We start from the raw sequence: 288,358 nt of genomic DNA, 5'->3' as shown, positions 1-288,358 counted from the left end.
TGGTAGGTGGAGTGCAGTTTTTAGATGGAAAAATAACTGTGAATGCTTCCCTTTCACGCTGGAAAAAGACAGCAACAGATGGCAGTGCGAGGAGGGCAATAACAAATCAGTCCTTTGGCCTTGCTGCAGTTCCTTCCTCCTTGGAGACAGTCTCAGGAGAGCACAGAATGAATGAATAGCAGGGTGCTATCAGCATCCTTCTGTTCCCCCTTTTTTCCCAGCTTTTTGTTAGACAGCAAAGAGCTCCTGCATCTGGAACCACACGAATCCCAGCATCTTTTCTTCCCCAACAGATCCTGGAGCATTGATGCTGCACTGTGACTTTTGAGAAATGCATTTCCCTCACAAAAGGAGAGCTGCAAACCAAAATGCTTAGGTAAGTGCTTCATTAGCTCAAAAACTCCTCAGAATACAGAACCTTCTCTACCCCACTGAGAGCAGAGAAGCTGCATTTGGGTCAGGCACCCTGGTTTGGATGCTGTGACTGGCAGGTTCAATTACCCAGCACACAAGTCAGGGGCTTGCCTCCAGCCAGATCACAATAAAGATCCTCAGAGCTATATCCTATTTCCACTAAAGTAGAGCAAGACATCTGTACTGAGGGGCTCGACTTCTAGATATTCTTGAGGTTTTAAATTGCTCCTCATAAGAGCATTAGTTCCCCATCGGGATATCTCATCAAAAAACATGAATACTCAAAGGCAAATGCTGTGAATAAACAACATCACCCTTTTCTTAGGCTCCAAAATGACCATACTAACGTGGAAAGCTGTAAACAGCTACCAATTTTGTTCATTTCAGTCTGTTCTTCTTAGAAATAATCTCAAAAAAAGGCACTTTGAACACTCTCTGTTCAGCCTAACTCCAATAACAACAAAAATATGCAGAGTCCTTTTCTCCCACTGCCATTCCATACTCCAGCAAGCAAAATAATATCAAAGGTGTTGCGTGAGAAATCGATGCCAACATTTTAGCCTTGGACTTTTAACTTATCTGATTCAAACTTTGAAAAACCTGGCTCAGATCCCAAGAATCTGCTGAGCCACTCCAAGTCACACAGAAAACAACACATGCAGGCCGGGTACCACCTCGAGAGCAGATGCTCCCAGCAAAAGGAAATGACATAATGTTGGCTGGTGTCCCCAAACAGTTGTGTCCTCCCAGTGACGTCCTGCCAAGAGGCACAACGTCCCCCCCCCCCGCCTCCTTTTGTCTCTGTGACACAGCAGCTGCACGTTCAGGCGGGGTGGGCGTTTGGTTTATGTTCATTTTTCTGATGGCTGATGAAGTTCCATCAGGAGGGGAAGCACTCACAGCCCTTTGCAATGGGTCTCTGAGCAGCTGCGCCGCTGACAAAACATTTGGACATTCAATTACTGCTGATGTAGGAGGGAGAACACGATCCCAAGTTAAGGGAGTTTGCTCTGGGCAAGGTGGGGAACACCACTATTGGCACAAATCACTGCCTTGATGTGATTACAGCCGGGGCTGGCGTTCACTGCAGTCAAAGCTTTTGCTTTTTCATTTCTGCTATTGGTGCCTAAGTGGATTGATTATGTATGAGATAACAGAGCGTGGAGGAGTATGCTAATGCTGCTGTTAAAGAAGACTTTCATCTTGCAGCGTTAAGTGAATGGAGGACAGAATGACAGAATTGACTGCTGTGAGTTTAAAGATTTTTTTTTTTCTTCTGATCAGAGTCATGAAAGTTTGTAACTCACCACAAACATTCCCACCAGCCAACTCAAGCTCAGGGTGCAGGGGACAGCACCGGGGAAATCACAGCGGCTGTACCAGAGACAGGCAAAGGCTCCCTCCCTGTCTTTGCCTTCTCTTTACAGATGGGACAGTATGAATGAGGCACAGTAAAACTGAAAGTCAAGTCCCATGGCTGAGACTATGAACACTCATAAACTCATTTGATTCCAGCTGAGACACCAATTCTCCATAGGCTTTCCCACTTACCTCACCAGAGCTAATGGGAGTAATCCTAATACAAATAAACACAGGGGGCATTGATGTGTTTTATGTGCATTGACCTTTCCACAAGACCTGGGCAATATATTCTCAATGAGTTCTTGAATATTTTTTTGCAAATCGTTATCCAATCCCTTCAATTAAAAGGAGGTCTTGGCTTCATGAAAAAAAACCAAAACAAACACTTCCCACATTCTGAAATAATAGCAGCCCTTCCACTCATAATTTTTAATTAGGAGGGGCAGTTCCCACCCACTGCAAATAGCTCAATAGCACAGGAAAACTGAAGGGCAGTCGTTTGGACAAGGTCTGCTGGGAATCCTCCCACCACTTTGTTCTCCTCCAGTAATTCAGCCATCATAAAACCAGGCACGGGGCCGTTTGTCACCGGGATGTGCTGGCTTACATCTTTTTTTAAAGTTCAAAGCAGTACGAACTAACGGAGAGCTTTGTTTTTTCAGTGAGGTGTTAGAAGGGTTCTGTGAGCTCTGGCGATTTGTTTCTGATGGCAGGGGGAGGAGGGCTTCACCTGGATCACGGCAAACTCTTGGAGTTTCTCCCAGGGCTGTGCAAGCAGGGAGCTGAGGCTGCTGCAGGGCTGAGCCTCCCCCACCTCTGGGTCACACTCCAGCAGCAGGTTTGGGCTGTCACCCCAGGATAAATATCACAACAACAGGACTTTGCTGATATTTAGAACCGTGCACAGCATTTGTAACCACGTAAAATAGAGATTTGATAGAGCATAATGCAATAGAAACACTCCCTCTCTAGACTAGAGAAATTTTAAGTGGAGCCGTAAGAAAAGAGCTTTGCTTTCAAACTGATATGCCCAAAATTAATGATTTTTTTTTTTAATCTACCTCCTTTCCAAGGAAGGAGTCTGGTTTAAGTCGTAAAGAAACAAAAGCCACTCTCTAAGCACAATGTATCTGTGTCGATGCAAAGCTTTCATTAAAATACTTCACAGCTGTGAAGCTGCAGAGCTCATGCTGACTGGAATTACTTCACGGGACCTCTTGTGCACTGTAATCTGTACATTCTCCTGCCTTCTGATAAAAACTTAAACTTCCTGAAGCAAGAAGGTCTCTTTTGGCCTCTCTCTGAAGCGCCTCAGAACACAAGGTCTGTGACTGGAACTCCCACCACCACAGTGATACAAATAAAACCACAACCCTTCAAAGGAAACCTCTTGTCTTCCAGCATCTCCCAGATGCTGCAAATGAGCTGAATCAGCTGAATTTCAACGAGTTCAAGTTGTGCTGGGAGCGAGGTTTAACACAAAACCAGAAATATCCACTCTGCTTATATCTCAGTGCCACTTGAAACGCTCAAGTCTTGGCTTCCTGAGAGCATCCTCCAACAAATACAGCACATGGAATCCCATCCTTGGGTTTCAACCCACAGAGGAGCACAGGAAATGCAAAACACACTCACCCTGATGGAAATGCATGAGTGGTATCAGAGCCATGATGGTTATAAAGCTGTAAGAAAGCTGCCCAAAGCCATTTCATAAAGGATATAAACTAAGCAAACAATAGGAATATGAAATAGGAATTAAATTTTAGGAAGCAATGCAATTTGTTTGGAAAAGCATTCTCCAGTGATGAGATGAATCACTGGAGAATATTTTACCTACAAATAAATAGAGAGGCAATAAATTTGCAAATACCGGTCTCTGCAGAGTTTTCCCTGACAGTGGAGCTTACAGCAGGGAATGTAATCAGCTGGTGTAAACAGAGATACTGGAATTCATCCATTAAAATTCAGGAAGCTACTCTGCAGCATTAGGTATGGGGGGGAAAAAAAAAAAATTAAAAAACCCCCAAAACTTAGGGAATAATTTAATTGGCTTCATTTGGATCTGGAGTCATGAACATGCATATTCAACTGCAATAAGTACTTTACATCCTGTTATTTAGGTTGTATATCTTTCTAAAGCTTTTCTCAGCCATGACTAGAGGCTTTTTTCCTTTGAGTGCAGAATAAATCGAGTGCAGAATCCCTCACTGGGAGCCAAGCAAGTCCTACAAGATGCTGAGACAACCACAAGACCTGAAGGCTCTGTGACTTCTCTCTGACGCTTTTCCTGTTAAATTTCTCTGCCTTGTCCCACTTCCCCAGTCCAGACACCAATAAAGAAATTGTCCCCTCATGTTATTTCACATTCCTGCAGTGATGCTGATGCCTCCTGCACCAACAGTGCTCTGCCCAAGCCCAGCTCACCTGGCTGAGCTCTTGCTGCTGGGACCAGCACAGGATGATTGTGCATTGCACACCATGCTCCTGTTCAGGAGCCGAACCTTTAAAATCAATCAATCAATGTGTTAACTGATAGAACAGGCAGGGATTTGCACTGATGGCTTGCAGGAGGGGCAGGGAAATCAGCATCAGCTCCTGGTTCAGCCCTTCAGCACAGCATAGGCACAAGCTTTAAGCCTGTGGTTAATTCCTTGTCTTTCAGAAGGCTTTAGGCACGGGCAGGCTCCGTGTGTCCTTTTCCAAGAGGATCTTTCCCCTCAGTAAGCACCAGGTTTCATGCACAGTCACTCTCTGGGTGTCTGTTTCTGTCCAACACCTCTCAGCGAGGGCATCCCACCTCCTCCCCTCACTCCTGGGTCACCCACAGGAACAGCCAAGCTCAGACAAGTGCCAGAAAGACAAAAAAAAAAAAAAAAAAAAAAAAAAAAAAAAAAAAGCTAATGAGCATTTTAATGTCTCAGGAATGAACAAAGCCATGAAAAGGGCTGCAAGCTAAGTGAAGCTCTACGAAAAGAGATAGAGCAGGGCAAAATGGTCTGCTGTGCACAGGGGAAAATCCCATTAATCTCTCAGGTATGAGCCTCTCAGTCCTGGAAAGCAGAGCTGGCTGGGCTCAGGTCACGTCCCACCATCTCAAAGGGGCCCCACCAGCAGTGAGGGTTTATTTCTGCAGGGATGGGGCATTTTAAAGACAACTCCATCCCCTGCATTGCCCCAGAGAGAGAGAACAAATTCGGGCTTTGGTCAACTCAGCCTGCGCCAACAAGAAACCACCGCTGAAAAGGCTTTGATTTCTCACCCTGACTGATACAAGTCCCATCAGCTCCCCGGCTTGGCCTCAGTATCCCCCTGCGCAGGCAAAACAGGCTGAAATCTGCAGCAGATGTGATGTGGGGGCACATGTCAGACACCCCAGGGCTCTGTTTGCCAGCCTGCAGCACCCCAGAGGCTGCAGGGTCACAGCCCCATCCCCCGGCAAGGGTTTGCTCCCTCCGACCTCTGTTCCTTACTGCAGCTTGCTCTGCAAGAATACAAATGGTTTCATTAGCCAAAGCACCGCGGGTCCTGCTGCTCCTCCTCTGCATTCATTCCTCCCCCAGCAGGGGCTGCAGGGATGAGCTGGTTCTTGCAGAGGCTGCTCCAAACCAGCACCGAGGGCTTGTGAAAAACAACAACAACAACACAACTTTCAGAAATAAATCGCCAGGGCCAACAGTTCAGGGAGGTGTAAAACCGTCTGACCAGAAGGAACCCCCTGGATATCTCTAAGAAGGGAGATTAGGATGAGATTTAAGGAGGAAATTGCTCAGAATGAGAGTGGGGAGGCCCTGGCACAGGGTGCCCAGAGCAGCTCTGGCTGCCCCTGCACCACTGGCAGCGTCCCAGGCCAGGTCGGACACTGGGGCTTGGAGCAGCCTGGGACAGTGGGAGGTGTCCCTGCCATGGCAGGGGTGGCGCTGGATGAGCTTTAAGGTCTCTTCCAACCCTAACCAATCTGGGATCTGACCCAGCGCAATCCTTGTCCCTTCTGCCTGTTCACTCTCCTCCTGCTCAGGATCCCACCCCTCCATCTCCCCTGTGCTGACATCTCACCTGGCAACCACTCCTAATGCACAGATTTATGATTTTTAATTATAAGGTGATAGCATAATAGAAGCCATTCTTTGCTAGCCATTAACTTATTTCTCTTCTAGGGCTGCTCAGGGTTGTCCTGATTTATTTCAGAGAACGGTGCCCCATTGACTACCAGAGAAATGAACTTCCTCAGAGTTGAAGCGTGACAGTGCAAAAAAAAAAAAAAAAAAAAAAAACACAAAAAAAACCTCAGAGAAAACAACAAAAAGAAATGTTATTACATTTGTAAAAATGAATAAAATTAGATCATGAAAATGTGGAGCAGCAATACTGCATGGAGATCAAGAAAATATACAGAATAAATGAAAAAATAATTCTCTCCTATCTAAACACCGCTACAGCATCAAGGTTGTGTCTGTGGAGAATACAATCTAATTCACCTGCTTTCATTCTTGTGATCTTTCACATTTCAAAAGAAAACAACAGATGAAAAATTCAATACTGCATTTACTCCATAAAAGTGAAGAAAAGGTCATTTATTGGCCTTTTTCATTATTAATATCTGTCTAGGCTTCTATTTTAAATACAAAGAATCTTTGTAATAGCCATTTATGTTCAAGGCCTCCAAGTTGTTTTACAAGTGGTCTCAAATACGTCTGCTAAGTTGAAATAAATCTCATTCTCTCAAATTAATCATGCTTGTTTCAGCTTTTTGCAAGGAAAAAGAAATAGAAAAGACAAAAGAACACTATCATAACACAAGGCAGCTTTTCCAGAATTCAGGTTGAACTGAGGCAAATGAGATGGCAAATCAATACTGAATCCAACAGAAAGAGAAATTCGGGCACCGAGCTCCTGTTCTGGCGCTTTTGAAAAACTTTGTTATCAACTCTTTCAATTTGTATTTATTGAATTAAGGTTTTTAACGTGAATAAAATGTTACTGAATTTTAACAGAAATGGCCCTCACTACCCCAAAAGAGTTTGGATCCAATGATGGGTTAGAATTAAATATATATATATAAATAATAAGAATAAAAAAATTTTAAAAACCCAAACCACAAGGATTTTCAAGCCTAAAACTTGGCTCCCCCTTTTCCTGCAGCCCCAGCCACTGAGTTTAAACCTTCACCCCACCTCGGCAGCTCAGGGAGCACAATCCTGTTTTGATCCCTCCGTGTTTCCTCCCTGCTGGGAGGATTGAAGTCAACACCAGAGCTGAGGGAAAGCACTCACAACAGGGAGCTTCCCTGTGTGTCAGCACATTCTACAGCCTCAGCAGTCAGAGAAATCTCATAAAACTGCTCAGAAATCCCTGTGTGTGTGATGGGAAATCCCTCTGCCTCCAGGGGTGGATGCTCAGAACCATAAAATGTGTCACGCAGCTCGGCTGGGTGTGATAAACTCCAATTACAGAGGGAACGACCTGGTGTGGGAAATGGGGAGGAAATCGCCCTGCTTACAAATAGTCCGGTTATTTGGGTAAATTTAGGGAGAAAACCAAGGCAATGAAAGAGGGAGACCAAGATGGAGAGGTCAGCAGCAGTGGAAATGAAAGTCCCCTACCCTACATGAATAATTCAGAAGTAAGATTTCATTTCTAAAACCCCAATTTACACGGATGCATGGAAAGACATTCCTCCAGCCTCAGATCTGGCTTTTGTTTTGCAAAGACTCCCCAGAAGTTTGCAGGAATATGATTCATCCCAACACCTCCACTGCTGAAAGAGTTCCTTGTGTAATTCTGCCAAGCCCAACCACAAATCTACAAACCCCAGAGCTCATGGGTCCATATCCTCCAAAATAAAACAATGTAAAAAAAGAAACTGTGGACTTCCAGGAGCTGGTTCAATAAAATACTCCTTATTTTTGGATCAGAGAGCAGCCATGCAGCAACCAGTTGAATATTTGTAGGGGATTATATGGTTTTTTCCACATTTATTTCCAATTGAAATCTTTTTCTTCTGGATTCCTGAAGGCAAAACCGAGGCCCAGCCTTCCGTTAACATCCATTAAAGAGTGGGATCTGAAGGATGTGCCATTTTGCTCTATTTTGAGCTGAATGAAAATTTGTGGGTGTTTTCTTTTACTTTTACCAATCCCAAGCGCAGAGAGTAGTTAATTCTCACTCAGCTCTTTTTTACACTAATATTTTAGTAATTTTTTTGGGTAACAAAGGGGCCAACACAAAAGAAAAAAGTTGATAAACTTTGTCAAAGTCAATTTAAAGGAAAGAGTGCCTGTTTTTCTGTCTCTGGAATGAAGAGCAAAACCCACCAAAAAAACCCCAGGGAAATTTATGTTTACTCTGTTATGGAGTTGAAGAAAGGGAAAAGTGCTTAGTAACGACTCTGTGGTTCCACCAAAATAAATTTTTACATCCAAAATACCTGCATTATCATAATACTCAATTCATATCTTCATGGAAACCCTCCTGAGGTTGTAAACGAAGGCCCACACCATAAAGAATTACTATCAGTGAAATTTTTGACTTTCACAAGCATAAGATTGCATTCAAAAACCACTCAATAAAGCCACTCCAAGACCATTTCCAGACTTGTGGCTGCTGGGCCTGTCCCAGGGTGTAAGGAATCCCTTTAGCTGGGCACTGAAGGCAGCCAGACACTTCTGTGGAAACTGATACATATTTTCCCCTCCAAACAACTCATTCAGAGTAAGTGTAGTGATCCACAACACAGAACACAGAGTATTCTGGATAAGGAGTCAAAATTTTGCCCTTTCAGAAATTAAAAGTCTGGTTTGGGTCTTGGCAGGTAATTTGCTCAGCCAGATAAAATCTGCTGTAGATACAGTTTTTTTGCTCATTGCCTTTCTAGGAAATCAATCCTTGTAATAGTACATAAAACCTAATCATTACCCAGATGAGGCCCTACTTATCAGGTCATTTGATGACATGCTGCCTAAACGAATCTCATTTATAAAGTCTTGTCTTCTCCTCTCCAAGCCAAGATTCATGACTAACACGCCTCAGTGTGCAGCATCCATAATTAGCACGACTCCCTACACCAAAACAATTCCCACACAAACTAGGGAGCAGGGAAATGCACCTTGTGCAATTGGAGCACACATCGGGAATGAAATTGGTGTTGTTTTAGCTGCTGTTATCGACTCCATGGCAATAAACTCGGACATTTTTATGACACGAGGACGTTAATGGCAAGAAGTCATCACCTTCCATCATCGCCTTTTGAGGGCAGGACCTTCTTCAAGGACAATAATATCAAATACCAATCAGGGATGAGCTCACAACCAGCAATTTCCCCTTTCCTGTTCACAAATTGCCCACACTCAGGTTGCCACGGTCTCAGTGGGACTCATCACTCAAAATATTCCCTTATTTCAGCAACAGTGAGTTTTGATCCACTGATAATCTTTAAACTACAAATGCTCATAGCCAAGGTCTGGTTTGTGTTTGTAAGAGCTCGGAAACGATAACACACATGCAGATCTTTGAATACAGCGGGACAGGATCTTCCAGCCTTCCTACAACCTGCATTAGGTGGGCCATAATTCCTTACACAGAATTCCTTACACATCCCCACTTACACCAACCCTATTTGCACACAAATTCCTTTTTACCAAGGAAAAGGCACTCGCAGAATTTTAACCTCAAGGTGGTTTGTTTAGCAGATGGTGCCGCTCCTTTCCTTGTCCAGTTGTGCAGAACTAATCTACAACACATCCTTGCCTCTATAAAACCAGTTATTCTTTGTACTGGGGACAAAAATCTCGCTTTTAGAAAACCAAACCCGCTATTAACAAACTCTTCACATCAACAGATATTGCCATGCATGTCTTGTCTTAGATTTGTCATCAAGATGAAGCACCTCTGATAAATATTCCTGATGGGAGTCCTTCTATCCTTATTTTAATGCCTTTTTAGCATCGCCTTTAGAGATGCAGAGAAGATGATATTTACTCAGCCATTTCACCTTTCCCCTCCACTTCTGTGAGTGGCTCTGATAAATACTGGTAATTTCAAGATTTAATTTTGAGCCACTCCTTCCCTAACAAAAATGTTAATGTCATCATCTACCCCAGGGAGAACATTTTTTGCAACAATATTATCTCTTTCTGTTCCGAGACAGAAGGGCTCCTGGTGCATTGATAGCAAATTCTGTTTGGTGTTTTATTATGCACAATGGAAAAAATATTAAATAGATCAATAGGAAAATGAAGCCGTTGCAAGTTGATCTCCACAGAGTGAGGAGAAAAAATTGCTGGGGGAAGAAGAATTATGAGGAAAAAAGAAAATTAAATTTACACATTGGAGATAATAAGGCATGTCGCTTACCCTCAGTGCCTCCTCTAATCTGGCTTTACTTAATTGCATTCTCTGTAAAGACACATTGTTTCATTTCTTCCCCCAGATGGATCTTTTTTTGTTGGGGGTGGATGTAGTGTAATTATTAGCTCCCAGCATTATCTCCACTTTTTATTAAAAAAACGTCATGATTCTGAAAAGGAAAATTTCATGCACTATATAACGTCAATCATCTGTCTTTATGAGATGGAACAGCATTCACTTTGTTCAGGATGGGTTTGAAGCCTTTCATGTGTGGTCATTTTTTAAAAGCTATATTCCAATCTGCTCAGCAGAAGAGCACAGCCCCAGCGCTGATCACCCACTTGAAAGGAGATTTGTGTGTGTCAATAACAGCTTTTAAGTCTGGACGTCCAGACAAAGTCACGCTGCTGGAGAAACAGGAGAGCAAATTTTAACATTTCCCTGGAACTTCAAAGCTCTGTTTTCATTTGAGAATCTTTGTGATTCAAATCAAAGCCACTGTAGCCCTGCGGCGTCTGAATTTTACTTCTGAAAACGTGACACTTCCTTCCACAATTACTTTGCTTGCCAAAGGAATTCTAAATAGGAAGAGAGTGCCTGTTCACCTCTAAACCCCTAAAACAGCCTCAAAAAACTTAATACAAAAAGACTTAAAATTTTGGGAGTTGGGCTCTTCTCCCTGTGAAAAACTGACAGGACGAGAGACAGTGGCCTCAGGTTGTGCCAGGAAGGTTTAGTTTGGATATTGGGGAAAATTCCTTCACTGAAAGGGTGGTCAAGCATTGGAGCAGCTGCCCAGGGAAATGACATTCCTGGAAATGTCAAAAAAATGTGTGGATGTGGCACCTGGGGATGTGGTTTAGTGGTGAGCACAGTGGTGACGGGGTCCTGGTTGGACCCAGTGATATTTTGGAGATCTTTTCCAACCTTAACTGTGTGGGGTTCTATAATTCTCTATTTGTAGGGCATTTTCCATGCCATGACACCTCTATTTGGCCAAGGGGCAGTGCTGAAATCCCCAGCCTGCACCCCAGGAGTCTCCACGGTGCAGTAAATATTTCTGGGAATGCCGTTTGGCTTTAGATAGCCTGATCCTGTCATCGATACTCAGCACACTCCCACTGAACCTGTGGCATTTTGTGACAAAAAAGGCATCAGTCACTGGGAATTCCACGTTTTTGCATCAACTGAAACGGGCCCTGAAATGTCACCGAGAAATGTCCCAAGCCAAAACAGGAGAGCAAAAAGATCACGGATCTTAACAATTGATACCGCAGCGGAAATATTCCGGTCTCAGCTCTGCTGCCCTTTAAACTGGATAAAAACACCACAGTGTAATGAAGGGAAAGGAAGAGCCAAAACTTCATTAGAATTTCAGGGATTTTCTCAAATATTAAAACAAACAAACAAACAAACAAACAAAAAAACCCCAGAAATACGTATTCATAACTGCTTTAATTATTTATCTCATAAATCTGTGTTTGCCGCATACTTACAAATGCGTATTTTGCATAATTTATATTATTTCCTGTAAATTTATTATATTTGTTAGAATTCATTTACCTGTACTATTTAAATACATTTCTGAATGTATTTGCTGAGGATTGTCTGCAGAGCCCACAACACCCACTGCAAACTGAAGCCAACTGGTTTTGACTAAAATTCTGCTGCAATTAATTATTGTTACATTGCTGTAATAAAACTTTAATAATTTTTTTTTCTATGTACAAGTTCTTCCAGGCCTGCACTACCACAGAACCAGTGAATTTCAATTTTTAACCATTTTCTTATCAACAAAGCTGCATAAGGGTTATTAAATTATTCCTTGTAAACACACATTTTGTTTATCTAAATGTTTCTGCTGATTTACAGCAACGTTCAAAGAGTTTTAGAATAATCAGTATCATTTTATAGATGGATGTGCAAATGGAAGGGACAGGGAGTCACTCAGCCCTGTGAGAGCATCTGTTCAAGTACAAGAACTGAATTTTGTTTCAGTCAAGACAAACATTACTCTGCTGCCAGAGGTGAGGAGGAGGAAAAGGAGAACCCAAGCCAACTCCATGGGATGAGAGCAGTATTTTGGGGTTTTTTTGAGGAAACTCTCACTGCAGACACAAGACACAGACCATGCACCTCACCTCAGCAATAAATCAGTCCTAGACCAGTGCTAAAGGAGTCTCTGGCCCACTGCAGTAGAGTTTGGCAACTTGCAGTCATCAAATATCAGTTTATTCCCCTGAAAATCCTTCCCTCTGTCTGGGGAGGGACAAAGCATTTTGTTTGCCAGTGATAATTTAAGTGGTGCAGGGTTAATCCTCTGTTATCAGAGCCTCCTTCCAGGAGAGGAGGAAAAACACCTGAATTCCCTGTGCCAGGACAGGCCACAGCACACTGATATTTCCCTGAGTGTGCTGCACATGTCAGCAGAAGGCAACACAGCACACACAGGTATTTATGGCCAAAAAATCCTGGTTGGATTGGGTTGCACATCTACATCCAAGAAATCACAAACTGCTGCCTTGTCCAAAAGCATCAGCGCAAAGGGAATTCATTTGGTTTCCCCAAAACATCAGAGAAGTGACATCTGAGGTACACAAACCTGATTACATCTTTTCCTTTTTACTCTCTATGAATATTATCCACCGGGCTTTTGACCTCTGAATTTCTGTGCCATGCCTGCAGCTCTGTAAACACCACTGTGCAATTGTTTATACTGTTCTGTCACTGGTAAAATAACTTCAAACTAGGTTTTAATCACTTGTGGTTAGAACATGATTTTTTAACGAGATTTTTTTTATTACACAAAAAAAAAGGAGTTCTGGTACTTGAAGCACTCATTCTCTTGCAGATTTATGGCATATTTAATTAGTCATTTGGAGTGCAGATCACTGCATTCACTGAGGATCAATATATAGCAACTGACAGCAAGCTGGTAAGGAAATATGGTTGAGTTTATCAGGATAGACAAAGCCTAAATCTGAGCTGAGAGGGTGCAGATGGGAGACATGGGAACATGATCTGCCCCCAGGCATCTGCTGCTGGCTCGAGGTGAGGCACCATAGGAAAACAGATGAGAGACAGAACAGAAAGCACAGTGAAACCTATGGATACAGATACCCCAGCCCTGGTGGGATACAGGCAGGAGAAGAGCTGGGAAAGCACAGCATACGCAGATACCAAGGTCTTTGAAATGATGTAGGCTGCCAGATCATGCTAACAATAAATCTCTAGTTTGTGGGGAAATTCTTGCTTAAGGCTGGGGCCTATTTGAGCTGTAACAGGTACATAACACTGTACCATGAGAATATTGGACTTCAATGATTTCAACCCTGACTTCTACTCCTTTTTCTTCTGACTTCAGCTTAGACTTCGATAAACTTTACTTTCAGTTCAAACTCCGACCTATTTTTGCTCGAGCTTTGGCTTAAGGCTCCCTGCTTGGATTATTTTTGCAGCCCCTCATTTGAAGTCCCATCTCTCAGTGGCACAGCAGGGCACCCAGCCCAGCCCAGCTGCAGGAGGGTCAGACAGCCCAGACAGTCCCAAGGAGCATTTTGGCTCCGCTGTCCCTCTCTGTCTCCCCCAGAAATGGGGAGCAGCTCTTCCAAAATCCCACCTGCACCAAGAGCATCCCAAGCCTCCATTTCCCTTCCTCTACAGACACCTGCATGTTTGGATTTTGGATCCTGCTCTTCTGGGGACACCTGAGCTGAGACCACACAGAACTCGTGGCCACTGTCATCAACACAAAAAATCAAACCAGCTTCTCTATAAAACACCTCATATTTCTGAATATTAAACCGGGATTATCCAGATGTAAAATGTAACTGGGAAAAAACCTCCCAGCAGAATATTCTCCATCCAACTGCCTAAAATTCCTTATGCTGCAAAAGAAACAAAAGCTAAATTGAACACCAAATAAACTTCTGTTTATGAATGCATCTATGGGAAGGGTTTTATTAAGGGGCCAGAAGTTAAATTGCATTCTAATAGGTAATAATAAAGGCAATACACTGCAGTTTCTGGTAATACAGTCCCAGATTCAGCCACACAGCTAAGGTAACCTTCCAATTCTCTTCTTTCATTTGAGAGGCTACTGAGAACACTAGAGAATAAAAGATACTGTTGTTAGTTGTCATACTGTGTCTATAATTACTTACTTTGTTCCTGAAGCCATCACCATGATAAATTTGCAGTTTTCCCCCATCTGCCAGGAGTAGTAATGTGCAATACGTTTAACAACTGAATTTGCATATAGAAAGTATCATTGACCTTTGAATTTAAAAGGACAAAGATTTACAAGGACACCCCTCCGAAGCAAAGTGCTTAGTTTAGGAAAAACGAACCGAGAGGGATAAAACGCCCGATCTGCCGCACGGAGGAGAAGTTGCAGATTTTACAGGGAAGACATTTGAAACCCCTGTGAAACAGCTCCCTCGTGAGCAGCCACACAATAAAGGAAACAACTGTCGGGCAGAAGGAAAACACCGGGGCAGGATTTGGAGCGTGCTCAGCATCGGGGAAATCGGGCGCTGCAGCACAGGTGGCTTCGCTGGGAGCCACCCTGGGGAGCTGTGACAGGGAAATGTGGGGTGACAGCCCCTGCTCTGCCTCCCAGGGGTTATTTACCGGGCTGGCAGGAGCCTGGCTCTGCTCCCACGCAGGAAAACTGGGATTTCCAGCAGTGCTTCCTTCCTCTGCCCCTGCCCGTGCCTGGTCTGCAGCAGGTTTGCCAAAAATAATGTGAATTTGTGTTTAGGGTGAAAAGAGAGGAAATAGAGTAATTTTTCACCCAATCCTGAGTGGCACCAGGGCCTGGGAAAGCCCTCTCCCTATTCCTAGATCCAGGTCAGCCCAGGCACAGCCTGCACATCCCATTCCAATACTTCCAGAGAGTTTCCAGAAGGATTTCAAGTGCCTGTTCTCCTTATTGTCAATAGCTCTTCCAGATAACCCGTGCAAAGGAATTGCTACAGTTCAGTTTACCATATCATCAATGAATTATTCATAAATGCCACTTTGTGCCATAAAAATTTAAGGTATTAGTTCACAACATGATCATAAATATGATTAATACAGACCACACGTCCCTTGACTGCCACGCTACAATATTTTCACAATAAACTGTGATGATCCAAGATAAAATGATGGTAGCAAGTTAAAAGTCTGAGTTGAAGAACTGTTGAATTCTGAATTTCTCAGAGCATGTTATTTTGGTCATTCTTAAAAGAGTTTACCCAGACTTGTTACTGCATCCCCTCTCTGCTCTCCCTGGAGCACTGTGTGACTTCAAAGTACCCAGATTTATTTGTTCACCCTGTTTACACCAGCAAAGGAAAGAATCAAAGCACTATTTTCTGACAATACATTCCCTTGTGACTCAAACTGGCTGTGTGGGGTTTAGCATGTACCTTAATAGTGAGTCAGCAGCCTGGGGAGAGGCAGCAGCTGCATTCGAAATCAGTCAGGGATGGAAGATAACAAGAGAAGCAAGGAGTGACTCCCATCAACTCTGAAACTGCCTCTGTAACACTCCAGATAAAGGGTATTGCCATGGTTTCATTTCCAGTTGTGACAAACTGACCGAGAAAGAGCCTTTCCTTCTAAAGGGCAGAGAACTAAAATTTTAAAAGAAAGAAAAAAGAGGAGGGGGGAGGTTTTGTTTTTGGGGTTTTTTTGGCTTTTTGGTTTTTTGTTTTTTAATAAAAGATAACCTGAGAAGAGCAGAATGAGTAACAACTCCCTGTCTTCTCTCCAGCAATAAATAAGATGCTGTGATTTAAAAAAAAAAAAAAAAAAAAAAAAAAAAAAAAAAAAAAAAAAGTTCCTGTAAAGAGAACATGCAGTTCAGAATGATCTGGATAATGTTTGGAAAAACTCAGTGCCGCTGTATCACCTATGATTATTTTAACCAAGTCTGCCTGCAAGCATCCATAGGTATGGGATTGGATATTTTTCACTTGGTTTTCCCATTCTCTTCACAAACTGACCTCTAAAGGCACAAGAGTTTTCACCAATATCCCCCCTAAAGTCTCATGAATAGTTTCAGCAAAGATTTCTGAGTTCACGCATTCTTAATCCAGCGAAGCACCTACGTGTTTCCTCAGCTGTCCATCAGGACATGCCTTGCATTTCCTGTGTTAGGTTCGTGGGCAGACTGTGTTGATTCCCTCCTTTCCTTAGAGAAAATTCCCAGTTAATTTTAAGTAGACTTGAAGACTTTCCCAATTCTAGCAACTTCTTTACTTAATCCTCACACTGAATAACAGCACCTGGTGCACACGTATATTAAAAAAAAAAAAAAAAAAAAAAAAAAAAAAAAAAAACAACAAAACAAAACATTGAAATCTACTTTTCACAAGTATTTCTTCAACGCTTGCTGCATTAGCCAACATCTGCTGTGAAGAGTGTTTTCTGGATGGGATACAGGCAACAACAAAAGCCACAGGGGTGTGTGACAAGACAAACAATCAGGAGACTCGTCAGAGGCACTGGCACAAGTCAGCAAAGCCAACAGGACCCTGAAAGGGACGCAGGGCTGAGGAGCACGGGGAGGTGCAGCTCCATCCTTCCCTCTCGGCAGATGTGGGCTTGGTGAGCGACTGGAGGACGTGGCTTGGGCTCACAATGAACATATGGTGGAGCTGGATTCCAAGCAGGCAGAGAAACTGTCTCTCCACAGTAACTGTGGTCCATTTTCCCCGAATCTGCCTGCGACTGGCTCGTTAACAGAAGCAAAATCAAACACCTGTGCACCGGCTCTGGCAGGGTGTCAGTGCCAGCACGGAGCCATCTGCAGAGCACATCGTTAGCCAACTCCTTTTCTCTGGGTGAGACACAAGGCAGATTCATCAGAGCAAAGCCACAGCACCACTAAAGGAACATTTTGTGTCCCAGCCTACTGCTCCCCGCTTCTTTCTTTGCCTTTTCATGCTGCCATAATGGTGATGAATAGTGATAAAATATTCATTGCTCTCCCCATCAGGTAATTCTCCAGGCTCTGGACCAGCACTCTGACCTCATCCCCTCTTCTTTATTGCCCCACCTGCCACTTTATTGGCAGATCCTTCCAGCCTGCCATCCCCTCATCTGACTTCTCCTCCTGTACTACGGAACAGAGAGATTTTTCAGAACTATTTAAGTGCTGCTGGATTGGGTCTGGCTGGGTTGCAGGGATGGTTTCTGTGAGGAGATGCCAGAAGCTCCCTCTCCTTCCCATCCCTCCTCTGACTTTAGGAGCACAATGCCATCCAAGTCATCAAATCTTACAGCTCATGATGTGATCTTGTTAGGCTGGGATTCGTTCAGGATTTTTGACTGACTATTGGGAAGCTCTGGGACAGTGCAGGGGCACAGCCCAGCCTGGGCAAGGAGCAGCAGGAGTGGAGTGGCCCCGAGGGTTCCCTGCAGATGTGCACAGCACCATCAGCTGCCCTCCGAAATCGCTGCCCCTGGGCACCTTCCCAGTGCCACAGTGCGTGGACAGCACCCCGCCTCACTGAGGGTTTGGTCTGCCCCCAGACCCCACTAAAAACAAACCCTTCCAAGCCAGGGTCACCCACCTCTGCTCCAAACCCACCCTGAACCACCTGCACTGCCAGGGAGCTGCAGCACCCGCCCAACACCAGCAGCAGATTCTGGCACGAGGCACAGGAGCTCCAGATTATGGATCCCTGCTCCGCCGGAGCCCAAACACATCCTGGCCATGCCTTCCACATGACAAGGGCTTCCCATCCTATGGAAAGTGAGTGTGTTGGGAGATGAGGGTGCTCAGGCACCGTAATCCACAGTACTCCAGGGCAGAGCCAGACGTAAATTGGGGTTTATCACCTTCATTCCCAATGAACAGCCCCAAATTCAGCTGGGTTTATTTCACATTTGTCTTTCCCTTAAACCTGTTGTGATCTTGCAGCTGCTGGCTCTAGGGTTCCTTCATTGGTTTCGAATTTCTCTGCAGTGTCTTGCATTTGGTGAAAGTCCTCTCACCATCCCAGCCAAGACAGTGTAAAAAATGAAGACTCAGCAATTTCTCTTGCACTTTTCAAAGTTTTAAATGCTTGTTACCTCTCTGAATGCTAAATCAAACCAGGCAGCAGAGCTGAGTAAGTTTGCCGCGTGCTGGAGTTTGCCGGGAATTCACTCCACCTCCTAAAGAGAGTTCTGGAACATCCTCACACACCCCAACACGTACCACCTGCATCCCAAAAATACCATTCAAACTAAAGCAGACACATGGAGTTCATCCTGCGTGTATAAGAGAGAGACAAATACTAGTCCAGGTTTGCTAAAACAAAAAAATAAGTAAAGATTCTCCTGGGGGTGTTGTTTTGGGGTTGTTTTCATTTTGTTACATTTGACGATTACAGTTGAGTTTATCTTCTGTCCCTTGCTCCAGACCCTGGAACAGAAAGATCTGCAGTATCAGAGTTATCGGGCTGGGATTACTTTTGTAATTATCCTGGGATAAAATGCAGTTCCTTTGACCAGTGTCTGAATAAATGGCTGGCAGCTTCCTTATCTGCTCCCTCCTGTTTACAATAATTCAGTTGTTCCAGCAATTTAAAGTGTGAATACCAACAACTCCTACCTGGGGAAGGATGTTGTGGAGGTGGGACACTTTCATCCCTGTGAGTAGTGATGGATCCTGAGGCTGGAGAAGGTCACAGTTAAATGTGAAAGGCAGAATTAAAGTCCCCACAGTCTTACATTTGCTCAATGCACTGTGAAGCCAGCAGAACTTCTTCCCACCAGGGCAGGGACCAGGTCCAAACCCTGACCTAATCCCAGGGACCTGAGACACTTTCCGGCACAGAAAGACAAGGCAAGACTTGCAGATATGTCATGGAGCAGAGCCACTGATAAAAATGCAAATTCATCACACCAATTTTCTTGGGCTAAGCTAAATGAAGACGAGGTTACTGCTGGAAAGGGCAGTCCTGGAACTCCCCACTCCAGTAATCCCCATGCCCTTTCCTTTGCCAGAGCATACTTACCACAGAATTTCATATAAAAAGTACATTTTATTGGTGTTTTCTTACTGTATTCAAAACATTTTCCCCTTTCTGAACGGGAACACAGAAAGCAAACACCATTTTTTGTGCTGCCACAGTGGTGACGGCACCATGGTGACCCTGGGTCTGCTGCAGCTGACTATTAAATTTCCCCCTTATTTTCAGAAATCTTTCACTGCAGCATTCCAGACATGTGTGGCATGGAATGGCTCCTTGGAAAAGAGGCAGGAAGAATAAAAGAATCTACTGCCAGAACTCTCCATCCTCCCTGCTTCTCCCAAGCCCTGTGTACCACCTGCTCCAGCTCCAGAGCAGCCATGAGGATTTCCTTCTCCACAACCTCCTTGGATGAGGCTCTGAAAAAGCCTTTCATTGACTCACTCGACTTAATTGGGAGCACAGCAAACAGAGCAGAGCCTGGGGTTTGGAGATAGCAAAGCACATTTTGTTCAAAACTGGGATTACTCCATGATAAATCCATTTGCAAGCAGATAAATGCCAGAAGAGAGACTAGAAATGGGAAGTGTCTGTTAAATAAAGCAGGTTACTGAGGGGGAAAAAAACAGAAAAAGGGAGATTTGGGTTTATTTTGAACAAATAAGCCAGGGTTTAAAGGTTATTGCACTAAAGCAAAGGAAAAGACAAAGCAGACTGTAATCCAATTCAATGTAATAAGCAGTAAATTAAAGAGTTGGTATTCCTACAGCACATATTGATTATTGTGTTCTCGTGTACCATGTTTGGTGCTGGCAAATCTATACACATCTTATTACTCTTCACAGGATACAGAGCAGAGCACTCAGATTAATTTCAGGCCTCATATTTAAACTCTTCTGCCAGCCTGAGAGCTCTGGGTATAAAAGAGAAAACTCCCACTAAGCTGATTTACTCAGAGGAGCAGAGAAACCACACGAAAATCCAAACAAAGAACTTCACCAGTGCTCTGCCAGGTCACTCAAAGCAAACTGCAAGGAGCTCAAAAGAGAAGAGGCCCACAGACCAACCCCAGCATTCACAAAATGCAGGTGTTCTTTCCGCGTTAAGAGTTGGGAAATCAACATAAAAACACACCAAGAATCGTTGTCACTAAAAGAATCATGACTTTCTCCCGATGGTCACATCTGTCAGATGTTCAGCGTTGACTCTGGAGGTGATTTTCATTTCCACAGCCATTCCCACCACTTCTCCACCTCTTCCCTGAGCCACATCTCATCCAGAGAAGCAACCCAACACCTCTTCTTAAAAAAGAATACTCCTTTCCTGCAGACCTGACATTTATTACCTTTATTTTGCCCTGTAGAGATGGGAAGAAACACATAATCAAATATGTATGTGCATTTCTGCTGGGTATCTCCAGGCAACTCCTGCATTATCTTCCCCTCCAAAGGGATACGTATGATGAACAGGAAAGAAATAACAGAGGGAGAGATGGACAGAATCATTCAACTTCCATCCAAAATAAAAACAGGTAAGAAAAAGAAAGCTGTGCATGAACCAAAATCTTCAAAGAGCACAGGAAAAAAAATAAGCCATTTTTTAACCTTTCTATTCCTAAAAGCTTTTCAACGACGAGTATTAATTTCTTCTGAAATAGGGATGGGGTAATTGCATGCAGTCTTTAATATCAATTGCCACGTGAGCTGTTCTAAAAAGGTTTGTTATCCCCACTCCCACACAGGTAGGCCCAGTCAAAGCCACCTTGGTGGCCAAGGTAACACTCCCCAGTAAAAATGTGTGAAATCAGTGGGCCAGCAGCGAGCTCTCTAGTTAAAAAGCCTGGCTCATGGCATGGGGTGACAGCACAATGAGCTAACACTGCTACCTGCAATTGTGGGAGCTTTTAAAAACCCCGGGGTAGCACTCAAGTCAATGCATCAGCCACTTGAGTTTTCTTTAGCAACCCGATCTTGGATAATTCTTCCTAAATTTTAGAAGACAGAAAAATGTGCTAGAGAATAAACAAAACCCAACCAGTTTTCAAGTTCAATTTTATAACCAATAAGAGCTCAGAAGCTGCTGTTCTGAAACAACAGATTTGGGCAGATTAAGGCACATATTTCAAAAGATTACATTCCCTAAGATATTTGACCAGTCTAGAACACAAAGTAGTTCCTAGAATTTCACTTCCAGGAATCAGGAATAAGGACACGTATTTATATTTTGTCTTTGTTTGTTTCTTGGGGTTTTTTTATCTTAATTGGTGCTCACCACCACATTTTCTTGGTAATTCTCTCTCCTCAAAGCATTTCATTGGATGGCACAGCAGGAACAGGAGCCAGAATCCTGTGGATGGAAGGGACGACCTGCAGAGCCTTTGCACATGATTATAAAAGGTTGGCTGTCGCCCTAATTAAATGCAAGTCAAGTGATGTCCTGTTTAGCACCAGATACAGCCTCTGAGACAAGAACTACAGGACAAAAGCAGTGCAAAGATGCTTCACCCATCAGAGATTCAGAACTGACTCTACGGGTGGGAGCTGCAGGCACAGCACTGGAGACCAGGGGCGAAGGGGGACACAGGAGAAAATGTAAAGGGGAAGACTGAGAGAGATGTTGGCTGCAGAAATAGCTCCTGGTGTGGCTCAGTGATCACTCTGCAGTGCAGCCCTGCAGGATCCTGGGTTCCCAGCTCCAGGTGTTTTCTCCCCACGTGCCCTGCTCTGCCCCACGCCCTCTCTCTGTGCACACACTGCTCTTCTGGCTGTAATCCCACCACACAGACCCTCCTGCTGCAGCAAACCAATGATTGCTGCACTGCCTTCAGCAGGTGGGAAGATGCTGTAATTTGGAGTCATCCATCTGACCCTAATTTGCCATCGAGGGCCCTGTGGGTTTTTAATTGCAGACTGGCTGTGCTAAAGCTGTCAGATGGGTTACAAACCCACAGGACACGTCTCCAGGTGTCCAGGAGGTTTCAACACAGAGGATGGAAATAGAGGCTGCTCCAGAGTGCGGTGGGTTGCGCAGGATGTTCAGCGGGCGGGGGAAGACAACAACCAAAAATATAACAAGAAAAGAACAAAAACCAAACAGAAACTCCACCATTTCTTCCCATTCAAAAAAAAAAAAAAAATAAAACCCAAATGGCTGTGCAGCCAAGTGACAAAATGTTAAATATTTCCTGTGAAGTCACAGAATGGATAAACCTGATTCACATCAGACTGAAACACAGCAGAGAGCTCAACCTGGACAGCCAAGAAGGATCAGTCCTGATTCAGCAAGGACAGAAGAAGGGAGATGCAAGAACCTTTCCTCCTGTTCACCTCTGATCTCCTGCCCAGGCTCCACCTTTACACCCCAGGACTGCCACACCTGAGGCCATTTCTTGCTTATTTTGCCCAAAGTAACACTTGATGCCATATTTCAAATACTACCTGGATTTCCTGTATTAAATACAGAAAATTGGAAAGTCCAGAGATGTCATCTCTTTAACTACAGACCACCAGCTGTCAGTCATGGTGAACGACCTGTAAAAATTATCCTAAAAAGCCTCCGACCCATGGAAAATTCTTTCCTGGATTGTTTCTCTTGTCAGATTTACCTGGGTGTTTTCTATAAATCAATTGCTGTTAAAGAATTTTATCTATCAACAAAAAAGGACTACAAGAACCATTATGTTTCTATTGGTGCTACTTGAGAAATAAAGAATTTGGAGGGTTTTATCCTAAGACAAGCAGCACTGAAGGCTTATTTTTAAAACGAATTTTTGGAAAAAGTGTTAAAATCTTGGCAAAAAACAATCTTTGTTGAGAAAAAAAGGCTTTTAAAATGCATTTTAAACTGCATTTTAATAATATCCTGGTTAAAATTCTGAAACAGAACCACACAAAGGAGATCCACTATGGCTGAAAACTTCATTAAATTGTCACGTGAGGATATTACTCATGAGGATATTGGGGAGAGAAGTAACATTTTACAGTCCCTCTCAAACCAATTTCACAATGGAACATTAACCGTGATAGGACGAGTATCTCTGCAATAATTGAATAAAACAGTCATTAAGAAGCTAATTTCTTGTGTAGCCTGTAAGATTTTGAATTTTTAACTAAATGAGGAATCAATGTTGAGCTAAATTGTGAGAAAAATTATTTGATGTTGCCGCACTAAACTCATTAAAAGATAAACTCACAAATTAATTTCAGTTCCTACGCTAACAGGTTCAGAGATGCCTCCTCAACCACGAGGTGAGTAAAAATTTTAATTGAGTCAGTATTTGTGGAGCAAAGCAACTATTCAACACCTGAAATTTCTTCTTTTTTTTTGGTGCAGTCAGGGACCATCTCCAGCCCAGTGCAATCCAACAGTGCAGTAAATAGAATCCCAGAATGGCTTGGGTTGGAAAGGACCTTAAAGACCATCCCATTCCAACCCCCTGCCATGGGATGGGACAGAAAATTGGACAGAATTTGGGAGCCTGCAGCAAGATGTGCCGTGTTTTGGGGGAGCTGGAGAAGCTGCAGCAATTCTGGACAACACCCTGGGACTGGGGATCAGCAACAACTTCTAATAACCAGGAAAGGCTCCAGGTGAGACAGCAACAGCCTGGTTTTAGGTGGGAAAACGCTCATATTCCAGGACTGCAAAATCGAGTCACTGATGAATAATTCAGAGGCTCTTGCTGTGACAGACATTATGTGCAGGCACTGGCAGCGCCCTGAGAAAACGAGAAATTGTGGCGCTGATAAGCTGAGCACAACTTAATTCTCCAAAAACTCCTTTTGCTCAAACCCCTGGGCTCCTCAGTGGCTCAGCAGTCACCAGCTCTTCCCCCACCAAGACTGGATGTGGCTCTTTGAGGTCCCCTTGGCCTGAGTGACAATTTGGGGACCTTGTGGCCTCCCCCAGCCCTCTGCCCCCCGTGGCTGTAGCCTCGGGGTCATCAGAGCTGCCAAACCCAAGGCACACCGAATTCTGAATTCTGCTGCTTTTTCCAGTTGCTGCTCATTGATCTATTAATCCAGTTTGGGGTAGTGAGCAGCCAGGCAGCCAGCCTGCAACAGGGCAAAGCCAGCAGCTAAATAGTCAGTGACACCTCATCCCCTGTGCCCAGCTGTGAAATAGTTGCAGAACATTTCTGGTGCTGCTGGAGCCAAAAATGCTCAGCGCTGATTCCTTCTCTGCACTGCTGTCCGAACTGTGGAACACGACGCGATAAACACAGACTTGGAGGGGAGTTTATCCCTCTTGTGCAGCGCGATTTGTCCCTAAAGCTCTCCCTGAACTGTAGTAATGCACCCCACACACCCAGCAGGCGTTTCCAAATAGGGAAAGAGGTTCAGTTCACCTTGAGACAGGTTAGGAAGTTTACCTAGATTCTTCCATACCCTTCTGACAAGGATTTGCTCAGTGCCAGAGAGAAGCATCTATTGGATCTCGTCACCGTTCTTCAGACCCTGTATCCCTCTCTATTGGCTGTTAGTCAAGTTATCCCTCCTAAAACATTTAGTACTTAAGAAAGAACACGAAAGAACAGGCTTTTTGAGATGTCTTAGCGAGGCGTTTAAAGTTTCTCGGAGGCCTGTGCTCGGCTCATTATTTGTTTTCTGCAACGTTTTGTTACTATGTTATTTTTTTCATTATTAAAACTTTTGATTTACAAAACATCCTCGAGGAGGAGTCTCGCTAATTATCATAGCCATTTTTCTGCAAGGCTGGACCCTCAGAGTGTGGAGTTAAACCCACACTGAACCTCCTCTCCTGGCGCTAAACCCCACCTGAAAGCAGGGCAGGCTGGAAAACGCACACACCAGGTGCCTTCACAAACCAGCTCATGCACAGCCATGGAAAAAGGAGGTGGGAATTGTGCTCCTGGTCCATCATTTAATTCCAGAACTGCGCTTGCAGGGCAGGGACAGTGAGGTTTGACACCTTCCTTCCACCTCAGTCACATTCCTGGACTCATGTCCCAAATCACAGGTGCAGAGCCAGGCACAGAAATCATCTCCGTAACAAGTCACTCAAATACTTTTGATGTGTTCAGAGAGTTAATTGCATCCAAAATGATTTTATCAGCAAGAGACTGCCCCAGACGATGCAGGAAGCATCTGGTAGTGCAAGAAATACAGTTTGTGGTTTCCAAGGCCAGCAAGCAGCTTTTCATTTGTGCTTCCCCCGGCAGCACATGCGGCTGTGGCCACTCACAGCTAGAAGATGATGCAGATTATTACCCAAGGAGTTCTGGGGTACAAATGACTAATGGAGCTATTCCAATCTAAAGTCCCAGATGGAGAATTGCTTACAAGCATCTGAGAGTATAAAAGTTTTACTCTCCCATCATAGTCCCCAAGGGAAGCCCCATAAATGTTTCTAACTGGAGGTTCTGCTACCAACAGCTCGTTTTCCCTCCTGCCCCCAGAAAGGCCATGAATCACAGAGCTTTTAACCAGCAGTTTATATCACATCCTCCTCTAATGGTTCTGGGGGAAAACACCAAACTGCAACAGCAAAACATCGGCCGCTGCCAGTGATTAGAGCTACAATTAATTTGCTATATGGATTAAAAATCCTCATTGGGCCATGAACGGGGGCACTCCCAGGAGCAAGATGTGAAGAGCATTAGGGGCTCAGGAAGGAGATGGAAAGATAAAAGAGAGAAAGAAATGCCCTTTTTCTGAGTTTCTTGTAACTTTAGTGCTGAACAGGGTAAAAATATCAACCTGCTGCCATAAACTCACAAAAGGCTCCTCTCAGCAGAACTTAAAGCATTTCCCATGCACGGTCTGCAGCAGCAAGAAAAAAAAAAAGTGCTCGAGATTCTCCTCCCGATTCCGCCATGCACCAGTGACTCCTGAAACAGCAGGCAAAGCAGATGTTGTGCTGACTTCCATGCAATGGCATGTGACAGCCACCTTGATTGTCCTTTCCCAGCCATTTAATTCAGTTACTGGGGGAAACAGTGACACTGACACATCTGCAAATGCCATGTGTGCCCATAAATCAAGCATTTGTACTTTTTTTATTATTTTTTTTTATTTTTTTTTTTTTTGTAAATGGGAAAACCATAAACCCAATTTGGAAGGTACTTAATGGAACATCACAGTACCAGAAGCACCAGCAGATGTGATGCGGCTCCAACACCTCCAGAGGAAAAAAAAAAAAAAGCCCAAAAACACTGAGCATTTGAACATGACTGGATTTGCATTGCTGTAGGGGAAGTGGGAAATTTTTCCCCATCCACTTCTACCTTGGGAAGGCTCATGAGGGTCACCCAAGAGGAAATTTGTCAGCTGCAGTAAGCTGTCAGCAGATCTGTCCAGCTGCAAATCTCCTCAGAGAGCATCTTCCCTTCCTAAAGCCCAAAATCTGATGCCAGTAACAACAACAAAAAAATTAACTTTATTCAGCAACTGTTTTGTGTTGATACGGGATACCAGCAAGACAGGAGTTAATTACAACATGATTTGCTTTTAATCAGAGAAAATCTGCATGAATCAGAAGGTTGTACCAGTTCCAAGGACATGAAATAATCCAAGACAGACAAAGGCTTCAAGGTATTACCTTCACAAAAAGGCAATCACAGACCAAAACAAAACATTGTTAAGAACAAAAGAAAGAAGTCAACTTCACAAAGTCAACAGTCTGGCTTTCCAAGTGCCTGCAGAAAGCGCAAAATTTTCATTCCAAGACACTGCTGCTCTTCTCAAAAGCCCTTCAGTCTCCCCCTCTCTATAATTTCCTCAGGGTGAAAGATGCATAAGGAAAAAAAAACCCACCCAGTGCTTTTAAGCAGCGAGAAATAAATGCATTGTGCAATATTGCTGCTGAAGTTCAAGAGTAAGGGAACCCACTTTGTCACAGTCACTTTCAATGAACACTCCATTTTATGATAAGTTTCATAAAAACTGCTTAATTCAACATTTATGAAAGTACTGAAGATAGATGAAAGGTGTAGAAATAGGAATCTTGCCAATCAATCATCCTGTTGAGGACGAGCACCCAAATGATCAGGATGAAGATAGGCTTTTCATGTACATACGGTCTGCCAGGTAGGATGATTGAATATTCTTGCATTTTTAATCAAAATGTTCCTGCCATTGTACTGCCACACTCAAATATTTTCTTCCCCCCACTGAATATTAGCACTCTCTTCCCCTTGGGATTGAGTTGCTTGCAATGTTCCCAAAGAGAAAAGGAAACATCCTGGGTGAAAAGGTGCTCGGTGAAAGATTGAGTGAGGAAAAACTTTTAAAATTAAAGGGTTTTTTACCAAAAAGAACCTGATCAGAAGTGAACAGAGAGGCACAGCTTTAAATGATATTACAAAGGAGAATAAAATGGTTTCATCCCAGATAACACAATTTGCATCTCAAACTGCACATGCTAAAAATGTTTTGGGACGGAGAACACTTTTTAATAAGAAACTTTTATAGCTTTTTGTTCAAGGAATCTTTGCTGGAAATTATACTCCTGGGCATAATCATGTCACAAGACTATTGATGAAAACCTGAACATTTGGGTGAATCTGTTCTAAAAACACCCAGCCAGGGCAAACTGTACCTTCTTCCCTCTAACTGTGAGGTTTTCCAGGGAATAACAGCCCAACCTGGGAGGGAGCTGGAAACTAAATTTTACTGGCTCTCCTCTCAGGACTCCAGCCTATGAGCAATGGAGAGAAAAGCCTTATTTATTAGCTCCAAAATAAAAAAAAATAAAAAAAAAAATCACTTTTTCTGTCCTTTCTCTAAAAAAATACCCACGTGAGACCAGCTCAGCTTGGTGCAAAAAGCAGCTAATAGGATTTCTCCTAATCCTTTTACATTTTTGGAGCCTCCAAGAAACAGGCTCAGGATTGCAAAAGAAAAGAAAGGAACCCCAAGCTCTTCTGATTTCCATATTCACCTAGTTCCCCTTCAATGGAATTGTAAAAGTTACAGTTCAAGTCTTAAGTGATAACATATGGTGCAATAAACACTATTATCAGCTTGATGAGTTATTGTAAGTAACCACCCAAATTACCAAAGCTTTTCCTTGGGGTGGAACAAGCTGGAACTGAATACAGATTCCCTGTAATTTCACAAGTGGGAACATTTATCACAGCGAAGTTGCGAATTATTTTTGCCTGTTAATACCCTGTAAGTGCCAATGTTCTCTTTCAACGCTTGCAATATCTGGTGGAAAGATAATGATTCCTGTAAAATTGATTGTTCCCCTTTGACTAATAAGAGAAGTTTGTAGTTTGTAAATAGTATGAGACAAAGGCACGGGCACAGTGCTGCCACTTAAATCATCTGCGTCGGGTTCTTAAATACTTCTTCCCCCTCTGCTTCTTCAGTTCTGCACACAGAGCAGGACAATGAAAAGAGTAATGCCGAAATAATCAACCCAAAGATTTACTAGAGATATCCAAAGTCTGTTATAAGCAGCTCTACAGAAGGGCAACTGCATCTGTTCAAACAAACTCCCGTTGCCCGATTTCCTCATTTAGTGCGAGGGAACAGAGCAACACCATTCATTTCAAAACCTTCAAACCACTAACTGGCCCCTGCTCACAATGGAACACACTAAAAAAACACCTTTGAAAATAACTTTTTTTTTTTCATTTTCACCAACTCCAGCCTCAAGTTCCATTGCACAGAAGGAGAAGCTGGAAAGAAAGATGCACTTTCACGGGAATAAAAGAAGAAAATATTCTTTTCACTTTTGGCACTTGAAGAACTTTCCAAACCAACAGAGAACAGGCTGCCTATTCATGAAATCTGCAGGAGTTTTCCATGGATTTCGGAGAGGTCTTGCCAAGACAGATGAGGCAATCCATCACCTCAGAGGCAGTTGCTGCTCTCTGGAATTGATATCACAAAGCAGGGGGAGGAATCCCAGGAGCAGCAGTGGGTCTGTGACGTGGTGTTGGGTGCTCCAAGGCCTAACTGTGATCTGGGCTGGGTTCTCTTTAGGATTGCAGCTCCTGGGACATTTCCAGCATCACCCTCAGCTGTGGATTATCCGCTGTTTAATAGGCTGAGTCGGAATTCTGCCTGATTGGGATGGGGGAGAGCAGGGAAGCCTTAAACATTAACAACTTAAAATTCTAATTCGTTGGAACCCTGGACATTAAAATTTGGGGCTTTTTATCTTCTTTTCTGTTAGAACTGGGATTAAATGCTCAAGAGAAGGATATTCCTGTTCAAACTCAGATGTTTATTTATTCTTATCCATAGTACAGTCTCACAAGCTGTGAGTTCTAGCTAACAAAGTGAAAAATGGCTCTGTCTGTAACTCTTTCCAAGGCCTTTTAAGCACAAACTGTCCAATTATGAAATGACACCTAAATTATTTTTACTTCTAACCCAATAACCAACTACCCATGGCCTGCAATGCTGATTTTTCAATCCAATTACCAGATACCACCCAGACCCATGAAGAAGAAGGTGAAAAAGAAGGATGTAGCCTATGCCCTAAATCCTCCATCTTGCTTCATAGATATTACTATGTTCTAAAACCTTAAACTCTAATTTTCCTACCATGTGATATCACACACTCCTATTCAAACTCCACACCCATAATCCCAGCGCTGTCACTCAATTTTGGAAGCCTCTCCCACAGCCTCAGGTCAAATGCAGTGTTTGCTTGGGGGGGTCAGTGCCTGTCAGCACAGAAAGCCTGAAATTCTCAGCTTCCAGGGTTTCAATGTCTCCCCTCTTGTCTGAACCATGCAAACTGCTTTGACAGCTCTGTGAAACCTCTGTGGGATGCACTGAAGTCAAGGCACAAACACCGTGATAACTCTGATGACCATCAATACACGTGTGCCTGTTTTCAAACGTTCTCTCTTACACAATGGTGTAAGGCTCAACCAACCAAACAGATCATTTAACCATGTAGGAGCTTGTGTTGCCTGAGAGCTCCACGCCCTGCTCCTGCTGGCCAGAGCTGACCCATGGACTCAGAGCTGACCCATCCCACCCTTTGGTCACACATTGTCCATGTCCTGAGGAAACAGTGCTACGCCCCCAAAGAGCCAGCCTGGGCTGAATCCCTGAAAACAGGGACAGCAACAGAGCTGGGACACAGGGCAGAGGAACAGGGCCACCTCCACCCCTCCTGGGACACCCCAGGGTGTAACACAGCAGAGCTAAAATCACAAAGTCAGCAGCAAGGGCAACTTTGGGGTTCCTATTGCTTTAAGCAAAAGGCTCCCCCATCCTCCTCATCTCCAAAAATCCCACAAAAAGACAGACTGCTGCTGCAGCTCAGCACATCTGAAAATCATTTCTGTTTCATGGAGGGGGGGGAGAAATAACCAATAAAATAAATCCAGTCTGATTATTTTGAAAAGGACAAAGACGGCAGAGGGGACAGAGGTGTAATTGTTAGTCAACCTTACAGCACTTTCCAGTAGAGCTATTTAACATTTGATTCCACTGATAAGAAAAATAATAAACAAAGTTATTATGAAAGCTCTCTATCTGTCAGCCAAAAGTTCAGTGAATCATTTATGAATGTGTACCTAGAGCTTCTTTCCCTTCTATTCTCTTTTCCCATCAGAACCTGAAGCTAGTTACTTTTTTTAAAGTGTTGTTTTTATTTCTTAAATCAACCTGAAAGGAATAAAATATTGCAATGAGCAAAAATACAAAATAAATGTTTGCAGTTCTGTAATTCCTCGAAATGTCAAATAAAAACATAAAAACGTATGCTCTGTAAGTTTTCAGCTGAACTTGGCATGACAGTCCATCTATTATTTAAAAGATGTTGAAGCTCAATTCATGAATTATTAAATTCTTGTTACATTTAGTTTTCAAGGGAAAAAATTATTTCATTCAATAAAGGAAATTCAATTCGCTCTATAATACTTCCCTAAAAATCACGGAATTTCAAGTTACTCTGAAAAACAGAAGAAATAACTAGTCCGAGCTTCCTAACGCTCCTGCCTCATTAAAGGGATGTTCTGAATATTCAACACCTCTCAGCATCTCCACATCCACTGCACAAACATCCCACGTGTGGAACCGCCTGCAATGCAGGAGAGGGGCTGCAGGGAGCTCCTGAGCCTTGATTGATGTGGGCTGGGATCCTCCAGCCTGCTCCCTTCCCACACTTCTCACCGCTGACCTCAAACCGAGCTCACACCGTGGCAAAGCACAGGCAGGCCCAACAACCAGAGTTCTCTGCTGAGATGTCGAAAATTTGGATTCCAAGTCACATCCAGGAGTCCTCAGAAGGTGCCTCAGAGGTGAAGAGCCACCCACCAGAGAGACCCCAGGCTGCTCACCTGAGGAGAATTGAGTCTCTGGAGTTTAAAAGGCAAATATCCCTCTTCTGAAGGGCACTCCTGGTGATGGTTACCTGGATAATTCCAGAAACCTCCTGCTGGCCCCCTGAGCCCACCCCAACCTGTGCAGTCAGTGGTCACTGTGCCAGGAGAGTCAGGGCTGGAACAGGAATTCCCTGCGTCCCTCCAGGACAGCAAACCAGACCTCACCCAAAGGAACCTGCTCATCCCTCAGCTCAGCCAACAGACCTCTGCTCTGCACCTTTGGAACTTCATTTGTACAGTCCTGCTGATCCAGGATTGGTTCTGCTCTGGAGTGAGGACTTAATAGTTACAGGGAGTCTAAAGAAACAGCTAACTGAGCTGATTTAATAAGAGACACAAAACAAACTCAATGGCACTACTTAGGCTGCCTAATAAAGTTATTTCACGGTACTCTGGGGGTTGGCTATTCAATTGGCTTCTAAAAATCCATGCTGATATTCCTCAAAGGCTCTGAACAACAAACTGTCACAGGTGCAGCGGCTGCTCTGTGTGACAGGTATTTCAAAGACAGCTACTCAAGCATATAATTCCTCAGATAAAAAAAAAAAAAGGCAATAAAATTATATCATGATGAAGCTGCCATAATCATCAAGCAAATTTACAATGCCTAACTGATTAGCTTATACAGATAAATTTTCCAACACCCACTGGGGTATTTGTCCCAGTAAGAAGATAAACCCTGAGTTTGTTCGCTCCATTTTTCCAAGAAATGGTTTAAGCCACCAACATTTCAGGAACAAGCCAGAAGAAACATTGTTATTCAACAACAACAAACCCTCCTCTAAAAAACAAAAGTGTTAAATGCAAGCCTTGTAAAATATTCATTTGTTTAGCCGTGAGTTAATAAATTTTCAAAGTAGATTTTGACACGATGCCATCATAAATGCAAACTAGCACTGAACTGCTGGAATTATTTTCTTAAAGTGTTTTATCTGTGTTGGCCTCTTGACATTTCTTCAGTGCTCAAGTCCTAAACAAGACTCATTTCCAGAGGCAGGCATGAGGATGTCAGGTAAACACCCCTCCGTGTCTGGCTGCTCTGTCAGAACGGGTTCAGAGAGAAACTTCAAAGGGCTTTGCATTTTCCACCAATTTCTGCACCTCAAAAACACTAAACAACAACAACAACAAAAAATTCACTCAATGCCCCCAGTGCTGCATCCTGCCTGGGAGCAGGGAAGTCACTCTGCTCAGAGTTAACTGCTGGGTGAAAGAACCCGGATCATTCCTGAGGAGCCAAGGGTCCTTGAAATATGAGAAGAACAGAGGAGAATTGGCTGATTGTCTTCTCATTCAGCACAAGAGTTTGTGACCTGTGTCTGAATGCCTTGTTAACATCACCCAGCTCAATAACAGACCAGCTCCGGCAGGAAAAATCCAGCCTCTCTAGTGGAATCCAGGGATGGGCACGTCCAGTCTCCCAGAATACACCATTAACTGTCTAGAAAGGGACTTCTTGTTGGACTGTTATTCTTTTTATTATGATACATGATGCCACTCTCAAAGAACAGTGATTTAGCCTTCTTTGTAAATAGAGTTATTGATTGGAGCTCCTCTAACAGCACTTCTCCCGGCCCTGCTGCTCTCAGGCTCCATAAAACAAGGAGCCATCCCTGCCTTTAGGTCTTCCCCAAGGTTTTTGGTACAGCCCAGCCTTCCAGCTCAGAAACAAATTGAAAAAGAAATAAAACCACCTATTGAACACCAAGTAGAGGGTTTTTTTCTGTTTGGATATCTTGCATTCCAGGTCTGTGCCCATGACCACATCCAGGAGGTGCCTGGAGCAGGAGGGGTGACCTGTCCCTGTCCCATGGTGCGGACAGAGCAGTGTCCAAATGCCCCTTGTCCCCTCTGCTGTCACCACCAGAGTGGGCAAAGCCCATTTCCTTTGTGGGGACAGCGCAGGCTCTGAATCAATATCAGAACAATCTCAGTGGGCACAGTATCACCACTTAAATTGCTTGCAGAGCTCTCTGTGCTTTCCAGGGTAGCTTGGGAGGTATTTCTGCCCTTTAACTGAAGCATTTTGTCAGCTCCTGATTGAGAGTTACATAAATCAAGGTTCACTGCATCTTCAGTCTTCTCTGACTCAAACTACACAGAAGTATTTTTGGTAGCTGTGAAGAACACTGAAACACAAAAATAACTTCCAGGGAAGCAGTACTGGCACAAGAAGCATATTTTAAACAATTGAACCAAAGTAGCTGGTGCTGTTTTGAAAGGCAAGGTTTGTAAACTAACTGCATGTGTCGCACTGTGGGACAGTTCCAGCTGTCTGGAACTGAACTCCCAAAATAAACAGAAAATTCATCATTTTCAATGAATATTACATCGCAAAGTTACCACACAACTTCCCCGCAAAACACTTCCACCCCAGTGTGTATTAAAGAAATCCAACTTTTCCTCTGCCTGAGGTGAGGGGAGGGAGGAGCAGCAATCACATTCTCTGCCACTGCTGGAGATGCAAAGTCAACCACTTTCCAAGCTGGAAATGTCAGAATTGAGACTGGCTGTGCAACCTCAATCTGCCCCCTCGTGCCTGTGCATAATGATGTGGGCTTTAATTACCTGAAGATGATCTCCAGTTTTAAGATCCTGCCTCAATCAGCCCAGGGCTGGAGGAGTGAGGTCTGTAGGATTATATACCAGGCAACATTAAAGCAGGAAAATGGATTATCTGCTTGTATCAAAGAAGCTCCACAACCTGAGAAGAGAATTAAAGGAAGAATTCCAGCCTTTTTCACCTCCACTACTCCCTCCATAATCATGAGACTCACAGAACAGGCGTTTCTCTGGTACCCCTGACAAAAAAAAAGTGCATCTGCATTTCCCAGCCTCCCCACAGCAACGTTTTAATGCCAAGGTCAAGCTCTAACAAAGCCCCAAGTCTGATGTTTATCCAGCTCCACCATTTGGAAATTATCACAGTTTAAAATGGGTGACATTCTGGTTGACACTGTGCAAGATTTTACTCTCAGGCCAGTGTTATCTGAGACCAGAGGAATTTTTCCAATGATGCAAACTCTTTCCAAGATTTTTACTCCTCACTGTACCTTGGACAACTGTCTCCAAGCCCGGCCTAAAGTGCCCATGAAGCCCATGCCCCAGCCAGGAGGTCTGATTGGTGCGTAACCCATCCCAGCACTAACTGGCCTTTAAGCCCAGCTCTAATCCTTATCCACCTCTAGGACAAGCAAAACATTTTTGGTTGAGATCTGAAATAAATTGGAAAGTGATAAGTAAAATAGGTGATTTCATTTAAGACAAAACAGGCTGATTTTCCAGTTTAGGATTCCAGTTTTCAAGGACATCTCCGTGGCCCTTTCCTGTATCAGTTCTGGGCTCCTGCAATGCAGGTTATGCTCTGAAATTTGCTACAATTTAAAACCATTTAATATTTAAAACACCTTTTTTCCCCACCATTTATAAAAAAAAAAAAGAGGTGCTACTGTTCAGTTTTTAATTCAACCTCTAAAAGGAGCAGTGTGAGAAATGCTTTAAATTTTCGAGTTTTCGGCACCGCTGCAGTATTTATGAAAAAACAGAGAGACTCCCTTAGCAGGGCACAGCTGGCACACGAACCTCAGCGTGAAAAAGTTTCAGGAAATTCTTCTGATTAAGGGAGAATCAGCACTTCTCTACCCTCTCCTGGCCAGAGACCAAAGTCTCCCGTGCTGCTGCTTTCATCCCAGGCTTTGGAAGGCAGGCAGCTCTCAGCATCCCTCGAGCAGGGAGTTAAATCCATCCTGCTGCAAGCCTGGTGAAAACTGGGAGCTCTGCCCTCACCTTCCTTCAGCTCCAAAATGTGCTGCAGCTTCAGAGTCATTTTTTCTCCACCCCCCCACCCCCCCCCCACCCCGTAGATCTTTGTAAGAGCCACAAATCCCTGGTTACTTTTGATTTACAATAGAGGCAAGGTCATCCTTATAATGAAAAAAAAAACAAGGTCTATATTTTCAGACACCAAGATACAATTTATCATGGAGATCAATGACACTTTTATTCTCTATAGAGATGAAGTATCCATTTTGCAGTAAAATTATCAGAGGGGTTTTCTCCTTTTTCTCTCCTTTAAAAGCCTCTTGCAGGTGCTGCAGCAGTTGAAAACCAAATTGTAACAGAACATTTTAGCATCAGCATCCAGTTCTCCCGGCTGCTTTTCTAAAACAGATTTCACTTTCCTTATATTAGTGGCTGGAAGAAAAGGGAACGGTGAAATCTGTGAAACCAGACGTGTTTGGGTGGTGAAAGGTAATCCTAATGGTACCCCCTGAGTAAAGAGGTCTTTCTAAGCCCTTTCAATTAAAATAATTGCCTGGTCCCCAGCTCTCCCAATGTCCTCATGTCTGGCAGTCACACCAGCCCGTGCCAGGCTGAAGCAGCCACGGTGGACGATCCATGGGGTTACCCAGAATCACCTTTCTTTTCCTATTAGGACTTTTAGTTTTTGTTTAATTTGAAGTCCAATCCGTAAGATGTTTTTTTAGCTCATCTCCAGCAGCGCTTCTGAGCATCCAGGAACCTTTTGGGGCATTTTCACGTGCTAAGGCTGGGTAATTGTCACCAGCTTTTATTTAGGAACTGAAGACACAGAAACGTTCTGCAGGTAGGGGATGGAGAATTATCTGTCCCAGATGTGTTTATTGCACTGACCCATACGGGGATCACCGGGACTGAGCTCCCCAGGCTGCTGCTGGACAAAACCCAGACACCCCCTAAGCACCAGCTCATTGTCGCCACTCCAGGCACAGTCACAGCTGGGTGAAAACATCATTTCTTGGTTTCTTTGTCATTTTCAAGCAGCCTGGCCTGGGCTCTGGGAGCTGTGACAAACAGGTGGCTGTGGCAGCACCAGGGAGATGCAGCAGCAGAAACTCCCCAGCCTAAATCTCCTGCAAGGCAATAATGTGCATTCCCACCCTGCCAGAGGTACAGCCTTGGTCTCCTCTGCCCACTGCATCCCACGGCAAGATAAGCTTATTAAGAGGATTTCTTTTTTAAAGCCACTCCTTTAAAGCACATGAAATTCCTGATTTTATTGATGGCTGCCAAGGATTACGACTTCATTCAGATGAATTTCCCTTAAGCTCTATGCTTGCCCTCAGCTAATCACAATTTTCAGGAACGGAAGGCACTTTAGGGTTTTCCTGGTGTTCAGTTCCATTGGAAATTATTTGCCACACGTGCTCAATATTCTCACCTCACCCTGTAGTTCCCAAATTAACATTTTCTGTTCACTGATTTTAGAGCTGCTGAAGATAAAGGAATTTTCTGCACCCAGGGGTATCCAGTCCTGCACTGCTGCTGCATCCATCTCCAATAAAATGGTTATGGGCTGTAGCATGTCTGGAGATATTGGCATAGGCAGGACAACACTTGTTCATGGGAATTTCCTTCACTTGATGATTTCCAGTTAATAACAGCTGAAAGATTAAAGGGAACCTTTTTATTCTCTGCTTAGTCCTGTCAAATAACCATAATTACTTCCAAAACAGAACCAAACTAAGACCACTGGATGTTTCAGTAACTTTTAAGGCCTTACCCAACTACATTTTTCCAACCACCATCTCCAGGCAGCAACAGAAGAACTATGTGTTTGTGCTGATGAGCCATACTCATCCTCAAGGTCCTACTTCACCTCTTCCAGGAACATCAAGTGGAATATTTGAGAGAGAAATTTCTTTTCTCATGTTTTTTGTCACTATCTTTACATTTCATTCATTTTTGCCCTGACTTGTAGGTCGGTGCAAGCACAGGCCCTCTGGATGTATTTTTGTGGAGCATTTTGGGGAGCAATGATGCCACAGCACAATAACAGGGATGTTTTTCAAATATCTTGAACCTTCCTGAATAAGTCACTGAGCTGTTCCTTACAGGTATTTTCAGTGATACCATAATACAAAAATATCACTTTTCATCTGATGCACATTAAAAATAAACTCTTCAAATAAAACCTGTTTGGGGCCCTGATTCAGCTGTGCTTTGGGTTCATTTGCTGCTGCAAGAAGAGAGTGCAAAATGAGCTCCAAAACCACCTGCTTGTTCTTATTTTGCAATCACTTCACAATCAGCCTACAAGGTATTAAATGACTGCAAAAGTGCACGACAATGGAGCAACAAGGAAACAGAGGCACAGCAAAATCATCTCCTTGATCCAGCTGTGTCCTGAGCACCGTCATTTTCCACCCACCACCACTTGTGTAGGAATGAAAGGCTCAGCTTTCAGAAATGAAAAACATCACTGGGGATTTTTTTTCTGGCCTCGTAGATCATCAGAGACATTTCAGGACAGTTGCTGCTCTTGGCTGAAGCATTGCCCAGATTGGAAGCACCAATCTCCCCAGAACACTCCAATCTCAGTGAGAGAAACACCAGAGCAGCTCTCCTGCCACCAGCAAAACACTTCAGATTTTTTATTTTGTGACTTCAGACAATGTAGAAGTCACTTAATGATCCAAAGCCAGAATGAGATTGAACTTACAGAATCTAGAATAATTCCATATATGTGCAAGACAAAATGAAGGAGGCAGTGGGGTTTCCACAGATTGGGATTAGCTACGGGAATCAAATCTAACAACTTTAAGGAGAAGAATGAGAAAAACCAAAACAAAACCATTTTAAAGCTATATATTCAAAATAGCAACTGATTTTGGGGGGGGATTTTGATTATCATTTTACCTGTACTGGGAGACACTGGGTTCACCCTCCACCCCAGGGATTTGCCAGTTCATCCTTCCCTCCTCTCAGCCCAGCACCAGGAGCTGGACCAGACACCCAGAAAGGAGCAGAGAGCAGATTTTCCTCATCAGTTGGGTTTTGCACTTGTAGGTGGAGGCTCTGCAGTGATTTAAAGGCAAATGGAAAAGCCAGGTCTCTTCACTCGGTATAAACTTTATCATCTGCCTATGAGGCTGCTGAAAAATTGCTTTAAAACGAATTCCCACAGGAGAGGCACAGGCCAGAAGAAAAGGGTTGGGTTGTTTGTGTGGGCTTGATTTTTTTAAAATTATAAATAAACCATGATTCCTTTTTCTTGTTTAACTTCACCAAACTTCTTATTGTTTATATATTTCATCAGGAACCACCCACAAGAGGGGCAGCCTGGAGATTCAAGATCTCCTTGCCCAGCACGTGCCAGAACAAAGCATCTCTGTGTTTCAGTGTTCAAAAACAGCAATAAATTTATCAGAGGTAGCAGCAGATGGGAGATCATCACGGAAAGAATACTTTTTAATTACCAAAACATATGTGCTGATGCAGTGCAGCACAGTTGTGTGGTTTTTTGTGCAACTTAGAGAAAGTTGCTGTACAAAAGTGACTAATTTTTGGTCATGTTTCACAGCAAAACACTTGTTAACACTTTGCATTTAAAGCTAACCTCAGGCTGTGTACCCTGAAGAATACTGGGTGGATAGAAGGCTGTGTCTTGTCCATAAATGTTCAATGTTTTCCTTTAGATACAACCAAGAGCAAAGCTGGGAAATGGAGTTCAAAAAAACTTATTGGAAGAAAAAAGACCCCCCCCAAACAAGGAAATAAACCTGAGCAAAACTGAATTCTTTGCTGTTTCAGGGTGCACAGCACAAGCAGGCAGATGGCTTTTCACAACTCCTCTATCACAGTGCCCACAGATAAACCACTCACACTCCTAAACTTCATCCAAAGCTCTAGAAAAAGCTCATATTGCTTTGGAGTCGCACTTCTGGGTGCTGGATACCAACAGCAGCAAGCAGTTATTAAAGTTATGCTTTGTTATGCTGTGAACTCCACACTGAGGAAATTCCAACTCTCTGCTGGTCACACAGAGCTCCCGGCAGATAAAAACTCCCACCAGCCCAGAACAGGCTGTGTGCTCATCACTGCCTTCCCCACTCCCCATCTGCTGCGAGGAACAGAGGCATTAATTGGTGCAGAGTTACTCACACAGCCCCTGCCGTGCTCCTCAGCTCCAGGAGAGCTGGAGAAGGAACCAAAATCCACCTCAGCCTCCACTCTGCACCAGCCTCTACCTCGGATGGAGCTGCCAGCCCAGCCCGGTTTGTGTCTCAGGCAGCCAGAGAGGTCCTGGTGCCTTAAAAGCTCCTTAAAAACCCCTTAAAACCTTCAGCAGAAGTTTGGGGTTCCACTCTATTGATTCCACCAATGATTCACAGTCTGCAGATTAACAAAAGGCTTCTCCCATTGCCAGACTCCAACAGGAAAAGTAAAGCTCCACAGAGAAGGGAGGAGAGGGGGCAAAAAACAGGCAGTAAATGAATCAAATCTTGGTTTTCAAAGCTGCCCCAGAGAGGGGAAAATACCTGCTGAGACAACTGGAAAGTAACTCTATTTCTAAGGCAGCACATCATATGCGGTAGAAGATCACGATAGCACAGCTAAATGATCAGCAGGAGAAGGTAAGAGACATCCAGGAGAGCTGAAATTGTCTGTTGGGAATATCCTGAATTAATAAAAGCAAGTGGCACACCTCCTCTGTTTGATTTTTTGTTGTTGTTGTTTTTGACAGTCCTGCAGGAAGCAGGAAAACAAGGATAGATAACGCTGCCTAGAAACTTCCTAGCAGGGAATGCAGTACCATGGGAAGAGGGCAAGGCTGGCCTTGGGGCAGGACCAGGTGAGCCCAGCTCCTGGCAGCAGCCCCGGCCCAGCCCCACTCACTGGATTGTTCTAGAAACCAGGAGCAGGAGCTCCCCCTCTCCCACACACTGTCAGCAATCCTCTTCCCAGCAAACAGCCTGGTAACAGCCCAGCTGTGCCAGCAGATACCCCAAACTGGCCTCCCCTGGGAGATCTGCCCTCTAACAGAGGCCAACATCACCCTGTGCTTCATCTGGGAGTCACAGCTCTCTTTGGAACATCACATTTCCATTGGTTTCACTGGAGGCACATCACATTTCCATTGGTTTCACTGGAGGCACATCACATTTCCATTGGTTTCACTGGAGGCACATCACATTTCCATTGGTTTCACTGGAGGCACATCACATTTCCATTGGTTTCATCGGAGGCACATCACATTTCCATTGGTTTCACTGGAGGCACATCACATTTCCATTGGTTTCATTGGAGGCACATCACATTTCCATTGGTTTCATTGGAGGCACATCACATTTCCATTGGTTTCATTGGAGGCACATCACATTTCCATTGGTTTCACTGGAGGCACATCACATTTCCATTGGTTTCACTGGAGGCACATCACATTTCCATTGGTTTCACTGGAGGCACATCACATTTCCATTGGTTTCACTGGAGTCACAGCTCTCTACAGAACATCCCATTTCCATCGCCTCTTGGCTCCTTTTCCTGTTGGAACAGTTGCCACCATCTCCTCACTTGCTGTGATACACAGGCAGGAATTTTGTGCCTTTTTTCCTCTTTTACTTCTTTAAATCCTTGTGTTAAGCAAGTAGCTCAGAAAAAGGAATCAAAGCCGTCACTCTGCGCAGTGGAATTTTTCATTTGTCTTTCTGTTCCTCATTAGTCATTAGTGATGCACAAATTCTTTTCCCTTCTTTTGCTCCTCTCCATCCTTTATACTTTGCAATGTACATGGACTTTTGTGTTACAAATTCTTCAAAGACATCATTACTCTTTGCATTGATATGCACTGAAATAATCTTTGTAATCTATGATCAAAGACTTGCTCTATCTGGCTGCATTCATTTCCTTTCTTTCCCCTTCCTAGTCAGCCATTTTTATTTCTATTTAGTTTTGCTACCAAAAAAAAGCCATCAAATCAGAAAGCCAAGGCCACAGCGAGCCGTGCTGGTGATGTCCTTTACTTGGATTTCCTTCTGCCTTTAATGCTTGGGCAGAGCTTCCCACACGCAACCTCTGAACCCAAATCCCTCCTCAAAACTCTTCTGCCAGGGCAGGTGATGTTCAGATGCTGAAATTTCCTCAGCCCTGGTGTTTCTTCTCCAGATTTCTAATAATGGAATTTTTTTCCGTAAGTATTTTCCTTTTAGGGGTAATCTGAGGGAAGGCGGATCATAAATTAAGGCCTGGACTAAAATGGGGATGATCATTATTCCAGAGCTACACACGGACTATAGAAAATAATCTTCTGCTGGGTTTTTTAGCCAGTCAAATATTGAATTCTCTTTGCAGCACTTTAACCCATACACATTCTTTTTCAGTTCTTAATACTTATGTTCCTCTGTCATCCAATTCTCAGCAGTTCCTCTCTCCTCTTTATTTCCTGAGCCTTCTATTCCACAAAGCTGAAGCTTCCGCTTCCCCCACGATTGCCTCAACATTCATGAATTAAGTTTGGAGGCTGAACTTTGTCAAAGCTGCTTCCTGCACCCAAGTTTTCACTCAGGGATGTGCATCTGTGCTCAGAGCTATTTCTCAGCTCTTCCAGGTTATATTATCCAGCCATTTGATTTCAGGGAGAAGGTTCCTGTAGTACTTAGATGCCCTCTATATCAATATATCTGGTTTAAACAGGGGTTTTGGGGTTTGTTTTTTGTTGGTTCTAGAGACTTTTTGTTGGTAGGATGTTTGAATTGGGGACTGAAATACAGATCTACAGGTAAACAGCACCATGAGGAACGTACCAACAGAAATAATTTGTTCATAAATAAGGTGAAAGTACTAAATAAACAGTATTAACTTGCATTTTACAACTATTTTTTAAAGTCCATGTAAATGGGCACATATTTAATGAGTGTCAGGATGCATTATTAAATATCACAGGGACACTAGAACAAAAAAAAGCCTGAAGAACGAACAACATCAATGCAAACCCGTATCCACGCTCTTTCAGCCCAAAAACATGAACCACAGAACTTGCCAATCAGGTTCACAAAACAGGTCTTCTGAAGATTTTTCTATCAGTAACTGGCAGGTGGAAGAGCTGTTAATTTTACCAGCATTTATTCTACTTTGTTTACTGTTTTGTCGGGTTTAATGTGCTTTCACACATTCAGCAACAGAGCAGCAGTGAACAGTAGCTACACAAATCTATTTATCTATATACTATCCCAGTGTATCCATAGGATATTTGCTCTCAGGCACCTGAACCTGCCCTTGAACGCCAGTAAAATGCTATTTCATCCCCAAAAACAAGTGAAGAGCAGCCATAGCACTAATTTACGCTTCAATACAGCACTTATTTGCACATACATAGCATTATATACACTTACATAGCACTTTTTTACACACTGATGGTCCAAGCCACTGAATAGAAGAAGAGGTAAAATGCTTTGATAAATTTAAACTACTGCAGGTAGCAAGCGTGCAGATTTTATTGGTGTTCCCAGTTTTACACCTTGCAAATAGCAGGATTTTAGGTCTGACAGGATGACTTTGAAGTGCTGGCCCTGCTGCAGAGGGTCAGGAGTGTGCTGGAGACACCACAGAGATGCTTCACCCTGGACAGGAGGAAAACTCATCAATTTGGGGTTGCTGCTGTGAGTCAGCACCTTCTACCAAAATAAGCCCCAGGATCAATATCCCTGGGTATTACCCTCGTGCTCGTTCAGCTCTTTAAACACAGAAAGAATTACAAATTTATGGGGCAGACTCTTCTCTGCCTGATACAATACAATTGGATGGTCACAATTTAATCCGTCTGGGTGAGGCAAAACATAAACAGCCTCTGTAAAGTGCAATATAAGCTTTAAAATCCTAGCATAGCACAGAAGTCATTTTATATCCTCAAGTGCATTTAAAAAAAAAATGAAAAGGTAAATAACTCCTGCAGAGGGGTTAGAAACAGATACTGTAGGATTAGAGCACCGAAAGGACTGATTATCAAGTGGACTAATTACAAAGGGGAGAGCAGCAGAATTGAAATATCAGTCTTCAGAGCCAGCAGCCCACAAGCCACATCATGCCCTTGGCCAAGCAAGTTAACTGCAGTGAGAGCACTCCACAGGCTTTTAGGGCAAAATTAACTCCCCCCCAAAAAAAAAGAGAAACTCAAGTAGTTGTCACTGACGTTGAGCCAAAAAAGCTTTCTGGCTTTAGCACTCCTCTTTGTGAGGCCAGAGGTGGCCACAGGACCTTTATTATTGCTCAGAGTTCATTTGACTCGAATCATCCATGAATGCAATCCAACAAGGTAATTAAAGACATAAAGCTTCTCTTGGATTGGATTAAGGGTTGTCATTTTATTTTTTTTTTCCTTTTCCCGTAGGAGGATAATTTTTTACAGCCTGAAGCGAAGTTACATATTTTCACAAGACAATAGAGAATGAAAAAGGGAAACAAAGAAATACATGCTTTACCAAAAGCCAATAAAAAGGAGACAGATTAGCTTTCAATCACGCTGAAACAGGTCAGAGAAGTAAATCTAACTTTGCAGAGCTGTAAAGAAAAGATCCGTCTTTGTCTCTGCGGTTTAAATAAAAGTTTGACAAGAAAGTTAACAATATGAAAGAGAAGGGAGGATTTATAAAAATCTCTTTTGCAGAGGTAAATAATTGAAACAAGGCACAGAGCTCAGAAATTATTGTAGCTCCACTTCAGCAGGAAAAAAGCCCTTCTGAATTCAGCACAGTGTGCAGAACGTCAGGGGAAGCCAATGCTTCCCCAAAGCCAGCTCGCATAAGGATAAAGCAATTCTGCAAGTTTCACCGTTACAAAAATTAGCCAAAATTTTGCCAATTGCAGCACCTTCAAAAAGGGGAATAAACACCAGACCGAGCCCAAAGTCTCCCTATAAACTATCCCCTCCTTGGCTGCTCTGGAGCATCCAAACTGACCAACACTTTCATCACCACTTAAACCCCACTCCCCTCTCACAACAGGCTCAGGGCAGAAAGGCTTCAACAAGAGGGTCCAGGCAACGCTCAGAGCCAAAACCTCTCCTAGAAGCCCCTGGCACACATCCTGAAGAACAAAGTTTCTGAGGAAATCACCACGTCTTCAAAAATAAAGCAAATTTCCCTCAGCTGTAGCTCAGATGGTTCCTTTTCTCCTGCAATTCTGGCGCAGAAAGGTTTCTCCCTGACTCTGTTACAGAAGCAATTTCCATAAAAACCTTTCAAAAGAAGTGTTCTCTCACCTTAAGCTCAAACTGCTCAACACTTCTTTCCAAGACATAAAAAAAGGAAACCTCTATCAGGAGCTCACTTAGCTCATGCACTCAGGAGTTAAATGAACTGTTCATAGAAGGAATTATCCTCCCTGGACAGCCTGCTGGAGGCTTTGAAGTTGGGAAAGCAACTCGTTTCTCAACACCAGCTGGACTTTTTTTTAGCTAGCTAATTTGCTGCTAATTCAGTAGTTCAAGGCATCAGTGAGAGTTTCCTATTTCTTGATTTCCCCTTGGCACAGCACAATTTTTTCCACTTTTGTGCTGAGGGTCTGGAGTTCATTGCTGTGCCCACATGGGGATGTGATGACGCTCACTGGGGAGAGCCAGAGGTTCTGTGGAGACTTCTGGGCTGGTTTAAAGGGATCAAATTGACTCCTTTGATCCCAAATTTTTACCTGCATGTTACTCCTGCCATCTCTACCTCTGAACAGCCCTAACTTGAAGCAGAATGAGGAATATATGCACCCCTCAGCTGGGAGAGACTATTAAACCTCTCCAGCTTCTGCTCTTGCAGCTTTATTCCCCCACCTTGATCAACTGAATCTTATTTTCTCAAAGCTGCTTAGGGCACTATCCAACTCCCCAGAATCCTAAATTGCCGCTCAGAAATGGGTGCAGGTTATTTGGCCTGTCTCCTTCCCAGCTTTGGAATGCTAAACAAAGACATGAAGCACTCCTCGCCTTCATGTTGCCTCTTAGCCAAGATTGTAATTTCAAATATCTGATTATATTCCTCCCCTGAAGAGTTCAAAGGAAACAAAAGGCAGCAACTAAGATGCAGGATTTAATTGCAGGAGGAAAAAAGGCTCTGAAGAAGTTTCATGTGACAGAATCAGCAACAAGTGTCACCTGCTATTAAGCAAGTTGTCACATCATGGAACGTGTGCAAATGAGAAGGAATAACAACAAGAAAGATCTAGAACGTGATATAAGGAATAGAAACACATTAAAAAGCGAGTGAAACCCTGGGTATTTAGAGCTGAGCCAAAAGGTAGAGAGAGGAAAACATCAGTTTGGAAAGGTCAGGACAGAAGCTGTTTGGATCCAAATCACCAGGCAAAAATGCTGAGCTTTGCCATTGCTAAATCCTGCTTTAGAACTCCAATTTCACCTCAAAATGCACATTTCCTTCCAAACTAATATTTTGTATTAGGTTTCATTTCACCAGGCCTACTGTTACTATGGAAGACTGATCCAGTTGGAGGACATAATATTTAAATAATAGGACTTTAATGTTGATAGCAAACATATTCCAAATACTGCTACCGAATCAAAAGTGGGTGATGGAGGCTATTTCAGACACTTGAGAAAGATATTCTAGATCAGGAGAGAGACAGCCAGACTGCAGAGAGCACCAGGAGTGCAACAAGACTAATCAGAGATCTGCAAGTATGACACGATGGAAGATTAAAAACATTATGGTCTGTGTGCCTTGAAGAACAGACAGCTCACCGGGGACCTCAGAGTCTTCACGCACACAGAGCAGAATATCATCTTTTTCCATTCCTAGGACAGATAAGACAAGTCACTCCGTTTTCCTGACTAATTACAAGAAGAAACATCCAGGGTAAATGTCAAGAAAACCTTTCTAACAGCAGGGATGAGGAGACAGAATAGATTAGCTGAGCATCTCTCTACCATTGGAGATCTTTCAGAACACATTGAATAAATATCTGTCAGGATTAATATACAGCTGATCCTGCCTTGGGGCTGATGGATGAGTTACATGACCTCTCCAACATCCTCCCAGGTTATTCCACTGAGTTTCTCTTGTAGCAGTTGCTCACAAAATCAGGAGCTGGATTTGAGAACTGAAAGCAATTTCCAGGATTCCTCAGGAGCAGCACAAAATAAATCTCCTTTTCAGGGAGCACAGGGCTGTTTGTTTCCCTGCTGTTGCAATCACCATCTTTAAGCAGCTGGGAACACACACAGAAGTTGGGGTAATTTCCATTATCCAGTTCAGAAGTCAGTTCCGAAGGGTGGTAAATTAACAGCGCTGCAATTGTGCTAAGGAACATTTCAGCAAAGATACATCTGTTAAAAGCACCCTTGAAAGGCAGAGACCTTTAAATCTTTAAAGCTGTCCCTTGGAAAGCCCTCATTTTTGCAGAAGCGATAAAGGTTTAACTAACATAGCTTGATATCCAGCCTGGGAGATATTGGGGAAACAAATAAAGAGTTTAAACACCATTTTTGAGAATTAAAATGCAAGATCTCCTCCAAGTCATTCACTGGCAAGGCTCCCAAATCATTCTTGCTTAATATAGAATATCTCAAGTTGGAAGGGACCCATTAGGATCAATTAACTTACTAGCTAAGTAAGTTAATTCTCACCTTTAATGCAGCCAGATGGTTCCCAGGAACCAGATGACTGAAAAATGGAATCTTTGGCCTTTCTGAGATCAATTTCAGAGCTACAAGACAACATAATATCTTCTAAATAAAGATGATCTCCACTTGTAGGAGTCATTTGTCAAAGAAAAATATTTGACAAAATGCTGGTGATGACTTTAAAGAATCTGTTCTCTAATGATTCTTGTATAGAGCTGACCACCTGCGTCCTGAACATCTCCAACCTGAACTCCCTCAGTAAATCTTTCAGGCACTGGGAAGAAATGGGGTTTTAAGTTTCCAAAATCAGTGACCTCTGTGACTGTTAATACATTCCATTTTGTACACCACCGAGATGATTGAGTTTTGGTTGTTAATTGGGGCTAAAATTAACTTTCAGCACTGTAAAGGGAAGCAGTGCTCAGGTTCCAGAGGTACAACAGGAGACTCCTGCATCCTGCAAGACGAGGTTACCTCGGCACTGCCTGTGTCCTCAGGCAGCAATCTAACAGAGCGGAGCTGTCTGCAGGCACTCAGAGCTCCTGAGTGACGAAGAGGAGATGAGAAGCTGCCAGCAGCGTCACTCCCTGCTCAGGTCAGGGCGAGGTCCTGCCTCCCAGCCCACGGACCGAGCTCCTTCCCTCGGCAGCGCCCCGTCCCTCTCTGAACCTATTTACAGCACCATCCCTTTTGATCACACAGGCCATTCATCTGGAGCTCATGTGAATGAAATTACAGCCTCAGCTTGCATTGAAGCATCCTGGTTTGTGTTGCAGGATGTGCAGTTTGGTCCCGTGGTGGCTCCAGCCCTGAATCCCTAATGCCACTGCACCATGAGCAGTACCTGGTGCTGCTCACCCGTGGGCAGGCAGCTCCTAAAGCATCACAAAAGACAATTAATGCAGCTTTTTTGGCCTTGGTTGCTAGTCCTTGAATCATGTGAAAGACAGAGAGAGTGGGAGATGCCCTGTGCCCTGGGAATTTTGGAGTAAAGCTGTGGAACAGGAGGTTGGGGGATGCCCACAGAGAGGGGAGTGCATGAAGGCACAGCACAGATGGAGAGGTTCTGCTTGTTTGCCCATCACCTCTGCCAAAGACTCTTCTAGAAACCAAGGAAACCTCTGAACATGGAAACATACTTCCAGGGGAAAACAAACCTAAAGGTTTTTACACAAGCAAACTTGGTCTGTTGGGGAAATTCCCATGGGGGACTCCACACCCTCCTCACTTCCTCTCCCCATGTCAACAGTCTGTGTTGGTGAGGAGTAGCTGCCATTAAAGAACTTTTAAAAACCTCGTTTCTTCACAATTATTTGAAATCTTTGCAAAAACAACTTTTTCTTCACCCTCAGTACAGTTATTACAAAACCCAGTGTCAGCAGCCGTCACAAGAATCAGGAGAAGTGACAGTGGCAAATGTTCATGCAAAGAGCTCAGTTCCTACATTGTCATGAGAAACTGCACAGTGAGGAACGCTGGTCAGCCTTGTACAGGGACAGTGACAGCTGCAGGTAAAAATCCTCTCCCAAGCCCCAGTTTTACACCGTTTTTTACCCTGCATTCCTCACCAGAAGGGAACGGTCACTAAGCTGATCTCCAGACCTTGTTGACTAGCTTGGGGATAAGGTGATGCTGGGCAGCAGCTTTACAACTTCACCTTGGGCTGCAGATTTCATCTTAGCTACAAATCCCTTTTGGAAAAGTAACAATTTTGCCTCCACTACCTCACTTAGCTCACTAAACTGTATTTTCTATCCTTTCTCTCTAAGAGAGGAAAGAAAAAACTCATGAAAATCAACACATTAAACCATCCAAGTACTTTAGAGGCATAATGCAAACTCACACATCCCAAGTTTTGTTCTAGTCAGGGTTTTCAGAGTAGCACAGCACTGTTTAATGCAGCTCATGGCCCAAACCGGTGCTTTTGAAGTTACTCTAGCAGATCAGTTAAATATGCATTGATTTTTTATTATTATTATTTCTTCATTAAAAGGATGTATTATTAATTAGGCAACAGAACAGAGCAGCTTCCCTGGAATTATTCCAGTCTGTGACTGAAAAACATATGCAAGGTGCTATCTGGAATAAAAACCCCCCCGGTAGCTCAAGTGAGGATTTCACACAGCAAGCCCAACACCCAGCCTTTCAAAAATAACAGATTGGGGCATAACTTCTTCTCTTTCCTGTTTACGCTGGGCAATTCAGGGGAAAGATCATGGACAGGGGACTCTCTGTCTCTACAAGATAAAAATAGCACAGGGACTGCTTGTGGGAGTGCCCAAACGAACTCAATCCCCATCTTCTCATGTCCAAAACTCAGATCTCCCTTGATGCACTCGTGGCCTGCAGTGAAGATGCCAAGACATCACCACACAGCAGAGCAATGATGTTGTTGCAAATACCAAATCCCTGGTCCAAGCCCCTTCAAAGACCAAATGGGTCCACAAAGTCTCAGGATGAGACTGGTCAAATGATCCCTTGGGCCTCTCTTTAGAGAGCTGAGCTCTTAAAACCCATCTGTTGTTATTTCAAGGAATTAAGGATTTTTATCCCCCAATTTACCCCCCACATCAGACACCCGTGGTGTCAAAGCAGGGAGTGCCCCAGATAAAAACTTCCCTGCACAAACCTCAGACTTGTGTTTCCAGCTGACCGACCCCCAGATGTGCCCCACCAGCTCTCCTGGATGTCACATCTCTCTGACAGGTGCTGGAAGTAATTCAGCAAAGTTGCATTAAGGCAATTTTAAAACAGGAGGCCTCCGGGCTAAATTTAAAAAAAGAAAAAGTCCGTGGGGAATCCTAGAGAAGCTGACATGGCTCTTCTGTTGGGCTGGTCATTTCACCTTCCTTCCTCCCTCTTTACTTTTCCCTTCCAGAGGGACTCAGGCACGAGGCTGAGTGTTGAACTGTCAGTTCAGATTTTCAGCCTTGAGAGATGAATTCTCCTCCTGACTCGAGCCGTGCCCGCTCTCACCTCCTGCAATTGTGTGTGTGTAGTTAATCACATGCAGCTACACTGAACCTGATTGTTAAAAGGCTGAGTAAATATAACTACACCCTCGTTATCTTGTTTAAAGGTAGGAAGATTAATTTGAATTCTAACTGGAAATACTGACTCAATGAATAAGCCTGAAATGTAGCGGTTTTCAATTACACTCAGAAATTGGTCTTTTGAATTTTCAAATTATGCGAGGCAAAGCGAGCTCACTTTAATCTATACGTGGGGATATATTTGCTGTCTTCACGGCGCCGCATGTCAGCGGGTAAGAGCTAAAAGGGAGTGAAAAATCCTAACGTTGGCTGTTGGTGCCCTCCAGGGGCCTGGCCGGGTATAAATCTCGGCCAAAACATAAATTTTTGAGCATTCACATGTACAATAAATATTGCATATTATTACCCTGCTTTAAAAGGGGGTGAGGGCCATTTGTCATAGTGCCCTCAGCAGACAGTTGCTCTCCGCAGTCCCACGGACATCGATCAAACAGGAGCAGGAGAAGGATGCATTTGTATGTGACTACTTCCAGCTTCCCTGCCTGGATTCCTAAGAAAACAAGGCTTATATCCAGTAACAAACCCGAAGGACAAACAGAGGTGGGGAAAAGTCAATCTTGTAACTTCAAGCCACGATGTGAGCTCTACTTAAGCCCGTTGTTGTTGCAGGCTTACTACAGCTTCACAAAGAGCTGACATCCAGTGGTTTTCCACCCTCTGGAACAAGACAAAGCCTTCCTCAGCCTCACAGATTGCAGGTGAGCTCCTTAGAGCAGGGACTATTAATTCTCATTTTCCCTCGCCATCCCATAACAGCTGCCACAAGACCAGACAACAGAGAGGCAAAGAAAAACAAACAAACAAACAAACCCAAACTCCCAGTGTCCAAAAGCAGTCCAGACTAACCAAGAAGATCACCTGCGTCTAACACAGATTATCTCCAGCTCAGAGCTCGTTTGCAGGGTTTTTCTGGAATTAATGGAGCTCTCCTTGAGTGCGCAGGACTCAACAACTGCAGGGAGTGTGGCTGAGAGGGGGTGTCTTACCGGGCCACATCTGTGTTAGAATTTCTCCCCCTAAACATTCCCACGCCTAAGGAAAGGGCCAGATCAAAAGAAGGCTGGGATTATTGTCCAGTCTCACCTGCAAGAGTAGCTACAAATTTATACTTCTTTATACAACTTTATACTTCAGATCCTTCTGCAAATTAAAACTGAAAGTTCTTGGTGCACTAGAGGTGTCCTCTAAATCCACATCTCCCTTCTTCACCTCACAGCGTAAATTTCCAATAAAAATCATAGCTGGGGAAAGCTTCTCCTCCATTGAGGCAGGAATGGCACTACTTTGTTTCCGGGGCTGAATTTTCAGCACCTGCAAACAGTTTTCAGCCCACCATGCATCAACATTATTATAATGAATATTTAAATTCCAGAAGTCCAGAGCTGAAGCTGCTGAGGGATGTTCTACCATGCACAAGGTGCACAAGTCGGGCTCTGACAGAGCTGCTGAAGGAGTTACCATCTCCCTCCCCCTCTCCCTGCTCTCTGGTCACATCGAGAAAGGAGACTTTAAAGATGAGGAAAATCCAAAAGTACAGAAGTCCTTGACATCATTAATATCAGATAATTGTTCTGAGTCTTCTTCCATCTGCCAATTGTGGGTAGAAATTGAGTCTGGGGAGCTACTGCGGATCATCTTTATGCGATTATGATTTGTGATGAACTACCCAGCTCCAGCAGCTCTCCCCAAGCTCCAGCACCATCCTAAGTGGAAAACCAGGAGCAGCAGTGACACAACGTCAATCCCAGTGTTTCACCTGCCCACAAACCAGAACCGCACTCCTGGATTGCTGCTGGCTGGGACCGAACAGCTCACGGCTGAAAAATCACCTCCGAATTCAGAATGGCAGCTCATTAGCAACACACGCTGCCTCCCATTACTTGGTTTTGTCCTCCTTAAATCACCCGGGCTCTCTCTCACTGTTTTCAGGGGTTATTTGGAGGCAGTTCAGCCCTGAACAGAAGCTTGGCTCCCAGCAGTGCCACTGTGCTGGTGGTCACACTGAATGTGCCCCAAACAGCCAAAATCTGACACCGAGCAGTCAGAAACCTGAAGGAGCAGTCAGAAACCTGACTGTGCTGCAGTTCATCCGCAGCAGGAGCACAGCCCCATCCTGGGAGCTCCCTGCCAGACATCAGGCTCTCATTAGAGAGGAACATCAGTTAATAAAGCAGCCAATAAACCAAAGCATCGGGGTTCTGGCCCATGGGGACCCCTGGGCTGCACAAGCTTTTCCCTGGGAATGCAACAGAAAGGAAAACCATCCCCTTCCAATCCTGCCTCATCCAAGCCCTTTTCATTTACATTTAGTCAATATGGGGGTTGTGGAACAACAGATTCTATTCTATTCTATTCTATTCTATTCTATTCTATTCTATTCTATTCTATTCTATTCTATTCTATTCTATTCTATTCTATTCCATTCCATTCCATTCCATTCCATTCCATTCCATTCCATTCCATTCCATTCCATTCTAGCTTTCTGCTTGCAGGAATAGAAAGGAAAAGGGAGTCATTATTCTGATTACCTGCAGGGGCAGCTCAGCCAGCCCGGGACGCTGCTGAGAATTGCACCCTCTCCGCAGCACCTGCAGGTGGCACGGCCCTCCTGCACATCTCTAACCCGCGCTCCATAATCACATTCCAGGACGAAAAAAATCCCCAAAAAACCAAACCAAAAAAAAATCCCACACTTTCTAGATGAAGAGAGGTTTCAAAGATCATAGACTGATTTATGATTTATTTTGTTCAAAGTCATCAATTTAAACAATTGCTTTATTTTCCTGAGGCTGTGCTGGATTAGATTTAGAAAACATTGACAAGGGAAGATTAATGCCGGAGAACATAAAATGAGTTACAGGAGACTGACAATGAAATACACAACCAGCACTGCTCTCGGAACAGCAGAATATGAAGACTCATGAAAAGTACAACTCATATTGATCACAGCAGCAGCAAACATCTGAAAATAACAAAGCAGTGCCCATCCTGGGAATAAAAGTCCAGCCAGCAATTTTAGCTTGATAGCCTTTCACTGGCAAGTTTTTGCAGTGAACAATCTTTTAACCACTGACAAGTTTTTGCAGTGAACAATCTTTTAACTCCTAACAGGGTATTTTGCCCCCTCTACCATGCTGCCACACAGTGCAGGTACAGTCACTTTTGTCACCCCTCCAGGTGGAACAAACTGAAAATTCGTATTTCAGGGGACTTATATTGAGTTTGTTCAGCTTGAAACAGCTTTTAAAATAATTTACCCACATTGAAAGAATCAGAACTTGTATCATGGCCTCCTGCAGGTACCAGTCACTTAAAACCATTCAGTCCAAGGTGCAGTGAGTGCTGGCATCGCCGACTCTTCCACAGCTGCTTTTACCTTTATACACATTGACACACACCCAGCTGACCCCCGTGCTCTGCCTTCAGCCTGTGTCCAGAAAAACAGGACAAGACCGAAAGGACAACTGGTCTTTAAGCCTTGAAAGGCTACAGCTCAGCCATGAAGGATTTCCACCGGCAGTGAAATTCACCAGCAGCTTTTTCAAGGCACAGTACAACCTCTGGAACATCCATGTCCAGTGGCAAAATCTTTTTTGCCCAAACTTACACAGGCTTGCTCGAGGGAATTAACAGGAAATCTGTTGCACTGCACCTCTGTTGAGGCAGAGATGCTCCATGAGTTTCCTCACAGATATTCTACACTCCACAGTGCTCACAGCATCCCCTTTCCCAGCCCTACCCAACACAAAAATCTCATTGTCTTTACATTTGAGCTATCAGGACATTGATTCCAGTAGGAAAAAATGCATCAGTATACTTAGATTTGGTTCAGCTGCCAAACTGCCACAAAATGGGAAAGAAACTTTGAGGCCCAGCCACTAAAATTGCTGGTTTTGCAGCAAGCCTGAGGTACCTCAGCCCCAGAATCAAGTGATTCATGGCATGACAGCATTGCAGTAATCACAGCTCTTTTGAAAATAAAACTCCAGTTAATCAGGGTGGTCTTGTTTCCCTTAAATACATTAAAAAGTCATTACCTCAAGTACCCATTACATCAATACAGCACTTTTTAAAGGGACAGCATCAGACAAGGCTGAAGGGCTTTTCAGATGCTGCTATTCCAGCCTTCAGTCATCTCCATAATGGCCCAGTTCTTTCAGTCAACAGCTACAAACATTAAACTTCTATTTTCTCTGCTCAGGGCTCCTTGCTGCCCTTTACTGGCACAGACTCTTGTTGAGCTTGGGAAGGAAATCAGACCACTCGTACATATCAGCACTTTTGCTCCCCTGGGTCTGAGCTTAAAGCAGACAACATGTTTCAGAAATATTAATTTACATGAGATATTTTAAACGTGGCAGAGGAGTTTCCCAGAGTTTGCCTTCTCACACTTCAAGCTTCATTAATCAACCCAGCCCTGCCAAAATATATCGTAGGAAGATGTCTGCAGCCGCTGGTCTAAGGCATAATCATAGCTCAGAGTGGAATAGCTACAAGGCACTGTCTCTATTTTAACCAGGACACCAGAACCCAAACCTCCTGGCAGCTGCACAAGGCTGCTGTTGACTCCTCCACACTGGCAGGAGCCTCATGCTGAAAAGGGAGCAAAGCAAGAAAAGAGCAGCACAGAAAGTGGGGGGAGTCAGCAGCTTGAAGGGCCAGGTAAAGAGCAGACCTAGAAAAGGGTGGGAGAGCTCTGGAAGAAAAACCACGGCTTGCACAGGAGCTACCAGGGAGCCAGTCTAGCTCACGTGCTTGTGAAGGAAGGGGAAAGCTCCTCTCCACCTTTAAAAGCTTTTTATAACCTCTTAGCACGTTTCAGGTGGTGCTTTTGAGGGAGCTCAGCCAAAGAGCAAACCGTGCTGAGCACATCCCTGCCACGGCCCTGACAGGAACAGGCTCCCACACTGAAGAGCTGGAGGACAAAAATGCTGTCACAGAGCCACGGGGAGGGAATAATGGAAGCACAGCAACAAAGCGGAAAAGCCCTGAAGAGCAGCAATTCTCCAGCCAGAGGGAGAGTTGTCACTGCTCTGTTCTCACGGAGCAGCACACCCGTAACTGCTCCTCACAGCAAGCTGGAAACACCAGCCAGGAATCCTCTCCCAAACTTCTCCAGAGCCCTGACTCCCACAGTGACACCCACACAGCCACCTGCTCTCATGTGGATGCCACCCACACCAGACATTGCCCTCTGCAAGAGCCTTCCTGCAGCCCAACACTTCCTCTGCTGTCCGGGGATCACCTGAGCTCAGTTCACCTGGAAAGCTCAGCCTCAGGCTTAAAACAGGCAAAGCAGCCTCCTCCTGAGCTGGACACAGCTAACAAGCACAAGTCTCGTGCCATTCCAGGTGGAAAAAGGTTCCTTCTCTTTTGCCTTCCGTGTTCATGTTGCCCCCAGAAATCACAGCTCAGCGTTTTCCTGTGTAGGACACCCTTTGTTTCTGCAGCAGCAGCAGCAGGATCCCAGCCCCACAATCAGTCTTTAAGGGACAGAGAAGCTCATGTGGTCATACAAAAGCACATAAATGTCTAAAACCATCTTAAGTAACTCCACCCTTCTTCTGGACCAGTCCTTTCCACTTCCATCCCCATCCACCTGCATGAGACAAAGTACCACCATAAAGCTGACCATTATATTTTTACAGAAATTAGATTTTTAAAAGCTTTCTGATTTTATTTAGTGCTCAAATACTCCAGCTCACCTCAGCACAGAAAGGAAATTATTCCTGCTTTCCCCAGAGAAAAATGGTAGCTTATATTGCCCAGAAAAGGTATTTCCCCCTCAAAAAAAAATGCCTTGGCTTAAGACCAACAACAGCAGATCTCAGGCCTGTACCAATAAGAGATTCTCAGCACTAAACTCAGGCATTTCCCCCTTTAAAAGCTTCTGAATAGGAAAGAGTTCCTTTTAGTATTACTCCTAGAGCTGAGAGACCTTCAGATATCAAATCCTGGAATTATTCAGTTACTCTGTGCTGAAAGGGCAATTTCACGCTACTTGTGGAGGAGGCCACTGAAACACTGAGCCTTGAGCTTCTCTCTCACTCCCAGTTCCACAAAAATTTATTCCGTGCAACCAGAATCAAAGCTGGGCTTCCAGAAGAATTAGCACTTGTAGCCCTTTGAGGGCTTTTCTTTCTCCTGAAACAAAACACCGCTCATGTCACACCCACACCTACCCAGCCTTGTACTCACCCAGCCAGGAGGGCAAGAAGGACACCAGCATCCTGGGAAAAAGGAATTCCTTCCACACTGGAGGCAGGAATAAGTATTAAACTTCCAGAGCACTCTCCAGCAGGACACAGAAACTTCTGAGCAGCTCAGCCCAGAGGAGCCCCAAGTGCTGCCTCTTCATCATCCTCCCCCTGTGGAGTTCCTCATCATCCCCTGCAGTTGGAGGAGCCCCAGCAGCACCCCATCACCCCCGCTGTGCCCACCTGGGCCCCATCACACCCTTCCCACTCCCAGGGCACGTCCCTCTCAGCAGACAGCCCCAAATCATGGCATCTCCTGGTAGGAAGCATCTCGTGGAAACCCCAGTGCACCCCAGGAGCCTCATCCACGGGCACAGCGGTCCCACAGCATGGAGGTGTTGGCTCTTCTAAGGCAGTGACAGCTCAGAACTTTCTGTTTTGTGACAAATGTTAGCGTTTACAGGTCGTCCCCACCTGGTTCCCAAACTGGTTTTACACTGGTGCCAGCTTCCTGACCTAAACTAAGCAAAACTCCAGGTGGGATCTGAAATACCCTCAAAGCAAAAGGAGCAGAGACATTGAGAGCAGCCCCTTGACACCATTCGCCCACGTTAGCTCAGGGGTCACTCTGTAGCTTCCAGCAAGAAATGCCATCCCCTCCCTTCCTCCAGCTGTGAATGGAAGTGGTCTGTGCTGCTTTCCGCAGCTCCAGGCGTGTGCTGGGGCTGTGTGGGGAGGCAGCCACCCCTGCAGGGCTGATCAGCACCCACAGCCACAGCAATATGACAAATTCCCTCCGTCAGGCCTCAGCTTGTGCTGCTTCTTAACACAAAACAGGTGGAAAGCAAAGGAATAACAAAATACCAGTCAGACATTGGAGACAAAGGCTGCGAACAAAGGGCTCTCCCTGGAGGCTGGACTTTGGCAGAAAAGCCTGGAACACCCTCCCCTGTCTCCAGCAGACAGTCAACCAGTGCACAATTCCCTCCAACAGTTTCACAGTTACTGCTGACCACAGAGCTGGGCTTCATTAGCCAATAATGAGTTACAAGAAAACTGCCCGCGATAAAGTTTGGTGCCAAAACGTGACGTGCCGTTTTGAAACACGAAGTTTGTGCCTTCATTTTCAGGCTCCTGAGTAGCTTTGGAAACTTGATCTGCAGAGAGACCTACCAGAATCTTTGTTTCAGGCTCTGTCCCACCAATCCAGTCCATACCAGCTACACAGAGCAGTAGGATGGAGCAAGGATTGTGTCTCCACTGGAGCTGGCAATCAAAACTCAGGAGTTTGAGCTGACTGTCTCACTGATGCAAGCAGAAAATGACGCTGAGGTACCTTTTGCTGACAGCCAACTCTGAAATTTCCAATATTTGATCACAGAATATTTAGAATTGGGAAGGTCCCACAAGAATTATCAAGTCCAACTCTCAAGTGAACGGCCCATACCAGGATCAAACCCACAACCTCACCATTATTAGCACCAAATCTCCCTGAACCAGCAGAATCTGGGAATTAAAACTGTCTCTCCCATAAATCTTGCCCAGTGCAATCCTGGATTAAAGTTCACCAAGGCTGACAGGAGCCCTTCCTCCACCAAATTTGTGAGCAGATACTCCATGAATTCTCTACTGAAATCCATCAGACACTGACCCTGCCTTTAGCTCTCCTTTTTCATGCCTGATCCCTGATCTCTGCTCTCTTCTGCTCTCGCTTATCTGCAGCCACATCTTTCCCATTCTGGCTCTCAGGCTTTTGTATAAAATGTTTTCAAATACGGTGCACATGTTTTTTAATACACTGAACTTGAATTTCATTTTATGGACCCCAAGCAACAGTGTTTGTTAATTTCTTTTCCCTTAGATCTATCTACTCAATTATTTATTTTTTTTTTAATATACCAGCCACGTACTTACTGTATTTTGTTTTTCTGATGTGGCCTCCCTTCCCATTTTGACATTCGGCTGAAAAGTTTCAACAGCCATCAGTCAAAACACAGTGACGGTTTGGTTTTCTGTTTAATCTCTACCAGAGCAGAGACCAGAGCAGTTTCCTTCCAGTGAATACAGACTTTCTAATTACCCCCACTAATCACAGGAGTGGCAGGAGGTTTTGGGGGGGCAGGAGTGTCTCTGCTGCAGCCCAATGACCATGATTTGATGCTCCTTCACGCACAGGGATGTCACTGTAGAACACGAAAGAAAGACTCCAAATATTTCAGAAGGCAAAGAGCATAGAAAAAAGGCTTTTATTGTCTAATTCTTACTGCCTTTTATAAGGTGTTCTGACACAGACTCAACATGATTATGAACAGGAACGACACCTCTCTAATTCAGTCGGTTAAACCAGAGAAACAGCAAAACACCACCTGCAGAAAGATTGTTTGGAGAAAGGAGAGTTGTTTGCCGAGATTGTTTTGAGAAGAAACTTTCTTGAGAAATTTTTCCTTGGGAAAAAGTCAGCAGGTGCTAGCAGGCTAAAATCTCTCAGACCCAGAGATATCAGGCCCACACAGGGACAGTTTCCCCGCCGGCAGCTGGGTGTGAGGCAGGGCTCTGGAGAGGAGACTCAGCTCCCCTTTACAGCCCTCAACAACTCCTCCCCTGCTTTTAGACTGCTCTGCTTCCTCCAGAATCAGCTTTGAGGATCTCCCCACACGCTCTGATTTAGGCTTTTGCTGCTCTTAAACGATCTGCTGGCTGTACCTGAGCATTAACGCACCCAGAGCTGGCAGAGCTGCTCCCAGGGACCGAGGCCAGTGCTGTAGGGCTGCATCTCAGATCTCACAGCTGAAAGAAAAATAGGATATTTAACCCTACTTTTAATTGGGTTTGAGTTAACTCCAGGTCCTGAGCCACTCCAGCCCTGACAGTGCCCCTCTCTCTGTTGTTCCCCAGCTGGAGTGTAAATGATGTTGTAAGGGATTCCTAAGAGAATCCAGAGCTGCATCCCTCAGCACTTTCACATCCAAAATGTGCCATATATCCAAAGTTCCCCAGGGCCAAACTGACCTGTGTTGCTCCAGACACAACTGCATTGATGCCCAGGGTCTGGACCTGCACCCCCAGAGGATTGCTGGAGCATCTGCTGTGTAAAACCCCAACCAGGACACGCTGCAGCATTTTGGATAAAGGGATCTGGATGGACAAACAATTCTGACTACTGACTCAGACAAAAAAAAAAGGGTTTGAATACAGAAAAAATCATCCCAAAGTTTCCACAGAGAAAAAGAAACAGCGTGAAGCATATTTGATTATCCCACGATATTATTAGGATTTTCACAAATATTATCACTGTGGTAAGTAATAACTTGGCATTTCTTAGCTCAACCTGAAATTGTGCCAAATGTAATCAGTAAAATCAAACAATACACTGTGGTTGCTTTACCAGCTGGCATGAACTTTTCCAGAGGATAAATGTAGGTTTTCTTGTCAATCCAGCAGGCTGATATAAATACTAAATATTAGAGAGCAGGGAAATATCTCTCATGAAGCTGTTTCACACTGATGAACATGGCCTCCAAAAGCCACAGGAACTATCCCAACACCCTTTTGTCTCCTAGGTCACTTAGGAGCTTATTAAAATCCTATCCCAGTTCCAAATTTGTCTGAGTCGGTTCTGAGCTAAAACCAAATTGTGCATCCAGAAGCTTTTAAAATTTCCTGTCAAAAATTTCTCACTAAGTAGGGAATGAAGGAGAGACAAACATTTAAACCAGCACAAACTGCCCTGCAGAGCAAACACACACACAAAAACCCTGCCATGACCAAGCAGGTATCCCAGACTGATCTTCACCCCAAGACCTTTACCCCCAAATTCCTCTGAGTTTAACAATCCCTGCAGCTGGATTGTTAAACACAGGGAAGGCAGTTCCTGGAACGCTGTTCACACTCCGCCGTTTGTGAACACTCCAGCCACAACTGCAGCCATCACCGGAACCCTGGAGCAGCCCAGATTCCTGGGGACAATGACACCAGCCCAGCCAGGTCCCTGCAGAGACATATTTCCATAAATCCCTGCACCCTGCAGGGTGCACTCCTTGGTTTCCTCACGCTGGGGGCAGAGCGGGGGGGGCTGGCAGCGCTGTGACACCGGGCTGTCCCTGTGCCAAGGCGGGTGCCAGCCCCGGGTCACTGGGCTGTCCCTGTGCCAACCCCTGCCCACCGCGATCCCAGATGCTCCCTGCTCTCAGCAGCAGCAGCAGCAGGGATGCTGCGCGGGCCAGGAATGTGGTCCAAGGCAGTGTGAACCATGACAGCAGCGAGGCAAGGCGACGGCAGACGGCGAGCTGGCTCCTCCAGCAAGCTGTGATCAAATCAAGGGTAATTCCATGAAATTACAGGACTTCTGTCCCCTCTCCATTCGCGCACAAAGGGTAACTAGCTTCCTGTGAAATCAGCTGGATGATATGGGTTGTACTCCCCAGACTGCAGCAAACTGATCCGTGCCAACATTGTCCTGAAAGCATCACAGGACAGGAGAGAAAACCGTGGAATGGACCAGGCTGGAAGTCTGGAAGTGATGGATAATGAGGTGGGCTAAAGCTCCTGTCTTTCAAAAAGACTGAAAGCAGGCAAGGATGAGCTCTGTAACATAATCACCCATCTGAAAATGAGCATGCAGATATATACACACACGCTTTTTAACCAGCAAGATCTGCTCAGCTCTCCCTGGGGCCAAAAATTATCATAAAGTGACTAAAACAGGACGTATGGACAACAAGCTGCAGCAGCAGAACTCCTGAGGGCATGGCAGGGACTGAAAAGTCTTCTAGAGAAATGTTCACCCATGAAATTCAATTCCTGATGCCCTTTATACCTGAGGAATCATGTCCTGCTGGCTCTGATTCGCTGGCAGGGAAAAGCTGAATGAAAAGAAAAAGGAGCGGGATAAACCCATGTCATCAGAAAAACTCATTGCATCCCAGTCCCAGGATTTTATTCACCATTTGGCTGCTCAAATATTCCAGAATCTTTTGGTATCACTGACATAACTTTGTGTAACCATTAAAAAAGGGTTAGGACAAGGTAAGAGCTGCCAGCAGTCCAGGGGCCAAGATTTAAAGCACCAGTTTTAAGTGGAAGTGCTGCATGAGTTACAAGCCATAAGCAAATCTTTTAATCATAATAGTGACCAAGAGACTCCCTTCATGTACTTAATGCTGCTACAGAGTCAGCTGTTTAATAGTTAAATATTTCACATTATTTCATAAATTCTAGTTTTAATGCTTTTACAGTATGCTTCAAGAAAACTGAATTACCCCTAAACCAGCAGAAGGAGGGAAATGGTCCTGAAAGTGTAAAATAAAAGGAGAAAATCTGTGACTTGAAATCCCATTCCTCACTTAACTAAAATATTTTTCATTGATTTTCATACTTGCCATGAAATTAGATGTCCTGCAATTCATAAATTTAAAAAACCAAACAAACATAGGCTGTATTTATGTTACTAGACAATATTTGGTGCACATCATTGAAAACTTGGCCACCTCTGAGAAAATGAGAGGTCTGGGCATAGCCTCACTGGTGTCCACTCCAGATTTATTCCAGATTTTTGGGTGGACACAGCAGGTGCTTCACAGATGCAGCTGTGAGCGTAGTGGCACTTTACTGTACATATCCATCTGGATGAAGCAGATAAATGCAGATTTAAAGAACTTATTCACAAAATTTCAGGGGGTTATCAAAATTCAAATTTTTTTTTTAATTTTATTTTGACTTTGGAGGGAGTAGAGATGTGAGAGGGAAGCTGAAGGTATCCAGCTTCTTTTCCTTTTTCTAAAAAGAAAAAAATAACGTTTTGTAAAAGATAAATAATCGGTTAAAATTTCTTTAATGGGAAAAAACCCCTTTTTCTTCAAAAGACATGCCAACAGAGAAATTTTGTTAAGCTGTATTTTTAATTCCACTCCACAGCTTTGGATTTTGCTGTATCCTGACTGCCTGAGTTATTTGCTAATGTAAGCATAGCAAATTATGCGCTATCATCGAGCTGGAGCTATTAGACTGCAGTTAATAATTTACTGCTCAGCTCCTCTCCCTTCTCAACATGCAAATCATTAATTGATTACAGGTTTGCTGTAGGCATCTGTGCAAATGAGTGCTCCTGCCATTCAGGGCTGCCTCCTTTTCCCACCTGCCAGTCTGTCAGCTCTGCTGGGTGATGCCGAGCTCACGTCTCAGTGTTGTGCCCTTTGGGGAGCAGTGGAGCTCCAAGGGCAGCAGAGCATCCCCACCAGGGCCCTGGGGCTGCCCAGGGGGGAGATGCTGACATTTGGGGTGTGGGATCATCCTTGGGCTGGGGCAGGTTTGGGAGATGCTGTGAAAAAGGTGTAGCGCAACCTGGAGCTGCTGAGCAGGACAAACGAGGACCGTCAGAAACAAGAATGAATCCCAGCACAGGGAGGAGCTGGAGCTGCTGGAGAGAGCCCAGAGGAGGCGCCAGGATGAGCAGAGGGATGGAGCAGCTCTGCTGGGAGGAAAGGCTGGCACAGCTGGGATTGTTCAGCCCAGAGAACTTTTTGGGATCACCTCACTGTGGCCTTCCAGAACATCAAGGAGCTACAGGAAAGATGGAGAGAGACAATTTCCAAGGGATGAAGTGATGGGACAAGGGGGAATGGCTTCACACTGACAGAGAGTAGGGTTCGATTGGATATTAGGAAGAAATTCCTCCCTGTGAGGGTGGGCAGGCCCTGGCACAGGGTGCCCAGAGCAGTTGTGGCTGCCCATGGATCTCTGAAGTGTCCAAGGCCAGGTTGGACATTGGGGCTTGGAGCAGCCTGGGACAGTGGGAGGTGTCCCTGCCCATGGCAGGGGGTTTAGAACTAGGTGATCTTGATAAAATAAATCTGTTTGTGTAAAAAAAATCCCTTTACTGATGATGGAGGAAAAAGCAAAGAAGAAAATACTGATAAAATGCGGCGTCACCCTGAAGATTTGGAAGGAAAAGGAGAAGTAGCAGGTGTCTCCTCTGGCAAGGTCTAGATGAGTCCAGATGAGGTTTTAAGAGTGAGATCTACAGCAGCTTTACCCTTATTTCCACCAGGCTCTGAGAATGGGTTCCTAATAATTTCCTGCTATCTGCTAAAATAACAATTGCTAGGTCGTGGTAAAAAGCCAGGATATCTGCTGTATTTACTCTGCTAGAAGCTCTGGTTTTAATCTTGTAAGAAATCATGAGATGGTTTTATCTTTAGCTTTAAAAAATCAACTTCCAGGTCCCTGCCTGGGACTGACTGTGCCAAAGGAGGCAAGGCAGGAAAAGCCTGGCTCATTTCAGAGCTGGGCTGGCAGGACAGCACCAACACATCCCAGCCAACAGCATCTGCATTCTGCTCTGAAACCACAAATCAACCACCTCAAAAGAATGACCAGAAATCAGGAAATGTGTTCGTTTGTTTGTTTTAAGATAATGATTTTTTTTTCTGGTTTGTTTTGTTTTTTCAAGACATCTTCAATATTTTTCCTTCCACTCTGAACTTTACTAAACCAATTTTTTTCCGTTACTGAGCCTCATGTAATATCTCCATCTGAGAAACAGAGACTTTAGGAAAACTGTGGCAATGCTCAGACATCCAGAAGTTATTTGCATTACTAATTCCCTTTGGTTTCAAAGTGTGTGAAAGGCCTAAACTTGTTTGAGAGCTGGGGGCCAAATATGAGATTCATTAAAAATAAGCACCCATTTTCAAAACTGTCGGTGAGTTTCTTTTCTTCCCAGCTCCCCTTGGTACTTGCTGCAGCTCCCAAACCTCAGTTTAAGGTGGCAATGTATCATCTTTTCTTTGTTTTTTTTCCAGAATGCTCTTTACCTCTGCCTAGAAGAAACGAGGTTGTTCTTTATGCTGGTTTTCATGTCACCTCCCTGATTTTAGTAAAGGATAAGAGATGGGGAGAAAGAACCGCTCACATCTGTGCAGAGGCACATCTGTAGCCAGCCCTCCTGTATTCAATCCTCTGATTTGGCTGTGGGGAAGAAGCAGGTCTTGATTGCACAGAGCTTTGAAGTTTGCTGGTGATTGGAACACGTGCTGAAAGACAGTGCCACGACCACGTTTGTATGAAAAGCTGATTATCTATTGAAGGGAAGTCTGTTTATATGTTTACTTCCACTTGTGCTAATACACAGGGAAAGGAGAGGGGAATTAGCATATGAAAATGCCAGATGTGACTAACAGCTCTCAAAGTGAGCTAGGGCTGGGCTCAGATCAAAGGGCTCTGCTGATTTGGAGTAAGTCTCATATTGTCTCTTCTGTCTTGGAGTTACTTCAGGCCCTGGCGGTTAAAAGATTTATTGGGAACCACAAAAACACATCTGAGTTTCTCATTTTACAGACTTTACCTTCCTTTTACACAGTTGCAGGATAGCACCAAAAGAACAACATCAATTCCCTCTGGTACCTTTCAGGCCATGTTCAAAGACGTGGAGCCTTTGGCAGAGAAGATTTATGCACCAAGGTGATACTCTAACAAATTATGTCCAGCCATCTGAAAGTCATCATTTCTGTGCACATGCATGCATTTTAAAAGAAAATCTACAAGAGGATCAAAAACAAGATTAAACCACATCTGTTTGGGTTTAAACGACATTGTCTGCAGAGTTCAAAGTTGTTTCCTTTCCTCTAAAAAAACTCACCCAGCTGTTTTTTATCTTAGATTCCTGCCACTATCAAAGACGTGTTTTCATTGGCCAACCGATATTATTTCTAGGAGTTGAGCTAGTTAGGAATGGAGCTAAATAAGAAAATATGCTTTATTCATCAAAGCTGTACCCTCTGTGACTCGCCTTGGCACACTGAGAAAATTAATAGAGAGGTTTCATCAGGTTCTAATGGGAACAGTGTATCTACTGTGTGTCATCATGCCATAAATTAGGTCCTCAATCTTTTCACGCCAAGTAATTGACTACAACTGACACCGATAAGGACAACTCGAGGCAGGAGGAATCAGAAGAGGCACAGATGGAACAAGGAATAAATAAATACAGCACAAACTCAATATCACGGGAGAGAGGGATGTTTAGAAAACCGCCATCAATCAATAAACATCCTGCATAAAGGCGGGAGTGTAAAAAAGCAGCGCTTGTCCAGCTACCCCTGACTAATGTACGCGCCCAGGGACTCGTGCAGGTGTGAATGTGCACATTCACACACACACACACACACAGTGACACCGCACCACAAACTCTTGGGGCTCAGTGCTAAGCAGATTGAATAAAGACTCCTCCAGCACAGCGGCAGCGTTTTGTGTTAAAATAGGAAAGGAACATGAGCTCAAACCAAAAGGGTGTGACAGGATGGCCTCACGCCGAGCCATGAATATCACTTTTCTAGAAGCCCTCTTCGAGTAATTTCAAGCAGTGTGAGAAGGTCTCTTTCATACACCAGAGCCCCCTTCACTCTAGTGGGAGCTGGCTGAAGCTTCTCATTAAATCACAGAATGGCTTGGGTAGGAAGGGACCTTAAAGGCCATCTGGGTGCACATGGGGAGGGACAACAAACTCCTGAACTGGGCTGCCTCCTGACTCCTGAAGGCAAAGTTCCCTGCATCCTAAGGCCAGTCTGGGTTCATAAGACAAGCAGCAAAAAGCTTATCTTGGCCAAGCAGTTCTCAGAGCTGTTCTCTCACCCCATCCCAGCACACCCAGAGTGGGGAGGGAGCTGGCATGGACCATCCTTTAACCAGGAGAAGCTGCCAAAGCTGGGGCTGTTCAGGTGAGCAGAGAGCTCTGCCCGTGGACACTTGTGGGTCCCACTCTGGATTTTGGTGCCTAAACGCCAGAAGTTTTCTTTCCTGGGTCCACCTTGCCCTGCTCTTTCTGAGTTCAAGAATACAACTTCTTTTTGTGATGCAACAAATGGGAAAACCGAGCAGTTGGGTGCCCCACGGCTGGCCCAGGAGTTTCACCCTGTTTTCAATATGTTCATTATTGGCTGTCCCAGACTGATACATTTGATGGATCCCGGGGTGCAGATCACCCCTGCCAGGGCCCAGCAGCTGGCAGCTCATGCCAGAACGCTGAAATTGTGTCCCTATAATGTATGGAACTTGTGGGGCTGGCTTTGCCCACCAACTGTGTGTGCACACTGTGTGCTCCACAGTCAAATGTAATTTTACACATTTCCAATTTACATTTAACGCTGGGTGGGATAAACCAGTAAATCATTTGCCCTGGGAAGAAGAACAATACCAGCTAATTTATGTCGCTAATCAGAAGCACATTATTTTTGTTGTGTTTGTTTTCACTGCAGTCTTGAACTTGAAAATATTTTGGGTGGTCTTTGTTCTGAATTCGCTCCCCTTCTTTTTCCAAAATCTAGTGTTTCAGAGTAAGCCCTATTTGTCTTATCTGTTCCACACAAATGGAAAAAAACAGTGATTCAATCTCTTGACATATGTTTAGAGACTGCTCGTAGAAGGCTGGCTCTGTGTACAGCTCAGGAGGAAAACCTATAACTGGATTCTTCAAAGGGGGAAAGTTCAAGAATGGAAATAAATCAAGATGAAGAACAAAAAGAAAATACACTGTCAATTTATTCAAACACCTTCTGGCATGCAGCAAGAAAAATAGCCCCAGTGCCCCTATCATTATTTAATGAAATTCTCTTTTTCCAGGTCAGGGTAATACATGTTCCAACCGCCATCAGAAAATTAAATACAAAGCTGGCCAGAAACAGGATTCACACAGCTCCAAGGGAATGTCTTCAACAATCCCCCAGTGCCTTAGAAATTAAGTCAAATTTTCAAAGGCCCAAAGCAACATTTAGGCCCTATTTCAGCACTTAAGTCTCGTGCCTTTAAATCTCTTTTTGCATTTGGCTTAGGCCAGCGAGTGCATTGGGCTGTAGCTACACAAACTTCTTAAATTTTTTATAGGAGAGCTGTGCCTCTCCACAGCAGCTCATCTGATGAGCAGCAGGAACTAGGCCTAGGAAATGCAATGCAGCAAAACCCAGTAATTTCAAAAATATGCTGCCTCTGCCTGTGAGTGATGGTCCAGAGCCCTGGATGGGAGGTGAGCTGAGGACAGAGAGCGAGCAGCAAAAATCCTGGCTCTGCCCACTGCACGCAGCAGCTCCCTTCACTTCTATTTCAGGGTGTTCCTGTCCCCACACCCAGAGACCCTTCATCCTTTCAAAGATGGGTAGATGTGGCCTGGGGGTTTTGAGGTTTGGGGATGAATAACAGCAGTAAGGGCCTTCCAAGAGATTTGAATTTCAAATCTGTGGAGAAGCTGGAGGGCAGCCCTTGGAGGGTGGTTGGGCAGAGCTGCCTGTGCTGCAAATACTGCGTGGTGTTCCCTGCACTTCCTGGGCAGCAGAGGAGTCTTGCTCAGCAAAGCAGATTACAGCAGTCTGCACCTTCACTGAGCCCTTAAAAATTCCACCTGAAGAGAACAAATGTTTGGCTTAGAGGAAAGAAAAAAAAAATAGTGTTGTGTAAATATGGAATAATTATTCATAAGGACTGTGTGTATCTGAGTCGCATAAACATCCTCAGAGACCTGGAACTTCCTGAGAGCTTTTCAGAGCACTGAAGCCAGGAGAAAGAGACACAGGCCACACCAGGGATGCTCTCCCAGTCACCGGTTCCCCTGTGACATGCCTGAACCCTGAGCCAAAAGCAGCAGAGCCCTGCAGCTGCAGACACTGGATTTCTGAGGTCACTGCCCACTGGGGAGAGACCGGAGCACTCCCCTGTGCTTGGGCAATTCACAGCAGAGAAACCATCAAATAATCAGCTTAGAATAAATGTTCCATCCTCTTGCTCCCACAGCCCTCCCAACACACCCACAGAGTCGCTAAGTGCCTATTTCTGAGCGCCAGAACACCAACAAAATGAGAAATTAAACCCTGACGAGATTACAGTGTTGACATCACGCTGGCTTTGCTAATATTGCCTCATGCTGGGCAAACTTTGCAGGCTGCATTTATGGAAGGCACTGCAGCCAGGCTTGGCAGGGTGGGGGAAAAGGAGCTGAGACCTTTTGGAACCACGAGGGTGAACCAGTGGGTTTTTTTAAAAAACTTAAAGACAAGAGCAAGTCTTCAGCTTCAAGTTGAGCTGCAGAGCAGCCCAGGGAGGAGGTGTGATGTGTAAGGGCTCTGCTGGGCTGACTGGGCCTGGCACTGCCCTTAATTGCACAGACTTCAACAAAATCCTTTTCTCTTAATCACTCCCAAACACAGTAAATATTTCCAAAGGATTGAATGATATAAAAGCAAACATGACAGATAAAATCCTGCTGTTCCGAAGAGATGTTTTTAGAGATGTTTTGTGTCCAAAGAGACCCTTTTGAATGCTGTCAGACCTCCAGAATGTTCTCATTAATCCTGCTACTGCAGGACCTGTGAGCTGTGGTCAAGTGCTTTGATCTACTGTGCAAAGGCATGAAGACACAACCCTGCCCGAGGCAGGCTGCAATTAAACCAAGATGAGAGACAATTTAGGGACACAGGCAAGCCAGCAGGGCAGTCAAGGTAACTCTGATCATCCAGCCAAGCTGTGCCTTAGTATAATCTTTGGATATTAGACTCAACAACAACAGTGGAAAAGGCTGGACCAATTCATTGTGCAATGAGAGCAGGTCTGGAGCTGACACGGAGCAGGAAGGGAGGGGAGGAATCAAAGAGAAGACTCCAAGGAAGAGGACTCTCCTCAGGAAGAAAGGAAGCATCTTCCTTTTATTATAGCAAGGAGAAATCTGGAAAGATATCAGTGCAACACAGAGATAACCACCCCCCTTCTCCCCTGTGCCACACACTGGTCTCATCTTCCTTGTAATCTTAAGAATTAATTAATGCTGCACTGGCTCTGCTCAGCCCAGCAGCCTGGTGGTAACAGAAGGTATCAAACAAACTGCTGGTCCTCAAATGGAAAATAAATGTTTTAATGATTTGAGTTTCCATTGTGTCAGCATGAAGTAAATATGCTTATTTTCTTTCGTATGTAGCAGGAAACATATGGAAGTCGATTTGCATTTGTCCCAGCCTGCCAGGATTTTAAATTTATAGAACCCAAATCCTTTGAGGAATGTCATGAATTTGCACACACTCTCGAGTGTTTATGCTTGCACTGGGATCTTTAGAGCAGTGCATCCATGTGCAAAAGCACATTTGTGCAAACAGCTCTTAGAAGCCAGTGCAGGTTAACACTTCTGTGGCCAGTGTTACCCAGGCCAGGCTCAAATCAGAATCTCTCTTCTCCATCCCACCAGAGTTCCTCAGAGACAATTCCTCCTGTCAGCCCTGAGTACAAAATTCTTCCCTTTATCAGGGTACATCACCTCGGATCCCATAAGAACACTTTCCAGGCTGTATTCTCTATTAGGGCACAAATATTTCTCAGCTGATCTTTTAATTTGATGCTAAAATTTACCCCTAAGGAGTACCAGCCATTGCCCAGTCTGTCCTAGAGCAACAGAGCCGTTTATCTCAACAGTGTTTTTAGCTGATGAAAATTTCCCACTTCAAACTATTTTACATTAGAGCTGTTCTACTTTGTTCAGCGGCCTCCCCCATGCAAAAGAAAAGTCACGGGTATGTAGAACTAACTTTTGTTCATCAGCAATATCTCCAAGTAGTGCATGTTATTCTGGTTTTGGCCAACCAGGTAGAAACACGAGCCCAGTATTGCCTTGTTGGGCGTACCCTGAGCTAAGACTGATGTGCAACAATATTCGTAACTTCTTACACAAATTCTGCACATGTAGCTCTGTCTGTTCTAGCTAGCAAGGCTACATTATTTTTGTCACGACTAGAATTTAACTAACTTTGCAAAAGGCAATGCCATCAAACTTTAAACTAGGTGTTGGGTCTTTTTCTTACATGACTAAGCATCTTATTTGCTAAGGCACTATTTATCTAAAACTAAACTTGCACTTCTACCCCATGTCTGGGTGGATTTATGTATTTTAGTTTTTCTGAAGGTTCTTCTGAGCACTCCTGGGGCTGAGTGGATTTGGACCGGGGGGAATTCATACTCCCAGAGACCCGGAGCCACCCTCACCTCGCCCACCTTCCGCTGCTTTAGCAGAAGGTGGCAGTGTTGGATCCACCATCGGCCGCAGCGCCGGCACAGCCTCCCCGAGCAGCAGCTGCCGGCGCAAAACGCAGCCTTAATAATGACAAATTACACATCCGCCGCTCAATTAGCCATCATTCATGTCGGGAGCCGGCCCCCGTCAGGTGGCTGCGGCCAAAATCCTTCGCAGGGAAATAGCTGCTTTGTTAGAAACACCTAAATCACGGCGCTGGGGACGCGGGGACGCACAGCCTTGTGCCAAAGCACATGCCCTGAGCAATTTCCTGGGCTCTCTGCTGGGCTGGGTGGAGGTTTTTCAGCATAAATCTGATGAATTACAGGACAACAACGCCAGCCCGTGTCCAGTGGGACATTTTCAGCCCTTGGACACGTGGTGGGAAACGGGAGATGTGGTGCTGGACGGGCGCTGACCCTGTGAGTGCCAGCACCAGAAGGGCTGAGGTGCTCACAGATACGGAGAATTTCAGTCACAGCAAAAGTGCTGCAGCCTCTCAAGGGCTCAGAGAAGTTTTGGTTACACTGCATGTGTAATCAAAATGCGTGTGTGCTCTGCCCATGCACCGGCTCGAGCCTGGGAAGTTTGCGAGTGCACTGAAAAGTGCCTCACCTCAGGGAACTAGCCCTGCAGAGGAGGGAAATGCAATATTTTGGCCACAACCTAAAATCTACCTGCCCCGGCCACTTCAGACACCTTCTCACGAGGTGGAGGGTGCAGCAGAGTCAGGACCATCTTTAGAAAATGAGATACGTGTTCCTGAGTGAATTAAACCTTGTGACTGCAAATTGAGCCGTGTTTCGGTGTTCCCAGAACCCTGAGATCTCACCCCCCGGCGCAATCAGTCCCAAAACCCTCACAGCATCCAGAGTTTGCACAGAACCCTGAGAATTTTCCCTTCCAGCCCAGGACAGCACGTCCAGGTGGGGAATTTGTGCCTCACAGCACATCGGACACACCAAAGCACGGAGCAGCAGCAGCAGCTTGTGAGCGCTGGTTCCCCCTCTGCTCTCCAGCCTCAGTGGAAATCCTGCAGGAAATATCTGCTCCTGGGTGACAGGCGAACAATCTGCCTCAGAAAGGGAGCACAACAGCCAGCTGATTCGGGGCTTTTTAGCACATGAATGCGTAAATTTGCTGTGACAGGTGGGGCGTTTCAATGACTTTCAATAGAGAGCCAACTGCTCCTCGGTTATCATTAGAAATTTCTCACTGAAATGCCGATGACTGGTGCCCCATGCTGGGTAATGGGGCTCTGAATTAGTTTTTTTAAAAGGGAGAGTGAGAGCAACTAAAGGCAATATCCCTGCTGGGGGGTTGCCTCATCCGAGCACAACTAGCAAAATATTTGTTCATGCAAATGTTTCCTGCCATGAACAGCTTAACGATTTCATGCGGGAAAATAAACAACAAATAGTGGAAAGCACATGAGGCAAACAGAAATATTTGGAATCATCCTAAATGCAGAAATCTTCCCTGTATGGAAAAAAGAGCCGGAGAGTCCAGCAGCCCAGCAATGACCTCAGTCTGTAGCAGAGCCAGGGCAGGAAGTCCTTAGGAGAAGATTTCCAAAGCAGCTTAGAGCTCTTACACCTCTCTGCCAGAGGCTCGGGGTGTTCACAGGGAGCAGCTCGTGCAGCAGCAGCAGCTGCTGGAGGCTGAGCCCCGGTAGCAGAGCTTGGGGAACTCTTCCCATGCGCTCTGATCCATGCTGGACATCACAGCACCTCCTGTTTGGCCTCAGTGGGGACCAGCTCTGAGGGCAGGGGCGGCTCAAGATGCTGCCCATCGCCCCAGAGGGACATTCCTGGCTTTAGGAAGCCCCTAAAACACTGACCAGCTCCCAAAGCTCACGTGCAGACTGACTGCAGCATCATCAGACTGACTGCAGCATCACCCACTGCATGGTTTGACAGGATGGGAGGAAATGGTTGCACCAGGGAATGGATAGATTGGCTATTAGGGGGGGGAAAATCACTAGTAGGGTTGGAAAGGAATGGAACAGGCTGCCCAGGGAAGTGAAGGAGTCACCATCCCTGGAAGTGTTCAAAAAATGTGTGGATGTGGCACTTGGGGACATGGTTTAGTGGTGGACATGGTGGTGGTGCTAGGTTATGGCTGGACTTGATCTTTGAGGGCTTTTCCAATCTTAAGGATTCTGTGATTTGCAAGGATGAGTGACAAAGGTTAATTTCGCTAGCTGGGCATCCTGGGAAAATGGGGACAACACATTTTAAGGACATTTTTGGTGCCCCCCGCCCAACAGCTTGCACACAGAGCCTGTATATTTTTACTCTCCTGGAATGATACAGAGAAAATTTCCCATCTGTCTCCTTCCCCTTCCAAGATGAGTAACAACCCATCGCCACCTGATTTTTGCCCAGCCACAAGAGACACAATGGTCCAGCAGTCTGAGCAGCAGTTCAGGCTGATTTACATCCTCAGTGGGTCACCCACATCTCCTACAACATCCCCCTCCAGCTCAGTCCCCCTCCACTGCCTGCTTCAATCAGTGTTTTCATTTGTTCTGTTAAAACAAACACAGAGGTGCTCAAAAACTGCAATAAAAACCAACTCAACTGCAGTCGCACAGACTGATGTAGGAGACTTGCAACACAAGCTGGAAGAAAAGGGATTTTTTTCCTTCTCCACCAGGCAGAACCTGTATTCCGCAGACAGATGGGAATGTTCTTAAAACTAGAAAAACGCTGTTTTGCTCTGACCCACCAGTCATGCTCACTGAACCACTGTCATGCTCTACATACACTAAGTGCTCCACCAAGGGAAACCAAACAAATGAATTCAAAAAGATTAACAACTCCAAAGCTAAAAGACATGGAGCCTTTCATGTTTCCCTCTCCAGGATATCTGGGACATTTGTTGTGAACACGAGTACACTGCACATGATTACAATTTATTGAATTAAACCCAGAGCAGTTTCTGTTGTATAAAGTAGCACTCTCCTCCCTTATCTAACGCAGATGAAATTTTGAACTTCAATGCCAATCTGCAAAACCGTGTTCCGTTACAAATATATTGAGCAAATTAAACTAAGTTCATCTGGATATTTTTGGGCGTTTGGTTTTTGAGGTTATGAGAGAGGCTTCAGGCAGCTGCTGCAATCAGTCTGTGACTGAAATGTTGGTTTCATGGTGGCTGATGACCTCAGAGAAACAGCAAATGCTGAACATCGGGGAACAGAGAGGAATCCTGTTTAATCATCTTACATTTCCTCTTTCTTTGTTTGTTTATTTGGTTTGAAAGAGTTACTTTGCTAAGGAGGGATTAAAAGCTGCGGCCATTTTGCTGCAAGAGCCTTTGGTCTCAGCTCACAGAAGGGCATCGTGGGGGGATTAATTTTGCTTAATGAAAAGCTGAAAAACTTGAAAAGTTTCCTTTAGACAAGACCCAGCACATTTAGCTTTGAAGTCAGATGTTTGCTCCAGCTGGAAACTAAAGAGAGTTTTGGGGAGCACATCCCCACCTCAGCTTGTGAGGAGGAGGATTTACAGCAGAGACCCTTCAGCCACAAACCCTGCGTGTGCCACAGTCCATGAGGAAAATCACAGTAAATGAGCACGAGGTTATTGTGGCTTTTGGGTTTCTGACACGCCCCAAAGCTGCTCTGGGTGTTTGTAGACTCCCAGTGTGGCATTTGCTGCCCGTGGCTCACAAGCAGCACATTAGTTTGGAGGGGAGAGCTCACTGGGCAGGGCTGTGGAGCATTCAGCACCCAGCACAGAGGATGCTGCTGCCTGTCTGCCCCAGAGATGCTCATCCAAACCCATCACATCACTCATGGAGTCTCTTTTATATCCAGTGCTCTGCAGAGCCTTTACAAGGTCTGTTCTTCTTGCTTGGTCGCACTCGCCCAAAGACCCCCAAAATGTACCAGCTATCAAAACCACGACTTCAAAGCTGAAGAAAAAAGAGCAAGCAACCATCTAAAAGCCCAAATGGAGGCAGAAAACTTCCTCCCGTGCTGCAGGAAGTGTCACTTTACAATACCAGAGTCTGTGGAGGTGATGACATTAACACTCACAGCGGAATTTCGCTTCCAGCCCAGCTAAGAAGCAGCTGAGAAGCTCACAGCTCTGCTCTGAGGTGTCTCTTGAAGTCTCCTGCATTTCTTTGCACTTCCCTGACAACAGCTCTCTGTGCCTCTCTCACAACCCTGTGCATTGTGAAATCAGAGTTGTTAGCTCTGTTACCCAAGGCAGGGTGCAAAATAACCCCGAGCCCTCTGTCTTAGACCTTGCAAAACTATCTGACTCAGCTTTATTTCCTTACCAAAAGTATATTAAAAAAAAATAAAAATTAGCCACTGGAAGAGTTTCCAAACCCTTTTCATGTGGAGAGGAGGAAGTGAGTGCCCTTTAATCTCTCATGGCCCTGTGTGTGTTAACATCCAGCTTGAAGCCTGCCAGCTGATTTGATTTCTGCAAGGGGCAGGCAGGGACCACCAAAGTCAAAGAAGATCCATCCTTGTGAGCCACAGGAGCTGGGGCAGAGGTGACCAGGGGGCTGTAGATGGTCCTGACACCATCACATGGGTGGGATGATCTCGTCTGCAGGCTGACATGAACAAGCTGGGTTTGTCCCAGAGCAGGGAGAGGCTTCCCTGTCCACCTCTGCTCACTCCGCAGCTCCAGCTTGCCGGGAACGGGGAGAGAGGATTTCTGGATTGAGCAGGGGTGACTCTGCAGAGAAGGGTGTCCCCTGCAGGGATGGGGATCAGCCTGTGCTGTGCCTGACTGGAAGGAAGAAGGGGGATTGCTGTGTGACAGAAGGGAAGTGGGAAAAACCAAACAAACAAACAAACAGGTGAAGGGAACGACCAACACCCTGCTGCTCTCGCAGGGTGACCAGATCCACATTTTAGCCCCTGCTTTCCACATCCCCGAGCTGAAGTAGCCACATTAATAAAACCTTCTCTAAGTGCTTCCCAGAGTTTAATGCCACTCTAAACGTCCTGTAAAAGTCCCTGCACACACAAATTGGAAAGAAATACTTGCCCAGTGAGAGGGGCCCCAAATAAACTGAGGCGCACCCTGCAGTGCCAGCAGCTCACACCTTGGGTGGATGCAAAGCTCCCTCAGCTGCCTTCAGCTCCCTCCACACAGGGCTCCAATCCTTCAGCTGCGCCTTGCCACAGGCAAACTGACTGCCGGCAGGAGGCTTTTATTGATGTGAATTTCCTCACATATTAAGGTTCCCCACATTTGGGTTGAAAAATTGGCAATACTTCCAAGAAAAGTATTAAATAAGGCTAAGGAAACAAGCAGTGCCTAATGTGAAATCTGCCAAGTAATACGAGATGGAGATGGTGAGAAGTTTTCCAGCAGGACATTCTTCCAGGAGGAAATTTGGTTTCCTTGAATCCAAAATGTTTGCAGAAAAGTGTCAGTTTCAGTGACACCGTGTTTTGAAAAATGCTGGAATAGGGCTTAGGTTGAGATTGAACACTCAGACTTCCTTTGAGTGGAACTTTCCTGCTTTGAAATGCGCTTTTTCAATCCTTTTAATCTCATGTTACACAATATAAAACAGAAAAATCCATTTCAGACCAAAATTCTATTAAACTGAAAAGTTGCTGCTGTATTAAAATAATACCTACCCCCAAAATCTCATGCCACAAGAATCCCAAACTGTGTTACACTCTCATTTTGGAACAGAGAGTGATCTGCAAGCACAGTGAACTCCTGTGAAATGGAACCCTCTGTTCCAACACTGTGTGGCTTTGCTTGAATTCACAACTGGAGCAAAATGCAGAGTAGGGAAGAGTCCAGCTGGTCTGAAATCCTTATGGAAGTGTAGTTTTGTGGCTGTGATAGCTAGATGACAATGCCAGAAGGTTAATTGCAGGAAATATTCTAATGCTTCATTAAGATCCTGGAGGTCTGGGATGATCTTGAGACATTTCTACTCCATTTCTGCTCCTCGTGCTCTGCTGGCTCTGAGCTGAGAGAAATGGTGAGCACCAGTTATCCCAACAAACAAATGCCTTTGTCCGAGAAATTACCCAGATATTCCACAGGAACATGGGGAGCTGAGGGGAGTGGAGAAAGCAGAGAGAACCCAACTGATTTGAACAAGGAGCACTCAAACACAACAACCTGGGATAAAGTTTTACCCACCTCGACAGACCAAATAATTTTTTCTGGATAAATCTGAGGGATACCCACACTGCAAAGGGAAGGAACCTAGGGAAGAGGAAGAAGACTTTTTTACAGTTATCCAGAAAACAGACCCTGAACTTTCCATTTAAACTTGGATAATTCACGGTGGAAAAGGGAAATGTAAAATCTCTCCCATTTTCAGGCTGGCCAGGTTAAAAACTACCACCAAACCTACACCAAAACTGGTTTGCACAGGAGGAGTCAGAGACAGCAGCGTAGCTGCTTATCCACACATGGGAATGGGATGGCGAGACCAGAGAAATACAGGAAATACCCCCCAGCCTGCAGCTCCTGTTGAGCAGCTCAGCCTGAAAAGCTGAGCCTGAGCAAAGCCCCAGGCTGGGACAGAATTGCTTTAATGAACCAGTTCCTGAGAGCAAGCACTGAGCTTCCCCTGGATTCAGCCTCAGCTTCCACACCTGGCAGACTCCAGGTTAAACAACTGAACACAAGCTGCAAGACCTTTCCTAAGGAGTTCCAGGGCTGATGGAACTTCCTGCAGGTAACAGGAAAAGAAACACGTGGTTTCCCAATGTCGGCGACCAGCAGCAAAAGAGGCGGATGAAAAATCACAAGGGCAGGCTGCAAAGCTGCCAGGCTGCTGAAGGGCCTTTGGATTTTGGAAATAACAGCAGCAACCGAGCAGGAATGGCTATCAGAGCTAATCACATCCGTTCTTCTTCCCTAATAATTCACAGCTGAACAGAGGGCTCTGTGGAAGTATTGGATAAGTGAGTATTTCGTGCAGTGCCACTTTTAACAACTGCCTGGGAGTGATTATTTATGTGTGAGTGCCAAAGAATTTGACATGACAGATTAGAAAGTAAAAACTCTGCTCTCAAGGAAATCACCCGAAATGGGAGGGAGTGTATTGGATTTCAATGGAGCAACTGTGCACTGACATTATTGTTTCACAGGCACCAACCTTTCACATTTGTTTCTTTTAAGAGGGCTCAAGGTAAGAAAATGAGGCGGGGGAATCGACTGGAATCATAAATGATCAACAAAGGAAGGAGCAGAAATGCCCGTGTTCTGCTGCCCAACTCTTTTATGTTTGTTGGAAGATTCTTCCCCCACCAAACCCAACTTCTACTTGTTTGGAGACCCTGATGCTCATCCAGGCTCAGTTTAGCTATCAAGAAATGAGCTTCAAAGAAAATCAGCCCTTTTTAAGTGGTTTGGGGCTTTTTTTTCTCCCAGCATCTTTTATGACATTTTCACTTCCTTCAGCTTTTCAGCTTTTGAATTTAAGCAAGCATGAAATCTTTGCTCTGTTGGAGCCAATGGCAACATTCCCACTTATTTGGATCATCCCATAATTTCATGCTATATATTTTGCTCAGGCTTTACTGCACTCAAAGCTCCTTTGTTGCTCCAGTTAGCAGTAGACTGTTTCCAGATTTTGGCACTCCTAAAATGACAATAAAGAGCAACAGAATTGGAGCAACCCTGGGAAGGAAGAGAGGAGGGAGAGTCTCTTTAGAGGATTTGGAGAAGGAAAAGTGATACAGGTGTGAGAACTCTGCAGTGGAGCAGAGGAACTGAGGGAGGAGCAGAGGATGAGTTGGGCTGTAAAGCAGGAGGTTTGGAGGGGAAATGTCCTGGTATTTAAGAAGCAAAATGCACCAAGGGATGGAAAGGGGAAGTGGGTGTGCTACCTGCTCCCAGAACTGCAAATGCACCCTTGGACAAGGGAAAATTGGACAAAACTTGTGACTGAGAGCCCCAGTTTGTTCATGAGGAAGCAATGAGCTCGTGGCAAAGCCCTGAGTAAGTCCTGTGAGAACATCACAACACCTGCATTGTGTAGGTCACGTCTAGACACACCTGCTTATGTTCCACGTCATCAACTAATTGTTAATGAGAAGTTGTCTAAATAACAGCCCCAGCTCTGGCACTTCAGTTCAGGTAAAATAATCCTGGATCCTTCCAGCACTCACCTCTTGATTTCAGCTGGAATAAGACACAGCCCAACAGCACAAGCTGGCAGTCTGAAATGGTTTCAATTACATGTTTAAAATCAAGCACATTCTCATGACCAAAGTGCATTTTAATAAATATATTCCCTTAAATGTCCAGTAAGGCCCATGGTAATCTACTTAAGCATTATTTTTCTGGAAGGTTTAAGGTTCCTATAAGCTGAATTACATGTGGAAAGTTACATTAATGTGTCTTCACATAAACTCAAAGTTTATTGTTCTATTATTATAGAAAAACCATAAAAAGATTTGTCTGAAGCCATTGGCTGTTGTTCTACACATCTGGTGGAATGTTAGTTATTACAATAACTCCTTCAGCGCCCTCAAATGAAGCCCTGGGCTAAAAATGAAAATAAGTAATACGATAATACTGTAAAAAGATGTTATGGAATCATACAGAAACACTGAGCCAAATCCAGCTGTCAAGGGGGGAAAAAAAATCCTGGCTGAGTTTTAAAAATAGCATTAAGTCAGGCAGGAAAGAAGGTCAAAAAGCCTCATGACCAAGGCACAGCCTCAGCCAAATCCAAGGTGCTGCTGCAGCACCCTGGCAAGAGGAGCACAAGGATCCTTGGCTGCTCCAAGACTGACACCAGCGCTAAGTAAAGGCTGCCCAGAAACACTGGGCTAAGTTTAATTTAGTCCCAGATTAGGTGTGGGGACAGTTCAGAGGCAGCAGGAGCCGGGAGGGGTGAGGATGGGCAGGAGCAGCTGAGCACTGGGAAGTGCCAGGAGGTTGGGAGAGGAGCAGTGCTGAGGCTGCTCAGCACCACAGGCAGAATCCAGCCCAAATTCGGGGCTGGGAGATGGGCACGGAGGGTCTGAGGGGCCAGCCTGGCTGGCACTGTGGTTTTCCTGGAGGAGATGAACTGAGAATGAAGGAATGGGAGACGCCAATGAGATGTGAAGCAGGTGAAGGCATGTTACAGTCCTGCCTGCTTTATCTCAGCCGAGGTCAGGATGAAAGACACGGGAAATGCAGAGTCCAGTTCACTCTTGGTTCTTTATTATCTCTTATCTATTTACAGTATTTACAGCTTGAGCTCTAACTTGCCGGTTAAAGAAACGAGACAAAATGGAGACCCTCTAACTCTTACCAAGGCTATTGAAGAGACAATCACCCAATACCAAAGTGACACCTCTATTATTTATGCTTTTGACCCAACAGTGACCATTTGAGGTTTGCAATGCAGACATCTTTCACCCAATTGGAAAAAAATGCCAAAATTCGTAAAGAAGAAGGAAGAAGAAGGTGAAGAAGAAGAACCCATACAACATCCTGAATCCTCCATCTTGGCCCACACACATCCCTATATACCAAAACCCCAAACCTAAGTTTTCACCCTGTGAGATCACACACCACCACTCAAACTACACACCCACAACCCCAGTGCTGTCACACAATTTCAAGAGCCTGTTCCAAGGCCTCAAGTCAAATGTGGTGCCTGCCCGAGGATCAGCACCCCTCAGCCCAGAAAGCCCAAAATTTTCAGCGTCCAGGGTCCCAAGAGAGGCACTGGAGGTGTAATGAGGAATTGAGGAGGAGGGGCTGGGAAGAAGGCCAGGAGGGCACTGAGGTGTTTCAGGCGGGCTGGGGTGTCAGCACAGGGGGGTCCCTGCCCTGTTTGCTCTTCCTGTCCACGCTGCCCTTCACTCCCCACCCCATCCCTGGATGGCACCAGCCCTTCCCAGAGCCCAGGAGCCCCCCCAAGGCAGCCCAGGCACAGGGCATGGCTGTGAAAGCAGGACAGCACAGGCAGGGACACAGATTAGAGTCTGTAACAACTGATCCTCACCTCCCCAAGCAGAGGCAAAGTCTGCAGCCTGTCATCCCCCCGTCTGCTGCCTTAATCCCTTGTAACCTCTGTCAGAGGCAACATCCATTTTCTGCTGGAAAAGGAATGTGGACAGGACTGTACCAGCTGCCTAGAATGTGGTGGCATAACTGGAAGCAGCCTTGAGTGCTTTTGCAAATGGGCCAGACTGGTTCCAGCAGCCATCTCTGTGTTTGTATTTATTGCACATTTACCACCAGAGCTAATGGAGCAATATTTCTTCTCTGATCAGCACGGGGTGCTGTGGATCTGGGTGCTGCTGCACAGCTTTCCTCACCCTCATCTAAAGCAACTTCCAACCCGGAGTTTGCCTCCTCAGAGAAACCAATCTGGGTACAATATATTTGAGGTTATGGCAGAGAATGAGCCGAAAATAATTCACTGAGGCAACATTCTTCATATATATTAATCTTGTTGCTTTTTCTAAATCTTAAAGCTCTTTTGTACCGTTCACCTGAACATCCATCTTCTCCAGATGTTTGATTTTTCAAACCAGTGGCACATTTCATCTGTGTCTAATAACACTGCTGAGACTTTTTTTTTTCCCCCCCCCTGGATAAAGCTCAGTAATATTCTTGGCTTATCATAATGTCACCAACTAATTAATAATGAAACTAGGTAGAGGAAATAAATTTGAGTTTTATTCTGAAAATCACTGAACAACCTAGTAACAAGTTAAAAATTGCACTTCAGAAATGTGCTCGGTCTAGTCTAGACTTATCTCTCAAAAAAAAAAAAGAAATCAGGAAAAGTGGTTTGGGATAAATAAGCTAACCAGGAACATTTGCCTTTAATATTCCATTTTGACGTCAGTGCATCTATATTGGCCTCTCAAAATAGTCTAAACTTTTGTGAAACAAGCAGCAAACAAAACATACTGTTTTCCAACTTTTAAAAGATTTTTTTTTTCCACTGATGATAAGAGTAGAAATCCTCATTGATTCATTTTTTAAAGTGTGTTCTTTATGGCCAAACTCAGGCCAGGGTTATCCTGGTTCACGTAATCCCAATGCTGCTTGTAGCTGTCATTAAATTTACTCACAGCCTTCCAGTAAATCACAAATTTACTCACAGCCTGTCCAGTAAATAAAAATCAGGTTATCTGTGGCTGTTTGGGTGGAGCATCAGCTCTCTCCCCACACCTACCAGCTCACCTACAAGCCAGAATCCCTTGTGATTGGAGAAACAGCCTTCTGAAGTGTTTTTTTGGGGAAAAACAAGCAAAATGCAGTAATGCTGCTGTTGCTGCTGTGAAATTTGGACAGAGCAGGCACCAGGCAGCCCCACTCTGCCAAGCTGACCTTCAGAACAAACTGCCCAGGGCAGCCTGACCCAAAACCCTCCAAAGCCTGGAGCCCAGCGGGGCTGGTGGAAGGAGAGTCCCACATCCCACGGTTGTGATGCCTTTTGGGGCTCCCCAAAAACAGAGGCCAGACAGAATTAAGGGAATAAAAAGCTGTTCTACTTATTGAAGGGCCTTTAGGTGCATTTAGGGCAGACAAAGCCCCCCAGGGGAAAAACCCAAAAATGGACCCCAGGTCTCGGGCTTTCACACTTTTATCAGTTTGGTCCATTTGCATTTTGGGGGTTCATCTTCCAATTTCAGCTTCAGCTCATGAAGTCATTCACCCCAAGTTTGCTGCCCCCAACTCACTTTTGTTCCCATCTCTCAGGCCTGAGGCAGTGAGGTGTCCTTGATCCCCAGGCCTGGAGAGGAATTGTTGTGTCTGCCCAAAATGGGGAAGCAGCAGCTCACACTGTGTGTGGAGTTCTGAGTTCTACACTAAAGAATTACAGGATTACAAATAGATGAAAATATCAAAGCTGAAATCCTGAGGCACCAGCTGGGACTCCAGGCTGGCACAAACAAGGGGAGGGAGAAGCCACAGGCAGCAGAGGCTGTGGCTGTGCAGATCCAGGCGCTTTGGAAGCTGCATTCCAGTGCTGTGAGCAAGGGGCTGCAGCGGGGCAGAGCCGGAGGAGGGACACCAGTGTTGTTTCCTTCGGGGTTTCTCTGGCACCTCTGCAAGGAGAGCATTTGCACATGGCTGAGGTGGGATCACACTGCAGCGAGGCTGGCTCTGTCCCCGGCTCCTGACGCCTCAGACACAGAGAAGCCACCCAGCCTGCTCCTCACCTCTGCACAAACATCCCAGCTCCAAAACCTCCTCACAGCATTCCAGGCATATTGTTAATGGGTCCAGAAAAATGCCTCGTCCCCTAGGCACGGAGCAGAAAGCAGAATCCATTTTTTTGGAAGCCACAACAGAAAGTTTAATGGCATTCCAAGGCTGATGCACTTCTAGGAGTGATGATGTGGCAACAGCAGCCCTGCAACAACTGGAAGTGATGTGAAGAAATGTCACTGCTCTCTAAACAAACCCCTTTTGATCCATTTCCCCTTGGACAGAAGCGTGATGTTGTTGTCCTCCTTGGGAATTACGAAATCACTTTCTAAAACTTCAGTTTTCTGTAAACACAGACTGTGTATCTTCCAGCTAAAGAAACCTCACTTGGAAATACTGGGATTTTCATAACTCTTTCACTCTGCAAATACTAATCACTGTGGCAGATCAATCAAGCCAGGTTTTTCAAGGAGAGTTTGGCCACCTCAATCTTCTGTTATAAATATTTTGCATAAATCAATTCCATAAATGTGAATGATAAATGAACCAGGTTAAGATCATGGAATTTGAAAGAATCCTTTGGAATGGGTTGGTTACAGCAGACTCAGCTGTGGTTCACTCTGCTGGAACAAGGAGAACTCCACTGCTGGCAGTCCCCTGCACTGACCAGACCATCAGTTTTGAACTCACACTCACCACCAAACTGGGAGTGAGCACTAATATCAAGATTTCGTTTAATATCAATATTTAAATAGTCACTTCTACATCACCTCACAGTTTCCCTACCCACACTCTAACCCTTCTCCTGGAGATCTCTTTAATCCACAGTTATTTTTGTGCTTTCCACCAACAACGCTGTTGAGCATTCAGGGATCAGAGCTCTCTGCCTTCACCATGGATTTTAATTGGGTTGCTCAGCCTGAGAAACGACAGCCACTCACACCTGCCACAGCCTCAGCTAAGACTGGGAAAAGGACAAAAACCAACAACACAAATTTCTGGGGAGGGCCTGGGGCTTCTGCCCAGCAGACCCTGAGTTGGGGTGAAGGGCAGACCTGTGACAGCTCTCCCTGTCCCAGTCCTCAGCACACAGAGTGAGAACAAACGACAGGAATGATTTCTGGGGTACTTACAGCTCCTTTCTGTGTCCCACTGGTCATCCCACACCCCTGCAGCAGCCTGGAGCCTCCCTGAGCCCCCACCCAGCTGTGAGAGTCCTGCCCATCCATGCAAAGTCCTTGGGCCACAATACAGGAACGACCTTCCTCGCTTTGCAATCTAATTTATGTGTTATTTACTGCACCTTATCCAGTGCCTTCTCCACGCGAGCCACACCATAAATCCAGCCCAGAGCTGCCAGCCAGCTCCTGCTCTGTTAATAACCCATCCGTGCCCATTAAATATGGCACAGCACATCATGAACTCCAACAGCACATTAAATCACCGGCAGCCGTGTACACCCCAATCTTTCACCTCCCAGTAGAGTGAAAACCTCCCCATTTCACACATCCCACACTTCCAGGGCCCAGCACTTCCTCTCCCCTAACTGCAGTTCGATTGCTTTGTCCAGAAAGCAAACAGATATTCCCTTAACAAATCAGTTCTGTGTTTGTTTAAAGCCTTCAGGGCCTGTGAATCTCCTTTATCTCACTTAGTCTTTATCTCCCTCAGCCTTTCCTAATGAAAACCATAATGGTCACTGCCTTCCAGATGACCCAGCATGGAGAGTCTTGGAATACATCACTTATTTTGTGAACCTGAAGATTAAAGGGCCACTGTATCGTAGGTCACATTCTCCAGTTGGGAGTGCATGCCCATCTCCAATTCATTAGGGGTTAACTCCGTATTTCAACTCTTCCCATTGAGGAAAACCATTTATAATAATTCCACACACAAACAGTGGAGTTAGACCATATAAATCCTCTGCTTTGGAGTTTCTCCTTTCCTGTGGGATATTCCAAATCTTTTCTGTCATCCTGAGCCTTCCTGATGTTGTTTTTTTTTTCTTTTTTAAGTTAAATTCTTCCCAGGGAAACGCCGATCCTTTTGAAGTGACAGTCTGTTTAGGTTCTGGTAATTGCTGAGGGTCCTGCGCAAGAGTTGCAACATGTCAGTTCTCACCAAAGCCAAGAGCAAAAGGCAGATTGAATCACAGAGAGCAGAATTTATTCCTCACAATCTCTGTGGATTTTCCTAACAAGCAGAGGCTGTAAGACACTGATGAAGGGAAGTTGAAAATGTATATGAAAAAGCCATAGAAATGCCCAAGAATAATTCTGAGAATTGTCTGTGACAATACAAGGATCAAAGCACAGATGGCCAAAGTGGTGAGAAGTGAAATTTTGGTTACACCACACTCCTGTGCCTTTATTTCTGGTGAAAGAAGAGCATCTGCAATTATCAACGCTGCGGGAGAGGTACACAGGAATGCACATTCAGAGTATAACTCTTCCTCACAACAAATTATATTATGGACACTGTGTTTAATTAGTTGATTCTATAATTGACCCAAATTCCACCAGTTCAAAGAAGCTTCTCCTGTTTAAAGGAGTAAAGATACCGATCAGCTGCTTTAATTATCAAATTACGTTTAAATTGTAAGTGCAAATATATATATTTATATACACACAGCTACAAACAGATGCTGTCATTAAAACTAAGTTGCCAGGATTTTGTTTTTCCCCTGAGGTTTTTTTCCCCATTCATTCCATGGAAATGATTTTGTCTTAATATTAAAAATGTCTCAAAAACATAAACCAATTCATTTGGTGTGCCTGCCTGTAGCTAGGAGAGAAAAGGACATTTTTAGATGGGTGTAACACACCTGTATAGATCCAAAGGTGATGCAGTAAAACCTTCTGCATTAAAGTCTGGCTGAACCTTCATCTGAAGAGATGAGGAAAAGATCACGAGGGGTAAATAGTCAGGGAAACAAAGAGGAGAAGAAAGAAAACACGGGAAAAAAATTGTATTTTTACACCTCAGCAGGTGTTTTTTTACAGGTTGCATTCCCTGGATTTGTTGCATTCCCTTTATTTCTGCAGTCTGTAAACTCCGACCAGGAAATTTATCAATGAAGTTTTGATGTTCAAATGAAGTTCTTGGTGTTTGAACTCCTAACTAAGCTCTGCCTCTTCATCCTGTGAACCTGAGAACAACTCCTGTTGCAGAATTTTCTGTTCTGGCACAGACAAACTTGATCCAGAGATCCCAATTATGGCCCAAATCTTCCTGGATTTCTTTTAGCCCAAGTCATGGAAGTGCTGTGATGGTGCCAGGACTCATCACTTTTAGGAAAGTCTATTCCTGGCCCTCCTGGTGGTGGGAAGAAGTTAGAAAACATTAAAAAAAAAAGGACTGAAAACAAGAAGGTGAAGAGAAGCAAAAGTGAAAAAGGACAGAAAGAATTTCAGCTTAGGAAATAACTCAAATAAATCTTTTCTCCCTGCTTTTGTTATTTTAAATTTTTGAGATTGGGATTACTTTTAGACTAAGCACTGCTTGTCGTATATAAATGTAGGTACCTAAGGTCTCTTTGCACTCAGGATGTCCAGAAACTCCTCTAACAAAAATATTCAATACATATTAATATTATTGGAGAAAATACTTAGGCAAATGTTTGTGCTTCACAAGCTCTGGAAATAAAAATATGCTTCTTCTGCATGAGTGGCCAAGCACATCATTCCAGTGCCATGCTGCTGAGAACTTGCAAAGTGGTGTGGATTTTGTGTTAGCAGTGAACTGTGGTTAAATAAAGTTCATTTTTTACTATCATTTAGTCTCCAAAGAGTGAATAAATAGCAAGAAGAACTCCAAACCAAAAGATGTTAGCTTAGGCAGGACACTCGTGGTTAGAATTTTGATACGGTGCTATTCCAAATATAAAAAAAAAAAAGCAGATTTTTTTTTTTTAGGGATGTTAAATCCTTAATTATAACATCCAGCAATTTTAAACCATGAAGCTTAAAAGCTGGGCTTTGAAAACACTGAGAAACTGGATCTTCTAAAACACAGTCTGGCACCACAGGTAACCCTTTCATTCTTCCCCTTTTTTTCTTTTTTTCCTTGAGGTAGGTGGTACCTTCCATCATTAAACTAAAAGAATTTCTCGCTGGAACATCTAAAGCATGACATTGATGAGACACAGTTAACCTGCACTCCTGTCTGCTGCAGAGCAGGGGAATAAAAGCTTTCTGGTATGTAAGTTCAAAGAAATGGACCTTTTACCAGATTTGAACAGTTGTCTTGGGAATGCAGATTTATGAAAATTGATCCTCTGTCTTTGTCCAGGGGAACAATGTGCCTTTCTTCCCCACATTTGCCCCCTGTCTGTTCTTCTGAGTCAGAACTTCTTCAGAAAACTTTTTTTAATTAGTAGAGGATACCCTTGCAGCCACAAGGTTATAAGATGTCTCTGACAAACCCCTCTTTGGATACAGTCAAAGAGGGAGATATTTAGACTTCACATTCAATTTAAGGCAGAGGTCAGAGTTCAAAAGTGTAGTTTGCCCTTGTCATGTTCCATTTGGAATCCAAATAGTCAGAAAAACAAAAGGCAAAATGACACGTTGCCATCCCCGGGATTCTCCAGCCTGCTCCAACACAGGCACAAGGGGAAAAGGAAGAACATTTCCAAAGGTACTTATTGGGATATTAAATAGAAATATTTTAACATTTTACGTTTATTTTTAATATAAATATTATATTTATAATTTTTATATAAATATTTTTCGATTTTTAAAATACCCAAAATAATCAGATCAGAAAAGTAGGTGTACACTGACTATGACTTCAAAACTACTTGCACTGGGGATAAACTAAAACAAGTTTATTTCTATTCTTCTTTAAACAACCTTAATAGAAAGAAATAACTCTAAATCAGAATTTAGGGAAGACAGGTTACTTTGGATGCCCTTACACTGACTGCTGTTGAATTTGAAATTTTCCTGCCATTGCCATTTTATCTGATTGTTCTGTGGGAGGAAATAGTAACAACTTCCCTGATTTCTGCCATTTTCCTGAAACAAAACAATGAAAATGAGAAAAGAGCAGGGTATGCACATTACCAAAATGTGAAATATTTTAGAACTTTATCCAAATATTTGATTGCACAAATTTTGCTCCAAATGATTGCACTCTTGGGAAGAACTCCAGAAACATTTTCCTCCTCGTGATGCCCCAGTTGTCTCTAAATACAGTCAGAAAAGACAAGGCCCAGAATGCATCAGCAGCAGCTACAGAAGCCAAAAAAAGCAGCTGAGATAATAAAAAATAGACAAACCTCACTCCTTTTCAAGCATTCTTACCATGTGGAAGCTTCTATTTACACAAGTGCACAACTCCTTCAACCATAAATACTTTTCTATGAAAATATAAGGACAACACAGAACCTGTAGGACTCATCATTTGCTCATTTATTGTTCTTCACACAGTCCTGTACCTTCAGATCTATCTCTGATTACACTCTCACCCTGAGCTCCTGGAGGTAACATTTGTTTTTTTTCTCTAACCACGCCAACTTCTGCCAAGCATCCTCCTGAATCCCACAGTCCCGGGCACAGAAGCTCCTTGTGAGCTCTCCTGCTGCACAGTTGGAAGTGTAAACCCTGGACCACGTTGTGTTCTGAGCGTTTGTTCATCCCCACGTCTGCCTGTGTGTGCAGATCCCCCCCAGCTCCAGCTGGGTCTGTGCACAGAGCTCTGCTCCCAGATTATTCTCCATTGCTGGCTGATCGGGTTGGTTTGGGTAATATTGAGAAGGAAGGCATGGCGAGCACCCTTTCCACTGAGCTGGGGTGTTTGGTACAAAACAAGGAGACAAGGCCAAGTTACTTCTGTGTGTGTGTGTGCTTGAGCCTCGAAAGGAGCTTAAATACTTAGACCCAGCCTAGTAAATCCCACTCAATCTGCAATCTGAAGTGGCAAACACAGCCAAGTGCCGGGGCCAAGATTTATTTTTCTAGGGCCACTAGTCCCTAAGCAGAATATTTGCCTGGTCAGCGCTCTTTGAAGAGGAAAACTGCTTTTCACTACAGATTTCAGCACAACACTGGGCCTTGGATGGCCGTTCACCAAGTATCCTACAGTGGGAAAAGAACCAGAAAAATTGCCTTTTTTTTTTTTTTTTTTTTCTATTTATCTTCATTAGATGTTTAATTAAAACTGGTCTCTGGGGGAACTCTGTTTCCACCACAGGACAGCTCCACCGCAGCTGAAGGTCTGAGGGCAGGCAAGTGCAGGTGAATTCATGTTGGTGCTGAGACACAGCTGGGCCACGAGATAGGAATTCCTGAGTGGCCTCGGATGGGTCTCAGCTCTCTGAGCCTGCCCACAGACCCTCAGCACGTGTGCACTGGAATTTTCTCCATCCTGCCTTGGACACTGCTGCCACCCTCAGAAATGACATTGACTTTTACCTATGGAATCCTATCTTTGGTAGCTTAAAGACAGACCCCGGGGTGTGAATTACACAGGATCCTGCCAGATTATTGCACATATTCCTTCACACCTAAGAATTCCTCTCTCTTTCCTAAATTCATTTAAAACAACTTTAAAATGCAAATATTATTCTCAATAGCAGCCTCTCTATTATTTCCAGCACTACTTCGTGGTTTTTGAGATAATGACAAAATGTAAAAGCCTTTGGCTCTGCAAAACTAATGGTGATGCCTGCCTGATCACATATTCTAGTTCTTAAACTGCATTTAAATTCAGACATTCATATGCCTTGTCATCTTCACTGCCCACTGCTGCATTACTGAGCATCTCCTCAAAAAAAAAAAAAAACAACCAACCCAAAAAACTGTAATTTTTACAGTATGATACGCTGCTGACTGAGGCTGAAAAAGCCCCTCTGAGAAAAAACCAGCCTCTCTCTAGGCCAGCCTGTGAGACAATTAATGATTTATTGGCCAAACACGAGATTTTTAACATAAAGAAGGCTGAGAAGAGTTTGCTGCCTGGCTGCTGTAATCAGATTCCAGGCAGGGATCCTGCTCAGAGCCGTGTTGTATCCTCAGTGTCAGGAAGACGGATGAAAACCTGAAGTTCATCACAACACTCAGACAGAACCGGGGGAAAATGTCACTTCCCCGACATCAAAGAATCCATAAGCAGCACTTACATTTTCAGTTCAGAGCGATCAAAGCAGGCAGGCAGCATTTTAATGTTTGTTTCCATTTTTAGAGCACATTTCCAATGCTGAGTTGTTGGGTTGGTGGGTTTGTTTTTCCGGCTTTTTTTTTTTTTTTTTTTTTTTTTTTTGCCAGACAAAGTAAGTTGGAGATATTTTCTCACAGCACAAGTTAATGTTCTCAATCTGTTTTTCCTTTCTGGGGTCTGTGTAGACAAATTCCACAGCAACAACTGATGATAAGATCAGACAGTAGTAGCAGAGACATTTTTAAATCATATTTACAATATGTCCCCTCTGGGCCCACCAAAGAGCAGTCTTTCTCAGAACAATATATATTGGCAATTTTTTTTTTTTTTTTGCTCCATTTAAAGATAATTTTAGCTCTTCAGTGTCATGCAAATACGCAGGGCTTTACTCAGATAAAACTGCTATCAAAGCATTGGGAGCTCTGCCAGGAAAAGAGCAAACAAGGCTCCTAAGAAGAATTCAGCTGGAGAAAGGCTTCGGGATTTGCTCTATTGGGCACAAACTGGTGCATTTTTAAATGCATATTTAAAAGACAGTGAATAGATAAAAGAAAAAAAAAAAAGGCACCAAAATAATTCGTTTCTGAAGGCTAAATTTTCTTTAGGCCCACCAAAATTTGCATACATTTACATGTAAAATGAGGCCTTATTCAGCTCCTCTGCCTGGCAGCCCAGCAGGGAGTGGGGACCCTCAGCAGCTCCCTCCCCACATTCCAGGGACCTTCCCCCTCTTCATTCCCAGCCACGGGCTGGTCCAGTTGGGATCATCATTTCTCCTGGGTGGCTGGTCAGGGGAGCTGCCCAAATCTCTGCCCTTTCCATAAAAAGTGTTTGTTTCATAAGAGAAGGAATCTGCCTGTGCTTGTTACCCCTTGGCCAGGACAGTGAGGTGCTGCTGGACACCAAACACCAGATAAATACAAGATACAGCAGAATGAGAGACATTATTGTAATTCCAACTCCACAGCTGGGTGTGGGTGCGGGCAGTGAGAGCATCTGCTGCTGCTTGGACAGGTTTGAGGCAATCATGTCATAAACGCTCCTGCCTTCTGCTGGGTCCCGCAGGACCAAAATGAGGGATGAGTTCATGTCTGGAAGTACAGGATCTGATTGTCACCTGGTGGATTCCCATTCCTGGAAAAGAAGTAACTCTCGGAGCTGCCAGAGGAAGGATATGGGACAAAATGGTCCATAAAGCAAAGAAGGAAATTGGTGCAGAGGAGAGTTCACAAGGAAAGGGGGGAAACCTTTTCTACGTAAGGATAGAGAAGGATTCGTAACCTGGGCTCAAAACAGTTCGTCCTGAAAATGCATCAAACTGGAGAAGAATCTTCTGACCCCCTTTAGCCTTCCCTAAACATCCCTGTGAGATGGGACAACAGCCCAGCCCTGCCCAGGACCCACCAGACACCAAACACCCACCACAAATCCCTCAACACGCCACAGCTTGTGGGGATCTTGTGGATGAAAGTGATGTAAATATGAGATTATATTATCTGGTATTGTTATTGTAATTTTATGGCCCCGTCTCTATACAGTGACTTAAAACTTTGTAAGCTCCTTTGTTGTTTGGCTTTCGCTGCCTTTAAGCGTCTTTGTAAATTTATAATCCCTTTTCTTTAGCTTCTTTTTCTATCTCTTTGCTTGATGACCTGGCATGCAATGAATCAAAAAAGGGATATTTATACCCATACTGTGAGAATGTTTACAATGTTCAGAAAATTCTGTCTGTGGTTTGGTCTTTGTGTATTTTCAGAATAAATGACACTTTTCCAAACGTACTCTATTACTGTTGAATCCACAGAGTCTGTATTTATGCAACTGAAATGCTTTTATTTAGACCTTTGCAACATGCCAAAATCAAAACTATTTTAATGAATGAATCAAAGTCGTGCAGCAAAGAAATCTGTAATGTATTACTGTTTCAAAATACAGATTTCTGTGAAAAGCCTCTCAGATACAAAGAATATGTTTGTTTTATGAAAAGCAATTTTGTTGTTTTCATGCTCATTGTTTTAATAACAGAACTTTGATCTTGAAAATATCTTTGCATGAAACATGAATATGGTAATAGCCAAAGTTTCCATTTAGCTGCTGCTTCATGTTCCAAGAATATTGGGTTCCATTACATGTAGTATTTAATAATTTACATATGGGCTCCAGGCAACCTTCTCGACATCTTGATACAGACAATCCAAGTTTTGAGTTAAGTTAAAGTTAATTATTTTAAACTTAATTTAAGTTTTCCAAATTTTTTATTCAGGTACATGGATTTTCAAATTCAGGAATATCAATGGTATCACTAAGGGCGTGAGTTAGTTCTCCCCCTGCCATGACCTGCTTTGAAGAACATCAAGGTTACAGGAGAACGTTCCAATCAGTCATGGAGACGGGAAACACTCCATGAGCTCCTCATACTTTATTTGCAGAGTTCCTTAACAGAAGAACTCAATATCTTGCATTAATTGCAGTCCCCTATGAAGTTCTGGAAACAAGCAAGCAGCTACTAATATTCCATTTCCTTAACTCCCTCCAAAGGAGTTTCCAGAACTTGCAGCTAAAATCTGCGTTATTTTCATGCATTCTCCTCCTTGGGCTTGCTCACAAGTGTAGGATGATATGAATGAACGGATGAACGAGGGAAATCTGTCCTTTCCACCCACAAACCTTGCTGAGGTAAAAAAGATAAAGAGGAGGATTTTGTAAGTTTGTCTGGCACTCCCAGATGTTGAGCAGCCCTGCCTGGAGCACATATGGATCAGCTCTGCCATGCACCTGCAAGGAGAGCAGTGCCCCTGGGGCAGCCAGCCCGTGATGGATGCGTGGGTAAACGGATCCTGATGGATTTATGGAGCACGTGCAAATCATCCCCACAGCATGCTGTATATCACAGCTCCAGCATCTACAGGAGCAGCGCTTCTGCTCCGTGCTCACTCCCCAAACGAACCAGAGAAGTTCCTGGGATTCTGCATCCGCCCCCAGGGTGTGAATCAGTCGGGTCAGGGAGGTGGTGGAGCAAGTTTTGAGACGAGATCCATCACAGAGGAGTTCAAGATGTGCCACGGGCAGCACTGGGGGTATTCTCAGCCTCCTGGGGGCTGCCAAACTTGCTTTAAAAGTTGTATAAACACAGCCACACCAGGACCAGAGAGCATCTGCCTGAGAGGGAGACGGATGTTGGGCAGAATGATGCCCTGGGCTAATATTTATTCCTCATTAAGGAACAATTCTGATAAAGATGAAGCCTTCCCCCCATCCCATATCGAGTTATGTGCGTGTTCCTCGAGCTTGCACACCTTTCCAGCATCCTTGGGGTGAATAAATAAATCTTACAAATGGTTATGTGCCTCTAATGACACCTCTTGAAAGGTAGCTGAACATAATAAATTCTTGTTCATCTTGATGGATGGGGGGGGAAGGAAGGCAGGCAAGAGATAACCAGGAAAAGCAGGAGCATTAGACACTTCCATTAGCATTAAACATGCCAGCCTGCCCTTGAAAGCTGATTAACACCAACTCCTCAGGAAAAATAAAGGAGAATCTCCAGCATCAGACGTGACCTTTCAGCACTGTGGCAACTGCGGGAGGCAGAGAGTCCTCTAAGCGTGTTCCTTAACGTCCAGTTACCACACGAGCACTATTAACATTCTAGAGGGCTCCAAAATCAGGAAGCTTCCTTCCCTCCCTGTCAGTGGGGAGGACCCACACTTGGAGCTGAAATGGGTCTGGAAACAATGACACATTTACCTCCCATGTGCCACCAAGGATCAGAGATCCCTGTCCCCACCCCAGGGAGGGACCTGCCCCTCATCCTTCCATGGTTCCCACAAGGACATTTGGCACTCCGAGTGAGGCTGCCTTAGGTGGCCCAAAGCCAACAAGGTGGTTATCATCCAGTTCCTGATCCTGGAGAAGCCTGAATCCTCTCCTTTGGGCTGTTAATTCCACATAAGCTTCATCGCACTGGCAAACCTGGAAAATTTATGTTGCCTCTGAATAGGAGCAGTCTTCTGCAGAACAGTGGGCATTTTCATTTGAGAAATATACGGAATGTTTCAGCACAGCTCCTTTTACATTTAAACTACCCCTGTCTGGGGCACACACTGCATCGTGCTGTCCCTGCCACATTCCTCCTCTTCCTCCCTGTCCAGAGAGCTGGGGCACCTCTGCTTCTCCTGCTGCTGCCAAAACCCTCATGGGCTCCCCAAAACCTGGAGCCAGCTGGGAGCAGGGATTTGGGGCAAACCTTGGGGGCTCCCCACAGGCTGGAGCCAGCCAGGAGCAGGATTTGGGGCAAACCCTCCCTGCACAGGTAGGAGCAGCCCTGGGAGCTGTGTCCTGGCTGTGCTGAGCTCCCTGTTCCAGGAGGAAAACCATCTGGATCACACAGTTCACAACTGGGGCAGGCATTCCAGGGCAGCCAGGCTCCCTCTGACTTTCGCTTTGTTTTCTTTCAAGCAGGCCCAGTTGCTGTCAGCTTCCCTACGACTTTCTCCCGCTTTAATTTACGTCCCATGCAAACTCCACAAACATTTTCCACTGGAAGGAGCCAAGGACTGACTTTTTCCCCCGCAGCATTTGGGGAAAACTGATTCTGAAAACAGTTCTGCAAAGAGGTTTGGATGGTTTCTAGTCTGATCATTTTTATTTTCTGATTTAAAACAAAAACCACACTTCTTTCGGTTTTCAGGGTTTATTTGGGCTGAAACTATTGCTACCAAGCAACAAAGAAAGGGAAAATGGGAAGGTTTTAGAAATCACTTTTACATTTTTCAGATCTCAGTTAAGCTTCTGGTATTAGACATAGCTAAAGAGGAAATCAGCAGAACACATATAATGGAATAGAGATAGCATATATAACCATATTTAATGTACTGATGAGGACAAAAACCATCCTGACTAAAGAGCTGAGCACACGTCTGTGTCTACACACATTTCATTTTCTGCTGTGAAGAAAGTTCACCCAGCAAGATACTTCTGCAGATCAATTCTATTCAGCATCTTTTTTAAATTTCTTTTTTTTTTTTAATAATGTCCTTCAATATCCCTGTAATTCCAGCTTTTCTCTAACATTATCGGCTTGGGAAATGCTGGCAGCTTTCTGTGGCTGGAGTGGTCACAGCAGTGATTTGTCTCAGATTAAAAAAGAAAAGCCATGAGAACTTTTTCTTTGAGGTCCACATTAGAGTTTAACCGTTAGAACGAACCTGTGTTATCCCAGACACCTTCAGAGTAACTATGAGTCCAAAAAAGTTTCAAATTTCTGAAAAATGCTTGGAAGGATTATAAAAATAGAGAGAGATTTTTTTAGCATCAGGGAATTTAAAAAATGACTGGAAAAAAAATCAAACTGATGTTTTATGCTACCTCTGACCATCACTGAACACCAGCTCTGGAGCTTGTCACCAGACTCAGCTGACAGGCACCACATATGAAGGATCAGGCTCACGTCCAACCACAATTTTGTCTTTCTTTTAAGAAGATTAAGTAACTTGGACAATATTTTTAAGATGAATCCCTGGATCTTCCCTCCACCCAATTGAAAACTATTCCGATTAAGCTTTGGAGAATGTTACAACAAATCAGATTTAAGTATTATGTAAACGTGGCAAGTAGGACTCCAGGGGTTCCTTTAAAATTCCTCAATGAATAAGACACGTAATGTGAGGTTTTGCAATTCCCAAGTGAAGGTTTATGAGTTCAAATTGCAATTCTTCCAGGAGGAGAAGGGAGGCAAGGCCTGCAAGATGTAATAACGTTTAGGAGATTGAATGATACAGTGAAAAGAACCCTCAGATTTGGAACAGATAATTCATTCTTCATGGCACTGAACAGCCCTAAAGAATCCCACAAGATCCTTTAAAAAAGGGCCAGAGTGCCAGAAAACTTCGTGTTCTTCTTTATGAAATCAATTGATCTAATAATAGATGGAAAACTGCTCTGCCTTAAAAGATTTTCCACTCCAAACAAACGGCTTATTTGGCCAATGATACGACATTCAGCCCAATTACAAGTAACTCCCCCACTGCAAAGAGCTCAGGAAGGAGTATGTGTGCATTTACACAAGTCCTACACGACTGCTGATAACCAGATACAGCCACAGATAACCACAATCCACGAGGTTTCTGCTTTTTGCTTTCCAACCCACCTAAAATACCCCAGCTGAGGGCAACCCCCATCCAACTGCTGCTATTGTTCCCTGGCAACGGTGCTTTTCTCCATTAAAAAAAGATTTTTTTTTTTTTTTTAATGTCATAGGGTTGGGGTTTCTTTCCCTTAGGGCAAGTCTAGCCAGTTAATTATTAAGTAACTAAATTGCTTAACTAGTTAGGGGAAGGCTGAGGCATCCCCAGCCATCCTTTGGTTTGCAACGATTTCCTGAGGAGCAGTGAGGAGACACAGCCCCAGCTCCTTCCCGAAGGGATGGCACAGGAGGGAGTGCCAAGCCCTGGAGGATCTGAGATGGATTTCCAGGTGGGATTCCGCCTGGGAGCACCCCTGGAGCACTTCTGGAGGAGTCGTGGCAGGGAAAGGCAGGCAGAGCTCCCCGGGGCTGAAGGTGCTGCACCCCGAGGGCTCCGGCCCCTGCGGATTGTGTTGGGATGCCTGCTGAGATGGGGAGAGCAGCCTGTGCTGGGCAAGGAAGAGCTCGCTGTTTACACGAGGATGCCAAACAGCTGCCTGAGGAAGGGCCCAAATGTAAACTCCCTCCTGTGAAATGTGAAAACTAACTGTGAGCTCACACAGTTGCCATCTCCCCGCGGCAGCTCGGGACGCTTTGTCTTCTTGTTTAGGCATCCCGATGTCATCTGCAGCCCGGATCTCTCGCTCGGCTCTCTGTCTGCAAGGACTTAATTAAAAGTCAAACATGCAAACATCCAACTAAACCGGACTAAATCGGCCCTGGAGCAGAAATTCACAGCGACTGCTGCGGAGGGAATCCTGCTTCCTAAAGCCCAGGGCCGTTCAAACGCCGTCAGCCGCACAAAAGGTGCTCCTTGCCTTGCCTTGGGCTCAGCGGGGGACAAAGGAGCTTGGATGGGTCCCTTCAGCTCCTCACAGAGCAAGGACACAAAGGTTCCCCGTGGGTTGTTCATGCAACAGCTCCCGAGCCCAGAGAGGACACGGCTCCCCTGGCTCTGAACCCCCGGTCAGGTTTATATAAACTCTGCCGGTTCTCAGACTGGTTTGTTCTTGCTCGGATTAAGGAGATAGCAAAAACAGCGAGCGGCGCTGGGTGCTGCCAGTCAATTAAAGTGGATCGTGGCCTGATTGATAATGGAGATTCTACAGAATATTACTCAGATTCCCAGACAATAAATCTTGGGAGTGATGTCTGGGATATTGTTCCAGTCCAAGAGCATCTCTCAAACATTTATACACTGGTGTGTTTATACAGCCAGTTTTATTTTGGAGCAGTGGTCTCCCCAGATTGATTTAAGGAGCTCAGAAAACCTTGGGGCATGTCTTGGTTTGGTTCCTCTCTAATTAATCAGTGCTGAGAAAAAATAAACGAATCACCAGGAAAAAGAAATTGCTAACAGTCATTTCTGAAGTCAACAGAAATTCTCCTTCATACAGATTTTGTATGAGTCTGCAGAGAGCACTTACAGCCAGGGATTGCACCCCAGCTCACACCTGGTGTAAGTGCTGCATTACAGCTACAACAGCGGGTTATTTTCCAGCCCCTAGAAATCAACTCTTCTCCTTTCTCTTACTGCTCTGCTTTACATGCAGAGACTTTTTATAGTATGAACTTTTCTTCTAACATCTATGCACACATTAACACAGAAACTCCTCCAGGTGTTACAGTTACCCACAGTGACCATCCAGGTCCTGTTCCAGAGGTGCAGGATGCACAAGAGGTCTGAGAGTGGGACCCAACCTCTGTGTTCACTGGTGTTGAAAACATTAATGACAGATTTTAGTGCTACTTCTTGAAACTGAGTGTTTCTGGGAGTTAACTGCAGCAGATACCCAGAAAAGTGCTGCCTACACTACAATTTCTGCCTTTAACATGTTCTGGGTCAACATTTTCTCAATGAAATTAGGGGTAAGTTGATAAATGGCTAAAGTAAAAAACCAGACAAGCAATCTGGGGCTTCACCAATGTATTCTACTAAACAGAGAATTTGTTGCATTAAGACCCCATTGAGATCTACCTGGAACATTTTCAAGACATCCATTAGCTCTATAAAAACTGAAAAAGTAGATTTATGCCAATTATAACCATAGAGAAATGGATTTGAATACTTTGTAATACTATATAAAAATGTTTCTCCTCAAATGACAACAAGTTTTGCAAACTGGAACACGGCTTTCACCTGTCCTGCTGAATTACTGACATTTTATCAGTCCAATTAGATTCTTTATAGTGATTATTGTGCGTCCCAAAGCCACACGTTTTACATGAACAGGTTCAGAGCTTCACAATTGCAGTGCTACAATTCAGGATTTGACCTGTCGTGAACCAATTAGCACTGAACAAACAGCACAAAATTTGTGCTTCTTTGGTTTTGCCAGCCTTTCTTTGGGTCTTGTTGTTTAGACACAATTTGTAGGGAAGGAAAGAGAAAAGAGCCGTTGATAAAATGAATGCAAAGTGTTTCATGAGGTGGATAGGACTTGAATGGCTTCTATTTACATCCAAAAAACATAAATTCCCCCTGCAGACAGCTGGCATAGCCACCTCCTCTTTAAGCATACTGAAAAATACCTCAGGTAATCTGCTGAAATATTACGGAGACTATTAAGAGCCTGATCCAATGCCAGTAGGAAACCAAAGTGTCACATGTTATGTATTTGGAGTAGTCTGAATTGTAACACTGAAAGCACCTTATTTCCTCTGGAGAAGCCACAGACAACCCCAAAAGAGCAGAAGAGCCCAAACTCTCAGGCAGCAATCTGGAGCAGCAATTTTTTGGTGAGGAGGAGCACCGAACATTTATTTCCATCTCAAAAATCGCATCAGTCACTCTTTTATTCACACATGGCAACACAACCTCCCCACTATGTTTAATGTCACAAAAATGCTAACTGCCCACGGGGGAAATATTAGATCAGTGCTCAATAACAGCTGGGAAGGACCAGGGGAAACATTGCACAAGCTCTGCAAGCACTTTGTGGAGTATTTAGCTGGCACTTTTCTGGAGCATTTGTGAGCATTTTCTGATATTTCTGAAGGCCTGCTGGGAAAATGTTATGGGAAAATAGCAGTCAAGTCGGAGAGCCATATGAAAAAAATCAACTAAAAATAATAATGAAAGAAGCTGGTTTGTCCCTCAGATAAATCAATGCTAGGGTAGAAATACACCGTGTGCAGCACAAGGAAGCACCAGGCTAAGTTGTGTTGTTTCTATATTCAGTTCTCTTCTTCGTTGCTACTCCCACCAAGATGAGAGACACACCAATGTCTCTCCACACATTTCAAGAAATCTGACAGTCTCACACCTTCCTCCTTCTTGGCTTATCATTAATTTTATCCAGCTTTTGTGAATTTTCAAGAAGGCAGGCACTGTCTTAACAGAGACAGCCTGCTCTGGATTGTGCAGAACTGAGCGTCACTTCAGCAATTTATATTTACTTGAGCTGTAGTCCCCTCTTTAAATATATTTCTTCTTCACCATTATTTTAAGGATTATACCCCTCTCCCTTTGTCCTGCCTGCTGTGGAACACTTTCCAACCAAAGAGAAGCAGCTTTCCCACCTCAGCACCTGCCTCCAGCTCTCTCTGCTGTTCTATTTCAAAACTTCCTCCGTAGTTTCATGACTTTGAGAGGTACCTACACCACATCTCACAGCAGTAACTCTGCTCTACGTTTCTTTTTTTATTTTTTTTTTCCAGGTCACTTTGCTGGTGCCCTGCTGTGCAGAAATCTCAGGGCTTGGGAGCAGACAGAGTCCCTGCCCTTGTGACAGACTCCCCACCCGAGAGCCAGAACAACTGCAAAATGCCACCAGCAGCGTGCAGACACACATTGAGCACTGACATTCACCAGCCAAGGCCCCAGAAGGGTGGATATTCCAGGAAGGAGCCAACCCCTTGAGCAATAGAACAGGCCTGCCAAGGACAGCCAAGTAAAACCAGATGCGGTGGCTTGGGAAGGCACAGGGTGGGAATTGCACTGGTTGGCAGCATGGGATGAGCAGAAAGGGAGGAGACAGGGAAATGAGAGGAGAAATGAAAGAAGAAACAAAAGAAGAGCAACTGGGAGAGCTGACATGGGCAGGGTGTTTGGCAAAGCATGAAATTATGAGTCATAGTATTTTACTGTGTATAAAAAACCACCTATGACCTTACCATTACTATTTGCAGTTTTACCATTCCTATTTGCAGTTTTACCATCACTATTTGCAGTTTTACCATTATTATTTGCAGTTTTACCATCACTGTTTGCCATTGCCCCCCTTTCCCAATCTATTTGTCTTCAACAAGCTCCTGGTACTTGCACGTGTACAAACTTCACACAGCAGAGGTCAATGCAGTGCTTTTATGAAATAACTGAGGCTAATGCCGAAGGGAATGGCAAATGTACAACAAAAACAAATCTCAGCAACTTGAAAGAGCTTTGCATGCCTCCTGCCATAATTCCCAACACCAGTTCAGTACACTAACCTTTGCCTTCAGAAGAGCCGCAGTCAGATAAATCATTTAACTCTACCATCAAGGTTGTTACCTTTGGCTTTTTCCATTACTTTCTATCTTGTTATTCAATGACTTAAATCACTCACTAGAGCCTACCCCATCAAGCTTCAATAATCTATAAAACAACGACTTTTACCATGGGGTTTTTTGATGATTTTTCACCAGTCAGCCCAGTTTTCTTTACAAACATTATTGAATTTCTCTTTACGTTATATCTTGAGGTAATACCTGCCTTCAGAACCAAATCATTTAGTCTTCAAAGGCTGGGTCAAAGGGACAGGAGTTTGGAGTTTGAGCTCCTGGGGCTGCAGCAGCACATCTCCACTCTGCCTGCAAATACCCGAGGCACAGCCAGCGGGGCCTTGAATAAACACGTCTGGGGGGGACACAGGCAGCCCTCCCTCCCCTCCTGCCTCTCAGCCACAGCCCCGATGCTGGAACAGCAGAATGGGCAGGAAATGCACCTCCCGCCCCCAAAATGCAGCTGTTTAAATAGCAAATGTCAGCTATTTAATGTCAGCGAGGTCCCTGCAGCAGTTTTGTGTGTGTGTGTGTGTGTGCAGGGTGCTGGCACAGCTGGCACAGCTGGAGCAGGGGGCTCCACTGCCAGCAGCTAGCTGGCCCTGCCCTCCATGGCACAAATTCCCCTCACAAAGAGCATTTCTTTTAACTGGAGCATGGAAAAAATCTCTCCGCAGCCTTTACGAACGCTGGCGAATGGAAAATGAACGGGGAGTAGGTATGGGAGCAATCTCCTCATCGTGTTAAAGCAATACACAAACACCCAGGCCGGGCCATTATCCCGAAAACAATCCCAAAACAGCCCGAAGCAGCAAGAGCTGGGAAAGGGATCAGCTCCCAGCCTTTAACACCCAGGACTGGTTACTGCTCTGATCTTCTCCTGATGTTCACAGGATTCCCTGCGCTTGGGGAGGCAGCCTCCATCCTGATTTAATGGAGAAATTTTCAGCCTTTTGCCAAAAAAAAAAAAAAAAAAAGCTGCAGTGAAAGAGAAGTAATACCCATGGAGTTGCTGTTCAGGCCATTTTCAAGTTTTTATTCCCATTGCAGTGGAAATTTTCACAGGGAGGTATAAAACTAGAGCAGTTGTGGTTCATTTTAGACCCTGCCATATCAACACTATTTTTAGAAAAAAAAAAAATTCCTGTTCCCCTCCCAACACTTTTCCACTTAAAATATAACAATACAGTTAAATATAATAATACAGGTAATAATACTAATAATAATATATAGTTAATATAATAATACAGTTAAAATATTAACTGTATTATTATCATTACTCTGGTAATTTTTCAGCTGAATTTTCCCTTGCATTTTTAGATGGTATTCTGGCTAACAAGTTAATTTCTTCTTCAAAACTGCTTATTTCATTAAAAAAAAAAGGTCAAAATCTATTTCAATAAAACTTTAAGGGGAAAAATGTACAGAAAATTTACATTTTGCACTCAGAAAATAAAAAAAAAAAAAACATGGAGAATATTTCTTCATAATGTTCTGTTTCTAATTTGTTACAATGACAACAAACTTGACATTTCAGGGAGTTCTCAGAAAATCCAGCTTTTCTTTTTTCAGTCAGATCGAGTATTTATATTAAAAACTGTTTTGCTGAGAGGCTCACATTCTGTCACTGACAAATGGAGCAGAGCCTGCCAAAACGAAAAGACACAACTTTTCTTCCTTTTGGAACTTTTGTCAAAGTGCAGAAGAGATTTTAGAAAAACCTCCTTTAAAGTAAATGTCTAAAATGCTAATGAGATTTCAGGGCATACTTAATATTGCAAAACCACAAAGGGGAGGGAAATAAGAAAGACAAAAAGAAGAAGAAGAAAGGAGCTGGAGGCTGCCTAGATCAAGACATTTGAAAGACCAAAAAAAAGGCTAAAATGGAATAGTTATGAGAGCTACACAAAATGCTTTTCCTTAGAGGGAGAGAGCTCTAGAGACGAATATTTGAGGATGTCAGTGGGGTCAGTGTGGAGCAGTGTTCTGTGCAGTTCTGCCCTCAGTTCTGTGCTGTTCACAGCACTAACACGGATTTAAAAGCTCCTGAGCCTCCACATCATCCCACAAATAGCAAGCTACAGAAACCAGCCCCCGAGGGAAGGCCTGGGGGTCTCTGAACCCACCCAGCCATGACCCTGAAGAAATTCACAGCTTCCTGAGGACTCTGCTCATGCAGAGGAAGAGTCTTTGTACTTTCAGGTGTGGTTGGGTTTTGTTTTAAAGAGAGAAAACCACAAAAGTTCCTCATGTTTATAAAAAGTACCTTTTGTCTCTGAACAGCAAACCTGAGGATGTTTAATAGCTGGGATGTATCTTTTTTTCCTGCTCCTAACTGAGTGTCTGGGGTTCCAAACACACACAGCTCCCCCCGTGTTGAATTCAGAGTAAATATTGGTGAATATTAATGAGGAAAACAATGGCCTGACCTGGTGTAACCTCACAACTTCACAAAGCCCTGTCCCACCTCTCAAACCACTGCTTCAGTTTATCCCAACCCCCTTAATTACAAGAAATAAAGAAAAAATTTGTTTGAAATCAGCTCTTTAAAATCAGCATTCACCAAGCACTCGAACTTCCTTTTTAAAGACTTCTGGTTTAAAGCAAGATAAACTGCACAGAAGATCCAAGAACTAAAAGGCTGCTCGAAGCCACCACCATTTTCCAAAACAACTATCAGAAAAAGAAGAAAAAAAAAATACAGCCAAAAGCTCCATTAGGATCAAATGAGAGGTGCTTGAGCCCAGAATTCTGCCTGAGAGCAATCAGCTGAGGATCCTCATCTTGCACAGACAATGGCAGGGGCTTTTTGCAGGGATTCTCTCCCAGCTCATGGCAAGCAGTGATTTAGAAACTTTTGGGGACAGAAGTCAATACCAAGAGCTGGATTTATTGCCCCAAGATGCTCCATGCCCTACCTGAACCCACTGGGCTCTGCACCACCCTGCAGGAAAAACCAGCCCCCACTAGTCTTTTATTCTTTTCTATCTTTGGGCTCACCTGACCCAAAAGTTCAGAATTTGTACTGAACAGCCTGAGCTTTCCAGAGGGCTTCCAGTTTTGAACTGACATGTTTTAAAAAGGGATTTTTTTCCCTTAGTTTATAGAAGCTGTAAATACATAAGCAGGGCGAGTGCTTACCTAAGGAATGGTGGATGATTCCAAAAGCCTGCTTGTCAAATACACCTCCTGCAAGTATTAGGAGCTGTTTATTTTGGAAACGGAACAAAAGCATCCTGAGATAAAGCAGCGTTGCTGATGTGGAAAAACCAGAACGTTCCACATCATTCACAATCATCCTGCCAGTGTGAAAAGTGAAGCAGTTTCCATTCCTGTTCTTGAAAACGGGAATTTTTTTTTTTTTGCATGTTTCAACAGAGTATGGTTGGACTTAAAAGGACTTGAGGAAATGCTTATGTCTGAGCAGACAGTCAGGGATAAATAGAGCTTCACCTCTTTTTCATGGGGCCAGACTGTCAATTAAGGGCAATCAGATTTGCCAGCTCAGTGCGATCCCAAACACACCTACACTGCCTGTGCAAGGGCCACTGACAGCTCTGCAGCATCCACAGGCATGGAAAACTGGGAATTGGAAGAGGATGCTCAGGAGTTTGTGTTCACTCAGCACTCTCCACTCCCTGAGATGTGGGCTGGCCCCCACCACGGCTGAACTCATCCTCCAAACCCCTACAGAATGTGCCTCGAAATTATGGCTTGTGCTTTATGTCCCACCCATCAGCAGTGAGTTAACCGCAGTCTGGATTTAAACATTATCATTACTCACAACGTGCAAGATGTGTTAAAAGGGGAGGAGGCATGGATGATGGCAGTTCTCCCGCTCTAAATTGTTTAAATAAAGGAGGAAAAGACAAGAAATTATATAGTGCAAAATGTGGTGTCTACATCAGAATTTGATACCTATGCATGGGTTTGTGGTGCTGGGGAAAGTCAAAGATGCAGCATTTGTGGCCCTTATAAAACGGGTGCCAAAAATTTTCTGGGATGAAGCCTCCACTGAAATTTGGAATCTGGAGGGATTTGGAATCCCTCAGTGTAGTTTCCAGCAGTGGTCAGGTCTGGGCCTTAGTCTTGTTCTCAAATCCCAGACTTGCTCAGAATAAGCTCACCAAAACTGGCTCCAGTACCCAGAGAAGGAAAAGCAGAATAAAGATTTGCTGAATTACAACAAGCACTTCTATTACATTAAGCGCAGTCTTCAAACATGGCTAACTCTCCCATATCCCAAAGTGGACTGTTGATAATAAAATGTACAATAAATAACTTTAAGACTCAGATACTGCGGTGGTCAATAACGTAACGATTCAAAGAACAGTAAAAATCAACATGGCTGGCCGATCAAATTTCCTAAAAACCCCCAGAAAGAAGAGCATTATTTTATATTTTTCTCTATCCATATTAATACAGGAATGCGTACTTAGAGCCAAAATTCTTGTGGCTCTTTCCTCTCAGCTATTCCTAAATAAAACATAAACTCTTCTATTTCATTAGCTGTGTGCAGAGAGGAGGAGAAGGAAGTTATGAAACAGGCTCGGACGTTGCCAGTCCTTCAAGTGTGTCTGCAGACAGCAACATTTCTGAGGCACTGGAGCGGCTCTTAAGCAACTCCACCAAAATACGTATGGAATGTGAGGAGAGGATGCTCAAGTGCTGTCTTTCACTTCTTCCTTAGATGCTTCTTTTGAAACAGAGGGGTTTGGTGTGGATTTTTCACACAGTTCCGTCTGTTAAGGCACCATATATCTCCAAGAACCCGTTTTTATTTCCTATCCACCTTCTCCTTGCACATGTAAAACCCTGAGGAGAAAAATGTTTCTGAGGCACTGAAGTGGCTCTTAAGCAACTCCACCAAAATACACATGGAATGTGAGGAAAGGATGCTCAAGTGCTGTCTTCTTGCTTAAATGCTTCTTCTGAGAGGGGTTTGGTTTGGATTTTTCACGCAGTTTGGTCTGTTAAGGCACCATTTATCTCTAAAAATCCATTTTTATTTCATATCCACCTTCTGCTTGCACATGTAAAACCCTGAAATGTCGCTCAGCTGCCAAGTCAGAGCCTGACCTTTCACAAAATACTGCCTATAAATGTCATATAAACCATTATCATCATGAACCATCTCTGCTGGGCTTGATGGCTCTACCATCACACGATGACATTTTGTCTGGCCCATGTTCCCCAGCTCTTCCGTGCACCTTCTATTAATGCAAACTTATATTTCTGCCAGCAGTAAAAATAAAGGATCGAGGCAATCTCACTTGAAATTTAATGATAGGAGCTACAGAGATAGATAAAGAAACCCACCTAAGATAAACATAGTACAAAAAAGGTCATAAAATGTCAAAGAAGACAGAATCTTTCAACTTTATAACTCTCTACAGTGCTTGGCAATGAACAGAATGTTAAGAAGATCCTAACATTTTAGGTACATTTTACGATACTGCACATATTCTAGACACATCAAATATATTTGAAATATGCCCAGAACCACCGGGAGTGGTCCAAGTCATTGATTAAGTGCAGGAGTTACACTGGACATGTCCTGTTAACCACAGGGGATTTGTCAGAATGACCCAGATGACTGACATGGAGAGGGACTCGACTCCTTCTCTGCATTACCTCATCATTTCCCTTTTTAAAAGGCAAACTGATGCAAAAACAAAATGAAAAAAACCCCACCAGGTTTCTTACAAAGACTTCATAATCCAGGGTAAAATCATGCCAACCTTTATGGACAAAAGGCAGGTGAACATGAATTGCATTTGATTTTCTGTGGGACTGGAAACTTCACAGCAGCAGGAAAGAAATCCACAATCCGAGTGAAACCTGCAGCAAACCTCTCATCTTTGCAGCCCTTTGAGAGCTGGCATTTTTGCCTGTGCTACATCCCAAACTGAAAAGCCCTCACCCTTCCTTTGACAGGGGAGCAAAGCTAAATGGGAGAGCCTTAATGGCTCAGCAGTGGTCCCACCCCAGCACTACCTCGAAGGATGAGAGAACTTACTAAATAAAAACGACCTTCCTTAGCTGGGGCAGTGTAATTTCAGCCCTGGAACCCAAACCTCTCCTCAGTTACAAACCTCAGGCTTTGAAAAGAATATTAAAGGCTCATGTGGAGAGGTTGCTTTTTAGATTTTTTTTTTTTTTCTTGCAAGGGAGAATAGAAATGTGTCTCCAGTAGGGAAAGCTCCATTTGTGCCTTCTCCCATGGACAGAGGCAGCAGGGAGAGGAGAACTTCAATTCCCTGCCAGCACTCCAAGCTGTAGTCACAGTCCAAGGCTGCAGTGGCCTTCAAAAGCTTTAATTTATAAATAAAGTATCTATTCCTATATAAATGTCACATTAAAGTGTATCACACAATTCAGCACAGCATCTGCCCAGCCACGGCTCCAAGTGAAAATGTTATTCCAGTTCTTGCCTGTATTTTCCATCCAAATATTTGTGTAGTTTCAAATAGCCCAAGGAACCTGGTCCTGACGTCACCCTGGTGGAAATCAATAAAAGCTCTGCCTCTGCCTTCAGGCAGTGGCCTCGAGCATCCCGGAGCGACAACTTTGAAATCCTAAACCCAAACCTCCACAGCAAACGTCGAAGGAATTAATTTCTTTCTATTTACAACCATCCTGAGCACATGGGGCAGTTTATAAACTCGGGTAAAGGAGGCTGTGAGGCGATGGTGGCTGATTGGAGCAGCTACCTCAAACCAGCCTGCTCAGAACCAGGAGCACTGATGGATTCCCCCATCCGAGGATGCAGCAGCTACAGCAATGAACACTCAACCCCCTCAGCTGGACTACGCGCATCCCCTGAGCAGGCAGTGTGAAGCTTTACTTCGTATTGAATGCCCTTGGAAAAAAAACAGATCCTGTTGTTAATAACAGCGATCCCAAGTTTTGTGGCAAACTGCAAGACAAGAGAGTCCTGCTAGGGAAGTGTGAAAGGACACCAGAGCTGAAGGGTGGGGACCCAGCAGCGCAGGGCTGCTGGCCCCAGGGGACGGAGGGAGGAGAAGTGGCATTGCAGGAAGGGGAATGGCAGGAGGGACACGTGAGCAGAGATACCCTGAGGAGAAACAGATGGCAAAGAGAAGCAAGATGCAAAGGCAGTGAAGCACAAGGAGTACGAGGATCACTACTGCAGTTTAAATAGAATAATCCCAAAGTCAGCAATATACGTGGATTAAACTTTATCACCCTGCACTGCACTGCACACAACCTTCAGATGGAGTTAACAGAAACCTACATGCACAGTTCTCTATTACATCATCTGCTTTTTTTTTTTTTTTTTTTTTTTTTGTAAAGGAACAAATCTGTTAAAAATTCCTTAGTTAGGTATATCACCCTAAATACTGATGCATGCTCCCTTCAGCAGGGCAATGTATGCAGCCAAAAGCAACCTCAAGCTTTATGGAACATTAATAATTAGAATGAGCACTACAGATGGAATTCAGATTTGAAAAGGGAAAAAGCCTTAGCACTAAAATACACTTGCCTGAGACAGAAATGGGGACACAGTTGTGTAACCACGAGTCTTGTTACCTTCTAGAGGTCACCAACACACAAAAAATCATCCTAAGCATTCAGAAAGTCGTTTGACTGGGACATTACAGACTAAAGGTCACTTGAAGCTGAAGTTTCTCGCTGGCTTCTGCTTTGCCATAAAGCAAAACACATTAAAAGAACAACTGAGCTGCTCTGGGGCTCTGGTGCACGTGAGAATTCTGCATCACTATCCACAATGAACAAAGCTGGTCTCTTTTATTGCTTTTTTTTCAGTACTTGAATATCTGCCTTGCAGGAGAAATTGCTTTTGCCTAATGCTGTGTCTGGTGCTTCAGGTGTGGTCTGGCTGGCTTTTTACAGCATATTCAGGAGTGCTTTTAAATCATCCCTGGGCAGAAAGGGGTATCAAAAGTGGTGACTTTTAATGAGCTACATCACCTACATCCGAGTGGCAGCAAAGGGGCATTAGCAGCCTGTGCAAACACAGGAAAATCCTATCCCTTTTCCATGAGGGTATGGACAGCACTGTGCTCTGCTCCTGGTGGCTGAGGTTTTTGTTCATAGATCCCTTGGGGGGATTAGAGAGAAATGACACTGAATGGAGTGTTTTTGTTCATGTAAAATGTATGGCAAGTTTATTTTGGAACAATTTGGTTGCAATGGAAAGGAGGTGCATAGCTGTTCTGGGTATTATCTAGAGTTATAGAGCAACATGAAAGTATAAAGAGATCACTTCAGAAAATAATCAAGAAGAAAGAAAGAATAGACAGTGGAAAGATATCACCACTTGTGGATCCAAAACCAGGACTTGACTGCTGCAGTTTTGATGCCCTTTTGTCAAAGTGAGAGTCTCAGTCTTCATCCATCGGGGCGGAGGAAATGCACGGAACACAGTGTTTTGTGGGGTAACACACGTTCAGATTCAGGCGCTAGTGCCCAGGGACCTCCCCTGGAGGGGGAGCTTTCCACTCTCTGTTGCTACATTGTGGATCACGGGCTGCACTGTGGATCATGACTCTGGGGGCATCTTTGATGGTTTGTGGCCCCTTCTCACTGCATAGCTGAGCCAGCTGTGCCTTCTCTGAAGGGATGAAAACGCTCAGGTCTGCGTGTGAATGTCCCATCCCTCCCCTGGGAGGGCGTTTACACCTGAGCCAGGTGTGTAAGGGGGGACATGGGCATGACAGAAAGCATTGCCCCGCCTCCACAGGGTCTGTTTCTTACCAAAGGTTGATTTGTCATGGTCATCCTCTGGTGGGGGGTGTCCATCCCCCCTTTACTCTTAGGCAGATCAGAGGTTTTCCCCCCCCACGCCCAAACCCTCTCCTCCACCCCTTTGGCTGCGGGGCGCAAACCTGGCCCCAGCAAACCACCCTGTTGTTTTTGCAAATCATTAACCCTTACCGTTTCAGCCCCTCACACGCTAGCAGATTGCTCTGTTTGCACTTTTTCTCGTCGGCAATGTAAGAATTCTCACCTGAGGACTGAGAAGTCAGCCCAATTTCTAAGCAGCTCGCCCAGGACCCGACCCCAGGGACAACTCCATGAGCGCCCTTTCCAAAAGTCATCACAGAGCCATTGGATGGTTTGGGTCGGACGGAACCTCAAAGACCACCTTGGTCCCAAACTTTCTGCCACAGGCAGGGACACCTTCCACTACACCAGGTAGCTCCAGGCTGGCCTGGCCATCGCTGCCCTGTCCCGGCGACGTGTCCCGAGCAATCATCCCGTCTGTCACCGCAGCCGGCGGTCGAGGCTGCTCCTCCCCTGCCCGGTCTCACCTTGTCACACCCTCCCTGCGCTCCCCCTCCCCTCCATCCCTCCCTCTCTCCCCCCGCTCCCCTCTCCGCGGCCCCTTCCCGTCCCGCCGCTCCGTGCCCGCGCTGCTCTCTGCCACCGCGGGCCCCGTCACCTTCCCCTCCCTCCCGGGGACCGGGGGCACGGCGCGGAGCGCACAGCCCCGCCCGCTCCCCGCACAAAGCCCCCTTGTCCGGCGGGGGACCCCCGGGGCTCCGTGTGGGCGGCGCCGGGGCCGGGGCGGTGCCGGGGCCGGCCCGGGGCGGGCGCTGTGCGCAGGCGGCGGCGCGGCCGCGGCTCCTTCCCGGGCGCTCCGGGACCGGCGGGGACGGGGCACGGCCGCGGGCCGGGCCGGGGGCTCAGCTGCCTCTCGGGCGGCTCGTGCTTGTTGATCCCCGTTCTGCGCCTCTCCCCCGGCCCGTCTCCGCACTCCGGGTACTTTTTCTGGGCTTTTTTTTTTTTTTTTTTCCCCCCCCTCTTCTTTTTTTCGGTTGTTGGCGGCGGAGCGGAAGGAGGATGGGGTTCGAGCTGGATCGCTTCAGCGGGGAGGTGGATCCCGACTTCAAGTGCAACCTGTGCAACAAAGTGCTGGAGGACCCGCTGACCACCCCGTGCGGACACGTCTTCTGCGCGGGCTGCGTGCTGCCCTGGGTGGTGCAGCAGGGCAGCTGCCCCGTCAACTGCCAGCGCATCTCCACCAAGGAGCTCAACCACGTCCTGCCCCTCAAGAGCCTCATCCTCAAGCTGGACATCAAGTGCGACAACCACGCGCGGGGCTGCGAGGCCGTGGTGCCGCTGCAGCACCTGGGCGAGCACGCCGAGACCTGCGACTTCTCGCCGGCCAAGTGCCGCAACCGCGGCTGCCGCCAGGTGCTCAACCTGCGCGACGTGGAAGCGCACATGCGGGAGCGCTGCGAGGCGCGGCCCGCGGGGCTCTGCGAGCAGGGCTGCGGGCTGATGCTGACCCACGGCGAGCGCCGGGCCGGCGGCCACGGCTGCCTGCGGGCTCTGCGGGCGCACGGGGCCGCGCTGCAGGCGCGGGCGGCCGCGCTGGAGAAGGCGCTGAAGAAGGAGGCGCTGCGCGCCGGCAAGCGGGAGCAGTCGCTGCTGTCGCGGCTGGCGGCGGCGCAGCTGGAGCTGCAGGTGACGGCGCTGCGATACCAGAAGCGCTTCACGCAGTACAGCGCCCGCCTGGACGCGCTGGCCCGCGCCCGCTCAGCATCCCCCGGCAAGGTAAGGACGGGCCCGGCGTCCCTCGGGATGCGCCTCCGCCCGGCCGTGTGCCGGGTTTCTCCTGGGGCGCCCCATCCGGCCGCAAATCCTTTCAAATACTTCAGGTTTTGGGTTTAATTTAATATGCCGATTTCTATAGGTACATTTTTTTTTTTTATAGTGTGACCGTCACTGCTTGCTGGACCCCGTAAGGTAACTCGCTCAGAAAAAAAGTAGCAAGGTCGCGGTACTACTTTTTTTCCTTGCTTCTCTTCCCCGAAGAAAACTTTAAAAATGGAATTTCCAGGGCTGGAAATGGTATTAAGCCAGCAGAAATTGACTCCCAGGAGTCACACAAAGTGGAGTGAGTTGGAAGAAGCGGCTGTGACCCGATGCTTTCCAGAGCCTGAGCTCACCTAGCGTCCCATAATAGGGCTTCCTACCAAATGCAGGCTTTGGGATTAACTGTGACCCAGCTCGGACACCTCGCCAGATATTTCAGGATCTGCAGCCATCGTCTTTGTAACATCCACATCCAAATACGAGACATCTGCTGTGTGCTTGTGAGTTCTTTCCCAGAGTCACACAGGGTTCTTTAATTAGGAAGGGAGAAATTAACTTGATTTCAACCCTTCCAAATTATACCATTTATAAAATGACCAGAATCAAAAGCCAGAGCCACAGCAATCCCCAAGTTTTAATTGGAATGAGGCTCCCCAGCAAGGGAAGCCCTGGAAGCCAATTATCTTTTAAATGAAGACATTCAGAGTCCTCCCAGTGACCTGGAATGTGCTACCACAGACACAGCAGAATTAAACTGTTCAAAAGTGTCAAACATCTGTATTCACACCTTTGGTAATGTCGAGGCTCTAAAAGCTGTGTAAAGGAAATAAAACTTCAGATTAGAGGATTTTTTTTTTAACCTTCTTAGCAACCCAGGACAGCATCCACCCTGTTTTCCTAACTCAAACCAGAAAATATTTCAATACTAAATGAACTGGTCTAACTTAAAGCAATACTGGGTGGGTGCTGGTCAAAGTCTTAGTAATACCATGAAAATAAATTGGAGGTTCACAGTCCTGTCAAGATTCAGGACAGTTCTGTCTCCCCCTTTTCCTGCAGCACTTTGCCATGGCATTCTGGAGGCTTTCTGCTCCCAGAGCCTGGCACACAGCTCCGGCTCCGTGGCTGATGACAGGAGAGCCCTGCACACAGTCCTGCCGTCAGAAATCATCTCACCCAATCCCTGCCTCCCCAGCTTTGATCTCCTTTATTCTCACACCTCCCTTTCTTCGTGGCTAAGTGCTGATAACGTTGGGTTTGCATCGTTTAGCTCTGTACAGTGCAGGGAGCTGCTGTAATCCTGGGGGTTGCTCCTTCTTAGCTGCAAATGTTCCTGACACATATTTTCAGCTGTACTTTCTATCAGATTTATGGGTACAGCTGGCCCAGACCCCTGTGCTGGGTCCAGCCCCGTTACAAAGGGCTGTTATGCACTTCTCTGGAGCAGCCACCGGTCTGAAGAAAGCTGGGGGGTGTCAAGTCACCGCAGCCTGGGCCGGCGGTCGGTCAATTACGTGTCTTTCACAGACTTTCGGGCAGCTGGCCAACACTAACAGCTCTCCACTGCCCGGCTCCCAGGCAAGCACAGACAGCAAACTTGCATCTTTGTGACCCAGAGAGTTTAGTGAGAGACCCGTGGTAGTCACCTGGTGCAGGGGATGCTGTCCCGCTTTGGGGCTATGGCAGCCTTCCAACTTTGGGGTTATTTTCTCAGAGACAGTAGCACAGACTGTGCAGGAACGCTCAGCAGGACGTATAAATCTGCCTGAGGATTATGTCCCTGAACACAGGGATTAGAGGTGTGGCAGTGTGAAATACCCACTTTGCTATCATTATTTAAATTATGACCATTATTCTTATTTCATACATTCTCAGATGTAGCAGTTTGGTCTGTGCTAAACCCAAGTAGGCTGAGCACCAACAATCTGGGTTCACAGCTTACAAGTGGTGATTGCAGAATTTACTGTGGGATGTTCTGGCTCCTCAGTAGATGGAGGAACAAAAGGGTTTTCTGACTTTCCTGCCTGATGGCTGCTTGTTGCTGCAGATGTAGAACCAATCCAGGATAGATCAGATGACCTATCCTGTAGTCAAAAGAAAAGCCCACGTACAGTTGTGTTTAAATGCTTAGTCAAAGGGGAAATAAATACTGAGTGACATTAGACCATTCTTTAAAGACCCAAATTCATGGTCTTTTGGCAGCTTTGGAGACCCAGGTCAGGATTCACCCTAGCATGGACTTGCTTTGTGATGCTGGATGAATCACAGCTTTGCTGTGCTTTCATCTACCATTTCTGAGGTGAGTTCTATAACAGCACCATAACCATCCTGAGAGAAGACATAAATAAATATATATTTTATACACACACTCATCTGTAAGCATCTCACAATTTCATGAGCCCCTTAAACAGCTAGATGTGCCTTAAGTGACCCCAGCTGTGTTATCCATGTGTATTATCACTGAGGGAACACTTTAATTTTACTGTGTACAGTTCAAAGGTTTATTCGGAGAATGACTCTTTATTCCTTGGTGGAAAGAGGAGAGGCTTATTGAGGATGAGCTTGAGGAGGGAGTGGGACTCAAAATTAGCATTTCCTTCGATCAGACATGTCAATCCTGAAATATCAAAGTCTAAACAATCAAGAAAAGAAAAAAACTTGTACAATTCAAACAAAGCTTAATCCTCGGCGAAACACAGCACTGTGCACACCTCTTGATAAGCTGATCTGGCCAATCCCTTATTTACACAGCCAACAAATCCTCTGGGAAGGAACAAGGGGAGAGGGAGTCGGAAGCAGTTGACAGTGCTGGCTGCAGCCCAGGGTGGAAACCCTTCTGCTCTCCTGGCAACCAGAGACAGGGACTGACTTTAAATGGATCAGCCAGGCAAGAACCAGACATTCAGGATGTGACATTCAGAAACAGATAGCAAGAATCCGACCTTCGGGACCTCTGTGGTGGTGGTGACACCAGATTTGAATTCTTTAAGAGCCAAATGAAGTCCTTCAAAACAAGATGATGTGTTTTCCTCAGCCTGTCCCCAAGCAGGATGGGCTAGGCTGGTCCTGGCAGCCCTTTCTCCAGTGAACAAGGAGCTGAGGTGCCTCCTCTGGTGAACACAGACCTTTTTTAGCCACAGCACTACCCAAGAAATTAGTCTTCGCTATCTGAAGGGAAAGGCAGTCTATTAGCTGCACATTACTCAGCTGGGAAGTAGAGTAATTTCAAGAATTACATTTAAGAGTTCTGTTCAGCTGTGGGAATACAGCATGCCAGGAACCATCAGGTCTGCTGCCGGAGCAGCTGCCGGGGCAGGGCTGGCCCTTGGCCACCACATTTCCACAGTTACCTCACTGTTTAATGACTGCTCCTCTGGAACAAGAGATCTTGGAGGGGGAGAGAAAGGCAGGGCCCTGGAAAAATCATTTGCATCGTAGCTTCCTCCTGAAGAGAAGGAGAAGGTTGTTGGAGGGGTGGTTAGGAGCTGGGATGTGGATGTGCAGAAGTGGCCAAGTGTCAGAGCGAGGTGCTGCTGCCTCCCTGGGGCTGTTCTGCACCCATGCGGGGATTGCTGCTCTGGGACGTGACAGCTGCCATGGAGACACTGCACAAAGGCACCAGAAAAACCTGGAAATGTCTTTCAAACCCCTGTAGACAGAAGTACTTTTTCAGAAGTTCCTACAGAAAGCTGCATTATCTGTTTCTTTTCCCTCACAACCCGGCTGATTCAATCCCACCTGCTTTAACGTCTGTTCAGCCAGGTATAAAAGTGTCAAATCAAAGCCAAATAAGGGGGCTTTAATGAAAACAGGCAACTCTAATTACTGGAAGTGTCTTGAGAGCAATGTTGTAATTGTTTTTTGATTGTTCTAATTGATTTGCCTTCTTAAATAGGGATAATAGAAGGAAAGAGTCGTGCCAGCATGTGCTTGTCTTTCAAATCCAAAATCATCAGTCCTTGAAAGTGGTCTCACAGGACTGGAAATATGTTCCTTGAAATGCTGTCTGAGGTCTGGGTCTGTAGACTTGAAGGGAAATAGATTTTACTTCATTTTTCTGTCCTCTTCTGGGCACCTGGTTCTCACTGCTGCCGAGTGCAGGCAGATTCGAATAAAATCGGGCAGAGTTTGTTCATGTCTGTCTGTATCAGGTCCAAGTCTAGTTATTACTCGATCATTAGGGAAGATAATGATCAGAAAGTGACGTAGAAGCTGTAAAGCAGATTTTCGGGTGGAGTTGCTGGTGCAGTTCCCTGTGGAGGAGCTTGGAGTGTGCTGTCAGTGGAGCTCTGCCAGGCAGGGAATTGGGCTTCCTTATCATCCCCCAATCTCTGGGAGTAATTCAGTAATCCAGGATTACTTGGACATTTTTTATGACTTTAATAGACGTTAATATTTGATTGACAACTTCACATTGACATGTTAGAAGAAAAATGCACAAACTAAAACCATCTGCATAGAATTACAGTGTAACTGTTGCAATTTCTGTCATTAATTGGTTATGAAAACCAGGCTTGTAAGATAACTTCCTCAAACTTTTTTTGTGTTCGTAACTTTTTCACCCTTCGGATAAAAACAAAGAAAATGGTTTTGGAGGTAGAAAAGTTCGTCTGTATCTCTGGATGCACATACTGATCCTGTCCTGATCTCTAAATGTTGTTATTCAGCGGGCTTTTTCTAGTGCTCTGCTGTTGTTTCTTGTGCTGTAAATAACAACTCTAGATTGAGACTGAAGGGAGAACATTGTGACCATTTAGTTGTCTTTAACAGTTCACGCACTTAGTTTTGTCTTTATAAGAGTTAATAGGCCTAAGTAGCATCCCTGTGTCATAAAGGATGTTTGTAGGAGTTTGTAGTTAGGAACAAGCTGGGATGAGAGACCAGGAAAACAGAGCCTGTTCACACAGCCTCCCAAATATTCCATGTCCTTCCAGTATATCTTTGTTGTATGCTGTTTGGCCAGAAAACTATTCACTGCAGAATTCCATATTTTAGGGGATTTACACAATGTTTTTCAACATTTCTGTTTTGCTAGTCTTAAAATGCCAGAGAAAATAAAATTATGCACGGCAGGTGCTGTGAATAGCAACTGCCGTTCTGGGCATGTGGCAAAATTTGTAGCAGTTTTGTTTAATGCTGTTTTCTAAAACTCTGCTGAGAATTTTGTGTTTGATACTGTTAAAAACAATGTCACTGAAAACAATGTCATGTTATCAGCAGGAGAGAGAGGCAATGCAAGGACCCAGTCCTAAGATTCAGTGACGCCCAAGCACTGGAAAAGTCAAAGAGTTTGACTACTGGAAACGTGGAGTATTTTACATAACACATCACATATGACTGGGTCAAGTAGTTGCAGGAACCAGCATTGCATATAAACCCCTTCTGTTGCTGTTAAGTGTCTCAGTGTAGATCTCAATAAAAAAGACACATAAATCTTAGGGGAGGTTCTGCTGCTGGAGCTCAGTGGGGTGGCTGGAGCAGCCACTGGGAGCTGCTGACTCTGCTGCTGCAAAGTTACTCCAAACATTTGTCTCTAAACTACAAGGGGATTAAAAAAAAAAAAAAAAAAAAAAAAAAAAAAAAAAGAGAAACCAACCCAACCAAAAAAAAAACCTGGGTAGAAGTATCACCTGTCCTGTTTGACCCCTCTCCACACACACAATGTTTTGAATGTGGTTTATCTGTTCTTTGTAGGGTGAAGAAACTAAAGCACTGACTCTGGTCCTTCATCGGGACTCTGGATCTCTTGGATTTAATATTATTGGTGGCCGGCCGTGCGTGGTATGTTAATTGTTAAAATATGTTTGCCCTCTCCAGTTGGGAAAAGCATGTAGGTCAACACTTAGAGGAAAAATGTTGCTGACAAGCATTTGGGCCTCTTGGGATTCTTTCAGAGCAGTTCTTCCATTGAGATTGTATGGATGTCTATTAACTACGCTGCCTTTTGTCTCGCTGCCTGTTTGTTCTTGCACATCATCACAGCCAGCACCACTAATCCTGGTGCGGTGCCACTCCCAAAATGATCAAACCCACGGTGTCTCTTTCTCAGACCATACGCCTGTGAAGTTCATGGGTTGAGAGCCACAGCTTCATCCCCTTCCATTACAAAAAAAAAAAAAAAAAAAGAAATTATTTACTCTCCTTTCCACCAGAGATCCAGCAGGCCTCTGTGCAGGTGAAGGGATGGAACCTTAACAGCTTGGTTTTGAATTCTCTGATTTCAGCAGATGTTTCCTGCACTGCACACTCACTAATGTATTTTTTCGGGATGCTTGTTGGCTGGATCTGCTGCGTATGACTTTAATTACATCAAGGAGTGGATTATACCTTGTCCTAGTAATCTAGAAAGCATTCAGAACTACTTCTTGGCTGCTCAGAAATCTGACATTAATCATGATTTATTCCTGGCGAATTCGCCTGAAAGTTATTCTTTCTTTAGAGTTTTTCAACTTTCTGAGACGTTGTTCTGCACTGGTAGAAGCACAATACACTGGAATACGAAAAGACCTTGTTAGGTGTAAGGTGTTTTCATGGGTTTATTTTCAAGTCTCCAGAGGAAAAGCTGTGCAACTGAAAATGAAAATTGCACCGTTGTCTTATGTTTGATGTGCAAGTAGGCTGTGTCTCACTGGATTTTGCTGTGAGAATAATTGCAATGACAATTACTCCTGAGCTGGCCCAAGTCAGAGGAAAATGATTACCAAGCAACTAATTTAAGTCCTAATGGACTTAAATCCTTCCAACTAATGAAAGTCCATCCCTGGTTGCTTAATCTTTCAAAATCGGAGTATCAGGTGTTCTCATTAGCACAAAGTGACTCCATATTAAGACATCAGGAAGAATATTTCTCTCAAATTACATGCACTGTTGTGACATGGACGAGCCTCAGCTGAGGGCAGACGAGAGGGACAATAATAATGTGTTTTCCTTTTCATCCTTCAAGGACAATCAGGATGGGTCCTCGAGCGAAGGAATTTTTGTGTCGAAAATAGTTGACACTGGGCCTGCTGCTAAGGAAGGAGGGCTGCAAATCCACGACAGGATTATTGAGGTATGAGAACGCGCTGCCTTTTGAGAGTGCGAGCTCCAGCTCAGGTCTTCACGTGGCACGTGTGCTGTGGTGGGTTTGGGAGACGTGGACCGTGGTGAACACTGTCTAGAAGATGTGTCTGTGAAAATATGCTGGCCTTGATTCAGTGCTGACCTCCGGGGCTTTAGGTATAGTCCTTCCCTAAATATAGAAACCAGATTATGGATGGTATGTGCGTGTCCTGGCTTTCTGAGGAGCTCGCATCTCTCTGGTATGCCACAGATAGTTCTTTTTTAAGCTGTTGGAAACTTGGAAGTTATTTAGTTAAAACCATATGTGAAGTATCTGTGGCATAAAGCACAACGTTTTGGGTTTTTTTCTTGGTATTTTAGTTTTGAACTTAGGGAAGATGGTTTGAACTTAAGTTTGAACTCAGGGAAGATTCTGCTCTGCGATTTCTCTCTATGGTTCATCATAAACCAAAGAAACTCCTTTAATGTTGTTTGTGAGTTCTTACATTACTTAGATTGCAGTCTGAATTTCTTCGCATTTTGCCAAAGCCTTGACCTCAATAAAAAGCTCTTCCTGTGAAGGGGATGGTTGCATGAAACTTTTCCCTAAATTTGCAGCGAGTCAATTTCTTTTTTTGGGGGGGAGAGAGAGAGCGAGAAAAAGGTTCATTTTCATGAAACAAAATGCAGCTGACGGTGAGTCAGTTCCCATTGTTTGGCATTTTGCAGTTAAGAAAAAGTCTTCCCCACTGTCTTATTTTTGTAGGCTGGAGAAACTTTGAGAGTCTATTGTTCAAAAAGATAAGTCTGGTGTTTGTTGCCAAGGATATCATGGAACAGCCAGTTTCTCTAAGTAATGGAATTCCATTGCTCTTATGTTTTGCAAATGAGCAATAAACAGCTGTTAAGGATTTTCTGTTGGCAGGGGACGAAGTGTATTTGCCTTTTTCTGTACTCTTATGGCAAATCGCATTTGCAATTTAGTAAGGGTATAAAGTATTAATTAAGTTTCTTCATATGGGAAAGAATGGAGCCACAGTAGCAGAACTATAAAAAGATAAGAAGCTGAGCTGTGAAATGATCCAGAGTTGCTCAAACTCTGTGTGTGATGTAACATAATTGCGAAAAGGTCTGGACGGTTTTGTGAGAACTCTGTGATTTTGTTTGAACGGAAAGGTTTCCCATAAGCCTGAATTTCCCCACAGCCTCCTTGGAAAGCTGACATCCGTTTCTGAAGAAGTGCACAGTCACATAAACCAAACAACCCCATGAAAACCAAAACTCTGGGAGATCAAGTACCCCAGGGTTAGGAAATGGCCTGGTCTCTGGTTCAGGCTCCGTGAGCACAAGCCCTGTCACAGCTGTGGAGTGACCCTGGCTCACAGGGGACAAGGACAGCCAACCTCCATGGGCTCTGCGCCATCTGCTCTCTTGCAAGGGACCTCCGTCCTTCTGATTTTGTTTTTGCTCCTTCCTTACTGCTCCCCAAGCTTAGTGTTGGTCCAGGCTGAGGAACGAGTCCCACTGTGCGTGTCCAGAGGAGCTGAGAGGGACACCAGGGGACAGGCTGGGTGAGCTTTCCTGCCGTGTCCCCTCCCTGAGCAGGGCCACGCCTGTGCCAGCCGTGTTTGTGCAGAGCCCTTTGCACAGCTCAAGCTGCGTTTTCAGAGAAAAGCCCACACAAAGACATTAGAGAGATTTGCTGGATTAATAACACGCCAAGGGTAGCAGGAACCCGTGCGTTGACATGGGGCTGACATGTGCTGACAGCGCTTGTTGTGCTGCCCACAAACTCATTGTCATATTCACTCTTCTCACCTCTAAATATACACAAAACGCTGGGGGAAATGGAGCACATTGTTTCCCAAGGGTTGGCTTTGGGTGCCTCCAGCATCTCACTCTGGGTCAGGAGTGTTCTGTGGAAGCAAGCCTTGAGTGGTGCCCAGCTAATGTGGTTTGATTCCTGTTGTGGAGCAGTCTCCAAGAGTGCAAATTGAATTCTTTTTTAGATAAAACCCTTCATTTCATGCAGCCCAGCCACTACAGGCATCAAGTTCACAGCACTAGACTGGAGTGCTCTAAAAGAGGGCCCTCAAAATCCAGATACTGTGGACACCAGCTCCTGAAGCGGCTGTTTCATCCCGTGTCCTCTGCAGTTTATATTTAGCACATTCTATCTAACCTTGCTCTGGATAAGGAAAAAGGGGATACCTCCTGCATCAAGGCATCTCAGTGAGCTTTATCATTCTAATGTCTAATTGTCTTAGATAATTGGAATACCTGTAAGCTGTCTACGTGAGAATTAGTATTGGCCAGTGGTGGTGTCCTTCTAGAGGCAAGTTTTTTAATAACCTTCGCACTGTCCAAGTTTTGATTTGGGAGTTTGACTCAAGAATGATTTACAGATGGAGCTGTAACTAGCAGACCACAGCTGGAGGACTTGGCACAGAGCAGAGCGTCCTAGCAGGTCACATTTGCTTTCAAAGGGATAAAAAATGGTGAGGAAAGATGGCAGCTTACTTCTCTAGAACTGAATCTCGTTGTCTAGAACTTCTTTAACTTGCTCATTCAATATTAAGGTTTTATGTATCATCAGCATGATTCTAAATAGACTCTTCCACAAAGAATTCAGTGTAAGATGCTAAGCATAACATCTCCCTAATTAATTCCAGCATCCATCACAGAGAATTTACAATGAAGTAAAACATGAATCATTTGATTTCCTGCTGGAAAATGTTTCTTTGCTGCAGATCTTCTGATGGATGTGTTTTGGAGCACATATTAAATAAGAGCGTCACTTCGCGTTTTCAGAGCTGCCACAACATTTCTAATTACTGAGCAGGGATTAGGCAGAGTGAAATACAGACACATCAGGATACTGTTCAGGGCTGATAGCAGGAGCCTTCCTTTATTGCTGTTTGCTTGCAAATTCTATCCCCTGACAATTTGATCCAGAGATAACCTTGGAATTATGTCAGACATCATTTTTAAACATACTTTCCTCATGTCATTCGGATTTCCTGTTCTACATTTTTCGGAAGGTTAAATGCAGAATTAATCAGGTTTAAGAGTTGACTTGAATTTTCTTTAAAAACAATTTTTGGCCCTTTTCATAGCATTGAAATAAGTAATGGCACTGTGAGGTCTACATTGCTACTGCTAAATGACAAAAATCAAGATGAATGTTGCATGGTCTGTAGCACTCAGTCCTCAGAGCAGCATGTTACAAGTACAGAGAAACAGCCTTTTTCTTGTATTTTGTTTTACAGAACTCTGTAGAATAATGATATTTACATTGTGCTTACACAGGACTGCGCAGATTGTGTTGTGGCTATTAGCTGATGAATAATTTCCTCTCACTGTTTAATAAGACTTACTCTGTAAATGCGTAATCTCAGGCACAGGGGGAGAGAAGCTCTAAGAGTTCTTGCCAGATTAGGGTTAAAGATTTGGATTTGGGCGTTTTTTGTAACTTCTCTATGTAAACCAAAGCTTCTTACCTGTATCTGCTCTCAGATCTTTCACAATGACTTTAGGAGTGAGGAAGTCACGATTCTGGGAGATTTCCTCTGCTTTGACTACACATTTTTCACCCAGTTCTGGACTTGTACATTCAAAGCCAGCAGCTGATTTCAGCTGGTGATTTACTGAGGTATTGTTAAGATGTTCCATAGCAAATTGCCACGTGAAAAACATGCTGAAACTATTGATTTTTTTTCTGCAAAGGCATTACTGTTCTCATAGATTTCATTTTTGTCAGGGTAACAAAATGGTCCTAATTTCCTCTCTCAACAGAAGTTGGTTCAGGTCCCAGCCCTGAATGCCTCTATGCAGCTGCTTGGCATTTCTTAAGACAAAATCAGATTTTCGGAGTTTTTATTTTTAAGCACATCAGCCCTGAAAGATTCTGAATTAAATCTGGCATTCTCTTCTCACTGACTGGTAAACTTGTTTGTTTAGCTCTGGGACTGCTTGGGAAGAAGGAGGCTTTTGAGAAGGCTGACTGCTCGCCACCTTAAAAAGTTTGCAGCACAATTAGGGCACTGTTGAGGCAGTATAAACTGTCACAGCTTTGCTGAAACCTGGAGGATTTATGCCATCTGGGACTCTCCTGGTGTTTCATGCTGCTCACAGGAAGGATCATTAGTTTAGGAGTTGAGAACACGTCTTAGTTCATTTGATTGATTTTCCCCAAAGCACACTCATGTGCTACAAATTACAGGCTGCTTTTCCAGGACGTGCATTTCTTCACAGATTACACACGAGAACAATGAGACTTTTTAGGAAATCTCGTGGATGTACAAACAAAATGTGCCGTTTGCTGCGGGCTCCCTGTTCACCCCATAGTGAAGTGTGCTGTTTTGGCAGAGCCACTTTCTGCTCTCAGGAGGGGGTTAGGTGGATTTCAGGGAGATTAATTTGGTAGCTGTGTTCTCACAGCACAGCCTCTGAAAAGTCACATCAGCACAGAGAAATCCCTCAGCCACAGAGGAATGGCAGGAAAGGACGCTCTGGCCAGGAGCACGGTGAACCTTTCCCTGCCAGTGACACAGAGTGAGGCGAGGATGGCTTTAAAACTGAGTGAATGAATAAAAGAAGAAGCATTCCTTGTGGTCTGGTGGTGCGTGATGGGTCTCGTTTTTCCAGCAGACTGAGCCTGTGGCTGAAAGGACTCAGTGTCCTGCCCCGTCTGGCTGCCCTGTCAGTGCTGCCCTGGGTGCCCTGCTCACCTATCACCCCTCACAGGCAGCTCCCACAAATACCCGGTCAGTAAAATTACCATCTGAACACCAATTTCTGATTTGCTGCCGAGCACTGTTTAAAACAATGCCAGCTTTAGCTTTGGGATAATCCTAAACCTGCAGCTCCTGGCGGGACGCTCGGTGCCAGCTGAACTCTGACAAGGATAGAAATTAAACCGAATTGTCGTGAACGGAAAATTCAGCTCTGCAAGCAAGATTTACTGGGCAGCTCCGTAGGCTCAGGAATTAATTTTCTAGAAGAAAACGTTTTCAGACAGTGACTTAAAAGTGGCTGTTGCAGTTCCTGCCAGGACACGCAAGCGCAAGAGCGTTTGTGGGGAGCGAGTGCAGCTACAGCTCAGTCAGCTCTTTTTGGAGTTTGTGCTCCCAGAAAAACTTTCCAAGGCCTTTGTCCATCTCTGTTAATGGTGTCTCAGAGAGCAGCATCGTGCCTGTGCTAGAACAGAGATCCCACAGCTCGGTGGAAAGGGAGTAATAATAACAACCCGAAAGAGGAAAATGTAAATGAAAACAGGCGGCCTTGGTTATCGCTGCATTTTTTCCTCTCATAAATTTATTTCCCTGATTTCATACCAGCACTGCAGGCTGAGCTGTGGCAGGGAGGTGGGGGAAAGCAGGGGGATGAGCCAGGGAATGAACCAAAGAGGTGCAACACGATTTCTCCACTAAATGCTGCGATGTTGTTCTTCCCACAAACAAAAACAGAGAAATAAGTTGGATGGAATGAAAATATAAATGTTGCAGATAAAAAAAGCAATGTTGTTTCAAATATCATGGACCAACGCTCTCTGACCTGCAGGCTGCAGAGCTCGGGTTAAAAGCTCATTTCATGCTGTAACTTTTGAAAAGGTCCTGTGTGGGTTCCCCTCAAATGTCCACACCATCCTGTTATTTCTTCTTTTTAATTGAAGTCCACATCATGCTGACCCTAAGCGTAATGTGGGCATTTTGAATCTGTGGAAGCTTAGAATATTGCTCTCAAGGGTGTGTTGAATGAATAAGAGGTGATTAAATTATCAAACAAAGCTCTCTTAAACTCAGGAATAGATCCCTTATGTGTAACACATCTTAAATTAACGGGATTATGGTGTGGAGTCCTCTCTCCCCTGCACCTCCCTCCACTCTTGCTTCCCTTGCTCACACAGTCTGCTTGAAAACAACCATTTCAGTCTTTAGCCAGCATGAAATCTCTCCCATGAAACCCTCAGTGCTCTCGAGATGGGGACCATGACAACTCTGCACAAATCAGGAAAAGAATTGCCACGGCTGGAATGGGGAGGAATGCCTTTTCTGGGATGGAGCATCCACAGTCCTTGCAGAGGAGTTAAATAATGTTGCTCATGTTTGCGTCGGAATTGCAGTTAAACAGGAAATCGCTCTTGAGAAAAGGAGAATAAATTATGAGGAACTTGCTTTCCAGGTTGGATCCTCTTGCCTCAAACTTTTCATTACTGTAAGGCTGGAAAAATTGGGAGAAAAGTCCTACTGATGCTGTGCTTTAAAACACAGTGAAAGTCACAGATTATTTAGCAAACGCTGTTTCTCTTCGGTGTGGGAAACTCGTTTGGGACCACAAGGAACAAGATTTTGGAGAGGAAATGCAAACTGCTCTGACGATTTCCAGTCAAATCCCACATGAAGTCAGGGGCTCACTCCACTGACTCCTGTCGTGCTGGCCCCAGAGCTCATGAATTCCCTCATCCATCCTCCCTCAGCTGTGTTTACCATTTTCTGCTAAACCAATCCTTGCTAATTGCCTGGATAATGCAGCTCCTGGTGGCTTCCTGCCTTGTGTGAGGCATTGGGAAGTCCTTCCCTTCTCCCAGCGCTGGTGGGGAGGTTGTTCCAAGCCTGGTGTGGCACCTGGTGGCTGCAGACACAGTCCTGGTGCTGCAGGTCAGCCCTTGCCTGGGACCTGGGACAGTTTGTGATGAATTCAAAGCACAAACCACCTGGTAAAGCTAGAATTTGGGGTTAGGAATTATTACTCTCTCAAAGAAGTGAAAAATAGCTGGTTCATCCTCTGCAGCTCATCAGAGAGCAACGTGGCAGACTCCAACAAATTTTAAATAACAATGGCACAATTTAATCTTTTCATTTGTGCTACAATTCGTTGCATTTTAAATCATCTCAGTCAGTTTTCCACATTTCAAGCCAAACCATTATGATTAACTGCTAGGTTTTATTTTTAGGTTTTTGAATGCACGGCGTCTTTTTTAGAGAAAACACACAGAATGTCCTATCAACTATTTTCACACATTTGGTGTCATAATTGGGCAATCAGGCACAATCATCCTTAATTTAGTACATATGTGGCACATTACCATGCCAGTTGGGTTAAAGAGATGCATGAAGTAAGTGCAAATTAACAGACAAAAGGAGCAAGCTCAGACCAGCGCTATCAAAAGGCACTTGAGTCACATTTGCATAACTCTTCATTTGGAATTAAAAAACGAGATTTGTTCAGCAAACGTGAAAAATGCCAAGTGTGGGAGGATGACCAAATCTGCCTGGGGATCCCAAATCCTGATCCGGCAGCTCGACCCTGGATAATTTTGGTGGAGGGAGTTTTCTTCAGAACAAGAGCGTGGTGCTGTTCTAGTGGAAAGTGCCAAAGTCTCTCCTGCCTTGTGGTCTTTGTAGTTTTAATGCCAAATAAAGTGTTTAATAGCAAACAAAATCTATTCCAGTACTGGGTATGGGGTTTTTTTTTGTTGGTTTGCCAAATGTGAGGGTATGGTAGGACAAGAAACACTCCAGGCAGGAAAACCTGGAAAAGGAGAGTGCTCAACAGAAGTTTATCAACTGTACTCTAGCGAATTGTATGGCAATTATGGCTTTAGATTCCTCTCCTTCGTACATGAGGCTTTTTCCCTTGCTTAATTAATGAATTCTTTACACTATGAAAAATTATCCACAGTTAACAACAGTTCTTGGGCTTTAAACACTGAGAGGTAGCAACTTATCAGCACTGGGAATTTAGTTCCAACATCGTTGACTGCTGCTTTTCCTTCTGCAACGTAACCTGACTGCTTTATGTTCCACTACAACAGGACTTGTAAAGTTTTTAGGCTCTCATCAATACAAATGGGACTGGGCTGACAAATAATGGCAGGTGAAAATTTTTGTTTCGCCACTGAGGCTTTTAAATGAAAACAGTATTTTCCTTTTTAAGGCTTTCATTATGCATTTTTAGTAGCCAAAGTAAATTTCTGTTACGTTAGCTTTCATATAAAGGTGTGCCATCTTCAAAGAAGCTTCTGTCTCTAAAGTCTTACATCTCCAAAGAGAATTTACCTCTGAATGGGGAATTTGGGTTTTAAAGGCTGTGTGGGGGAATATTAGATCCAGAAAGGAAAGAGGAACCTTTGGGGTGAGGGAGGAGTGGGGCAGAAGGGCTGTGTGGGCCGAGCACGTCCCATCCCAGTGTTCATGACAAGGGACATCCCCTTTTGTGAGGGACCAGGGGATTCCTACTCCCAGAGAGTGCAAATGGTGCAGGTGTCTCATCTCCAGCTTCAAGTATGCATAAAATGTGCTTCAGTTGTGTGAAGCAGGTGGACAAAGGGGCAGAGTATGGAAAACAGCACCATTTGTTAGTGCAAGCTCCTTTTCCATAGTCTAATTGAGCCTGGTGTTAAAAATACTCTTTTAAAAACCCCAACAACTTAATAATTTCTAGATCCCTCGCTGTAGGGCTGGACCTACAATGGATCCCAGGAACAGCATTCCTGCAGCAGCTTTTCCTCTCTACCCTTTCCCACTGGCACAGTTATCAGCCCCAGCCCCAGAGGAGTATCCACAGCTTAATTATATGCTCCATTTAACAGCAATACAAAATTAATCCTGTTTGGACAGAGATTAGATGGCATACGAAGAGCCGTGTCTGGTCTCCTCAGCGTGGTGAATTTTATCTTGTAGTGTTTGCATTTAATCTTCATTATTTTTTGCCGTCACCTACATGACTTTGAAGGGCACAAAAGGGTGCAAAGGTTTGGGGCTGGAGGCTGGCTCAGGATCCAGTTTAATTCCTGCACAGGTTTTCAAAGACAGGAGCCACAGGTGCTCGGTCCTGGAAGACACCACAAGACTGTTGGGAGTACTGGAATCCCATCTCCGATTTTATCAGAGTAAAACCACTGGATGTTTCCAAGGATCATGGCATGGCTGAGGTTGGGGACGACCTTTGGAGAGCAGCAAATGCAGCCCCTTGGTCCCAGCAGGGGCAGCCAGAGCCTGGCCCCAGGGCCACGTGTCTGCCTTGGGTGAATAAAGGCTCACACACATTCTGCACGTGAATAGTCCTTTGGGCTGAGAAGGAGCCTGAGCTGAGAACTGGTAAATATTCTACATCTGCTTGATTGATTGGATGAATATGAGAAAGAAACCAGCCACAGGAAGGGAGAGTGAAAATGTTTCCTGAATCATTTGAAGGTGGGAGGAGGAAAAAAAAAAACAAGAACTTTTTAGTGCTATTTTTTTCTTCTCTCATTTCTGCAGGCCTCCCAGCTCAGGAAGATTTAGTTTACTTCTTAAAAGGTCTTGCTTATAAAGCAGACCTTTTTCTGGCTCTGGCCAGCTCTAATAAAAATTAGCAGTAACTTTAGCAGCTGCCATACCACATGACTGCTTGGAATTGCATAACTTCTTTTTCCTCCTACAGAAACACACAAAGATCATCTGATCTCCACCCTTGCAGCTTTCTCCAAAGTGTTTTTCTCTAACTTGATTTCTAAACACAAATCTTTTTCACCTTTCTTTTACTCAAGCCTCTTTTCTCAAGCCCAAAATCTGGCGGCAAATGGTGAGGGGATGTGGACAGAACTTTCATGAGTTAAGTGAATAAGGTGATTATTTGTATTTTTGCTACTTCAGGCTCTATTACTGCTTATAAATAAGAACCCATGTCACGGACAAAATGAAAACATTTTGTGGCTGAAATTGTGGGGATTTTAGGGCCTGTATTTCTGGGAGCATGGGTTTGGATGGAGAAACATTGTGGTTTGCCAAGGACAAGGTCATGGTGGGAAGGACAAGGCTTCTGTGGCCACTGCAGATGTAAACTGGACACAGACTGTTTGCTCAGGCCAGGTCCTGTTTGGAAATCCCCGAGTACCCGAGCTGATCTGCAGACAGAGGGGATGGAAATTGGAAACTGAAAATTATCAGCCTTTTCTAGATGTGTGACATAGGGAAATGAACCATTGCTTTCTGCCTGAGTTTACCTTTAGCAAAAAAAAAAACCCCACAAACCCAAGTGTATCATCTTCATCAAAACCTAAGAACAAATAATCCCCTTTCTTTGTGTACAGCACTTTGTTTCCCAAGCAAATTTCTTGCAAAGAAAGAAAATACTTGTTTTGTCAGGATACTCCACTGACTGCGTATTTATTTATCTCTCCCTTGTAGTTCATTCACAATTCATTCCTGTTTTATAAGTCTTAAAGAAATCTCCTGTCTGCAGTTACAAAGAATTCTTAAATGATGGAATGAAAAAAAAAACCCATATGTGTCAGACTCTTTAAAGCTTGGTTCATCCTAAATCCAAACAAACAAAGCCAGGTGGTGACAATATCATGGAATTTGAAATGCTGCTGAAAAACCAGGCCTGTTGGCAGCCAGGGAAGCTCTGGAAGCTGCACCTCTTAGAGCCACTGTCACTGCCTTGCACCCAGTTCTTGTCCCATGCTTGAGCTGAGCCAGTTCTCTTAACCGCAATAAAATTGGAATAAGGTGTGAATTTATGTAATTCTCACTTTTGTATTTTCTCTGCTGGTGGTATTTCCCTTCTCCTGCTAGCTTGTCAGGAATCCTGACTCTCATTTTGGGGTGAAAGTCTGGCCCCTTGGATGCTGGGGAAGAAGAGATGCGCTGAGCTCTCTTCAGCTGCACTCACAGCTCAGGAGTGTCCTGTAGCAGCTCTTGTTTCAATTTTAGAATTGAAACAATTCTGTGATTCCTTCCCATGTTTGAAGGAGCCAGTACATACTGAGCCACTTCTTTTTAATACAACCTTTCATTGTTTTCCTTCACTTTGGCCTCTTTCTTTCCCCTTAAAACCTTTGTAGGCAAAGTTTCCTCTGCAGCAGGGGAGCTGTTCACCATTTCTATTACAAACCTTTCTCCAGCAAAGATACCTTCTCCTTCAGTTTTAGCCAGTTTTATGTCCTGCTGCTAATTAAAACACCCTCTGTCTTTCTCTGCCCCTAAATTGACCCAAAAGCGAGTTTTTTGGCTGCCTCAGTGGAGGAGGCATTTGCAGACTGGCTGAGGAGCTGATGTTAAAGCGAGTTACAAGCCCAGGATGGAGCCAAGGGTGGCAGAGAGAGCAGCATACGATTTTTCAGCCTCCAGCACATCTCCAGGCTTCACAGCCCAGTGAAGGGCTGTAAATCCCACTTTCCCTGCTCTGACACTGCAGTTCCTTCTCCCAGCCTGCCTTCCCCAGACCCTGCCGTGGTTTTTGTTAGACACCAAGACTCATCGGATTAATGAGAAAGACTTTAGTATCTCAGGCAGAAATAGGAGTTGGGAGGCTGAGAAGATTTCATCTTTTGGGATGAAATGAATTTTGTGCATAATCAAAGAGAAAAGCCCTCCAGACTCTATAGAGACTCTCTGCTTGGTTTGAATGCCGTCTTACAATTTGAATAGATTTACGGAACAAAGGAGCCAGAAGCCCGCAGTCAGAACTAAGATGATACACTTGTCACTGACTCTGTCCCTTTTGTCCCAAATAACTAAAAATAACTTGCATTCTGTTTGTTTATCCCCTTGCCTGAGGTGCTGTTCGGTAGGAACAAGATGCAGAGACTGGTGCTTAGCTCTAGTTTCTGTCTGATTGCAAGGAATAAATTCCCCTCCTTTAGAAAACCTTTGGAGAACAACTAAGCCCAAAAGCTTTTAACTGCTTAGGAAGTGTTTTCCTGCCGTTTCAGGAAAAAAAAAATGCAATTATCATGGCTGCTTCAAGGGAGTTGTCACTGAAGCGATAAACCATGGCAGAATTTACTTTTCCTTGTAGGAAAATGCAAATTAAGGCTATAAATGGAGGTCTTGGGAAAGGTCCTGACCACTTTTTGCCACCGGCCTCATAATCACCCCCAGTCATTCATATTCCGAGGCAATCAGGTGATGTACATCATCTTCTGCAGGGGGAAGAAGGACTGGGAAATGAAGTGTGTAAGTGAAACATGCTGAAAGGATAAATGCCTTTGTTTGTATCTCTCCTTCATGTGTTAATCACTTGTTGACTGCAAACCACAACGTTTCAAGCCGTGCAAGGCCTTTCTCCAAGGAAATTGAACTGGGTGGCCAGGGAGACAAGGACAGTATTTTAAACGTTGCTAAAAATTGAAAGACAAACGCTGAGGTAACGAGCACAATGTTTGATTAATTTGATATCTGTGGAGCTGAAGTCAGCAGCGAAGGTTTCACTAAGGGAGTTTATGGGAACTGATGGCCACGTTCATAAAGTCTCTTCTAACCTGGGGGAAACAAGTCAATTTACAACTATTTTTCGGAGCTATCACTGGAGGTTCTGTGCAAGCCTGTAGGATCTGTAGGTGAGCAGAAGCTGCCCCATAAGTTGTCTGTCACAGTGGAGGAACTGTAGCATGTTTTGTATGTTCAGGCTGAGTGAGGGATTTGTTTTACTGCAGCCAAAGTTGCTACTTCTTTGCCTAAATTAAAGGATATGCATTGGATAAACAACAGCTGGGGTCTTCGGCGCTGCTCAGTGTCAGAGTGCATAAACACGGGGAAATCATCCACAAATGACAAATTCACTGATCTATGAGGCACGAATGTAGTTTCCATCTCCTTTGAATGCTTTAAACATTAACTCATCATTGGAGAATCCAAATGGTGGTATTTGACACTAGAGAAGAATTGTATGGAAAACAATTTTTAGTTCAGTCTCCCGTTTCATAACAACACAGTTGTTGTAAACAGCTCAGTTTGTGCTTCCTTCAGTTCCTAATATCCACATTTGCAACTGCTTTTATTCTCCCAATAAACCAGATTTTTGACAGGAGAGAGTGAACCACAATGTATTACGTTGCTGCCTAAATATCGCATATTTCCTTTTTGAGCAAATTAAATGCAACATTATCTTAATGTTTGAAAATTAAAAACATTGGGTTGTTCTTTTTTTTTTTTTTTCCCTTTTCAGAATATTCCTGTTATTTTGTTACAGCCCTGGTTTTAAATTTGAATTTCTGTCGTTAACTGCAGAGTAGGTACAGGTTTGGAACCTGGAGTAATGACTTTGCAACTGGAACACCCTGGCTTCTACCACTCTTTGTGATTTAGAGAGACATCAGTCTTGTGTTATTGTCAGCCATCCGAGTTATTTAAAATTACTTCTCTCCGAATGTAAATTTCTGTGCGTGTCATGATCTAACTAGATTTATTCTATTCAAGTTTATAGTTCAGCTCCACAGTTAAAAGTTTTCTTTTACTTGGATTCAACAAATCCAACAAATTCCAGATCAAGGTCAGATCTAAAGCTCCAGTTTATTGTTGTTGTTCTCTGCCAGCCATTACTTTGTCCATCATTTAAATTGCCTTTGGATTAAAGCATTTTGTTACGTGGAAACACGGGGCATTTGGGGCATTAAGAGCACTGAGCGTATCTCTGAATCACAAATGGGCCCGATTTTTGTTTTTTCTTTATCCTGTGCTGTGTCAGACAGAGGATTTCCTACCGTTGTTTGGGAAAAGAAAGCTGGAGCTGGAAAGGAAAGCATAAAACTGATTGCCTGATGGTTTAGTGTTACAGACCACCTACCCTGAGAGGGGAGTAATTGAAATTCTAAAGAAGAGAAAAGCCATAGCCCAGCAACAAACAAATTAGGGAAAGCTTAGCGGGAAATTAGTGGAACAATAAAATATGATTCCATTTTGGTAACACTTTGGTACTTGGAATAGCTTTACATGGGAGAAAATAGAAAGCAAAAGGAGCCACTTAAGGGAAAGCCTTTAGACAGACATTTAGAGGCTTTGTCGACAGAACTAATAGAATTTTGTACACTTAACTTGTTATAAAATCTCTGTATATTCAGATGTTGTCTTACATAGTTCCTTGACTTTACAGCTAAAAGAGGGGGAAATAAATAACTAGATAAGGAAAGGAAAGAAAATAAAGTCTGCATCTCTCCAGAAGAGGCTTTTTTTAGGGAAGAAAGCACAGGGCAAGATGTTTTAAATTCTTTTGGGACCTCAACAAGCAATTTATCTAGAAACTATTTATAAACTATTTTTATAAAGACTCACTTAGTGACAAATAGATGTATCTGAACTTAAAATTCACTTCTGGATGAAATGTTTGCCTAACTTTATTCACATTCACCCCTAAATAATCTGGTTTGCTGTGGGGCATGGTGCACAGTACATTCTGCACACATCTGATTAAGGGACAGCTCTATCCCTGGGAGTTTCTGCTCACCTACAACTCACAGATTTTCCCAAAAGAGGAGAATGTGACTGCAAAACCACATATTTTTGTGCACCACTGAACTCAAGGCAGAGCATTACCACAGTCAGTTTAGGGCATTTAGTCGAGTGCATGAAAAACTTGAAATAACAAAGAAATAAAAAGGCTGTCAAGTGAAGTTTGAAGTTCACCGAGAATATTTTCCAGAGACAACAGCTACACCTCACTGCTGTTTGTCTGCCTGCTCAGCTTCCATGAGAACATTGTGGAGGAATTTAGAGGGGGCTGAAACCTTTTATTCCCAAACACATTTCCCTCCCTCTCAGCCACTCGGGGATCCAAGAGCACAAGTGCAGAGGCCAAGTGGACACATCCTGGCTGGTGGAACAGGCAGCTCCCCTGTGCTGCAAGCCAGCAAGAAGTGAGAGTGTTCTTGCCTCGGGAACCCTGAGGGGATGGAATTTGGGTTGTGATCTCTTCTTTTGGGGTGAGCCTGAATCCATCCATTGTTTCATGGGAGAACAGCTGCAGGGGACACCAGGGAAGTTTGCAGGAGGAAGGAAAAGCTGATTTTTCTTCAGGATGGAACTGAAGGTTTTCTGGTTATACCGATGTTCCTGCAGTGGCTGTTCTGTGCTGATAGAATCCGTTATCAGCCTGTAAAAGCCAGTAGGTTCAATGAAACAAAGTGATGCCCGATCCACTTTTAGAGGCACCGGGGCAAATTTCCCACTTCACACACTGAAACCAAGGAAAGATTTCAGTTATAAATCAAAATGGCCATTTCTCCCCTGTCAGCAGAGGAAGAATTCCACAGCAGCAGCTGCCAGGCTGCTGGGAAGGCTCACACTCACTTTCCTTTCCAGGTGGGGTTGTTTCAAACACCCCTTTTAAGAGACCCCTTCACTGAGCCCTGCGATGTGGAAAGACACTGGAAACTATTTTGAATCCTTGCAACAGGTGGTTAGAGTCAAACTGCAGTGCAGAAAAGTTGTAGTCTTTCCAAGGTTTTCATTTTAGCCCCATGAATTATTTCTCATTTAGTGAGACAGGAGTTTCAGCAAGTTGTGCACATAATTTCTGTTTGCTTTTTCTAATAAGCAGTCAGGGCAAGGGTGACTTCTGTTCTTTCTGCCTCAAAATGTGTGTGAGCAAACAAACATCTCATCTCATATGCAGCAGCAGCACAATGACCAGATGTTTTGTTTATGCTTTAAAATATTTTTGTTCCAGTCCACAGATGAAATTCTTTCCACTTTAAAAATGTTCGGCTTGAACTTGGGCAGTTAAAGGACTCCTGATGACAGAGCTGGGTGAGCCAGCAAGATACACACTCTTCTCAAGGTCTCTCTTGCACAAACTTTTATATCAATTCCTTTCATGGCTTGAGGTGAAGCTTTAACATTTTCTAAGGTTTGCTCTGGTTTTTTTATTGTTCCTCTGGATGGGACCAGATTTGGGCCCCAAGACCCAGCAAGAGCAGAACTACTGCCTAAAAACTAAACTCAGGCTGCCCTCAGCCCTGCAGGGTCAGAGGGGTTTGGAAAATCTCCATTCCTGCTTCTTACAGGAATCCAAAAAATATATTTTAACAAATACACGTCAGAAATTGTCACACGTGAAGGTTTCGTGGCTCTTTCTTGCAGTGCCCACTGTCAGTCCCACACAGTCCAAGTCTGAAATCTTTATCAAAAAAAGAGTTGTGCTTATTTATATCATAGCTCACACAGCAGTGCCCTCGTGGTTTGCCCTCAGCTCTTACAGACCTTCCCTGCTGCAGTCAGCACAGTCAGTCACTCTGACTCTGCTTTTTCCAGGGGAGGAGGTAGGAAAGGAAAGTGATCAAATACTGGTAACAACAAGAGCCTGCTATAATTAATTGTGTTCCTGCTGCCAGTGCTAAGTGGAGAAATGAACTGAGTGGGGTGAATGGAGCACAACAGACTTGAGCAACAGAAGGTAAATAAGAGTATTTTACATAAGCATCGAACGTTTGACAGTTCTACAACCGGCTTGTTATTCCTGACAACTGTTGCTTTGGGATAAAGAGCGTTTGCTCTTTCCATTTCTGGCTTCCTCACATCCTCAGAGCAGCTCATGATGGAGGAGGTGCTGAGAGGCAGCTCTGTGTCAGTGCCACGGGGCACCTGAGGGGTTATTGACTCGCTCAGCTCTCTCAGCAGCTCCCCACATCCAAAACGGGGCTGCCCATCGAGGTGTTACCTTCAGTGGGGTCGTTTCACACATCAGACACAGAGAGGGTGGGCTCCTTCTGTCCTGCTCAACCTCTAACCCACCACAGAACATCCACACAGAATCCAAGGCTGTGGCTCATCATCTGTTATTGTCACTGTGCTAGTGCCTGGGGACCTTCCCAGAGATCAACTCCCCGTTGTCACCAAGGATTACCTCAAATAAGTCAAATAGAAACATTCAGAAATGCACAGCAGGGCACAGCCAAGAGGGGTTATGTCACAGTTGTTGCCAGAACTGACTCGCAGAAGCTCCGTTTACCCACTTCCATGGCTAAGGCAGGGCTGGGACCCCAAGCTTTTCCTCCAGGGAGTGACTTAACCACAAAGGCAGCAGCTTCCCTTGGAGGAGGGAATAAATCCACAGTTGTAATCCTCTCCAGGTTGTTTTAGTGCTACTCCTGGATACAGATGGAAGCTTGTGGTAGTTTCACAGTGCCTTTGTCTAGACGAAGATTTAGATAGATAATTCTACAAATTCAATATGTGACACATGTAACATAAATTCCTGTATGCTGAGCTAGTCAGGGGAAGGATTAGGGAGGCATCACTTTCAGTGTGACTATCTGAGCTTATATTAAAGTGTAGATCACACCTACACTGTCTTGGGTTGCTTTGTTGGGTTTTTTTTTTTTTTTGGGTTGTGCTAGACCAGACCAGCTAACCAGTTCTAACAGAACTGGAATCAGTGGAACTAAGGCACAGCATAAACTGACAGAAAAATGAACAGAGAGAAAATTAGGGAAAATATCCCCTTTATTAATAACAGAATGCTTTTTCGAATTTTACTCATCCTTAAAATGTAAATCAGTTACCTTGAGACTAAGAGAACTGTAAGAAGTCTGAGGTAAAATAGGAATCTTTTCAGAAAAGTCTTGAAAACAAATACTTAGATTGTTAAAATACTTCTTGAGCCGCAGCTAGAGCAGTTCTGTGCCCTATAAACGAGCTATACCTGCATTTCCATGGGAAGCTTCCATGATATGGATAACAGCTGCTTAAAATTCCAGTTGTATTAAAGTTTGGTTTATCCATGAATTATGGATGTAGCAAGCTACAGTTGATTACAGTTGATTATTTCTAACAACAATTAATACCACTCCCTTAAATAAAAATCACAATGTGCATCTGTTACAGATGGAGAAAGCATTTATTCTGTGTACACCTCGGAGTCCCAGAGGGAGATTTGGGTGTCCAAGGAATGCAGGGTGGGGTGGGCTGTGGCTTCCCTTCAGCCCTGGCTGTCAGATCAGCCCCGAATTGCTCTTTCTGCTGCCATTTTTAGTGATTTGGTATCAGCAGCTCCAGCCCCTGGGGAGATAAGAAGGGGCACATGAGCTCTGCAGGGCTGTGGGGCAGGACTATATCAGTCTGGCAGCTGTTCTGTGATGGGGAAGGTATGTGACAGCTCAGAGCAGGCTCCAGCAAATGGCACCCGCTCCCAAAAAACGGGCTCCAAAGTGACCTGCTGCCCCCAAAAGCTGCCTGGGCAGGGGTTCAGTGTCATGCCTGACATTGGTGCTGAAACCTGAGTTTTTATAGTGGGAAATGCCAGAACGTGGAGGTGTTTTCAGGGAATTCGTTTGGGGGTCTGCTGAGCACTGACCCATTACCCAGCGGGGATCTGCTGATGTACATAATCTGTGCACTGACACGTCACTGCTGTTTTCACCAAAGATAGTTCAGCCTGTACCAGAGCTGCTGGTATTTATAGTGGGGAAGATGGCTTGCAGAGGAGTGATGGAATGCTGCCTAAAATGCACAGGAGGCTGAGACCTGCAGCTCACAACTACTCCCCACATGCTAGAACACTAATTCTGGCAAGTAGAAAAATTAGGATCCAGAGCAGACACTCCCCACAAATCCAGGAGTCACTGAATCAAAGTAGGAGCTCTCAGACAATCTCAGAGGGATTGTCACACTCAGAAGAAACCATTATTTCAGATAAATTTTCCTTATTTCAGATAAATTTACCCATGGGGCATGTTCTCTCTTGCCTTGTCCTTTGGGTGGCTGTTCTATTTAATGTGCAGAAGGTGTAAACCACCGTTATTCTCAGTGATGGTGTTTCACACTCACTGTAATTTCAAAGGGTACAGAGTAGAAAGGAAGGAGACCCAGTGCAGGTAAAATTCTGTGCAGAAAAAGCTGCTCACTGATTTTCTGTTTCCTGTGCCTGGACGCTCTGCTCACTTCATGTTCTTGCCTCCCCCCAAAGCCCCAGGATTCCCATCCATGATGTTTTGCAGCTGAGGAAGAATTGACAAACAGAGTTTTGACTTGTGCCACTAGCTAGAAAAGGATGCACCTTTCCAATTCATTTCACCCAGAACTATTAAGTAGTCATTGAATAGGCAGCTGAGGTACCAAATTCAGATTAAATCTTTGTTCCTACTTCCCCAGAATTCTGAAACCCATGAACTTCCAGGATGATTTTGGCTCAATATATTGGAATAACGCATTTCAATTTAGGAACATGATTTATGCCAAATATACTTTGTAGGTTAGGAGCTATTATTCATAATTCAGATAAGATATGTGGACAAGAAATGTTTGTGCTTTATGTTACAAACTGTTGATCTGTGTAGTCACAGATTTAGCTGATGTGGCTGAGATAACCTGTCAGTAATTAGGATTTTGACTAGGCTAAGTATGGAACAGCACAACACCAGGACTTCATTAATAGCAGAAAATTCCCAGAGCATAAGCAGGTCCTTGTATCCAGTGATCCCCCTGGAATCCACAGAGCCTGCAGGGAAACTCCTGTCGGTCCTGTCACTGCAGGGGACACACAGAGATTGTCCAGGTTGCTCATCATGGGTCATTCCCTCCACAAACACTGAATATTTACAGGAATACAAGTGACAGTTCCAGAGGAAGAGGAGGAAGGAGCAGTTCTGCTGCCTGAGGTGGGTAGTCCATGAAAGAGGAGAGTTTTCCCTCCTGTTTCCATTCCCCAGTTCCCTGAGCTAAGCAATGTCAGGCAAATCCCATTTTACCCGAGATACTTTCGTGTCTTTGGGGATTAGTTATGTACATCCCCATTTGCAGCTTTTACCCAAACATCTACCATCAAGTTGGGACATTAAGCTCAGATGTTTTAATAGATACAGTGATTTTTTTTTTGTTTCATTAAGCTGTTCCTGAGCCATCACTGCTTTGCTGCTGACTGCAGTATGAACTGCTAAACATGAAATATTGTCCACAGCCACAGAATATTCTCATGAAACTATCATTTCCAGAGATACAGGGGATAAAAAGCTATACTGTTGATTTTTCAACAAAAATACAATCAGCTTTCAGTGCAAACATTGGAAGATGTAATGAAAAGCTGCTGTAACAACAATTCTCCCTGCGTAGCTGCTGTTGGGGGTTTGAATGTGCCATTTGTAAGGTTTAAATTGCTTTTGCAGTCAAGTGTTGTAATCCATTAGTGATAAGAAAAGGTATTTGTCTATCAGTTGGAGTTAACTACATTCCTTGTATTAGAAACAGTTTAGTCTCTTACATGAGCCCAGTGCAGGAAATTGTTATGGGAGTCTGGCTGCAGAGCTGGAAAAGGAGCAGTTGGTGCTCCCTTCCCCCAGCAGAAATGTGATGGATAACTGAGCTCTGACAGCCAGCGACTTAACCTTTAGCAGTGCTGCACAGAGCAGCACCACAGACTTTGACTCAAAGCATTTCAGCTCCTTCTGAGCAAAGTTGTGTGGGGGACAAAAAAAAAAATCTGCAACTCTTCCTGGGATTTTTCTCTTAAAGCAGCGACGTTCGTGCCTTTGGTTGTTCAAGCATGTTATTTCATTACTTTCTTAGATGATATCATCATTCTTCCAAAAAATAAACTCTAAATCTGTGGCTAAATGGATGAACACTAAGGTTTGGGTTTTGTAAATGGGAATTGCAGTTTCTTTGATTTCTCAGATCAGATTTGTTTCCAGCTCCATTGGGGTTTTAGAGCAGCGTGTGCTAAATATTATCAGCTTTGCACGTTTGGCTAAACATCACCAGGAAATGCAGGAAGTGCACCAGGACATTTCCTTGGGTTTCTTTTTGCTCTGTAAAGAAGCTGACAAATGTTGCAGCAGATCTCTAAGATGTGATCGACCACAGCAAAGCATGATGATATTACATATCACAGACTCATGGAAATCAGATAGGAAATGTATCAGATGTGACATCAATCCCCAGACTGGCACTGGACTGGCACACTGATCATCTTGGTCACTACCTAAATGCAGGCTTATAAATTATTTTAGGATCTGTATAAACTGCACATGTACAAAGCAACATATTCCTGAAGAGTTTAAAACAGTAATTCAAGCACTGCACCCTTTACGATTGCAATGCAGTCACCTCCTTATGTGGTTTTATTACAAAAAGCTTAATTTTGTGAGGGGCTGTTCTCACAGGGTCAGCAGCCTGTTAGAGGCTGGTCTCACCCTATCCTGAAACCCAGAGCAGCTTCCTGTGGGATTTAAGAGCTGCAGCTGTTCCAGTGAATTCAAGATGTGTCTCACAAAGCCTTGCACCCAAGGAAAAGCTGCAGCCGTTGGGCTGGACACCACCTGATGTTATACATAGGATCCCTCTGTTCTGCTGCTTAAAATAATCCATGCTGACGGGGGATTTTGTAGGTTTCCAGGGGCTCGCTCCCTGCAGGACTTGGTCCTGTAAAGCAGAGGAATGGGCAGAGGCGCTGGAATATGAATATTGCAGAAGGGTCAGCTTTCCCACCCACTGTGTTTGGCTGGAGGAGCTCTGACCTGCAGGGAAGGCGAGCTGAGCCGCTGGAGGAGGAGGGATAACAATCCTGGGAAAGCAAGCAGAGGTAAAGGAGACAAACTGCATTACATCTGGGCTACTTGTTTATCAGAGGAGCTGCACAACCTCAGCTCCCGATTTCTGAGGAGGAGAACAGAGGCTGTGCCAGGACTGTGTCTCCTCTACAAAGGCTGGGCACGAGGCCACGCAGTGATAGCGTGTTCCTCGCAGCAAATAATCCCATCAGTACCAACCTCTTCCTGTGCAAAGTGTTTGGAGAGCGTACATCACCCTGAACAGGAACATTTCCTGCTGCCGGGGTGCTCCCAGCAAAGCCTGGGAGGAGGAAGGAGGCACTGGGTGCTGGTGCTCTCAGCTGGGTGGGAGGGCAGCAGTGCCACAGCCCCCCAGTGGGTCACATCTCTGCTCTGCTTTTAATCTGGGTTCAGCTGACAGTGATTCCCACTTGTTTTCATTGAGCAGAACCATATGTTCGGTTTTCAGCAGCACACGAAAAAGTCCGGGCACTGTTCACGAGCTGAAATGCCTCCACAGAGAGGGACGGCGCTGCATCCACCACTCGTTATTTCTCTTCAAAGACTGGGTTGGATTTACTGCAGCTGTCAATCAGCTCCAAGCACTCACTCCATTTCTTCCCCCCTCTTTGTAAATCACATCCATCAAATCTGCTGTCAAGTGGATAGTAAAAGGTACCCCCCCCCCCCAAGGGCCTCTCCAGCTGAAGGCAAAACAAGCACCTGATAATCCCCAGGAAACCCTGTGGGATATAAATATACCTGCGGGGTATCAGGCCCGAATAACCAGAGGGAATCTAAAGGCTGAACACCAGGGTGCCCAGTCCAACCAAGTCCAGTTCACAGGAGCATCCCTCTTGTTTTGCCTCAAACGGGAACAGTTTGCCCAGGCTCCTAAACCCTAATTCCACAAATTCCACCCAACCCCCCTTGCCATTTCTTTTGCCTCCTTGCTCCAGGTAATGCAGTGAAATACAGATCCAGCACCTGCTCTGTGTGCAGCTGAGATTTCTCTCTGGTTTCAAGCAGTCTCTGCCTCCACAGCCATAAAACAAGGCATCACTGGGATAAACAAAGTTTTGTCCTTGCATAGAAGGTCTAAACTCTGAGGGACAATCCTCACTAGCTGCTGAGCCTCATGCAAGTTCACCGACAATTTACATTCTGCTTTGGATTACATTTTTTCACAGAAAGGGGGACTGGAGTTGGACACTTGGTGCTCACCTGACAGATAAATGTCCTTCCCGTAAACAGGAAGCCTGTTCAGTTCTTTGCCATAAATAAAGTTGGATCCAGCAGTAACTATAGGAGGGCAGACTTCAGGCTCCGTGTTGTAAACACTGTCAGATGCAAAAAAATAGTTTCTGGATTTTATACAAGGTATTAGACTAGCAAGATGTGATTACAAGGCATACGTTTTTCTGGGAGCCTATTTATGTGCAGCTGAACACAGCTTTTGATTCATGAGGCTCCTTTTTTCTATATAAGATGCAGTTTGGCAAGTTTTAGCACTTAGTTAACTAATTCCCACCAGAAATACTGAAAGCATGGTTTCCATTTATAGCAAAGGGGATTAGGCTGATTTAGAAATACAGTATGTTGACAGTACTGTTTAAAAGCATATGGACAATTTGCTCCTTTCTTCTCCATGACAAAAATGAGTGGTAACCATCAAATTCGTTGCATCAGAGCAGTGGCCTCTCTGTTTTGTCAAGATCAGTGTAATCTTTTCCAGTTGTAAAATCAAATCCAAAGTGGCCTGATTTATTGTTCTTTGCTCTCCTCAAAAGGCACCGAGGCATCTCCACAGCCCTTTCCAGGCAAACTTAGTGTAAATCACTGCATGAAGGCTTCCAGAACACGACTTTGATTGGTGCAATAGTTCCCAGCACTAGATACTACTTAATTGCAAGTATTTGGTGATGATTTTCTGTTAATTGCAAAAGTTTATGCTAGTACACTTCAAGAAATCTATGATAGTATAATCCAAGAGGAGAAGAATTATGTTTTGTTGTTCACATATGTCTTGTTGGAGCCTCTATAATTATTCTGCTTGGGCTTTATGCAAAGAAGTGTCTCAGAGAGTCCTGCAGGAGAACAGAAATGGCCCCAGCATGTCCAATACTTAACTCACGAAAAAACCACAGAACAGGGCAGGATGGAAGGGACCTGCTCCAGCAGGGAAATGTGTACAAACACAGAGTGCCCTTACAGAATGAAATAAAAGTATTCATCATACAGAAAATGGATCAATTGATGGAGCCAGTGATCATTTCTTAAGGTTCCTAGGCAAAAGCCTGGCCTTTGAAAAGTCCTGATCGCCCAGCAAGTCAGTAAAGGTTTCCTAGACACAGGAATATATCTAACAGTGATGTAGGAACTTCACAGGAAAAGCTGCCACGGTCACAGGGGACAGCAGGCTGTCACACTCATCCTTTGGCTGCCAGCCACCAAGGGATGCAGGCTGCAAGAAAGCTCAGGATTTTCCTACAGGCACCGAAAATAAGGGACCAGAGCCAGAACTGGTGCTGTGAACCTTTGCCTCGAGGCTTTTAGGTCTGACTCAAATATCTGCACGATTTCACATTCACAAAGCTCAAGGAAAGTATAGACACAGAGGTAACAGAGTCAAAGGAAGAAGTGGGAGGATCCATGAGCAAATCCATGGAGGAAGCGCTGCCCTCAAGTATTGGGAGTTCTTTTGAGTCCTGTGTGAACAGTAATATTTTTTACTTACAGGAGATGCACTGAAAGAGAAAATGCAGACCCCCAACAAGCAGGGAGTGAAATGATTCTCAGCTGAAGTCAGTGAGACTTTGTGTGCCAGCCCAATCTGATATTCACAGTGATCTGCAGTCACTCTCTTCATCCATTTGCTGGCTGCAGTGCATTATAGTGAATGAATAACACCATATTTTCTTGAGGAGATCTTAGAGTAATGCCATGAATACTTTTGTTAATGATCCAGAACATTCGCAGCCTGTTTTAATTATTTCATCTCCCTTGTACATCTCAATTATTAAAATAAGCAGAAGTTACCAGAAAGTGTCAGGAACAAAGTTTAAGCATGAAAACAGCTCTGTGCTCTCAGCAGCACGATCCAGAAAACATTTGGTTGCCAACAGTTCAGTGATTCATGAAAATCACACTTGCATGTGAAATCTGTGTTTGGCTGAGGCCCCAGGCAGGTGGTACCAACCTGTCAGGCTGAACACACAGAAGGATTTCAGAGCATTTCAGGACAGTGCTGTTTAAAATGAAAATTTTTTTGTTGCTCCTCAGGTACAGAGGATTTTAGAACTGTACTGACCAAAGAATCCATACTTTTCTATTCCTGCGCCTCTCACAGGGAGACCTGACAAGTTCTTTGGGGCAGGAGGAATTTGACACAACAGAACCTTCCCTTTTCCCTCCTATTCTTACACGCTGCAAATTATGATAATATTTATGAGTATCAAAACCTGAAAATACTCAATGATTAAGCCAATATAGTAACTATGGCAGGAAACAAATTTAAGCCAGACAGGTGTATGGCAAAATGACTCAAACCTTTGCTAACGAATGTCAAATGGAGATAATTTACATTCTTTTTAAGCAGAGCTGTTCAATGTTTCACTCTTTAGAAGGCAGCCAGTTGGAGAAATATCCCCAAGACAAAAATATTGTGCATCCAAAATGCTCCATGGAAGTGAGACCTGCACAGCAATAACCTTTCAAATGTCCACACCCCTGTCTCATGGAAGCAACAGCAGGCAAGTTTAGGTCTGCATTATCAAACATCAGTCTGGTTACCATCAAACTCCAGAGTCCCTCAAAACACCTGAGCAATTGTCCCCAGATAAAGCAGCTCTTGACTACCAGATGTGGAAGTTCTTGGATGCAATGTTGAACATTAACTCTTAAACAACACACACAAAAAGATACACATGTACACACATCTTGAACACAACTTTCGGGGCAATGTTTTTATGATTTAGTGCTTTCCCAAAATAGATGCATACATCTGCAGACTTGAAACATCTCACCCTTAGGAGCTTTAAAAAAATAGATATAATCATGCCACATTTTTGAGAAAAACTCCTTCCTATTGTGGGATCTTATTGCACTCAGCTCTGTTATGGATACACGAGTGTCTCCAGGGCTAAGCACACCGAAATAATTGTAATCCAATTGTGCTGAAATATTTAAGGGCATTTGTTGCTGTAAGAACATTCCATTTGACTCAATCAAGACCCACAGCCAGAATGCTTTCAGAAATAAAAGTTATGGCTTTTGTCCAGCTCCTGTGGAAGTAAATGGCCAGGCTGTCATCTATTTAGCTGGGCTTGGGCTGGGCTCTGCGTGGTGCTGCCCGGGTCATGGAACAATTGCTGGTGGTGTTAAACAAAAGGAGTTACCAGCTGGAAGAGCAATTCTCACCAAGTGTACAGCTAAATATCCCAGGAAGCTGGTTTGTTCTGCCAGGAGGTATCCCAGAACTGCAAGAAATGACATTTCAGCCTTGCCTGTCATTAACTGCTCAAGGTACCGTGCCTTCATCCTGGCTCTTAGCACCCCTTCCGCCCTCCTGGTGGCTAAACAAACTCCCCTACAGCTGTTATTATTGCTGATTTGGAGGCATGTAAACACAATTTGCATCAGCAAAACCTTCAGCTGTCATAAACCATATTTTGGCAATTTAGTGTTGATGGTGACTGAAACGTGTTTGTCATTGCAAAAAACCACACAGAGCCAGATTTGGGTTTCTGGTGTCTCTTGTCTGTGTTTGTACAAAGGCCCCTCAGTCCTTGGTCCAAGAGAGCAGACCACACTCATGTTGATACAACGATAGGCAAATGTATCTTTGCAGTTTTTAACTATTGATTTCCTGATTTTTGGTTATTTCACTTTATGAAGGGTTTTTATGTTGCCTTTGTTTTGGTTTTGACTTAATGGCAATTGGGACTTGATCCATTGCTTCGTAATAGGAAAAAAGAGAGGAAGGGCACCTCATTAGCAGAAATTAGTAAAGTTAAAAAGGTAAAAAGCAGATTTACAGCAAAATCACAAGTGAATAAATAAAGCTAATCCTTCCATCCTGTAACAATTAGGATGATTTGAACACTTCTACCATAGTTAGCATTTGAGAACTACACCCTGAAACTTTTTTGAAGTCCTGCTCTCAGTATTCACCTCTGCTGGTGGAAGTCAAGGATAAATTGTGACCACATGGTCCATCCTGCTCCTGCAGTCAGGGTGAGGAAACAAGCTGACAGAAATCACCTCAGAAAGGGCCCGTGAAATATTTCCAGATTTTCTAACCCAAGGCCGGTGATCTAGTTCCAAGTAAAGATAATGCAAATTTTATAAACCCAAACCAGCTGCTTTCCCTAAACCAGCAGAATGTTTTCTTTCAGAAATGGGCCAAAAAGCTGAGCACGCCGAAGGATGACTTTGTGCTGTTAGTTTTGAATCAACTTCATTTATCTGTAGGGAACTCGTTATTTAAAAATCACTGCAGCTTAAGGCTGGAATAAAAATTGAAATGACACTTCAGAAGTCACTTCAGTGTATGGAGTGACACTGTGCTGTCCTCAGGGGCGCGTGTGTGGTTGTGTGTGTTTGACAAAGCCAACTCACACTTCCTTGCCACGTCAAGTTATTTTCCTTGCACTGTGTAAGCCACACAAGGCTGGCCTGTTAGAAAATGTAATTTTGTTTATTAAGCTGAACACGCTTTTTCAGCTGCTGTTCTCATTTCTGGTGCTGCTCAAGGTTGTTCAAAACTGGAGTTTTAAGAACTGGAGAAAATTCGTTCACCAGTGGATGATTGAAGTGCAGCTCCTTTTCCAACCAGTGGAAGAGCTTAACCCACCCTGTCTTTCCACCTTTTCGAGAAAATAGTTGAAAATTTGATAGATTTTTATAGCAAGAATAAAATGAAAAATGAGTAATGCATAAATCCTTTATTACTGCCTTTCTCCTTACCTCTAGGAGCTGATGTAATGAGTTATTTATAAGATGTTATTTTATGTTTCCTGACCTAAATGGCTGCATAATCTTAGTGTTACTACACTGTAATTTGGTCACAAACGATATTTTTGTGGTATGTGAAGTGCCATCTGAATGTAGTAAAGCACAGCTGGCACTGGCTGCATGTAAGGAACTAAAGTAGAAACAGCACTGATATTATTTTTAAAAAAGAAATTAATTTTCAGGCACTTCATATGTGTCTCAAGCTTTCTTATGCAAACATCTATCAGTGCTTAGTATTTCTTGGTTCAGTAATTAGGATTCTGAAAATACAGGTCATGTTTCCAATTGCATATTATTCCAATTACCTTATTGAGCCATATTTAAGCTAAAAGCTACACAGTGATTCAGAGACAAACCCAGTGTAATGCAAAGTTTTACCTTGGAAAACAGTCAAGGCCTTGAATGTTGGCTAAGAAACATGATGAATAATCCAATACACGTGGGGACATCAGAATAAAATTAATAAAAGTATTGAGATTGACCAGCAAGTGATGTTCTTACACACAAAATATTTGTCATCGTATCATATTCAACCAACCACAGAGTTTTCATAGGTGATAATTTTAAATTCTGGGAAGTGGATGCACTACAACTGCACTCAGTGCTATAGGGCAGAAGAGATGCCTCAAGCACTGATACCACCAGTAAATACGAAAAGATGATTTCCACCAGTCTCTGCCTTCACAGAACAGCAAACAGCTCTGAACTCACACACCTCGTAAACAAACCCCAGTCTGTTCTAATTTAGGCCCATGCAAATAGCACTGGGCTTGTTCCAGGTTTGTGTCTGTAATTGATAGCAGAATTTGGGCAGTGTATGTACACACACACATGTATATAACATAAGCTTTCTTCCCACTACTGTATACAAGGCTTTCAGAGTAAGAAAAGCTTCTTAAAAAATACATATACTTTTAATTACAGGGGTTTTTTTTCAGAACAATCTTTCACTTAATCAATCCTGAAGTGCATTAACTTCTGTAATCCCAAATAATTGACTCTCCCTTGATAATCAGAGTTCAGATTTAGGTTTCTGGACTGCTTGCTTGCAGTGTTTTGTACCTTATCTTGCAAAGTACTCTGTGAGAGAGAGGGCCAGCAGTGAGCAACTACAGTTAATGTGTTTCTGGCTGGATTTTGGCTGATGCCTTTTACTCTCTCTGCAGTTTCATTAATGTCTTTCACATGTTAAGATCCCTTTTCATCAGCCATGTCGGAAGGTGGCTGAGTGATGCTGGCAGTGTTTTTACAGATGGAGCTCTATTGGTGGCGAGGGTGATGCAAGGGGGAAAATGCAATGCTAGAAAACAGTTTATTGGATCTTATTTCTGTGCTCCAACCACTGGATTCTCCTGTCTCCATATAGATTTAAAGGATTAGTTGTAAGCTAAGTCAGTTTTACAGAATACATTCAAGTTGCACTGCCTATTTTTGCTGAGTTCAGAAATAAGCAGCAACATCCAACAATTTCGTGGCAGGGAAACCACAATAAAGATCCTTGTGAGTTCAGACAGTGCTGGTTCAGTGCTCTGGGGAGTATTTGGCCATGCTGTCAGTGATTTTATTATCCACAAAGTGGTTCATCTGTGAACCAGTGGCCAGGGCCACAGAATGGTTCCCCTAATTCAAGTGGAAGGGAGAAAGGGGATGGTTGGAGCAGTTTCAGAGGGTCAGTTCATAGACTGAAACCTCATGGAAATGCCTAAAGCAAATTGTCACTCATTCTTCCCCAGTAATTTCTGGCAGAGATCGATGGGACTGCGGGCACAAATGGGAGCAAACCTGAACTGCTCCAAGTTTTGCCAAGAGCTCAAAACAGTTCCCCCAACCAAAGGATGTGAAAGGGCTGGTGCAGCCTCCCCTTCCAGGAGAAATCCTCATTTCTGAGAGATTGCAATGTCCCCCAGAAAGGCTTGGATCAGGATTTAACTGTGGGCCTGGAAGTGCAGCACAGCAATGAGCACTTCCACCCACCATGAAACACAACCCTTCCCAGGTCAGTTTTGTGCCCATTCCTCATCTTTTCCTTAGCAAAGAGGCTCATTAGGACACAACAGGCAAAGTGCCAAACCCCAGCAAGATTCAACCAGCAACAGACAGCAAATCTTGACCTGATACAGCTAAAATGCAGCTTTGATAGCAGTGTAAAACACGCCATTAAAAACAGAACCAGTGCTGATAAAGCAGGGCACCAATAACGAGATGTCCCACCCACAGCTGGTGATCTCCAGGGCAGTGAGGCAGCCCCATGGGCAAGCCAAGAAGCCCAAACACCTCAGGGAGAGGGACAGGCAGCAGGACAGCCCCAGCACGGCTCAGGAAGGGGAGAAAGCCCCAAAGCTGAGCTTTAGTGGATTCTGGACGTGGGCAGAGAGCCCATGTGAGGCTGGTCAGGGCTGTCAGAGCCTCTGAGTGCTCTCAGCAGTCCCTGTTTCTCCCAAGGCAGCACAAAAACCTTCTATTAGGCAGGGTGGCCTTAGGATCCCAGGGCCATTTTGTCCCAGTCCAAGTCTGGAGGGGTTTGTTGTGCTTGTAAGACCCTTGAAGTGCCACATCTTTGCTGTCAAGAGCCAGCACACCTTTACTTTCCTTGTTCACACCCCACAGGTGTCCTGTGCCACCATCACTGGCACTCCCACCCTGTGCTGTCCTTGTCACCAGCAGAGTGGCAGTTGCCCTTGGGGACACGGGGGACAGGAATAGCAGGGTTGCTGCAGGTCACTGCCCCCTGGGAAAGTTCACACACCACCTGCTCCAGCCCTGACCCCTCATAAAATAATGATCCTTGAAGAACACGTGGGGTCTGGCCTGGCTCCTTGGGCTCACCAGCTCTGCCCCTGTCAGTGACAGCACGGGGCAGTGGCCAGGCTGGTGGCAGTGCTTATTACAGCTTCACAATTTTACTTTCTAGTGTAACTCCTTGTGTTTTGTCATCCCTCTGAAAGACACAGGCTTCATCTGTGAGTGGGGGACAGTCTGGCATTGACCAGACTCCATCTTTAGGCTCACTGGAATGTGCTCTGCATTTTTCCCATTCCCTCTCTGACTGCCTGGGAGGACTTGCAGCCCTGCTTTCTTTTTAAAAGGGGGATAAATAGGAGCTTTGTAGGCTTGTCCAAACTCCCTGTACAAATGTATAGGGTGTGTGAGTTGCTGACTTGTCCTAAGCAATTTTCCACAATCTCTACCCTAACTAGACAAAAATACTCATTTTCTCATACAAGACTAACAAATATACCCTGAGGAAATACACATCTGTGCTGGGGAAAGGGTGTCTTTCTTTTCCTTCCCTTATTGTGAGCTCAGTGGTGAAGCTCTGAACCCCAGAGCTGGCCACGCCAGCTGTGTAGCAGTTTGCAGTCCCATGTGTAAGTTCACTTACACTTTTCCTACTTTTGCTTATTGTTCTGATAATAATGAGCCCTCTCCCTTTCCCCGGTCACCCATTTCTGAACGCCCTGCTCCAGCCAGGGCCAGATTTTGCTTCTCTTGCCCACATGAACAACCCACTGAGCTGCCGTCGCGTGAAGAACGGGGGTCCCTGCCATGCCTTTTGGGGGGACAAAAGGCAGCTGTTGGGGTGCAGAGGCAGCCAGATCCCTGTTCCTCCCCTTCTCTCCTCCTCCTTGCCGGAGGCAGCCCCGTCTCCCGAGGTGCTGGGCTGCTGTAACAGGATCTCCCCGCTGCTCACCGCTCTGGACTCTGTTTTTCTTGGCACCGCACTCCCCGAGACACTTGAAAACAGAAAGCAACTCAAAGCTCCCTTGGCTTCCTTCCTCGCCTCTGCTCCCCCTTTCCTTTCTCGAAACAGTTTATGAATAAAATAGCAATATTCTCTCTTAAAAGCCTTGGGTTACAGTGTTAAAATTGGGATTGCAAGGGCTCTGTTCAGCGTTCAGAAGTGGCAGATGTTTGCAACAGGCACAGCGGGAAGAACCCATCCCAGATTCCTGCAGCGGGAAGTTAAGGTGCAGGCTCGATTTGGGGTGGAAATATGAATCCCTGTAGATCACTTGCTGCATATTTTAATGACATTTAAACATAACCAGATAGAATTAATACTTGAGAAGCAGGGAGCTATTCTAAGCAGCAGGGGCTGAAAGTGCTGGGCTCCACTGAAGAGTTATTCACCATTCACCGAGGAACGGGCTGAAGAGAGGCTGCAGGAAATTAGCTAAAACAACATCTCACCCAAATGGAATATTTTAATTCATGCTCACTCGAAACGTTAAGAAAATACATGTATCTGTGGAGGATTCCTGTGAGCACCAAACGAACGGTGCTTCCCATGCTCCTTGCTCAGCGGGGCTGAGAGTTCCAGAAAATGCGCAGGAATTTTAATCTCTTGTGGCTGTAGCACAGGGCTCGAGTCTATATGGGGGATGGAAACTGTACATGCACCTGGAAGCAAACATAAATCACAGCTCGCAGCCTGCGCAGCCTCCTCCGGCCATCCAGGCTCTGTGGCTCATTCCAGACATTTCCAAGGCTGGAATATTTGCTGGGTTTTGCCTCTCTGCAGCGATGAGGTTTGTCCCGGGGAGTTCAGCTGTTGCTCTGTGCGAGGGGCAGAGCCGTGGTTTGGCCCATCTTCCAGGATTTTACCCTCGCTGGGGTCTGCTCCGTGAAACGGGAAAGTGAGAGCAGCTGGGACTCAACAGGAAATCTGTCACATCTACAGAGCCATAAAGAAGCAGCGTGTGATCCAAATATGCTCAAGTTTGCAGTTCTTCGGCGCAGATCCGCTGACATCAAGGGCTGTGGGACTGACTCCAGCCGGGAATTCACCCCAGCTTTTCTCTGAGCTCACACCAGCCATGTGAACACAGGAACCCGTTTCTGCTCCTTTTCCCATTCCCTCTGTGGCAAAATCATCTGCAGGAGATGCTGCAGGTAGTGGGACGTACCTGGGGCCGTGTGTGTGCACATCCTTTGGCAGAACCAGGCCACTCTCACCGTAGAACTGGAATTTCTAGCACATGAATATCCTGCAGAAAATGTAAGAGTAGGTCTGCAAGAGTTCAGGGAGAAAATAAACCTGCATTTTCCAAGTTTTTCTAGCAGAAGGAAAAAAAATTCCATATCTCTCTGTTGTTGCGATGCCAGAGGTTTGTTTGCCAAGATTTGCATTTAATCTTACCTACATTACAGCAGAAAATTAAAGACATCTGAGAAATCAGAGGAACTTCCAGATACACCCTATAAAATGCTGATACAATCCTGAGATTGTACAAATACCTACCGATAAATCTTGTGGTTTTATGACTTCAGTAAGGGCATTTTGTTGGAGATAAGCAGCATGATAATACTCGCCTGGTATCGCATTACCTGAGAGAAACAGAACTACAGAAAAAAAAAAAAAATGCAGCAGGAGGTAGCAAAGTGTTTCATAGATTTATATCCCACGTTCCCTAGAGCAGCAGCATCCACAGGGAGCCCAAGAGGTTCAGAGCCAAGGGCTGTTCACACCAGGAAGGTGTTGGGATGTGCCATGAGAACTCAGGGTGTATTTTATGACACTCTTACTGCCGTGATACTGGAGCGTGAAAATTGTTTTGTCAGTGGTACTGGGAGATCTCCTGGCTCCTGTGCTCACCCCATTTTTTGCCTGGTTGTTCAGAAATCCTACAAGGAGAAAAGGAGGAAGAAGGGAGGAATTAGGTGTGGCTGTTGATTGATCAGAGATAATTCCAAAATACTCACATTTGCAGGTAGAAACTGTTCAAGAGTGCCCTTTTTGCAGGTTTCAAGTAACCACAGTTTTACCAGCCCTTACTCATAGCACAGTATTGCACTACATAGTACAATACACCGATTGGAAGATCGAATTTTTGTTGAATGCTCTTTTTTTAACAATAGCACTTTCTAAATATTACATGATGCATTTCACATAACATACTATTGTTGTTTCGCATAACATAATAAGTATTTAGGTAGAAAGAATATTTTCCTGTCTAGTTCTTTTGAAGAGCTTTTTCTGCTGGAAAAGTGTGCAGTAGCTCATAATACTAATTTCCACGTAAAGCAGATTGAGTTTTTATTCCAGTGTGCTGTGAATAGTGAATAAAAATCCATTTATCCTTTTCCTGTAAACTTCTCTCAAAGAACAGAAATAAAAGCAAGTCGCATGATGCATCCTGAAGACAGAAAGCTTTTCTGGCTGCACTGGTGATGCCATGAAGAAAGTTTAATCGCCAAGGGCCTAGATTAAACTTCCATCGTCATTTAGATTGACTCTGAGGTCACCTCTGCAGATTTACACAGCCCATATAAGTGGGGTTGTGTTAGTCTGGCACACTGAACTGCTCCAGTAAACCTCACCCAGTTAAACAGCAGAGAAACCCAGCTGCCGGCCCCTTGGCTGATGCTTGAAGAAGAACAACAGATTCTCCACAGAAACTTTGGGGAGAAGTGATGGGTATTTGTTGGTGGGTCAGAGAAAGTGTCGAGTGCTTTGGATGAGCCACAGGGCACAGCTCGTGCTGGCTGCCTTCTGTTGGCACTTAATTCCAGTCACTGAGGTGATAAATTGGATTCTCAGGAGAGGGAATCGGGCACAGTGCAGGTGATGGAGCAGCTTGAGCACACAGCACTGCTGGGTCTGTACCGAGGTGAGCCCAGCCCCTGCTCGGGACATGGAGGTGACACCATCACCTCGCCCCAAGGCAGGGCTGGAGCCAGGGATGTGAAACTGCTGCTGCATCTCGTTAGGACAGGGCCCTTAGGAACAGTCAGAATGTTGGGAAATACTGTGTTTGGTGAGAAAACCCAATTCTAAAAACCCATCCAAACCTCGTGTGGGGACGTATTGCAAAACAGCCGATGGTGCATTCAGTTTGAACTCAGTAGAGTGTAAATAAATGCAAACATTTCTCTTTATTAGTAAGAAAATAATGGTGATCGTTTGTGCCTCGGCTTAATTTAATAAAACTGTTTTACATCCCTGGTATGTGTGCCTGTGGCTGGTACTTATTAAAGAAGGCAGTGTGTGCCAGGGGATGGTAGTCATTAAAAACCCAGCGCACGCCAGAAGCTGTCAGCCCAGCTCACTGCTGAGTATCAGCTGCTGAAAACATTGGGTTTAGCAAACAGAAGAGAATTAAGGCAAAAGCAATAATGTTAGACTAACACACAATGTATGTCTTTTCTCTAAAATTGGTCCTGCAGAACATAATATTGACTGCGTTCAAGCTCACGTTGGCTGGGACTGCCTGGGAGCTGCACTCTGGTGTGTGACCCGGGGCAGCCAGCAGGGAATGGGATGTGTCCGTGCAGTCCCAAGGCAAGAAAAGCATTTTCAGTGCTCACAAGGAGCTGAGAGAACTTTCACTCAGGGAAAGCTGCAAAATACACAATAAAGGAAATAGCTCGACGTGAATCCCTGACAAAAAGAAACATTTCCCTTCATTTTCTCTGAAATCCTTGGCTGCATCTCTTGCCACTTCTGTGCAAGTGAGATGCACCATCCTCTGCACCTGAAAGAGGGGAACCCACTCAGTCCCAAATGTGAACAGATACTACCTATGGCTCAGAATATTATCAAATACCACGATGACAACTCGTTTTATGGCTCCAATTGCTGCAGGAAGGCACAGATGTGTAACAGGAATCTGACTGCTTTGGATAATCTTGGCTACTTAACAGAGATGTGGGAGAGCTCATCGGAGAATGGGGCCCGGGAGGATACAACTGCACAAAAACTGGAGGAGGGTCACACCCTGCACTGTCCTTTTGCCAATTTAGAAGACAATTACAGAGAAGAGGCTTTGCTCAAGCCACACACATTGACAAAAAAAAAAAAAACAAAAGAGAGAAAAAAAAGTGGAATTAGAGGGAAGTGATTAAGAGAAGGGTTAAGAGAGGGAAGATGTAAATTCAGTCTCCTGGGCTTTATTTAGAAATGTCTGGCAGGCAGCACTTCCATAACAAGTCAAAAGGCACATTTTCATTTTGAAGTCATGACAAAATACATGTTATGCTCAGTAATGTTACACTTCAGCAGTTACAATTGGTTTTAATTAGGTTTGTGCATGACATGTACACACACAGATGCAGAAATGGATGGCCTGAGTTAACTGTTGGTCTCCTGGTTTTCAGGAGGAACACAAAGAACTGACATCACGACTCTGGATATTTTACCACCACCTCTCAGCCTCTCCATTTTGTCTCAGGACAGTCTTACACCATGTGCAAGGCTGTATAAGAGCCAAGCAAAACCACTTAAAAACGGAAATTATCCTTCATCTTACGGAGATCAAAGAGGCAGCCAAAATTGCAACTCCTACAGCATTTATCCAGACCACAGTATAGAATGAGATCAGTGAAAGTTAATGAAAGATTCTGTACAGACAAAAGGAGAAACAGGATGGGGATGTAACAAGCACTTATCTTGCACTGAAGTGTTTCTCTTGGGAACCCAAACGATAGCTTTTTTTTTTTTTTTTAAGGACAGGCAGGGTAAAGCTGGAAGGACTAGAGCATAAATAAAATTATTAGAGGTGGTAGTTTTATATGCTCACTTCTCTTTCAGAGGTTTCTAAATCTGCCTTGTCTGTTCCTATTCTGCATGTAGGCTGAGTGCAGACTGGTTGCCCTCCAACCTCCCCCTCCTCCTTAGAATGTCTCTAGGACAAGGGAAAGTCCACAGGTGACCCATTCTCCAGGAGTATTTTCAGGAATTAATTTCTCTGTGCAAAGCTCTGAGGTTTTTCCAGCTCCAGTAGCCCGAATGTTTTCAGCTGGAGATAATCTGAACAGCAGTTGAACTGTCAGAGCAGGCAGAGCCCACCTGCCTCCAGGTGCCAGATGTTCTGAGTGGTGCCAGATGTTCGGAGTGGGCACAAGTTCCGCTGAGAACTGGACCACCACGGGCTCGTTTTTGAGCAGGGAGCAGTAAATGTGTATTGTTGCACGTCAGAATTTACTTGCCCATAACTACAAAGATCACCGATACTTAGGATTCATTTTCTCATCTCATTTTCACACTGATAAAGCAGCTGCAGGAACAGAAATAAATATTCTTTTGAGGAGAAAGTTGCACCTTTGAGGAGAAAGTTTGGTCGGCACCTTTACCAGAGGGATCTGATCAGAAAAATTGAAATAGGCTAACGTCAAGCTCAGCAGCGTGGACTCAGTCATGTAAAAGGAAAATAGCTGTTACTTGAAGAGTTGCTGAGAAGAGCTTTACTTTCTCAAGTAGGAAATTAAGCTAAATACTTCAAAATGGAAAAGTTGAACTACAGTCAGAGTAAGTGAAAAAATGTCCTCGGGTTAAAGTGAGCTACTTTGGCTTAGGTCTCTGAGTATTAATTCCTGCCAGCAATACTTAGAAAAAATATAAACTTAATTAGGACAGAAGGGCTGGTGTGGGTATTGGCCTTATTTTTCCAAATCCTTCAATGTTGCTTCATTTAACCCTGCCAATGAATCTTTTCCTTTGATCTTAAACTAACAGGATTAAAACCAACTTGTTAAAATTGAATCCTGAGGTCACAGTGAAGATTTGTTGAGGCAGAACTTTGTTAAAGTTGCTGTGTTTTCTTTTAGTTATTTATGGAGTTTTATTTCAGACTTCCCTCATTATGAAGGTAGATAATAATTGTCTTTTACAGTTATGTATGCTTTAGTTATAACAAAGAGCTATTTGTTACCATGATCCAAGGAGTCTGGGAAAAGGAAAGGGTTGTTCTGGGAGAGGGCTGTCCCCAGCCTGTCACAGCATCTTGGTGTTCAGTGGGGCTGAACTGGCATCTTTTTTGGAGGTCCTCCACTGTCCTTAATGGAGATAAGTGGAAGTTTGAAAATAAACCTTCACAATCGTGAGACTTCCTTGCCTTTCATGCACGCTCACGTGTTTGTGGCTGCCCCATCCCTGGAAGTGTTCAAGGCCAGGTGGGAGGAGGCCCTGATGGAGTGAACAGCACCCCTGCCCAGGGCAGGTGGATTTGGAATGACATGATCTTTAACATCCCTTCCAACCCAAACTATTCCATCATTCCATGATCCTGCCCAAAAGGTGAACATGAATCCTTAACTGAGTCAATCCAGAAACAACTGGCAATAGAACTGTGCTGAAATCCCATGGAAGAGGCACCTGAGATGGTGTAGCAGGTGGGCTCAACATCCTCTCCTTTTCTCCATTCCAGTGCACCCTATAATGTTCCTGGGACTCTCCTTTAATCACTGGGAGCCTGCCCCTGATTTTGGAATAAGGACTAAGTTGCAGAGCATTGTATCATTTGTTTTCAACATCTTTACAGAGATTTTTTTATGTTTGAAGTGTTGGCAGCAGTCTTGAGGTTACTCACATTAATAACAAACTCTATAACAGCATTTACTGCCACACAGAAATTAATAGGTAAATTAAACAGAGTAGTGGTTTCATTATTTAGCAGTGGCCTTACATAACAATTTTATTTTTATTAGCAGGGGTGTTACATTGTAAAGATTGGCTGCATTATGAACTACAGAACTACACTATAAACCTTAGCAAAGGGGCCAGTCAACCACGTGTAACTGCTGCATTCCAGAGTCAACACCAGCTCAGTCTCATGTCTAACATCATTTAGTGCAGAGCTAATGAGAGCAAGTCAGGAGAGACATAAAGAGTGTGTATTTATGTAGAAAATGTGAACCTTATTCCTTTACAAGTAGTCATGGAATATATGTGCATGTAAGTAATGGTAAATGAGTACGGCACAGCCATAACATTAATTCAGAGAGATTAATTCATGCAGATGAAATACTGGAGCAGCTCAGGCCTGTGTTAGTAAAATGCTGAGGAATGTCATTTATGGGAAAGCCTTGAGCAGCTGTCATCAGCTCATGAGTGTGCTGGAAAAAATATGGTCAGTTACAGAAATGATAGGTTGGGTTTTTAGCTAATATAAAGTGCTGCTTTTTTGTGCGTAGCGGAAAAAGAGCACCAGGAGATGTGCCCTACAATTTAATTTTCTTTTCATGTTTTCCTCTCTGTTATAGCTAAACTTTGAGATGTTTCTCATCTCTCACATGGCTTGGCTGTTTGAGAGCTGCTTGACCGTTGTTTTGGGTTTTTGGGCAGGTTTTGGTAGCGAGGGCTCCGGGCTGGCTGCTGGGAGGAGCTGCCAGAAGCCTCCCCCATGCCCAGTGCCAGGCCCAGCCCATCAGCAACAGTGGTGGCACCTCTGGGATAACAAATTTGAGAAGGGGAAAAGCTGCATTCCCTGGAAAGAGCTGTGCTGGAGTAGGGGAAAGTGTCTTAAGGTTTAGTTTTGAATTCTGATTATCCTTCTCTGATTCGATTGGCAATAAATGAAACCAGTCTGCCCAGTGGAGTCTGTTCTGCCTGTGGAAATCACTGATGAGGGATCTCCCTGCCCTTATCCCCTCCTTGTCTCTCCTCTCCCCTGCCCAGCTGTGGAGGGCAGTGATGCAGCAGCTCTGGTGGCACCTGGCATCCATCCAGGATCAACCCACCACACTGATTCACCTTCTTATTCCAATTACAGATCTGTGCAGTTATGGAGGATATTTATTCTCCCAGTCAATTGGCCGGATTTTTGATTGGCTTTATTATATACTAAATTCCTCTGAAGTCCTGTAATGTTTACTTGTAGCCTTGGCTGGGTGCAAAAGAAAATATAAATTCACATTTTTGTCTTATTGAAGACTAATCATGTACCATAAACAGTTTTGAACAGGCAAGATGTGGCTCAGATTGCCTTCCCAGATGATTGTGTTAGAAGAATTAATTAGGGATGTATGTATGAAAAGTAGCATTTGTCCTCTAATTGCATGAATCTGTTCTGCATACCTATGAATTCTTCATTGCTAGTTATTTATACCATGAGCAAGTGTATTAGTGGAGTACAGAGTGGTAAAAGCAGTAGACTGGTAGTGAGAAAATTTCCTAGAACTAAAATAATGAGCTATTTCTAATCAGCTCAAGTTTTAAATACTTCAAGTTGCCCTTTGAAGAAGAAAAAAGCTGCTAGTGTAGAAAATGAGGAGGGAGTTTCATCCACAAATATTTACATTGAGAAAGACGTTTTCTGTTCAGATGGAAAAAATGCTGTCATGTTTTCACACTTTCAGAAGAATGGCCAACGTGTGGGTAAGAAGTTGGCTGATTTCTCTGGACCATTTACAAATAAGGATGAAAAAGCAAGTTGTAAAATTCCCAAGCTCCCACTGAAACAGCAGCAGCAGTCTGGGATGCAGATTCCAAGGGCATTCCCAGTGCCCTCCAGAGTAGAAGAAACACTCTGTAAGGACTAAGAAACATCAGCTAGAAAATACAGAGACTGTTATTTTGAATTTAAACAGGTTTGTCACATACCCTGATTTGTACTGCACTTACTCTGTACCCTCTCCCACTGGCTGAGGAAATAAGAAAGCAGAGAGAGGATTTCAAAGAATGAAAAGTACAGCAACTTGGTTTTCCTGGGCTTACTTTTAACTTCAAGGTTATAAGGAAAAAAGGTTTGGATTATCTAGAGAATTGAAATATGAGGATTAGTTGTGTCATTGTAAGAATTGGTGACACAAGGAACACGCTTATCTGCACAGACACAACATTATCCAAAATGACATCTGTTTAAAGCAGAAAACCCCCAGTTCGTGTGGAATGCAGCCACAGAGGAGGAGACAGCACGGAAAACCTTGGGGTGCTTTTCAGATGGGAAGGAATAATACCAGAGCCACAGCCAAATCCCATTTTAGAGCCAAAAATAAATGTGGAATGATGCAAACCTGAGAGCTCCATAGCCCCCAGTGAAGATCCCTGCTGCCTAATGAAACCCAGATCCCCAAGTCAGGCACCCAACTACTTTTCAATCCAGGAAAAAGAGAAAAGCACCTAAACATTCAGAAGAGCCAAACCCAGCTTGACACTCTGCCTTCCAGCTCCTATGATTTCACCTTTTCACACACGTCAGCAGGACTTTCACTGCTGAGGTGAGAATTATAAATGTCACACTTAACACTCCGCTTTTTAAAGTTTGAAGGGCAAAGTGTTGCTTCATGTTGAATATTAGCTTCTTCCTGAAAAGGCAATAATAAAAGTGTCAGATATTCCCTATAATCTCTTTAGGCATGCCAGCTTTCTTTAGGGAACATAAAAGCTTGGCTGTGGAGAAGAAAAGCTCTGAGTATCCGACTTGCCTTTTCCCCTCAACTATCATAGAGATATAATCTACATTTTCCTAATGCTTGGCAAAATACGTGTTAAATAATCACTCGAAGCTGGTGTGAAACCCAGAAAACTCAGTCCCCACATCCTCCACAGACCTGTTTCTCTTTCTGGTGCGTTTTTGGGCGCCCTTGCGGGTTTTTAGAATTAACGCTGGCAGTTTCTCCTGAACTTCAAGGAAGGGGGGAAAAGAAAATCAGGCAGCTTTAATCTTGCCAGTGTGGCTCATGAAAGCAGGCAGTGGGCTGTTGGAGGGATTAACCACCGGGAGCCTTCACCCACCCCCTGGTGTAAGCAAATGTCCCAGGCCGCTTCCAGCGGAGCGTGAACGCCGCAGCCCTTAATGGAGCTGGCATTAAAGAGCTGCCCTGCGTCACATGGGCTCCAGGGAAGGCCCTTGACATCAGAAAGAGCTGAACTCTGACCTTGGCCCTTGCCACCTTGATTAGCAAGGAGAGCAATTTGTCGGGGGGTTATTGTGTGTGCAGGGCTGCAGCAGCTGGGCAGTTCGGAATTCCTAAAGCCAACAGCAAGAAGCTGCACCGTGTGCTCCTTTACACGCTCAGCCTGCATTAAAAGGTTGTTAAATTGTTAAATGGAAAGGCCCAACGGCCGGGGCGGCTTTGTGTCCTTCCCTTTATTCCTGTGATCACACACTGTCCCCCCAAGCTCCCTTCAGGGCACACAAGGGCCAGGCCGGCTGGGACGAGCAGCTTTGCAGGACTTTTGTGTTCCCCAAATTGGTCAGAGGCTGTTTCACATGACTGACTCCCTGACACAGTGCTGCAAGGACAGAATTGCTAATTTTGCCAAAGTTGTCCCCTTCTGTGGCGTTTTCCCAAACATTAATTAATCTCCCCAACTACACGGCGAGACATTAAGAAGTAGGAACCTGAAACACAGGAGAATAAAGTAATTCCATGGTAGGTGACAGGAAATCTGGCATGTTGTGAGCCCTAGATGGGATTTCTTGGAGTATTTAGAGTTACATCATAACTCCGAATGTTTAGAGAAGGGACGGGACTGTATTGTGAAGCTGTGGGGTGGCAGATCAGCCAGATGAGGGGCCTCACGCTGGGCACTGACACAATGTCCAGCTTGTGGCCGCCTGCAAAAATCTCATTTTCAGTGATTGGCAGCAATACTTGAGTGTTCCAAAAACCAGGCCATATTTCCCCCAAAACTCTTCCATCAGGGTCTCCTCCAACCTTAATGACTCTGTCTGTCCCTCTGGTTCCCTTCCCCTGGCATGGCACCCCAGAGTTTAAATCTCCTGCCCCAGCCAGTCCCTGCTTGTGCAGACACACTTTGCCACTGCAAACCTGATGTCCTAATACTCCCTGTCTGCAAACCAGCATATTTTTCCCCTATATTCATTCTCAGAAACAGATGAGCCTCCTTTTTTTCTTTTTTTTTCCTTGAAAATTTTTCCACAAAACTAAATGTGAAGCAGATATCCAGAGCGGATAATTTCAACCTCCTGGATAAAGCTGGTAAAGTGTGAGTAACTTAAAAATGGTCTGAAAAGTTGCCCAGGATGACTAATTGCAGGTACCTTTACCAATCTCAAACATAAAATAAATAAAAGAGCGCTGTGAAAAACCCTTGTTTTGGAAACCTCCCTAGTTATTCCATATTGGGATGGAAAGGTTCGACTGCGCCGTGCGTGTTCTGCAGCCAGGCATCCACCTGAGGGTAGGGAAGTGGGTAAATATTCCAAAGGGCTGTATTTCAGTGATCCAGAAAGTGGTAGGGATGAAATAAAGCAGATATCAAAGCCATTCATTACAGCAGTCAACTGAGGCTGGAGGGCAACCAGGAGAAAGATAAATATCCAGGCAAAAATGGGAACTGGGACATGACACAGAGCAGGAAACCAACAGGCTGATGCTGGAGCCAAGTGAAAACACGAGGAGAAGGCAGCAGAGAATCCGAGCCCACCACAGGGACACAGACTTAGGATGAAGTGTAAGCAGTGCCTGCTGAAGCTGGATTTGGAAAACTGTTCCCTGGTGCCTCCTTGGGACTTGTACCTGCAGGGGCATGGATCTGACTCACAGAAAGTTAACATTCCCAACAGGTAATTTCAGTAGCTGATAGAAATACAAAGATCTGCAGTAATTTTTTGTTGTTGTTGAATATTCTGCTTTTTTGAAAAAATTTGATACTGGCAATGTTCACTTATGAACTGATGCACTGAGGGTTTTCATTTAACAGGACAGGTTTCTTTAAATAATCTACTTACAACAGAAATGCATACTTTGGCAGGAAAAAATAGTTCTGTTCCCCAGCGTCTCTGGAACACCACAGACTTGAAAGCAAAAGTTTTTGTTGTGTAAGCAAAAAAAATGTGCATGTCAAAGCTGAATTTGCTTTATTGTTTTCCTTGAAAATATCAGCTAAACTTTCCAAGGGAATGCATTTTAAAAGTCCACAGTGGTTGATTAGAAACAAATCAAACCAGATGCACGAACAGCCTTCACATGAAAATTCCCAAACTAGACTAGATCATACTTTGGAACTGAAATCCTGTAGCAGATTGAAACCTGGAGATTGAGAAAATATGTTCTGGACTCTGAATAAATATACCCCTGCATAAAGTCAGATGCCCCTGAGCTGTTTGCCCCTCCCAGGGTGCTTTCTGCAATGTGTGTCCAACGGAGATGAACTCTGGATGTGCTTTCGGCTTTAATCTGGTGCCTCTGTCACATGTCGCCCTCCCCTAGCAAAGATATTTACTGACACACCACTCTCTAATTCCTGGAGAAAGGCATTCTGCTTTTCCAGGGAGAGCTCTTTGTGCACTACATTTGTTCATAAAGTTACTCATGCAGAAGTACCTGCAAGGTCAGGACCTACATTTTCTCCCAGCAGCAATTATGAGCTGCATGTTAATGGTGAAACCACTCATGACTTAATGCTACAGCAAATGATGGTGTAGCTTCAGAGGAGGAATGCCATTCCCACAGGGAATCTGTAATCAATGATATAATTAATGAACAGATAATTTACACTGTGACTGCTGTAAATTCAGCACACGCTGTCGTTTGCTGCACTGTCCTAGTCTCGCTCTATGCCGAAAATGAATTATTCACAAATAGAATTTTCCACAAATAGAATCATTGAAATGGTTTGTTAGATACTTTATTAATGCCGCACTGTGCGGCATTGCATTGACCCAGTCTGTGAGATCCCACCTAATTTGTACCTGTTTAAATTTTGTGTAGGAGAACACTATCTTTGAGCAAGTAAATCCTCCAGACAGGTCCTCAGCTACACTGAGTTACTCCAGCACAAAAATCATTTCTCTTCCTGACAAATTGCACCTGTGAAGGCTGAGGAGATGCTGAAGGATTTAGTATTTTAAAATTTGAGAAACCACAGAGATAAAAGTAAAAAGCTTTGTTATTCCATGTGCCTCTGCCCAGCTCAGCAGCTGTTGGAGTCCAGGAAAACGCTCCTATGAATGTCACTTTGGAGTCATTCAGCATTTGGCAAAAACTTTGCAAAGGGCTTTCCCCAATACAAAAAAGGAATTCTTCAGCATTCAACAACATCATATTTCTGATATGCTAACTTTTAAAATACTGTTTCCCTTTCTATAAATTTTATTTCATTACAAACTCTTCTTATTTTTTTTCCTATTACAAATGCAACTAACACAGACTTTCTTCTTGTAAATCTGAGTTAATTAAATTGGAGTATGCCAGTGTAAGCAATCTCTTTTTAAATACAGACTCTTTGGTTGCTGAAAATCCCTCTTATTTGGAATAACTGTTGTTACTTCAAAGCATCCAGTGAAAACCGAGGGCTCTTTCATTTTTTAATAAAGAGATTTTCTGGTCCAAGGGGGCACACCTGATATGGTTTGCATCCAAAGCAAGTGGTCTGTAATAAGTGGCCCACTGAAAGTTTAAGCCTGCTTTCAAGGGTCATCAGCTTTTCTGACTGTTACTTGATCTGTTTAGAACTGGCTAATTTGTTAATCAGAGCAAAGCTTCAGACTTACTGTGATCACCTCCTTAATGCTGCTTTCACACACTGATAATTAAAGCAAAAATCCTCTACAAGATTGTCATATGCTTTTCTGAAAGCACAAAATACAGCAGCACCTGGTGGAGTATTAAATCATGCTCCAGATGTCAGAAGTTTGTTCTGTTCGTACAGGGATTTAAAACTCATTTTCTCTAGTATTTTGCATCAAGGGTTTTCCTTTTCCTCTGACATTCTGCCTATCAGTGGAGTTGATTTTCATCTCTCACTGCTTTATGGCTGCATGTTCTAGTGGGATTAGTCCCTATTCAGATGGTGAATAATGCAAAACAGACTTACCATGCTCTCTGTATCCTAAAGCTGGGCAGTTTGGCTGCAGGAAGACTTGGATCTCAGAATGATACAGAGTTTAAGGGTTTCTCTGCATGGAAAAGTCTCCATGATATTATCTGAATCTGTCTTTTGAAAAAAAAAAAAAAAACAACAAACCCAAACAAAAACCAGAGTTAATTGGTGCCAAACTCCAGTTTTCAAACTAAACTTCAGTTTAGTTGAATCCTTCCCTAACAGCTTCACATTAAATAAAAATGCTCCAATCCCCAATGAAAAGAGCCCCTCACAGGCTTTTACTCATGATTTTCTAGGAGAATTTAAGTTGTGCCAGGCCAGTGTTCTCATATAAACTGTTTTCCCTGTTACAAAATGGACTGTGTGTGTAGGGAAAAGAGAGTGAAAATAGGGGAATGCAAAATGCATGTCAGCTGGGAAATAAGTGACCTGTTTAGAAGAATATTTATGTGTTTTCTCCTGACTTGGCTTGGGGAAAAAACAAAACATCAGCTGTGAGCAGGATATTTCTACCACTGAAAATCCACATGGTCGCACTTGAGAGGCTCCTGGAAAAATGAAATGCTGTAGTTTAGAATCTGGAGAGTTTCTTGGAAAGGCCTTTATCCTAAAATCCATCAGGAAGAGCAGTGTTTGCCCTGTTTGAACTGGTCACTCAGGAGTTATCATAATAATGTCTGCTTTTAGCTCTTCAGTTTGCTAGAGAAATGCACAATGAAATCTTTCATTAAAAAATGCCTATTTGCTGGGTTTTTTTTAGAGCCAGCAGACTCTTTTCCCTACCTGAAAAGGCAGATGTATTCACGTGTGAGCTCACTAAGGCTCACAAAGTCCTTCTCTTCCTTACTCTGTGTGTGTTTAAGTCACGGAGAGAAATATGCAGCGAAGTTCAAAATCATTGTTCTTTATAGTCTTTCCAGTCTGGGAGTCAGATCCATGACTGTAGGCCAGTCTCGTTGCATGAAATAAAATATTTCTCCGGAACACCACAGTTAGTCTTTAACTGATTTACTGCAGTTAAACAGTAACAGTGAGAGTGTTCATAGTCCCGAGGCTGGTGGCAAAACCACCCGTACAAACAAGCCATTCATGAGAGCAGGAGAGGCCCTGGACAGGCTGAGCTCTCCCTCAGCCTGGGAGCGTGGGGCAAGGAAATCTCAGCCCGGCTCTGCAGTCCAGCTGGAATAAATTCTGAAATGAAAGGTCTCTAGATACCAAGTAAGGCCGTGAGTGTTTTGAAGGTTGCAGGGAAAACGTTTGGTCTCCACATGAATGGCTGTGGTGAAGTCACCTCCGAGCCTGGCAGCAGATGAGAAACATGAGAATATCCAGCGCTGGGGACAGGCAGCTGGGCTGGGAATATCCAGGGAATGATGCTGGACTGGGCTGGTGTTGATGGGAGCTTCTTCTCCTTCTTTGCTAGTTAGAAGGAGGGAGCTGGGAAGAAAAAAAAAAAAAAAAAAAAAAAAAAGATTAATAAATCTGTTCAAGGTGGATGAGCTAATCTTCTCCCATTCCTCCTTTTCATTTCCAGCACACTGGCCGTGATCAGCCAAAAAAACAAATCAAGCTACTGGATGCTTTGCTTAGCTACCACTCAGCCTTCATGTCAGATGATCCATAATCTCTTCATTAGATGAAAATTGCTTCTGTTTCGATGGCTTAGGGAAGAGCAGCTCAGCCACTGAGGAAGCTCTTCCACCTTTCTCTGTCCATCTTTAGCTGCGTCTGACTTTGTTACTCATCCCTCCTGTTTTGTAGGCAATGCTGCTAACCAGAACTTTACAAACTTCCGGAGAATGCTTTGCATGGGCCTTTCCAAGCTCTTGAGCCGCTCATTATCAGAATTTATTTATTTATTTGAACACTTTGGGCGTCTCACGCAGTTTTCTGTGTCCTGTAAATCCCAGACTGCCTGATGGCTTATGGAAATACCAGTATCTGTGGAACACAAGGGCCTTCCAGAATGTCTGCAATTTTGCAAGCTTATTTGTGTCAACAGAAGACAGGAAATTGAGTGTGGCAATAGCTGGGGAGCAGCAGTGGGGAGGGGCAGCTCCATGGATATCCTCAGGCAATGGATGGAGGGCAGCAGGGGTTGTGGCATTATTTATCTGTGAAGGTACAGTTAAAATCACTGCTGGGAGAAAAGAGGAGGGTTCAGAGACGATTTGCAGAGCAGATGTGCCAACTGTGGTTCCACTTACTCATCTCACTGGGTATTGGGACTGCTGTAGGATCCAGGGAATGCTCCCTAGGGTGCCTGAGCAGTGCCCATGACACTCCAAAGGGCTCTACATTCCAGATGTCACCCATTCCCTCTAGAGCTAAAGCTGCTCTGGCTGCCTGGGCCAGGCTCACACACCTGAGGTGGCTCCAGAAGAGCTGCTGCTCAGGGATGGGTGCTGCCCTTGCTCAGCATCCTGTGCCCTCTCACCGTCACTCAGCCTGACAGGAGTCTCTGCCTGGAGCCATCAGCCCAGAGAGAGGTCTGGAGGAGGTCTGGAGGAGGTCTGGAGGAGGTCCATCCTCCTCCTCCCGCCCTATAGGACCGCAGTACCAACGGAGGCTGGGATCTCAGCTCTGCCTGCATCCTGCATCTCCCAGTACAGGAATACTGCTCTTCCCAGCAGCGATGACTGCACAAATAAACAACCGCCCTGGGGCAGAGGGGTCAAAGCAACAGATATTTCATAAATAACACAGCGTACAGAAAAACCTCAGCTAGAACCCACTTGCTTTTAGGGTCTCATAAATATTCCCCAACACTTTCCCTTTGGAGAGGCATTTTCCACAGCTGAAGTCTGCTCAAAACAGGTGGCCGGGGTTGTTTTGCTGTTTGTTTGGGGGAGCTCTGCAGCAGCATTACAGCTGCCATGTTCTAGTTTTCAACACGTTCAGAAAATAGAAACAAGTAGTCTTCTTTGTGGAGCTACAGACAGACACAATAAGCCAAGTTTTAAGGCTGCTTCAGTGCTGGTGGAGTTCTCACCAAGGGAAATATTTTTTGTATGAGCAGTAGGATTTTTCTGATTGCTTTTTGTGCTTCACTCGCAGCTTTGAAAGCTGTTGACACACATGCACAACAGACTTTGCCTTTTATTTTTTTTCTGCTCAATTGAAAGCAGCTTTTCTTTCCTCAGATTTATGATATCTTGTTTTCCTGAGTATTAAAATGCTTTGAGAAAAGAGAGAAAAATATATTAATTTTCCACAGGCAATATATTTTAGTAGAAAATTGGTGAATGCTTATGTTAAATCTAAACAATGCAGGCTGTTAAGATGTGGAAACACAGTGTTAGCAAGCAAGCTGTAAAAAAAAAGATAGTTAGGCAAGAGAAACATAGAAACAGCCCCCAAACCTGTGTGAATTATCTGTAGAGAATCAGCCTTACACATAAGGATATGGAAGCAAAATTTGTTTATCATGACCTTTAACAGATCTGTGTTATGATTTGGAACCGAGTCCAACCTGGATCATCTGTTCTGCCTCTTTCAGCAGCAGAAAGTTCAGGGCTTCATTCAGTTCAGGGTTGGTTTGCGGCAATTAAATGATTAATCCTAAAAATGGGGAAATCTCAATTCAGGATATGATTCTGGAGCCCTTTACTTCACATGCAATGCAGCAAAAATAGAGACACAGATTTTGTGCCATTTCTTGAGGAAAGGTGTGAGGATTTGTAGACAATTTGCATTTTGCCCTTTGGCTCTCACATAATTAGAGACATCTCTAGATTTGTTTTTCAAATTGAGACCATGAGGGGAGCGACAGTGAACTCCTGTATGAGCCCACAGGGCTGTGTTTGCCAAGGTGCAAGGCTTTTCCCAGGAAAGGAAACAAAGGCTTCATTTGAGGCAGCTTTATAATGAGCCTTTTAGAAAAGATGGGAGAATGTGTTAACAAAGAATAAGTGTAACAGAAATGGAGATATTTAAATTGTACATCCCACAGAATTATCTTCAGGGATTTACAGGTTTTAAAACTTCAGATGTTCTTGGAGGGGAAGTCAAGCATTCTCTTTTTTTTAATGGAGAAAAAAAAGTCAGGATGACTAACCTTGCGCATATTTAATTTAGCTCCACCAATGTTTACAGCAGGGGACACACAGTGTTTTAGTGCAATAAGATGAATATTTATTAACAATTCGAAATGATCTGTTCCAAAATGTACAGTGCACTCCCAGTGATGTTTGACCACAGAGGTCCAGGTGTTTCCTGTCTGAGTTTGGAAGGCTGCTGGCGTGTGATGGGATACTGAGCCATGCTTTTATAAGTTTAATGTGCAGCACAGCAACATTTTACTCTGTCTCATCCTTCAAAATGCAAATGGTTAAAAATTTGTAAATGCTGGTATTGCCTAATCTAACGTGGAGGATGGACTCAGGAAATCTGTTTAATATGCACAAGGAGCTGCCGCCGTTCTTTATTCCAACTTCTCTGCTGGAGTTCTGTGAACTGTTTCACTAACAGGGAATGGGAAAGTGAGGAACTCAATAGGAATTGATATTTTCTACGTTGTGCCTCCACTGTGTGTTGATGTTAATTCCCCAGTGTTTGCTGGTAATGGTCTGAGTTTGGGCTTTGTTCTCTCTGAACAGTCCAGCTGGGCTCACCGCACTGCCCAGTAGGTCCCATCTCAGCAAAGGCTTTCAAGACTATTAAGGTGACCTTAATTAGATCCTTTTCACACATCCAGAAAGGATTTTAGTGATGATTTTACTTGCAGGAGAGACTGCAGTGATACATTTCTCCTCAGCCAGACAGCTGTGAAATTACAGAAGGCAATTCCTGAGAGCAGAACAGGACAGGAGAGCTCATGGCAGTGTCCTGCGGTCCGGCTGCCAGCCCACCCCTGGGGACCCTCTGCCCACACAGGCACCTTTCCTTCCAGGAGAAACGGGAGCAGGAGTGGAGAATGGGCACTTGGGTGGCACCCATGATGTCCTGAAAAGCTCCCAAGGCCAACCCTTGTCACTCAGCCACCATTAAATGGGCCAGAAACGTCAGTGTTCTCAGTGTTACAATCTCCAGGCAATTTTACTGACATCTAAACCCCGTCATTACCGAGCTTGGAGTGCTCAGCATTTCCACATTACCAGTGTCTGTGTCCAAGCCACTGAACACAAATGCAGGGACAGGCAAACTGACCTCGTTTTCCATGACACGCTCCCCACGTGGAAAGCTTTACCTTGGGATCGTAAGTGCGTGCCATGTTTAGAAAGTGTGCTCCTCTCTTTGCAGGGAGGAAATTAGGCTTCTGTTTATTTCTGTTTACTGGAGAAAGGCTACTAAAGCTCTCGGGGCGCAGATTTTCTGTGGAGCTCGGAGCTGAGCTGCTGGAAGCAGTTGCACTCCTGTGTGGTCACCACATCACAACAGGGAGGAGGTTTCCAGAGCATTCTGTTGTTTACAGAGCCCATCTCTTTTGAAAAGCTGATTTTGACGGTAGCTGTTTGCCTTGGGAAAGGGTGAGAGCGTTGTCACATTCTCAGAAGGACCAGGAGGGCTTTTCTAGGAAAAGGAACATCAAAGTCACTTCTGGAGAGACATGAGCAGCCAAGGGAAGGCAGTTGGTGCCAGTTAAGCTCCCAGCTGAGCTAACCCAGTGCTGCAGGTCCTCATGAGTGCTGGGGTGGAAGTGAGGAAATCCTTCCTCCTTCCACAGCTGTGTCCACGTGTGAGGGCAGTGCGGGCAGTCCCAGGCTGCCACAAGCCCAGTGGAGCCCTGTTTTATCCCATCCTCTTTCAAGGAACAACAAACTCCACGGTGCCTGGGAAGGCAGAGCTGAATTGTAAAAAAAACCCTCTGAGAGGACAAGGGAACGGAGATTTTGGGCAGATTTCTAAGCCAGGAAGGGAAGAGCTCATTAGAAAGCTTGATTGCTGAACGAACCAAGCCTGTCACTCGGGAGCCATCTAGTGCCTGCCTGGTCCCTGCATGGGGAGAGTGACCGCAAAGTGCCCAGCCACACCCCAAGCCGAATCAAGGCACGGGGAATGTGTCCAGTCCGCTGAGCCAAGAGTTTGTGTCCTGTCCTGGAAGCCGAAATGCACAGAAAAGTTTTGGTTCTTCTTATGATTTGCATATCAGCGCTCACGGAATCTGACCTTTAGTTTGAATAGTAATTAACACGTTGGCTACAGATACTAATCAAAGGCACGAGGGTGAGGAAATGCTCCCTGCGCTGGTTTGTGCAATGTTCCTAGGTGGGACCGGAGGTGCGGGCAGGGCACAGCTAATCCCATAAACTCCTTCCACACTTCCCATTCACTGGTGCAAGAGCTGTTCAGATTCAAAGATGGGAAGCAGCTGATGTTTGAACATGCTGGGATTTTCCCGAGTTCCACCAGCCCTTGTTTTTCACTGCTTCTTTCTCAGTCTCACCTTTTAAGCTTTACTTTGTTATTTTTTTATCCACTTGGGGGCTGTGGGTATTGGGAACAGAATTATGTAAAGAAAACTTCTCCTTTTATCGAGAATTTTATATTCGGGTTTTGTTCTAAAGAAGTCTCGGGTGGGGTGTGACTTGTATTTATGTACTCTTACTGAAACAGGAAAAAAGTTTTTCTTTTAGTTGAAAGTTTAGGATAAAGGAACAGAGCTGACCCAGGTTATCTTCAGAGAGTCTTTTCAAAACAAAAAAAAAATCATGCATTAAAAAGTGTTTGATCCAGCTGCCTATTTTCACTCACAACACAACAGTCTACCTTTGAATTCCAGACTGAAAGGTGATTATTGCACTTTATTTTCCAAAGTGACCATAAAACACTGTTAAGCACCTTCATATTGCTCCAGCCCAGGCTCTTCAGATCTGTGGCTGGAGTCCAGTCCCTGCTTTTCCTGCTGCTGCTGCAGCAAGTCTCCTTTGAGCTACCCCATCCTTAGATGTAGTAGTAGGATGTACTGTGGATTTCCCAGAGGAAAATGTGCTCCTCATCCCCTTGGCTCGTGCCCCCACGAGCTCTCAGGACAGCTGGGGCAGCTTCCAGGCTTCCAAACTTCAGGAGTTACTGCAAGGAGATAAGAGAGCACATTTGTCCAAGCTGCATTTTCCTGCCACGTCAGGCTGAAAGGGCCCTGGAGACCTTTGCTGGACACTGAGGAGGTTCCTCCTCATTTTCCTCCCTGTGGGATGTGGAGTATTCTGAGGAGAGGATTTTATAGGACAGCATTTCTATGGCACAGTGTCACACCTAAAGCCAAGGTGGGCTCCAGCCTGTGGCCTGTCCCCTGCTTTTTGTAAAACTCCATCAGATCTCGGGGTTTGAGTTCAGAGCCATTTCCAGGCAGCTCTGCTGGATGGAACCCCTCATTATTTGGGAGATTCACTCACGGTTTTCTCGATTCAGAAGGCTGGAAATGAGAGCACCTCTTTTCCTCCTTGTGCTGACTCCAGTGGTTTTTGGTGCAGGCACCATGGGGAAGGGAAGCAGTGATTCAGTCATGCAGCCACGTAACAACGTGGGCCTTAATGAGTAACACATTTCTACTTTCCATTCTCCGTCTAAGAAAGGGCCTATAAATAAAGCATATTTGCCCTCAGATCAAGGAAACCTTTTTCTTAAATAATGTCATTAAATTTTAAATTAGATGGATAGGCAATTACTGGTGAAAATGTTAAATACTGGATAACCCATGAATATGACCTAATTTAATATAATTTTATAAATGCTTGAATTCAATTAAATAAAAATTTTTGTATAACGTTTAAACTGTTTGCCTAGTTCTCCCCAGAGCTCACAGTAGGTTACTATGAGCCAAACAGCATTACAGCATTTGTTTAAAATGCCAGAAGGCTTAGGATAGATCCCATGCACTTGGAGCTGAATCCCCAGTCCACTGGACAGCCATTTCTGGGCAGAAGCTGCTGTATTAAATAATTGCTAGCTAATAAATATATTTTAGACACATTATAAACCTGGATGTTAAACCTTTTAGAGTGAATGAGATGTTTATTGAAGAAAAATACAGAATTTGCTGTTTTGACCTGGGTGCGTTGTCATGGAAACCCAAATCTTTCTTGAGCAATAAAAAATCTGCTTGTCATCTGATTTGAGCCGGTTATTTGCACAGGTGGTTTTCTTAGCAGACAAGTACTTAGTAAAAACAAATCTATTCTTTCTCAATTGTTCCATTATGTGTTTCCACAACAATGTGTTTCATTTCACTAGCTTTGTAATTAATGATCCATTATCAACTAATTAAATCACATTGAGATTTTATATGATTTCATCTGTTACACAACGCTTGCTCCCCAATCCTCCTTTCCTGGGTGTGTTAATCTTGGAGAAGTTTTAATTAATGGTGAGAATGAAGTACTGGAGGTTGCAGGTACTTCAGACAGACTGAAGTAGTAACAAATGTGGACACATAAATATATCCAACAATTTAATACCACTTTCCTTCAATGAAGTAAAGCAGCAGTAGGAATAACTTAAATCAGATTTCCAGTCTCTACGTAAAACCGTTGTAAAATATTCACTTGTTTGCAGACAGTGGAAACTGAGATATGAACTACGCCAACAGTTCCAAAACGTCATCCAAAGCAGAATTTAACTCAATAGACAACATCTTTGGTGTTAGGCCTGCTCCAGACCCTTCTGAGGTGGGTGGGAGGATGTTCATTAAGTGATTTTGGATCGGGTGTGTGATTTGCAGTCTCTTGGGTGGAAGCTGTCTCCAGCTGTCACAGCCATCACACAGGAGAGCTGGTTTGTAGGTCTGAGCTGATTTTTACAGTATCATAAAGAGCAGCAATAGTAGAGGTGAGATGGAAACATAAGACAAAAGAAAGCGCTTTTGATTGTGTGGGGTTTTTTATGGGAGTTTTAAGACAAAGATGACACAATGATGGAGCTTTGAACAATGCCTGTGTGCTGGCACTGACTCTTCCAAACTGTTTGAGCTGGAGGCTGATGATATCCAGGATCAAACAGGACCAGGTGGACGCTGTTTTTTCATTTCTGTGCAGTGCAGAGAGGCCGGGCTGGCTGGGAGCTGGACATGGAGCTGCCGGGCTGTGAGGGGTGGCCAGTGGCTGCAGGGTGACATTAAAATCTCTTTGGGACTCTCTGGGGGTGTCAGGGTCCCCTCCACGGGCCCAGTTGGGTCTCAGAGTGAGCTCACCTGAAGGAGGTGAAGACCTAAAGAAAGAAATCCTGTGTCCCACCTGGAGGTACAGGAAGGGTTAAATGGAAAATTTCCAATTTGAAGCCTTTGGCTTCAGACTGAGCCACTTTTCTTGGTGGTTTTGAGCATCTGCTACAAAGAAGCTCTGCAGGACTCTAGATTTCAAGAAAACGCTGGAGGCAGATAACAGGCCCTTACACATCCCTTTGCCAGTGTGGCAAATAGAGTAAACAGCTTTTTAAGCCCGATTATACAAGTGATGTGTTTAGTCTACAAGCTGGATACCACTAACTAAAGCACCTTTGTTTCTGCTTGGAATGACTTTATTAAAGATTCAAGTTTTATACTTTCAGTGGAATGTTAGATCATGTGCAACCCCAGTGCCTTGGGAATGCGATGCTTCAGGGCACTGTTTGGGTAACAATTTTGATTTGATTTGATTACTCTGTTTATGGAATTTTGCCAGAGGACAGCAGTATATTTATTTAGTATTATATTTAAAAATAAATTTGGTTTTTTGTGCCAAAGTGGACACACAGAGTATTGTAACTAACTCACTAGATGGCACCACAGCCCCAGGAACATGGGAAGGACACGCTCAGTTCCTGACTTTATCTGGACTCCAGTTTGCTTTTGTACTGTAACTGAGGTGTGATGGTGATGAGAATTGCACACAATGCGGAGATCCCAGCTCACTCACACTGGTTTGTCTGCCCTGAGGGGGTCAGAACCTGGAACACAACGGAGAGGCTCAAGGGGCTTGCAACTGGAGCAAATATTTCTGTCCCCAAAAAACAGAAAAAACTTCTCTGAAGAGCGGAAGGAGCAGGAAAAGAACAGGTTTTTAATCTTTTGAGAGGACTCAGGAAAAGAAAGAGCTGTGGCCAAAAAAATGGAGTGACAGCTTTAACAAATTAAAAATGCCAATAAACTTGGAAGGGCTGTGCTTGTGGAACAGAAATTCTACAGAAAGCTTGGAAAAGTGGAAAGACTTTCCAGATTGAATTGGAGGGTAGATAAGAGGTATTCTAGGGATATTATATTTCCTTATCTTGGAGAAAGAAAGTATTCTGTCCATAATCTTACTGTTTCCCTGAAGATTAGTGAACAGCAAACCAGGGCCAGCTCTTCATCTGCTGTTGACTTTCATGGCTCCTCTGACTGTAAGTGAAGTCACTCTGAGTTAAACCAGATGAAGATCAGATCTCTGTAAGTTTGAAGCGTTTATCAAAAGAGCAGATAACATCTTTTTTCCTTTTCTTTATCCCGAAGAACATTATTAAATTACGTGCAAAGTTTAGGCATCCTGTATTTTCCCTAAATTGTGTTCACAGTGTGGTTTTTATTGAAGGGCTCAGATGTTCCAGTTGTTGCTTGCATTCCTCTTTAATCGAGCTCATCCAGGCTGATGCCTTGTATCTAAAGAAGCAGTTCGGTGATCCTCAGGTTCCACACAGGTGAAGCTCCATGTGTGAGCTGTGTGCTCTGGCTGATGAGATTTGGCAGGTTTAGCTGCAGTGGCCGAAGACGTGAGCACCTCCAGCTGTTCCCCTAATGCCTCTCTGCCTGCCAGCGTCAGCGTCCTCTGGGGAGGGTGACAGGGTGGGACATGTGCCAGCACTTGGAGTGGCCCAGTTCAGAGCCTGGCGTTTGAGCTGGCAGCGCTGGTGAGGGGTGTGAAAGACAGGAGGGAGCCAGGCTGAGGGATGGACACACTCCCTGCTCTGTGCTGGGCATGGACACACAGCCAGCAGCTGGGGTGCAACAATGGCCACAGCCAAAGCTGAGGGTGACAGTGAGAGCCAAAGGTGTCACCAGACCTGCGGAAGTGTGTGTGTGTCAGTCCAGCCCTACCAACAAAACGCCGAGCACCTCCTCGATCCCATCCCCTTCACCGGTGTAAATGCCTCAGCCAAAGCCTACCAAAACTCACCAGCTTCCAGTCAGTTCTGAACAAGGAGTCAAAGTGAGGAGCTTCCATCTCATTATTAAAATTAACTTGCAGTTTTGTGTTTTCTGACATTATTCCAGTGTTCCATGTTTCTTTGTCCAATACTTTCCATGAGCTAAGGCTCAAGACCAGTTTTGTGCACGGTCTCCTTCAGAGACAACAGCAAGTCCATAGGGTGAGCAGCGAGTGAGGCTAAAGCATTACCTTGTTGTTTTTAGAAAAAAATTACTCTTTCCCAGTATTTTCAAGCCTGGTAGCCACATTTTTCCTGTTGATTCGGTGGAAAAGAATCTTATTCTTTTCCCTGAGGTCCAAGCTTTATTGTACGAAGATGCTTTTAGCATTGGAACTGGTGTTATCAATGACTCAAAGTCTCAGAGTAAAAGAAAAAGCCTTATCAAAATTATAACTTCTGAATACAAGAACTCACTTTATGTCACCTGGCTATCAGACAAATTGATTTTAGCTGTGGAGGATTTAGAAGCAAGTAAACTTAAATTTCCTCCAAACTCCACGAATCTGTGCCTGAGAACGTCCGTTTGTCTGTCTCCAGTCGCAGCTCCCAGGAATCTGTGCTGCATTGGAGCCATCGAACACCGCAATCTCAGGAGAAACTGCAAGATGAATTAATTCTGTGGTGTTGAAGTCCTTCTTTTCCATCTGGCCCTCCTCTGATGGCTGCTGCAGAGCTCCTGGAGCTGCTGCCCGGCTGGCAGAGCAGGGCTGACAGTAGTTCATCTTGCACTGAAGTTTGCAATTCGTTTGTGTCCAATCCAGACTGCTGAGATGTGCATCCAGCCTTCCCCAGACGACTTGTCTTTCCGCAAAAAGCAGGCATTGACAGGCGGGGGAGGAGTGATTTAGCCATTTGGCCAGGATTTAAAGACTTTGTCTTGCAGGCAGAGTGCCTGGCTTGCAGGAGGTGCCGGATGAGTGGGTCCTGCTCCCACACACACTGAGTGGGCAGAATGAGAGCTGATGAAATGTTTCTGTCTGCTTTAAAGCTAAGGTGGGTGCTGACCCACTCTGGACAACAGGCCAGTGTAACTTTTGCTCAGGAGAAGGCAGCGATGATCGCAAAGCTCTCTGAGGAAGCTCAGCGGGTTTGGGAGCTGCTCTGGTGCTCAGGGCCATAGGTTATTCCAGGTGGGAGCTGCCCCAGCCGGGTTGTGTGCCCCTGTGTGTCACCGGGAGCTCGATCACTGCCGTCACCAAGCAGCAGGGCTGGTTACACAGAAACCATTTGGTACCAGTATCACCCTCATGTGCTGAGGTGTGACATTTTCAATTGCTTCGAATTGGCAGAGAGCTTGTGTAATTGAAGTCTTTGAATAATAAGGCTCATTTCCTCAGAAATGTTAACAGGGCTGTAACCCTGTGCAGCGTGGCACATGCCTCATGGCCCCTGAGGCTTCAGTGCCTCTTTCCTCTTAATCCTGACACCTACAGTGTTTGTTTGGGGTTTTTTTTTTAATAAGTATAGGATTAGCAAAAAATGGCTACAGCAGTTGCATTTCTTTAAAAATAATGGAATTTGTTATTTTAAGTCATTACTGTGTACCCATAAATATTTACATATTTTTATATTGTATTCACTGGCCGTGACAGATTGAAAATAGCAACAGTTCTGTGGCTTCTGTGCTTTAATAACAGTGTGTTTCTTTTAATATTTTCCAGTAGTCAGCTGCATATTTCTAAATGATCGTTCTGGAGGTTGCCTCTCCAGACAGAGATATAAAAATATATTTAAACCACTTGTAATATATTGGATTTCTCTTTATAATCTCATTAAAAAGTGTGCAGTGAACACAAACCCATAATTTACCTGGTGTTGTAGTTTCATTAAACATCAAAAGGGTGCTTGATGGAGTAGAATAATCCTATTCTGCATCCTTCATTGAACATCTTTCAGAATAAGTTTATTCATTTAATTAGAAGGTTTCTCTGTGTGAAGATTGCACTGGTTTTACCAGTCTGACCAAATTTGCATTTGTTATCCAAAGCACCCTCTATTTAACTGCACTTAGGATAAGTGTGTTAGGACACGTGCTGCAAAATATCTCCACAAATTGGTACTTATTTTTAAAATTGTGTTAGTACTAATTCAAAAGTGAAGGAGCAGAGAAGCTCCATTACACTTTAAAGTGGAATTTTCCCTTCAAATCTGTGGATTAGTCATGGCAAACAATGAAATGTTTAACTCGACATTAAATGGGATTATTAAATATCTTTTCAAAGTGGAAAATCACATGCATTATTCTATCCCCAGCACAAAAGGACAGTGAATTAGTTTCTCTCTTCATTCAGCATAAAACAATGATAATACCACGGGCACACTTTAGCCTCAGAGGACCCTGCTGAACCACATCCACTGAAAACCGTCTGGATGGTTTTAACATGAAGGTGACATTCTTTGTGATTAAAACATGGCTTTGCTGTAATCTTTGGCCAGGATTGGGATGGTGCAGACTGGGCTGTTGTAAACTGGGATGCTGCAGCTCAGGCAGATCTGAGCTCCCCGTCCCAGGCCTGGATGCAGACAGACAGTTCTGGAGAGATGCTGAGCAGCTCAGCAGACAGAACGCTCACTTGGAAGAGTGAAGGCTTTTCATCTCCATTTTTCTCTTTTATGTGTCTGGCTTTGGGGAGTGTGACCTTTCTGCCATGGGATCGATGTGTCTGCAGCCATCAATTCCAGGCAAAGCAGGGCCTGCCTGTAACGCTGGAGATTAGGATGTAACACATGGGCAGGTCTCTCCCTTCTCCAGAATGGATAGGTGCCTAACTAGGCAGTTCTCCTCCTAATCAATGGCATTGGCTTCCCTGGGAAAGGGATGAGCTCTGGCTGTAGACATGCAGAGATGGATGGCTCTTCAGCATCCAAAACAGCAAGAAGGGAATGGAGCTGGAGTACTTTAAAAGCAATTTTGTTTCCTTCCCGAATATCTGACTGCCTCTCGTGTCTGTGTTGGATTAGGTGCAAGCTGATTTCTTGGACGGTATGAAATATATTGCGGCTACTTTCTGAAATTAGGTATCTTTTTCTCGTGTGAGTAATAATGAAAAGAAACATTAATAGAAGTAAAAACATTACTGAGGCCCAAATTTGTGGTATTTACTCCCAGATAAGCATGAAAAGCTTGCGGCCAACTGTGCACAGTCCTTTTTAAGAAAAAAATATCAGATAGAAATTATGCCAGGCTAACAGGAATTGTGTTTCTGTGGGCATCTGAAAGGATCTTTGGAAGTCAGATTGTTGGCTAATGAGATCATTTGAATACTCTTTGTACATGGTTGACAATCCCACTGGACAGAAGAGGTTCCCCAGCCTTCACCTCTCGGCCTGTCTCACATTGAGCCGTGACAAGGTTGCTGAAATGGATTCCATTGAGACAGCTCTGGAGAAAGACAGGGGAAGGGCACTCACCAGAGTTTCATTCTACAGCTCCTTTGCAAAGGGATAATTCCCAGGAAGACCCTTCCTGTGCCCATGGCTCGAGTCCTTGCAGTCCATACAGGACAGTGCCCTCTTGGATTGCAGAAGTCTGTAACTGGCTGAGAATCACTTCAAAACTCTGAGCGTTCTGTACTCAGCTGTTCCTGGGTACGTGAATTTCTTGAACAAGTACGAAGAAGTCTTCACAGTGGTTCACCAAGTCTGTTGTTGAGGGGTGAAGGCTTTATTGTGAGCTGAACGACCATCAGTGCTCAGAGCTCATCAGGGCCTTTGCTGTGGTTTATTTGGGCCACGGGGGTGACCGGTGAGAGATGACAGATAGCCAGTTGTGTTCAGGTGATTGCTTCTTTTGTTGCTGTAATTACTCCTTGGAGGCTGGTTAGTATTTAAAATAATCTGACACTTTTGTTAGACAGATCCATGTTAAACCAACAGGACAGGTAATTTGAGGCAGAAGTCAGAAATAGGACAGTGGCCACATCATGTTTTGAGGCTCCCTTAACAGTCAGTATAATGAACTTTTTTTTTATCCCTGACCAGATTTTCTGCCTGCCAGAACATCCAGGGCAGTGGCAAAATTGCTTCCATAGAAAGGAACTAGATGAAAAAAAAAAAAAAAAAAAAGATTTCTTTTGTATACAAAATGTTTTGAACACAGGAGATGCATTTCAAAAATTTTATCTTTTCATGGAACAAAATAAAGTTTAATAACCTGATTTTGTTCAGAATATTTCAGGGCAGGAAATAAATCCTGATTTCCTTTAGCATTTGCGTCCAGTCATCTTGTCCTGCCACTGTTCAATGTCCTGGCTATTCTGGGATCCTGTGATCTCCATTTCATGTTTGTTAGAAGATTCTCTGAGCTTTGTGCCATCCCCACATAAGGCTGTAGCAAATGAAACAAGAGCAGGTACAAAGCCATGCCAAAATCTCAGTCACTGAGCTAAGAACAGGTTTTGGATGGAGTCAGCATCTGTCGTGGTGAGCAGGCTGCTGTTTTTCTGGGGTGGCTGCCACGGTGTGCTCAGCAGCAAAGCATTCCCCTTAGACAGTGTGGGTGTAAACCCGTCTCCACTAAGTCAGTGGCAAAATTCCCATCAGCATCAAGGAGATGAGGGTTCCTTTTCAACTCTCTGGGCCCAGTGTGAGATTTCTTCTGCGTGGCACGCTATGCTAATGCTTTGCTTTTCCCACGTTTCCTGTGGATTGTTTGATATGACAACTATTGGTCTTTATTAAACCTTCTTCTTTTTCCTTTTTTTTTTTTATTTCACTTTCTTGTCACTTCCATCTAGCCCTATAATGAAAAAAATAAAACATTTACCATGAAGACAAAGTAAGTCTGCTTTCCCTTTGTATTTGAAGTAAATCTTCAACATCAGCTTGGAGGGCAGGTGCTTGAAGCTGTATCTGGAACATGCTGAGCTGAAATACACTTTGAGAAATGAGAAATGGCAGAATTCCTTGGCATGCTAATCCTGAAGTAGCTGTGTTGTTCCTGTCCAAGAGTTGCCTACGTTGAGCTACTGAGAGAAACAAATCTAAGTTTGTTTTAAATAGATTAGTCAAACTCCACTAAGTGCTTGTGTCGACATTCTCATTGGAAATTAAAGTGACCCTAATGCAGTTTCATTCACTTAGAAAATTGATTACCTGTATGGACAGAGCATTGCAAGCAATAATATTCCCCCAGCTTTAATGAGTTGCCATTCATCAGCTGACTGTCAATAACTGCTTGTCTATAAGCTCCCATCCAGCCCAGTTTCCCTGTCCCTGAGAGGGGCTGACAGCCTGCACTGCTCAGGGCCATGACAGGCTGTAATCTTTGCATCACCATCGCCTTGGGATCACACCCATCCTTTGGAAATTTAGACATTTGTTGAGTGATTGCTGTGGACTTCGTGCAAACAGATCTTCTCCACATTCAGGCCCACCATAGGAAACTGTGTTTGAGTGCACCCCTTGCAGAAGGGAAAAAAACCCTATTTCTGTGCCAATTTAGAGTGAAGCTGACACAGTCTGTGTCACAGGACAGGGTGCAGGTAAAAGGGGCTATGGCTGTATCAGTTTTATTCAGCCTGGAGAAGCTTTGGGGTGACCCAATTATCCCTTCCAGTATCTGAAGGGAGCCTATAAGAAACATGGAGAAAGACTATTTACAAGGGCCTGGACTGAGAGGACGGGGGAATGGTTTGACATTGACAGAGGGCAGGGTTAGATTAGATTTTAGGAAAAAATTCCTTATTGTGAGGGTGATGAGGTGCTGACATAGGTTGCCTGGAGAAGCTGTGGCTGCCCCATCCCTGGAACTGCCCAAGGCCAGGTTGGACAGGGTTTGGAGCAACGTGGGATAGTAGAAGGTGTCCCTGCCCATGGCAGAGAAGTTGAAACTGGACAATCTTTAGGATCCCTTCAATTCAGGACATTCTGTAATTGGACAATCAACCCCAATATGTAAATGGAGCAAAACTTATAAAAGTGTGAAATGTGTGACCCATTGTCCATCTTGGGTGTAGCCTCGGCCAGGCTCTTGCACTGCCCAAGGTGGATCCTTTGAAGGCCTTTTCATGAATCCTACTTTATTCCTTTAACGCTGTCTCGCCGCTGTCCTAGGTAGCCTCTCAAGGCATCAGACAGACCCTGAGCAATGCTAATTCAGTGCAAGCAGCCAAGGTAGATGCAACTGCAATTTCAGGTTTTTTCCATCATTATTTCCAATAAGTGCTCCCACAATTTTAAAACTCCACGAAGTTGACAGCACAATGGAACAACTGTTCGTGAATTGCGCGGTTTAAATTAATTATGAGCCCCAGCGAAGGAAGTAAGATGAACAAGTGAAAAGTGCTCTGCAGGGCTTTTCAAATTATTGTAAAGTTGGGAAAATTGGGCCCACTGTGTCTATTACCCACTTTATAACAGTTGTAACTCGATGGTTTTGTTTGTCGCACTGCTGGATACTCTCATGGATCTTAAAGCCTTCCCAGTTGTTTTATTTATTGGTAACTTTGTTGAGTGCCACGGTAAAGATGAAATAATTGGACTTTGTTTATGGTGCCAAAATACGCTTTCCTGAATGACTGTTTTCAGCAGCCAATGCAGTTAAATAAAAACCCATGGTCCCGATACCACAGGGAGGTTTAAGGCGGGTATTGGTTATTTACTTCCTGATTATCCTCAGATTTAAATCAAGTGAAGCACAAGTGGGTTTAAATTTCGGAGCAGCTTTTCACTGCCTTTCACTGTACTTGTATTGAGACAGACTCTTTTTGTGGAGTTTTCTCCTCCTCATGGTCATCCAAACTCACTCTAATTCACTCCTGTTCTTGCCAGGGGCTTTCCTAGAAAAGGGCAAGTGAAGGGTTTGGAAATAAATGTTTGAACCATGCTAAACAGCACAATTTAAACAGTGCTCAGTCAGTCTCTCTGTTCACTTCATTGGTTACATCCAGTTTCAGGTGTCATGAAGGGATCTGATTTTTGGAGATTACCAATATCTCATGCCCAGGTCCTTCTGAAGCCACTGAACCACAGCGGAGTATTTGAGCACATCTCTGACTCCTGTTGTCACTCTGTCCCAGAATATTTAGAAATATCACAGCTAAACCAGCCCAGGAGAAGTGTATTCTGAAAAAAATGGGTGTTCTTAAATCAGCAAGAAGCAGATGTGCAGAACCACAGGCAGGCCAAAGGCTCTCAGTACAGAGAAGGACGTGAAACCCAGGAATGATTCGGTTTGGAGGAGCTGCTGTGGCAGAGCCAGGGACTTGGGACACGTGAGGAAAGCAGGGGGATTATAAGCAGAGAAGCAACATCGAAGGTTGGGGAAGTATCGAGGACACTGGTGTTCCAGTTAGATAAAAATGACAGAATTATTTGATGCTTATGAAAGCCACCATAGGCTTGCCTTTTTTTTTCTTTTTTATTCATTCAGCTTGCCTTTATCAAGTAAAAAACTGTTTCTAGTTATGCCGTATGAAATTTATCATTTGAAATGAAAACATTCCAGTAAATCACCTCTTTCCCTCCTCTTCTCTCTTCCCCAGAACTCACCGAACATCAAAACACAACAAAAGGAGGAAAAATCAAGCTAAAACCCAAAAATTTGCTAATCTGTTCATTTAAGTTTTGCCTTAACATAGCCAATGACGTCTTTGCCATTATCTGCAGCAGGCATATAATTGTGGAAAATTTTAAAGGCCCCATCTGGCTCCCCAGTACATTTATTCTAATTGTGAGAAAGCAGGGACATTCTTGCCTCTCATTAGGATAAGCTTGCTTGCCTTAGCTTCTTCCTCGTAACAACATAGGTCGAAGAGGAGACACCTTAATGAGAGTCTCGGTAACATAAACAGGAAATGTGGTTCATTTTCTTATCTTCATTTGCAACTCCAAACTTTGTGGCCAAAATGAAAACACTAATTTTCTTTAATTCATTTTTTTTTCGCTTTGTCTTTCTCATGGTTCTTTATCTATTAAGCAGAGCAATTATAGGATGCATTTTCATCATAAGTATTAATATTTCCATTTATGAATTAATTTTACCAGCATAGGAGCAAGGAACTAAAAAACAATATCATTTTAATTCCTTGAGTTTATCTTTGGAAACAGTTGCTTTCACTTCTTCAACCCGCAAATTAGATGGAAAGGAAGAATCACATAGAGTCGAAGCTATTTAAAGTGGAGTTGATCAAAAAGAAAAGAGCAGGGCACTTCAGCTTTCTGTCAACACGTATTTTATATGCATCACTTTCATAGCGTCATACGGAGGCCAAAGATAACAATTCCCCATATTTTCCCTGTGTGCTGGGCAACAAGAAAGGGGGAAACTCTTCCAAGCTTGTGATTTTATTCCTCACACACAGAAAAAGCCCAGGCTTGGAGGAGGTGCTCAGCCACTGCACTGCACAACTGCTAAGCTACGAATTCAGGAGAAATCGATGTCAAATTAAATGATCCCAGTTTTTATTTTCCTTATGATGCAATTCAGCTTGCATTTCTTGGCTGGTGGGACCTGGCACGGGGAACACAGCGAGCCATTGTGTCAGGCTGAAGTGGAAACCTTGGCCAGGGCTGGCTGGATGGGGGAATTGCTCCAAACCCTACACGGTGTGTCTGTCTTCTGGAGCTCGGCTATCTCTGTGAAATGGGGTTTGAATGAAGTGCTGCCCTGCTTGGAGTCCATCCATGCACCAATTCCCAGGCCAAGAGGAGCACTGGCTTCGATTCCACGTTGTCACAAGCAGCAGCTTGAGCTGGTGAAGCTCACAAGCTGCTTGCACAATCCTTTTTGTCAGCTCAGGTGTTATTTCCCGGAGGAAGGCTGCTCTCCTTCAAACTAAGAGGACAAAAGAGGAGTTCTTTAAGGAAAATGGACTTTCCTGTGAGGAGATGCCAGGATATGTTGCCTAGTGCACAAAAAAAATCCATTGCAAACAAAAAATGCAGCTATTCTCTTATGGTTCTTGTTGATCCTGAGATACAAAACAATTAAAGTAATATATATCCAGTTGTTGCATACTTATCACTCAGTGTAGAATATCTGGGTGGGGGGGTCTGGTTTGGTGTTTTGGTTTGGTTTTTGGGGGGTTTTTTCTAGAAAAACTGCTGAAGGTGGGAGAATTTAATCCAGGAGCACCTGGGGAGGCTGAAGTTACACAAACAGGATACACACATGTTCCTCCATTGTGTTGCATTTCATGCAGTGGTTTGAGAGTCCTTTAAGCACAGCATGTGTTAGTTCCAGAAGGCTTCTCTGGGAACATCAGGTGTGTTGTTGAATCCAGCTTTAAATCAAGCACTCAAGTGAGAGGACAGCAAATGGCCAAAGCCAGGACGGCAGCTGGGAATGTTCCCGCTCCAAATTTAACATCTGGATCCAAAAGTTGCAACAAAACCTGATCCCTCCACAAACAGACACATTTACAGATTTAACTGTTTGAATTGTAGCACACAGAGTGCCTGTGTAAAACTGTCTTTCCCTCATTATCTACATTGGCTTGGGAATAACTACAAAACTGAGTAGGCGTGTGTGTGTACCCCCGTCCATGCAGTTTGTCCAGATCAAACCAACTCACATTTTCAAACATCTATTTCCTGCACATCTCATACACATCCTGTGTGCTGTGAAAGTCCAGTGTGAACGAGGCCTGTGGTTTGATGCACAATTTAAATTTTTGCACAAAAAGCATTCGTTTTTCTTTCTTTCAGATGAAAATATTGTCTTGGAATGCTTGCATTTGAATAGTTAAAATATGTGTCTCCCCAGTCAAATTGCAATTTAATTGAGTTGAAATTAAATGCTAGCTGCAACAGGCGCAGATTTTTGATATGGTCCTTCAAACCACTGCCCTTTAGCATAAAAGTAGGTTACTGCCACTTTGGGGAATGGGATCATCCCAAGAAATCAAATGGCAAAACCCTACCAAAGTCACTTTTTCTCTGGCACTTAATTGAAGAGCTCAGTACACAATCACTCTGTGCATTTCCATAAAGCTACTCCAGGGATGATATGTGAAAATAATTTATGTCTGCTTTATGCAGGGTCGTTAGCACCCATACAGAACACCAATAATGACAATAAACTAGCTCATATACATACCAACTTTGCATAATATAGTTTTGTTGGTGAAAAGAAAAAGATTTAATGGCAAAGACTGTGTCTTTTGAAATAGGATTTAAAGGTTGCTGATGTTTTGATGAAATATTTTTTTCCTGGGATATTTAGCTTGTACGTGAAATGCATTAAAGTAGACTCATAAGTCTTGAAATTTCTGTACAATTTTTAAGCAAATTTTAGCTTTAGAAGAAAACCCAGCTGTAACCATGAACTGAAACAGCTGCACACTGTAAGAGGGCGCTTTGTTAGGTGAGGAACAAAACTTTGGTGTCTGTGCATGTGAGTTCTGCTGCACTCTGTGCATGAGGAGGCAATGCAGCTGAAGCACTGACTTTTTCATGCATACCTTCATGAACACAGACTTTGCCCAGAAAGGTTACAGTCTAGGTAGATAAATGGGATAAAATCTTAATATAAAGGCAAAATAATCTTACCCTAAAACATCATGAAGAAGTAAAACTGACACAGAACTTGGTGCAAAATTTGGTCCAGTAGAAATGGTTCATTTATTTCAATCAATTTTAAAATTCCCAGAAGCCCTAAACTCTCTTTTTCACAAAGCCAGCACCACTCCAAGCATTTCAGCACTTCCCTTCTCCCTAAGCCAAGTTGGAAAAGCAAAAAACTCCTTGCTTGAGTCACCCAACCTGAGCAGTTCAGTCTGGCAGGGAGGCTCTTTCCACCCATATCCCCACAATAACGAAAAAAAAGACGTCGAATTGCTTTATTTTTAAAATAGTGCAGCAAATAACTTCCATAATAATCCCAGAGTCTTATGGGTACCTGGTAAGAAACGTCTGTGCAGTGCTTGTCCTCAAATCCACGCTGTCCACAGCCCTGAGTAACACAAGGAAAAGGACTGAAAATCTATTTTATGTGTCTCCTGCTGAGCTTGTGACCCTCCCTGGGTTTGACTCACCCCAGTTTAGGTCCTTATGGTTGCACTCATCATCACTTGTGTTTATTCTCCTAACGAGAAGGCATCACAGTGTGACACTGAGATTTTTAGGGGAGCATGTGCTGCTCGTGCCTAAAACATCTTCTGCACTTAAATCCCCCTCAGACCTTTCTGCTCTCTGGGATCCCTGATCAGGGAACATCCTGCTTCCAGCCTGGCTTTGCACTCCAGAAATGCCAGAGAGCTTGTGTTGGATTTAATACCTAATGATGGGTCGTGGCGACTGAGAGGCATTTACAAATTTTTTATTTCATTTTTAGTCTCAGTGAAGATGGAGACATAAAAGATGGTAAAACTCACGCCATAACAACAGAAGCCAAAGTTCTCTTTGTTACAAGGCCTTTTAAAAGTTCTTTAGCTAATAGATTAATGCTGAAAGCTTACAAGCATCTACTTAAGCCAATCACTAAACACTGCACGTACAACTCACAGCATACAAGAGTTGCTTGTTTTATATTTTTTGCAGCTCAGAAATTTCCTATGCTCCAAATATTTCAAGGCCTGAAATTGAGCTCTGTTTCAAACCTCTATCTACGTAAGCTCATTGCAACGCTGTAAAAATCCTCTCTGCTTTTTCAGTTCCCACAGTTTGTGACAGGCCTTCACTGGGCCCATCTTGTGCCAGCCACAAAAAGATGCAGTCCATGAGTTCATCCCATATCTCCATCCATTTTCCAGCCCTGTCCTTACAAGCACACACATCCCTCACTACCTGACAGCTGTATCCGCTCACCCACTCCTCCCCAAGACTCTCCATATTCCCTGATTAAGATAAAAATTTGTGGACAAAAGAGGCAAAGCTGCGTCTCACATGCTGGTTATTGTTGAGGGGATATTTAATAGCTTTGAAATTCATTTAAGAAAATGGGAGTGGTGAGTCACATATAATTATTCCCAGATAGATCATTAATTACTTGATAAAGTTTCTACATAATGCTGCCTTTTGCTTCTTTTTTTTTTTTTTTTTGCCATAATGATGGTTATTTGTCATTTATCTCAGTTTGCTTGTCAGTTGTTCCAGGTCCCTTTCATGCCCTGTGATATGTATGTAAATATTACAGATTGAGATTGATAAAGGTTTTATAACAAAGGCTGTTACTTTATTGGATTACAGGAGAGTTTATGAGAAACTCATTTGATTATTGTGTTGGAGTGGTATCATTTGCACCAAGTGTGGCTGGTTTGGTGCTTCATCAGTGACTGCATTTTTCATAGGTTGTAATTCAGCTTTAGAAATTTGAGTTTCTTTGAGAATGCCAAAGATACCAACACAAAAATCACATTTGACAACTGAAATTGCTCTTTAAAAAAAATTCGCCTGGTTACACTGGGATTTTCTTCATTTAGTTACAAGTTTAGATGAGGTCCTCAGAACTTTAAGTATGAATTAAAGAGTGTATTTGAGCTATAGGTTCTATAAGGACAATCAGTATAATAGGCTCTAGCAAATGAATGAGATGGACATCGAGATTGATGCCCTTTTCTCTGTGGTTTCTTTGGAGAGCCAACCTTGTATATTCAGAAGGGAGAAACAGGAGAGGCTGAAACTCAAGGAAAAGCAATTAATTCTCCCCTGTTCTTATCAGTTTGTTAATTTTACTGTAGAACTGATTGGGGTATCCCATGGCAGTGGGTCTCTTAATCTGCCACCTGCTGTATCCTCAAACATCCCTCTCAATCCAGAGAACCGCAGCAGTACAGAGCAGATTCAGCACAGAGGTGACACCTGATGACAACATAATCAGGATGTCTGTGCCAACATCTCCCAGACACCATGCTTACACCAGTGGGTGTGTGGTGTGACAAATACAAGCAGTGTCAGGTAGTCAGGTGACACTTGGATGGTGTTTGCAGCCAGCACAACATGCTACTCCCAGCACTGTGCCCAGATGATTTAGGTGTCTGACGAGGCACAGCTCCCCAGCAACACCCACAGAAAATCTCAAACACAGTGCTGATAACTTGCTCAGTAGCAGCTGGTGAACTCAGGGAGTGGATTTATCCTCCTCCATAAACATTTGGACATTTATGAGTGAAGGCTGGATTCGCTCTCTGAGACACCCAGTGCTGTTGTGAGATTATTGCAGTTATTATTGTGCTGCCAACTCAAACACACCCCGCTGAAATGCTTTCGATTAGCTTTACTGTTCCCCATTTATACTCTTTATTTCTCTGTAAATAAACAAAAACAGAAGAACTACCAGGGGGAAGCGTAGAGAGCTGAACTCAAACAACTTTACTTGTTTGAGTTTTGACTGTTCCAATATCCCCGAGACTGTGGTCTTCACCCTCTGGCAGTAGGTCCCTACAGCCATACCGCGAGGGACATGTGGCTGTTTTAGGAACCATTTCAAAGTGTCTTTCTTGCAAGGAGGCAGGAAGGACCGTGTCCTGTGAGCTGATAACACCCTGGCCACGCTTGGTGCAGGATTTCCCCATCTGCTGCCCATTACCCCGCAGCGCAGGGCTTGGCGGGATCTACGTCAGTAGCGGCTCTTAAAACTGTCTGCAAAAGCTAAACAAAGCTCAGCGAAGTTAAACATTTGAAAAGATGCCCAGTCATTGTCACTCCTAACCAAGCTCAGCTGTCTGTCCAAGCTTCAGACATCCTGGGACTGAAGGAAAAGTCCGAGTAGTCTTGGTGTTAGAGAACCTTCAGTCAGGGGTTAATTAACAGACATTATCATAGGCTTTGGGACTGGGCGCAGCTTTAATTCTTCAGTCCTGGCTGCAGCACCTTTGCGATCTTCATTTAAAAGGAGTCGTCTGCTCCTCAAAGGCTGTTTTCAATGCCTGAATTACTGATGCCATGACATTCTGGGATTTATAACATCTGCTAAACCTTTCGATCAAAATAAAGATTCAGAGCTTTAGATGCAAGGCTCATGTATGAAGCTGGATGCAAAGAACACGTGTATGACCTAAATAGTTTATTTGTTCATGGAATACAGGATCAGTCTTAGATAATTAACCTAGAAATACCTGTTTGCATCAACAAGATTCAAAACCTCTGGACTACAGGCAGTGATGTGGGAATTAGCTCAGACCACCAACAGAATCCTAAATTTATATTCAAGCCTGTTAATGCAAATACACCTCATTAGGCTGTTGAAAGTTAAGGCATACTTTACATTTTCTGGTTTAGATCTGATTTTGAAAAATAGTGAAAACAGACTTTGTCACACCAGGGTTTGAGATGCCAGCCCTGGGATGTGATCTGCCTGGGCTGGGGCACTGGTGACGTTAGCCCTGCCCTACACAAATTACATTTATATCAGTCACAGAGATAAATCTCTGATGCAGTGTGGTGTGGTCATAAAATAAACTTAACTGGAAGCATCTGAATTTCGAGTCTCTTTGATACTTTCTTCAGGTTCCCAGGGGACACGTGTGCTCCCCAGAGCTTGATGTGAAGGCGTTTGAAGTCTACGGAATTCCTTCTGTTGACTTCAGACACTTTGGGTCTTGGCTTTTAAAGCTGTGGGTGTAGAAATGTGCTTCATCCCTCCGGATCAGTGTCATCAGCTTTCCTTGCCTTTTAAGGGCAAGCTCTGTTTTTAGAGAAACACTGTGGGATATGAGAGCCAGAAACAAAACAAACTTCCTCCCCCATTACTTCAGTATGGCTTGTAAGCCTGTTGATTTGGAGCAATAGGCTAATACTTTATTTTTTAGCATCTTGGCTGTGTTTTAGGGGTACTGATTGTAGGACTTTAATGAGATTCCCCAGATCCTGATCCAGGCCTACCCAGCTCCTTCCCATGGGACAGTGACGCTCACTCAGCTGGAACAAATTTCAGCAGCCACTGACCTGGGATAAATCGAACCAGTAGCCTTGAGATAAAACACCTTTCCCAGTTCCCAGCCCACAATCAATCCAGGGTTTAATATTGTTACAGTTAACATGTGTGACTTCACTGCTGATTATCCGAACTGGCTGGTAAGAGGAGCAGGACTTCCCAAAATCAGATTTGTGGAAGTTTAATAACAGCCCTGTTGTGCACTAAACATCCATGGAACACACGTTGCTCTGCCTGGGAAAAGTGCTTTATGTCTTTCACGTCAGTGACTGAGATACATTTAGTGACAATTCATACCAAACTTCACTTTAGCTGTTCAAAATATGCCGTTCTTTTCCTAAATAATCTTTGGAAATATTCTAAATCTAAACATTTTACTGGAATAATGTATCTGTCATGTGATGGAAGGAGCTGGTCTAGGGCTAATTCAGTACACAAAATTCAATGTAAATACTGAATTTCAATGAGGCAAATATTTCACTTTGAGATCTGCTGCATTAGCATCCAAGTGTTAGGACATAAACGTATTCTAGATAAGTGAACAGACCAAATATATCTGTGTAACAGCTAGCCTGGGTGACTTTTTTTAAATGCTGTGATTTCTTTTAGCAAGAAGTGAAGTTTCCAAAATGAGTAGAATGGTTTGCCCACTTTGGATGTTCGTGGGAAGGTCAGGCTTTGACAAAGATGGTGGGAAAATTCAGTAAAAGAATTTTAAAGGACTTTGGAAATCATTTTAAAATTTCAAGAATTCTATAAAACATTGAATGTTTTGGTACTGGAAGAGGAAAAGGGGAGCCTCTCCTGCGTTTCTAAAGGAGCAGGTGGAACTAGAAACTCCCTGAACTTCAGGCAGAGGATGAGAGTGTGGAGCCCGTGAGAGAACCTGGGATTTGGGCTGGCTGTAGAGAAGTGTTTCTCCTCTTTGAGGAGGATTGAGGGGTGACCTGTTGTTCAGCTCTAGCCCTCAGGCTGCTGGCTCTGCCACTAAATTAGACCTTTTAAAATAAATGAGTTCACTGTTAAACACCAGCTGGGAGATTCTCATTGGGCTTTTTAAATTTTTTTTTAAATTTCAGTCTTGAAGTGCCCCCAAAGTTCAGAATTTACAACCCACTAATAATGCCACAATATATGTATTTTTATTAGACTTCCTATTGAACGCTAGTCTAATACCTTTGCTGTCTTTATTTATGAGGAGATTGTTTCCAGCTACTGTTAATGTATTTTACACAGCCCATGATGTAATTGTTAAGCAGTTGTAATGAAGATTGAAGGTTTAATAATGCCAAGTGTTACAAATTTCTATTTAATCATTCCTAAATCGATTAGTTACTTTCACCCAAATGCCGGGCCATCGAAACAGAGAGAGCTAAAGATCTGAACTGCTGTGGCCAGGCTTTGATAAATGGTATTTTGGTGCAGTGGTAATTGGGTTATTGAATTTACTCATCTTCCAAATGATGTTTGCATTGTCTCAGCATATGTGTTTAGGGCCAGGGGAAGGTCATTAGGCGCTTCAGACCGGGGGCATGTTTGGGTTAAAGTGATTTTGAACAGCCAGAGTTGAGGTTAGTCAATTAAAGGAAATAGCACAGAGAAATGCTACAGAAGGCCACGTTATAGGCTGGTCACTAGGGAGGTCCCAAAGGCCTGGTTAAAGTAGTCTAAAGATTCTTTAAGTAAATGTCTACCCCCTGCCCTGGGCTCTTTAGACACAGACAAATTGCTGTGAGAAGTGCCCTTCACTTAAAACATGTTTACCTGTAAACAAATGTCACACTTCGAGAGGCCGAGCCTACAAAGGCCAAGGGAAAACCTTAAATAATGACAGCTTTTGTGTATATAAACACAGCCTTCAGTGAGCTTCCGTAAGGGCTGGGACCCAGGGAATGTGCCCAGGCTGCCCCTCTGGGCTGGTGTTTGGGGCAGGGACACCCTGTGCTGGTTGGGTTCATCCACCAGTTTCAGTAGGGTCCAAAGACCCAACCTGTGACTGCTGTCTGCATTTCAAATGAAAAAAAAAGGAGTTTTGGCAATTTTCTGACTAATTGGACTGTTAGAACAAGAGAAGAGGAAGAAGCAGGAGAAGCAGCCTTTCATGTTTCTATGTTCTCACATTAATTCCAGAGATTTTTCAGAGTGCCTGATATTCTCTAATACTCTGAACAGAGTCACAGGGAAGAGCACCCTTGACATGAAAAATGAGCCCACTGTATTTTTAATACTTGGCTAATTGTATGGAGACCATTCTCTAGTTTCAAAGCACTGGAAGGAGGCTCCTGTTCTACAATATTTCTGTTGTGCAATTTTATAAAAGCCTGTCATTTTATAAACACACTGGTTTATATTTGATTTCTGTCCTCTAAACACTATTTAAATCACAAGTAATAATTTCTAATCTTGTAAAATGCCCAAAGCTTAAATCAATAACCATTTGATGAATACATAACCCGAGGACATTGTGTTTGGCTGATAAATGATAATTGTGGGAGTGCCTGGCAGCTTTTGTGGTTGAACCTTTGCTTTCATACAATTAAACAGCCGATTCCTTCAAACACTTGACACACTCTTAATGATAATTGCACAAGGAGCTTAGTGGGGACAAGTGAGACAAAGACCTTTCTCCTGGTGCCTGGAAAGCCAGGGTGGTCTGGCTCTTCTGGATGACTTCTTGGGTCACTGCTTGTGCTCTGTCTGAAGTTTCCCCCCTCGGCTGGCTCTGCCTAGGGTCCTGTCCCTCAGCCACCCTCAGTTTCTGCTGCTGCCACAAGTTCTGCCCTGGGCTGGGGTTTCTCCAGCTGCCCCAAGGCCAGGCCAGTGTTCCCTGGCAGAGCTCAGCCCCGTGTCAGGGGACACATCAGACAGGCCAGGACACTTCCGTGCCCAGAGGTTCAGTGATGGCAGTGGAATCTCTGCAGTCCTTCGTGGTCAGTTTATACCATTTTGTGAGATCTGAGCCCAGTAAAGGGACTGTAAGAAGACGGCAATAATATGCAAACCACAGCGTTGCCTGCTGGAGGCACAATGTCTTACCAGGGAATGTATCTCAGTCATGTGTTAACACAAAAAATACCATTCCCGTCCCTCCCTGTAATGTTCCCCATCTCCAGCAGATTCACTCTGGAGCAGAGGCAGTTCCTTCCTCCCCAGTTCTAAAACTGCCCCTCCAATAAACCCAACCCAGGTGGGTGCCCAGGTGCAGAAGGAGCCTCATTATGTTCAGAGTGATGTTCTTCTCTGTAGTTTGCAGCTGCTGAGCCACTCCAGCCTCTGCAGTTGCTCTGCCATATGCCAAATTTGTGAAATCTTGTTCTCATTTCTTTCCCTGCCTTCACCAGAGAGCAGCTCTTCAGGGGAGGCACGTGGAGCTGACAATTACAGCGTTTCCTGCTGTGAAGGACCTGTAGGACATCCCTGGCCATCAGGCTTTACAGGGACACTTGAGAAGTATCTTTAGCCTCTCTTCCCTGTGCTGATGAAGTTACAAAGTGAGGCACGAGCAGTTGGACTGTAAGATTAGAGATCAGCCAGAAAAATGGTTTCATGTACTGCCATTCCTTTATGTTCACTCCTGCGTCCCTCAGAAGTGTGGGGGGGAAAAAAAGGTGGGAGAAAATGAAACACTAATTTTTTTTTTTTTCTTTAGCGATCACTGCCAAAATAAACAGAGCATTTAGAGATTCTGGCGTGGATGAGATAGTGAGCATTCATTTTCTGTATTATTCTAGCCACGGTGTCACCCAGGACCACATCTCACATGACAAGGAGCAATTAAAGGAAAATGTGTCCAGGCTATGCCCCTGCCAAACTGAATCATGACCCTTCTTTTGGCAGCCTCATGCATGAATCCCTCCCCTTGGGGAGCACCAGGCAGGAGCTGATTTGCCAACTGCCACGAGCCATACATTTTTTTTTTTGTGCATGGATGTCATGTTAGTGACATTACGCAGTGGTTGAAAACAGGGTTGATACATCAGCATAAAGGGCTTTTTTTAAACGGTGCTCAAATGCTCAGAGATGAACAGCAGCATCCAAGGAGGGAGGCAGCGTCCCTTCACAGGGTGTTTGCTTTGTTCCAAGTCAAAATTCACAGCCATTTGATTTTAAAAGACACTGTACAATATATACAGATAAAAGTGTATTAAATTACCTAGTTTGAATATAAGCAGCTGTGGATATGGTAGCTGAGAGCACCTGGGGAGTTGTATACCACAGACATAGGATTTTCTGTACAATTTATTCAATTAAAGTGTGAGAAGTGTCTAAAAGAGTTATTTGAAGGGCTTTTGTTCTCCTGCACAATCTCTGCCTCCCACTCCTTTCTTTTGTACCGGTCCCAGAATACAGCTCAGGAAGGAAATAATGAAGGGAGAAGTATCTGGGAAGGACCCACAGCTCCACAGCAGCATCACTCCCAGTATGTCTGGTTCACAGAGGAGATTTGAATAACTGTCCTGTATATTTAACATAAACCTACTCATTGGAATTCAGCATGCTTACATTGCCTCCATAGCAAACATTGTTTTTCTTTCAAACAAAGGCATCTCACCAGCTAAAAGAACAGTGCAATGTCTTACAGACCAAAGCACAATAAACAGAGTGAGAAACCTTATACAGAATAACATCTAATCTGTGTAAATGTGTGTTTAATTCATCTGGATGTAGCTACAACTCAGCTTGCTCCAAGGCAGTAGCATTCATACCATGCCAGAACTGGAATTTTCTGCTTCAACGTCCAAGTTTAGTGGCATTCTAGGCACTGTGGAATGTCAGGAGTGGCCTCCAGATACTGCAGGTCCTCCTGAGCCCTGCATCCCACCTGCCAGGTGCATGGATGTCTGCAGGAATCTTGGATGACTCTGGGTGTCTGTATCTACATTTCCGTTTTAATGCTGTGCTAAGAGAAAGACGGTATTTATTGACAACAAAAAGCAGCTTTGTTAATCCAAGTTTGTCAGCACAAATTGCCCAGAACTCTCTTCGTATCAAGTCTGCTGAAAAAGGAAAAGATCAAAACCTCTGGCAGAGCTGGAGATGCTGCTCCAGAAGCATCAGAAAGCCCTGATGCTTTCTCTTAGTGCTCTTAGGAGATAAACGAGATTTTGGGGCTCCCATCCTGAGTCCTTCATTTCTTATACGTCTGTTACATCACTGAGGTTCAGGTTGTGAACCTCTTCCTTATTCAAAGACCAGCTCAGATCCCTGTCCTGTGCTGCCTTCAGGGAGCAGCACCTTCTGAACCCAGCCCTGTTGGAGTGTCCTTGTGGGTGTCCTGTTCCTGTCCTTGCTAAAGACTAATTTTGCACAGTATTACACAAGTACTGCCAATAAATACAGACTCAGGTTATGAAAAATGCAATTGTAAAGTGTTTCACACATGAGAGGAATCCTAATATACCCTTAAATTTATAATTGGTCATAACAGTCATTAAAGTCTGATAAAATTCCCTTAACCTAATCCACCCATTCTTAAATGAAATGTAGTTGGTATTAATCAGGAAGAAAGATTCATTAATTAGCTGGGATCATCCTGTGAACATGAAAACTCCTACTGGTGATTAAAGTTTGCTGTAAGAAATCCCAAGCCCAAGTACTTCTCTAATCAAAAGCTCCATTAGCATTTGGAAAAATTTGCATTATTTTCCAGAATAACCTTAATACAGTGAGTGAGACTGTGTCTGAATTTTACCAGAATCCTAAAACCCAAAGTGAAAGTACAGAGCAGACACAACTGATAAATACCAGAAGGTAAAACATGAGCCAGGTCCTAGAGTCATGAAACTCAGCCTCCTTATAATTAGCAGAAAGCAGAGAAATTGGAAAAAATTCCAGACTTTCAGAGATGACTGCTTTTCCAGAATTGTACTTTTCGTCTCCACACAGCTGGAGAGAGAAAGGATTGCTTTGTACTCCCTGCAGGCTCCCAGTGCTTCCAGGAGGCTGGAATTCCTGCACTGTGTGTTCATTCCTCCAGGAAAGGTTTCCCCTGCTCGCTTTCTTTGCTTTGGTGATGTGTATTTTCCACATCTCAGCACATGTTCCTGGAACTGCTCACTGCCTGCTCCCTGCACGGGGCTACCAGCAGTGCTGGAAGTGCCCACATCCTCAGCACACCTGGGAAGGGCAGTGGGGTGTTTCAGACACCTGACAGAAGGGTGGAAATGTTTTTTTTTTTCTTTTCAGCAGAAGTTCATCACTGCAGATCAGGGCTTTTCAGGATAAACTCTCTCAAAGCTGAACAGCTTTTCAGAACCAACACATCATTCAAAGACATTTAGTACAAGCAGTTGTCCAATTTATCGTCTCTTGGAGTGCCAGCGTTTTTAACAAAATTAACAAATAGGCACCTCATGGCAAGCAGGGTGAAATTACTCTTTTTTTGTAATTAGACTTCTGACGATATTATATTATGTAGTTAAGGGAAAAGAACTTTGCCTCAAATTTCAAAGTGGTGAATCCCAGTTTAATTCTGCTAATGGCACTTAACACAGATGGCTAAAAAGAGTAATTATCTTCTTTAAGTCTCTGCCACCTGCCACAAGTGAACTGTTTTCTTTAATTGCTCAGAATTACTCTTAATCACACATAACAGTTACTTAAACCCTAGTCGCATATTGCAACTCAAGAGCAAGACTTTAACCCCAAACATTCGACTTAAGAAATTACCCCCCTGACCAGGAGCACAATGCCAGGGTGTGCTGTGACAGTTGGAAAGATTAAAAAGATTAATCTTTTCTCTTCCAGGTCAGAGCAAAGTTTGCAGGCTAATCACACAACTCCTGTTGTCTGATCCAAGTAATTACCAGAGCAACCAAAAGGCTATATCCACAGCAGCAGGAAAAAAATTCACACCATTTCTTCCTGTTGATTCACTTTCTCCAGCAAATGGTCAATTTTAAAAGCCACACAGTCAGACTGATCTGAAAAATGACTTACTGAAGAACTGAAAGGTGTAACATTAACTGTACCTGACTGATGAGTCGAAGCTTTTTAGATTCCTGGAGATAAGTTAACAGATAAAATAATCCCATTTTCCATTGGGGCATCATTTTGAATTAAATTGATGTTAGGCATTTAAAAATCCCAACGTGACACCTTTTGGAAATTTCTGGCTGCATTATATTTTGTAACAGCAATTCTTGCCTCCCACCACTCAGAAGCCATGTGTTTGTTGGCAGAACAGTAATTCTTCCCTTCTTCTTTACTACTGTTCTTCTGTACTTCTTTACTACTGTTCTGAGCCACATATTCAGATTACATGCAATAATTCAGAAGCCTTCCCGTTAGTTCTGCCTCCTGATCACCACACTGAATTGAAAAAGCACTAATGCAAATCCTGAGTTTTAGCTCGATCTCTGTGCTTCAGAGAAATGAAAAAGCACCAACCTTAGTGATCCATGAATTATGAAATCTGTAACTCTCTGTCACCATTTTCCCAAGTTTGTTAGAGAAAGTTTGCAATAGGACTCATACACAAGGGGGTATGAGGAAAATTAGGGTGGACACTACTAAGGAGAGCTCTTAAAGTGAAAACAAACACCAAGCAGACAGTTTCCCTTCTCAGTATAAAATAGTCTGCAGTAGAATTGATCTGTATTAGGCCTTTTCAAGAACACACACTGGTTTTGAAAAATTCCTCCATTCTTTTGAAATTAGATGAACTTATGAATACTGCAATTTGGCAATTTTTTTGATGTTACACTTCATATTTTTGAATTTGCGAGTGGCAGAGAGAAAGGAAATCATTTAGAAGCACAGACCTGGGAAACAGCTTTAAGAAGCTTGTATGTGATCACCAATCTCAGTATAAACAGAGCCCTAAACCATGAAATGAGCAATGACTCAGAAACTCCACAGCAAAAGATTCCTGAACTTGATCTTTAAGGAAATTAATTATCTATGACACTAATATTGTACACCAGGGCTTTGCACTGTGCTCCAACTTGGTGAGAGTTTCTATTTCGTAAATTCCTTGAACCAGCCTGATTAACACTTCTAAGAGAGTCTCAGCTGTATGAAAAGTCCCTGAGTAGGTGTGAGAAAGGAAAGGTCTGACGGCCCCTGTGTATTTCTAATACAGCAGGGAAGGTTGGTCTGCTAACAGTATTTACCTTTGTTTCTTGGCAAATAGCAAACTATTATTGGATAATTAGACTAAAGGTCAAGATCCACTTTTTTTTCCCCCCTTTCAGAAACATGTTTACTCTTTATTTAGGTTCAGCTAAAAAGTGCTTTTCATGGAGTAATATCGCGCAGCATCATTTGAATGTATCACGCCTTCTGACACTGACTTAATTTAATGGTGGAAGATAAGAATTTTCAGTGGTGCCTGCTCAGGTGTCCTTATTGCCATCCCGCTCCAGCTTCCATCTGGGTTTGTGACAACAATAACAATAATAATAATGACTCATAAAATGTAGCTGTTTTCATATAAACATTGTCCAAGTGACAATAGATTTTTATAATCAGCTCTGTTGGCGGCCAGTGAATGCACTGCTGGTGTGTTGGGGCTGGGAGGGCACAGGGCTGCAGGAAATGAAAACAACTTCAGAAGGAGGAGAGATTAAATACAATCAATCCATCACAGCATGATAAGTAACGGGCTCGCAGAGTTTTAATGGACTAAAGAGTGTAATGTGTTTGGTTTGGGAACCGCAGAGTTTAATCAAGTATTTTTACATTTTTAAACAGGAAATGGCCCTTTCTGCAAAGGATATACACATTTGCAGTGCATAAATCAGTTCCTGAGTCCCAGGATTCTGATCTCATGGTCTTTACCATGCAATTAACTTTAACTCTTTCTCTGAGGGAAGGCCTGCTCATTGTGGCAGTGTAATGTGATGTGATGAGTTGTTGCTGTTGTTTTTCCATGTATCCCAGCCTGGCTGCTGGGAACGGGATCAGGGAGGCTCGTGGAAAGGGCTGGGCCCATTGTGGGGTTCCTTTAGCACTGTACAAATGTCACGTTTATTTAACACTGTCCAGGTTTCAGGCAGGACAGCAGGTAGCTGTGACAGCTGTCTTTTAAATTATGCAGAAAAACAAGCTGAGGACAAATACAACTGAGCAGTGGCTTGTTAAAGGAATCTCCTGGATACAGCCGTGGTTATTCCTTCACAAAACCCCTGGCATCGCTTTGCAATAAAATCAGGTAAAATTGAGGGTGCAAATGCTTCCTGACAACATAAAATATGCACAGCTGCTCACACACACAAATACCTCTCGTCTGAGATTACTGATAACTTATCTGTGCCCAAATGAGATGGAAAATTGACAAAACATCTATAGTTAATACACCCCCTCACAGACTACTTTGGAGAAACCTAGTTCATGCATTATACATTAATTGAGCCAACTGCACGTGCATGGACAGGATATTATGATGATGAAGGTGGCCACCTTGTCAAAACATAAGGGATGGATTAAAACAACGCTGAATGACACCAGGGCTGGGAGCCCTGCAGCTGAGCTCAACCACAGACTCTCCTGGAAGCTGAAAAGGGTGCTGGGAATCCCATTCTCACCAGAAAATCAGGTGGCCCTGAATGTAATCTGTGTACAGATCCCGCAGTTTGCAAGCAGGGGATCCTCACAGACCATAGGCTTTGCTACCTCCTGCACAAGAAATATTTCCAGTATTAAAGCTTGAATTTAATGAAAGTCTCTTAATGAAACCAAGTTGGTTTTTTCCCCCCCTTTCTAATTAAACACTAAATGCTACAGTGAGGAGGAAGATATGAATGCAGAGAAAGCAAATGTTTGAAACACTTTCAAACAAACACTGAAACTAAATGGAAAATGTTTGAAATAAGTGTTCCTTTGTAAGTTATGGGAAAGGTTTTCTGAAGCACTCTTTAAGGAAGACCAGATACAGGGATGTGCTCATGCCTGTGATACTGAATAGAAAAATACTTTAAAATACTGAAAAAGAAGAAGTCTTCCTCTGCTTTCAAGCAGATTTTAAGAAGAGTGTGTTCTACTTTAACACCTCAGTTGAAGGACTGCAGTAAAACTGCACATGAACAAGACACTGCTTTGCTAAACTGCTTGGCAGAAATGCAAAATAAGCCAACAAACTACTGGAGAAAAAGAGTCTGGCTCAGAAAGCATTGCTGTGATTCCAGGTTCCCGTTCCCTCGTGATGTACCAATATAAATAGACATGCCTCATGTAGACAGCTTTCACAAGAAAAATTATGGACTGCTTGACTTAATATAAAATTATATTAATAAAATGACAGCAGGGAAATAGAAATTCATATCTGTCCCAAAACCTTGAGAACTTTATTTTTTTAAAAAACAGGAAATGCATTAAGAAACCGCATCCATGGGTGAAAGCGTTTGATTGTTATTTTAGATTGCAACCTCCTTTTCTCTTCTTTCTTTCACTGGCATTTGTTTTCTGTTCCTGTGCTTCCTTAGTCCTGTCTTCTGTGGTATCATGGCACCATGACCAAAGTGACAGACTTTTGTCTCTGCTGGATTAATCAGTGTGTTCTTTGATCCATAACATATGCTCCTCGTAGACATTTAGCGTCAACATATTCAAGATTTGTGGTCTGGCAGTTCAGTGCCTGATGTTAACCCGGCTGATAGACACTTTGGAGTATTTAATTCTATTTTTTTTTCTTTAATGGAGCCTGCCTTTCATCCATAATAGAGCCTAAACAACAGAGTTAAATATGTGATGTGAAATATTTGGGTTGATAGCTTTGCTTGAAGATAATTTTTTTGGGGGGGGGTGAGAAAGCACTGAGCGGTTCCCAGACAAATCCCAGCTCTCTGTAGGCACAGAGTGGATGTTTGGATGCAGATCTTGCCCCAGGGTTTGTGTCTTCGTGGCCAGGGAAGAAGACAAGAACTCCACAGCACCAGTTCTGGTGTCTATCCCAGAATACTCTGACATTGCTCCAGGCGCACAGCCAGGCTCCACAGCTGATGGAAAACCAGGGAAAGTCACTTCAGCTGCTGTGACCCAGGGCTTTGTGATGAGAGCCCAAAATCCATCTGCTGGGCTGGTCCTGGTGGGATGCAGGAGGTGCTGGGCCAGCCCACAGCATCAGGAGGGCAATTCCCAGGGAATGCCACTCCTCACCCAGCTGATTCCCGGGAACAGGGACCCACACAGGTTCTGCAGTGGGTGGCTGAGGTGGGAAATATGGCCTTTATTTCCTCTGAGTTATATCAGAGGAACCTGGCAAGGGCAGGGAAAAGAACAGAAGAAATAGGGGGTAAACCAAGATATTTTTCCTTTAGCGTATCAATGAAATAAGGGATATCAATTAATGAGATTCCAACGATTTAATTATTTTTCATTGTGAGGTACAGCATGTGATTTATGGCTCAGCTACTCCTTTACTGATCATGCTGCTATAAAGGGCCACATAATATATTGCTTTCTACTATGCCATGCACAGCTAGAAATGGCAAGTGTAAAACGGGATTAACTGCCCTCAAAATAGTCTGGGCTTCAAATTAATTGTAAAAGGCTGATGTCAAAACTCCTTTTGACTTCAGAAGGTGCTGAATTACCTCCTCATCCGCATCTCCTACTGCACACAGGCATATCCCTGTCTATGGCAGACTGGGCCCCAAAATAGTCCATGTAATTTAGAGCAGAGAGGATTTTTATTATTTTTTTTAAAGCATTGTCCTGCCATGAAGAATTAAACAGAAAATGAATGGAGAAACCAAATGTCAGCTGCTCCCTTAGACTTCAAGGTTCAGGAAACTGCTTAGTGGGAGTAGGAAGAGACTGGCAGGCTGAAATGTAAGAGAATAATTGCATTATAAGAAGATTATGGAAGATTATTTTTTCTTGCGGGCCCCAGATTTCTGCAAAAACAATCCTCAATTGCATCCTACATGGCAGGATGAATTCCCCCATTCCTCCAAACAACCGGGGTTTATTAACTGCGTGTTCCTTTGGTGTGGGCAAAATTAAAAATGGGCTTATATTGCAAAACATTCCACGCATCTTTCTTTCCTTTGACAACGTGGAGCTTAATGTGATTAACAATGTGGCAGCTCGTAGCAAGAGGAAAAAATAATTGTTGGGTTTGGGTTTTTTTTTTTTTTTTCAATATATGACCCCCCTAATGATCCAGGAATCAATTTGCACCCTGGGAGAGTTCCCCCAGCTGAGGGTTGGGGAGCTGGGTGGGCTGCCTTCATTTCCCTATCAATGTGAGGCTCCTGCAGCCCTGGGTAGCCAGGCTTTTTTATTTTATTTTTTTTTAATGTTTAACTATAACCGCTGGGACTGGAATCAGAGCTTCTCATGGCCCAGTATGAATATTAATAAGACACCGGGCCATGGAGTTCCTGGCTGATTTTGACAGTTTAAAGGATCAGTTAGTTAATTAGAAGATGACATGGCACATCGCATCCCTTGGCTCCGTCCTGCCTTCTGTCTCCTCTTTTCATTTTCTTTTTTGACATGTTAGATTACATCATTACTTGTAGTTTCACTTGTTAGCCACACCATGAAATGAGACTATTTTAAGCTGTAATTATTGTGATTTCTCTCCTCTGCTAGGAACATGAAACTCAAAGAAAGCAGAGAGCAACTTGGATTTCAAAGACTTAGGAATACATGCCTGGCAGTTTATAACCTCCTAACTACAGCCAAGAAACAGAAAAAAAAAATTAAATAGCACAGAAAATTGTGTTGATCATCATACTGGCAACCACTGTAGTGTTTTAAGTAGGCAGCCCCATCATCTGGGCTTCATCTGTCACTTAATTAATGTTTTCATAGGTGTATTTCTCAGAAATCCAGAGTCTCTTCCCCCCAGCCATGTGATTGTGCCTCTAGATATGTATATGCAGTCCAGGACATTTGTGTCCTAAACAGAGTCTGGGTTTTCTGTCATCATCATGGTCAGAACAGACTCAAATATTTGAAAAGAAAGTGCAGCACTCTGCAGAACCCTCTCATTTGGGGAAATAACAGAGGAGAGCAAAGATGGGCAGGGGATAAGAAATGTCATTGAAATCTTATTTCCCATCTATTCCTGATACCCCAAAACAGTCAGACTGCAACCCAAACCATAAAAATATTTAAAATAAATACAGTCACACCATAAATCACACAGATTTTCAAGTTCTGCATCCCAGGTTCATGCTGCAGTCAGCCACCAGGATGAAAATTATGGACACATAATACAACTTTGCAAGAAACACAACCACTTATTTTGTTTGTTACTAGATCATCTCATTAAATAATGTTTGTGTTCTAGCTTCCATTCTGTAGGTAAAGTTCTTATCAAGGACATTGGTCTGTTCCTGCAGAGAAATGCAGAGAAATATAAGTCTGCAGGAAAACTCGAATGCAGTTTCTGGATTAGGGAAAACCAGCAGCTCTGAGGCTTCACTGGAAATGACAAGATTACTGGGTGAATGTGTCTTCTGATAGGAATGATCATTTCTGGGTTATGATTCCCTGTGTACTTTGCCTTTTATCAAATATTTATATGTGTGTATTCGTTTCAATACTGCCTGATCAATAGTGCTTATCAGAATGTGTATTTTAAAGGAAGAAATGGCAGAGGAAGTACAGCTGTGGGATAACTCCATGCAGTTGGCCAATTCAAGGGCCAATGTGGGTAATTTATGTCTTTCATTAAGGTAAACATTGATTCACAGGGCTTCCCAGAAATACAGTGCTAATAACAGGTGGAAATCACTTCCATTGCCACTGAAGATGAAGCCAGGTGATGTGACCTGGAGAAGGAACAAAACTGGGAGTTATGTGCCCTCCAACAAGGATTAATGCTTGGACTTGATGAGCTCAGAGGTCTTTTCCAGCCTAAATGCTTCTATGACTTTCCTCATTGAACCAGAATTCCTTGTTCATGATGACCCAGGTTAAGCATACAAAGTGTCCTTCTTGTATCAGAGAAGGCATTAATACTTAGAGTGTCCTTTATCCAGTCGAAGTTTTTGCAATAGGATTGATTTTATAATGAAATGAGACGTGAACCAGCACTGCTGCAATTCCCATAGGCTGGTGAGATTACATCGCAAAGAGGATAAATGGGAAGCAAATATTGTTGTGCATTGTTGGTGTGTTTCATGAGCTGAACAATGGAAATCCGCACTGGGCAGGACCTGAGCCACCTTCTGTATCCTCCCATAGTTTTGAGATTGGTGATGCTGGGAGCCCACAGGTGAATTCCCAGCACAGACACAGCCTGGCTCTGGGATTGCAGCCAGCCAGTCCCCATTTCCCTCTGTCCCTCTCCTCTTACCCCACACACCTGATCTGCTGTTGCTGTACTTTAGCTGCAGCACCGACTCTGCGGCCGCCTCACGTCCCCGGCAGTCACTGCTGTCCCCTCTGAGAGCCCACAGTGGAATTAATCACACACACCAGCTCTGGAGCTAATGCCAATCTCCTTCAGTGAAAACACATCTTTCCCAACTTCAAAGACAGAAATGAACACTTATATTTCCTTTGTTCCTAAAAGACTCAAATCCTGTCTCATTGAAGGTCTGCTCGTCTCCTGGGTCTTCCCTGCATAGGAGCTCTAGCTGAGAATTAGCAATCAAACCCCTCATTGTCCACCTGAACCTAGAAATGAAAACAAAGGCAAACATATAAGCAAGTCCTTTTATTCTGACTGCCATTTACCATTAATACTTAATATTCCCACATATTCTTTTCATCGGGTGGTTAATATAAAACCTAATGAACCATAGATGGCATTCCTGTTTTGCTCTGTTTCATATTAAGTGTGGAGCAGTAAAAACTGAGAAATGAAAGATAATATCTTTTCAAATAGAAATGGCTTAAAATCCTTAATACGAACACAGGAGCTAAAACACAAAAGTGAAGACTGTGATCCTTAGCAGGTCTTGGCAGTTTCTGGCCATAGGTTATTAAGCATTGTTCAGCTGACCCTAAGGGGAGTTCATCTGGAGACATTAAGGTCAGAGAGTAGAAGCACTTGGACACAGTCAAATGGATTTTACACCTTTGTATCTCTCTGACATTACTGTTTTGCTTCAGCAAACTGCCTAATATCAGATATATCCTACTGGGTACCTTTCTAAATCACTTCAATTTTCTTTGTCCCTGGGCTACAGTTATATGATCAGGAGCCAAAGCTATCACAGGCTATGATATACTATTTTACTTCCTCGTTTGTATTAGAATGAGCTTTATTAGCTTTGGGGTCGCGTGTCTATCAGTTTTAAAGATGAAGTACTATGTCAATAGTTTTTATGCAGCATTCACGTCCACCGAATCATTTGGCGTGCTCTGAGATTATTAAAAGTGCATTATCACTTTTACAGCAAACGTTCTTATTTTGAAATAGCCATCACTCAGAGCAGTCTGTGCTTACCAATACTGTCTCTCTAAAGTGATATTTCACAGCAAAATCAAAGTGAGGATTGATGCTCTGTAAGTAATTTCAGATTTGAGAGCATGTGAACCTTATAAACACAAGCGTAGAACTAACATTTGACTCCACACTCCTGTACTTTCATTATCCACTTTCTTCCTTTAAATCTTCCTAATTTGCTATTGTATGTTGTTGTAACTGCTAACAATAACCACAGCACTTTTCACCATGTAAAAAGTGGCAATTTGTGCAAACTTGGATTTGTCGTTCTTCTTAAATAGTTAAATAACCCGTAAAAAATTACGGAGATTAGTTTGGCTGTTGCGGCATCAAAACCAGGAAATCAAAGATGCTTTTTTGTGAGGAAGCTGAGGTTTCAGCTAACAGGGAAGAAGCTTTTAGAACACAAATCCAGCCTATAATCAGATTTTCTCATTTCCTTGCCAGCCTTCCGCACTTTTGGTTTCGTGGTTCGCAGTGACTGCTTCCATTGTGTCACGAATGGAAAAAGGACGAGGGATTCGAGATAGAGGAGGAGGAGTGTGATCTGCCTCCAGGTCCTTCCCCCAGCTGGGCATTGCTAGGCTGGAGGTGTCACAGCTGGCAGATGGTGATTTTGGAGCTGGTTATGCTTAGGTGAAAGAGCACTCCCTTTTTGATGAGTTCATTCTCCAGCCTCGGCGGCTCAAACCCTGTTTCACCCACTCCCATCACTGCAATCACTGTAAATCCAGCTTGAACATCCTCAGGTTCAGGGATCACCTTTTGCCTTCAGCTTTGACCAAGACCTCTTGGCACTGCCGTAATCAACACCCAGAGAGGCAGCCCAGGGGAGGAGGAGCTCCTTGGTCCATAGGTCAGCTCTCCTGGTTCTCCCCATCACAAAAGGTCTCAGTGGCATATTAAAGAGTTATTTACCCTATTCTGACCTCATCGTTCTGCTTCATGGGAGACTGAATTAACCCAATAGGGTTGTATCTGCTGTGTCCCTGCAATGCTTACAGGGATGGTGCTGTGATGCTCCTGAAGCATCACTGCCTTCCTCAAGTGGCATAAATTACAGAGATATTGGACTTTTAAAGAGCTTCGAGGACAGAACAGTTCCTTCAGCAGTTTAACAATAAGTATCATTTCATTTAAGTTACTTCTGAGGATTGGAACTCTTTCAGAGATGCTAAGTGGAGCAAATAAGGATCTCAAGGCTTCAGCATTAACTGATGGGAATAAAGCCAAAGTTTTACATTTGCTTTCACATCCTCTCTTGTGGTATGTTTTAGTTTAAATATTTTGGCTCAGTCTTGAAGCTTCCAATGCATAGGCAGATTGCTATGCCCAAATGCAAAAAAAAAAAAAAAAAAAAAAAAAAAAAGCCCACCAGAATTGAGATCTTTTTGCTGTTATATTTAGAGTATGTATTTAATTATTGTGCCTGCACGATGCCATAGAAAATCCTGGTTTGCTTTCACATATTCAACAAAGAACTTTTAAGAAGGGTATTTTTAAATTAGATCCACACTAATTACATGTATTATTGAGAACCCAACGCTTCACAGCTATCAGTGGGTTGTATTATTGAACATTTTCAAATAAACACAGGGAAGCAGAACTCAGTCTGAACACATTCCCAGCAGAGGCACTCAAGCTTTAATAAAGGTAACCCAATGGTTATAATTAAAAAACACCATCTCACACTTTGAAAAATCCCAGACACTGAACTTTGAAGTATGGTTGTGTAACACAGTTCTCTTTCACAGCACTCTGGGTAACCATCATCTGTACAGTTCCATGACTTCTGTTTATTTAACACACCAAAGCAAGAATTATTTATAAAGTCACAGCTGTTCTTTTTCCTAGCTTTTGTTTCTCGCAAGTCTTAAATATTTGTAAAAACAAGAAAAGTAATTAAAGTATTGATACATTAAGCAAACGCTTCCCTAATCACGCTGCTTAAATAGGAATCACTTGTTTAAACAGAACTTGCTAAGTATATGTACAGAAATACAATGTTAAATAGTTGCTGCAGAGTAGGAAAGCCAACTTGCATTTAAAGAAACAAAATAAACAACGCCAAACCATCTCTGATATCGCAGGCAGCCTCTCCAGCATTAGGAACTCCCAGCCCCGAGCTGCGTTTGGTGTGTGGCCAGCTCTGTGCAGGAGCTGTGTGCCATCTGCTCCTCACACAAAGGACACGAGTTTATTCTTGCTGGTGGGAACTGCTGTCCAAGAGCCAACCCTTGGCAGCGCCAGTGCCTACCCTTGAAAAGCTGGCAGAGAGTGCTTTTTAGCCTTTGAGTTCCCTAATAATGATCCCCTCCAGGGTGCAGGTCCCCCATGAGTGCTTCATTTCCCTCTTTATTCTGGTTCACCATCCCGTGCAGACAGGCAGGACACCTGAAGTGCATCAGTCTCCTGTGGATTCCCCCTTACCTGCCAGCACCTGGCAGGCTTAATCAGGGAATAAAACAAACATTTAAACAACAAAATTTATATTAGGTTTGTAGTTGCAAGCTGAGAGATTGCAAATTGAAACTAAGACGCGTGCAAAAAGCAAAACCAGCCAGTGGTCTGTGGCAGCATTCCCTCCTTGTCCGTCCAGGACCTCCAGCTTCCCAGGGACAAGAGCAGCACCCTCCCCTTTGTGGAGGCAATCTGGCTGCTTCCCACCTTCTTCTGTTCCCTGGGAATTAGCTTTTGGACACAAAAGCCAATGTCTGATAGCCGGAGCCAGGTATTGTGGAAAAGGGGATTTTGCAGCCGCGGTCACACGCAGGCAGGCAGGGAGTGAGTAATCTAGATAAATGCTAATGAAAGCTCTTGCTGGCACCTTGTGTATTCAAAGGCTATTTCCTATTGTTCCCAGTCAGCTGGCTCGCTGACTTCCCATTCAGGCTGGATTGCTCAGATTCAGCTGGGACCACTCTAACATTCCCATTACACGTGATGTAAACCCTCCACTGCCGTCCATTTGGTTAAACTCATCATCTGTGCCCTGGCGAGACCACACATGACACGTTGTTAGCGCCGGTGACAGATCCCATAATGAGCTGCCTGAACCCGACAGCCAAGGGGAGCCTGGGGTTTACCTGCCCCAGGTACAGCAGGTGGTGAGGCGGGTTCCCGTAGTGCACCAAGCATCCTTGGTCAGTGCTTTATAAAACAAGTCACGTAATTAACATCCAGCCCATCCCAGCAGCTCGTGTGGCTCTCCCTGCCTGGATGGGTCCGGCAGTGAGGAGCATCCCTTTGTTCTTGGTATCCATCCTGCCACCTCACAAAGAGCCCCTAGGAAACGGAGCTGGCCTCCTCAGACCTGGCATCACTCACCGAACTCCTTTAAATCTCACAGGAATTAAAGTGGAAGCTCGTAGCAACTTTGTGCTGAGAACACACAAATTGCAACAGCTTAGGAGGAGCTGACCAAATTTAGCAGATTTCACAGGGACAACGCAAACCATCCCGGTGCCAAACTTCAAATTCTTGTTTCAAATTATGTTGACACTAAAACCCTCTTAAAGAAAGCATCCAGAATTTCAGAATATAGGGAAACTTTTTTTTTTTTTTCTCCCTGTAATCTTACTCTTGGAAATGACTGAAACTTCAGCTCAAGTGCACCATTAAAGGCAGAAATCAGCACTGGACAAAGCCCAGAACACAAGCTTGCAGCCCAAATGTTTAAAGTTTGGCAAAGAGCTGTAAAACCCGGTCAGTATTGACCCGAGGCAGTGCTACCATTTTTGCCTTTGAGGTGAATAGGGGAGATACAAGTTGTATTTCAATAATGGAAACGTCTCCAGTGAGATGGGCACTGGCCTGGCCCCAGGAGCAGCTCATTTACCAGCGTGAGCTCTTTGCTGCTGGGGCCATGGCAGCTGCAGAATCCCAAACATCACATTTATGGGACCCTCCACTCCCACATCAAAACAAGTCTTCTGCTGGGCTTACTCTCCTGGCCTGACTTAGGGATTATCTCTCTGAATCAGATGAAACATTATCTCCTGCAGTCTATCACGTTGCTATAGGGAAATAACAAATAGGTGTGTTTCCGTTGAAACTGGAAATTAAATATCCCGCATGTTTCTGGTTTATTTCTAAGCAGATCCAGCTGCGTGCTATTCCTAAAAAAAGAAAATTCCAGACTGACCTCAGCCACCTGAACAGAACACTAACATTTATTTAAATGGCATCTAGTATTTGAGAAGAAACTTAATTGCATTTAAGAAGAAAACCAAAATCACAGGCAACATTTTTGGAAGCTTTACCTTAAGTTGCCTAATCAAATTACATAACCAAAAAATTGTGTAATCAAAGCCATAAACTTTTTTACAATTTCCATAGAGTGTGAGGGGGTTTTTTTATTTAATTCACTTATCATCATCATCATCCTTTTCTACTTTTAGGGAACATTAGTCCCCTCATGCAAGAATTTTCCAGTTGTTCAAGATCCACAGTCACTGGCTGTCAACCAGCTTTGGAAAATCTGTAGTGTGTGAATGGTATGTGTAACCAGGGATATCCTGAATCGTTCCTTGAGGGCAGCAGAAACATCCAGGCTTCCTCTGCCTTGACCCAACCTTGCAACTTCTGCCACCAAGGCAGCGGTTCTCTCAACAGGGAAGCAGCACAGTCACAGCTCAGGGACAAAGTTCCTACTTGCCTTTGGGTGTTTGGCAGGGATTTTAGTCACAGGTGGGATTGGAAGGGACCCCTGGAGTCCATCCAGTCCAACCCCCCTGCCACAGCAAGGTCATCCAGACCAGGTTGCAGAGGATGATGTCCAGGTGGATTTTGAATAACCCCAGAGAAGGCGACTTCACAGCATCTCTGGACAGCTGCTCCAGGGCTCTGCCACCCTCACAATAAGGAAGTTTTTTTCTCGTATTCAGATAGAACTTCCTGTGTTTCAGTTTGTGCCCATTGTCCCTTGTCCTGTTGCTGGACACTACTGAAACGAGGTCTCCTTTCTTTCTGTTCTTTGTTTCTTTCTGTTGGCAGGCAAATTTTGCTACCAAAATAAAGCCTCAGAGTCAAGGGACCCCTTCTTGTCAGCCTCTGTTAACTAAAGTTGTACTAAAGCATGAGCTGCATTGCAGTAACTGAACATTTTAATGCGAACTGCGAGTCAATGCCACTGTAGCAAGAACTGAGTATTTTACAAGATCCCTACAGCAAACACCTGTGTACAGAGTTTGGACAGAAAAAATGATCCTTGCGCAGCATTTCCCTTGTGATCCACAGAAACTCGCTGAGCAAACGGTCAAAACCAGTTAGATAACCAGGGCCCAGGATCCATCCAGGCTCTCCATGCAGTGCCTGTGGGAACGGCACCCTTGGTCTCACTCCTGGCTGCTCTGTCATCTTCTCCTCTTTATGGCAGAATGAGTTGCAGTGAGGTTATAAAAAGGCACCCCCTTCTGAATGCTTAAACAACTGGGAAAATTACGGTCAATCCACACTCCCAACGCAAGGTAGGGCTTCTCACAGACTGGAAAATATCCATAAAGCCAGTGAGTTACGAGTACTTTTCTAGCTCATTGGGCAGTTCACTGCTGTCTTATCCTTTACATCTGTGGTGCAGGTTTAATGCAGATCTACGCACTCAAATGCTGAGTACTCGTAAATGCCATACTGATTTTATTGTACGTATTTTTATAATCTCATAAAGTTTATATTTTTAATATCACAGATAATATGTGAACCTGCCATTTACGCCACTCAAATACACAATGGGTGTCGGTAGCATAAATGGCCATTTTTCACTTGGAATACATATTAATCTAAAGCTAATCTATACTAATACAAGATGCTCTTTTTTTGTTGGGTTTTGTTTTTTTTTTTAATTCCTAAATCCACATACGTTCACATTTATCTTCTTTGCTTTGCAGCCAGGTCCTAAGGCTGTGGAGGCTTTCAGGGACAGAGATGCCTTTCTCTGTTGTGCTTGTTAAACACGCAGTTCAGTCAGCTGCTGCTGTAAAACCGAGGCTCTCAAATAGCACCACAGTCCGGGAGGGAAATAAATGCTACTGAGCATATTCAACTTCACCATGGCTGAGTTCTGTACCATGACATTCATTTCTTTGTGCCTTACATTTAAACCCTTGCTCCCAGCCTGCCGAAATGTGGGAAGAATTATCCTGAGGGACCGTAGTAAAACGCAGTCGTGTTTATTTGTAATTGCTACAAAATGGTTTACAAAATTGTTAGTGTCCTTTATTATGCCTGCTACTGAAGCACTTGCCTGTTAATTAGAGAAATTTCAGCTGTCATAGCTGGCAATTATAGCTTGTGTATCGCTGTCTGTTATGAATAGTCAATGAGAGCTGATTAATATGCATGAGTGGCGGTATATAGCCGTGCCTGGGCGCCGGGAGAGGCAGAGGGAGTGAGCTGTGAGTGCAGAGTGCTGGGGACGGGCAGAGCTCCGCGGCGTTCCCACCGCCACCGCCGGCTCCAGGCGCCTCACCTGCGGGTCCCAGCCCCACCTGGATGTGTGCTGGCCACAGGCATCGCTCTGGCTGCCCGGGGGAATCAGGAGGATCCTTTCTGCCGCTTGAATTTAAACATGGGATGCAGTTTGTGCACTCTGCAGAAGCCAGAAGAGCAGTACAAGTTGCTGTATGAAGTTTGTCAGGTAAAGAATCGGATTTAGTTTTTAAAAGCGAGTGTTCTCTATTAGGCTTGTGGGCAGTGTTTAGGGCAGGGAAGCTGGAGTACCAGGAACTGGAAATGAAATTGGGTTTGCCTTGTTTGAAATCTGTGTGATAATGATTATGGTTTTAGCCTGTATCTTCCCGTTCACATGTACAGAGCATCAGATATTTAAATGTGGCTATTACACATCAAACTTTTCACAAAACTTTCATCACAAAATAAGACTTGTGTTCATTTCTCCAGTGTATGTTAGGTTAAATTTCTTGTCAAGGATAATGGCTTGGTCACACATTCCTTGCACAAGTGGAAAAGATGCACGAAGAAGGTTTTGTAGCTGTTTACAAGTACCTAGAGCCACTTGTTTGTGTGCGGTGCGTTCGCTGGTGCTCAGTCTGGTCTGTAAGTGCATGTCACTGAGAGTTTGGATCTAGCTGTTGTAGGTGTTGCACCTTGATGTGTAAAAATACCACCTAATAAACAGCTTTAACAGCAGATTAAAACTACTATCCTACAGAGCTTTAGATACCGAATTACTCATATGAACCTTCTGAGAAGTTTTCTGTGAATGTTTTAACACATCAACCTCTATTACAAAGATTTTGTTTCCTGTTTCTGCTTTTCCTTCTGCCTGCCTCTGAAATTCCTTTCTCTGTCAGGTCTACAGTACAGTTGGGACTGAGGCAGTGGGATGGAGCCCTGCAAAGTGATGGCCAGGTGGTTCAGGATGTATTCCTGCAGGTCTCCCTGGAAATACTCACAGGCATATACACTCATAGTCAATTCTGAAAAGGTGGATTGGGTTGTCTGTACAAGGACTCTGGGTGGACAGACACTACCCAGATCCTTCGAGCTGCACTTTTCCCCCCTTGCCATTCCTGGGGTGGTTTAGGACAAGTGGCAATTGCTGGGTGACATTCCCAGCGCTGCTCCGTGCTGCCGGCAGAGGGAATTGCTCAGCAATCCCGTGTCCTGCTGCCTTCCCACCTGCAGCTGATCCCAGCTACTGATGTCGCTGACAACAAAGTGCATAAAAGATGTGGTCGGTATGTTATGCTAGTAGGGAAGTGATTAAATTTTAACCACGTAGTTGTGATCTAATTCTCGCTCGCTCACCCAAAGGACGCTGACGCTTCGTGGAATAAAAAAAAAAAAAAGAAAAACCTGCGGGAGCAAATAGAAAGACATGTTGAGTGTCATTTCTATTTATACCAGCACACTTCCACTTGCTAAGCTGCTGTGCATGTGACGGGGGGAGGAATTTTAGAGGGAGGTTATCAGATTTTTCAGGCAGTGTTCTGCACTGAGGAGCAGTTGCAGATGCTGCCTGCAGCAGCACACGTGAGGCCAGGTATGGTCTGTGTGAATGCCCCGCTCAGATACAGCAGTGGCTGTGGGAATAATTCCTTATCCCGCCAAGTTTTTGTGCAGTCTGGGTTTGGGGACTGTCAGTGAGTCACATTCAGGAGTGCACCAACCAGGACTGAGCCAGCACCCCATCACAAACGATGTGATTGCTCAGGAAGCTTGCTCGATTTTTGTCATCAAGGGAAGGTTGCAGAGAACCTTTGCAACTTACTGACATCTCCCAACAGATGCAGGACAGCATTCTTTAAATACATGTCCTGAAATCGGTCCCGGGAACAGTTCCTGCTGATATGTGAGATGACTGAACTATCCAGTGCTGGCTGCAGGTGCTGATCCCTGGCAGGAGTTTGGTTTTAGAATTCTGTCGAGCTGCAGAGTGCTGCAGCCTGGTTTCAGCAATGTGTGAGTGCCCAGTGCTCCTCAGTAAGTGTGGGAGACTTTTTGGGAAACACTCTTGGAATAGCTTCAGTTTCCACAGAAGTGAAAGGTGCATGTAATCCTGTAAAACTGGGATTTCTAACAGAGTAAACCCTGAATTACTTAAGACCATAATCCCTGATTATTCTAGAATATAAATAACTGTGCAAAATTATTTTAACAGGAGTCTACTTTGACTTCTCTCTTTCGCAAGATAGGAGGGAGGGAATTCCATAGCTTATGGAGCACATCCAGATAATTATATGTCACTGCAACTATAAAAATACGTCCTCGTGTAACCTACACACAAGAGCAATCACTTAAAATTTAATGGTGAGGGAAATGAAGGATCACTGCCATTTAAAATTACAGAATATAGAAGATAAAAGTTTCCAAATCTGCCAACAGTAGAAAATGTCTCTTGCAGTGGTTTTTTGTGTCATCCATGTAACCCTAATGTCATGTGATATAAGAAGACATTGCTATTTAAGAAGTCTGAGTTAGACAAAATCTGCATAATTTGATTTTAGGGAATATTGAGCATCGTTACAAATAAATCTCCTTAGCCTCATTTTTTAAAAGTTCATGACTCCAAGATGCAGGAATTCAGAAAACACTTGAAGGAATTAATAATAATACATAACTGCACTTTCTCTATTAGGCCAAGAGCTTTAGTGTGGCTGGGAAATTAATGCTTCCATAAATTACAATTCCAGAAGGTCCGGTACGGCTGGCTCTGTAAGCCCTCTAAGAGTGAGCACAAAGAGGATCAAATATACCAGAGCTCAGGCTTTATCCCTTCCTCATCCATAGATAATTCAAAGAGATCCTCTTCATTAAGGGCTTTGGCACATTGCCTACAATTTCTTTTTGGGCCGCTGTGAGCTTAATGATGCAGAACAATGGTCTTCCCTCTTGTTGAGCACTTACCTTATTGTACCTTTAATCACATAATAAAAACCAAATTAAGACACCTCGTCATTAGAGTCTGTTGTAGCTGTGCATATCAATGCTTTGTGCTACAAGTACAAAGGGGACTGTGGCAGCTTGGAGCCTTGATGCAGAGCAGTGTCACCACTGATGAGCGTGGCAGCCTTAGATGTATCCCAAAGTTTACTTCCCAGCTGAATAGAGATTATTAAATGAAGTAATATACACTATTAGATTTTTGGGTGTCTGGTTAAATGGAAATCTTCAGAAGATACTAAAAGTTGTGAAAATGGAGGGAGATGGGGGGAGAAAGAAGAACAGAAAACTGGGAGGGTGTTTAATGCCGGGTTTTTATGTGCTTTTCTCAATGTCATCAACTCCTGCGTAAACAATAACAGAAATAAGAGCTTCTCCCTTTGTATGAAACTTCCTGAGGGACCAAAAAGTAAACTCCATTGGAGGAGACTTACAGAAGAATGATTCATCTGAGATAGGGCTTTTGACCATGCGAAAAAGAGTAAAAGAAGTTTAAGTCTGCAATTTAAGGAACTTTCTCAGTACCTGCTTCACACTAAACACACGTTGCCCACAGTATGGGAGGTAAACACACAGTGAAATCATTTCCTAAATGGCCACAGTGCTTTACAGAATCCTCACAGCATCACAGAGTGGTTTGGATTGGAAGGGATCTTAAAGATCCCGTAATTCCAACTCCACTGCCATGGGCAGGGACACCTCCCACTGGAAGAATTTCCAAGGACATCAGTGTAGAATTTTAAATCACAGATACGGCTCTAAACCTTGCATGGGCAACGCTCAAAACTGTTCCCTGGGATTTAAGATGATGGAGCTCTCCCAGAGCTCGCAGTGGGAAGATACCATAAGAACAGCCCATCAAAACTGGCACTTGCAGCTGAGGAACCCTGAGATGAGTGAGCACAGAGCCCAGCCCCTCCCTCCAGGCTGGCAGGAAACAAGCTCATGTTGCCACTGCCCTTGGTTCAGCTGAGCCGAGGTCAGAAGATTCTGCTCCGTGATTGTTGAGCTGGCACCCCTCACAAATACTAAAGTTCATATATAAATAAACAGTTGTTGCCATGATCTTGCAGCACGTCGGGAACTTGAAAGCCTCACTCAAATGCTCCTGGCCTGGCACGTCCCCGAGACATGGAAAAGTGACAGTGTTGGTAAAAAACAATAGTGGGCAAGCTGGATTTGTGTTTTAAACCAGACTGAGATGCTCTGTGGCCAAGGTTATATAAGCACCAAGGTCAGATACAAATTCTGTGCTAATGAGAGGTCAGCAGTGATGAGGAACAAGCCAACACTGTTTTCCATTGGCAGGTTCCAGTGGCTTTGCTTGCAGGGCACTGTTCTCCAGCAGAACTCCCACACAAACCTGCTGCACTGAGCTAATCACCAGTGCAGGGCCCTTTGCCATCAGAATTCCATTCACACGTTCAGACTTGAGAAAATGAGACCAAAGTAATCAATCAGTAAGAAAGCCTAATTCAAGGAAACAGTCTAACTAGACTTAAACCTACTGAGCAATGATGTTACCCTAAAGCAGGGCCAAAGTGAAGCTTGCCAAAATAAATATTCAGCTCAAAAAGAAAAAAAAAAAAACACCCTCATCAAAACTGTAAGATTTGGAAAACAGAAATAATTGCCTCTGTACATATGCTTTTCACACCCTCAAATTTAATTGGGCAGCCAGAGAATTAGTTGCTCTACATTTCAGTAGTTTTTCCATGTTAAGACCAAAGTGGTGGTGCCAATTATAGGGAACTGCTCTACTTGAAATACAGTGTATGGCTTCAAGTGCCCTGTATGTGCAGCCTGTGCTGCAGCTGAAATTAAAACTAGCGCTGAAGTTCAATTCTGTCACTTCACTACCATTAAACTTGACCTCAATAACAGTTGTGAACCTATCACACTTACTTCAAAGTAGGCATGTGTTTGCTTAAACAAGATGTTAATTCCAAGGGCTTTGTTCTAGACGGGGTTTTCTACTGCAGAATTAGTTCTGCTGTAGAAAAACTCTGCTTGACAGACTGGAGACTCATAATCTTCAGAAAACTGCCCTTTAATGATCGTGGCGCCTGTCTGTGGCTCACAAGTCCCCTTTCCTAATTAGACATTTACCAGAAACTGGCAATTGAAATTTTCCTCTTCACTTGATGATGAATAATGCAATGCCTCTGTTAGGATTTCTCTGGAAGATATTCTTTATTGTAAAGTTAGAGGAATATTTTGGCTGTTAAAGGAACATAAACAAGATCTGATAGGAAATAAACAAATTCCTAATGGTCACCTGTGATATAAATGCATAATTTGACCTACTTTGCTCATGAAATGTCTCACTGCTGCATAATCTTCCTAAAATCTGCAGTGCCTTTCATCTTTACAGTGGACAGATAAAATGCTCAGCCGTAGCGTGGATTTATTAGGATTTTTTTAAAAATGATGAATGATTGAAGGGATGAGTTTTGTGATGCTTTACACTTACACATCTGTTTAATGTTATGAAGCAGGTGGCAAGAAGTCACAAGGGAGAAGGAACCAGGGACAATCACTCTGTGCTTCACTGTCACATGTCAGACATGGGGCTGGGAAAAAAGGAAACATATGGAGTAATGAAAAAGTGCAGATTCAATAAATGTGTTTTGTTGTGTTCATTAATAATGGAACAAAAGGTCAGGCTTCATTTTCACTTGGACAGGACAACTCTGCAGTTACATGAACACTGGGATTGGTCCTTGCAGAGATTTGGTGGGTAAAGGGGAGCAGGTCCAAGTGCCCTCCTGGAACTTGGTCACAAGTCAGGGATTTGACAGGAAAGGGGCAGAATAAATAATATCAAATATACATAAACATTAAATATTACAGTACTCACTAATTTAAGCAGTGACAACTGAAGAAAAACTTCCTATTAATATGGAATATCTTTAAGCAAAAAGCCAGATGCCAACATCCAAAACACAAACGGTCAGAATCAGGGCCCTGTTTTCTTCCTTGTTTCCATACAGGGATTTATCATGGGTAGGAACACAGAGGTGATTCGACATGCTGTCCACTGATGTAGGAACTGGGCACTAATATATCAGAATTATCCCAAATAACAACAAAAACTACAAACAGAAGTGCAACAAGAGGGTTTTTTGCAGCCTCAAACCAATATTCTGTATGTTCCTGCAAAGTGAAAACTGAAGAACATTTTAGAGAAAGCAATCATTCATATGTTGGAAGATCACAGCTGACAAGAATTTTTAAATTTGCCCGAGGTGCTTCAGAGTTCAGCAGAAGTTCTTGTATCTGACCCAGTGAATCTGTGTGACTGCCATCAGGTTTAGCCAAAAGCAAAGGAAAATAAAGGTGTTTTTATCAATGCGACACTTTGAGAACTCATGGCCATGGCAGCATGGAGGGAGGTGGTGGTGTCACTCCTGCCCACACGAGCCCTTCTGAGGTTCTTCTTCAGCTCTGCTTGTGAAAGAGCCAAGGTGCCAAAGCTCCTGGAGCAGCAAGGCCTCTCACTGAGAAACCCACCGGGGTCTCACTGGGCTCCCACAGTGCAGCACTGGGTGTTCTTTCCATCTTTTCTTGGAACCAGCTTCAATAACCCTCTTCAACAGAGCTGATCTTCGGAGCTGTCCAAAATTGCTCTTCCCCTGTCCTGCAGCACTGAGGCATTTGTGGAAGAAGGGAAGGAGTGGGAAGATGGACTTAAAAGCTACAAACAATGAACAGTGTGAAAACAGGGTGCTGGAAATTAGAATTGTCTTAAACACAGTGCCTGGGAGATGGGGTGGGAGGTTTCAGTTGTGCTGTGCCCTCCTGTGACCTCAGGCAGATCACTCACTTGTTCTGTGTTTCATCTTCGCATCTGAACGAGATTCCTTTTGTCTCTTTGCCTGGAGCGGGTCTCCAGAGGCAGCTTTTGCTGCGTGCTCGCATAGTCTGATATGCTGCTAAAATGTTATCAGTATTATTTGAAGTGCTGGTCTGTACACCAGAAACTCTGGTTTTAATTGAGGTACGGTGTTAAATATTGCCCTGCCAAACTGTGAGTGCTGGAAGGCCGTAACAGGGGGAAGCTCCCTCCAAATCTTAGTCTTTGACCATTCCCTTTTTCTGTGGGAGAAAGGTGCTGCTCTACAGGGACCTTTGGTCTCATTCAGTACAAAAAAATGTTTCATATGCTATTCAAGTTCAGTTTGAATCCACACAACGTTGCATCCTCAGCTAAAAGGGTTTTAATTTTTTCATGCTGTTCACTCTTGTTGTGTGTTATTTTAAACATAAATATAGAATACACAGCTTTTCGAAAGTTGTCATTCGTAAAAATCTGTCATTTGCTGTAGTAGATGAGCACACAGTCATGGGTTTTGCCTCTTGGGAAAAGCACATGTGGGAAGGGCAAGAGCATTTCCCAAGGAGCCACACTGGAGGTGCAGTGCAAGAGGTGGACAAAGCAGAGGATGTGAGGAAACGGGTAATTACACTTGCTGAATCCCAGTCATTAGTAATTCATGGTTATTTATGGCTCATTTGTACCTCGCTCAGAGATCCCATTGATTGGCCCCCTCTGGGTCACACTGCAGAGAGGGGCATTAAAAGGGGAGGCCTGTAAACTTCTGGCTGTGTTCTAGATGGCCCCGGGTGATTAAGCCATGAAAAAAAATTCACAAAACATCACTTAAAAAAATACGGAAGAGCATTTCTGCCCTGGTATAAAGTCATTTAACATGATTAATGCATATTTAAGGAAAAAAGGGCCCCAAGTAAACTTTACTTCTAGTAAATGTCCAAGAGTCTCAGAAGCCCCAGCATTGCTCTGTGTTTTCATTGAAGCAAATGATAAAATTCCCTGTGGTTTTATTTTGAGGAGTGATCCACAGGAGCAGAGCCTGAGAACCCAACTAAGAGCAGCTTAGTATGCTACAGACAGTCCTGGCACTGCCTCGGTAATACATAAATGTGCTAATTACTAGCAAAATATAAATTCCTTTATTTTCAGGGTCTTTCTCCCAAGGTTTTCCATTTGCAAGTTAACGGTTTGGAGAACAAATGTATTCTGTTCTCTTAAGAAAAAGAATTTTTCCTTGGTCTGAACTGTTTTGTCATGGATGGCTCGCAAGGCAGAAGGGAAATGCACACACATGGAAACAGTCTATTACTAAACAATATAATTCTGGGGTTTTGAAAAAGGGGGAGACTGTACATATGAGGGAAATAAAAGAGGGATTAGATGGAGCTGCAGGAAGAATTAACCTGTATTTTGAACCTTTTTTCTCCAATTCCTGAGGAAAAGCGGGGTTATAAAATAGGCTTTTTGCTGCTCTTGCTTCTGTAAAAATCTTTAAAGTTGTGCTGCTTTTTCTTAGTATGCAGACTCCTTAAGAACTTGCTAAAGAAGTGAATCAGACCATAAAGAGCATTTTAAATGGAGCACAGACGTCTGTAGTCTAACAGAACTAGCATTTTTATAGTGCACTTCCCAAGGATTTGCATGAATTTCTACAAAGAAAAGCTGCTTACTCATTCTTAGGCAAAAAAGTTTTTCTCTCTGTGACATTTGTGAGGCATAGAAGAGCCAGCAAGCTGTACAATGCATACAAATGTTTATCATTCATGGCATTAAACCCACAGAAATCAGTCTAAATTAATGGAAAAGAATAATTTACTGAGAAACCCGTCTGGTTTCTGCTGTGTGCTCCCAACGCCCAGAAAACAACGTTACACCCTATTGCTGCAAAAATAAAACACAAAATAATTGTAACTAAACTGTTCTGCACGGGGATTTTGTGGCTTTCTCAACCTCTCAGTAACTACTTCCACCGGTGCCTGAGGTCACTTCATCTGTGCTATTGCAGGTGATGTTTGCTCATGCCGGAGTTCTCCATTCCCTGAGCATCCTCCCCACTTTCTCTTCTGGCAGCCCTTTCCTGTCACAGCCCTGTCCCAGAGTCCCCTCCCAGGGGCTCCTGCCTGTGCTCCTGCTCTGGCTGCAAGTGGGAAACTGGGAATCAGCTCCAGGAACATCCCTGTGTGGAGAACCCAGGTGTGTTGATTCTGCTCTCACAGCAATAGAGAAACCACCACTACTGGGGTTTCCATGAGCACTGTATCAGAAGGAAAGGAAAATCAGAATTGGTGGCAACCAGGAGGAAATTTTGTCCGCTTGTAAACAAGTGTCTTATTTTGATATACCTGAAGGCCTCTAATTTATGTCTGCCATTAAAAAGTGGCAATTAATTAGCCTTCTCTTCCCACCCAAAGGAATAAAGCATGTAAATCACTTACCTTGCTCAATAATTAAATAGCAGCTATTGATAAAATGACATTTATGTAACAGCACAACCTGCCTCATACCTCAAACAAAAATGTGTTTTCTAGTAACAGAGAACAATTTTGTCATCCCAGCCTTGGCTGCAAATTCCCATTGCCTTGTACAGGAGGTGCAGCCTTGTCCTCACAGTGGGAAGGCTGGAAGGCTCCAGCCTCTGGACCCTGTGCCAATTCTGACCTCAGGAAATTAGCATCTAAACAGTGGCTCTTGGCTCAGGGATCGCGGGAGGATCCCAAACCTCTCAGTAGAATAATTGTTAAAGTAAAGGCACATATATAAATATAAAAACGTGAGAAAATCTATCGCTGCAGAAGGTATTTTGCTGTGACATATCCGGAATTAATAGAAGAAGAAGATTTCAACAGGAGGGATGCCAAATGCCTCGCACAGCTCCAGCAGAGAGAAGCCATTGTATGTCCAATTCCTTACACACTCACAACACTGGAAAATTATATGGAAAGCCATCTAGTGAGGTAAATTCTTCACAAGCCTAAAGAGATACGAGGGGTTTTCCTGGTTTGTGGTTTGTTTGTTGTTGTTTTTTTTTCCTTGTTGAGAACATCACTGATCACAAATCATCACTGATTTAGTTCATTTTTCTACTTCATAAGTAGCTACCAACTGAGAGAGATTTGAAAACAGACTCAGGAAAGCACTTGGGTCTTACCAACCTCACACCCCCCAAGATCCTACTGCCTGTTTCTACCCTTTTATTTCCAAGGTGGCACTCAAATGTTTCCAGCCTTTTTCGTGGCTCTTAGGAGTCAGATCTCGAACTGTGCCCTCGTATTTGCTGCATTCACACCTCCTAAGCTGTCATGGGATGTTCTTCAGCAATTCCAACTGATGTTCAGGGTTCTTCAGTGAAGTTCTGCTGCTTCTATTGGGGGCCAGATACAGCATATTAGATTTTCTTTCATTCTTCTTTTCATTAATTCCTCTTTATTTTTCTGACCATTTACTTCTTGGGTATAGGAATTAATGAGACTGATAATGGATTCATTAATCCATGATCAAAGTGAGAGTTTAGGACATCATTTCCTTCTGTTTGTTTGCTGGGATCACCCCTTTGGATTTGTGCCATGGCTTCCCGTGTTCTGCCTTTGGGCATCATCTCTCTTTTCCTCAATTACAAATACACATCACTTTTACCTTAATTGACCATGGCAGCATTTTCCTTTCCATTATCTCAGTTTGGCCATGGAATACTGATGGCACACTGGGCTTCATAACTTCTTGATTTGCTGTTAATGTCCTCTCTCAGTCAGAGCCTGACTGAGGCATTGCAACAGCAAAACACCTCTTGACTCCAACGAGCATCAAATCAAACTCAAGTGACTATTTCATTTTCATTCCAAGTATTAAAACTTCCAGGAGACACAGACCTCCCAGACAGGATTATGCCGTCTTTATCTATAGATTTCTTGCTGCCTCTGTAGATTTCTTGGTTCTTTCTCAGCCTACTTTAGTGCAGAAGAACACACAGTATGTACTCTAAAAAAAAAATACTGTAAATGCTACTGTGTTTCATAATCTATGCATGACTTCTGTTAAATACATATATATATAAATTCAAGCATCCTTTCTTTATTTACTGTCTGGTCCTAATACAGAATGTTTTTGTCCCTGCCTCATGCAGTGGCTAAACCCATTATCTGGCACCACAAATTTCACCCAAGTTCATTCAGCTCAGTTTAACTCCAGTCACTGCACTTTATCTACAGCTTTCTCCATATTCAGTATATTTTCTATGCTAAGAAGGTCCAAAAGCTAAGCATTTCTCCCTTTCAGACAAGTTAATTTATCCATCTTCTGTGCCATGAAAGATCCCATTGTCTCTGTCACATGGCGTGTTCCTCAGAAATTATGCATATTTGTCATTTTTGGCAGTCTTCTGAAGTGTTCATCTGCGTGGATTTTTTTTTTCCTGTGTTATTTCACATGTAACTGTTTATAAGGAAAAAAAAATTGCTGAGCACAATTCAGCAGCATTAGGAATAAAGTCTAGGAATATAAAGCTCCTTTTCCTTCTTTAGCAAAGCTGTACAGATTTATTTATTTAATTTATTTATATGTATTTTATTGGCTTTTAAGCACTGGGAATAATTATTTGTCAATTGTAACAGTTTTTCCAGATAGAAACTGAGCATATTAGTATCACCTATTTGCAAGACTCAGGATTAGTCACAAGTACTGACTCTACACAGGCAATAGAAATCAGGCCATTGAGATCATCCCAGTATATTTTTCTTCTGCATCATTTTTGTGCTACTAAGAATAAAATACCAATACCTGCTCTTATTTCTAGACCAGAAAGCAATTTGTCTCTGTTATGCATAAGCAGACTTGGGAATTGCTGCTTTTTATAATCCAGATATTTAGCACTGCCATCCTCGTTTCCCTTTAATGGAAAATGGTATTATTGGTGTGCTGAGATGGGAAATGCTTTAAAAAAAAAAAGTAATTACAAACTATTCACTGCTCAGTATTTACCACATATTATGGCACTTATTGCAGGTGTTTTCGGAATCAGATTCAGAAATGTAATTCCTGCTGTAAAGCACTTTGAAGCATATTTTTGCATCATTCTTTCATCACTTGTTAGGGCAGTTCTGAGCACGTCTCACAGGTCAGCATCCACCACAGTGGCCAAGGCTGCTGAGCAGAACAGGAACTTGCAGAGCTAAAAGGATTCCACTCAGCTGATGTTTAGGAACCAGTGTCTTGCAAGGGATCCACACACTGACCCCAAAACCATTCATCATGTGGACAGCTACTGTCCAGAGGACTGTTTGCCTGACATGATGTGAGTGCTGCCACAGTTCATAGAAATATTAACTTTTAAAGACAAAATCCCCAACCATATCTTTGGAGTGGGTTAAGAAACCCATAATAACAGCAGTGTAGTGACTTATGCTTTCATTTCACCGAAATCATTGCCATCTTATCAAACCCATACTTTAAAATCGTATACCCATCAAATCTAGTTCTGCTTGCAGAGTTATCAATTTACCAACTGAAAGCTGAACGCCAGGAAGTCACAAACCTTTTCTACGCAAGGTCCCTCTGCAGGAGGAGAGGGTTTAGATTAAAATTTAGCTGGCTCATCACTCCAGTTCTAAAATCTGGTCCCGTGTCCTTCTTACTGACTGTGCAGCACCTTTTCTTTTTCATGGCATTATCAGCTTGCAGACAACATAGTCAGGAAACTGCTTGGAAATAATTCCTGTAGTAACAATTTATGACACAGTCCAGCCACTACTGCCTGTTCCTTGCATGACATCAACCTGTCCTTGAAGTTATGATTATTTATGGAACAATTGCATAGGAGAGCACAAAGAGGATGCCAGTCCATGGATTTGCAGAAATAAAAGTGTCCTAAGAAACCTCAATTAAAATGCAGGCCTGTACTAAACTGTCTGTAATCCAGGTTCATTACAACATTTGGGAATGAACTGGAAATCTGTCCTTTACCAGGTTTTACTATAAAGATGGAGAAAGGATCTACATGAATAGTTTCCTGCTCAAGAGTTATTCTGAGCGCATTTCTGAAAAACATTATGTGCTGCAATTTAGATTTCTTTTATTTTGATTGCTTGTTGGGTTTAGTTGTACCAAGAAAATAAAAAAAAAAAAAAGGATGCGCACAGTAAAATGTGCAACGTTTAATTTGCAGCAAATAATAAAACTCAAACCATAATCAGCATTTCCTTTTTCCAGAGAAAACATTACGCTGAACCTAATTTTACAGCTGTACAAACTGTTTTGAAGTGATCTGCTCAATTGGGCGAGTTAATGATATTTAATTTGACCAGGCCAAACTTTACATTAGTGGGAGCAATCGTGCAGCGCAAGTGTTTGTGTGATGTAAATGTCGTGCTAACACCTTCCCTTCTCAGCTGGCTTCACAAAAATCCTGGTGTCATCACCTCTCTCAGGCAAACCTAAGATGACATGGGGGGGAAAGAAGTGTTAGTTGCACAAGGTAATTCAGCAGGAATTTGACCTTTTCAATCTATTCTGCACTCAAGTTAACCCTCTTCGTATCAGCCAGCTTTTTGCCCTGGGCAATATGTTACCTATGGGCTACATTCAGTTATTTTGCTGAGTAATGTTCTCATTTAGGTGCCCCACTTACTTTAATGTGACCAAACATTACAGTGTGTACTTAGTGCAGTGTGTGAATTCTCTTCTCAGCCTCCCCAATTCCATGGCCTGGCGTGTCTCCTGTTATTTCTAGTCCACTGCTCTAAAATGGAATTTTTTATTGCAGTGACTGAGTACTGCCGTCATGTTTCATCTGAAAAATTGTTTATCAGACACAAACACATAGTTTTGTAGTTTTGCTTTTGTTCAGCAAAAAGGTGAAGAGTCTAAAAAACAAGCCAAAACTAGAGAAACTGCAGGAGAATCAATAACTTGAACAAGGGCTGAGGGGTTTCTAATCTGCAAGAAACAAAACGGGGTGTGGGTTTGTACTGCACCTCAAAGAGCCAGCCCAGTGAAATCTATCAGAATCAAAGGCAGAGCAGAGGATTTGTAAAGTTATTGTAGTGAAAAGGGAAAATGAGAGATGCAGGAGACTGCGGGATCATTCCGGGCACTGGCTGCACACACCGTGGGATGTCTGGAAGCTGGGGCTGGGTCCCTGACGGCTTTGCTGCTTTCTCCCCACAGGTCAATGGGAAGGATTTATCCAAAGCCACCCACGAGCAGGCGGTGGAAGCGTTCAAAACAGCCAAGGAGCCCATCGTGGTGCAGGTGCTGAGGAGGGCCCCGCGCGCCAAGGCCTTCGGCGCGGCCCACGAGCCGCAGCTGGTGGACGTGGGCACCCAGACCGACATCACCTTCGAGCACATCATGGCCCTCAGCAAGATGGGCTCGCCCAGCCCGCCCGTCCCCGTGCTGGACCCCTACCTGCTGCCTGCAGAGTAAGCCATGCTTTTCTGAGCCTCAAAAATCCTTGTGTTCCCTGGTGGCCAAGAAGGCCAGTGGCATCCTGGCCTGGATCAGGACTGGTGTGGCCGCAGGAGCAGGGAGGTCATTCTGCCCCTGGACTCGGCACTGGCCAGGCCACACCTCGAGGGCTGTGTCCAGCTCTGGGTGTCTCAGTTTAGGAAGGGCATTGAGTGCTGTGTCCAGCTCTGGGTGTCTCAGTTTAGGAAGGGCATTGAGTGCTGTGTCCAGCTCTGATCCCTCAGTTTAGGAAGGGCATTGAGTGCTGTGTCCAGCTCTGATCCCTCAGTTTAGGAAGGGCATTGAGTGCTGTGTCCAGCTCTGGCCCCTCAGTTTAGGAAGGGCATTGAGTGCTGTATCCAGCTCTGGCCCCTCAGTTTAGGAAGAATGTTGAGACCCCTTGAGCGTGTCCAGAGGAGGCACCGAGGCTGGTGAGGGGCTGGGAACACAAACCCTGTGAGGAACGGCTGAGGGAGCTGGGGATGTTTATCCTGGAGAAAAGGAGACTCGGGGGTGACCTTATCACTCTCCACAACTCCCTGAAAGGTGGCCGTGCTCAGGTGGGGCTTGGTCTCTTTCTCCAGGCAGCAACTGACAGAACGAGAGGACACAGCCTTAAGCTGCACCAAGGGAAATATAGGCTGGATATCAGAAAAAAGTTTTTCGCTGAAAGAATAATAAAATACTGGAATAGTCTGCCCGGAGAGGTGGTGGAGTCACCATCCCTGGATGTGTTTATGGAAAGACTGAATGTGGCACTCGGTGCCGTGGTTTAGTGTTAGGGCTGGGTTGGACTTGATCTTGTAGGTCTCTTCCAACCTGGTGATTCTGATTCTGTGAACGTGGCGTGTTAGAAGGGGTTCACAACCTCACCTCACTTGCTGGTAAACATGTACTCCCAGAAGCAGCCAGGACTGATCCACCACTGAGCCATAACTCACAGCATTTTCGTTTTTCCTACGCATTAGCGAGACATTACTCACATGAGTAATGCCACTGAGTCACAACATGGCCTCATAAAGCTCATTTTTTTTTGCTGGCATTTGATGGATAAAGTTATTGCATTTTGTAATTCCTCTCACTGCCTCTTTGGGTTGCTTATGTTTTAACTTTAATTTTATGGCTGCCATAAATTGTGTAATGCTAAGAGCTGCTACATTCTGTTCCAGTGTATTAATTACTTTATTATAACCCTGCAGCGCTGTTACCCGAATAAGTTATTTTCTGGGACTAAAATTACTTACCAGTGTTGTCATGGATGTTTTAGAATCAAATTTTAATTATTGTTAATGGTAATTTGATGCTTTTGTACTTACAAATACAAATGGCAATTATCTCCTGGCGCACACACCCCCCGCCCTCACATGCTGTTGGAGAGGAAAACAGCTCCCCAAGGAGCCCCTGCAGATTGCATGTCATCCTGCCACGCATCTCCACAGGGAACAGGGGATGGAAAGGATTCTGACCCTCTCAGTTGCTGTGCGTGAGGGACTGATCTGGTCAAGCCACAGCAACTCCTGGTTTTGATCCTGCGCTTGGCGAGAGGCAGGACTGGTGTGCGCCCACCGTCCCTGTGCACCTCTCAGACACCCCTGCCAGCGCTCCTGGGAAATGGAGCAGGGTTTGGCTGCAAACAGGCACTGATGCTGCACTGCCCCTGGGCGACTTTCACAGCACATTAACTTTCACACATTGAGCCAGGACCATTCCATGTGCAGTGTCTGTTCCTCTCATGACTCTCTCTGCTGATACTTGAGGGATGGTTCCAGCCAATATTCCAGCACCTATTCCCAGCCCATTGAAAATTCAAGTGTAGCAGCACGATTTAGTGGAAATACTTGACCAAAGGCTGGAGCTTTGAGCTTGCAGTGCACAAACAGCAGGGCTTGGAGGCTGTGGAGAGGACATGATTATTCCTAGGGCCTCGACACTGCACCTCCCAACCTCACCTGCCGTAGGGGCTTTTAGTGCCTCTGACTTGCCAACTGCAAAACCAGTTACACTTAGAAAATGGCAAAGATCAATTCCTGATGAATCATTTAGGAAAAAATTCTTCCCTGTGAAGGTGGTGAGGCCCTGGCACAGGTTGCCCAGAGAAGCTGTGGTTGCCCCATCCCTGGAAGTGTCCAAGGTCAGGTTGGAGCAACCTGGACTAGTGGAAGGTGTCCCTGCCCATGGAAGGGGTGGAATGAGATTTTCCTTAAGGTGCCTTCCACCCCATGATTTTATCATTCTATGGTTTATTTATTTATGCCTGCATTATTCCAGCTTTGCCCTCTCAACTTCATATTGTTCCTTAATCACTAGACAGATCCCAGCTGCTGGATCACCAGTGTCCTTCCTCTGAGCTGGAGGTGTTGGTGTTCCCTCACAGCCCTTCTCATGTGAGGGCCACACTCGGCTCTCTGGGTGTGCAGTCACCCAGCATGCAAAAGCAGAGTCATTTTTCCCTGGTGTTTCCTCTCACTTCTCCCAATCCCATTCAGATTAATCTCGCCTGCCTCTAAACAACTTGACTATCCCAGCCAATTAGCAGATGCTGTTACATAAATAGCCTCAGACATGTATCTAGTTAACAGAGAATTAAAGGGAGTTTGCTTTCACTGCAGATAAAACAATCCAGCACAGAAAACAGTGATCACAAGAGCATTACGCTGCTTACAACTTCCAAAGTAAAGGCAGTGGAAGTGTGGGAGAGCTCAAGCAGTAAAAAGCAGCAGGCTGTCCTCCTACAATACATGGAATTTTCATTTAAAACACTTACTGGGGTAAGTGGTGTAGCTTATAGAATTAACCACACACAGCTCTTCGGTGTGGGGGTTAGTCCATCATCTCCCCTACAAGCTTGGAATGCATTAACAAGTTCTACTAAAGTCCTGAGTGCTATCCTAAAAAAGACCTTTTTTTTTTTCCCCCAGCCATCCATCTGTGCATGAATACTATGACCCAAATGACTACATGGGAGGAATTCATCAAGAAATGGACCGGGATGAGTTGGAATTGGAGGTACTTAGTCTGAGTAACTATTTCATTTCCATGTGCACCTCAAGGTCTTTGAATTGTAAAAAGTGAAAAGACTTTTCAGAGCAGATGTTTGTGATAACATTGTTCACTAGTTGCTGATACCTTTATCAGCAACATTGAACTGTGAGCCAGGCACTGATGATCTTCAGGTAATGAATTAACATAAATAATGAAGTCATTGATTCCTTTAATTAAATTCTGTGTAAGTGTGCTGATTTAGGCTTTCTGAAAATGTGAAAGGCTCTGCTGAGTGGCAGAACCTGTTCCACATAACCGCAGTAAAAATGTGTGAGCTTCCCTTAAATATTTCCTGGCTGCGAAACAGATGTTCTTGATCATATAATTTTGAAGTATGTTAAATTTACAAGACAAGGCTAGGATAGATTTGCCACTATACTAAGCTGTTCCTCCTTTTTCATTACTTAAGTGACATATGTATACATATGAAATTACAGATAATAAAAGTTGAACCCGTCATGAAGGTATGCAAGCCCTTTTCCTTGCCAGATCTTCAGAAATCACTTTTGGTTTTAATGCTTGTATATCCCATCAGAAGTTCATCTTGAGTTTTCTCATTCCTAATTTTAATAAATTTATTTAACCTGCTTAATAAATTTAATAACCTCTCGCAACCATTCAAGGTGCAGCATAGAAACTGTGGTGTTCTGCAAGATACTTAAGCAGTACTGACCCAATGAAGTGTTTTAATTATTTGTAATAAATAGTAGCAAAGTATCCCAATGGTTCTAAATAACTGCCAGCAATATCTGACCCAGCTGATCCATCCAAGTTCATCGGTAGGAGAATATTTAATACCCTTAAGCTGGCTTGCACTTCTGATTTCTTAGATCCTGGTCCTGCTAACTCCTATTTGTCAAAGCAAGCAGTGCTGACCTGCCTGAAGCTCTGCTGAAACCGGTGGAGATTTATCAACAGCTTCAGTGGGAGCAGAGTTCAGTCATTCTATGAGCACCAGGTTGTTTCCTTCTATAAAAGTGTTTGCAGGATCAAGGACTAAAACCCCATAAAAAGTTTGCAAGCTGTTCTCAAATTCTGCGGATCTGGTAGCAATTCATCTCTGTATACAAACGTAAATCAAAGGCAGGATAAATTCAAAGTGCCAGTAAAACCAATGCTACTTAGCAGACTTCAAGGCCTTACTTTTCAAACAAGGGCCTTTTTTCCTTTTTTTTTCTCTCTTAAATAAAAACAAATACAATATAGATTTCAGTCTCAAAGGAAAATGTAGAACAAAACAGTGTTTTCTGCCAGCATCTTTCCAAAATCTACTTTTTAGGAAATCTAATATTGTGGATAAATTATAATGCTTCCATTAGAAGGTCAACCAGTTGAGCTGAAAACAGTTTAAACACACGCACTGCAGTAGCCAAACCTTAATATGCCTTAAACCAGAACATTAATAATTTTGACATTGATATAGTACTTGATGGCAAAAGGTGATCAGCTCAGTAAAACAGGCAGATGAACATTAGGAAAGTCTCTGTAGCCTAATAGTATTTCTTAAAAACCACTAAAGATTCCTGTTCAAATTGTAAAGACTATGATCAATGGTAAGGTCAAAGTGCTAACAGGGACTCAACTGGCTGGTTGCTTTTTTGTTTGCCTTTTGATAGATATGTTTTAAAAGACCACAAAGGCACTGTTTCATTGACTGCAGCAGGAATGTCAAAAGTAAGAAAGCCATCAAGTCAGCCTTCTGGGGTTCTATGTCTATAAAATGTGCTTTGAATTTAAATCAGAAGCTCCTCATCTAAACTTTTATGGTCTATAACTGACTGGTTAGTGATTTGTAACAAGCAAACAAGACAAAAAAAGGTGAAATAGCCAAGTTCGCAACAAACCTCCAATGTAAATATCCATAGGAAGGAATTTATGCTGGCAGGATTGCTGAGGTGCCAAAATTGTATTCTCGGCTTTATCTCGACATTTGTCTTAAAATTGATGACTCAGAGGTAACTGCCATATATTTTCTACTACAAAAATAAATAAATACCATTTCTTTGCTTTTGAAGTTGCCGTGCCGCAAGTAAAGAGGAACTAAATTGTGAACTCCTATTTTATTATAAATTAAAAGTACATTCATTCTTCATGGAGGCCCAGCTAGAAGTCATTTCAGGCTCATAAAGGAAGAATAATGTCACTCCGGGACTCCCCAGCAGTGTTATGCATTAATATGTTTATTCAAACAAGTCTGTCCAGCTGTCAGACACAGCCCAAGCGAGGGCTCTCTCAGTGGAACTTTCTCACATTACAAAGGAGAGCATTCTACATCAAAAAGGGGCTTGTTCCCTCCCATTTGACTTTCTGTCTTCACCCTTCCCAATATGCAACTTGTATGTAGGTCTTTCTTTCCAAGAAAAGAACTGAACTCAACTGAATGGTTAGTTGAGAGTCAGTGAAGCTTGGAGATGAAAATTGCATTAAATGTTTGCTACTGCTGAGAAATTTCCCTCTGATACTCTCACTCAGTCTTGGACAGAAATGAAGCATTCTTGTCAAAAGACTGAAGGAGAACACCAAATTCGTTCAAAGAGCTTTTTGCCCACCCAGCGCACAGCTCCCAGTGTTCCCAGCATGAAACCACAACAGCTGGTCAGCAAAAGATGAACACACTGAGCACAAAAAAAAAAACGTGCCTCAAGATCTGAAATTATTACTCCACTGCTTTTAGGAGACCATGAGTAAAGGCTGAGTACCAAGTACTTTCAAGCTCTCCCCTTTGCTGTACTTTGCTACTTCTGTTGAAACTTTTCTTTTACTTCTCCAATAATCTGTTTGCAAGGGAGGCGAGAGGCGACTCTCTGAACGTACAAATTGGAAGGCTCCATCACAGGCACTCTGCAATTTTTATTCCATCCTAGTTTGCAAAGGGTTTCAAAGCATCTTTTATGTGAATATATTTCTTCTCTATGAAAACTCCAGCTCTGCAGGGAGTTGCACTGATCAGGAGCTTCTCAAGGCATTGCTGTGTCTCGGAATACAAAGAGCTGCAGCCCGAGCAGGCCTGCTTCAGGCAGTGATTGAATATGTAAAGGTTTAAAAAGCTTCACAGCTGTACTTTCTAACACAAATATTTGTATGTTCTTTGTTTGGAACAAACGCAAAAGTGGTAAAACGTTTCATCTGGCTCGCAAGGCAGCACTGAAAGGTTGTCCTCCCTCAGCTCCCTGGAGGTTTTCAGCCTGGCCTCGACACCTCGTGCTGTGTGAGAAAGGTCTGAATCATGGAGCTCTGCCCATCTGCTTGGCAGAGAGCCTGGGCATCCTCCAAGTTATCTTATTGAGGCGTCCCAAACCTCTTTTCATCAGGGTGGGAAACGCTTTTCTTCAGCCTTCCCCAGCAGCACTGGTGACTAAAGCTGGTCCAGCCTCCGTGGTCTGACAGAAAATTCCTATCGCAGAGCTGGGCTGCCACAGAAACCTCCAGGTAGATTTCTGCTTCTCTAGGGCAGAGAATTTTGGAAAGAAAATCTGGTTTATAGCATTTTCTCCTTTGAAAAGGGAAGGGCTGAGACTTTTTTTTTTCCATTTACCTGTGCTGAAAACGACTTTGATATGAAAATACAAATATAAAGATTACTTTCTGAGGTTCAGGAAAGCATGGACGGGATTTTTCCTCCTGCTGTAGCAGGGTCAGTTGCCAAAAAGCAGCAAGAAGGCCTTGTACAGTATAAAAGGAAACAACTCTTTGTATTTATTTCCCTTTCTTTTCTGCGTGAAACCTATTAATGGAATAGCAAAAACAGGGGACCCTGCTGGTCAGGTATGGCAGAGGTCAGCACAGAAAAAAAAAACCCACCACATCTTACAGAGAGAGGGAGCAGGACAGAACACTTATCATGCAAGCTGCGGATGAGGCTTTTCTGAGTGACTGAACTATTTTTACCCATGGCTGTCATTTCAGATCTCTACTGCTCATTTCTGTCTTGTTAGAGAAAGGACTCTGATTTTTTTATAAATTTGCAGGCAGGCCATAATTCTAAATCAGCAGTACAATAATTCAATAATCCTCTGCAAATGAAGGATCTTCTGAGCTTATAGAGGTTAATTTACTATTATCACTTGCTCCTAATTCATTATGATGAGTGGTTGCAGGTATAATGTCACAGGGCATGTTCATTTCTTCTTGTCTTGCTGCAAATGCCAGATGGATTTCAGCAACCAGCTCTGTGAGCCCTCCTTGGCTCTGCATTTGATGGGGAGCCAATAATCTTTCAGACACTTCTCTTGCACAGATTATTTTGAAAGAGCATCCAAATCCTCTTTTGAACATCTCTCAAAATGTCACTTTTACCTGATCTGAAGAAGCAGATTTGAGTTATCTGCGAGTGTAAAAATCCTCATAGATGGAATTTGCACATTTAGCACTTTAACCCAGCCCCAACGTTCCCACACTTTGTGGGCAGCACCTCTGCCTGCCAGCTGCTTTCTGTGGATGCAGAGCAGGTGTGGAATAACCTCAGTGTGTCCCCTCCACTGCCCAGGAGTGCTGCTCCTGAGACCAAACTCTGAGGAATGGCAAGTCCTGTGGCACTGCAAACACAGGAACTTACACCTTTAAAGTTCTCCAGGCCCTTATTAATCTTCCTCTGTTTAATTAACTCCTGGTTCAATTACTCAAGCTGCCATAATACCTGTGCTTGCAGGTACCAGTTTTCTATTTTCCCCTTTCATGTATCTCTCTGCATTACACAGACTTGCCTCTGAATATGGAAAATAACCTTTGCTTTGAAGACTTTGGTGTTGATTCTTCAACTCCAACTGGAATTGCACACTTTTATCTCTCAAATATTTCAAACCTTTATGATTATATTAAAACTTCAGTGACGCAAAGACCCACAGAAAGCAGCTGTTCCTATGTTTAAGTTCATAAAATTATCATATTTGTGTAGCATCAAATCGACTTTCTCTCTTCCTACCAAACACTAGAGGGATTGTACCCAAGAGTGAGTCTGTCAATTAATTACTCATAAAAATTCAGGTTCTAAACACCTGCTCTGTAAGGTTTTTTTCTGCTCTAGCTTTATTTGCTGCTTCATTTCTGAGTGTTTTGAACAACAGATAGGCCTTTTCCTTCCAAAATATATATTATTTAATTTAGCTGATGATTTATCACCTTCCAGTATATCACAGGTGACGTCTCAGATGGTTCATTTTAAATAGAAACCCGTGCTTTACTTTTAATTATGATACCCTTAATAGTTGTGCACTGTTGGAAAAATACCTATTGTTAGTCAAAACATGTGGCAAGTAAAAATGAAAATAACAGCTTGCGCCCTCTTTTCCTTTCACTCCAAGTGTTTGTAGTTACACAGGATCTATTTAAGCAGTGGCCAAAGTCACCGTGTATTTCTGTTTGGTTTTGTGGGGGGTTTTAACATTATATATATGTATTTTTTTCATTGCCAGTATGACAAGCAGTAGAATGAGCCACAGCACAAATTTCTTGCCACGTTTTCAAATCAATAAAGGATATAAAAGCATTCCTGAAGATAATGAAACTTTTTTTGTTGAAGTACGCAGGGAATGTGGGAATCGTTCTGGGCCTGAATTAGGCTCAGTCCACAAATTCCCACCTCACCCCAGGTTCACTCCAAGGGTAAATGCAGCATGAACCCATTGACTGCAGTGGCATTCTGGAGGATCAGCTGAGATCAGAACTGAATCCACTTTGTCTCATCTTTCTTCTGAAGAGTCTCCATCTCCTCTCTAGAAAGCTCCAAAGCTTTAGAAATCTGAAGAAAACCCCGCTATTAAAGCATTGTGTTCAAACCTTTAAGTAACAAAAGAGGGGGGGAAAAGCACAGCAGTTCACCATGGATACTATTGATTGAAACCACTTAAATACCAGCTGAAATGTCACTGACATTTACAGCTATGCTTCTTTAGGGGGGAAAAAAAAAGAAATTACACATGTTGGCAAGTAAATAACATGAGATTGCTGATCTTGGCAGCTGTCAGCTAGACACACCAATAAATTATTCATATCAGCTTGTTTTATTGTCTTGCCCCTTCCAAATGGCACAGCAACAGAGATGTCAGAAAGAAGGAGCAGCATTATCAGGACTTTTTCTCTGGAATGGCAAGTCCAGGCACAACTACAGGGTGCAGGGGCTGCCCTGGGGCTGGGACAGCCCTGGGACCCCACTTTTCCCTTTGCCTGGTCCCACTTTTCCCTTTGCAGCACAGCCCCAGATCTGCCTCTATCCTGCCTGGCATGAGGAGGAGCAATTCCTTGCCAAGCCTCATTCATTCCCCTCACCTGAGGAAGTAAAACCACAACTCCAGGTGCTTTCACACCTTTGTCTGTGCAGCAAAATCCTTCCCCTCCCCCTGGCAGCACCCTCAGGAGCAGCACAGCAGTCACAATAAGTTGGTTAAACACACTGAACCCCCGGGATATCCCTCAGAGGCAAAAAGGCAGGACTGAAAGATGCCACAGGGATGGTCACCAGCCAGGAACATCCCACAGCCCGGGGGCATCTCCATGGATTTTATAACCCTTCCTACCAACCAGTGTCACACAGCAGAGGCAAACACAGAAGAAATAAAATAAATAATAACCCTCAGGAATTCCTCGTGGAAAAAGAAGCATAGAGGAAGAACATACATTTTTAAGATGGGTTAAATGTCTCTGAGATTAACAAGACCACTGTGACCCGCTGAAACCAAACACTTGCAAGATACTGAAATGCTTATTATGTTTCTATTACCAATACCAAATGCTTTGGTGACAATATATTGATCTTCAGTCACGCTTTTGAGAAATTTATTAGATGACTTCATGAAAATTATACTAGTTAAAGTAATAGGGTATTATAGTTTTTTTCTGAAAAGGCAGAGAATTACCCTGCTTATTAGGAAATATGTATCAGCTGCGACAGATATTGAAATCATGCTTTATAAGTATTTTAGCCTTTGAAGTCTTACCTCTACATGAAATATAGGTAATTTTTCTTCCTTGAGATCAATAAAAGGTCTATTTTCAAAATGACTTCCTATTGATTGAAGGGTCAGAAATGTCCCAGGTATTGATTGTCTGTATATAATCATGTTTTGCTCAGTAAGTTAACCTCGTCTACAAGTGAAATGAAAAGACATCCAGTATATCACTTAAGCAAAATATTTTCATTGCTTTTGAAAAATTGCTTCCATCACTCACCAGTGTCTCACTGACAATGTATTTTCCTTTTTTTTTTTTTTTTTTTTTTTTTAACCTCAGGAAGTGGATTTACACAGAGTGAACAGCCAGGACAAGCTTGGCCTCACTGTCTGTTACAGAACGGATGATGAAGATGACATGGGTATTTATGTGAGTGAGGTAAGATTGAGCTGCTTTCTATAAGATACCATTTGTCTTTTCAGCTGCATTATTGGGCAGTTAAGACATTCATCCTCTGTTTGTACCATGTTGAATAAACAGCCAAAATGCAGTAATTGGAAGAAATCTAATTATTTTCCTTTTCTCCAAACTTAGTGCAGTCCTGCTCCCACTCAAGTCAAATTTCATTATATTAACAATGATGCCGTCAGATGATGCCTTCAGAGTATTTTCATATATTCCCCCTTTAATTTTTTTTCCTGATTATTCGTGAAACAACATAAATTATAAAAATCCCCACACACTTTTATTTGCAAACATCTGGGGCCCATTTGTCTCTCTTTCTCCCTCTCTATTAAAAAAGCAGCATTTTATGCAGCAACATTTTTTCACCGTGCAGAGCCGTTTCAAATTATTCGCATCAGTTTGGGCAAAGAAACTAATAATTAAATCTATGACTTTCCATTAAAATGCACCACTCAGGAAATAAGGGGAAGTAAATACTGAGCTCCCAAACCTGCAGTGCACTCAGAGCTCTCTTATTTTGCAGATTGACCCCAACAGCATCGCTGCGAAGGACGGGCGGCTCCGGGAGGGGGATCGCATCATCCAGGTACGTGTGGGAAGTGCTCCGAGTGTCCCAAACCCCAGAATTCCACTTCCTGCCCTCATAACAAGGCTCTGCAGGTGCCCTGCAGGGGAGATGGAACAGCATCACATGTCCAAACCACCACACTTGCCCAGCACTTCTCTGCATAAGGCTGGGGATGTGCAAGTGGATCCATCCAGCCAAGCATTTCCATGGAGCTCATCACAGCGTCCAGGTGTCCCTGTGAAAACACTTCATGGTGTTGTTTTTTCTTTAAAGATCAATGGCATCGAGGTGCAGAACCGAGAGGAAGCTGTGGCACTTCTCTCCAGCGAGGAGAGCAAGAATATTTCCTTACTTGTGGCAAGACCAGAAATTCAGGTACGGTGGCAACAAAAAAACCTCACTTGAGTCTTAATTAAAACAGTTGCTGTTTTGTAGGAAGCAGTTCTTTCAAATTGTTCAAGCTGTTTAAATCTACCCAGTCTACCTAAAACCATATTATACATATATATATATATGATATATTATGTATGACTGCACATATATATACATATGGTCTAAAATAATGGAATTCAGCAGTCGTGGTGCTTACATATATATTTTATATTAAAATTCAATTTCTAAGGCATTTGCTGATTTATATGGGCTGCAATGCTATTACAAACATCAGTGCGAGGTATTATGAATGGTTTTGAGCCACAGTTTTGAAGAACATGCTGAACTCCAATTCCTATAGCTATTGATTATTCATTCATTAAAACAACTATTATTTAGCCCTTCATACACCGTCTCTTAAAGTACTTGAATACTGTCAAGAAGCCTCCTCAGCTGTAATAAAAGGTTGAAGCAGATCCCTTTGTAGACCAGGGATTAGCACAACAAAGGTGTTGAACAAACAGCCGGGAGCACCATTGTTTGATCTGTCTCTGCTCCCGATGCTGGGAGAGCAGCTCTTGCCAGTGCACCTGGAGACACGGGGTCAGGATCATCACTGTCCTCTTAGCCTGGATATTTCTGATCTTTCCCGTGGGGATAACTGGGAATGGGAGTAAAAATGTCCTGCAGACCCCAGCCAGATTTTCCTTCTGGAGTTTGATGCTGCCTCACAAGAGGCGTGTTCGAGCTTTGGGCTCTGGAGTGTTTTTATATATCCTAATCAAGTTGTGCACAAACCAAAACTGCCCCAACTCTTTCGAGTATTTCCATGGATCAAAAGACTGAGTTTTTTTCATGTGTAGAGGGCTGCTGGAGATAAAACCCTGCTGTTGGAGAAGGAGGCGGCTGTGGGAGGAGGTAGCACAGTCAATACCCACACTTAGCACAAGGACAGGCTCCTTCCCAAGACATGGCAGCACTGTCACAGGAAGGAATCTCCTGAGATTTCCCAACCACTGCCCACAAAAGAAAAGCTGTAATTTATGTCAGTCTTCATTCTTCTGACAACGATTGGTTTGTTTTTTTCCCTCCCTTTCCACACAGCTGGATGAAGGATGGATGGATGATGACAGAAACGATTTTCTGGATGACTTGCACATGGACATGTTAGAGGAACAGCACCACCAGGCAATGCAATTTACTGCCAGCATGCTTCAGCAGGTACTGCCCTTCTGGTGTGCAGGGCTGTCAAACTTCCCGCTGCACTCAATATTCAATATTGAGCTTGGCTGACTACACTTGGTGTCTCAAGTGACACTGAGATCAAGGCACAAGGACTTTCTGTAAAATCAAGATATTACATGACTGTCCACAACTTCATCTCAGGGACCAAGATGTTTTAAAATAGTACCTTTTGTGCTTTGCCCCTTACAACAGCATGATCACAGTTCTTGGAAATCCCCTGTCACTGTGGTCACTTAGAGGAGTACTTGGGTGTGTGGTGGATAGAGCAGGCAGAGAGCTGATTTACAGGGTCTCCTATTTGATGTGCATGCCCAGACTGGAAACAGCCTCCCAAAACCTGGAAACCCAAATGGACAGCTCAGGCATATGACTGAAGAAAGATCTATACAAGGGGGGAAAGGCAAAGAAAAAGTTTTTAATTTACAAATTTTATGCAGGGCCACAGATATGGGCTTATATTCTCCATCATTCTGCTATGATTAAGCAGTTTCCAATTTTTGCCTAGAGTTTTTTTTTCTAAAGTTTTCTAGAACTCTACATCCTCAGTGGCATCCCCATGTTGTGAGGAGACATGCTCTCACTTTGGCACTACAGGACAACAGTAGATATTGTTGTGCACCTAAGTGGGAGGAGAAACATTTTGAAAATGTGACTTCTGACACTGTTGCTGCATAGGTGAAACTCAGACCGCATGTTCTTCTGAAAAGAACATCCACAGCACTTTTTCTCTGAGTTCTTAATAATGCTCTTTCAATGTAAGACGCAGGAAGTGTAAAAAGTGACGGATTAGGAGAACTATTTAAAAATAAACACCTTGAAATATTTCCTGTGCTCGCAATAATTTTTCTTTGTGTCCTGCTGTTTCTGTTGTTAGAAGAAGCACGAGGAGGATGGAGGCACCACAGACACAGCCACTATTTTGTCCAACCAGCACGAGAAGGACAGCGGCGTGGGGCGCACGGACGACAGCACTCGCAACGACGAGAGCTCCGAGCAGGAGAACAACGGGGACGATCACACCACCTCCTCCAACACTTTGGGGAGCCAGAAGAAGCTGACCTACAGCCACGACACCCTGGGCAGTGGGGACATGCAGTTCAGCAACGAGTCGTTCATCTCAGCTGACTGCACCGACGTCGACTTCCTCGGCATCCCCGTGGATGAGTGCGAGCGGTTCCGGGAGCTGCTGGAGCTGAAGTGCCAGGTGAAGTCTGCCAACCCCTACACCCTGTATTACCATAACAGCACCCTGGAGATGAGCAAAAGCGACCAGGAGAGCGTCGACAGAGAGCTGGAGATGCTCAACGAGGAGCTGCGCAACATCGAGCTGGAGTGCCTGAACATCGTGAGGGCCCACAAAATGCAGCAGCTGAAGGAGCAGTACCGGGAGCCCTGGATGCTGCACAACAGCGGCTTCCGAAACTACAACACCAGCATCGACGTCCGCAGGCACGAGCTCTCGGACATCACCGAGCTGCCCGAGAAGTCTGACAAGGACAGCTCGAGTGCCTACAACACGGGCGAGAGCTGCCGGAGCACTCCCCTCACGCTGGAGATCTCCCCTGACAATTCCCTGCGCAGAACTGCAGAAGGCATTAACTGTCAAGGAAACGAGGGGGCAGTGGCGTATAATGTCTCCCAAAAGAATCCGTGTGCCGGCTCGGAGAGCCATGAATCCAGCGCTGCTAAATGCCACGCCTCCACTAAAGATCCTGACCTTGGCAAGCAGCTGGAGAGCAAGGAGAGAAAAGGCAGCAGCGATGGCAGCAAAAGCCCCACTCATGGTCAGAAGCCCTCGGGCTCCTACGTGTCCCCCTACCACCACTCCCCGTACAAACACGCTCACATCCCTGCCCACGCCCAGCACTACCAGAGCTACATGCAGCTGATCCAGCAGAAATCCGCCGTGGAATACGCGCAGAGCCAGATGAGCCTGGTGAGCATGTGCAAGGACTTGGCCTCGGGCCAGAGCGAGCCCAGGATGGAGTGGAAGGTCAAGGTCAGGAGCGACGGGACGCGCTACATCACCAAGAGGCCGGTGAGGGACAGGCTGCTGAGGGAAAGGGCCATAAAGATCAAGGAGGAGCGCAGTGGGATGACCACGGATGACGATGCCATCAGTGAGATGAAGATGGGCCGGTACTGGAGCAAGGAGGAGAGGAAGCAGCACTTGGTGAAAGCCAAGGAGCAGAGGAGGCGGCGGGAGTTCATGATGCAGAGCAGGTTAGAGTGCTTAAAGGAGCAGCAAGGCGCGGAGGAGAAGAAGGAGATGAACATCATCGAACTGAGCCACAAAAAAATGATGAAGAAGAGAAACAAAAAAATATTTGACAATTGGATGACAATCCAAGAACTGCTAACCCACGGAACGAAGTCACCGGACGGCACGCGGGTGTACAATTCCTTCCTGTCAGTGACTACTGTATAATCAATCCCCAGTGCTAAATTATGTACATAAAACACTACCAGTGGGGTAGGAATCAATGCCTCGTTCAATGTGGCAAGGTTTTTGTATATAAGATACAGTCACCAAGTTTATAGTTCAAACAGTGAACTCTACACAGCCGTGGGTGCCAGGATCTCCGTTCTGCAGTGGAGAGGAAGCTTGCCCATCTCCTTCAAAGGCAATATTAGCAGTGCTTTTTGGAATACTGATTGTACTTTTTTACTTGCTACCTTTTACATGAAGTGTTTAAATATCAGAAATGTATTAACCATACTTACACAGGTAATTTGCTTAAACTATATTCATATTAAAAGGTACCCGTGCTTTTCTTTACCTAAAAAAAAAAAAAAATGCAAGAAACCCACAAGAGCAACTGCACATACTTTTATTTTTTTTTGTGAAACCATATTTTGTGATATTATTTTTGCTGGTGTTCACTTCTACACAGAGTGCTGTTTATCAATACTTAGCTCAAGGTTTAAACTCAGAATTAGAATCATTCTCTTCTAATACTTAACATTTATCAAACAGTTTTTAGACTTATGCTCAACATTTTAACATTTTTCTCTTTAAGGTTTCTGAAGAAAGTATAGAGGTTTCATCTGAAAAGCCTGAGGCAAAGTACACTATTATGCAGCTTTAAAGGATTTTAAAGCATGTTTGCAAATGTTGCAACCTATTGAAGAAACGTGCATGTACAGCTGATTTGTTTATATAAGACAGTTTGTGGAATTTGAAAAGCCCATGGTAGTAACTGTTTGCTTTATAGATTTGAATGTATTGAATTATAAAAGCAGTTTCATGAAATCATCATTAGCTACAAACGTTAACAAGTAAAATGAAGTAAAATAAATTATTGTTTTATATTTCAAACTACTTCAAATTCTTTTTATTCCCTTCTGGTTTCACTGCCTAGAATATAATTTTATGGAGTGTAGCTCCTGTGCTGCAGAAATGCCTGGACAGCCACTGGAACCAAACCTGAAGGAAAAATTGGCATCCTGACTTTGGGGGGGAATTTGGATTGAGGTTTTCTTGAGGGAAGAGGCAAGGGAGAAGCACAAGGAATATCAAGAGTAAAATCAAGCAATGCTTATCTTCAGCTCACAAGGTATTTAAGGTGACTTGTAAGAAAGAAATAGAACTTCTGCTCTCCTGCTTTGCTTTGGTTTGTGGTTTCTTAGTGATGTATAAACCCCACCTTACAGCCTTCAGTGGGGGATTTGCATTAAAACCAGACAATATATAAATTAAAACATAAAAACTAAAGCAAATAAATACACAAATTAAAGGAGACGGTGAAAAAATAACAGAGGTGTCAATGAGGTATCACAGTCTTTTTTGTGTTTTCTATTTCTGATTAAGAATTCAGGTATAAATTGGAATATTCTGCTGGATTAAGTGATGTAGACCCATTATGAATAGCTCCCAGATTCTCCATCCCCTGTCCCCTTTTCCTTGAAAACTCACTCCCAGTTCTTCTAAAGTTTTGTTCTGGACTTTCTGTCATAACTTAAACGAGCAAAAATTGCAATCTTAGTGACAGATGTGCAAAGTTGGAAGGGGAGAGATTAACAGCTTCTTGTGCCGATTTTGTCTGTCATTGAGAAGCAAACAACAGATTTGTCCTGGTTTTTTCTGCTCCCTCTGTGGACTAGCACTGAATTCCATGGAATGTGTCTGCCACACTCCACAGTGAACTTCTATATACCTTGAAATGCCCCTTCAGCCCTTGTAATCTGACTCTCTTGTCAATAAGCCTCTGCAAATTTATCTTCAAACTGTATTTTCCTTCAGGATAAAGAACTAGTCCTACTATAGTCTGTGAAAGGTTTCTCTATTGACTTTGTCAGAGCTGGGATTTCACCTGACATGCACCAGCTGTTACCATCACCAGTGGTACAGTGGGGAAAACACCAGATTTTCACACAGTGTAAGACATTTGCCATCTCTGTCTCAAATCTGCTTCACCCTCAGGTCATGTTCCGTTCATCCCAACTGCAGGTGTGAGAGCCGCAGCAAAACACTACCCCTCCTCAAGCCCACACACTCACATGGTACAGAGCTGTGATTAGCGTGGAGTAACAATCCTCAAACCAGGCATGAAAAGACAGCTAAGCCACCTTTAGTCTGCCTGGAAATATTAGAGTAAGATTTGAAATGGTCTAATGAGGAAAAATTATTATCAAGCTGCTCCTCATAAAAACAGACTCCTTTGGAATAAACCTCACAGGCAGCGGTTCCTTTGGGCACCAGTGACATCAATGCTGAGCATTTTGTGCATTGGGTAGCAGCAGGAATATGTTTGGGAATTCAGTGTGATATGTAGGAATTACAACAAGGCATCCACAGCATAAAATTTACATTCGTTAAGATGTTGAAATAAAATTATTGGCCAAGAATTACTCTCACACCTTTCAGTTTTTCCTCACTACACACTTGTTATTTTGGACAGTTAAAAATCACCTCTCGCCTTGAGCACTAGGATTTATTAATTAGCATCAGTTCACAGAACCCATCAGTTATCCTGGAAATCTGAATTAAAGCTTTGCAAACTGCAGATTTTCCTTTTTCAGTTGTCATCCCACTTCTCATTGCCCTATCAAAGTACTTAATGAGATGTTGAAAAGGGAGATTTGGGGTCTTTTTATTGCTTCCAAGGAAACATTGGAAATTACCATGATATTAATCCAAACCTGACATTACAGAGCAATGAATCCAACCAAAAGTAGCTTTGGATACCTAAGAGGAAATATTTCCCCCAACAATTTTTCTAAAAATGACATTGTAGTACATAAAAGATAACACTGGAAATTGTGCTGTTGTCTGAAGGACATCCTATAAGGGAAGTCTTCAGGCGGCAGCAGAGGTTTGGTCCCCTGGGTTACTACAGGTTGTACCCAAAACCCAACACCCTCCACCCCAGCCACACTCCTGTGGGACAACGTGGTGGGTTGGTCCTGGCTGGACACAACTTCAGCTCCAGATCTTCAGAGTCCTGCAGGGATCAGCACTGGGAGATGTGCTCCTTCCACTGGGGATGCTCATTCCAAGTGTCTTTTGAAACTCATTTAAACCTGGAAGTATAAAACTTCACATCCAGCTTCCTCCTCGGCCACTTTACTGAGCGCAATCTCAAGCTTGGGTGCAAAAGCGATCCCAGAATAATAAATATGCAGGCAGAGATCCTAAAGAGACAAAGAGGGAACAAGGAACTGCCAGGCTGAGAGGTTTAACCAGAATCTGTGTGCGCAGCTCCTGGAGATTCTCCCACAGCCCTCGCACATTCCTGCTGCTCCCCACGCTGTCCCTGCTCCTGCCATGGCAACACCTCAGTCCCCAGCCCTTGACAACTCGTGCCCCTCCACCCCAGCAGAGGTGACAAGGGGACACCCTGGATACAGGTCGGTGCAGAATTTGGCTGGTTCTCTGCAATGCAAACAGGCCCTTCCCTGTGTCAAACTGGGGTCAGCCTCCCTGAATTGCAGAGTGTCTCCCAGATGTAAAAAAAAAAAAAAAAAAAGGACCTATAAAAATGTAAAAGACTCGTTTGCAAGTAGGGTTTAAAGCGGCATGGAATCGCCCGGTTTAGATGTGCACTGAAATGGGAAAGCCCTGAACCAAACCTAACAGCATTTTTTTGTAAATTAAGAGAACTTGCACAGTAGGGATGGCAAATAAAATGAGGTAAGACTACATATTGCCTAGGGACTACTGGTTGGAGAACTAATTAGGATTATAAACTGAAAGTATGTAAATTAACCAAATATAATTATCTGCTAGTGGCCTTTGGAAATAGGTTACCGGATACTTGTTAGCAAAATTGCTCAAATGCCTGGAAGCCATACAAAACAAGCCATAAGCAATTTAAATTCCTCTCTTTGTTTTATTTTCAATTGTTTTAAAGCAGTTTTTGTGTTAGGGATTTATTGGAACATAAACTAATTAGAAAACTCAAAAAGACCAAAAGTGAGACAAGAGACTGACACAGCAGATGCTGTACCTCCATCCCAAAGCCCTCGGTTTTATTGAATGTAAATTGTTTGATGTGACAAAACAGCGAAGATTCTGCTTGGGGTTTCATCAGAACGGCTCTGTGAGCTCCCAGGCAGAGCTCAGCTGGGAGAGCAGTGGTTTCTGCAGGAGCACAGCACCTCAGCCACGCGGGTTTGTGCTCTCTCTTTGAATGCAAACATCCAGAGTTAGCCTCCCTCTTCTCCGGGTGTCTGCCATGGCACAAAGCAGCACCAGACTCAGGGGTTTCTGTGGGGAGATCTCACCATCAGATCACATCTGCATGAGCACAGGACTGGCCGCTGGAGGAGCTGAGGGTGGTGGAGACAGTGATATGTATTTAACATTATCAAATATAAGGGGTCACATATAAAGGGTAGCTGGGCTGATTTCATGCTGAAGCCTGAGGGCTTTAATGCACAGACCTGCCACAAAGCCCACTTACGCGAGCTGAACGACTCCAAGCAGCCCCGGAGGATTTAAAACACTCTATTAACTTACACAGTTAATTACCCTGCACTGTACCAGTGAAGTATCTGAAGGGACAGGCCATCACAGCAACAACTGCATTTCCTGCTGCTCACCACACCTCCCACGGACCTTCTAATGGTCACTGCTTGATAAAACCCCATCCCGCAGCCCTGCTAACACACTGCCACCCCAACCTGTGCCCTTCTCCAGGAGCTCTAGGGGATCTGTGTCCCTGCTCCAGGGGATCTGTGTCCAAGCTCATGCCGCTGACTGAATTGTGCAGCTGCTGCAGGACTGACCATGAGAAGCAGGTTCACAGTCAGCAAGCACTGCTCAGTGTTCTTGGGTCTAAAGCTTCTTGCTGCAATCCTAAAATACCCAAAAACGCTGGAAACATCCTCATTTCTACAGCATAAGAAATGCAATTGCCTACTCTGAGAACTAGGTAGAGAACAAAACCTGAAATTAATTTAAAAGCCGCATGTCTATTCTAGTGGAGTCAGTCTGCCAGTTTTGAATGCTGGGAATGAAAACTTTTCTAGATTTCTTTTACCTAGACTTTTACATGAGCATCATGGATCTAAGTGCATAATTGCAATGCTTTTTACTGATCAAAATGAGAACAAGGTTCTACCAGTTTCCTATGAAAAACTGTCATGTTCTGACGCAGAATGTTTCTTAGACGAGATTTAATCGAATCAATTAATAATGACTTGGCAACAATGCTCCAATTAGGGTTTTAATTTACAAAAGTATAATGCCATCAGCATTAAAAAATCAGTGGAGCCAAATCAGTGGAGTCAGTGCCCAAGTAAACATCTGGGCTGATATTATTTCTCCCTTCTATGCAAAATCAAAGTAATTTTAAAAAGATAACTACGTTTTTCCGAAATCTTCTTCAATCACCTCTAAGAATAATCAAGTTAAAGCAAGCCCAAGCAGCCCACTTCTAATTCTTCCAGCAGATGATGTTGGCTTTAGGTCATGCTTCTTGCACCCTACTCACATCTCTCTCCCCCTTCTGGGAAAACTGAGCCAGCTAAGCCAGAAAGGGATCAGAAAGAATAATCCCCACAGTCTTCCAGAGCTGGGTGTGGGCCCAGCTATGACTGGGGATCAATTACATGTGCAGGAAATTACATACATAACACACAGAGCAAGTGCCAAGTCTGGCTCTGCTTATGTGTTTTGATTTGGTGTTTAGTTCTTCAGGACCAAAAAAGGACTTGGTCCATCTCACTCGCCATATGAGAAGCACATAATATCCCCAAAGGACTGGAAATGTCTTCATTTCCACAGCATGAAGAGATTAAATGGCTTGCTCTGGAAAGGCAGGCAGGAGATTCTATTATAAAGCACGAGCCGAAAGAATGGCACTTGCCCAGCAACAAGGGCTGGGCTCAAACTGCTGACAAATCCTAAATTGCACAAGGGCAAAGAGGCACCACAGCCTGTGTGGCTGGCTCAGGGACTGCTCCTCTGGCCAGGACACAACACTTGGGCTGTCCTTTCAAATCAGTTTGCCAGGGAGGAGCTTTAAAGGTAATTTCTTTGACACTCTATCCTTTTTATGTGAAGCAACTGCAGGACCATGCTACGGGGAGCCCCATTAGCAGAGAATAAGAACTTCTCTGTAAAAGTGAACTTTTGGTGACCTTCTCTCAAAGAAAATACTTTATCATATTGGAGTGTGGGCCTCCCAGGTGTCGTGGTGAGGCTCCATTGTCCTGAGTAGGAGAGCTGGCTTTGATTTTCCATAATCCATCCTCGGGCTTAGCTGGGCTTTGTTAGCTTTGAATGCCATAAACAAAGGCTCCCCCAAAAGGCAAATCCAGCTATAATTGTTGAATAAAAGTAAATCAAAAGGCTGCAAATTGAAGGCACCCGAGGTTTATCAAAGTGCTGCTTGGCTCCAGTTCAGTGTAAGCACCCAACGTTTGTATTCCTTAGGGCTGAGGGAACAGCCCAAATAAACGCAGCAAGGTCGCATCCAAATAATTCCCACAAGAAACATGACTTGTTTACACCTTATGATCCAGCAGACACAGATACAAAATGTAACAAAACACGAAAGCAAACTTACAAAGCTATTCCAGAAACACCTCTCTGTTGTGCTGTCTTTGAACTCACAAACTGAACTCGAGCACTGCACGATGGTTTGGTAATGAACTGGTGAGCCTTTTTCACTATTTCCATTCCAAAATCATGAGGAGCTGTCTCAAGTGAGGAAAGACTGACCCTTTCTGTAGCTACAACTGCAGAGCTTTCTCCTGTGTCAGTGTTTTCCAGTGAGGCTGAGAGGTTCTGATCCATTTATTCTTTCCAGGAGTCTTTGTAGGCATCCCTGCACATCTGCATTACAGAGCAATCGAGGCTGGGAGGGACCTCTGGAGATCCTCTGGCCCCATTCCCCACTCAAACACGGCCTCAGGAAGGATTGCTGAACACGATATAAACAAACAAGGTGCTACAGGCTGCAGCTTCCAGGCAAACCCCGAAGGGACAATGAACCAGACGCTAAAAAGGGGTTTAACAATTTCAACACAGGCTCTCTCTCCTCCACAGGCGTTTTCTGCCAGACACTACAGCATGTCCTTCATGGCCTGCTCCTGCAGGGCTTTTCATTTAGGACCCCCAATGCCAGCTTTCCTAAATCCTGACACAGGCTCAGGTTTTAGACAGGTGACACAAAGAGAGCGGGACAGGGCAGTGCCTGTATGAACAGAGTCCTTTGGGTCCCTGCTAAGGAGCACTGGCAGTCCCTGTCCCCACCGGTGACCCAAGCACAGCTGCTTCACGGGGTCAGGAATGGGGACAAGGCTCTAACCCCAGCCTGCAAAATGGCTGTGGCACCGCCCTGAAAGTGGTCAGGTGTGAGAAGAGAAGCAGCTGTACCAGGCTCACAGATGGTTTTTGTATTTGCCCCCTTGAAACCCCTGCACTGGGAGCAGCACACACCCCCCACACCCCGAGGATGCAGAAGGTTGTGCTCCTTCAGGCATGTGCACAGCAGCATCCTTTGAATTATTCAGGCTGGGGGAAAAGTCACATTATTAAGAAAAAGTAATAACTACCACATAACACATCTGCCTCTGTTTGCAAGCCACACATGTGCCAGCTCTTCTCCTTCCTGAGTCCCAGGGCAGTTTCTAAGTCCTTTATCTGAGCATAAGTGACACCAGTCCTGCAGTGGAAGCTTTGCTTGATGCTCTGAGAGAAGGAGCCAGCCTTGAAGAAAAGTAGCTTCACTCATCAGCATTAATAGCTCCTATGTCAAACACTCACAAGTAAGGAACAAAACCGAAGCTAGCAAACCCTCTCACCCTGTTTTACAGTAATGCAGCATCTGTCGCTTACAAAACTCAGTCAGAATAAATGCTGCAATTTCATTTGCCCGCATGTGGCTGTTGATGAGCGTGGAGAAATATTTCCAGATTAAATGGGTGAACATCCATGTGGCTAAAGCAGTACAAATAGGGCCAGGCACAGCTGGTACTTTGTCTCCTAACATGGAGATTAGTGCCATCAGCAGGGGCACACGAGCCCAAAATGCAGTAATTCTGCTAAATAACAAGTGCCTGCCAAAGAGATTGTGTATTCCCAGCGCAGCCCTAAACCTCAAGTCATCACCAGCATCTGAGGCAGCAAGGGTGCCTTAACAATGCAGTTCAGGTTTTCATCTTCTCCTGAGGTGGAGGAGGGGACCTGCTTCTGACTGAGGCTACCCGTGTGCCACCCCACGAAGAGCAGCAAGAGAACCCAGCAAAGAACTCAGAACATTCCCCTGAAATTCTGCCAGCAACCCCTCAAACATCTCTCCCCCTCTCTCACTTTTGTGGCTGATCAGGTAACAACAACCATTTGTAAAAAAAAAACAGGAACACAAGCTCAGAGACCAAGCATATCACTCCTCTGAAAAAGTACAAATTTTTTTTTTTAATCGCTTCGGATCAAATTATAAATTTTCATTCCAACAGCACTCACAGGCACAGGCAGCACTTTTCCATGTAAGGTAAGCTCACTCTCTTTGGAGACAGACATCAGGTAGAGCTCGTGTTCCTGAGGTCTCCAGACACATAAAAGGTTGAGGAAAGCAAAGGGAATGCTCTGTTCCCAGGGAGAGGCACCCTGTCCGTCTCTACAGAGGTGGAAAAACTTGTCCAAAGCAATTCACACACAGCGAAGCTACCCCACAATGTAGAGCTAAAGGGGGCTGGAAATGAGCACCCACAGTGAGAAGAGGCTGTGGCAAGGAGCAGTAACTGCAAGGCTTTCCCAGGCCCTGGATTTTGGGGTGTGAACCTTCCTTGCCTTGGAGTTTGTCCTGTGGGAGGTCTCACCCGCAAGGGCAAGTCCTCAGGACTGGCAGATTGTGCTGAGCTGTCAAGGGGAATTCAGGCGGGACAGGAGGTGCCCAGCTGAGGAAACAGCAGAATAAATAAAACCTCTGTAGTTGTGTCATCAGCCAGCAACGGCAGCCTCGGGTCACTGTTTGCTCCTCCCTGCACACACGTGGCCAAAGAGACAGGATTTCTTGTTCAGACTCAGATGTTTATTAATTCTATGTTACAGTCTCACAAACCGTGAGTTCTGCAGCACTTCTAGCTAACAAACTAGAAATGGAGCCCTCTCTCTCTCTCTCTCTCTCCAAGGCCTTTTAAGGACAAACTGTCCGATTAAGAAATGACACCTAAATTATTTTTACTTTTTAACCCAATAACCAACTACCCATGGCCCACAACGCAGACTTTTCCATCCAATTACAAAACACCACCCAAACCCAGGAAAAAGAAGGTGAAAGAGAATGACTGTCCTCCACCCTAAAACCTCCACCTTGCTTTATATGTATTACTATATTCTAAAACCTTAAACTCTAAGTTTTCCACCCTGTGATATCACACACTTCTATTCAAACTCCACACCCATAATCCCAGTGCTGTCACTCAATTTTGGAAGTCTTCTCCAAGGCCTCAGGTCAAATGCAGTGTTTGCTTGGGGGTCAGTGCCTGTCAGGACAGGAAGCCTGAAATTCTCAGTGCCCAGGTCTCCAACACTCACTCACACAGACCTCCTCTTACTGTTAAACTATTATTTGCCAGAATTCATGAGGGTTAGCCCAGGCTACAGCAATCTTTTGTAGATGGTTCCAGAAGCATCTCCTAAACAGCATGATTAGAGAGAAAAGTCTGGGTTTCATGGATTTGGGGTTTGTCCCAGGAGTGAGTCATCACACCACGGTGACACGTGCAAATGGGACAAACACTAAAGGAGCCCACAGTCAGAGAGAGTCTCAAGGCGCTGGTTCAGGTGAGGAAGCAGCGAATGCACACAGAAAGGGAGATGGGAAGTGCAATCACTCCTGGCTCCTCTCTGTGAGTTACTACAAGCATTTAGCAGCTTACAAAGAATAATGCCTTACTGGAAATAGACATCAAACTCGTCCTGAAGCTGCTAAATGTGCTGCTGCTTAGCAGATAAATACAATTAGATTTGTATAAAAACTTTTTTTTTTGTAAAGCTGTTTTATTTTATTTGGTAGTCACATGAAATATTAGAGGCTGAAATAAATCCTAAAATTCTCTGACACAGAATTATGCTATTTAAGGATTAGCCTGGATTATTTGCAGAAAGCTGGGAAAACCCAGCAAAAGTAACTCTCCGCCAACAGCTGACTCGTTCTGAAGGGGGAGATGAAAGAGCATTGGTACTCTTTGTAAATTTATAATCTGAAATACAGTGTGTAAATGGAAATTTAAACTTGTACAGAGTATGAAATGCTTGGGAATCCTCAGAAGTTAGTTCAAAACTCACCAGAGGCAGTGGGGTTTTGATCAGGCCTCTGTGAACGAGGACCATTCCCACCATGCCTATCAGGACCTGGCAACACTACAAGAAATCAGCACAGCTCAGACCAGATCAGAATTTGATCTAGATGGTTGTTTCAATCTGAAGGAAGCCAGACATCCTCTACCAGAAGATGAATGATTTATACCCATGAAGTCACCAGCTCAATCATTCCCATCCTGACAAGTCTCAACCGAGGCTTTATTTGCTTGTTGGCCATCTTTAAGGGATGAGTTGGTTCCATCAGTTCATTGTCTTCCTGCCCACTCACTTGGGAAGAGGCCAAAGTATTGACAGGAAAGGGGATCTGCATCTCCCAGTGCAGAGGAGAAGCTCATGGGTAGGGGCCCACTGGGGGAATTTGCCAGGCAGAACCAAACACGGAGGAGGGAAAAGCTTCTCTGCAAAGATTTTCCACCGGAGAAAAAATTCCATTGTCCTCCTAACTGTGTGACCCAGGAGATCTTTACTGTCAGAGCTGGGATGGGAGGAAGAGAAGGAGGAAGCATTATCTACCAAGATTAGAGCTGCAGTTAGTGAACAGGGAGAAAATGACCAGTTCTTCCTAATGGCTGATCTCAGAATATGAGGGGTTTCTTTTTTTTTTTTTTTATTTGCTTTTATGGCTCTCTGTCTGCTTCGTGCCAGTGTGAGCTACAAACCATAACTTTAATAGCTGCAACCAAAGAGTTATGATAATATCAGACACTGTGGATGATGAGCAAATAACAGCAAAAATGTAATGAAAAGTATATATTTATGTCCTCGCTATTAAACCCAAAGCCATAAACATTGACAGCCCTAAGAGTAGCAGTTTCTATTGTCATTGATTAATGCCTTGTTTTGAAGAACAAGGAGAAGGTTAAACCAAGCAAGAAACAAAGAGAGTTCTTTTTTCGGTTCCCTCAATCAGAAAAAAATTGGCAATTTTAGGTGAACCTGCGTTCCTGAAACATTTTCATAGAAGGCAAAACGCCCGGCAGTGGAAATGCAGTCAGAGACATCTTTCGGGGCCTTTGAATCACAGCACAATGCACATGTTAGAGCACTAATTAACAAGGAGTGTGCTCACTGATGTGCACGTTTCACATTTGTTCTTGGGCCCTCTCCATTAGCATAACTCTCAGCTGACAGGGCGGCCATAACCACCCCTCACTGCAAAACAGGATTTCTTTTAACTCTTCAACAACAACTGCCTCAAAGATTTCCAGGACGGTCAGCCCGGCCAAATCAATGCAAAAACTTCATAATTAATGTAATTAAGCCTGATAATTACTGATGCAAAAGAAATCTTCTGCCCATAATGGCATCAGGGATGCAGATGATGGCTCAAAACTTAGAAGAATCTTCCATGTGTGCCACAGCCTAGAAGACAATGGCTCTGCACCTGGCTCCATCCAGGGTATTGTTTCCCCACCTGGCTCTGGGATTCTGTTTATCCCCACAGATGGTTCTGAATGGAAAAAATAAGGTCACAGGCTCTGAACACTTCTGCAATGCTACCAACCTCCCTCCAACCTGACAAAGAAGTTTCATTTCTGCTGCTCCTGCTCTGACGAAATGTTCATACCAAACGTTTGCACAATTCTCCCCTCCAGCACTGCTCCCCCCTCTCATAACCTCCTGTCTTTGGCATCAAACACACCTGAAAACCACACAGGAAATCCAGAACTGCATCCTCTGGAGAGTTCCGGCACAGCAGAGCCTAGAGGTTGTCTTTTTAATCATTTTAGATTAAAAAAGGGGCAGAGAATGGAAAGACTTGAGTGAAGCTGTAGAAGATGGAAAGTCTGAGACTCACCCGGTGCAAAGGTGAGTCTGTGCCATTTCCTGGGACAGACACTAAAATACAGACCTGGCACCACCTCAGTGTTCCACACAGCACGTTCTGGGGGCAGTTCATCGATCCTCCTGCCGACCCTCCCACCCTGCTGCCATTAAAAAGGCATCAGCTCTTCCCTCTGTTGCCATGCCCTTTCTCCAAGCCCCTCTCACCTCAGGTGAGGCAAAGCCCCCACGACAAAACTCATTGCTCTTTCCCAGGCATCACCCTGGGACTCACTGCAATCCCATAAGTTCTCTCAATAGCTGTTTTAAAGAGATTTTTAAAAATTCATTTCATTTTCCTACACAGGCAAAGGTTGAAAAGGCAACATTTTTTGTGAGAAGACTCATTTTTCCTTCGCTGAAAGGAAGGGTATTTTTCCTGAACATCAGAAATGCTCAAAGTGCAGCACTGCTGGAAATGGTTATTTATGTGCACTTTTCTCTCCCTGGGAGCAAAGATGCCCAGTCCCGTGCACCTTCACCATGGCTTTGTGCTGCTCCTTAAGGGAACTGGCTGATGCTTTCACCTTTCTTTTCTTTTTTTTTTTTTTAATAACCTGGATGTTATTATTGCTGCTGTTGTTGCTAAAGAGCTCTAGGGGGAGATGTGAAAATAGTCTGGTCCCTTGTGTAATGCCTGAAATCAAAGCAGAATACATCAGGCTGACACGGCCTGCTTCTTATTGCCTGAAAGCTTGTTATTAAAAACAAACAAAAACAATTGCTGTGTTCCACCCTGTGTTCCACCTCCCCCAGAACAGAAGGGAAATTCAGTGGCGAAAGACATCCAGGCCTCAGGACTCCTTTGGAGAGATTCCAGCCGGCCAAACTCACCGTGGGCTTTTATATCCCAGCTTCTCTGGGAGAGAGGAAATGTGGGGAGTGCCCAGGCAAAGAGAATCCCACTCACTCACACAGTTCTTAGGGGCACTGCTGGCACTGGAGAAAGGTGCATCGCTGAAGAATTAACACAGAACAACCTCAGGAAACGGGCAAATACATTCTTCCACTGGAACCTTCAGAAAATAATGAATTCTGAGCTCTGAAACGTGCTTTTGAAAGCCTGCCAAAGCAAAACTCTCCTGTAGCATCACAACAAGAGCTGAACCAGTTCTGTGTAAGGCATTGTGACCACCTGAGGATGGGGAGCTGCAGGAGGGGATGAACAAAGCCAAACTCCAAAGCTGCAACTTTTTGCGGACTGTTTAGGAGCTGGCAAGCTCTCCTCCCACACCATGCAGGCTTGCAGCACCGCCCTTCCCTCACAAAGCAAATGTCACTCACACTCTGCTCACCACCCTCCCAGAGCACCTGGAAAAACCACAGCGAGCACCAGGGCAGAGATTTGGATCAAAGAACTCCACAGTTTGGCCTATTAAAAGAAAAATATGAATAATTTCTCTTTGGACCTGACAACTGCTGGTGTTTGCACGAGGGTGCTAAAAGTTCTAAACTTTTACAGCTGTTTATGTAAAAAATTCTTTCTTTCTTTCTTTCCCCTGGCTTGGGAAGAAGGAAATCTGAAGAGCTGCATTAATCTCTGTGAATCACTATCTCAGCTGCAGCTACTGTTCGATATTCTTAAAACTGTCAGCACTAAAAATATAGGTTTTCTCCACAATAATTGCTTTTCAAAATACCAGTAAGGCCACTCTGGGGAGAGCTGTTATCATGAAATAATTATGCCCCTTTGGGATCTGAACACATGGCTCTGCTTTACGGATTAGAGCAACACCCCCATGAATTACAGCAGAACAAGGCTCCTGTTGTGCTTTTCTCCTAAGGGCTGGAGCTTTCCTGGCCTCCCCTTCCCTTGTTTTCAGGTGGTTCAGGCACCTTAGCTAAAAACACGTTCCCAAGAATCATAAGAGAGCAAACAGCTGTGACTGTCTTACTCTACAGCCATCTGTACTCATGGATTTTTAATGCATCATTTTGGCTGTTCCCACCAAATTTGGGTTTGATTTGTGTTTGCGGTTATCAGACAGGCCCTGCGCTGCTGAGAGGGGACCTGACGTGAGCTCTGCTACATCAGGTCTGAAGTAGTGTGGCAGGTGAGGAGGAGCACCAGGACAAGCCTGCACCATCCCTAAGGTCCCACAGCTCAGATTCACAAAGACAAGGAATTCAGTCTCCCCAGGGATTATCAAAATAACCTCAAAGACATCATCAGGTGTACATGAGGAAAGCACAGCTAACTCCAAAACCTGATCATTTGCACACCTTCATCCTGTTAATCATCTCTAGGAGTTCCCATTCATGTCCACAAGCACAATAAACCCCTCTTGTGTGTGCACATACACATTAATGCACTAATTACTGTTTGTAATGAAGCAAGAGGAGATGTCACATCGCTGAGGGACCCACAGAAGGACTCACCTAAATGCTGGACAAGGCATTTACAGATCCTAAAACTCAGAGAGCTGCACAGACACTGAACATTTCAATGACACAGTGACAGAGGCCACATTTAGGGACTGGGGCCAATTCTAATGCAGCTCATCCCAGCCAGCTGAGGTCACCTGCATCAGTCTCCCACTCTGTGCCAACAGCACCGTAAAAGACGTGACTCTGTCAAGGTTATTTTTTTTTCCCCCCCCAATCAAAATGAGGAAAGGTTGCAATGTCTGCAAGGTTTTGGACATGCTCCCAAAAAAGCAGTCATCACCTGGTTTGGAAAACAGCCCAAGATGAAATACCAGGGGCCTATTTACACATAAAGAGAAAAAGAAATTCAGGGCAGGACCCACTGAACAAAGCTCAATGAACAAACTCCCATCCCAACCAGGATTTCTTCCACAAAAGGAGAGAAGATTACAAATTCATGAAAATAACAGATGAATCAATGTGATATAACGAAACATCTCTGCTACTGTAATAACAGCCATGAGTTTATGAACCATTGGATAGAACAACCAACAGAAAAATTAGACCATTTGGCTGTGGCCACTGGGATGTAATAGATGGCTCTTGAGCAGGGATAACTGAGCACATCCTGCAGTGATTAATGTGAAAAGCTGGGTGGTGAATAAAGTGTTTAACACAAGAGAGCAATATGGCATGCAAACCAAACTAAAACCCCCATAAATAATTTAGGCACCCTTGCAAAGATTTACAAAGATTTATTTAGCATATAAATCCCCGTTGTGGTAATATCAGAGGAAAAAAAAAAAAAAAGAGCATTTCCTTGCTTATTTATACAGAACAGAATGGAAATCTCACTTAAGAGGAATGCTCTGAAGAGATCTTCCTTCCCATGACATAATGGAGCAGCATCTTGGCTAAAGGTCTCCTGAAAACTTTGACAGTGAAATCACAGAATTACCAAATGGTTTGGGGCTGAAAGGGACCTTAAAGATCATCTCATCATGGGCAGGGAAACTTCCGCCAGCCCGAGTTGCTCACATTTGTGAGCACCACATAATTATATAACAAATATTTATTTACAGGGCTGAACTTAATACAGTGGTGTGGGATTAACACCACAAAACTGGTCACACTGCAGCTCCTGGGGGCAGTGTCAGCATTCATCACTGCAGGTCGCAGTGGGCTCGTGTGGCAAGCCCTGAGCAGGACAGGCTCCTCACAGCCTCTCACATCCCCACAAAAACAAACAGAGATCCTTTCCTGTTTCAGCAAGCCCAATCTCATGACCAGTCTGGGTCAAGCAAGGAGCTGTCATTTCTTGGCTGCTCAGACTGGGAGCCAGGGCAGAGCTTGCTGTGGGATGCCTTCCATGAACATGACAATACCTGTTCCAGTCTAGGGCCCAAATAACACAGTCAAACCCTCCTGTCAGTACCCCAGTGATTAAATCAAAGCCCGTGGAAATTCAGCTGGCAGTTACCTACAACTGAGTTTATCTTCCAGCCCTACACACCTCTGCCAAGCACCACATATTCCTTCATCTGAGCTCAGCTTGTAAAAGCCTTTGGAATACGCTCAGGAGCAGCAAAGGTGTCATTGTTTCCCCTGGGTGCTCTGAGGCCGATCTGCCAAAGCCGGGACAAGTTTTAAATGAATCACCACAGAAGAAGAAATTGAACCTCGTGCCCCCCATCCCCTGGAACACAGAGAGGTGTGAGAGGGGGAATAGCGTGGACAGCACAAGGCACAGCCAGGTCACACCCTGTGCGCTGGGGGCTGAGCCAAGGGCACATCCTTTCGCTGCTGCACATCAGAGGGTGCAGTTAAAAACCCACAAAGCAGCCTTAGCACCACGGTTGGCCACAGTCACAAAGGCTTGAAAGATAGATTTTAATGTTTTATGTGATGATTTTAGACATTTGTCTCCATTCCTCCCCCCTGCACATGTTCTGCGTGGAGTTCATCAGGAACAGATAATGCCTTCAGCCCCAAGGCAGGGGTGTTCCAATGCTCACATGTATCTGTAAGGGTTCCCAGCTGTCTCTGAAAGCAGAATAAGCCCAAGCCCTGTTTGAGTCTCTTTTAAGTCTTGGTTCAGGAGCAGAAGAACAAAGCCTCAAGATTTTATCCTTTTTATTGCTGCAAATGCCAAGAAAAGTTTAAAATTAATAGCAACCAGAATAAAAGGGGAATAAGAAATAAAAGAAACATTTACTGCCTTAGACACAGGCCCGTGCCCCTGACATCTCCATATCAGGGCAGTATTGTCTCCGCTGCAGCAGCAGGGAAGCATAAAACATGCTCTTACTGCAAACACCATGAATTTTTCTGTCCTTTTAAACTTCGTTGGGGAAGGCTGCATACTATAAAAACAAAGAGAATGGAAGACTTTCATTCTACATAAGGCAATTACCAGGCCTGTCAGCAAGAGCAAGATTTACTGCATGGAAAGGGTAAAGAGAAAGGAGTGTGCCAAGCAGCTCAGGAAACTATTGAAGGAGACAGGCTTGCAGGATATTTTTCCAGCCCCAGTTTTGGTTGAGGCCATGTGACTGTAAGAGCAAGCTCCAAAATCCCAGACACCCCACAGGTCTTTGTACAGGTGATGCCACAAAAACCAGAACACACCCTAACAAAAGGCATGGGACTACAGACCCACATTCCTGCGTGGTTCTGAGGTTATCCCAAATATCCACCTGCAAAGACAGAAGTTATGGTGGAAAATCAGAGCCAAGGCACACCCAGATGGTCCAGGCAAAGCAGGACATGAGAAGAGGGTTCTTAGTGTGTCAGTGCCCAGCAGCTCCAAGGGAAACCTTCCAGAGCATCCTTAGTTCTGGAATTCTGGCTGGGAATGGGTCAGTGACACCATTTGTGAGCTCTTTCTCTGCATCAAAATGTCAGCTTTGACCTAGTGCTGCTGTGAGAAGTAACTGACCATCACCTCACCCAAACCTTGCTGGGTTTGAAATTCAGGAGCTGCTGCTATCAATTTGAAATAATGGTCAAGCTGGAAAGATTCCTTATGCCTGTAAGACTCCTGGATGGAGAAGGCATCTCCCAAATAATGCCTTAAATTTTAAGGTGTCAGAGCTTCTTCATCAGAGCTCCTTTGCTGGGTTAAACCTCCATAGCTGTGCTGGAGAACAGCTGAGGCTCTGCCCAGCAAACTCGGCCTCAGAGACTGACTGCTGCCATTTGCTTCAAAAGAGATTAAAAAAAAAATATCTTTTTTTTAAAGTATAAAATACTACAGTTTTGACATGAAAAGACACCCAATCAGCATTACAACTTGGAGAATGTGATGCAAACTAAAGGATAAGTACAGAAACCTTTGGCAAACTCCCAAAGAAAGCAAATGTGTTGGAAGTCTCAGCCAAAGCCTCACTGGAGTTAAAAAAGGAATAGCAAGGGATTTATTCCATGCGGCATGTGTTGGTGGTTTGGGGTTTTTTTCCCCAAAGGATCCTCACTCAGCCACGAGGAGATCCTGTTGTGCCGGAAGCTGTGAGGAGTTTTAACACCGAATTTTTGGTTACTGCTGCTGGCACCCATAATTTTGGGGTCTTAGCTGCCTCAGGCATGACTGTCCCCTGCAGGCAAATTGTCATCCTCGGTGGCAAACATACCTGGAGCCCATATGGCCAGTAAGGAAATCCACCTTCTGAAGTGCAGTCAGAGAGGAGAGTTCAGCCGAAATCCCCTTTTAAATTGTTAAACTGCTGCTCTGAAAGACTGGGCATAAATATTAACACCACTACTAAGCACTCGTGTTTTGTATTCCTGCTGGAAGCAACTTTTATTGCTGAGTTTTAAGTGCCTGAAATTAACACCTTCTCCCGAAAATGCTGACAGGTCTTCCGTGGTCATAATGCCACGAGGCACAGAGAGCACAGCTACAGCACCAAAGCCTTATTTAAATCAGAAATCAAAGCTCTGGGGCCAGCACAACCCCAGAGCAGCCCCCTAAAACCTCCCTGGGGCAACGCAAGTGCCAAAGGAGGGCCAAGAACCCTCCAGCTGCCAGTGCTGGAAAAATCCCTGTCCTGGCAGTGGCACTTGTGCCTGCTGGGCAAGGAGGGTCAGGAAAGGCCAGGATTCAGCTGGGTGCCACAGACAAACCCATCTGCCAGGGACAGCCTCACTTCCACTGCTCTGCTTTGTCAGGAATGATTTCAACGTGAAGTGACAGGATCGTCCTGACCAGGCACTGACTGGTTATTTTGGAGGTGATCGTTTCTTTCCCCTCGTTCCACAATAGACATCAGGCCTCTCCCATCCCAAAACAAATGGAAAAACAAAGGGAACTCAGCAGGGAGAGATACGATATGGGATCCTGAAGCAGCTTTGCTTTCCTTCTAGCTCTCACATTCCCTTTCTACACAAGTAGACTAGCTAAAAAATATTGATTACTTCTAATTTCAAAATGTTATTAATTTTTTATTTTAAAAAATGAGTAGCAGAAATGCCTGAAAGAATTGGAACAAACACACAGCTTTGAATAACTATAAAATTCCACTTCCTGTGATTCTCTCAAGCAGCTTTGTTGACAGACACAACTTTTAACTTCCTCCGCAGCAAGATGCCCCCGAACAATCTGAGCCTTTCTTATTGATCCCAAGTGAAACCCTCCTGCTGGGACACTGTTGCCAAGCCCAAATTAAGCTGAGATTTGTGCACAGGAACCTCAGCCATGCTTTGGACAAACTCTGTTTGTTTCACTGAGCCTGTCTGGACGTGGCCCAAGCCACAGCTCCCACGGGATGACCCTTCTGCTCCGTCCTTGACGCCTCCCAGGCAGAGTTCCAGCATCCCTCACCCTCACTGAGCAGCAGTTCACTTCTTCTCTCCCTTTGCAGCAACAAAGAAATCTCAGAAGGCACTGCCTGCCTGATCCCTCACCACAAACCCCTCACAAACCCCGCAGAGCTGGGGCTCTGCACGGCTGCAATTCCATTGCAAGGTTGCAATATTGCTGTCCAGAGTTTCATTCTCCACTCCCAGGCTGGTTATTTGCATCTTTTTGGGGCTTGGAAGAGGCAGCACCTGTGAGCTAGCCCAGCTTTTCCACAATTCCTGCTCAGTTTTCTTTCAGCAAGCCAGCAAATCAAAAGGCCTGATAATATTTACTCCCCTGCTCCCAGAGTCAATTAAAATAACTCACAAAAATTATCTTGGGAACTCCAGGGCACACCAGCACCGGCATAAACAGGAATATTTTCTGTGCTGTGATGGCTAAAGAGAACTTACCATCACTTCTCAGCAATGCTCTTCTCTAAAACTTTACCCAAAAAATTCCAAGTTTCCTGCCTCTCACGGAGTACAGTTCCCCTTTCCCAGGCTGGATGGAGGCGCCCGGAGTCCAGCAGTGTTTCCAAAAGCCACCTGGCTCTGGCCTCACCCCAACCCTTTCCAGCTTCAGCAGGAGCAGAGTTAGGTCAGCACTGTGAGCCACTTTAATAATCAAGGCCTAAATCAACTCAGCCAGTAGGGCAAACTCAGAAGGGTCTTGAAAACCATTAACCTGTGCAGCTTCTGCCAGTCACAAAGTCCCAGCATGCAGAAGAGCTCTTTCATTCTGCACAGGTCAATCTCTATCAGATTTTGGAAAATGCTTGTGTTACTCCTCCTCAATTGCATCCCAAAACAGTGTGTCTTTAACAAACAAACCTCTGTACACACTTATTTGTTTTACAAAGAACACGTTTCCTCCTCGGCACTCCTAAAGCTGAATTTCTGGTTTTAACAGAGTCCTTTGTAAAACACACACACAAAAAAAAAAAAAAAAAAAGCACAGCAGTGATGTGAAGGAGAGATTTTCAGCTGTACACTTCAAGATTTTAGTTTTAGGATCCATCTGATCTTTCCAGCTTCTGAAGGAAGAGAAGGGAGGAAGAGCTTAAAATTTCAATGAAATACATAATCCATCTTTTGCCTAAATCCTCCAGCACGCTCACCACCTGCTTTTCTTTCACTCCTGCAGCCTGGGCTCAGCAGGGAACAGTCTGCTGCAGCAAGGATTTCCATGCAATTGCAAGGGCAGCTCCTACAGCTCCATTTTCGAGCCAAGAGGGAGAATTCTAAACAAAATCTACCGAGAGTCAGTTCTGCAACCTTTAACAGAGTGTTGCGTGTACAGGCACCTGTGCATTTGCAGACACAGCAAGAGCTCAGGGATTTGTGACACTGCTTGTAACAGAGACCCCAGCATATTTCAACATATTTCTGCAACCAAAGTTAGAGAAGATTAAATTATTTTATATATATATATATATATAAAAACCAGAGGACATCCAGCAGAATGTCCAGAATAAGCTTCATCACAAAGGCTGAGATGTATGGATAAAGTATCCATTTAAACAGCTCAGCCATTTTAGTTGTCTGTTTAGGGAATTTAACAAAAATACCCTGCTCCCCCACCCCCAGCCAGTGAAACCAGCCCTTCTTTGTCCCCTCACATGCTGTTCAAGGTGTCCAACACTGCCCAACTCTTTGCCAATATCCTGATGAAAAACTGTGTCATCACGAAAATGACAAAAGTAATCCACCAGGATCTGCAGAGGCCATTATTTATACAGGAAAGGCTGGGGAGATGCTGACCTTCCCTTGAGTTCCTCCTCACCCCAATGCAGATAATCCCCTCTGTAGTTATTAACAAAGACAGTCCTGCAAGCCTGATACACTTAAATGATTTAGCACCTCCAGGTAAAACTTTTGTGCTGCATCCTGATTTACCACCCACCAGCAACCCTTCTTTTTTTATCAGTCAGAAGAGGAGAGATTAGATGATCCATGCAGATTTTATGTGTTGTCATCCAGGAGATTTACAGCCTTAGTCTCACCCATTGCATTCGATGAGGTGAAGCTGTGTCAGGGTTGTCCTTTGGCAAGGTGCGAAAATGCAGAGCACCACACTCTGAAAAGCATCAGCCGGATACTCCTCTGGTTTGCTTTCCTTCCAGCTCTCACGTTCCCTTTCTACACAAGCACACTTGCAAGGAAATATTATTTCTAATTTTTAAAGATTTTTTTGTGGGTTTCTGTAAGTTCAGCAGGCAAACAAGAGGCACATCACAGTGGCCCCCCCCTTGAGAAGAGCTGGTCGGGAGCTTCCCACCAAAACGTCAACTCCCAGTGCAGAGAGTAAAATCAGAGTCTGCTTCCCAAGAGGTTCAGAGTCACAGAATCCTGGAATTCTCTGGAAAGGAACCTTAAAGCTGATCCCATGGGCAGGGCCACCTTCCACTATCCCAGACTGCTCCAAGCTCCATCCAACCTTATTTTCTCAATGTAACTTCCGTGTGCAAGTGCACAATTCCCTCTGTGGTCTGATGCTTCTGAAAGCTCCCAAAGCTCATCATCCTGAGCTAACTATCAAACCTTCCCCAGAAGGGTTAATGACAGCATTGGAGCTTTCTGTAAGGGCTGGAGCCAGGAGAACAGCCACAGGCAGGTGTCTGATCACTGATAACAGCCTCACTGCTTGCCAGGGCACACCTGAGCTCCCCGCAGAGAGGGGAAGGAAGCCAGGGCATCATTCAGACAGACAGAACTTTGTTTAGTGAGAAATCTTAACTCTGCATTTAACCAAAATAAGCCAGGTTGTGAGCAGTAGGGCAGTCTAGTGTGGAATATGTGCTATTGACCACACCTCAAGTATGCTCTGGGACTTGCTACTAAAAAAAGTAATCTCTATTCCCCAGCAAGTTTATTGGAAATTTAATCAAAACCAAAAGCAAGTTTGTAGCTTGATGTGTTACACGAATCATTAAGATTGTGAGAAGCACCCGAAGCACCAGCAATTATTTATGCCCATAAAGCATGATGCAGTAAGAGCACACCTTTCAAGAACACAGATATGGTACATCAAAGTGAAATTTTACACCTGCAAAGTAAAGGAAAAAGGAAACAAACCTCTTTTCTCAAAGCCAGGACCTAAAGAATCACCCCACTTGTTACACAATTATTTAAAATCAGAAGTATTTGTATTTGATTTGGAGGTCCAGCACCATCCCGCTCAGGACCTCATCCTAAGCTGATTTTAGAGCTCCACTCTTGATGGATATGCTTCTTTAAGGTATTGTCAGCACCCCAGCTGCTGTAGGGGACTAATGATTTTATTTGGATTCAGTCAGAAGTGAGATTTGTGTCTATCATTGCCCTGACTAGACAGAAATAAATTAACCTAGCACAGCACCCTGGAGTGCAAAACCAGCTCGTGTAAAGCTGCTGATTCCTCAGGTAAACATGAGGAATTCTCAATGTCTCAAAACATTTTAAATCTTCCGTTTTGGGTGGCCGTGAGGATGCTGCAGGAACTGAGCCTGTGAGGTGAGAGAGAAGCTCTAACTCTGGAAGCAGGGATTTCTTTTGAAAACAGAGGCTCTGAAATGCCTACATTTTTGAAATCTCACCTTGTTAAACTGCTTCCTTTGCCTTAATCCCCGCAACTGATCAAAACTCCCCTTATCCTCAATTTTCATAGAAGCTCTGACTCTGCCAAGGAACTGTCTTGATTCTTTCTGCATAACTGAGGGTTGTTAATTTAAACATTTAAACATTATCTCCTCCAAAGGATTCCTCGAGTAAGGCTGACTGCAATTCCCACTGATGGAACACACACACACAATGCAGACGCAGGCAGAAATGCCAAAGGTACTGCTCAAACCAAACTCTTGATGTAACTGAGAGATCATTTTCAAAAGTGCTTCTGAGAAATAAAAAAAAAAAAAAAATTAAAAATCTGTCACATGAATTAAGCACAACCCTTGGCAAACATCCAAATTTTTCTCTCTGTCACAATTTTATCCTGCTATAAATGATAAAATACTGCACCTCACCATGAGCAACATGTAGCAAACTACCCCTCAATAGCATCCCCTGTGATTCTAATCTGACTTTCTCATACTAAAGAGGCAATTTCTTATTAAAACCTACTCCTAAAGTGAACTCAGCAGTTGAATGAGATAAGCATCTCTTTAATACAGAAATCCTTTTACCAATTCTGTATCTGTGTAAGAGCAGCGAGATGAAAATGCCAGTGGATGCAACATCTCACTGAGACTTTCAACTCAGATGCCAGATTATGCTGCCTTTTCTTCCAGGAGAATCTATAAAGGACCAGACTAAAGCCATGGGTTTATTGTATAAATATCATGGAAATTGTGCTTTCAGTTATTATCCACTGGGATCACATCTCAGCTGAGAGGGGGAAAAACTCCAAATCCCTTTGACCATTGCCAGAGATACCACAGCCCCTTTTCACACATTGATTTCTGGTGTTATTTCCTTTACAGTGGTAGAAATACCCTTCTGCATGTTCCAGAAATAAGAAAGCTGAAGGAGCCATCCATATGGGTGTGAGATAGGATATTGAACTAGATTCCCTGAAGCAGAAGTCACTGGCATTGAGGTAATATTTCAGAAGCTGGAATTGATTTCTAAGCCAGTCCTTCAGCATCCAGCATTCATGAGAGCTCATATTGGATGAAAACAAGTCGATACAAGAGGCATGAGAGATTTAAAAGGCTTTGAGGTACAGTAGGATAACAATGGATAATTTACACATGATGCTTAATAAGCAACTGCAGAAAAGCTTTTTCTTCTGCCTATGCCCAGGGTAATTTTTCCTCCCTTTTTTTTTCCAGCTACACAGTAAACTTTATAAGGTGATTTTGACCAACCTGAGCCAGGCCAGTGGCTTTTACTCTGGGTTTAAAGTGGCAGAAGGTGTCCAAGGCCTTTTTATTGCTTGCTGTGGTACTCAAGCCTGCCTCTGGTTCTCCCTCAGTAAATCTTGATCAGCACCAATCTATTCCATTTTATCTCAGCCTTTCAGGATTTATATCCAAGGAAAAGAGCTGATTTTGGCCTTGTGCCAATCTGTCAAAATAATCAAAAGGCCCTTTCTCTCATAAAAACCTAACAGGACTTTTCTGCATAGCTCCAGCTAATATTCAGCACACTTGAAATTGAAAACCCAATCTCACCGAAGAAAAGCTTCCCTTTGCCTCTTTAAGTAAGCCCATATACTAACAATGCCAAGTATTGTCAGCTTAAAATATGAGACAAATTAACCTTCATTAAGAAAATGCACCTGCAACACAGCCTACCAACTGTGAAAAAGCAACTGTTCCCTGGATTTGCATTTGCATTGTCTTCACCCCTCATTAAACAGTCCTGCTGAACCTTGCCGAGCAGTCACTGCCTGCTCCATGCTCAGCAAGAAGCATCTCTCTAGAATCTGGGGAATTTTGCAAGATCAAATTATTTGCTCAAGAATTAGTTAGCAGATCTTTAAAGAAAGAAATCAACATTCTTTCATCACACCCAGAGAAAGGAAATGTTATGTAAGAAGTTTGGTTAGTGACAAGAGTAGCTTGAGTAACAAGAGTATATTTTTGTTGTTGTTGTTAGGTTTATTTTTTGAGTCAGGAGTATCAAAACTACATAAAATACTGGATGAAAGTATGATTACAACTTGGCATGAGGGGCTGTAAAAGTAAACAAGTCACAATCTCCAGGCCCTAGTCCCAACAGAAATGTTCTCAGGCAGCTTTCACGTGGACTGACACAGAAGCTTTCGTTGGATTCAATTTTGCCCTGTGCAGAACTCATTTCCATCAGTTTCTAGGGGCATAAAGGTAGAAATAATAAAAACAGTAGTGAAATAGCCCCAGTTCTGCCTCTTACTTAAGATGCAGTAGCAAAAAAGGATATTAAATCACTTAAACACTTCCAAGTGCTAAGACTGATACATCCAGGAGGGTTCTCACTGCAACCTCAGTCCAAATTATGTGGCACATCCTCTGTGCCACAGAGGGAAATCACCAGATGTCACCAGGGAAATCACCCACAGCAATCCTCCTGCAGTGATCACAGCCCAAATAACAGAGGTGATGCACTCACACACTTCCCTTGATGCCTTGGGAAGGCTGAGCTGGAGCAGAGACTGCACAGAGCTGGAGAATAAAGTAGAGATTTATTGAAAGGCCTCCAGGATACACCTTGGGCAGGACAAGAGCCTGGCCAGGGCTGCACCCAAGGTGGACCCACAATGGTCACAAAACGGACAAACTGGTCAGAGGGTCTCACTTTATAAGTTTTGGTCCATTTGCATCTTGGGGTTTAATTGCCCCATTCCAGCTCCAGGCTGTGAGGTCCCATCCTTCTTGTTCCTCCCTCCAGCCCACCCTTGTTTGTGCTTTTGGGCCTGAAAGTTGCCTTTGGTGTGCAGCAGGAAAGGAATTTATTTTGTCTCCCTGCTCTGTGAAGAGAGCTTACTAACACTTATTATGAGGCTCAGAACTTCTCCCCTAGGCAGCACAGAAACTGAAAAACATGACAGCTCAAACTCAAGGCATCACCCAAGCCCCGAGACCAGATTTTTGCAGAGGGAACAGTATTTTTCATCTCAGAAAGAATCCTCAATGATGAAATAAAGCTTGTAGGTAATAAGAGCTCTGAAGTCACTGCAGAGTCAGATGATTATGTAGGAAATACAACACTGGCATGTTTAATTACACCGGCTTCATTCCTACAGCTGACTCTGCCAGAGAGGGCTGGAACCAACTGAAAGGCACAAACCCACTATCAGGACACAGACTCACCTCTTCATGACTGAAACCCAGGTAATTTTCCACCTTACTTCATCAATGACATCCCTGCAGACAAGGCACAAAGTGACTCTGCTGAGGCAAAGTCTCCTCCACACCAGTGGGACTTGGATGTCCCCCCCAAACACTTCAGGGTTCCTCCCTCCTCAGCTCTGCTCTCTAAAAACCCGTGGTAAATATGAAATTGGAGCAGAGAGTTGATTGGGACCTTCCACTTAATAACCAAATGTCATAATTGCTGGGCAAGTGCCTATCGAGACCAGTCTCCCAGATATCACTCTTCGAGCACCACAAGCCCAAAAATCACACCACAACAAAGTGGGGTTTAAAAATCTCACAGTTCACAGATGCACAAAAAGCCACAAGAGATGTGTGGATTTTGTAACTCTGAGGAGGAAAAAAAAATTCCCTGGACATGATTTAAGAAACTCCAAACTAATTTTTTGTAGAGAGTTTCACTTCTCAAAGAGCCACCAAATCATCCAGCTGCTGTTAATCCCATTAGCAGTGCAGTGGGTTATGGCTGCTGGACATTAAAACAGTGAACCTGTGTCCTGCATCCAAAGAGAGGCTTTTTCATTGTTTTACATGCAGGGAAATAAATGTCAGCCATTGTTTACTTTGGAAAAACAAACACCTCCAGACTCTGGACTGGGTGAAATCCCACAGCATTTTCTATAGACTTAAGTTATTGCTCTTTAAAAGGAAATTCAATACAAGCACAGATTCACAAGTAATTAGGTATCAGTCCCATATAAATATTAGACTATAAATTAAGCTGCTTGAAAGTAATTCCTCTGCTTCGTGGGGCCTACTGAAAAATAAATTATAATAAAATGCCATTGTGCCACCGCATAAAAAGCCTTCATATTTTACCAGAGCTGAGATAATGAAAGTTTCAGATGCTTTAAATTCTCCTCAAGATTCAAGATCTTGGGGAAATCCATATATAGACTCACATACAAACTTCTTTATGCTCTGATAAGAGCCCTGATGCCTTCAGAGCAGGATTTAGGCACGTTCAGTACTCGAAGGCTCCTAGCAGAGCACAGATTCTCTCTCTCTCTCTCCAGCTACTGTTATTTTGAGGTAGGTCCTAACTTTAGAACTTAGTCCTGACAAGTTCTAAACCGGTCAAAATAGGTGCAGGCCTTTGTTGTTTCGGATGTGTCACTGCTGGAGCATCCGTGACAGCTGGCACAGGCTGCAGCACTGGCCCTGCCAGTCCCCAGAGGGGGATTCAGCTCCAGACGGGCACAGGAGCAGCAGGAGACTGCAGGTACCCTTTGTTCCGCAGGATGAACCTTCATCTTGTGATGGGTCTGGACAGAGCTGGCACCGGCCATCAAACCCTGCTGCAGAGACTGGGTGCTCTCTCACACAGTCCCCAAGTAAAGAAGGAACATCCTGATTAACTCATTGGGGTTTTCAGGCTGGCCACCTCTGCAGAAGGTTAAAGGCTGATCAACAAACCTGCCTGGCTGACAGGTGGATTTGCCCCAGTGAACAGCCGGAGCAAAGGTGCCTGTGGAATTTGGCAAAGATTCCATAGCAAAGAACCTGCGTCAGGCTGGGGTGGGTTCTGCAGGGCCAGCAGCCGAAACCCTGCTCTGTGCCTTTACCCTGCCAGTGACACCAAGGCAAAGAATGAAACAGGTGACACTTTAGCACACTTTTTCTGTGTAATTTTTACTTCACAGATACATCCCTGTCATGCGGCTAAACCAAGTGATGACCTGGTTCTGCTATTGCCGAATGTTTTCTACACAGCCTGGGGCAGTGAGGTGAGGTTCTAACTAAAGCTCCTTCAGGAGGAGCTTCTACAGCACTCAGAGCATCCAGCTGGTAGAAAGGTACAGGCCTGGTTACTACTGACCACCTCAATCCAGAATTCATCCTGCATTTCCCTGGATGATCAGCACCCTGAGTTAGACTGTCACAAATCAACGTGGAGAATTATTCCCCTCATCATCCACGTGGAACTGAGCTCATCTCCAAGGCAACTCCTTTGTCTACACAAGAAAAAAAAATCCTGTTCAAACTTCAAATAAAGATTCCTCTGATGTCTTCCAAGGTCTCTCCGTAAATGAATGCAAGCTGTGATCATCTTTGTTTCATCCTACCTGAAGCTGCATACTTAAGTTCCACTGACACTGAATTTGATCTAAGTGTCCTGTTAGAAGAATGAAAGGTTGAGAAGGCAGTTAAACACACCCCTTTCCAGCTGCTCATCAAAGCACTGCCAGTTGTTTTAATCACAGTTAATGGTGTCTGAGATCAGGAGATATTTTTTATAACGTGTTGTCACCAGGATTAGCAGCGTAGCAGCAATTTTATGTTCTTGTTTAGGCTACAGGGAATAACAACATGTAAAGAAACCGTTCAAAATTGTGAGTTTGTGTAATGCCCAACAGCAGAGAAAAGCCCATCACACAACAAATATCTGAGAAAACCATTAACTTTGTCCATCTCGATGAAAACCACCATTTCTAAATTAATTTAAATGTGCTCTGTACAAACAGCCTCAATCCAACCATCCTGTTTTAGTATTACGGACATAACAGCTAAAGTCAGGCACAGCAGCATCTGTGTGCCTGCAATCTGAATAAAGCCAGTGTGCTGGAGGAGAGGGAGGAATTAATGCATTTTAGTACTTCATCTACATATTCTTTTAAAAAAATTCTGATGCATGCAGGAATTCCTTTCTATTAAAAGCTAAATATTCCTCCCCCAACCTTTTCTATAGTTTTAAGATTCTTCCACCGGCCTTCTTTCAGCAAACTACTTTTATTTCCCTGGGCTGCCAATCAAGATTCTTGGGCCACGATCACTTTCACTGTTACCCAGTGTCAGTCACAGTCTGTCACATCGCATTGAGAGGAAAATCCAAAGTGATTGCTGCGCCTGGATGCGAATGTGGAGCACAGGGTGCAGCTCCCCTGATTGTGCTGGGACAACTGAGCACATATTTACTAATAACCCACCTTTCTTAAAACATTACCATCAGTGTTGGCCTGAGAGCAACAACCTTGGGGCATATATAAGTACTCAGCCTGCTTGGTTCATTATAATATTGAAATGTTATGAACTTTATGAATATTTCCAGCAAAATCACTCATTATAAAGGTAAGAGCGTGCAGGTATTTGCAGAACCAGGACACTAGACTGAACTGAGTTTTTTAATTAAGTGTATGAACAGCGCAGTGAAACCTTAATTAAGATCTCTAGAGGTTACAATCATCCAAGCAATAAAGCCACGGTGGTGTTGTCACTTGCCATGTGCAGTTGGCACATTAGATCCCAGCACACCAGTTAATTTTGATTTACAAGAACACACATGCTCAGCGTTGGGTCCTGAGCTGCTCTCACTCAATGAATGCTGGTCTGTGCACTCTAAAGGCTGAAAATACCCAAATCAAATTCCAGGAGAATCATCACAATTTTTGTCTGTCTTCCCCCACCTCCCCCCTTCACCAGAAGTTAACAAAACTCTTCCTCTGGAGTTGGCCTCTTCTGTTCAAACCTGAAATAGGACCAGGCAGAGCTTGTGGTTAATTCTAAACTAACACAACCAGCTTTTGCTGAAGTCCCAGGCAAGACAATCCTCTGGTTTATGACTTTTTGAGTAAACTACAGTCGAGTATCAAAGAAATCTGAAATTCCAGAGCTAGGTATGATCCGAGTGCTTTGGCACAGAACTAAGGCAGAAGCCACCTTTTTGGTGCAGCAATTTCCACCAAATTTTAGTTCCTACAAAAACCTTCCACTGCCCAAAAAAAAAGAAAATCTAGAACTGTCTCACTGGGAGCAGTGATCAAGGAAACATCTGAGGACCTGCTTCCACAAAGCCCCATTAACCAGATTAGAGCAGAAAATAACAGACCCTCGCCGGGTAAATTGCTGCTGACAGTTGGAGCTTTTCCAATGAAAATGTCTTATAAGCAATAGGGACATCTCCAGTGAGGAGGATATTGGAAATCCTGCTCTGAAACAGCTGCTATTTCTCCCGTTATCACCCCCCTGGGAGCCGATGTCCTTGCACAAAACAGATTCTGCAGGAGGAAGCCTCGAGCTGGGGCTGGAGCACTCGGAGCTGCTCCAAGTGCCAACAATCCCATCTCAGATGTGCCCCATTTGGCTTTTCCCTAAAGAAACCCCTGCCAGCAGGGCTTGGGCACCACCCTGCCCAGGGCCTGGCATCAAACACTCTGCCATGATTTATGAGGGGTCTGTAAAGGGACGAGTTCCTCTGTTCCAGCCCTGGCTGTTGCTTTTGTGGAATCTGGACAACAGCACCGGGCCGAGCAGCCTTTGGGAAGCAGACAGGATTTTATCCCTCCTCAGGAAGTGATCCCCACGAATGCTGGCATGTTCTTACCTCCACCCTCCTGCCCAGCAGCTCTTAGACTGAAGCAGGAAGTTTCCTGTGACCTCCTGCATATTTTATATTTTGTCCTTTCTGTGTCTGAGCTAATTTTTCTCCCCCGCTCTCCTGGGTTGGTGGCCTAGGAAACTGTATATTTAGCTTTTCTTATTGTAGAGGCACAATAGAACAGAAGTCTCAACGCTGTTTCCCTCTCACCCACAGCTTAAACACAATTAACTTTTCATTTGATGCATTCTTCCTGTCTGCACTCATAATGCTCCCCCAGGAAATGAGAGCCAATAAGTCCTGCCCAGGAGTAGGAGAGCAGGGTACTGACCAAATATTGTATAATGCTGTATTATAGGCCTATGGGAAAAAAGTTAATTAAAGACCACTGATATCCTTTGGGAAAATGTTTAATATATTAGCTCTTGCAGCACAACCATGCAATGCAAACAAACCCCTCCTCTCTGGAAAATGTGAATGTATCACACATTTGGGGGGAAAAAAAAAAACCAGCAAAATCCAGCAGAGCTTTTATTGGTCATTGGCCACAAATAACTCTAATAAGGTACACAAAGAACACACTTAAAGAATATTAACTTTAACAAACGTGATCTCTGCTGTGGCCTATACATCACCTTCCTGAATTGGGAAGCACCTTTGTAAAATTTAGGTGCTGCCATAAATTTTTTTGCAACAGGAATAACAATTAACAAACATTTCCACATAGTTCCTTGGGCACAAAACGAGACTCAAAGACAGACCCAGGCTTTCAAATGCTCCCAGAACAGCAGGCTTGTAAGTCTGAACACTCATACCCAAAACCTGGAGTGGAGAGTGTCTCTATCCCTGCCTAACTCTCCCCACAGGGATGCACGACGCTGACATTCTGCAAGGTATTAATTTGGAAAGCCAAAACCTAAATGCTCCAATAGTCACACATTTGATGCAGTGGAAGAGGGGAGGTTTATTGAATAGCTCTCCCATTAGCATACATTTCCAGAGGAACAAACCCAGTCTCTGAGGCCGCATTAAGCAAACCTCATGGCTACGTTTTCTTTTACTGGTGTTATTAATCCCCTGGAGCAAGCGCCACGTTCCAGCACCTGCAACAGGTTCACACAATTGTTTCCACTTGCATTTGAATGCACATAGGATGCTTGCTTGAAAACAAGTGCATTTTTCTCAGCAACAGGCTCCAAAGAAAGCCCAGCTGCACAAATCTAAATCTCAGTTTCCTCTGACTTTGATGAGGCACAAGCACACGGGTACCCAGATCCCTTGGATGTCCCAATACCATCAGGAGGAAATGTTGCTGAACACTTTGAAGATTCTGAACACTGAAAATTGCTCTAGACCCTTGGATCACACAAGAGGGAGTCCCTAAGCACGTGGGTGTGAGTGCCCACCATGTTCTGACAATCTGAGGAGAACTACTAAACCAAAGCACAAAACAGGGATAACAGGATTTCTCGTGGGATCTGAGGCTCTGCCCGGTGGGAGGGAGTCCCTCCCTTCCTGCACAGCCCCAGAGCACCCGAGGCAGCTGCTGTTGCAGGGAGCGGTGATGTGTCTGACACAGGTGCCATGGAGAAAAGGCTGCACACCCCAAAGCTGGCAGCACAGCATTTCCCTGCCAGGCCAGGTGGGTTCTCCAGCTGCAGGCATCTTATTCCAGCCCTGGGGAGGGCACACAGCTCATGAGCACTTCACAGGGTTTGCATTTTACCTTACACCTCGAAATTCAGGGCAGAAGCATTGATCTGGAGGCTGAGCTCCAAAGGTGGGTGTGCAGTGCAAGTGAAGAGCGAACACAGATGGAAAATGGCTGCAGGCACACCGTTGAACCACAGACCTTTCTCTTATTTACACTGTTATTTTAGGTTCCATTGTGACATGCAGCTTGCTCTTAGTTAAATAGGACACTGGCACTGAGTCTTGCCATAAAAAATGAGTTATTTGAACAGTTTCCCCCCAACCCACTCACACCCACGCCGGTTTTCACCGGTGGATCTCAGAACACTTCATTCCAGAGGGGGAGGAAGGATGACCTGGCCCATCAGGTACTGCCAAAGCTGTCACCTGCCTAAATCATGTCAGAACTGCATCCTGCAAGTACCACTGCCAGCCCCAGTGAGGACATCAGCCCCCTGAGTGGGACACTCACGGCACCACCAGCAGCAATAGCTGGATCAGCTCAAAGGACTGTCCTCCTTGCCACTTCTTTTGGGACATTCTTTGTTTAAAACGAGAAACCTACCCACACACAAATTCATTATGATCACACACACGTTCTTTTTCGGGTTCTTTAAAAAGCACATCTGCAACGAGGCCGCCCACAAACTGAAACAAGAGTCATTTGTCTAGCAGGGTTTCCTGGTGGAATACACAACAAGAAAGACACAGCCTCTGGGCTAAAAATAAGTTTGGATACTCACCATGCTCCTAGTTTTGACTTCAAGCTTCAACTACAAGGTGCTCCCTGAACAGAGTTATTGTGTCTATGATTTATCAGGCAACATATTGCTCTTTACTTTTGTAATTACAAACACCTTTTCCCAACACTCAAATGATTGTTTCCACAAACATAACCTCACGTGAAAGGACTAATGAGCACAAAATGATGTTTCATTAAGACCATTAACGATTTTTTATTAGCAGTTCCATCAGATTTAAACGGCATCTTTAGTCTGTGCATGTGCATATGTATAATCTGTGTCAGATTTGTCAGCTTTTGATGGATGTTTTCACTCTCACTGCTATTATTACTCTTATATAGTAATAGTGGCAACAGGGACCTAGTTTATTAAACCTTATGTTGCATCTGCCACAATGCCCTGGGGCTGGAGTGCAGTCATCTAGTCCAAGCACTATTCCTTGCAATTACACTTGATTGTTAACTGTATGTGTTCAGGACCACTTACATTTGAGTGCTGAGGTTTTCTCCTGATGGGCTGAGCTCGAGCTCCCGGACAGTTAATGGGATTATCCAGATCATTAGAACTGAAACACAAAGTGAAAATACATTAGCATAGCTAAGGGTGGATTAAAATATCAGCGATGGCAGGCAGCAGTATGGCTTTGAAGTCTTTTGGTGGTGTGCTTTAGAGGCAGCAGGTTTAAAAGGGGGGTTGGCACGGAGGATGTGATGTGCCAACACCCTCCTGGCGCGGCTGTGGCGGTGCCAGGGCAGCAGCCCCTCAGAGCTGCACATACTGCACCATCCTCCTGAATCCCACAGACTGTCAAGAGCCACAGAAAACTCTCCTGAGGGACACCCTGAGGTTTCCAGTGACACACCACAGCCACCCTTGTGGAAAGGCACAGGCCGGGAAAGGAGGGAAAGGATCCCATCAGTCATTCCCCTCAGGTGACAAAGCACCCAGAGCATGCCACTGAAGAGGGAATGCAGTGATTCCTTGGCTGCTGCATCCCTGTTTGAGCATAGATACCATAAAGCCAACCTCTCCCAGGAGAAAATTACCTCCAGCATCCTCAGGGAGCACAAAACAAGTCTGCCAAATCCAGCACAAGGCACGGAGTGAAAGCTGCACACTGAGGGATCCTACAGGAAATAAGGCGAGCCAAGAGCACCCACTGCTCCACAGAACAGGCAACTCCAAACATCGGAGAAAAGAGAGTAACCAGGAGAGGAACACAGTTCAACCAAGAGGCTGAATGCAAGGTGGGAGCTGCTGAGCAGCAGCAAACACAAGGTGCTCACACAGCACCACATCCAGCAGCTCAGCCTGAAGGGTGGGAATGAGAGAGAGCTTTGTGTGAACACCTTTTCTCTGCAGGACTGGGAGAAAGTTCCATTCATCTACAGCAAAGGTCCTGCAAGCTGAACAGCAGGAACAGCAGAGTGGAGCTAAATGTCCATATTTGTTTTCATGCCATCAGAAAGTCCTTCAGCACGAGCCAGGTGAGCCCAGACCTCAGGAACAGCAGAGCAACAGGACCAGGAGAGATGGGAAAACATCCCAATCACATTGTTTTGTCAAGTTCTGCTTAAGGGTTGATTGATGCCCTTTTAACACCGAACAACATTAACCTTTGAAGCTTTGAGATCAAGCCATCCTTCACCAGTTAAAAAAATTTCAAACCAGCCACTGAGAGATTAATTAATACAGAAGCTGTTGAGATCTTTGTGTAATTACTGTTCTGCAACAATTAGGATGTTTACATTATTTGCTCAGAGTCAGACAATTGCTGAGCCTGATACTAGTAATAAATCAAGTTCTCTTTTTAACAAATTGTTAAACTTGAATATAGACACTTGTATGGTTGCACTTAATGACATTTTTTCGACTAGACTTGTCTTAACAAACACAAGTTTTTGTACATGGAACACAAAGTTTGAGTTGTTTCATATTCAGAAAAATAAAAAACCTACTTTGTGGCAGTACCAGAAGGATCACAGTGGCCTCCTGAAATATAATAATTAAATAATTAAAGTCATACCAGCAGACAAGCAAAGATGGTCTAAAAAATATCAGGAGACTGAACGCATAAATCATGATTACAACCCACATAATCTTTGACCTACACACAAGCTACAAGGTTCAAAGGTGGCATTGCATTATGTATTTATTGCCTGCCCAAGCCATTATTCACCAGCCTTCATTTTAAGGAGTAGGTATGACGGGAGTCCCAGGCAGAGGAAAATACATCATAAAACCTCCCTTATAAAGGATGGCACAGCTAATTTATCTTGTGCTTCCTCCTCCTCAATCCATGGCGTGGCAGCTCCCTACAAAATGTCCCTTGGACACCAGGACCAGCTCGTCCAGTGCTCCCATCAGCATCCCCCCAAACCACAGCCAGGTTTTTGGCCACCAGCTCTGCACTGCCTTGGCTCCCTCTCCCCAGTGTGTTCTGGCCACTCCCAGGGACTCCGGCAAGGTGGAAATTTCCCAAATATATTGATAGGGAATCCATGGGCAGCGCAGTGATCTTAACAGCCCTGTGATGGTTCTGACAAAAAGAAAATTGATCCTAACCGCTCCTTTGCCGACATTCAGGTTTTTCAGTAATTTGAGGAAAATATGTACCAGATATCTAAATGCAAAATGCTCACAAAGAAGCTGAAAAACATCACAGCTTATGTGAGAGTGTGCATTCAGCTTGTTCTGTATTCAGCTCCAACAGAGGAAGCAATTTCTGTAAAACCCAGTTTTGCTGCCTGGTCTCTGGCACCGTTATCTAAACAAGCCCTGAGGCAGTTATTTGTAGTATTTACATTTTTTACCAACTTATCACGAGAAAATCCAATTGTTCCTAATGACAGTCACACTGTGTCTCCCCCATTCTCACATCCAGGAAAGTGTTTATTATCCATTTGTAGTAATTAAGGCACTGATGTTCTATGGATCCATAAAGCCAACGTCATTAGGCAAACAAAGGCTCTTTTTTCACCCCCAACTTACTGCTGCAAAAATATTTAAAAATAAAAGCTCATTTCTAACACATAGTGTAGTTTGAAGAACAAACAACTATTGGTTTATCTCAAGCATTCTAAAAACTAGGAAAAAAAATAAGAGGTCTATAAAATAATTATTTTCCCAGCATTTGCTAAAGAGTAAAGACAGAAGTAAAATAATTAGTCAGTCAAAACCAGAGAGGTGGTGTTTGACAATGTCTGTCTTTCCATATTTGATGTTTTCGTGTAAAATGGTTAAGCAAACTCCTTAGCAAGTTAGAGTAAGGCAGAAAAGCAGGATGGCAATTAAGTGCCTGCATCTAACGAACTTTATTAAACCCACCACAGCCAGGGAGAGCCACTGAAAGCCAGCAGAGCTGTGTCTAAACTGTCAAGGCAGGACCTAAAACCTCAGAAGCAGGACACACATCTCTGCCACAGCACATCTTTCAGCCCTTCAGAGAACTGTCAGGATTCATCACAGGGTCCTCAGAGAGGCCAGGTGAAATCCCAGAGCTTGTGAAGTCCACAAGAACACTCACATTAAACTCTGGGTTAATTCTGCACCTCCATGGCAGCGCTGCTCAGCACCTCAGCGCTTCGCACAAAACACGAATTTCATTTCAAGACTTCTTACACCAGCAGAGAACCACAGCCCACCAGCAACCTCCAGAAGAAACAGCTCTTCATTTCTGGAAATGCTATCTTGCTCTACATCGCATCTTGTTCCATTTCCTCTCTTGGCAGTGCTGCAGTTATCCACTGCAGCACATGTTAAATTGGGACTGGAACACTTCACTAGTGTTTTCTTCCCCCAGCCACGCAGTGAAACAAATTCTGTTCCTCTGCAAACCCCCTCCTGTAAGTGCACACACACTTCCAAACACAACAGCCACGGTCGTGGTTTTTTTTTTTTTTTCCTTGCAGAGCTGGAGAAAGTGGGAGTTCACATCTCCTCGTGGCACAAAGTTTAAATGAAGTGTTTGAAAAAAGGTGTCTCGTTGGAGCTGCGCAGAGTTTCTGTGAAGGTGATCAAATCGTAGCAAGTTTGGGTTTCAGTGTAAGATGTAAAAATTGGACTGCATTTTCTCAAGCCTGCAAATCTTCTTGGCAGATTTGAGCTTTAGCTCAAACAGATCTGGCCTGATTTATATTTTGTTTGAAATGATGCCCAAAACTATGATTAAGTAAGGTTTCCACCAAGCCCCTCAATTCAGCTCGACGGAGTGGTCTCATTTTTCCTGGAAGATGGGAGCCCTCTCTCCAAAAGGAGGCAGATGTGCAGAAAAATTCTCCACAGAGCGTCAAGATGACCAAAAAAAGAGGTTCCACAGGCAATGATGTATAGCACAGCACTCAGCAGAACAGCTTTTGTGTTCCTCGTGATTAATATCCCAACTGAGGAGCAGCTCAGGCTTCATCCACCAGATCCAAGCAAAGTACAGTGGGACAAAAGTCTGGCACTGGGGAAGGCAGTTCCACAGCAACATCCCTGTTTTATTTTCCCCTTTGATATGTGAGGGAGCAGCTCTTAGAAAACCAGATGCTTTTTTTGGAAAAAGCCAACTCAGCAGTGGAGGGAGCACTGACTGAAGCAGAAGGGGCTGCTGGGCAGGGCTTTACCCAAGCACAGAGCTGGGCTTGGACCTTAAAAACATCTCCCAAGCCCTCAGTCAACCCACAATTTCCACCTGAGGAGTGCAAACAGTCTGGGGCCCTCCAGGATGAGAGATGGAGGAGGAACCAACACCTCCTGAGGAGATTTTTAATACCTTTTGTTGTCCCCACCTGCAGCCTCATGAATGCAGGTACCACAGGGCACCCTGACACAAATAAAAATGGCATTCTGCTTCCTTGTTAGATTACAGCCTGTAAATTCCAGGTAATCACATGTAAAAACCTTCCATCTATCCCAAAAGACTTAAAGACCAACCAGAACACTTCAGGGGTGATCATATACAAAACTTAGCTTGTAGGACCCGCTCTCATGATCCTGAAAAACTTTTTTAGGATGACTAAGCCTATGTGTTTAGGACTTACTATTTCTTCATTGCACTGCTTCATAATGTGCTGCCAAAAGTCATGGTTCACATTGAATTTTTTTAAAATCGGATCTGTTTAGCACTTTAATGACATAATGCACGTTACACAGCAGAAGCTGAATTGCTAATTATCAATTTATGTGAAATTTTACTTCTATGAAAAAGGTCATTTGCATATATATTAAATACAGCTTGCATTTAAAACTGCAGGGAGAGTTACATATTAATGTTCTGTAACAAAGTTGAATTTTGTATTATCATTACATTTGGGGGAAAAAAAAAATAACTAAAACTGAGTTTCTGCAATACCTGAAGTAACAGATTATTCAGTCCTGACTGAAAATACAATTACTAAGCGGTATTTCAACTTGACATTTTAAAGCACCATAGTGCATTAAGAGTCTTAAGAATAAAGTCACTTCTACAAAAGAGTTTGTGTTCATCTCACCAAAATAAAAAGGCTAAATCTGGAGTGGGGGTAGAGCCTGGGAATTAAGCTTCCAACTAAGTAATTTTCTGGGTGGGAAGGGGGCTCAGGACTACGAGCACCTCTAACTGCATCTCAGCTTCAATACCAGGAGGAGTCACAATTCCAGACAGGAATTTCTGCAATGCTTGGAGTCACAAAATTTGGTCCCTCAAAACCTCATCATCTGCACAGATGAGCCAAACTTTCAGTAGCAAACTGAATTTACATCAAAATCAACGTTACCAAAGATGTGGAGACACAGCCAGTGCAGAAATGAGCGTTAATTCTTAACTGCTGTGTGCTTCCTAAAGAACAGCCCATGTGGAGAAGAGTCAAAATAGTCCTAATATCCCACTGGGTGTGCATCTTCTCCAGCCTCCAGCAAACCATTCAGTGAAAAATCAGGGTTAGTTCCACCTGCTCCATTCCTCAGAGGGGACGTTCCCCTTTGGAACAGCCTCAGAAGTTCACGTTCATGGTCAGAGTCCTTTGCCTCCCAGCCATTAATTATCCTTTTGCCACCCTGGGTTGGGGCAGCGACCTGCTGCTCACAGAAACTGCAACAAGAACTCCACACATCAACCCCTTCTCCCTCTGCAAACAGGCAGGTGAGCTCAATTTGCTTTTTGAAACTAACCTTCACCTCAATATATCCATCCTGATCGAGTCACGTCCTTATAAATAGGAAAAGCAACCCTCTTATTCTTAAACCAGAGCTCAAAAATCACACCTGCTTTGCCTCGAATGCTCAGCGTGGCATTGCCAGTGACAGCACGTAGCAGCATAACCACTCCAATTATTTGCTCTAAAGGTGCCACACTACAGCTCCCAGGAGGGTGGGAATTGCTGAATGCTACAGTCTCCACAAGGAAGGAGATGCTGCTGTGGTGCTTATGTGAAAATTCACTAAGTTCCTGCCCCCGAGGGAATAGTTTCCTCCTGTGATAATGCTAAGCATAAAACACATCGAATTTTAGGACTGGTGAAAATAAAAATCGGTGTGAATAAATTATTATTTATATGAAAATGCACAGTCAGGACAACGGCTACATATGTAAGGCCATAAAATTTAAGTGTCTGGCTTTGTTGTTTTAGCATACTGGGGAAAGCTATTGTCCATCTGTGGCCACACATTTATCCTCATTGTCTACCAGGCTCACTGCCTGAGCAGTGCATTCCATTATTTAATGGGAAATGAGGTAAAACTACTTTAGGAGGAAGCTGTGAGTTGTTGGCTGAGCAGTGAGGAGACCCGCTCACTGTTTGTTTCCCCTTTGCATTTGAACACTACATTTCCCAGTCATCACTTGCACTGTCACCAGGAATTTAAAACAAAGGGAACACGCTCCACCAGAAAATTGCTTTAGCTGAATTTTCTGTCACTGCTCCTCTTCTTCCTCGCAGCCTCTGCTTGGGATGAAAATTCTTAGAGGTAGAGGTTGTGACAGAGATGATACAGATGCATAAGGCATTGCCTTTATAAACATGCAGTGACACAGGCTGCTGCATCAACAGGACACAAAGGCTTAGTGTTGTTTTTAATCAATCTTTCTTGTTATTTTCCAGGAAAACAGTATCAATCTAAAAGCCAGAAGTAGAAAAAAACCTAGTATGGCTTAACTCGGAGTCTTCAACTGAAATAAACTGTAAACCTTCCTTCAAGCTGGGAGTCACTGCTAGGAAAACACACTTCCCACAGAAGTTTCTGGAAGGATTAAGATCACCCTGACAGTTGCACAGGTAGAGGTAAAACGCTTCTGACAAGTTTCTTTGCTGGAACTTGATTCAGGAAAGCATCTCAGGAGCTGCTCCTTGTTGGAGTCCTAGAAAGTTCGAATTTGGGGTTTTAGTGTATAGTAATACATACGAGTCAGGATGGAGGATTTTGGGCGTTGTCTTTTTTCTTCTTCACGGGTTTGGGTGGTTTTCTATAATTGAGTGAAAAAGATCTGCATTGCTGGCCTTGGGTGGTCATTATTGGGTCTAAACCGTCAATAATATAGGTGTCACCTTGTTATTGGGTAATTATTCCTTAAAAGACCTCAAAGTGTTAGAAGCACTCCATTTTACCTCATTTCCCTAGCTTGCTAGTTAAGCTTATGGCTCATCAGCCTGTAAATAGGTAAGATATAATAAACAGTCCAAGTCCAAATCCGACGTCTTCGTTTCCCGTGTTATTCATCCTGACCTTGGCAAGGGAGAAAAGAAACCTAAACTGCCAGAGCTCCTGAGCTTTGCTGAAGCAGAGCCCAGAAGTGACATCCCTGTGTCAGGTTCCTGTGACTGCCCAGAGCCAGCCCCGTGTGGGGACTCTCCCAGCCTGCTGGAGGGGACACCTGGCTGGAGGTTCCCTGTAGGAATAGGGTAAAAAGGTTTTATTTATTTTTAAAAAGTCATTTATCTAGTCTGTCGTTTCTTCTAAGTGCAGCTAACAGCTAATCTGTAAGGTCCCATATGAAGCTGTTTTGAGAATGAGAGATTCCTTCAATACAGCAATCGGTTCTGAGGGTGAAAAACAAATGCACCTGTAATAACAAGGGATTTGTCCCATTAGAATCAGTAAAGAAAATATGTAAAAAATTCCAGAATAGAGAGATTTGATGGACAAGTAAAATACCTTTTACTAACCAATAGAATAATTAACAAGAAAGTTGTTAACCAGTTAGAAGTTGCCCTCGAGATTTGTAGAACTGTATAAAAGACAGCATGGGGACATAATAAAGAGCTTTATGAACCTTGTAGTGTCACTCTGTGTGTCATGACCACCCTGACAACTACAGTTCCCCTGGGGGACTCTGTCCCTGCAGCAGCCGTGCTCAAACACCACATTCTGAACAAACCCAGTGTCCCTGCTGAGCAAGGCTGATGGAGCTGCTGCTCAAAAAATCACCAAAAAACTGCCCCGGAATCAGAGATTTCACTCCTCCCTCGATGGCATTTGGGTGACACCACCCCTGAGGTGCTGCCTGCTGACAGAACTGGGTGTTTCGACAAGCTTGAAGAGACACTTCAGTGAGCTGTGTGGTGACTGCAAGTTCCTTGGAGCCTCCACTGTGTTATCTTCCGCAGGGACAGGCTCACAAGGGTTCATCTGGGGGAACAGACTCACAGGGAGTCGTGGTGTGCCACAGCGCTCAGATGAATCAGCCCCAGTATCTGAATTTTTCATTTTAAAAGTCCCCTACCGAGACAAACACTGCCTGTGAACTCTGGGCTGCTCAAGCACGCAGAAAAATCCAAACTTTCCCCATCTCTCACTTTAGTCTAGATGGATTCAGTGTTTGTAGGTCACAGGAATTCTCAGTCTGCTTCCTAAAGAGGGAAAATCAGGGCTGGCAGAAAATCTGCTTTTACACTCCTCAAGCAAGACTTAAAAAATCTCTATTGATCAAGTAGTTAGCTATCAAATAACACATTGTACAGTCTAGAGGGATGATGCATAAAGAAACTGTAAGAGGAAATAGTACAGTGACCTAGCGCTAAGCACTGGCAAGCCAACACCTTTAATACTTGTTTAAAGCTCTGGCTCAGAGGGTTCCTGACAAGTCCTGGGCACAGGCTGGAGCCTCACTCCCAACCACCATCCCTGAATACCTGGCTGGATCCAGCCCTCTCTTCGTGCTACCCTTTTAATTGAACACTAAAAAATAATAGTTCGCCAAATGCAAGATTTACTGTTAGGCATAAAAATAAAATGACAATAAAGCCCTGCACATAAATTAGGCAAGAAGCCCTCCAGTCTGGTCTGTACCACTGCTGCATTTCCTCTGGTGTCTCTGTCTCATTCCTCACCTTCTCCGAAGTACAAGAAGTTACCATTATTGGTAAATATTTATATTCAGTTCTGCAGTGTCAAGGTGCTGACAGTTAGGATAAGTCTTCCAAAAAATGTTCCCATCTCCCCCAAGGCAAATATTTATCATGTACGTCTCTTTGAAAGCTTATGCCTGTTTGGGAATGAGTTTTAGGATTATCTTTATTCTTGTCTCAGCAACTTTTAGCTAAGGAAACTAGAACAAATTAGGACTCTGTAGCCACAAACACACTAGCTAAAATCAATAGCTTTAATTTTCACATTTAAACCTACAATTTTCATCTGACAGGCTCAGCAGGTTTTAATGCACACAACAATTTACTTTTACTGTTTTAATTGTTTTTAGTCAATCACTTTTATTGCTTCTCTGCATCTGACTAAACAAATTAATAGAGCTATGTTCATAAATGATTACTTTGTGAAATGGCTTGATAGATACATTTGCCAGGTTCACCTTCAATTACTGCCAACGTTAGTAATATTTATACCAAAATACACATTTATCCAGGTTGTACAATTAGGAGAGCGACAGAAGAAAAATCTATTTCCTGAGCACCAGAGTATCAAATTTCATTTTTCTAAATCTTTCCCCAGGGCAGAAGAAAACCACCAAGCCCTTCAAGGAATATCAAGGAATATTCCCAGTCTCAAGGACTTCAGCTTTTGTGGATGCTGTGAGGGTCATTTCTCACTGACCGTGAGCTGCAAGGATCTTCACCCAGGAAGCTCAAAAACCTGTGGACTCTGGATCTTTATAAACTCCAGTTTTATTTTATCTAATGAGACAAAACACCATAAAACCAGAAGTCCAAGGGCCCACCAGATCCAGCCTAATTCAATGTTTGGCTCTCCAGACACATCTAGACACACTCCCCCAGCAGGTAATTGGGTCTTCACCTACAGCCAGCATGCCATTTCTTCTACGCCTACTTCATCAGCATTCTTCTGATATCCTGTGGATTTTGGGAGAGCCTGCCCACCCCTCTCAATGCTCCTGGAGCACCTTGCCCTGGGAGTGAGCAAACGCCCCGTCAAAGCTCTGCTTCCAGCTCCACAGAGCTCCTTCTCTTTCCCGAGCAGCCACCAGAGAACCCAACCAGCTTTTGGGCAAAAGCTGAAAACCACCCCAGCGTTGGTCAGAACTGCTGACATCAAACTCGTTTTTTTCCAGTTGATATCCCTACATAGCACCACTCGCATTTGATTTAAGCCTCCACTGAGCACGTGCCCTCAGAAGCTGCCTGGGTCCTCAGCTGTAGGAAACTGATAAACTGCAGAGTGTGGTGGAAGGGCTTTTCACTGTTCTTTTAGAAACCGCACAATATCTCATTTGAAAGAGCCCTGATCGCTGGCTGAGGTGCTTCATGAATATAAACTGAGTGTGTGGATTGTATTGCTCCTTAAGCCCAAACTCAGCTGTAACAAGAAAAATCATGAAACGCTTGTATGACAAATATATATATATAAACTGCAAAGAACAAACCTATTTCCTGAGGTTTGTGGAAAGTTATAATTCGGATTTGTTTTATAATTCTTGAATCAGTTCCCTAGTCTGGATGCACATCATTTTTGTTTTAGGTTGCTTGGTATTAAACAGACACTTGATCCCCCAGCAGTTTTCACAAGCCCACGCCTTGCTCCCCTCCCTGCAGTGAGGTAACACAGCTGCTCCATAATCCTGTCTTTTTATCATCAGGCAGGACAGCACTCTCCAAAAATGCCAAACTGAGCACAACCACCTTGCTGGGGTGACATTTCCCAGAGCATCTCCATTTCTCAGGACTCTTCAATAAAGAGCTAAGGCTGAAAAAAAAAAGCCTAAATCAACAAATCTTCTGTCCCAGAGAACCCAAACTGCTGCTGCTGCTCAGGACAGAGGGCAGCAGGAAGAGCAGATAAAGCCAGAGGTGGAAGAGTCTCTCCACCCACAGACAAATATTTCCATTTTTATCGAAAGCAGCCCTCTCCCACCACTATATTACAGCAGGGAGGAGTGATTCACAGAACCAGAGTCACAACAAAGCCTGGGCACATCTGTATTCCCACAGAAAACAGGATCTGAGCCCTGTGGCAGCTCAGCTCGTTTCTCAGCTTGCCTTGAAATGGTAACAAGCTCCAAAAACCCACTTGTGTTTGTGCAGACCAAGCCTGTGGGATGGGGACCCACAGAACCCTCTGCAGGACAACTGAAATGGTGTCCAAGGGTGACCTGGATTACTTTGTACAGGACTGCACTCCTGGTGCTGCACTGACACATTGGAACATTTCACACAGCCCAGCTACAGCGGATTTCGTATTTCTGTCAGCTAATGACATCATTCCCTAAGCACAGACAAAGAATTAATCATCGAGTGTGGTTTCAAGGGCCAGATTCCAAATACAGGCAGGGTACCCTTGCTGCCCTCATGGATTGCAGCAGGCACTCTGTCAGAGCTGACCACATCAGCTGGAAACTTCCTGGCACCACATTTTGATATTTCCCTCCACTCACACCACAGCTTGTTGCTCCCTAATAACATTTGGGCAAAGTCCTTTACAAACAAGGTCTGCTGAGAAGCTGTTCAAGCCCACCTGTTCTGCCACAACACCTGAAGGTCCTAACGAAGCTCAGGCCTCACTGCATTAACCACAGTGTGCAGCAAAAGCCTGTAGGTGCCAGTCAGTACAGCCTAAATAAATGGAACAAGCAGGAAGTGGGCAAATAAAAATATAAATGAGTTCATCCCAGGTCACATAGAAAGTCTGCATCAGAACCAAGAAGGACATTTGATTCCCAGGGTCTTATTGTCAAGGGCTTTGTTTCTCACTCTTAAAAAAAAGCACAAGGCAGCGGCCGCCAGCATTATTATCGAGACTAATTGTTTTTTCAGGAGCTGCACTGAGGAACAACCTGGCCCATGTGGTTATGCTGGAGACAGAAATCAACCCTTCAACTTGCTGAAGTGTGTGAGGAGGTCAGAGCCTGGCAAGACCTTTCCTCCCATCTCACGTGCCTCAAATGAAAAAGGACTTGATACCATGTACCATGACCACCCCACATCCACTGTGCTCTGCAGAGATGTTACAGGCTGTATTCCCAGCACATCCATAAATGTGTTGGGAATGCACTCCTTCCTGCCCTTCACTGAACTCGTACACATCACACAGGTCCCTTTACAGCCACCAAAAGAGATGAAAGAACCACGGCCAGGCTGCAAATCATATCAGCCCACTGCAATTAAACCCACTGAAACTCTAACTCCAAAGGAAGGCAGACTTTGTGACGATACAATTGCCAACTGCAGCTCCCAAACACTCTCTTGCTGCCCTTCAAACGTGCTTCCCATTTACAAGCTCACAGGAGCAACTTTACTGCCAATTCCTCCACTGATGGCACATTTTATTGACAAAATACAGCTGAGCCACCTAAAGCAATTTCAGCTACAGAATAACCTTTCACACAAGAAGTTAACCAGCTCCTCCATCCATTTGCGGTAGATTTAGATTAGCAAACACCACACAGACACACTCGGATCCTTTGAACAGCCAGTTGATGGCTAAGGACAGGGTAATGTTAAACAGAATTTCATGCTTTGAGCTCCGGGAGGCTTTGCTTCCCCACACTCAGAAGTAAAAGGTCTGGATTCCCACTCTGCCACAGGCTGTTTCCTCTCCCTTTTCTCACCCACCTCCGGTCTTTCCTTTCCTCTGTTTTACCTTTCTCCTCCATTATAATTTTTTTGTTACACTTCTAGAAATATTGTCTTAGTTTAAATAATGCCTTTAAAAAAAAAAAAAAAAAAAAAAAAAAAAAAAAAAAAAAAAAAAAAAAAAAGAGCTGTCCAGTCTTCCCACAAGCTTAAAAAGCACCAGATGTGCACAAGTCTGCCCAGAGTGCAACCACTGGCTCTGGGGTGGTGCTTTTAACCACCAGCCAAAGGGAGGCTGTGCAGCCACAACTGACAAGTTCCCCAAGCACATAAATGCTTTCAAAGCATCAGACTCCAACACAAAATTACGCCTCTCTTTCAAATGCAGTTGTATAAAACATTTGCTCTCTATGACTTATGGAAGAAATCACAAGCCTCGAATTGTGCCAAGGTTTGGAACTCCCGTTAAAGAAACTTGTGAGGAAGAGAAAGTTTTAAAAGCCGCTTGTATTGTCAGGCTTAATTGTGCATTCCTGTCAAGTCTGTCTGTGAGTGGGGTTTTTTTGCCTGATCAAAGATCCCGGGGCTGACCTCTCTGAGTTTGTCCATGAACCCCAAGGGTTCGTCCAGCCCAGCTGCTCTGAACATCTGCCGTGCCCTGCTCAGCTCAGCCTGTGCTGAGTAACTCCAGGGGTGGGTGGGAGAGGGGAGAGCCCGTCCAGGCTCACAAAGCACAGCCACCCTGGTGGAAGGAGATGGATTTGCTGACACCTCTGCCCCAGTGCAAGTCCCAGGCAGAGATTCCTGCAGCTGAGCTCTGCTTGGAATCGAGCTGCAGCTTTCCAGAGAAACATCAGACACGCACAAGTGCAAATTCCTTCGCATGGACACAGGCACTGCCAGATCCAGTGTTCTCACACCTGAGCTGCTGTTAGCTCTAGCCAGACACAATGCTATCTCGTTCAGACTTTGTTGTTTATTCTGTCGTATCTAAGCTACAGTCTCACGAGATGTGAGCTATGTCTTGCAAGGCAAGAAAATGGCCGCATCTAACTTGTTTCAAGGACTTTCAAACAATTAGCAAACCAATTAAAACCCAACACCTAAGTTATTTTTATTTATAACCCAATTAAAGCCCACTCAATGTGGGCTTTCAATAACCAACCAGAAAAAAACACCCAAACCCAAGAAGAAGGAGGAAGATGACAGACAAGAAGGGCTCAGGCAACACCCAAATCCCTCCATATTGTCCCATATATATATATATATATTACTATATTCCATATCCCAAAACCCCAAACCTTTAATATTTCAGCCTGTGACACACACCCAGCGCAGCAGAGCCAACGCTGCAGCTCCCAGGCTGCCACTGCCTGAAACGGAGATTCAGCCCCTTTGCTACACAGGGAAAGAACCCATTTGAGCCATGGGAGGCTGGCTGACTGTGCTCAGACTTTCTAATTACCCCCATGAAAAGGAATTCAGCACTCCCACCTAGAAGCCTTTCACAGCTCACAGAGCAAACCCAGTTTGTCTTCAGGTGCACACACACAGGCTGGAGCTGCTTCGCTCCCTGATGAACTTTTTCCAGAGTTCAGTTGGAAAGCGCAAACCTGGTCATTCATTCCTGCAGGGTGGGAACTGACCAGAGTCAAAATAACGTTAAAAAGAAATCAAAGCCAGATCTAACAGCCACATACCGCATTCCACAACCTCCACAGCCCTTCCATCACCCACAGGGCACAGCCAGGCCTGGGCTAAAAGTCCCCCTTTCCCAGAAGGCACCTGTCTCTATGCCCTAAAATTATAAGACATTTTCACAAGAAGCCCCATCACCTTCCAAAAACCACATCTCTAATTAATATGCTACATCAGTGCCCCAGCTATTTAGTAACACATCATTTTCCTCCTGCTTAAAACAGAATTCATGCCCCTAAAACAAGGAGCTGAGGTTCTACTAAGAGAGCCCTTACCTACAGAGAAACAGCAAACTCCACTGTCCCTCACTCCTCCAAAGGAAACAGCAAACTCCGCCATCCTCCCACACCATCAAAGGATTCTGCCTCTGCCCAAACTCCTTTTTATCCCCCTGGATTGGGGATTTTGCATTGCTCCCAGCTGACACCAGTCTTCACCCTGACACACAGTTTTTCACCGAGGAATTGTTTTTTATTTCATAGTTTTGTTTGCCTTTATGACTGAAAACTCACGAGCCCATTTTAGAAACACCTGAGGTTTATTGCTAGGCACAGCCAGAAATCCATCAATACACATTCCCTCTTACAGAAATGCAAAGATTAGGTTAATGTTTTCCATAAAGTTCCTAAATTGGAAGTTCCTGTTATTGTTTTAAAATGCTGTAGGGAGTTATAACTACATAAAGGTGAAATTCCCACTGTAAACACTTCAAATGATCAGGAAGAAAATATTTATGTTTAGAAGCTGGTTGTTTAGAGTAACTCAGCTCCTAAAGGTCCCACCTCTCCACACAGATACACAAGGCATCTCTCTGTGCCTCGGGCATTGCCCCTGCCTGAAGAGAGCCTGGGGAGGGTTCTGTGACCCCAGAGAGCTCTGCAGTAAAGCCTTGAGGAAGCCAAACCCCTGTGCTTGCAGAGCAGCCCCCTCCAGGATCACACAGTCACGACCTGTGTTTTCTGTGGGATGTTACAGCAGAGAGAGGGAGATCTGAGGAGGAGGCCTTTGGTGCAGGGCGCACAGCTCCTCCACAAGTCAAAGAGAATGCAGAAAGGAATAAATAATCAAAAGACCAGGAGTAGAAAGAAGCTGGTAAGGCTCTGAGATACACAGATCTGAGAGTCCAATAGCACCAGGAGTACAAAGCATTTCTTTTGCTGTTTAAAGTGAGTTTTGTTCTAAATTACACAATTACAGAGAGAGAAGAGCCTAATAATAACAGAAATAATTTTATTTCCACAAGACTTTAGTTTATCCCTTGTACAAGAGAAGAGTCAAAGTTGTCTCTCTGGCCCAGGAAAACAAAGAAAAAAGCAAGTTTGGGCATCACCCTCTAGCCCAGCCACCTTGTCAAGGGAAACATGTGCCAACCTCCTGATCCTCAAATTGTTGGGGAATTTACATGA

General features: G+C 44.0%; 1 protein-coding gene and 1 long non-coding RNA gene across 3 annotated transcripts; one reads left to right on the top strand and one right to left on the bottom strand.

Annotated features, from left to right (window-relative positions):
• Positions 1–75,499: 75,499 nt before the first annotated feature.
• On the bottom strand, positions 75,500–76,529 carry LOC136296610 (uncharacterized). Its single transcript, XR_010722967.1, has 3 exons — positions 76,414–76,529; positions 76,197–76,262; positions 75,500–76,020 (listed from the first exon to the last, which is right to left on the bottom strand). It is a non-coding gene; the product is annotated as an uncharacterized lncRNA (long non-coding RNA).
• A 33,128-nt stretch (positions 76,530–109,657) lies between these two features.
• PDZRN3 (PDZ domain containing ring finger 3) lies at positions 109,658–240,244 on the top strand. 2 transcript variants are annotated; one of them, XM_066195195.1, is made up of 10 exons: positions 109,658–110,553; positions 116,290–116,376; positions 117,539–117,646; positions 224,070–224,323; positions 227,267–227,354; positions 234,615–234,713; positions 235,264–235,326; positions 235,582–235,683; positions 236,785–236,901; positions 237,800–240,244. In XM_066195195.1, exons 1-10 carry the CDS (start codon positions 109,837–109,839, stop codon positions 239,351–239,353), a joined length of 3,189 nt encoding a protein of 1,062 aa, XP_066051292.1. In that variant the 5' UTR covers positions 109,658–109,836; the 3' UTR covers positions 239,354–240,244. The 2 variants fall into 2 exon arrangements, with proteins under 2 accessions (XP_066051292.1, XP_066051294.1); XM_066195197.1 differs by lacking the exons at positions 109,658–110,553; positions 116,290–116,376; positions 117,539–117,646 and adding an exon at positions 210,105–210,308.
• The last annotated feature ends 48,114 nt before the right edge of the window (positions 240,245–288,358 follow it).

The sequence above is a fragment of the Chamaea fasciata genome, unplaced genomic scaffold, assembly GCF_029207755.1.
Source record: "Chamaea fasciata isolate MVZ Bird 193981 ecotype frontalis unplaced genomic scaffold, bChaFas1.0.hap1 SCAF_13, whole genome shotgun sequence".
Taxonomy (NCBI): Eukaryota; Metazoa; Chordata; class Aves; order Passeriformes; family Sylviidae; genus Chamaea; species Chamaea fasciata.
This window is presented reverse-complemented; position numbering and strand designations above follow the sequence as displayed.

Excerpts from the sequence above, each read along its gene's own strand:
- PDZRN3 (XM_066195195.1), top strand. The coding sequence starts at position 109,837 with ATGGGGTTCGAGCTGGATCGCTTCAGCGGGGAGGTGGATCCCGACTTC. Across the intron at positions 117,647-224,069 it reads TCCACGACAGGATTATTGAG|GTCAATGGGAAGGATTTATC; the intron begins GTATGAGAACGC and ends TTCTCCCCACAG. Across the intron at positions 235,684-236,784 it reads TGGCAAGACCAGAAATTCAG|CTGGATGAAGGATGGATGGA; the intron begins GTACGGTGGCAA and ends CTTTCCACACAG.